Below are 208102 nucleotides of genomic sequence, written 5' to 3'. Positions count from 1 at the left end.
GCTGTTAATAGGTTGAAACTGTTTCATGGTGTTTAAACAGTTTTTCGGTGGACACAGTACACATACTGGATCTGCTGTTGATGTACCAACTGCTTGTCTTTGGATTTTTTCTGTGAAGAATTTGGCAAAGTCATTGCAGGCCATTGTCGAAATTCAGCTGCCACTGGCACAGGAGGGTTTGTTAGCCTGTCAACTGTAGCAAATACGACCCGAGCATTATGACTGTTTTTGGTGATGATGTCAGAGAAGTAGGACCTCCTTGCACTCCTCAGTTGTAAATTATAATTGTGAAGTTTCTCTTTATAAATGTCATAATGAACCTGGAGGTTTGTTTTTCTCCATCTGCGCTCAGCTTTCCTACACTCTCTTTTTTCATTTTTCACCAGTGTGGAGTTTCTCCATGGAGACTTTTTCCTTCCAGAGATAACCTTCACCTTAATGGGAGCAATAGTGTCCATTACATTTAACATGTTAGCACTGAAGCTATTGACGAGCTCATTGACTGAACCTCTGGACAGGTCAGGTGTTAATGGGAAGACCTGGTTAAAGATCTCACTACTGTGTTCAGTTATACACCGTTTTGTGATCACTGCTGTTGATATATTTGTGTGGGCTGAAATTTTATGGTATTCTAAATATTTTGGACAATTATTCATTATTATAGTGTTTATATTGACTCTGCTTTCCTCTGTGTCATAGTTTAAATATTTATCTGTAAAGAGCAGAAACTCTCTCATTCAAACAGGCTGATTGGTGAATCCCAGATGGACCCAGACCGGCTGGATCAATTTTACTTGTCGACTTGCAGCCTCAGCTCGCGTCATTCTTCCTTCTGGACACGGCTTCGAGTCCCAAAGTGCAGAACAGCATGGTATAAACACGGCAGCTTTCCTGCAGCAGGCCTCATTCAGAGAAAGAGACTGTGGCTTTGATCTCCTACCTGACGCTGTGTGAATTATTTATGACTATTTTACTTCTTCATTAAGTCGCATTATGCTCATCTGTTTGTTTGTTTTTGAAAACATGCATGTGAGGATAGATGGCTGTGCCTGTGGATGCTAATAAAGGAATCTGAACAATGCACCTTTGTAAATATATGATGATAAATAATATAGGTGTATGTTAATTCTCAGAGTGGCTTTGTCCACTGCTTCAAAAACATGTTGTAAAAATGAACTTAAACCAAAGGATATGTGGGACATTTTTTACTTTTAATTTCATTGATTTTATTTTCTATTTGTCACGGAAACATCATTGTCATCAGGAAAAAGATACCTTTTAATAAATGCAGATACTGGTTCATTTTGCCTGCGGTCCACGGGCAGGTACAGACTATATTAAATGAAATCTGATGTATTTATTGTTGCAACTAAACTGCATTTTGGTCACCTCCATTATCTTGTGTTAAATGTGTTTTAGTGTGGTCACCGTATTGTTACAGGGCAAACATTTTTCTCAATGCGTGTTGATAGAATAAGGAGCTGTGTGCCTTAGAACTCCTGGAGCTTTCAGTGAGTTTCCCCCTTGAATGCTTTTTGGTCCCCCACCCACTAAAATCCTGGAAGCAACCCTGGTGGTTAAACGAAGAGATGCATAAACTCACAGCTAAAATAGGGGATGCTGCAGTATAAATTTATATTTTTATTCTCATCAGAAAAGTAGCTTCCAAGTGTTGTCTTGACATCAAATGTATGGATGAAATGCAGACTGAATTTTTTCAACTGCCCAGTCTGTGTTAGAGACATGCATATTACTGAGATCCTTCAGAGTTTCCCAATCTTATCTTGAAAAAGCCCAAACTCTGTTTGAAGGTTGGGTTTGTTACAAAGGATCAAAACCCACCACTGTAAAATAACATTACAAAAACATGTAGCATAAAATATTACAAGGGCCTACCTGTGAAACAAAATGTGTCACTATTGTACCTACCTGTGTGGAGTGACAGGTCTGACCCAGTCTGATGTGGTCTGAGCTCCCTCTGCTGGCTGACTGAAGGATGAGCTCCAGTTGAAAGAAGGAAGGAAGGAAGGAAGGATGGAAGGATGGAAAGGATCACTCACTCAAAATCCGTCTTTCAGCCCTAACTGGAGCTCAGCTAGCTCATTTGATTCAAACAGAATTAACAGCCCATTTCCATCTGTTGCCATTTCCATGACACACACACCAAACCAGCAGACATAGCCTGTTGCCATTGTTGCACAAAGGTCAGGGAAACCTGTGCCACCTGAAAGCCATGACATAATCTTCCCTCTGCCAGGGATACCACATGACCACACGTAAAACCCCACCTTCCAGGTTCCTCATTGGCAGATATGCGTGTGATTGGTTGTTTTAAATGTTTTCTACTCTTTATCTGTTTCACTTTAAACCTTCTCCTGTATTTATAAAGCCTATAAACCACCATATCTAGGAACAGCTGGAGGTTTTACCTCTTTAGAGTCACTTCAGCCCAAATTATCTTGAGAAGGGGAAGGGGCGGGGAGGTCATATAAGGGCTGGGTGTGTTCTCCAACTCATTTGTCTGATCTGTGCCATCCTGACACACCTGCAAGTCTGTTTGAAATGATGCTGCTAATTGCTACAAGAATTTATTGTTTGTCCTTTGACTTAAAAACTGCCACTCTGAGATTTGGGGTCACTTTGAAAAGCCCTTGTTTTGACAGAAAAGTATGTTTGAGCTAATATGACGTTAAATTCACAGGTGATTTTTATGTAATATCTTTAGGGGAGTACGTAGTGTTTTAGGGGTTTTTTTGTTTGTTTGTTTGTTTGTTTGTTTTTATTCAAATCCAGTGAGTTAAAATGCTAACCAGAGATGCTTGCACACACTGATGAGTGTCTGGCACATCAGCATTTATGGGTTTAATTATGACGTCATGGTCAACAGCTCCATGCAGTAAAAACTTCCCCCTCAAAATGAATAAAATGAATACAGCATACCACCTGTACACACTACTCCCTTCATGAGCAGCACCATTTGGTTCTTGCAGACTTCTTGTCTTCTTGGTCAGCACGCACCAGGTCGGGTTAAAGCCTGTGTCTTCTCTTCTGTGAAGGGCGTAGTGCACACCATAGCAGGAAGTCATAAGTGGTGTCTTTAATCGGCACCACACTTTCCAGCTGTGCTGATTGTTAGAGGTTTTATTTATTGATTAAACAGTGACTTTGCATGATGAGTACTGCTGGAACACCAGGGTGACGGTTGTTTAAGATACTGTGCTGTGCAAAAGTCTTGACACACGACAATTCTTCATGTTTTAGGGAAACGAGTACAACAGTTTATTAAAGGAACATGATTTTTTGCAAATGGTTGTTGTTAATGAAGTTTATAAAGAGCCAATTTTTTTAAATGAATCATTCCACTAAATGCAATCAATGTTACTTTAACTTAAAAATATAACTATCTTTCAAAAGCACCGACTTACTGAAGTGACCTAAATGTTTTTGAACTTCAGTCGTCTAGCTTAATGCAATCTCTCAACAAATCAACAAGTGATGATGTTAATCATAATGACCTCTGAGTGGCAGGGTCTTATTCTTTTTAATGACCACCAGGGGGCGACTCCAGTAACTGCAAAAATGAAAGAAGACTTCATATTTGCAGTTTCTTGGTAGACTGAGAAAATAGACCTAGACTCTCACGGACTATGGTATGAATAAAATCAGTCCTAGCTTAAAGTACTCCTGAATACAGCACAATGTTCATTTTTGTTAACTGTGGTCATTATCAGACTCACATGACTTCTGACTGACACCAGGATGGCTGCAGTATCATAAAACCAAAAGTGATCAGGTGGCTAGCATCAAATAATTATTAGTAGTTATTGTTGTATCGAAACTCCATAATGCAGTCAAAGATGTTGTTTATACCTCAGTCTACATGTGGATACTGATGGGAACAGTTCCTTGTCTACTCTGAATTTCATTTTGGAACATTTGTATAGGAGTGCTCCCACAGGCACAGAGGGACCAGGATGAATGCCACTGCAATACGAATGTCTGTCAGAAATTTGGCTTTAAACTTTGACAAAAATTGAATTAAAGCCACTGAATGATTCAGGATTAAGATCTACTTGTATTTGTAACATATATTGGTTCCTAAATTGTGTAAGCATTAAATGTTTATTTGAATTAACTGTTAAATCAAATTATGAGCTGAGGTTTTTGTTTTAATGTTATAAAAATATAAATCTGCGTTACAGATTACATTTATACGTCACGTATTGGGTCACATGATCACAAGCACGTCACCACCACCTTCTACCGTGATGACGCAATCCCCCCCCTCCAAGAAATAAAAGCTAAATTTTTAATTTAATAAAATAAATCTTTTTTTTTTAATAATCATATTTAATGTTTGTTTTTTTTAATCTGAAATGTTTCTTTGTTCTTGTTTTTTTATAGTAAATAAAATGATGTCGTGGACAGTCCCGGCCCCTCCACTCAACCCCCCTCACGCCTTCCCCCTCCCAGATCTTCTCGGTCCTCTCGACACTCTGCAGGATGGACGTCGTAAATCAGGTACAAACACTCCACATCCGCCTTTTATATATATATATATATATATATATATTTCACCTGTCTGCTGCGGGTTGATCAGCTGTGGGTTCGGGTTGTGTTCGTGTTTCGGTTCGGAATTTGTATGCATTTTGCCTCCCGGTAAAGCATCTCCGTGTCGGCCGCAGGAGGCGGCTCCGACAGCTGGCGGAGGATGCCCGGGAGGAGGACATGGAGAGACGGAGGGGAGAGGCTCTCCGGACCGGGCTCGGTTCTTCATGGTGGTCCATATGTTTGTGTGTTTGTACCACTGTGTGTGTGTGTGGGAGGGAGGGGGATGTGAGGCGGACTGCGGGAGGTTTGGAAACAGGAGTGGCTGTCTGGGGTTTCCATCCCTGCGCCACGGTGTCTGCAGGAGGCCCGAAACAAAAACGCACAAACATGAAAATATCAGCAGCCCCGTGCGCCCGTGATGAAATGCTCTGTGTGTGTGTGTGTGTGTGTGTGTGTGTGTGTGTGTGTGTGTGTGTGTCTGGGCTTGTAAAATGGCAGCCGGGGGGGGAGGGGGAGGGCGTCCTCTCTGCTCGGGATGCTGATGCTGATGATGTTGCGGGTCTGCCCGGATCTGTTTTTCTCTCGCCGTTTTCCTTCTACCTGATCCGCGTTATTTAACCCGGGTCTAAGCGGGTTCACCCAGATGATTCAGCTGCTCCTCCTCTTCCTCCCACCCCTTCTCCTCCTCTCCTTCATCAGCTACCTTTTAAGATGGAGACCGAGAGAAAAGCCAGCATTGCTTCGCCGTTAGTTTCTATCACAGCCCGATATTTCATATCCAGCTGTTGTTTCACCGCCGCTTTATTTTTACTGTTTTAAACTACAGAGGAGAAAAAAGCCCGGGAAAGCTGATGAAAGCTGCTCTGTGTCAAACGTGATTTCAGTCCAAAGCTGACTTCTGTCGGCCTCTTTGATCGCTTGCATTTAATTAATGATGTCATATCTGAGTGTTCTGTGTTACGCTTCATAACAAACTCCAGAATTTTACGTCCCTCCGTTTAAACGCAGTTTTTGTAGTTTCCCACTGCAGAATTTAACCATGTCCACCACCAGGGGGCAGCATTATTACAAGTGTTACAGATGTTACTGCTCGTTTCGTCTTTAATATTTTTTATGGACTTGTGGTGGTTAAAACGAACCAATTAAAATCAGAAAACTCTTAAATCCTCGATTTCTATGTTTTAATGTAAAAATATAACTGAAACATTTGGTTTTCCTGACTCTGTCATGAATAAATGTTACACTCTGATTAAATATGGCCAGTTGAGCCTATGTGATGATCTCTGTGAAGGAGAACCTCTGAAACATTTGGTGTGAGGGCTTTTTTTTCTGCTCTTGGCTTGTTTGTATCATAAAGAGGGGAAATCCCTGATACGGTCTGCTCTGGCTGCCAGCACAGAGGCCCAACCAAATATTCAGTTTTGGTCAAAGGGGAGGCACATAAGGCTGGATTGTTTCTCATAAAAGGACCATTGTGAACTCTGTGAATCTTGCACAGTCACTCTACTAGTGTCCAACAATAAAAATATGGCGTTGGACATGAGGAAAAAATGGGTCCCCTTTAATGTTTTAATATTCACACGATGCACAAAATAAAAAATCAGGAGCTCAGAAATGCTTTTTATTACAGACCACAGCAGCCGTACAGATGTCCAGTTTCACACATTTCTAGCTGATGCTCCTGTTTTTGGGGGGTTTTTGCCGGTAAAGCTGAGCTACCTTTCAGGCCCATCACAGCATGTGTTTGACATGATGGTGGTTTAAAAACACATTCGTACTCCCAGTGCATTAAATTTAACAGTCTAGCAGTACTCTAGTCTTTTTTTCAGCGTGCTGGGATGTGCTTCAGAAGAAGAATCTCTCCAGGTGAGGAAGGGTAAAGGCTGAAGGATGTGTATGTTCACCATTTTCACACTTGTTTTTGACAAAAAAGATCTTGTTTTGAGGTTGAAAAAAATATAATAAAATAGCTTTGTGCCATGTTAACCACATTCCAGAAAGCAAACACTTACCATCTGCAACCAGATGGCTACAAATGAGTCCAAAACCCATGGCTATGATCCTGCGCAGTCTATTTTAGATCTCAAAGGAGTGCACTATTGTTTGTGGAGGTGGTATTCAAGCACGTTGTCCAAAATTTCATATTTGTGGGAAATGGATTTCATATCTTTTATATGTTTTCAGCTCTGCTCTTGATTACATGGTCAGATGACGGCACTGCAGTTTGCATGGCTGCAGTATCTGGTTATCCTCCTCTGAGCTTGTGACCTTTTTACCCCTCGGCTGTAAAAGGCTGATGGGGCATTGTCGTCTCACTGACGGGCGGGCGAGCAGCATGGAAGTTTGTGAATGCAGAATGAGGCAACATATTAGCCCATTTACTAACAACCATTCACGAGTTCGAGTCTCGGTGACCTCGACCTTAAGGTGAAAAACTTGGTGAAACTTGAGAGCAGGGCCACATAGGATTTTGAAATTGTTACCGTAGCTGTGTCTGTTAGGAGGCTGAGGGGTAGCACTGGTGGGTGCAGGACACAAAGTCCCGAGGCTCACCCATGTGCCACAGCCTTTGGGAACTCTGATCTGTGGTCTGTGTTGGATGGGGAACATCTGTAAAATAATGAAAGAAATGTTTTTACCTGAAGAGAAGCAAAGTCGGGGAATTTTTTTTATGACCTGTAGGTGTGCAAAAGGTTGGGATTCTGGTCTGGTGGGACGAACAGACTCTAGTTTGAGAAGCCATTTTATTTTAAAGCTGCCGATTAAATGGTGCTGGTGTTTCAGCAGGAACGCACAAAGTGCCAAGCAAAGAACTTCACAACATGGTGGAGAGTGGCACATTGCCATGGAGACTAAATTACTGTGCTGTGCATCACTTTTTAAAATGAAATCGGCGGTTTGTCTGCTAAATGTGTGGATAAATGTGTCCACTCTGCAGCCAATCACAGACCCGCCTTCCTGATCAGTTTATTCAGCTCTGATGTCGCAGGTACGAGGTGAACAGGAATGGAGACGGCTCAGTCCCCTGTGGAGCTTCCCGTACTGCACGTCCACCAATGGAGACGGAGCAAATTCCCGTCTCGCACACTGAAGCGTGTCAGTCAGTTACCCATGAGATTCATGTGTTTACTGACTGTTCCTGTAGCTTCTTTTGAATGTAAACAAACACTGAAAAGGGAATACCTTTATTCGATAAAGATCCAGTTTAACTGTGAAAGGTAACAACTGAACGATGTTCCCTCCTACTGTCAGAGTCTCAGTCAGTAAACAATCATTTCAGCTCTGCTGGCTGGTTTTATTGGATGTTAACAACAGATTCTGGCATCACTCCTCCTGAGATGAGCCCGCTCAGGCAGACCAGTGCAAAACTCCTAGAAGTCTGAGTCGACCTCAGCGCCGTCTGAGTGTTCATCAGTTTAAAATATCAGCATTTAATTAATTACTATTTGCGGTTAAGGATCTCGTGCATTTTTATTCTGCTTTAAACTGTTATCTGCAACATTTGAGTCTTTCAGTCTTCACTCTTTCATTTCTGGAATATGTCTGCATATAAAGTGAAGGCAAAAGCATTCTATAAATTCCTGTTTTTCCATTGTTGTTCATTTTTACTTCATTATATTTTCATTAGCCCTGCGTCAGATTGGCGGCCTGTCATAACCAACCTCAGAGACAGTGTTATAGTCCTAATAAAATAAGCTTACAATCCCTTTTTTGGTTTTATATAAAGTAGTGCCAGTTCACCACATGTGTCTCAAGGTACTTTATAATGTAAAGTCACAATATACAATAAAATAAAAATTTACTGGAAGTACTTTGATTATTAAACAGAACCTTTTAAAGTAATAAGTGAATAAAGTGAAATTAACTGTATTTGATTACAAAAATAACTTTTTGCTTGTTTTTATTCTTTTATTGAGCCATAAGTGTGTCTGCAGTTATGTTTGGTAATGAATGTAATACTATAATATCCCTAAAGCCTGTTTAATACCTTATCCTTGGCACCTTTATGCGAGTGTTGAATATCCCACGAGCCGAGCAGCAGGTTGAAATCTGAGAGGAAGAATGGATCTGTTTGTTTGAACACGGTGCATGATGCTGTCTGTTTGCAAGATGTGCTTGATGTGTATTTAAATCTGAAATGAAGATTTTAAAGTTCAATTTAAAATGAAGGATTGTGACATTGAACGCATTATAATTCATGTTTAGGTACATGTTTAACTCATTTTAAATGAAGAATAATCAAAGCAGTGACTGAGTCATTGCCAAAAAGCTGAAACATGAAAGTGTTCCCAGAAAAAGAGATGATGATTTCAGATAATCTGGCAATGATTTTTGCACTGTTTAAAGAATTTTATGCATTTGTTCTCAAGTAATTGGATAATTATCAAAGTCTCAAAAATCATTTGAAATCTGTTAAGTCATTCACATCCAATTCTGTTAATTCTGAAGATTTCTTCGTTGAATTGTTCCAAATGTTTTTCAAACGATCCAAAAACATTTGCCAGTTTTTCTTCATTCCTGCGTGTAGAATAACGTCCCTGAAACGCTCTGGAATCAGAACAAAGTTGTTCTCTGACATTTTTAAAATTTCCCTGCACAACAAATCTTCTCCCGATCAGTGAAAATGAGTCCAGCTTTTTTCATTAAAGCTGAAATGAAGTGGTGAGAAAATCATTTTAACATCCAGAAACATATGCAAGGATCATTAAGACTGAAGGACTATTACACAGCAAACTGCGGGTTTCCATGTGCAGTTAGATCGTCTCCTACAACGTAAGAAAAGCTGTTCAGATTATTGCAATAAAGAAACTTTGTTGTGCAGTTGTGAATAACATGCATACAAAAATGTTATATACAGATAAATTCTGTCACTTATTGCATGATGAGATTATCATGACGGTCTCCTCTCCACTCCCAGTGTCTGCATTTTAGACCTGCAGTCTGAATCATTCATTAAGTCAGCTGACTCGGTATGATGGGAATGTTTTTTAATGTTGCCAATATTCTCAGTGAATTGTTATTATTGATAACAACAGTTGAGCTCAAAGTTTCTCTTGATGAAAGTCTAAACATGTCGTTGATGGTTAATAGAAATAAGTCCATGAAACCACGCTGACCCTCCTCTCTGCCACCTAGCATCTCTGTAGGTGTTGGTTTGCTTGTTTTTGTTTTTCTAGGATGGTTTTAAAGTTTTCTTCCAAATGTTTCATTTAGCAGAAATGATGCTGCTGTTTATGATGTTCTGGCCCTGAGTGAAAGTGCTCCTGACAGCAGGAGATCCGCGTGCTCGTCTTTCGTCAGGCTGCTCGGATGAACATAATTAACCAGTGTGTGTCTTTCTGTCTGCAGCTGGTGGCCCAGGGTCAGTTCAGGGTGCTGAAGGTTCCTCTGGGCTTCATTAAGGTCCTAGAATGGGTGAGTTCATCAGACCAACAGCTGCACCACAAAAACCTGCAACCACAGCACAGATGCACCGTATCCTCCAGAGTTTTTAAGGACGTATAACTCCCGGAGCTGAGTTCACGTTCCTGTTTAAAGCTCAGAAACATCATACACCATCAGAGTTTAATGGTTCACCTTAGATGAAAGCACAATTCACACATATCCATGATCATGTATGAACGAATAATTTTCTTCTGTTTAACAGCTGATCAGCTTTAATGTTAATATTTAAAGTACGCATTCATGACTTGTAATAAAAACATATAATAAAACATAAAAATCTTACTGTATCAGTTTTATTCTATGTTTGTAGCCTTTAAGCTGCTAAAAGTTCACTAACTGCAGGTATGATTCAGCTCCTACTATTAACGAGCTAACCTTCTGGTTTTATTTTGAAATAAATTGTAGATGCCAGCATCCACACAGCAGGGGGCGGTGTAGGGACATTGAAATCCCCTCCCCCTCAACTCGCTCTTCTTTTGGTTTTTCGTTGTGGATAAAACCTCGTACATCAGCTCAGTCCGGAGGGTTTTTAAAAACATTTTAGGGACCTCATAACTTCATAGATGCAGGAGATATACACATGAATTTTTCAGATGTATTAAAGTTTTCATTACAAAAAACTCAGTGAGCTTCAGCATCATGGGATGTATCATAGTTTAAAATATGTTACAGTAGCAGAAAGAAGCATCGGTACTCCTGGTCGTTTGATCTGATTTATGATTGTTCACTGTGGGGGGAAAAAAACAACTTAAAATGAATTTTCAGTGAAATTTCAGGAGTCATTTCATCATCTGATATAAGTATCTGCTCAAAACAACCTTTAGCATATAAAACGTCTCCTTTTATTTATGTCTGTGAAGGTTCTCAGTCATCCAGGTCATCATAGTCTAAGGAGCTTGGAAAGAAAAAGCGTCTGGACTTTAAGTTGCTTGAAGACGTTTCACCTCTCATCCAAGAAGCTTCTTCAGTTCTAGGGTCAATCCCCTCAAAGAGGGACAAAAGGACCTCCTGATGATCCTCTACCTAATCACTTGAGCCAAGGTGTGAAAACAGGTGTGGGTCCTGGGTCCTGAAAACAGGGGGGGGGGGGGGGGTCCTTTTGTCCCTCTTTGGGGGGATTGACCTTAGAACTGAAGAAGCTTCTCAGATGAGAGGTAAAACGTCTTCAAGCAACTTAAAGAAGTCCAGACGCTTTTTCTTTCCAAGCTCTTTAGCCTCCTTTTATTTACATTTTCACACCAGACTCGTCAAAAGAATCCCTGGTCGTGGTTCTTTGTTTATAATATGATCATATTTTTAGCAGCAGCGATGTTCATGTGGTATATGTAACAGTTTCGACATCTCACATTGATAACAGAGGGTCTCAGGTACAGACATCTGTGAAGATTGAAAACAAGCATAGACATAGATCGGTTGTCCTAATGATTTAATTAGCAGGTAGGAGAGATCGGACACTGATAGCTTCGTCAGTGATTACAGATCCTGTTGAAAGTGCTGTCTGTGGAGATCACTGGTTGCTTCACCAAGAGAAATGGGGAATAAAGCATGGGAGGTCTCAGCCAGTGTGCCTCAATACCTCAGATTAAATGTGAGCGTTTAGTTAGATGGACGTCCCAAAAAAAACCCTGTTAAATCTCAGTCCAGGCTGACCTTCACACACTGGCTGACAGGGCGCATGTTGACTTAACTTCATATATATGTTGTATCACATTGTCAGATCAACTCTATAAAACAAGTCTGAAAACATAAAACCTTTTCTAAACCTTCAGACAACAAGGAAATGGCTTATTCACAAATTCCACTGAGATGCCGAAGGCTGGATGGGAAGTGATGTAACAGCTTCGCTCTCAGTACTGTATGTATGGTATTAAATATCGCACACCCACACACTGACTGAGCAGATGGTCACAGTCAGACGGCCCAATCCCTACTTGGCAACGTGGATGTGGGTTCATGCAGCCTCCTTGCGAGGACCAAGTGTGAATTTTCAGAATTGTGTGGATGTTTTATGGCAAATTTATAGGGAAATGGGGACAGTCGAAGCAGCGGTTCATCAGGCTGTTTGAGCCTCACGGCTGGTCCTCACACGTGTCTGAGTGTTGGCTAGAAGAGCATCACAGCTGGTGTCTACAGATGTGGCAACAGCTGTAGAAAAGCAGGGACACTTTTTGGGACTCTAGTTGTGACACTAGTGGCAAAGCGGGAGCACAAGTGGGATCTTTTTGGCAACAATTTGTTCCAACAATGGTCTGGTATCAAGCCTGTTTCTTCTTAGATGTGCACACTTTTTTGTTTTTTGCACTTTCTTTTGCACAGTAACATATCTACCCTGGTTCAAAGTAGGTGTGCTGAGTGTCAGGTTTTTAGTTATCAGCAGGTAAAAGCAGAACAATCACAAAATCCCTGCCCCCAATCACAGGGCAGGGATAGCTCAGTAGGTAGAGTGGTCGCCCCATGATTGGGGACTATAAGGGGTCTGGATATTAAAAAAAATAAAAACTAGTAAAAACTGCAGACCTCCTTACAAACCACATCATACAGGAGTTTAAACTTTGACTCCTGGATACAAGACGATGAAAATAAATCTGGATCTTCCTGCATGTAAATCACGCAAGGCTGCGAACATCTTAATGATGACCCTGGTTTCACTTTCCTCCACGTTCTGTAGCAGGTGGGGAAATCAGTGACATCACACATAAAAACGTCACCAAGTTCCTCCCGCTGACTCAACGTGAAGCCTGTTTTCATCAGGCCGCTGAAGTCAGTGTGCACAGCTCTGTGAGGCCGAGGCAGTTGTTGGTTCGGTTCCTGTCTGATATGCAAAGCTTCGCAATGAGTCGCTAAACATAGACGTGACGATGAGTCATCATCCTGCAGGAGCCAGCGCCTCCTCTGCTTCAGCAGAACTGCATTTATATGTATTTAAAAAAAATAGCAGCAATTTTTAGCCACAGGAAGGTCACGGCCATGAAAAATTGTTTTTACTGAGGATGCTGTTTGCAGGTCAAAGGTCAGGTGACACAGTCATGTCAGTTTCTTCATCCTAAAGAGAGTCTATAAATGCATGTAACAGTTTAGTGTTGCTAAATTCAGTGCAATATTTGAGCAATTGTAAAAATCTGCCTGCAAGTGCTGAATTTATTTATTTATCAATAAAAAAATTAATTAAGCCGTCCTAATGAACCTAAATAACCTTCTCTACAAAAACACAGCTTCTCCTCTTGGAGGCAAATAAGTCTTCAGTCTCTTTGTGATATAATCATGATTTTTATTTTTCTAGTCTGAGTCAAACAGAGTGACCTCTGTGCAAAACCACGAATACATCGTGTTTTGGATTTTGGTCAGACTAAAAGGAAATGGAAATTAGAACCTGGAACAACTTTAGGAGTGAGATGAAAATGCTGTGCTATGCCACATACAGGAGGATACCACTGCTGCGAGTAATGCTTGTGATGTGTTGTTGCTCCTCCTTCTTCCTCCCCCAGTTCTTCGCCATCTTCGCCTTCTCCACCTGTGGCAGTTATTCCGGGATGTTCAAGATTGCGGTGGAGTGCAAGAACCGGACGCAGAGCGACCTGAAAATAGAAGTGGAGTTTGAGTATCCCTTCAGGTCAGAACACGCACAGACGCCATAAACTCTGAAGCTAAAAAATATTAAATAAAAAATTTAATGTTTAAACTTCTTTCAGCTCAATTTTATTTATAAATGTTCCTCAGGCAGGACCCCTGGGTCCAAAGCTTTGAGGGGTGTTTTGACCAGATGGTGTGACTGTCGGAGCTCTAAAGTTATTAACTGTGTATTAGTTCTTGTTGGTCACCAATGTCTGAACCAAATGTTGTATTTTTCACTTTAGCTTCACCTTCAATAACTTTAAACTCCTCTGTCAGACTCCACCAGGAGTATTTTCATGCCCCCACCTGTAAGTCTGAGAATAAAGAACCGATTTTCCTGGTTGGCGACTACTCCTCCTCGGCCGAATTCTTTGTCACCATCGGCGTCTTCGCCTTCCTGTACTCTACGGCGGCTCTCAGCATTTACGTCTTCTTCTTTGAAAAGTACAAGGAGAACAACAAGGGCCCACTGATCGTAAGTACAGCCACCCGACTTCCCAGTTGACCTCTGAATAACCTCCCTCACTCTGTCTTTGTGCCGTTTCAGGACCTGGGAGTCACCGGAGTGTTTGCCTTCATGTGGCTGGTGAGTTCGGCAGCCTGGGCCAAAGGTCTGTCCGACGTAAAGACTGCGACCAACCCGGATGAAGTCATCACTATGATCCCCGCCTGTAAAGAGGATGAGAACAGCTGCCGTGAAGTCCACGACCCGGTTATGTCTGGATTGAACACCTCTGTGGTAAGACTTTCACTGGGCCTGGGCACATCTGAGTCTTGCCATAGGACGGGGAAAGTTCATGGATACTACAATACTAGAATGTCAGTACTGACCCGCACAGAATATTACTGAGAAATGTCTGTAGGTTCTGAGTCATCCAGGGCACGAGAGTCTTAAGCACTCGAGTAAAAAGAAATTGGACTTCTTTCACATGAGCCAAGGTGTGACCCTGACGACTCGCCTGATGACAGAGTAGGTAAGAGACTCTCGGGACCATGTCCAAAGTGACGGCGCCTGTTACACACCGGCCTCGAGCCGGAGTGCAACACGAGGAAAGCAAAAAAAGATCGCAAAGAAGTCAATCACACAGCCACGGCTTTACAATGACTAGTCGTTTTATTAACTGGACAGGTAATGAGCGTCAGGGTGGGCATGGCCAAAACAACAAACAAAACACACTAGAAATAAACCAGAACTAACTTACCTATAGTGATAAAACCACAAAAGAAAATACAAGCCTCTTACCTGTCTTCACTAACCAAAACAGGAGAAAAAGGTTCTAAAAAGAAAAGTCTTCCCACCCCTACAGCTACCATGTCCAGTTAGAGGTCTTTTTACACCGTTTACACTGCAGTCTAGCGCTTCTCATCCCGGAAAACTCAGTCACACAGCACACGGGGCCAAACACGCAGCTCGCTGGAAACAGGAAGCAGGAGGGGCTGCCAGCCTAGTCAGGTCCCAATTTGTAGCCGGCCTCATTCCATCTTCCCCCGATGGTCAGCCTCCACCTGGAAACTTACATAGCACAAACATCACAGAGTACAAACAACGCCCCCCTCTGGTGTGGTGAGTGACAGTACCACACGGAAACAATGACCTGGCTCATAACAGCGCCTCAAGAGGAACTCATGAGTAGTTAGAACAGAAGTCCAGTAGTCTTCAACTCGAGTTTAAGATTAATGAGAGATTAAAAAAAAAAAAATTCAACATGTCAAAGAAGCAAGATTTCAGATATAATGTCAACTAAATGACATAAACTAAATAACAATGACACGTTTAGCACCGGATTATAAAGAAAACTGGTGCTGGATCAAACTCTCTGTTTATTGAAGATGTGTTTAAATTCACTTGTTTCAGGTCAGTGACATAAATGTTTAATTCTGTCTTAAAGTAAGACAGATTTCACACTTGGCTGTTTTTGTACTGATGAAGTAACTGCTGACGGGGAACTCGCACTTTGTTGTCCTCCTTCTTTTCCTCCTCTTCCTTTCTACCTTTTGCTTTAATGGATTATCTTCCTCCATCTGACCCTATCCATAGCATCCTCCTCCTGCTCCGCCACATCAACCCTCTGCATGTCCTCTTTCACTAGAACCATAGATCTTCTCTGAGGTCGTCCTCTTTTCCCCCTACCTAGCAGCTCCATCTTAAAAATCCAGTCGATCAGTGTACGTGCCCAAACCCTCTCAGCTTTGCCTCTAGGACTTTGTGTCCAAACCGCTCGACCTGAGCCGTCCCTCTGATGGACTCCTTTCTAATCTTGGTCACACCCAGCTCGACCTCCTGTCTTGCTGTCAGTGCCACTGTCTCCAAACCATACAGTATAGCAGGTGTCATTACCATCTCCCCTTTCTCTCTTGCTGCTACCTTTCTGTCACTCCTGCTCCTCTTCACCTATCTTGTGCGCTGTCGGTTGCTTTAGATGATTGATCGTGACACAGGATGTTGATTTTGATCTTGTTCTTTTCGTCTTCACCATCAACCCTGCTCTCTGTTACTGTAACCTAAATACGTGAAGAAAAAAAAACTTTATGCCCCTAAATTTCAAGGTGCCTCCATGATTTACTTTTATTAATCAGGATGCTAACTTAAGCTAATGAATACAGTTTATTTTCAGTTATTGTTTGTACTTTGGATGGTAGAAGGCATTAAAAAAAAAAAAAGAAAACAAAATCAGTTCTTTATCAAATGAGGGTGGATTTGGGAACCTCTTGGAGCTGAAAGAAACTCTTAAAGCACTGAAGACTGCATTTGCTATATTTAGTCACTCAGTGAGGCCTCAACCCCAATAATGCAAAACTTAAAGCCATAATATACTTTAAATGGCCGAGTTATCCCCATTCACCTAAAACAGGTGAATTTCTGTCTTTTGTCCTGCCTGCCTCTTCTCACTCCTAAGCTGTCGCAGCCCTCGATCGTTCTGCCAGCGGATTCTTCCTGTCAAAAGGGAGTTTTTCCTTCCCACTGTTGCCAAGCGGCCAAGTGCTCATAGGTCGTCTGTCTTTTGGGGTTTGTTTCTAATATTGTAGGGTTTTTGCCTTGAGGTCACCTTGAGGTGACTGTTGTGAATCGGTGCTATATAAAAAAAAAATACTGATGCATTCAACTGCAAAGTTCTAAGCTATTTTAACATGGGAGTCTATTGGGATTGACTAGGTTTTGCAGAAGTGGCCATTGGAGGAAGTGCAGCTCTTGGCACTTCTATCAGAATCTGAATTTGGTAACAGAGAATGACGTGATAACCCTCAGCTTCTCCTCTTGCAGGCATTTGGTTTCATTAACCTGATCCTGTGGGTTGGAAACCTCTGGTTCGTCTTTAAGGAGACGGGCATCATCGCTCCCTTCATGCGGGCTCCGCCTCCTGAGAGCAAGCCTGCCGCACCCGATGCCTACGGCCAGCAGGGAGCCTATGAGCAAGACCCGTATGCCAGCAACCAGGGAGGCTACCAACCTGACTACAGCCAGCAGGGATACAACCAGGTGAGCAGACGCACTGATGATGCTGGTAACGTCAAACCTGGAACCTCAAGGGAAGAGTTTAGCTGAAGCTTTGTGACTCGGTAATTTGATTTTGGTTGAAACATAATTTATCTCCTGATGACCTGTTTGATCAGAACAGACATCTCTAACATCTGCTATTCAGATGATGGGTCAGTTAATTACATTATATGTGATAATTAATGTATATGATAATTGTTTAAAACAGAAACACTTTGCTGCCCATGACTGTAGATTGAATTTTAGTCTTTGAGTCTGACATTTTACATACAAAATAAGTGATCATTAATCAAGAAAACTGAATTCATCCTATGTATTTTTTTTATTTTTTATTTTTTGTCATCCAGGAAGCGCAGTATGGTCAGGGCTATGGCCAGCAGGGGGCGCCCACCTCCTTCTCCAACCAGATGTGAGCTGACAGGAAGAAGGTGAGATTGTGGAGGCTTAGTGAATGCCTCCTTGCTGCGTTTAAGTTGAAGGTTCAATTTGAAGCATCACTTTTAGTATGTTGGGCCCTATAATTTCTGTTTCTTGGAGTCAGAAGTTTCCATATTTAAAACTGAGGTTGCAGTACGACGACATCAGCTAGGTGCAAAGCATGCACACAGATATCTTCCAATTATTAACAGACTAATAAAACACTAGAATTTCACTCACCAAAACTGAAGAGCAAACCTCTTGATGGCACATCCCTCACATCGAGCCATCATATTTCTCAGTTTAGTTAAAAATACAAGAGGGTCCCAGTTCAGTTTACCAGGTTGAGTAGGTAACCCATACACCATAAGGCTAATACAAAGGTCCAGAGTGGAATCCACCTAAAGGCCACTTACTGTTCATCTTCCCCCTCATTTTTCTCCTAGATTTCCTGTCTGCTCTCCACTGTTCCATCACAATATCCAAAAATATATTTAATGAATGCTCAGGCTTTGTACCAGGCTCTAAACATGATTTTTACTTTATTTTTATTTTACTGATGTGAAGCCGGACACTTTAACACAGCAGTCTCTGGGGATTTTTGGAGTCTGCCTCAAGTGGCCATTAATGGAACTGCAGTTTTGCCAACCAAACCCAAGGACCTCTATCAGAATGTTTTTTCACATCTTTAAATGTGTGATCTAATACTGTGTTCATCTGCTGTGTATTTATTGAAACAATCATGAATGTAAAGCTTCATATTCATGCGTAGGAATGTTGTGAAATGTTTGGGGCTCTATAGGGGGACTAAGATGTCATCCTCGTTTATTTTCTCTCGCTATTTTTAGGGATTTGACTGTAAATTTTAAAGATTAAATATTGTATTTTTGTTTCTGGTTTCTCCAGGATGGGGATTAGTTTTTAGTCACTGACGCAAAACATTAAAACTCGAGGTTAATGTTGCTTTTTCAAAAAGACTCGTCGGTGAATGAAGGTCATTTGAAAAAAGCCAGCAGCTTTTATTTATTTAATCAGATTTTTTTCCATTTGTCTTTCCTTCACAGGACAAGTCGGAGTGAACCAACAGTGGGTCGCTTGCAACCAACCCACAATGTGACACTCCTGGCTGCAAAGTTAATGGGTGGGGTGGGGGAGGGATGAGGGGAAAGGGGGGGTTAGATGTTCACTATAATGAATTGATGTGTAAATGACTAAAAAAGAGAGTTATAGATAATAAATCCACAACTTGAAGAATCCACCAAGACATCGGTGACGAATAGAAACCTGAAACCAGTGACGATGTTGATAAGAGTTATTCATATTAATTAATCTGTGGAGAGAATGTATGTTTGTGTTGTATAGATATCACTATGAACAGATATATAATATAGACTGAAATGTTTCCTGTTTCCTATTGAGCTGCCCTGCCCAAAGTTTTATGCCCCGCCTCCTTACATCAGCAAACCAGATTCACACCAGCCAATCGTGAAGCTGTTGAGACTGGGTCCACACTGAGAAAAATCCAATGAAAACCAGATTTAAACCAAAATGAGAACCACATTAAACAAACTAACAGAGCGTCTGCCAACATCACCTCCCCGCTGCATGTAAATATCAAACAGGAAGTGATGTCAATTTGAGCACATAGTAAAACCAGTCCGGCCTACAGCATCACAGTGACGCCCGGTGGAAACTGGATCCAAAATGGCCCCTCGTCATTACAGTTTGCACAGTTTGTGTGTTTAATGGGCTCAGCCGAGCTTCGATCTGCTGTGTGTTACATTCCAGCTGCAGAAACGTCCATCTGGACGATCACCGCCACTAAAACTAAGCCAGATCTGATTCTACTGGCTTCTACTTTGGGTCTAAACTCGGCTAAGACCAATCTGATGATTTCAATGTACTGCTATGATGCAACGGAAACGCCCATCAGGAGCAGGCAGTACAGTTCACTGCCCCTCAAAGGGCTTCCAGATTTAAACCAATTAGAAAGTGAAGGTGGGCTTTTGGAGGCGGGGAGCCTAAAAAGAGACAAATGAATGGAAGACTAAGTATGGGATAATTATTTGGACTGACTTTGCAAAGCCTCTGACTTTGCTTTGTTCACAAAGATCAGAGGTTTTAAGCAACAGCTGTTTCCAGTACCCGATAAATATCTTTACCTGGAAACGGTTTCTATGCAGACAGCAGCTGATGATTACATCCTGATACAAGTTGTTGTGCTATGAGTCTACATTTGTGGCATCAACAACTCAATGGCAGACCAAAATTTTAGATGACTGGTTTCTTGGAGTTTTTCCACCTTGATGGGGGTAAATTTCCCCACTTGGAAACTCACTTTTCCCATTCTAAATGGTGGCGATGTGAAAATTCAGAGCACAAAATTCAGTTAAGATTCCTCCATGACTTACATGTTGATCTCAGTTATTGGCTTAAATCTTCAGATGGATGCTTCTGTCAGCGAGCTACTTTGAAATGTTGCAATTGTTTTTTAAATTTATTTTAATTTGTCTTCTGTTAGCCAATCGAGTCTTTCTGGAAAGTTCTGGGTCTATAAAAAAGTGATGCTTCTTCCTCTTCTTCTTCTTCTTGGGTTGTTTTTCTTGAAAGTGAAGCTGTTTTTAGCGTCGGTATCTTCCTCCCGCATGGTGACGTGTTTACTGCTCGTGTCGTTCAGTATCTGAAGATCAGTGTGATTCTACTTCCTGTTTCCTGTGTGTGTGCGCGTGTGTGTTTGTGTGTGTGTGAGACCATTACCTGTCCATACCACTTCATTGGCTCTTTTTATCCTTTCTCTCATCTTTTATGCTTTTAATTCTCCTCCATTCACTTTTCTTTCTTTCCTTGTTTTTTTTTTTTTACCCTCCCTCTTTATTCTTCATCATCCTCTTCTTCACCTCTGTGATGTGTCCTCTTGTGTCACAATAGTCTACCCGGCATCAGTAACCATGGCGATGGTGTTGACAGTGATGATGTGTGTGACTTGTTGCTATGGAGACATCCCCAACCCAATTCCCCCTGCTGTGTTTATTCAATGGAAAGTTTCAATAAACGACAAACTCATCTCAGTCTGATTTTGTGTCTTTATACAGTCGAGTGAGCAAATGAAGGGGAAATGAAACTGGGAAGAAAAGGACACTAGATGGGAAATGCACATGCTAGACCAGGGGTAGGCAACTCCAGGCCTCGAGTGCCGGTGTCCTGCAGGTTTTAGATGTGTCCTTGACCCAACACAGCTGATTCAAATTGTTAAATGTTCTCCTCAACATGTCTTGAAGTTCTCCAGAGGCTTGGTAATGAACAATCATTTGATTCACATGTGTTGACGCAGGGTGAGATCTAAAACCTGCAGGACACCAGCACTCGAGGCCTGGAGTTGCCCACCCCTGTACTAGACGCTTAAATAGATACTTGGCAAATGGACAGCTACTTTTATACCAATACTTCTATATAGTGCTTTCTACTCTGACCATTCAAAGTGCGAGTACCTTGTTGGACCTCCTTTTGTCTTTGGTGCTACCTTAATTCTTTGTGGCATAAATTCATCGGGGTGCAGGAAACATTGCTCAGATTCTGATGTGTTCCAGTCACTTCCAGGCTGATAGCAGTATTATGTGAAAGTGATTTTTGAACAACACCCATGAAGTGGTAGGCCACATAAAATCACAGAACGGGGTCAGCAGGTACTGAGGCGCACAGAGGTCACCAACTAGGTGCAGAGTGTTAAGGTTCAAAATATTGGGGATGGAGACAAGAGAAAAAACCACAATAACAACACTGGTCCGGCCGGGTTAAGTCAAACGATGATTTTAATGAACACACGCGTGGGAGATGGACACCGTATGCAGACAGCCTCAGATCTCCAAATGGTGGAGCATTGCTCAAACTCTTATAGCCTCTGGTTCTCCCACCTTATCATAAAAGCCTAAACATTCACATGCTTTCTCTCACACGGCGCCTAAGCTACGACCTTGGCTCCCCGTTTATCTGCTCCTGCTGAGTTGGGGCAGAAAACTCCAGTATGCTCTGTTCTCTTCTAATCAGACAAATAAGGCGATGACTTTCTGCAAACAGTATTTCTTATAACATCATAAAACAATATCATTCATCCACAATAAATCAGCAGTCTAATGTAATGCAAATCAGTTTAACTAATGCAATAGTTATCAGCTTCTTCTAATTCAGGAGAATAATGCAAACTAAAACTACATAATAATTCACAATCTTTAACTAGGGGTATGACATGGCATAAAATAATATTATAATCTAACAAGAGTCAGTCACTACAGACGTCCAAACTCCTATTTGCCCTCAGATTAGCTCAAGAAACGTCCGTATGGAATGGGTTTCTATGGCTGAGCAGCTGCACCTAAGCCTTACATCAGCGGGTGAGATGCAGTGAGTAAAGCACACTGGACTCTAGTGCAGTGGAGACATGTTCTCTGGAGTGACAAATCACTCTTCTCTATCTAGCGATGGACGAGTCTGGTGGTCCTGTTCCAACATGCCTTGCACCAGTGAACAGAGCAAGGTCCAGAAAGACAAGGGTGAGAGAGTTTGGTGTGGAAGAATATGACTGGCCTGCGCAGAGTCCTGACCCGAACCCACCAGAATAGTTGAAGCGGAGACTGTGAACCAGGCCTGCTCGTCCTGCATCAGTGTCTGACCTCACTAATGTTTTTCTGGAATGATGGTCAAAAATTCCCATAAACACTCCAAAACCTTGTGAAAAACCTTCCCAGAAGAGTTGAAACTGTTATAGCTGCAAAGGGTGAGACAACATCATTTTAAAGTCTATGGATTAATAGTGGGATGCCACTCAGGTTCATCATGTGAATAAAGTTCACTGACTGAATATTTTATTATTTGTTGATGAACAGGTCGAGCCTAAAGCACTGTCATATTGAATTTTTGATTTTTCGATCTAAATGTTTTTTGGATACTACAATAGTTAATCCCTCTGATTAAGTTGCTTTTTAAAGTAACACTGTAATGTGAGGTTGGTGAGACAAGGCAGAATATGTTTGAAAACGGAACCGTCCATTAATGTTAACTGCACGGCACATTATGATTTTAAAGTGTGATCCTAGAAACGCCCCTGCTGAGCAGTATCACTGCATCACAGAAAAAATCAGAATAAAAGGAAAACTCTGATCAACGCTTGCAAAAACACAGAACTGTTTAGGGGGTTGGGGGGGGGGCACTGTATCCAGCATCAATTCCCGAAGACGGCCACACCCACATTACATCCTGCATACTGGAGAACTACACCGACTAATGATACAGCATGGTTGCACCGAAAACCAACACCCAAGGAGTCGCTCCGAAGCCAAACCAATGGAAAACCCCGTTACCCGACACCAGGGATCTGGAGAAAGCAGTGAATACGGTCAGTGTGCTCATTTATGGAAACAAAAAACTGGATTACTGGTAAAAAAAAAAAAAAAAACTACACGACGGAAGAAAGGAGCTGCGTTCAAGACGGAAATGTGCCCACTTGGGCATGACAGGAAGAAAATAAAACGATTAAAGATATAACGACCTTTTTCTGTTTGTTTGTTTTTTTAACCTGATTTTCTTTCAAAGGCACTGATTCGAGACTTCGTGTAAACGAACAGACAAAACACGATTATATTTCTTTCTTCTAACAATCAAAAGCTTTTATCCAAATTGATCATGATAAATTATCAAGTAAAGAAGCTTAAGGTGTGATTTAATGATGCATTCAGGATTTTGCTGAAGCTTTCAAGGTAAACAATTGTAAGCCGGATCATTGACCGCGGTGATGCGCAATTAAGCTCCCATCTTTCATGCTGTGCTTATATATATATATATATATATATATATATATAGATAGATAGATAGATAGTAACGTTCGCAAGCTCTCGAGCACCAGACGGTTTGTTCTCACCACGGTTTATTGAGGAGGTACAGAAAAACGGGCCGTTAATCCCGAGGATTGTCCTCCGGTACAACTCACTCCCCAGCTCCCTAACAACAACAACAAGAGCCCCCTCCCATTCCTGCACACACTCAATGACTTCCTGCAGCACAACCAAATCACGTATCTTAAAAAAAAAAAACTGACATTGAAACAAATAAAAACAAAATTAAAACTAAACCTTTTCAGACAATAAAACTAAGCTGATGTTTAAAGAAATCCAGTCTAAGAGAGGTGATTTCAGTGACTTTGAGCGTTGCATGGTTGTTGGTGTGAGCCACGTTGGTATTTCAGAAATTGCTGATCTGCTGGGACTTTGACACACGGATATTTCTAAGGTTTACAGACAACAATCTTAAAAAAGGGAGAAAACATCCAGTGAGAGGCGGTTCACTGTGGTAAAAAGCCTTGTTGGTGGCAGAGGTCAGAGGAGAATGACCAGGACGCTTTAAGCTGATAGAAAGGCGACAGGAACTCACATGACTGCTCATTACGTCCAACCAACCAGTCCAAGCAGCGCAGTCACAGTGACTATTAATGGAGGCCATCCTCTGCGTCACACTGGATGTTCATATTCCTAAGGTGGTCGTGTGTGTGGGCACCTTACAAGAAGTCCACTATGTGTTTAAGTCACGGTTTTCTCTCGGGGACCAAAGCCTAACATTTTTATGCAGTACAGATGAACTGAATGAATTTCCTTATGAACTGAATTTTAGCTGCAGGTGTTTCTTCGTCATGTGACACTATGCTGGTTAAAATAGACGCTTTTCTGAACAGTTTCGATGGATGCTGGGGAGCACATTACCGGTACTTTCTGACCTCGCTCCCGGTCATTTGTGCAGAATGACCATGAACTGTTGACGTCAACTATGCAACAATTTGTTTTTGTGCTTTATAGAGAAGTTAGGAGAGAAGAGCATGTGGAGTATATGAGGTACTCATACTGTGATGTCTGTGTTTGTGATATATGTAGAAGCTGGTGGCCCCCGCCATCCAACCCATCGGCCCCCACCTCCTCTTTGAGTTACACCTTTGCTTCATTGTCGCTGTGTTTGTTTTTATGACAAATATACACTGAATAATATAAAGACTGGAATTAATACTCAGTTATATTCAACCCAAAATTTTAGGTCTGGTGGCCCTGCACCTCATTTACACCATATTTAATCTATATTTACACTATATACTTTGCGTATGTGCACAAACCCTATGATTTGTGCTAAGGGTTCTTTCTGCAGCACTGAAGGTCCCAAAGAGCATAGAAGTCTACATCAACCATAAGAAGAAGGACTCTCCCTCCTATGGTGTCTCTTATGAATGCCCGGCCAATTTTAGTGATCAGGGTAGAAGGACATTTATCGGGGAGGGATGGTCCCTCAAACAGAGCTCCTGCAGTGCTCTGAGGAGAGAGGAGAACCTTCCAGAAGGACAACAATTTCTGCAGCACTCCACCAATCAGCCCTGTATGGTCGAGTGGCCAGCTGGAAACCACTCCTCAATAAAAGGCGCATGACAGCCCACCTGGAGTTTGTCAAAATGCACCTGAAGGACTCTCAGACCATGAGAAACAAAACTCTTTGGTCTGATGAGATAAAGATTGAACTGTCTGGAGGAAACCAGGCACCGCTCATCACCTGGCCACTACCATCCCTTTTATTTTTTTAATTTGATCTTAAGGTGAGTCTACAGGTGCCCAGCTGGACCAAGTTTATCATTTTGACCCTACATCTGGAATGTAAACAGATGCTGGGTCTTGAAAACGAGAAGAGTTTGAATGAACTAACTGAAAGCTTTTATAAAAATGTGTTTTGTTTTTGTCATTTTTGTTATTGACCCTGATGATCTGACGTCCCTGAATAAACGTGCACGTGAACAGTGGGTCATTAGTCTTTCTGTTTTTCACCATGCTGCTAAAATGAAAATATTTTACCTGCTGCTTTTTTTTATCTGTCTGTCTGCAGCTGGTGACCCGAGGTCGGTTTGGGGTGCTGAAGGTTCCTCTGGGCTTCGTTAAGGTCCTACAATGGGTGAGTCCATCAGACCAACAGCTGCACCACAAAAACTGCAACCACAGCACGGATGTGTAACTGAGTTCACGTTGATGTTTAAAGCTCGGAAACATCATAGGCAGAATTTAATAATTCACCATACGGGAAAGCACGAGTATCATCATATGAAGAGTTTATGCACATCTGCATAACACAGGACTTTGGACACACACATGAAATACACTTTTATGGTCTATATCAATATATTCTTAGTTTGTTGTAGAATTCTGAATGCCGCTTTTATGATGCAGGTTTTAATGAGCGAGCTTACTTGTTATACAGAAACTGTAGATTCCAGCACACAGCAGGGGGCGCTGTAGGGAGAGGGTGGTGGCTTTAAACGTTTTCTTACTCTTCTTCTATGGAAAAGACACCAGTTCACTGCAGATTCAGATAACTTTGTATAAATTTAAGGGGGGAAACTTGACAGTATTTTAAATAATTTAACTTAGTAACTTAATGGTGCGCTGATGTCTTTTTGCAGACTCTGTAGATCTTCCTGCTACCAGTGTTTTTTAATTGGACTCTTTTTCTTCTAAACTCTTTATAAACTGCAAATGAGGAGGATTCAATTCAATTTTATTTATATAAATCACAACAACAGTCGCCTGAAGGCGCTTTATATTGTACAATAATACATACAGAGAAAACCCCAGCAATCATATGACCCCCTATAGGCAAGCACTTTGGTGACAGTGGGAAGGAAAAACTCCCTTTTAACAGGAAGAAACCTCTGAGGCGGGGCCATCTGCCACAACTGGCTGGTGTGAGAGAAGGAAGACAGGATAAAAAGAGAAACCCAACCTACAGTACAGCCTTTATAAGCTGCATCATATTAAAGAAGTGCTGTGCTGTGCAAAAGTCTTGAGCCACCCACATTTCTTGTAGTTCTCCTGGCCTCTCCCATTTTTCTTTGAACATTGCATTGTTTCCCCTTACCTGACCATTTTCAGAGGAATGGGGGTTTTTTTGTTTTAAACTAATTAACACATAAATATGAATCATTCAAGCATACAAATGCACTCAACACAAGGGATGAATCAGTGTTGTATCTATGCGTAGCACAAAACTTTATTTTAAACTGCATCTTTAGGCAGTTTGATGCTTGCAGCTTGTCGAAAAAACACGTTTGTTCCAGTTTCTTTTGTTGAATCTACAAGAAAATTCCAAAGTAAAGTTTGACTAACTAAAATTTGGATTTTTGCACCAACTGCTAAAAGGCCAATTGTCACAATAATGTCAGAGATTCTTCAGTATTCAGATTTTAATTTGTCGCATTGCCAGAGGTTTTCTTTTCCACTGTAGGAGCTGAATTAATTTGTCAAAAGTACAAAAGCCCTGGGTGACACTCTGACGCAACTTGTTGTTATGAACTGAAGACACACAATAGACAAAATGGAAAAAACAACAGGCTAAAATAAAGAAGATTTAATGGGATTGTTCCTTCAGTGAGCACGCCTACAATCCGTGCATCAGTTATTATAGTTTTGATGCATTTTATTTATACGTTTAGTGTCACTGTTAGTTTTAGTCTTTTTAATTATTTTTAATTTTTAATTATTATCGGAAAGTAAGTATTCCAATAAAAACACAGAACGTTTTGTAGTGGGATTAAGATTATGTGTCTTTCTGCTCCTTTTTGAACATGTTATCATGATTGTTATGTTTGTTATATGATTTTAACATGTTTAAAATAAAGCCTTTTTAGTACAAAAGTAAAAATGAAATGCAGAGGCCTACTGCAGTTCAGGCTCACCTGAGCCCGCTCTGACTGTGAGCTGTTTCCACAGCTTGTGATGTGTTGTTGCTCTTTCTTCCAGTTCTTCGCCATCTTCGCCTTCTCCACCTGTGGCAGTTATTCCGGGATGTTCAAGATTGCGGTGGAGTGCAAGAGCTGGGTGCAGAGTGACCTGAGTATAGAGGTGGAGTTTGAGTATCCCTTCAGGTCAGAACAAAAAACTCTGTGAACTCTGAAACTGACTTTGACCTATTTAAAATTCTTTCAAATAGTATTTAGAGGATGCAGCACTATCCTGGTTCATTTAAATGATATCGGTCAGCCCTCCTAGGTGTTTTTTGTCTCTTTAGTGGTTCTTCAAAGCTTTGAGGTGTTTTGGGCTCATTCTGAACATCAAAGCTCTGAAGTTATTATCTGCGTGTTAGTTATTGTTTATCACTTTGGTGAAAGATCACCTTCACTAACAGGGAAACTTTAAACTCCTCTGTCAGACTCCACCAGGAGTATTTTGATGCCCCCACCTGTAAGTCTGAGTATAAAGAACGGGTTTTCCTGACTGGCGACTACTCCTCCTCGGCCGAATTCTTTGTCACCATCGGCGTCTTCGCCTTCCTGTACTCTATGGCGGCTCTCAGCATTTACGTCTTCTTCTTTGAAAAGTACAAGGAGAACAACAAGGGCCCACTGATCGTAAGTACAGCCACCCGACTTCCCAGCTGACCTCTGAAAACCCTGCCTCACTCCGTCTTTGTGCCGTTTCAGGACCTGGGAGTCACCGGAGTGTTTGCCTTCATGTGGCTGGTGAGTTCGGCAGCCTGGGCCAAAGGTCTGTCCAACGTGAAGACTGCGACCAACCCGGATGAAGTCATCACTATGATCAACGCCTGTGAAGAGGATGAGAACAGATGCCGTGAAGTCCACGACCCGGTTATGTCAGGATTGAACACCTCTGTGGTAAGACTTTCACTGGGCCTGGGCACAGCTCTGATCATCATCAGGACGGGGGAACTTAGAACTTACTGGTCCCAACACTGGAGAGTCAGTACTGACCAATAAAGCACAGAATATTACTGAGAAACATCCAAAACAAAGAAGCCACAATTTTCAAATGTGATTCATTAACTAAACTGCAATTATTGAACTGAAAATATCAAAATGGTTAATAAATGAGGATCAAGCTTTCCTTGCACACGCTGCCAAAACCGATGTAAACTGATCAGCAGAGATCTTCTGACACACCCTCCTTACATTCTCCTGACGCCACCGACAATCACAAATGAAGGACAAGCTTATTGCTGACATTTATGTACGATTTTACTTCACTATTATAAAGAGACAGAAAAAGTGAGATGGCTTAGTGTCAGGTAGACAGACCTGTAAATTACTCCATGTCCAGGGTGCATAGCAAGAAAATATGCTGACATGGCAAAACCCTTGCTAGATCAGAGTAGCTGGTAATGTTGACTGTGGCATCATTAGACTAATCTCTGAAAATATGTTACATTTACTTATTTCAGCTAATGTTTGTACTAAAGAAAGGAGCTTTGAGGCTCAAATATCTGTGCATCCAAAAACATCCGAGTGTGACACACAATTTGTCTTTTAATGCGACCACACACTGAAGAACTGGTGGTCCTACCTGTCACTCAGTGTGGCCTCAGTCCCGATCATTCATACTTTGAAGCCATAATATAATTTAAAACAATGATACTTCTTTTTAACTCCTCCCCAGTAACATTTATAAAAGGTTAAACTGGCTATGTAAACACGATATTTTCTACTGCAAAGGTGTTTTAACATGGAAGTCTGTTGGGATTGACTAGTTTCTGGAGTGGGCTTCAAGTGGCTATTAGAGAAGCTGCAACTCTAGGAACAAAAATCTGAATAAATTTGAATTTGAGAACTTTGGAACGTTCTTCGTTAAGATGTTTCATAATGTCCCATAATTTCATTGTGCTTGTACAATGACAATAAAAGGTTTTTCTATTCTATTCTTCTATTCTGTGTTGATAAAGTTTTGAATCTACATCTAAACGGAGACTACAGGGTTGACCTTCACTGTCTCCCATCTCAGGCATTTGGTTTCATTAACCTGGTCCTGTGGGCGGGAAACCTCTGGTTCATCTATAGGGAGACGGGCATCATCACTGACTCCGTGTTGGCTCCGCCTCCTCAGGAGAAACCTGCTGCACCTGATGCCCACGTCAAGCAGGGGGCCAACGAACAAGAAACATACACCAACAAACAGGCAGGCCACTCACCTGACTGCAGCCAGGAGGGATATCCCCAGGTGAGAAGACAATGCTCAGGAAACAAAATGCTGCAGCAGGTAAACGCACACCTGAAGGTCTGTGACTAGATGATGTGATGCTAGTTAATCAAAGATTGATTAGCTAGCTACCTTTGACTGCATTGTTGCCACAAGGGGTCGCTCTGCATGTTTTATTTTGGCTCCTGATGACTTGCCCGAAATCCAAACATTTCATTGTTACAGCCATCAATTAAGTAAATAAACCAAACTAATGAAAATAATGATTAGTTACAGGCTGAATATGTCCTGGTTTTTGTTTTGTTTTCTTGCCTCCTCCAGGATGTGCAGTACAGTCAGGGCTCCAACCAGCAGGGGGCGCCGACTTCCTTCTCCAATCACATGTGAGCTGTGAGGAAGAGGGTGAGTCAGTGAAGTATGTTTAGTATATTTTACATGTGGCACTATATAGAGTATAGCACTTTGAATTCATTTCTTCTTGATTAATCAGTAACTTGATTCTTGTTAAAAAACAAAAACAAAAAAAACACGAACTAGAGCATCCACACACCAGGGGGCGCTGTAGCACTCCATCCATTCGCTTCCGCTTATCCTTTTCAGGGTCGCGGGGGGCGCTGGAGCCTATCCCAGCTGCCATAGGGCGAAAGGCGGGGTACACCCTGGACAGGTCGCCAGTCTGTCGCAGGGCTAACACATAGGGACAGACAACCATTCACACTCACATTCACACCTAGTGGCAATTTGAATTATCCAATTAACCTATCCCCACAAGCTGCATGTCTTTGGACGGTGGGAGGAAGCCGAAGTACCCGGAGAGAACCCACGCAAACACGGGGAGAACATGCAAACTCCACACAGAAAGACCCCGGCCTGATGGTGGAATTGAACTCAGGACCTTCTTGCTGTGAGGCAACAGTGCTAACCACCGTGCCACCGTGCTGCCCGCACTGTAGCACTAAAAGAATAAAACTTGATTTTAAGAGTTTAGTGTTATCCTGTCTACTGTTTGGAACCAGAAGTTTTCATGTTTGAACTAAAAGGTGGAGTGCAAAGGTATCAACTAGCTAGCATAATAGGTTAGCAAGCTGCATCCAGAGACAGTTAAATATGCCTAGTATCGTGTTCGTGTGGTGTGTATTCTTGTACAAATATATGTTCATTCAAATCATGCTGATGCAAAATATTTAATCTTTTTTTTTTGCTTAATGATGCTTTTTTTGAATTCCCTGACGCAAAACATTCAAACTTTTTAGGTCATGATAATTTGAGAAGTTGCTCTTATATGAGAAAATGTCTCCAGTTTGTTTCTCTGTCACAGGAAGCGTCGTAACAAGCCAACAGTGAGCCACCTGCAATCTACCCACAATGCAACACTCCATGGAGATCGATGAGGAAAAAGAGGTTTAGATGTTTACCATAACAAACTGATGTATAAATGATTAATAAAAGCTAACCACCAAGACATCCATAACAAATAGTAACCTGTAACCAGTGACAGTGCTGATAGGACTCACACACATTAATCAGTTGTATTGAATAGATCACTTTCAACAAATATATAACACATACTGAACTACTTCTTATTTAGTCCTAATCTGCCCTATCCACTGTTACATGACCTGCTATATGGTGTATATCTATATGATAATGGTGTTCTGCCTGCTTATTATCTGAATGTATCTGCAGTCTATATGGTTACTGAATCGTATATGAACATGAACTCACTGACAATCATATTAGACTTTTGCAAGAGCATTTATGCTTTGTAACCAACACTTTGCATTTGTTTTGTGCACAGTTTAAAACGTGTTTTTAAACGGTAGAAGGATGGATCCAGAATCTTGAATGAGTTTTAATGGTGTAATAAAAGAAAGTTTGACACATTTAAAAACAAGCTTTTGCGCTCTCTTTGTTTAGTCGGCTGTTTGTGGAAGTTCAATAAACTGATCTGTTATGAACTCTGCTCTTCTCTGGTTGTCATTTTTGAGTTTTAAACTTCTTTTCGACAAAAGTTTAAAGAATGAATCTGAGTTGAAGGTGGTTTCTACCAGGAGGAAGTGAGAGTGGCCCAGAGGTCGATGATCCAGAGGGGATCAGAGCATCCGCCTCAGAGTGCTGGGTGGTGCGTGTTTTTCAGAAAAATGGATGAGATTTTGCGGCGACAGGGATTTGGGATATTGTATGTGTTTTGTTCATATGTAGAATGATGTGGCTGTCAGTAGAAAATGTCCAAACAAAATGTCAACTATTGTGATTAAATAAGAGAAATCGTTTTGAGAAGAGAATGTAGTTTGAAACCTGGCCAAACGCCATAGTGCCGCACCCACTAGAGCAGGGGTGTCAAACTCCAGGCCTCGAGGGCCGGTGTCCCGCAGGTTTTAGATCTCACCCTGGGTCAACACACCTGAATCAAATGATTAGTTCATTACCAGGCTTCTGGAGAACTTCAAGACATGTTGAGGTGGTTATTTACCTTTAAATCAGCTGTGTTGTATCAAGGACACATCTAAAACCTGCAGGACACCAGCCCTCGAGGCCTGGAGTTCAACACCTGTGCACTAGAGCGTCTGGCAAAAAATCTTTGCCAAATCAAACGAGTCGTCAAAAATCAGCCTGTCAGGCCCGGGCTGGCAACAAATGCCTTTGGCGCTGTTGGCCTACAGGGTGTCAATGAAAACTGTGCTGCTGTTAGCCAAAGACAAAGGAATGAGGAGAGGGGGCATGTTAGGAGGCAGTGAGAGAGAAAGAAAGGTGAGAGCAGGGATTTTAAATGTTGATGCTTGAAGTCAAATGGCTAATGTTGAATGCTGAAAGAGAGGAATTCTGGAGTAACTGGATGAAGTGGTAGAGAAAGGGTTAAAGGAACAGAGGTAATGAGGTCATCATCATCAAGAAGAAAAGGAGAGTGAAGGCAAAGACAAGGCTTAAATGATGAAAGCTGAAGACGGAAGAATTTGGCGACAGTTCAGGGAAAAGACTGAGTGTTAGTGACGAGTTACTAGACAACTGAGAAAGTACAGCTGATGTGGTGAGAGAAACTGCCAAGAAGGTGTTCGGTGTATGCAAGAGGGCAGGAAGACTTGGTGGTGGAATGAGGAAGTACGGAAAGTGATGGAGGTGTAGAGGTCGAGCTGCAAAAGGATGTGAGCCAGGTTAGAGTGGTTAAGGATAGAGATGGAAGTGAATAGAGTGAGCTGAGAGGTTGTAAGGAATACTATGATGTGCTCAAGATTGAAGAAAATGAGAGAGGAGAAGTAATAGCAGAAAGTCAATGAATCTGGAATCTCAGAGGATTATTAGAGGAGGACGTGAGGGCAGCTGTAAAAAGGATGAAGATTGTGCTATAAAAACCCGGAGCAGGAAGTGTTTCTGTTAAAAGCTTCCTCCGTGGCTTTCTGCCCTTTGACAGGATCTCAGTTATTGGCTATAAATCTTCAGATGGATGTTCCAGTCAGCGAGCTGTTTTGGAGTGTTGCTGCTTTTCTTTTACGTTTGTTTTTATTTGTCTTCCAATCAAATGTTTCTGTGAAAAAAAGTGATCCTTCCTCTTCTTTTTCTTCTTCTTGGGTCAGTCTTCTCGTCTCCATCGGTGCATCTTTTGGTTCTTCTGTGTTTAGTCTGTTGTGTCCTTCTCTTCATCCTTAGCAACTTCCATATATCCTTCTCTCCTTGTTATGGAAATACATACTTCTTTGCTTTGGTTCTTATATTACCTGTTCCTTATCTCCTCGTTTATTTAATTCCTTATCTCTGTAGCTACTTCTTCCACACTATTTCTTATTTCTTTCCCTCGTCATGCCGCCCCTTATGTCCTAATCTTAATCCTTGCCCCTTTTTGTTTTAGACACTTTATATCCTTTTCTCCTCGTGTCCTTTTCCCATTTTCCTCCCTCACCCCCTCTTTCCTATTTCTTGCATTCCCTTGTGTACTGATTTTCTTACTTGTCCCATTTCTTATTACCTTCCTTATCTTATTTATTTCCACTTTTTACATTTGTTTTCTCCTCCGTTGTTCCTTTGCCTCATTTCTGAAATTTTATTCCCGTATTTTATTTCCTTGTGTCCACATCGACCTCCTTACTTCAACTCCTTCCTTATGCCCTTACAGCCAAACTTATCTCTTTTTATGAACTTATCGCTTTCTGTGTCTTCTTATCTCCTTCCTTATGTCCTTCAATTATTTTTTTCTCCCACCTTATTCACTCCCATAATTCTTGGTTCTTCCATTTTTCATCACATCCTATTTTGTCCTCTGTCTTCTGTTATTATCTTATTCCATCTCAAAAGCTCTCCCTGTCGCCTCCTTCTCTTTCCTTTCTCCTCTCGCCTTCTGTCATGAGTCATCGCTCCTCCCTCTCTCTGTTCCCTCCCCCCTTCCTCCCTTTTATCAGAGGAGTGTCTGCATCCTGCCTCAGTGTGTGTTTGTGTGTGTGCTCGGCCTGTAGCATGGCGTCTCTCGGCCTCCTGCTGCTCAGCACTGCTCTGATCCACACCACTCAGGTAAGGACGAGTCCCACCGACGGCACACACACATACAGAGAGAGAGAGAGCATGTTTACATATGTGTCGCATGTGTGTTTATCCAGCCATTCATCTCCACGGTGCTGCATCATCACGGTAACCTGACACTGATGCAAAACAATGTCACTGCTGTTTATCTTCTACCTGTCAGCACACACACACACACACACACACACACACACACACACACACACACATCTGTATGTGTGCCTGTCTTCTGTTTTCTATTTCATTGATTAGGTATTGATTAACAGATGAGGGAAATCAGTGCAGAGAAACTGAGATGTTGTGAGGCTGCGGCATCTACGTGAAGATCAAACTGAGTTTTAGATGTTCGGAGAGAACCAGAACCAGGTCAGAACCAGGTCAGAACCAGGTCCAGGGTCTGCGTTTGGACCCTCAGATGCATCATTTCACCGTGGGTCCTCTCAAAGATAGCAGGACAATCATGAGTCTATTTTTGTGTGTGGATGTGTGTGTGAGTGAGTGAGTGTGTGTGTGTGTGTGTGTGTGTGTGTGTGTGTGTGTGTGTGTGTGTGTGTGTGTGTGTGTGTGTGTGTGTGTGTGGGTAGCTGCTGTGTCAGGAAGAACATTTCGTTTCAGCTGCTGTCACCATAGCGACAGGAGACGGTTACCCACAGCAACACGGCCGTAGATTACACAGGATACAGCAGGTCTCCTGACACATAATGACTGCTCAGCGTGTGTGTGTGTGTGTGTGTGTGTGTGTGTGTGTGTGTGTGTGTGTGTGTGTGTGTGTGTGTGTGTGTGTGTGTGTGTGTGTGTGTGTGTGTGTGTGTGTGTGTGTGTGTGTGCACTGCTGTTCATTATTTGTGAGGACAGGGTTCGCTTCCCTGAGCATACAGACCTAAATGACTGAGCGATAATAGAGATGAGGTTTATTGTCTCTGAGGGAAAATTTATATTTGGTCTCACGGCGCTGTGACAATAAAGTTATGTAATCTTTATTCAGTATGTGCACAACAACACAACTGCACCTGTACTGCACACAGTGCTCACTTTGTTACCGAGGTTTAGACACTGACATCATCATCCTGGACTTTAATTTTTAAACATGTTGTAAAAGACTCACCGACAGATCCTGGCGTGGCGGTCTGTAGGTGATAAGCAGCTGTGTGCTGTCACCCGGGGGGAGTGTAAAACATGTACGGAACAGCTTACAACATGGGCTGCTCTTGTTCATGTCCTTGCTTTTGGTGCTCCTTCAGCTTAGAGAACAAATGTTGTTTACAAAGAACATCCTGAGCAAACCGTCAGTTCTCTGCTTTTACCTGCCCTTTTTCAATCTGACCTTTTCATGCTTATGATAAAGTGCTGCCATTCTCTTTACTGGTCTAGTCCAACAGCGTTCGACCTGTGCATAATGTCATGCGCTGTTAACTTTTTTGGGACTTATGGTCCCATTATGGTGTCCGTTTACATACCTGTTTGGCTACACAGACATATAGGTTGTGGGAATTCAACCAGCACGTTGATCGACATCAGTAACGTTATAGATACGTAGCTTCTATCTAACTACTACAGGGTAACGACTGAAAACAACACATACTGCTTAACCTTACTTCTGCTGAGACCCCTCACTTCCAGATAAATATGAGGGTTGTGATAATAAAGCTTGATTTTGTGTAAAAACAGTTAAAGAGTGGCTTATTTTGCCCATCTCCAGCATGACACATCTGCATGATTCAGTCCAAATTAATTCTTTTTGAACCTTTTACTGGGTCTTTATGCTGCCCATTAGTTCATCCTGTCTGACACAAGATCTTTTCGCTCCTCTCCCATTAAAAGCTTCTTCCTTCTTACTGTAGCGCCACAGAAATATGAAAAATATGATGATTCTTTCAGAGCTCAGGTTTCTTGGTTGCTTCACTTCCATGAGGAACAAAGTGACTTTCACAGTCATGATGAGTACCACAGACAGACAGAGCATAAATATGACTTTCTTTTTAAGGGTTGCGTGATCAGGTATCCAGGCAACCGAGAAACCTGAGCGCTGAAAAAACATCTAATACTATTTTAACCCAAACCATGATCTTTGTAATTCTAACCAGGTAAAGCTAACAAACCAGCAGGTCAGAATAAAAATAAACAGCAAATAAAAATGCGACCTCGGTCAGCTCACAGAGACGGTGTATTTTCATTGGATCATTGGATTGTGGGAACTATAGACTCTCCTGGCGCCCCTGCAGCCACCTAACATGGAATTATTTTGCTCTTTAACTTTGGAAGAACTTCACTTTTCTTTATAATCACGTTTCACCCATAGATGATTGTGGATTCAGGGTCTGAAAGATGGATGCAAGTGTCTTAAACATGCATTCTTTCCAATAGCCAGCAGGGGGAGACTCTTCAGGTCTCAAACCTCAGACTGGTTGTATTAAGTATATGTGAAATTGGACCTTTGCTTCATTGGTTTGTGACCTCAGTAAACATTGTCCTTGTGCGTTTATGATCTCAGTTAAGGCTTATTTATTGGTGTCAAATGGTAGGATAAAGCAGGGTGTAATTTGGACACCTGCCTCTTCTTTGGGAAGTTACGATGCTATGAGCTATCATCTTCCATGAAAATGGAATATCTGAGCAGAATCCATAACACATCTGCTGGACCTGTGTTTTTCCATACGGTGCTCAGTTCAGTCTGGAAAACGGTGAAAGATCATGATATGATGTGAAAATGTGGACATTTTGGCTTAATATGACTAAATTCTCCCTCCGTGCTGCACAGAAAGCAAAGAAAAGCTCTTTTTTAGGTTTTTATGCTGATGTTTTAATCTCCCAGAGCGCCGTGTCAGAGCTGCTCTAACGTTTGCAGAAAATACTGGATCCCACAGTGAGTCAGAGAGTTATTCTCCTCAGAGGGCTCATTACCTCCTCCTCCTTCATCTCTTCATCACGCCGCTGTCTCACCATCACACAGAGCCACAGATACAACCCTCCTCCTCTCCGGAATAAGCTGCTCTGCTGCAGGCGGAGACATATTATCATTGTAAATCAGTGTTAGTTCGAGAACTCTGACACATCTCGGCTGGAAATTAAAGCTGCTGCAGCAGGATGAACCCGGATCTGTCTGCTGCGATCGCCTGGCATGGAAGATTTAATCATCTCACAGTCAAAGCGACAGCTTCTTTCATGTGAAAGAAGCTGTTGAAGCATTTTTCTCTCATGCTTCCATTAATCCTGAGCAAAGATTGCTCGCAGCCTATTCAGACTCTTCATACTGAGGAGCAGTTTTAGGTACTTTACCCATGAGTCGCTCTATATCAGCGCAGATGCACTGATGTGTAACTGTCACTTAAGCATTAAACGTCACATCTGCCAATATATGTCTCCCAATGACGAGGATTAGCACATTTCATTCAGACACTTATGACAGAAAGATGCCTGCCTAGATTTAAGCAGAAGAGTTTAATTAGAGGTGATCATTTGGCTCATCATTCACTGAAAATAAGAGATGCACAGGAACTGGGAAGTGAAAAGTAAATATCCCCTTGGAGCCTAGAGGTTGATGCCAGGGGTGGAGGAGTGGAAACACCAGGTGGTGCTGCAGAATATATTACCAAATTTGGATGGCGTGTTCAGTACAAGCATGTTTGTGTGAGATGTAGCACAGATGTTTTTTAAAAATAGTAGATTTAAAGAATGTTTTATTTCTTAGTAAATGGTGGATATTTGTATGAAGCATGGTTAAAATTTGAAATAATGAAGTCAGAGCATGAAAAATGATCCCTGTGAGCCAAAGGCTCAGACTCCAGACTGCTCTAAATGCTCTGCCTTTTCCCCAGATGACACCACTGATATGGGATATCTCTAATATAGCTGTCTCCGACACAGCTCTGGCTATGAGCACAGATGTTTGGGAGGGGCAGCCAATCAGAAGAAAACTGGATAAAAGCACAGGAGAAATGAACTAAAACCAATATAAGATGAATGGTGATTATGGTGGCAAAGCTACTGTAATCGAGTATGAGAAGAAAAATATGGAGCTGTGAATCTGCAAGCTAGGTTCACCGTTATTACCACAAAGCCTTATTTATTATTAGCATAATTAGTTGAAAGCAGCTCAAAGAGCTTTTCACAGCAACATGGTGGTGAGATCCATCTCAGTTGCACATCTAAGTGGTAACTGGAGTATTAATTGCGATGTGAATACTAAATAGAAGAACAATAATTTCTCAGTGCAATCATACAGCCAGCACTGCTGCTGAGTCACCGTAAGTGCAGCTCACTGATTAATATCACCGTGGTCTGAGAGTCTGATATAAATGCGATCACCCCGAGGCCTCAGACAGCTCATCGATAACCCTCTCGGCTGTCTTTCATCACTGCATCAGTCCTCCTCGGTCTCACACACACTCACTTAGGAACAGAAACTGCTGCGTCACATCTGTTCTCACACCTTTCCTTCCTTCTGTGAACATTTCGACACTTTGTGGAGAGGGAAAGTTAGCTTTCTATCATCCGCTCATTGGTTAAATCAAGATGAAAAGGAATTATTCTCTCTTAAGTAAGAATCTCATTGAAAGCAAATCAACCACAGGGAAATCGAACTCCTGACCTTCAGCACTAATGAATATTGAGTTAACTAACCGATTAACACTTTAAGGAGACTGCTTCAAAGATTTATAATGTTGACATCCAGGCACATGGAGAGAAGTCAGTTCACAACACAAGGACATGATTACATGTATACATGCATATTTTTTGTGGCTCTCTGATCACAGCTAGTTCATATCAGTGGTGCTACATCAAAGGAAAAGCTCTGTTTGCAATAACCTGATCAATATTTCTTGCTTTGTAAGACACAATCTGAAAGGACCGTAACCATGGAAACAACATCAAGATCTGTACGTCCTTGGTGCAGTTTTGCAGGGGACACAACGCTAATGTTTCAACCTCGTTTGCTTGGTGGGTGCTGCACGGATCAATATCGGGCACTCTGTTTTTCAGCTTCCACGTGCTCTGTATGCCGATGATGTTGACATGTTCACATATGGAGGAAAGAAGCTGAGCAATTAGCTGTTAATCTGCCACATATAATGGACAAAGTTTCAAATTAGCTCAAGTGAAAGGCAAGTATTTATGTTGGTGGTGATTATTTCATACCTTATTTAATATCGTATCTACCTGCTCAGTTACTGGAAAGGGAAATTAGCTACTCGCTAAATCTGACAGAAGGCATCTGTTCTTTCATGAGATGGATTTTATTTTTAATCCCTGAGAATAAAAATTTAAGCTTATCTAAGCTGTAACTTCTGGTCTGTCTCCCTCAGTCTCTACCTGCAGCTCGTGCTGGGGGCCACGGCCTGGATGTGTCAGTGGGTGGAGTCAGACGCCAGCGCAGAGACCTCCCTAACATGCTGCCTTATGAAGATCAGATGATGTCATATCCTGCCATGCAGGGAGGAGGCAGGGCCAATGACCTGTACTACCAATCAGATGACTGGAGGGGGAGGGGCTTGGACCAGGCACTGCAGCGATTGGTGGAGAGAGACCAGAGGAAGGAGCAGGAAGAGGAGCAGCGAGCGGGTTAGGAAACTTTAATCCTTTCTTTTATGTTTTTCTTGAGATTTTCATTTTCAGGGAAACTTTGTTTACTTTTTTTAGTGTTTTACATATGAACAAAAATTCTGACTTTGTTCTAGAAATGTTCATTAATTTATTGGTAAAAATACAATATTTTGTCTTTGTTTCCTCACATCACTTCAATTATTTCCATTGTAAACGTTTCCCCGTATCAGTTTATCATCAGTATATTTATTTAGGCGAAATTAAAACCAACTTCTAAGTACACCAATCAAATATGTCCACAGCCTACCTGGCAGCTCTGCTCCGCCTACTGAGCGAGGCAGAGAGCGCAGGACTGGTCGGTCCGGGTGACGTGGAAGTGGTCGAGGAGGAGGAGGATGAGGAGGATGATCAGGGCCCCACAAGGGACTTCCAGGGTCCTGCTCCTGCAGACTACGATGAGACTGGAAGGGGGATGAGCATGGGGAGGCCCCGGGCCGCCTGGTGGGGCCTTGTGGAGCCCCAGCTTGCTCAGGCCCTGCTTGACAGGTAAATTTTAGTTTCATGCTGAGAATCTGTAGGAGACAGAAAAAGTAATCAATAATAATAAAGCATGATTTTCTCAGGATGGATCCCCGGCTCGCTCAGACGCTGCTGGAAAGAGCGAAACAGGAGAGACGTCAGCAGGCTGGACGAGTCGCATCAGGACTGAGCCGAGACCAGGAAACCCTGAGGTGAGCTCACCAATCTGTTAATGGATAAACGATGGATCAGTCTGCTCCACCTGCAGCTCTACAGAGTTCTTTTTTAAAATTCAGTCCACTGTAACTGTGAGTTTAATTATTAAATGAAAGTACTTTGAAAAGAAAGTTAAGAAATGGAGAGAAAGAATCAGAATATATTAAAACAATGTGAACAAAGTTTTAATTTAGCATGACTAATTACAGAATGAATGAGTTTTCTCTGAATGAAAGTTTTCCACCCTAAAATATTGAAATGTTTTGATTATTTTTAAGAGACATCTATATTTGTGTCCTCCTCTATTCACATATTAACACTTATTGAGAACATCCAAAGGTTTACAGGGAAACAGGGTTTCAAAGTGCTTTACAGAGACATTAAAAATCCAAAACAAATAAAAAGCATGATTTAAGATGGGAAAAAAGAAAGAAAGGAACAGTAGATAAAATCAGTAGTTAAAATGTAACTTTTGAAATTTAAGCTTAAAAGTAAAACAGTGCTTTACAGGATTTGGTGCTTTAGTCAAATGCAGCTGAGAACAGGTGAGTCTTCAACCTGGATTTAAATAAACTGAGTGTTTCAGCTGATCTGAGGCTTTCTGGGAGTTTGTTCCAGATATAAGGAGCATAAAAGCTGAATGCAGCTTCTCCGTGTCTGGTTCTGACTCTAGGAACTGATAAAAGACCGGATCCAGATGACCTGAGGGATCTGGAAGGTTCATATTGGGTCAGGAGGTCACTGATGTATTTTGGTCCTAAACCATTCAGAGCTTTATAGGCCAGCATCAGAACTTTAAAGTCTATCCTCTGACGGACAGGCAGCCAGTGTAAAGACCTCAGAGCTGGACTGATGTGGTCCACTTTTTTGGTCTTAGTGAGGACTCGAGCAGCAGAGTTCTGAATGAGCTGTAGTTGTCTGACTGATTTTTTAGGTAGACCTGTAAAGATGCTGTTACAGTAATCAAGCCTACTAAAGATGAATGCATGGACTAGTTTTTCCAGGTCCTGTTGAGACATCAGATCTTTTATCCTTGATATATTCTTGAGGTGATAGTAAGCTGACTTTGTTATTGTCTTAATGTGTTTTTCTAAGTTTAGGTCTGCATCCATCACTACACCCAAATTTCTCGCCTGGTTTGTGGTTTTTAGGTGTATAGATTGAAGTTCTCTGGTGACCTGTAATCGTTTTTCTTTGGCACCAAAGACTATTACTTCAGTTTGTTTTTGTTTAGCTGGAGAAAATTGTGGCACAACCAGTCATTAATTTCCTCAGTGCATTTACCAACAGCCTGTACAGGGCCTCGGTCTCCTGGTGACATTGTGATATATATTTGTGTGTCATCTGCATAGCTGTGATAGTTTATTTTGTTGTTCTTTATAATCTGTGCCAGTGGGAGCATGTAAATGTTAAACAGAAGGGGTCCCAAGATGGAACCTTGGGGAACTCCACATGTGATCCTTGTCTGCTCAGATGTGAAGTTACCTTTTGATACAAAGTATTTCCTGTTTTCTAAGTACGTTTTGAACCAGTTTAGATTGGTCCTAAACTGCACTGCTCTCTAAAAGACACACTTTGAAAACTAACTTAAAACATGATGCACGTAGCGCTGAATTATGTTAATCTCTATGATATTTAGTAGATATTGTTTATTTTTATTTTTAGTACATCAGGGACTGACTGTGACAATCCAGAGGATGTATTTCGTGTTTTTCAATCTTTTTTTTTTTTTTTGACACACGTCAAGGCAAAAAGCAAAAAAATCTAAAGGCACACTTTGACTTCCCTGAAGACCATTTGGGAACTAATATCAGAAATGTTATTATTAATTATGTGTCTTCATTTGACTTGTTTCAGTTTTATACTTATTAGAAAATGTAAAACTGAACTTAATGATCCAATGATGTGCCCACAGCTGCTGAACCACCGACTCTTTATTTTATGATGTAAATTAATAGTATGATTTATTAATAAATTGCTTACTTATTTTGTTTAATAATATTATCAATAATAATAATAATAAATTCAAGATGGCCATGTATTCCCTCCTTAGGCGGATGGTTGCTGGGATACTCTCCAGCATCGGTCCTAACGGTGCCTCGGTCGCCTCCTCTGGTCGCAGAGCGAAGAGGGACCTGTCAGCGAAAGCACCTGAGCCTGTTAGCTCCGCCCACAGAAGAACCCGCCGTTCTCTTGACGATCTGGCTCCCCCTTCACCTAGCAACGACCCTCCCCTCCTCAGGGTGAAGAGGCTGGAGGATTACGACGGAGAGGAGCAAGGAGAGAAGCTGCACCCCCAGGTGGTCGGGCTGCAGAGGATGAAACGCATCGACACTACGTCAACAGGTGACGCAGAGGAACTGAATCATGGGAGTCGTAGGCGCCGGAGGAGAGCTGCTCTGAACTACGACCCACAAATATTGGTTGATCAGATTCTGGAGTACATGAGGGAGTAAGGAGTAGAGAAAAGAGTATACGTTGTCATTCAGGTTTTTATTTGTGCATCTTTTTCATTTGTTCCTGCTGCTTTCGTGAACATTTATCAAGTTGTTTGTTGTAAAAATGAGGAGAAATGTCAAACAGATGGAAAAGGATAAAACGGTTCCGTTTGTGCGAGTCTTTAAAACACTACATTTCCCATGAGCCTCAGCAGGCATTGTTCCAGCACATTCAATGAACCAAAATCTAAAAATTCACCGGAATCAAATTTGTGAAAAGAAACTTCTTTCTCAAGCTCTCCGATTGGCTGATAATCTACTGCAATGGTCTCTGGGGCTTGTAGTTAGACTCTTCATTACTGTAATGTGGTTACATTGTTACAGGTTCGCCATTAAATCGAGCTTCTTTCCTTCAAAAAAGATGGAGAGATGGTGGAAAGTGGTAATAACCTTGGCAATGGCTCATCAGCTATGTGATCAATACGTTCTCGTTGTGTTCCTGTACTTCAGCTTGTGATGATTCGTCTGTCTGTGGTGAAATTTTGATTCATGTCACACTCAGAAATAAAGTCGGTAAAGTCGACCTTCACTGCCGCCTGCTGTCTGTTTTTGTCCCCACCAAAGACGGACGTATCCTGTGGTTGTCGAAAGGGAGAACAGTGTAGGACCTGTAATTGTTCTAATGGCCAGCAGGGGGAGTCTGATCTGCTTGCAAAACAGTCCGATTGTGTTGAGGTCTATGGGAAAATTACCCTACATCTTCTTTAAACTTTAACCTCACTATTCAGTCGTCTGGTGAGTTTATAGGTTGAGATGGCAGTTTCGGATCTTATCTGATAAAAAAAAAAAATCTTGTTCATTTAATCAATTATGGGTCACATTGGTGTGAAAAAATGACACTTTTATCACAGTCTTCACACCCCAAGTACTCTGAATTTAAGTTAATAAATATGAAACAATCATTCTGACTTAACTGTTTGAAATATATACACAAAACAGTTTGGCTATAATATCATTAAAACAAACAGCACATCTTTTTGATTATTCTGTTTCAGGTAAGTAAATTAACTAGGTTAAGTCTTTCCCAACTTTGTTCATCAAACCTTTGGAGGTCCAGATCACATAATTTTCAACTTCCCATTTCTGGGAAAAGTCAAATCCAGGGTACAGAAATAACTCATTCCACTTAACAGCTTTGTTACATTTTAATAAAACATTGAAACAGAAAAACTTTTGAATCATTCCAAAAAACAGTTTTCCAATAAACACATGTCTGGTCTATGGGGGAAAAAAATAAGTTAAACTGAATCTAATAAAGACACAGCATAATCTCATTAACAACAAAAACATTTTAAACACAGAAGGGAACACATTTATTCATGTACCTTACAGGTCAAAGGTCATGCTGACAGCAAACACTAATGCTCTCCATCAGTTTTATCTCTGTGGTTAGCTGAGCTTAGCACAAAGAACCGCGCTGCATCTGAAATCCCATACCCAACTCTAACCTACTCCCGTACAGACACTCAGTATGTGTGACAGTATGTCATTCACATGTGTGTTTATGCCTACCAAAGTGAACTCTTACAGGTTTATATACACACTCGTGTGCATGAATGTCATGGTAATTTGGGGCTTTTATTTACTTCTTTAAGCTGCTCTTTTTACAGGGTGGGATGATTGTCCAGCATACATATCTTTAAAGATTAAAGAAAATGTTCTTAATTCAAAAAGTATAGATACAGGCTCAAATAGTAACAAACACTTAAAAGATTTTATATAATCTTCATCAACCTACTAAAAGAAACTTGAGAAGCCGTAGTCAAGGATGTTACAATGTTCAGGAACAACCCAAGAGCCTCAAGCCTGCCATGGACTAGAAACTGGTACGCCAACATCACTGTCCACAGTGGAGTAAGTTTTACATTGCCGTGGACTGAGAGGCTACCTACCAAGAAAGAAACCCCCACCCAAAATCAACACCTTCAAGCTCCTCTGAAAGTTGCTGCTGATCAAACAGACAAATTTTATGGTCAGATGACACAAAGATTGAGCTATATGGCAACAATGATAAGGGATATATGTCTGGAGGAGCAATAGTGAGGCTTTCAAACCTAAGAACACTGTACCACCTGTGCTCTGGGGCTGTTTTGCTGCCAGTGGTACTAGAATAATGAAGAATTGCCATTTCAAAATGATTGACTTGGACACAGCTGGACATTCTAGCAAACACACAACAAAACTGGCTTTGGGATGGATAAAGCAGACTAACATTAAGGTCCCAACCAATATATATGAACGATTGGTCAACTATGAGCCTGTATGACTCTGTAGATTAGGGAAAAACAATAAATAAATTCAAACTTATGTTTTAACAGTCATTAAAGACGTATGCTGTATGATCATTTGATGAAACGAACATTTCAAAGAAATTATTACAGATGAGCGTATATAAACTTCTGACCTCGACTGCTCATTTACATTGAGACTGAATGGTTATTGCACAAGTTGTTGGTTAGTAAATAATTTAGATTTTATCCTAATGAATAGATTATTTCAGATGCAGCGCTTAAGCGTGTTAGCTAGAAAGGGAATCAAAGAGGTTTAGTTGACTAAAGAAGCTAGCTAGACATGAAGGGTAATGTATACTAACAATCCATCTAGTACTATTAATCCTGTAGGAGCACTTTATTCATTTAAACACCTTAAGCTAACACAAATCTAAATGAACTCGTAGCTAACTCAAAGCAAGCTAACCTAGCTAAAAATCAGGCTGGAAGCATAGGCTTATATCATAAAGCTAATGGTAACTTCATTCTGACTCCTAATGACAAACTGTTAGATAATATGATATACAATGTAAATAAGACATTTATTCATGCTGAATACATTAGTGGTAGAAGCCACTGCTATCTAGGACATATTTAAGATAAATCTGGCTATGCTAGCCAACAGTCTCCCTTGCTTCTAGTGCTTGTGCTAAGCTAGGTTAACCACTTTGATTAAAACAATTTTTTACTTAATAAATGCTGAAAAATGACATAAGATGATTTTATACAACATAGGACCACTGATCTTCAGACCAAACATATTGTCACAGCAGCCCTCTCCTTTTATTCTTTAACCTTTTTAAAACCTAAATCCATCAAAGTGACCTGCCGTCACTTTTACATTTAAGTGGGTCTATTTAGCTCATTCCCATCTCCATATTTTCAAATGGTGCTCCACACAAGTCCCTAAAGGTTGAGCTAAGAGAAAAATGAGTACTCTAAGTAGTACATATGTCTGTGAAGGTTCTCAGTCATCCAGGTCATCGTAGTCAAAGGAGCTTGCAAAGAAAAGCGTCTGGACTTCTTTAAGTTACTTGAAGACGTTTCACCTCTCATCCAAGAAGCTTCTTATGTTCTAAGGTCAAATGGTGGAGAGTCCCAGATATAAACCTAGTGGGAGTATCCCTCCACAGAGGGACAAAAGGACCCCCTGATGATCCTCTAATCGCCTGAGCCAAGGTGTGAAACTGGGTGTGGGTCCCAATCAGCCAGAGTTTCGGGTGAGTTCATTGTGAAACCTGGCCCCACCTTATCATGCTAATTCCTGAGATCAGATGGCCCAGGATGTGAGTGGGCGTTAAGGCGTCTGGGGAAGGGATCTCAAAACTGGATTATAGATGGCAGAGAGTTGGTGTCGTAAACCCCCGCCTCTGTTCAAAGATGGTCACTCACAGTGGACATAGATGGCTTCTTTCACTCCTCTTTCAAACCATCTGTCCTCTCTGTCCAAAACGTGAACATTGGCATCCTCGAAAGAGTGACCTTTGTCCTTAAGATGCAGATGGACTGCTGAGTCTTGTCCTGTGGAGGTGGCTCTTCTGTGTTGTGCCATGCGCTTGTGAAGTGGCTGTTTGGTCTCTCCAATGTAGAGGTCTGAGCATTCCTCGCTGCACTGTACTGTACATTGTACATTGTACTGTACACTGTACAGCATACACCACATTGTTAAGTCTGTGTTTTGGCGTTTTGTCTTTCGGGTGAACCAGTTTTTGTCTGAGCGTGTTGCTAAGACAAAAACTGGTTCACCCGAAAGACAAAACACCAAAACACAGACTTAACAATGTGGTGTATGCTGTACAGTGCAGCGAGGAATGCTCAGACCTCTACATTGGAGAGACCAAACAGCCACTTCACAAGCGCATGGCACAACACAGAAGAGCCACCTCCACAGGACAAGACTCAGCAGTCCATCTGCATCTTAAGGACAAAGGTCACTCTTTCGAGGATGCCAATGTTCACGTTTTGGACAGAGAGGACAGATGGTTTGAAAGAGGAGTGAAAGAAGCATCTATGTCCACTGTGAGCGACCATCTTTGAACAGAGGCGGGGGTTTACGACACCAACTCTCTGCCATCTATAATCCAGTTTTGAGATCCCTTCCCAGACGCCTTAACGCCCACTCACATCCTGGGCCATCTGATCTCAGGAATTAGCATGATAAGGTGGGGCCAGGTTTCACAATGAACTCACCCGAAACTCCGGCTGATTGGGACCCACACCCAGTTTCACACCTTGGCTCAGGCGATTAGAGGATCATCAGGGGGTCCTTTTGTCCCTCTGTGGAGGGATACTCCCACTAGGTTTATATCTGGGACTCTCCACCATTTGACCTTAGAACTGAAGAAGCTTCTTGGATGAGAGGTGAAACGTCTTCAAGTAACTTAAAGAAGTCCAGACGCTTTTCTTTGCAAGCTCCTTTGACTCTAAATAGTACAGCGAATACGCTTGGCTCATGCACACAGATTTGTGGCACTGATTTGCAAAGGACTTCATTCTTCAGCGAACAAAACATGGACACTTAACTACCAAGCAAGACCAAATTTAAGGGTAGAATAATACTGTCTAACAATTGTGCTTCTCATCAGTGCTGGGCCACACGTTCATCTTGAAATCTGCGGGGAAGTCACAGGGATTACCTTTACAACATCATGTTTAACATGAATATTCAACACCATTAGTTAGTTAATGTAGCTTAAAAGTCAAACAAAAAGCAACAGTATAACAAGTTTCATATTAACATAAAGCCAGTCTAAATGGAAAGACAGTGGCGGGGATACAGTTTCACCCCCAAAATATCAGATTTAACATATCAACTCTAGGCTGTTAACTGGAGTTTTAACTTTTACCTACAAAGCAGATTTTTTTTCTTTCTTCTACAACTTTTGTAAATTTTAAAAGCTGCAGAAACAGTTACTAAACTGTCTTAATCATAAGGCTTGATGGACCATAAGATAAAGCTGATACTAAGCTAAAAGGATGGCTTGACAGAACAGGAAGTCGGTAGAGAAATCTAAGACTTTCCTTCAATTTGCTGACTTAAGTTTTTCCAGAAAATATCCCAAATATATTTTAATTTAATGCGTGGGACGAATTTGTTTCTGCTTTAAAGTTGTCCTGATTGATTGCCACACTGTGTAGAAATGTTACTATGTAGTAATCTATTAATTGTGCTCATCCAGTACCAACACTTCATTTTGCTCCCAGTGGTTAGTTAAATAAATAAATTTTTAAAAAAATCACCTGCAACTCAAACGACCTGTGCTGACGGCATCTATTGGAGGTGGGTCCAGCCTGCTGACACAGCTGTTATGACGGTATCACTAATATGAGAGTGAAGATAAAAACTGGAGGTCTAAAAGGGGCTTAGTTCTCCTTTGATTTACTCCATCTCGCTCGTTTTCTCACCATTTTTCTTCAACTGAACAGCGACCGAATGTCCCGAACACCGACCTCACCACCGCAGAGCCTCTTTCCTCCTGTTGTTACATTCCTCTGTTCAACACTAAACAACTCCTCCTGGAAACATCATGCAGCAATGAACGATTGCAGCTGAAGGAGACAGTCGTGCCATGAAATGCAGAAACAGATGATGATGATGATGATGGAGGATGAAGAGGTCGGGCGGAGTTGAAGAAATGAAGACCGAACATCCCTAAGAGAGAGTAAAAAGAAATAAATATCTGAGGCTTTAAAGACAGAAGACTAGTAAAACATAAAGAAGATACTCACCTGCTGATTCATGCTGTCATCAGCAGACCTGCGGTCACTGCAGCAATGAAAAAAAGAGTCTTAGTATGAAACTGTGAAATTAACTCGTCAGATGAGTTTACCCCCTTACCCCCACACTCACATTCCTGGGTATCTGGTGGAAGTAGGGCGTCCTGTCTGTTGGCGAGGACGAAGGCCAGTGTGGCCAAGATGGCATAATCAAGAACTCCCAGGATGGCCAGAATGTAGGCCCAGTGAACTGAGCAGTTACCTGGAGAGAAGCTGCCCACCTGGAGACAGATTCACGATTAAGGACATCAGTGTGATAAAACACCCAGAAGCAAAACGATCAATCAGAATCCTCACCGAGTCTCCGCACAGAGCTTTCATCTCCTGACTCTCCCATGAGTCAGGAAACAGAAGACACGCCAACGCCAGACAGAAACCTGCAGAGACAAGAAAATACTGAAAAGCTGACCTGTACAGGCAGAGAGAAGAACTACAGAAACACTGTCCTCTAAAATAAAACTAGTGTCTGACCAAGCAGCAACCTCCAGCCTGGTGAATCAAGCCAAATGCAAAAATAACCATGAGCTGCAGTTCTGCTCTCTTCTAGCTGCAGAAAAACGACCACGGCAGTGACCAAAGTGTTAATGTTTGGGATTCAATGACCCATCAACATGACTAACCTGCAGTCAGCTGCAGCCAGGCGCAGATCTTGTAAACCGTTGCGGCGCTGCAGAACCTGAAGAGACAGAGACAGAGGACGCTGGTCCACACCGCCAACAGAGACACTCCCACCAACACCGCCACCGACTGCAAGGACGGCAGTGGAGACAGAGTGGACAGACCACCGTGACAGTCTGGGACCGGCCAGTCTGACTCCATGCACACCTACACACAGGGATACATGAACACACATTAAAGTGATCAGGTAAGCTATTTGATAATCCATCTGTGTGCAGGTGTAACATGTGTACATACAAATACAGAAACCCCTAAAAGATCCAGCTGTGGATTGGACAGGCACCGTTTCTCACCTCAAACAGTCCCAGTGTGCCGCTGGGTGGCTCTGGTCCCGCCTGCTGTGGGCGAACGTCTGTGGTGCAGATCCAGGACGGCTGCACCAGGATAACCACCTGGATGATGGCAAAGCAGAGAGTGCAGACGGCCCAGAGGACGCCAACGGCCCGGGCGCTCCGCACAAACTCAGTCTGGTACAGGCGGGAAAGGTCGGCAAGGCTGGGAGACACCAACATCACTGAGAAAGAGACACGTTTGACCATGACGAGAAAAATGTCTGTAGACTTTCTTAAACAACCTGCAGATTCTTTTACTGTCCTAATCCTTCTGTAATGGGAAGTCTTTAGGACCCAGGGGACCCAATGGAGGGTATAAAAGAGGAAGTAGCAGCAGGTGCTCTTCATTTCCACTGAGGAGCGGCTGTGAACAATGGTTGTGTGAGTAGGTGAAGAGCCTGAGAAGTTTTGTCTGCTACACAAACAGTTGTTGTAAACCTCTACAGCAGAGGTTCGAGGTACAGGCTGTTTTTCTTTTAGTGTTTTTTTTTTTTTTTAAATTTGTTATAATGTTTATTGTATTATGTTTTAGTAGTGATTTTCACAAGATAAGCCAAGATAAGCCAGGTGTGCAGCAAACACAGTTGTCTGCTGGAGGTATGTTAACTTAATATATTTGACATTAAAAAAAGTATATTGATGCACTATAATCTAATTTATATTGTATTGCCTCCTGCAGGGCAGGCTGCACATGTGAATTTGTCGCTGTTTTTTTTTCCCTCCTTCTCCTTGTTGTTGTGTTTTTGGTTTTGGTAGGGTCACCTTTTAAAACTGTTTTTTTATGCCGGGTTTGTTTTTATTTCTACTGGGCTGGTGCAATATTAGTCGGGCAATGTGCAATCCCTGAGTGGGACTCTTACCTTAGGGGAATTAGGATCTTTAGAGGTGCTCTGTGTGGATTTGCAGTGAATAAGTTTTTATTAAGAGTGATTTTTAGTGCCACCGATTATTGCCTGAACTAGCACTTAGTGCATGCGATAAGTGTTCTGTTGGGCTCGTATTTATTTGGGGTGGATTTGTTTCTTTTAAAGCAACGAGCATCTGGGACCGCCAAGGGAGAGCAAGCCCTCAGGTGATAGTTGCATTGCTGGCAGGTTGCACCAATAACACTATCTTGTGGTCGTTAGTGACCTTTTTACCATTTTGATGTTTTAGGCCTTTTGCAAACCCTTTGTGTTCTTTTAAAATAATAAATGTTAACATATCTGACTGGGGGGAAAAAAGAAAAACAGCCTGTACCTCGAACCTCTGCTGTAGAGGTTTACAACAACTGTTTGTGTAGCAGACAAAACTTCTCAGGCTCTTCACCTACTCACACAACCATTGTTCACAGCCGCTCGTCAGTGGAAATGAAGAGCACCTGCTGCTACTTCCTCTTTTATACCCGCCATTGGGTCCCCTGGGTCCTAAAGACTTCCCATTACACTTCCAAGGCGCTTCGTGCCAGCTCTGCTACCCTGAAACCTGGAATTTTTACCGTGGCAGGACGGTTGCATGGTAAAAAGTACAAAGTCTGTGTAATGTTAGATTATGCCAACGCGAAAAGACCTGTGAATCGTATTTATATTGTGAGGTGAAGACGTCCAATAGATCCTAAAGACTGACAATCAAGCAGAGACCAATGTGAAGACAAAACTAATACAAACTGAACTACGTTAGACCTTCGATTACTTTAAAAGGCTTATAATCAGATTTTATTACAGCATCGTACTCGCCACTGTTTCCTTCACCGTAGGTTCAAAACATATCAGCAGATTATAGCACGAAATGGAAAATGCTCTATTAAAAAAACCTGCATCCTTTCATAAATGATAGTCCGGTGTATTATCTGCTAAAGGCGGCAGCAGGGAGGAAGTCTTAACATAAAATCCTCCACTCCAGTCACTGTACCTGCACAACGTGAATGAGAGGTGGAGACAGGTGTAGCGGCAGGAGCTCTACCTGAGATTTTCGGCTGTGCAGGCTCAGGGAACAGCTATGATTGGCACATGTAGGCACGTGGTCAGGTGCTGATTACGGGAGCGCGTGCATTTATGGGGAGCGCGTGCATTTATGGGAAGCCAAAATCGTGTTCGAGATTTAAAATTCGATTAATCGTGAAGCCCTAGATGCACAGACGGAGCATCAGTGAATCACAGAGGCACAGGGGGAGTCTCGCTCTGCATCATCTCTCTGCAACAATGAGCGCAGACACCGACGCTCAGGACAGCCTGCAGAGAAATTCTGCAAGGACCAAGTGGGGAAAACCGGGGTTGATACCGAGAACACGAAAAGCTGCAGAATCAAAGCGACCGACAGCCAATCAGCGGCCGATAAACATCAGATCACCTACAGACTAACGTCACATCATCACCCCGTGATTTACCGAGCACAGAAACGGCACGAGCCGCAGCCGTATTCCTCCGGTAAAAAGAGAAAAACGGCATCAACCAACCTGCAGCGTGAGGAGCTCCACCTGTCTGTCTGTGCACCTGTCTGTCTGCGGGATGAGCTCCACCTGTCTGTCTGCCGGATGAGAGGATGCTGCAGCAGCAGGGAGGGGGCGGTCTCCTCTACATCCCCGGATGTGGAGCTTCCGCTGTAAACAATAATCTGCTGATCAATAAGCGGACGGAGAAACACGAACAACAGACGAGCCTCCACACTCCACACTCGGTCGTTTGTAATGAGCTGCGCCTCCTACAGGAGGACTGAGGAGCTGCAAGAGGACTGAACGTTCACTTTGATTCATCTCGCATCTCTCACCAATTTACAACAAGAGGGGGGAAAGATGTGAGCAGCAAATGGCTCATTTTACCTTCTTTATGCGTCTGTTGATTTGCACCAATGCATTCTATTCTGTAAAGGTGCATGACTGAATGCAAAGGTCATTCCTCTGTACTACTTAAAAGAAGTACGCAGCAGCAATAACATCCCTGACTTGACTCTGGTCGTGTTAAGGAGCCGGAAGTGACCATATCTGAATGAGAGGGAGGAGAGGGTGTGTTTAGCAATTTCCCATGAATGCATCTCTCACGTCTGCTAATCTGAAATAAAATACAGGCATGTCATCTCACTCATATAGACTTCTTGGCTGGTCTCTGCCTCACAGCAAAAGATGTCATTTGACAGATAATTTGTAATTCAGTTGCTTCAAACAGGGAAGAGAGGTCTAAATCACTGACTTCATTCAGCAGAGGTGAGCCCTGGCATAAATGAAGTGACCATATTAGTAACCTCAGTGTGCTTTGTAGTGCAGGGCAACATCAGAGGGTGAACCCCAATGATCAGTCGATCATGTGAACAAGACGTTGTGAGATGGAAGAACTCATTTTGAACAGTAAGAGAACCTCCATCTGAACCAGGCTCTGGGAGGGGCAGGCATCGGCTGAGATGGGTTGGAGGTGAGAGGAAAGAGAGAGGACAAACTACAGGACAGAGGACATGTTGTAATAATGTATAAACAGCTCATAGCAGCGTAGCTCCTCTCTAACTATGAGCTTTGTAGAAAGAAACATTTTAAACCTAATCTTAAAAGTAGAGAGAAGCTGGAAAACTGGGAGCTGGTTCCACAGAAGAGGAGCCTGAAAGCTAAAGGCTCTGCCTCCCATTCTACTTTAAATACTCCACAAGTAAGCCTGCAGTCTGAGAGCAAAGTGTTTGGCTAGGATACTAAAAGGTCTTTATGATATTCAAGACCTTGAGGGAAAGGATTTCAAATTAAATTCTGGATTTAACTAAGAGCCAATGAGAAGCCAATATAGGAAAAAGATTCTCAGTGTTTCGCTGCAGATCTGGATTAACTGAAGGCTTTTCGGGGAGCGACCTGCTAACCTGATATTGACATAATACAGAGCAGAGTAGAAAATAAACCAAAACAGATTTAGAGCAGTCTGGGGTCTTTAATATGAGCAGGAGACACATGATGGAAAATATGAAGCGGTCAATAAAGTCAACAGAAAATGAGAAGTTTTCTTTATTTTGTACTGCGGAAACTCAGACACTGAATATTGATCGTGGATATTGATCCAGTCTGATTTGGTGCAAACAAACAGTTTAACAGAAATAACGAGTTTATGAACAGGCAGACAAACCGAGTGTTATTGCACAGCACACAGAGCTCCTCCGATCTCACCGACAACAAAAGCAATCAGCTGTTTTTTTTAAACTCTATTGATCTGTTTTCTCTTCGGCTGCTTTACGTCAGAGAAAGGATTTTTTTTTATATATTATGGAACAAAACAAATCAATGAACTCAGTTACTGATCATTCTCACAGATTTATTGCTGCAACATTTCAGCAGGAAAGAAAAAAGGTTGATTTTAACTAAAATTCCTTTTTTCTCCTCTAAAAAATAAGTTTCTGTTTTCAGACTTTTTTTCGTTTTTTAAACTCTGATGTTGATTGTTTCGGTCTGATGGACGGTCATCACGCCATCAGTCACATTTTGGCAACACTCTCTGGAGGGGGCGTGGCCTCTTGGTGACATCATCACCACTATGACTTGAGAATGAAGTCCTCCTGAGCCAAAATTCTTCCTGTTTTTCTGAAAATGGCTATCTTCTTCTTTTTGCTTCTTCAACTTCTTCCGCTCATGATTTTCAAAATAAAAGTGTTAACAGCATGCTGGTGCTTGATCACATTTTCGGGGAATAGAACTGACAACTTGCTGATGACGATGAAGATCATTGAGTGTCTGAAGTAAAAAATACAAATAAAAACATATTTTGCTTTGCATGTGAGTTTTTGTGTTTTGGCAGTTGTGGGACGCCGTACAAAGCTGGTGAACTTAACAGCGTTTCCCCAGGAAGCACCACTGCTGCTGGTATCCATAGCAATGCACTCAACCGTCTAATCACAGAGAAGGAAGACAGCGAGAAGAAAAGCGAGAAACAGCTGCATACATGAGGTTTTACGCTCAGCTCCAGGGGGGGATCTCCTCTCCAAACTTGCCGCAGTGAGCAGCGTTTTTAGCTTCAAACAGAATCTGAACAACAGAAGAAGAAACGTGATAATCACTGTCAGTGCATATAAACACTGGCTGTGAAAGCCAGGAAATTTTTGAAACAAATGGCTTTCCACACTTTAAAAGTTTTAATCCAGTCCACATATCTTTTCAGGTTCTTTTACATTTTGGCTTGTGTTTATAAAGTGACACCAAACAAAACAGCTGGCTACACTTTTACCTGCACAGTAACAAAGTAACTAAGCACAGAATGGAAACAAAGGGAAACTAATGCTGAAGGAACAGAGCAGAGAAATTTCTTTACTGAGCTTGCAACATCCTCAGTGACGTACCGTGAAGTTTCACTTTTATGTGCGTCTAGTTTCACGACACAAAGCTTGGCTGTGTGTCTCCAGTAAACCACAATCATTCTTAATTTAATTATTATTTCCTGGTCATGTTCAGGCCTGTGAACCAGCCTTGGTAACACTTATATGTGCAAATTCAAGATCTATTATTAGTTTTTACATCAGATATATTTGGTTTAATTAAAACCTGTTAAAACCAGGCTCAGGGTTGGATTTATGACACTGTGAATTATTGTTGTAACATGACATTAATATCACTGAGTAAACGTTACAAAGCATGATAACTTTGTTTACTGTTTGAGGGGTTTATGTGTCCCAACAGGTGTTCAGTTAAATTAACTGAGTATCCAATTCTTGATGTGATTTTAAGGTGTGAAGACTGAACTTGTCCCCTGGTTTATGCTTCATTTGTAATGGAGCTGCCGGCTGTGAAGCAGCCAGGTAGTAGCATTACCTGGTTGTGTACGTAGGCCTCACACAGGTAGCACCACGCAGAGAGATCGCAGAAACTGAGAACCAGGGGATGTTCAGACACGACTCCGTGATTCACCATGTGTTCGTTCACATAGCGACCACAGAACACCTGAAATAGGCAGATGGCAGAGTCAGGTCAGCAGGTGAAACACATCTTGGATGCATGTGATGCACAGGTATGACGTGTGACCTGGTAGCAAGTGAGACAGATCCAGTTCTCAGCCTCTGAGCCGCAGTCCTGACACGGCCGGAAGACGTCTATACCCGAGGAGGGGAGGGGCTTAACGGCATCCAGGTGAGGACACCAGGAGAGAGGGTCCACCACATACAGAGTTGACTGCAGAGGGAGACAGAGAGATGGACAGTCAGACACACTCGTCTGGATTTTTAACTTTATTAATGATCACAATTAAATGATGTCTGACTCCATCTGCGTCGGCGCCACACATCAGTTCCAGGGATGTCTGAGGCTTTGACCAACCACACGCTCCCTCGGGCTCTGGCTCCGCCCCAGCCCCGGCTTCAACCTTATCTACACCTGCGACCGACTCTGGTGTTGCCACGCCAACAGGCTATGAGAAATAAAAGTGAGGAAGTTGTCATGGTCACTTAGAGAGTGGGACATAAAAAAAATGTTGCTGACTCACCTGACACGACATACTGTCTGCTGATTCGCTGCACGCAGGTGTACTGTCATCTGACTCCTTCTTCACTTCTTCACAGGTTGGCTTCTCTGAGCTCAGGGGGACCTTTGGCCTAGCTCCTCCCACTGGAGAGGATGCAGGGTTCTGATTGGCTGAGGTCTGACCGATGTCCAAACTGGCCAATCCCTGAGTGAGCTGCTCCAGACTGCTCACCGTCTGATTGGACAAATGAAATGAGGAGCATTCTCAGTTAAAATTTGTCCTTCTTTATCAGGAGTCTCATCTCAGTTTATGGGTGTGTTACCGTAGAGTCGTCCGGTCGTGCAGGGGGCACCGGCGGTTTGTCGTTGCTGCCCTGCTCTGACTTCCTGCCTTTTCCTTTAGAACTACGTTTCCCACGATGCTTCAGGGTAGGCAGGGCTGCCCGGACAGACTCTGGAACTGAATGACAGAAAGAGACATTCAAATGAAATTAAATGGGTATAAACTGGTACATTAACAGAGTCCATGAACACAGAACCAGGTCCAGGTTCTGGTCTTGGATCTGGTCTCTACACACACTCCTGTCCAGTAAAAATAAAACTGATCTCTTTAATGACAGTTGCTTTAATTTATTCCATCTCAATCCAGCCAGGTTTTTTCTGCCTTTCTTCTTCTCATGGCTGTGAGAAAAGCAAATCAAAACAAAGCTGGCTTAAAGGGAGAAAGCCAGATTTCTGACAGAGGATAAACTGAGAGGCCCAGTAAACGATAAATAAAGATTATTTCTAACTGCAAATCATGCAGAGCTGCTTTAGTAGAGTCAACAATAGAACCCGGAGATGGAGATGAGCAGAACAAGTTCTGTTTAAATCTGATGAATGAGATTCTGGACTCACCGTCAATCCTCAGGGACCTCCAGTAGGGGACGTGGTATCGGATGACCTCGTTTATTGTCGCCACGGCACTGTGGTGAGGAGGAGGGAGAGGCGTCACCAAGGCAGGAGGGGGGTCTCCTAGCAACATGCTGGTGCACATCGCCATGGAGTCAGAGATGGTTGACAAATTGTAACCTCCCTGAGGAGAAAGAGACGCATCAGTTCACTCAAGTTTTCTTCACTTAATCCATGTTTACTTTCATTTCACCATCCCAGATCACCTCCAGTATGACCAGGACCCGCCCCCCAGCCAGTGACATCAGCATGTGTGTGAGGTGGGCGTATCCTTCTGGAGTCACATTGTAGCCACCCAGGGGATCCCCCCGGGCTGCGTCGAACCCGGCCGACACCAGAACCAGACTGGGGTTAAACTACAGAGAGAAGACAAATTTGTGGAAGACTTAAAGGCTAATCAACCAATCAAAGCACAGTTTCAAGTCTAAACACCCAACCAGAGGACTCAGTCACATCTAACCAACCAATCAGAGGACTCGTTAAGGGCAAACTTATCAGCAGAGAATCCATATCAAACCAGAAAATGTTGACATGTTTGCTTGAAAAGTGATTGATTATCAATCAGATTATGATCACTCTTCTCCTGATTAACTGATCAATTTCTGCTGCTCAGTGTGTGCCATAAATGTTACCTCAGTGGCGATAGGCATGACGACATGGTGAAAAGCTGCAAGATAGTCCGAGTCACCCATCCTTCCTCCGCTCCATGCCACATTGACATTAAAACCCGCCCCCTTGGCCACGCCCACCTTGTCGGGGGCAGCGTCCTCTGAAGATGGAAAGAATGCACCGTTGTCGTAGCGGTGGAGGGAGATGTAGAGGACACTGCAAACACAAAGTCCAGTTTAGCTCGTTTTCGTCACTGCAGGTAAAAACTGTTATTAAGCTCCTCCTCCTCCTCCTCACCTGTCATCGTCCTCGAACATGTGCTGCGTGCCGTTGCCGTGGTGAACATCCCAGTCTAAGATGAGGATTCGCATCAAGGGATCATGAGAGGCTTTCTTGGCATAGCGAGCAGCGAGAGCTGCCGTGTTGAATAAACAGAAGCCACAGGGATAGTCTCTCTCAGCGTGATGACCAGGAGGACGGACAATGGCCACGGCGTTAGTCACCTGCAGAGGAAACGGACCAATCAGCTGACCTTAGCCTGTCAGTAGTATATTATATGTATTATACACACATCACATTTAGTTAGTGTTGTGAACAGAGGACATTTTTAAGGATGGACTGTCAGAAGCTAAATGTTCAAAAATAGCGCACCAAAGAGCTGGAAGACTTTATACTGGTCAGTTATTCCCATTTAAGAGATTGTAACTCGTGTTTTTGTTGCTACGTTTGCAGATGTCAGTTATTAGTAAGATGCTAAGAAGCTTTTATGACAGAGCAGAGCCACTCACGTCGTACCTGCCCACACAGGATCTGGTCCAAGGCGTTGAGGCAGCTTCCAGCCGCCAGCTGTGCACACTGGAAGCTCTGCTGGTTGAGGTAAATGGAGACGAACTCGTCGCCCAGTTTGTGCAGCTCTCTGGGCTTCATCATCGCCGTGGCTTTCATCTGCTCGATGTGCTGCATGCTGGACACACACATTCGTGCTGAGGACCAGGAGATGAGGTAAAGCTGCTCACACACAGCACTCTGCAGCTTCATACCTGTGACACAAGGACAGCTCCTCCTCTGTCGCCAAGCGAACTGGTATCCGCTGGCAGCGATCAACCAATCCCAGTTGCTGATGTTTGGAGAAGATCTTAAAGATTCGCTGAGGCTGCTCCGGGTGATGTCTGCAGTGGAGTTACATCAGCGGGATTATTACAGAATCGCAGCTTCCTGTATTCATGTCGAACAGAGTCGAGGTAGCTCACCTGTCCCACAGGTTCGAATGCTCCATCATCCTCTCATCATAAACCAGACCTGTTGTCGTGGCAACAGAGGGGGCAAGGTTGGGCTTCATTGTATTTTTCTGATTGCTCGATGTGCTGATGGCACGTCCCTCAGCCGACGGGCTGCCTTCTGCACGGAAAGGAGGAAGAGGGAAGTTTGATGAAGAGAAGTGAAAAGGGGATTCTAGTTCCTGCAGGTTCCCTCTGCGCATCCGTCTGGACGGTTTAAACCTGCGTTAGTTCGAGCTTAAGAATTACACTCATCATCGTCTTTATAGGTCAAAGCTGTGTTTGATATGGTGGCTATAAACTATTTTTATTGTTGTCTTAGATGCAAAGAAGAAAATATATCCACCTAATAATATTATGAATCGCCACAGATGATGACTGGTTCCATTCTGCTAATTTGGCCTTTAAAATCGATGGAGGTTAATCTGACTGCGGTTTTAGAATTTCAGATCAGTTGAATTTTATTTATATAGTGCCAAATCAACAACAACAGCCGCCTCAAGGCGCTTCATGCTGATGTTACTTTTAAGAGCTTGTGTCTGTTGATGTGGAGCTACCTGTCCTAACATTATGATTACAGAGTGTGTGTGTTGGTGTGGTTGAGGGTTACCCAGCACTTGCAGAGAGGCCCAGTGTGGATACAGAGCTGAGATGGTCTGAGAGATGGACTGCAGAGCACTGAAAGACACGCAGGGTCTGAATGAAACAGGCTGAGAGTCCTCCGCGTGCAGAATAAAAGGAAAAACACAACAGGTGACACAGCCTTTGTAATCTGCTGGATGTCAGGTGAGGTGTTACCTGTCAGACGGAGCAGTGGGTGTAGTTAGAGGAGGACATGGTCCACCCAGCAGAGCTCGAATGCAGGCTGCAGCACTCTCAGCTGATGACTCATAATTATAACCTCCCTACAGACAAACAAAAAAAGAACAAAAACAAAATGAACAAACAGGTAGAAGCCAAACTCGTTTAAACTCTGATATCCTGGAACATAATTTCATTGCATCTCTACTTAGGGAAAGAGGGTACATGACACACACACACACACACGTATATTTAACATGAGAGTAAAGTGATCTCAGGGTCAGGATGAATCAGATGTCAGCGTGTAGGAGGACGTTTTACCTCGAGAGCGAGAACAAGTCGACCTTCTGCCAAACTCATCAACATGTGAGTCAGAACCTGGAAACACTGAGGACTCACACACATCTCACCCTGAACACACACACACACACACACACACACACACACACACACACACACACACACACACACACACACACACACACAGAGTGAAACAACTGACGCATTTGATTAAAAAAAAACTGATCCCGGGTCTGTGGGTGTTTTACCTTCAGATCTCCAGCTGCGGCATCGAATCCAGCAGAGACCAGAACCAGCTGAGGCTGAAACTGAAAACACACACGCTGATCGATACATGACGTCATCAATATCAAATTTTCTAAATGTGTGTATGAGTGTGTGTGTGTGTGTTACCTCGTAGGCGACGGGCAGCAGCACTTGTTGAAAAGCCGCGATGTAATCAGCGTCGGTCATCCCCGTCTGACAAACGCATCACAACACAGGTAAGACTTGTTCAATAACACTGAAACCTGACTAGGTCACGAAATGCACATCAGTACAGACGGTACTGTAAAATGAAACAATCGGGATGGTTTGGAGACCATGACACAGGCAGAGCTGGAGGTGTTGAGATTTTCACCGGGAGCAACCAGAATGGACAGGATCAGAAATGAGCACATCACAGGACAGCTCAGATAACATTAGGTGGTTTGGACATGTGCAGAGAAGTAACAGTGGATGTATTGGACAAATGATGTTGATGCAGCTTTCAGGCAGGTCACTGAGAGGATTCATGGATGTAGTGAAGGAGGCCATGCAGAGTTCTTCAGGGAGTAAAAGCTGTGCAGGCCCAGAGGCAGCAGAGCAGCTTTAAACCATCCACCCCACCTTGCTTCACAGCTAAGGTGAGTTTTGGTGTATTTTTGCATGTTTTTCAGGGTTTGAACTGCTTGTTCTGCTTTACTGTTGCCTGCTCTGGGTAAGAGGCTGTCAGCTGGAGGATTTGGAAGAACTCACCTGGTTCCAGGGCAGGTTGATGTTTCTTCCTTCAGCTGGTCCGCTGCCAACAAAATGGCTGTCGGATTCTGGCAGGTGAGGCCAGAAAGAGCCCTGCTCATACCTGTGGACGCTGAAGTACAGAACACTACAACACACACACACACACACAGATAAAGTTTAGACAGGAACCAGCTACAGCTTTACCCAAACCTAATCAAAGGCATTAGACATGATGGATGAAGCTCTGAGCAGAAGCAGCTGAGCAGGTTCAACATCTAAATCAGATTCTCCTGGAAGCTCAAATATTGGAGAGATTACGCACAGCTGAGCAAAAACGTGACGCCACCTGCTGATACGCTGCACTCCTTTGAGTCCATGAGCGTGCACTATTTTTATAAAGCTATGCAAACTAATGAAAAATCCTTTTCATCATAGACTTTCACGTATACAGGCCTGATTTCAACTACCACCTTTTATCAACGAATAGATTTAACTCTCTCCAAATTGCCCCTCGAGTTATTAGGCAACCAACAGTAAAGAAGAAGCGCAACATTACAGGCTTGAAAGATGAAGGGTAAAAATAAACCTTCAGATGGAAAAGCTGCTTTTGTTCAAATCGCTGCCTGCTCTGTCTGCCTGTCAGCAGATTCACATGTTAATAAGATCTGATCCTGGATCAGAGGAGAAGGAGCAGTACCTGGGATCCTCCTGGAACCGGTACTGGATGCCCTGCCCGTGATGTACATCCCAGTCCACTATCAGCACCCTGACACACACACACACACACACACACACACAGAAACAAAATGTGAACACTGGGATTTTCAGAGTAAAGCTTGAAGCTACGTTTATTTCATTCTCATTAAACCCCCTCCTGGGGTAATTGAGAAATTATACAAACAAACCAACAAAGCACAGTGCTTTTTAATACACATAATCATTATAATGAAAAGTAAAAATACATAAATAAAATATCCATCAACAAATCACACATCCAAATACAGATACAATTTCTTTACCAAGTTTTGCAAGTTTACGCAGTTTAACAATATCCTTAGTAATAAATAACTTTGCCATCTTATAGACATTTGGGCTCAACCTAAAATACACAAGCAGATGGTTTTGTCTTTGCAACTAAAAACAACGACATTCAAATAAATAATTATACTCATCTCTGAGTTTTCCCAAGCTACAAAGTTCACATAAAAGTTTAATATATTTGACTCCATCAGATCTGCCCGTTACTACGACTAACACCACATCTAAACCTTGCTAAATAAAACAGAATAATCTAAACGACAAAAATTATTTTCCAGTTGGAATTCTCACTTAAATATTCTGTAATTAATATAAAGACTATTGTTAAACATTTCTCAATTCCAATTTTGTCTCAGAATATGAGATATCCTCATCTCAGTTACTGCTTTTATAACCTGTCATTCAATATTTTATGTTCCCATAAATTAGAAAATCCTTTATGATCAAATATTTGCTTTAACTTCAATATCCACGGCGACTTTAAAAAGGCCTTTATCATATAGATTTTTCAAAAAGCTAAACACGAGAAATGATCATTTATTCCTATTTCCGCTCAATAATCTACACCAGCAGCCAACCATCCTACATTCAATCTTTATTCAATTTAAATCCACCCAAATCTCCATATAAAACACAATTTGCTGCATTTTTATTCAACTTAAAAAGCTGCTTTAAAAATTTAACATGTAAAGCCCCACACCTCCAACCCATAGAGCAATACAGGTGAGACCAACTGTTCAAACTGTAACTGAGTTTCAACAGATAATCTTAGATCTCTAGCTTTAGCTAAAAACTACAGAGAGCTTTCCAAGCCTGCCGCTTTGGTTTTTTAATGGCCATTGTCAAGTGTTTTTATGCACACTCAATCATCCAGGTAAGTAAATCCTTCACTTGGATGAGTGATAAAACGTTTCTCCCACTGAAAACGCTACGTCCAGATGAACAGAATCAACTTTTTGGACTTTTTTAAAGTGTTAGACCAAGATAAACATAATCGTTCACTCTTCATAATACAGAATTCCCAAATTAGAAGTCACCTTTTGGGAAAATTCCTATTTTAGCTCTGTTTCCGATTCTGACAATATTCCAGTGTCATCTGCATACAGAAGGACAAAAAGTCTTAAACAGACCTCAACAGAAATGATAGTCCATTATAATATCTTTGTATACTCAAAATAAATTTAAAAGACTGCAAAAAGCAACTGTTCACTCTGTCAAACTCCTATATTACAATCAAACAATTTAGAATACAGATTTTGAGCCATCACATGTGACTCAGCATTTTGGTATAAATTATTCACAACTGTAAAAATGTCTTCTATATATAACTGCAGCAATTAAGTTTTGTTATAATAGGCTTCTTTCAACCAAATCAAAAGCTTTTTTGTAATCAATAAAACTCAATATGGTCACTTCTAATAATGCAGACATAAATTAATTACATTATGTAAAACAAATATATGATCAATTATTGTGTAACTCGCCCTACAGTCAGCTTGTTCAGAAAGCCCACTGCAGTTAAATAAGACGTCAACGCTCATTAATTATTGACGTAAACAATTTTCCAGTACAATTAAATACAATTGTCTGTACCGGTGTTAACACATTTACCCATATACAAAGGATGTATTCCAGCTTCTTCAAACAGGCCAAAGACCTACTTTATGGTGCTGAAAACTGGGTAATAATGGACCAAAGGCAACAATATGTAATCACATCCTGAAATAAATTAATCTGCGTGACAATAAGGGCCCAACGTCATCAGTGAAACAACTTTAATCACTGATTTACGACATGAATTTTATTATTTAGCTTGTTTTCCTACAAGTCTTAAACATAATGTAAGAAAATTTAACATCTGCATCAAACCCATAGGAACAACAAGACCTTTTAAGTCCTTATTTTGTTTGATTTCAGGCTTTCAATGACCCACGGGGAGTTCGGAAAGAGGAGCTCCACCATCTGATGATGGTTTAGCTTTTTATAATTGATCTGCACTTTTAAAGAAAGTCTTTGCTACACCAAAACTCCAAAAGACCTGAGATGTTAAGACACAAAGCTACATACTAGCTCCCCAGATTGTCACACGTATACACAATGAAGAAAGACGAGTGTGTGTTACACACCTGCTGATGGCGTGCCTGGTCTGAGCGTATCGAGCTGCGATCGCCACGTTGTTGAAGATAGAGTAACCGTTGCACTCGTTGGCCTGAGCGTGATGACCTGGAGGTCTGAAAGAAGCGAGAGGCACGATATCGATCTGTTATTTCAGCGCTGTGTTCAGGTGTTCAAAGGAAAACACGGCGCTGCCCCGGGCAGGACGATCTGCTTCTCTTACCTGATGATGGCGAATCCGTTCTTGAGTTCAGAGGTCATGACCCGATCGACCAGCTGAAGCACTGCACCCACAGCTGTCACAGACACCTGGAAGGACTCCTGAAACACAAAAGATATTTAGTGCAAAATACAACTAACAACATCATGCTGTCCAGTTATCGATCATAAAGAACAAAATGAGCTTATTAAGAATTAACAAGATGTGCGTGTTCTTACTGGATGGAGATAAATGGAATCATATTTGTTGGACAGAGTTTGGAGTTCAGCCAGTGTCATCGTCTGAGTCGACTTTATCAGGTCCACATAGTGTTTCCTGCAGCAGCACAAACACACGGCAGGTTTTATGCGCGAACACATTAAAACATAAACAGAAGACGCTTTAACAGCGATCAGCAGACTCACATGTGAGCCAGCAGCAGCTCTTCCTCTGTAGCTTCTCTGGGCTAAAACACAAAAACACACGTCAGGATCGGTTATCTATAAAACTCGATGAGGATGTAAGAATAAGACTTTTATTAATATTCATCTCTGAGGAGCTCTTATTTAGCCTAACCTCAACTCTGATACAGAGAGGCAGCAGATCTTGTCTCTCCAGCTCCTTCATGATGGCTGTCACTCTGTCCGGACTCTCTGGATGGCTGAAAACAAAGTATTTCAAAGATAGATCAACAAAGACTTTATTAATCCCACACTGGGGAAATTCACTTGTTACAGTAGCACAAAAAGAAAATTTAATTATATTAATAATTATATATATATTATATCGGATATATTAAAAAACTACAGAAATAGAAGAATAAATAAGAAAACTTTTAGAATCACCTGCACTGATAGCTAAGCTAAGCTAGTTATTTCTCAGGATATAGTTATATTGTTACTTGTTACAGTTATTTGATATTATATTTTGCACTATCCTACTGTATATTACTGTATACTTGTATTCTGCTGTACATATTGTATATCTTATTCCTCTGCTCCTCTGTCTCTCTTGCTGCATTGAGCATGTGTATGACAAAAGAAATAAAGTTCTTCTTATCTTATCTTATCTTAAAAATGATGTACACAAAAGCCAAAACTCTTAAATAATTCAAAATGGATTAAATACTACACAAGAGTAATTTGTACTATCTACAAATGGTACTATATATAGAATATACATGCAAAGCTACTCTGGAAGAGTCCAAGAATAACATCATATAGCTAGAAATGAGCAGACAGACTCCCCTGTAGCATTAGCTCCATATGAACTAAAACAGAGGAGCTGTAACAGCTGATCTCCTTCTTCTATGATGCAAATTTGATTAAAAAATGCAAATAAGCAGAACAGGAGCCCGCTTTGCATGAATTAAAAGTTAACAACAGTCTTTAGAAGAGAAGTACGAGGTGAAAAAAATGAAACTAACAAACAGGCTCATATTTAATTTAAATGATAAATTTTGCCCTGAAGGAAATCGCTGAGCTGCTGAATGATGGAGACCGTCTGTGAATCTGAAAAAACATCCAGCTCTTAAATATTCATCATGGATTAGTCTCTGCATTATTCACTCCATTAATCAACTCGCTGTTTAGAAAACATGAGTTCCTGAGGATGCCAAACAGAGACACAAGTCAGTGAAACTTGGACACAGGGCAAAGAAAAGGAAGCTCAGGTAATCAGTTATGAGCAAAGATGCTGATTAACTTTCTCATGAGGTCAGACTACAGCAGAAATCACAATTATTACTTATTAAACTTAATTCACTTATTGACAGCTTCAGTTTCAACAGTGTATCTGTAAACATAAACTAATGTTTCACTGAAAACAAAACAACACAAAACAACACAAATTGAACTGAACGTGCTGAAGCCTGGTGTGGACTGAATTTTGAAAGGAACCGAAACAAAATATAAAACAATAATCATTTAAACTCAATTATTGTCTTTTACTGATCAATGTTAGTCAAAAATGTAACTGTAATTAACATCTGATTTAACTGCACAGCTCCTGTCTGAGGTGCTGCTTACCTCGGGTCCCACTCGTTCTTATGGTGGGTGAAGATCTCCGAGTAAACGAGACCCGTTCCACTGGCTGCTGATCTGCTGGACAGATCCTACACACACACACACGCACGCACGCACACACACACACACACCCAGGAAAAATAATCAAATAAAACTTCATTTTTGATAAAATATGATAATGTGCTGTGTTTCAGGATGCAAAAGTGCCAGTATCAGGTATACCTCTAGCTTATGACTTGCAGAGACAGTCCTATTCACCCCCACCTATTACCACATGACAGTCTCACAGCAGGTCACACCAAACAAACAGTTTGCCGCTCACAGTTTCTGATGGAACCGGAGCAGACCCAGGACATGAGATGAAGTCTCTCAGCTGGGCTGGGAACGCTGTTGTGTCTCCTCATAAGAGCTTCTGGAGGCTTATATTATTTCATTACTTATCTCTACTTTATTATGGATGTCCATCTTTAGAGTTTGGCTTAAAACCTTGAAACACCTTCACAGGTGTAGCTGACACTGGTGGAAAGGTCAGAGATGGTCTGAGGTCCAGCACAGACATCTCACCTCTGTTCCAAACACTCTGCAGGACCTGAGCTGCATGCTAATCTTTTCAAATATTAAACAGAGTGCAAAGTCTCACCAGTGTCTTCAATTTGCCACTCAGCTCCTCTTCTCGCTCCTCTCTGGTCCTCTCCATCCTTCCTCTCCTCTTCAGCTCCTGCAGGCTGTTTCCTCCTTTGTTCTCCTGTGTTCCCTCACTGCTGCCGACCTGCAAACATAAACAGGAGCAGCTGAAGCCCACCTCTCTGCTGCGACTGAAGCAAATTGATACGCTGTAGGGTTAAAGCACAAGTGCTCCAACGTGACGCAAAGAACCAGAAGAAGAAGAGTTCAAAATAACTAAAAGAGGAAAAGCTGAAGAAGAAGAAAAGGGTGGGCTGTTTCTGCCTGGTGTTATGAAAGCAGACTGATGACAAATCCAAACACTCAGGTGTTTACATGAAACTGAGCGCAGAATCGAAGTAGAGGCACGACAATCTGAGATAACAGTTCACCTCAGGTAAATGAATGATTGCCTCGCCCACTTTTACTCGTCAATAATTCATACTCAGCTAAAGCCAACCTGTAAACTTTAACGCATGCAGCATAAATAGTAACACTGACAAAAAGCGAGTTAAATCTGGAGCACGTCACCTCGAGCGTATCACTTTAATCCTAAAGAGGACCTATACTACTCATTTATGCTCCGTATGGAGGAAGGAGGGTTGCATGTCTAATCTACTGACTGAAGTAACTGTGACACTATTATACTTTCTCTTCATTTTAGCATTATTGAAACAAATAAAATGTGTTTTATGAGGACTGACAGATGAGGATTGTCTCAATAAATGCAATTTTGTTCATACACTTTTTTAAAAATCCTTTCTGCATTAAAAAGACTGAAAATCAGTCACTGACCTGAGAACATTTTATAATATCTGCCACAGACAAAGAAAACAGTATAGGTGTTAAACATAAATAGATCCAAACTCAGTCATTTAAGTCACTAAAATAACCCAGTCGAGTTAAAGCTTCAACTAACAAACCTAAACACTTTTAATATGACCCCCGATCTACATACTGAAGGCCATATTGATTAAACTATAAAGTTAATCAAGATATATTGAGTTTGTTTACTTTGTTGTAGATTTCTTTTTTTTATATACATTTTTTGGCCTTTTTCTGGCTTTATTGGGCAGATACAGTGAAGACTGCGAGGAAAGCAGAGGGAAAGAGAGAGGGGGAGACGTGCTGCAAAGGGCGGGTTGGATTCGAACCCGGGCCAGCCACTCTCAGACATGCGGCATACGGTATGTTTTTTGAATTGATCACTTTTTGCTAACTAGGAATCCGCAAAGAGTGACTGCAGAGTAAATGACTGATCTAATATTAAAAATCAATACTGGCAGCAACCAGTGCTACCCCTCAGCCTCCTAGTAGATGCACCTATGGCATCAATTTCAAAATCCTATGTCGCCTTGTTTTCAAGTTATCGTGTTCACAGGATTTTCAGTAAACTGGACCTCTGACCTTGACCATGTGGTCAAGGTCACTGAGATTCAAACTTGTCTGACATTTTTAGTAGATACAACCATGGCATCAATTTGAAGCTCCTTCGTTCTCGAGTTATCGCATTCACAAACTTGAGTATCCACATTGTGCGTCCACCTGGCAGGGTGACGACAACACCCCGTCAGATTTTATGGCTGAGCGGCAAAGAGGTTTAAAAGGAGGTGAAGGTTAAAACCAGGTGTATCCCTGTGTCGGGTGACTGACCTGAGGGGACAGACGAGGAGATCTTCTAACTGGCTTCGGTCCATGCCCTGGAGGATCTGACCCCGACTGCATCACTGATCCACTCAGATCCACCTGAACCAAAAATAACAAAGACACATGAAGAAGAACCTTCACACCTGCGAGCCAGAACAAGCCTCGTTACAGAGGAGTCACGACTGTGTAATGTGTCAATGAGAATCCAAACTAATTAAACCCTTTAATTAACCTCAAATAGCACAGAGACAAGTACGCTGAAACTGAGAAGATTTTTTGTTTACTTAAATCTCTCTGCTCACTTGGAATGTGAGACTGAAGAGTTTCATCACCTTTTTTTTCTTTAACTACACTCTGTAAACATCTTAGAACTCAGGAGGTCAGTTGCAGAAGTTTAAGAAAAAAAATGTTTCCCAGAGCCGGTCCCTGATGTAATCCCACTCCCACCTTGAACCCATCACTGTCACGCCACCCTCACATGCTTCCCCACTACTCCTGACTTCCTCATGCAGTTGCACAGTTCCTCTCTGGGTACCATATAATAAGCTTTCTCTAGATCCATGAAGACACAGTGAGGCTCCTTCTGGTTTTCTCTATACATCTCTATCAACACTCTCAAAGCAAACATCAAATCTGCTGAGCTCTTTCTCAGAATGATCCATACTGCTGCTCCTTATCCTAACTTCAACAGCTCTTTCCCATATCTTTATTCTCACACTCGTCCACTTTGTCTCTCTGTAGTTACTCAGCTCTGCACATCACCCTTGCTCTAGAAAATCTGTACCAGTACACTTCTTCTCCAGGTGTGATTGTGTTATAAGGAAGACGTTCTTTTAGCTTTTTTTCTTCCTACTTTCGCCAAGTCCTGGTCAATGCCATTCATTGGGTTTCTCTCTGTTATTATTGTTCACTTTAAAAAAAAAAAAGAGTGCCTGAAAATGACTACCACCGTAATTTATGGATGTGTATATAGTTGAACTGAACTACGTTTATTGTTTTTCATATTTCTTCAGCATTATTTTATTTATAATTTAATTAATTTATATATTTTTAGAGATTTTCACATCTGTTACGTCTTCAGATTGATGCATAAATGCTTTTTCTAAGATCATGATCGTGGCCAACACCAGGACCGGTACACCGGGACCGGGGTCATCCTCTCTCGGTGTAAATAGTGAAGCAGCAGAAGCTGTTAGCCTCCTGCTAGCTTGTTCTTAGTATGAAACACCCAGACTGAGCGGATAAACTTGGACTCACAGTCAGCCGAAAACATCCACACCTTGAAACCGGGTCAAAATCCGTCTGAAGACCCGCTGCAGCCTCCGGAACCGGGACGACCAGGAAGTGTACTGTTTGTTTCCGAGCCGCTGAGCGCCAACCGTACACCGCTACCGTCTGAGGCGTATGACGTCACCGAGCAGAGCAGCCAAGGGTGTGGCGCGCGCCGGGACTTTTTTTTAAATGATTTAAAACTAAAAACCGTTAGAGATCGATGTCACGAGCTTTTGTCTTAATCTCTATAGATTCATATGTGCTTAAAACAAATAGCGTCTTCAAAATGTAGGTTATGTTTTACAAACACTTTTCCTTTTTGCTGTTTCATTTTAATAATAATCCTATTATGTCTTACCTAATATAATACTGTGGCCCTTTATTCACACTAAAAATTACAATAATGTATAGGTTTTTTCTTCTTCTGCCTAATAAAATAAAATAAAACTGAATTTAATTACAATAAATTCTGGATTACCTCAAATCTTTCTCATGGATGTTGCATATATTAAATTTTATTAGTCTATTAAAAAAACATGTTGGGTAGCCAGTTTAATGTTGTGATGCAGTTTAAAGTAAATTAGTGCAGCACTGGCATTCACTCTGAGAACAGAAAAGCTCAAAATCAGCACAAATAATGAGATATCAAACTTTATTGAAACATTTTGAACAAACAACAACATAATGATAACACTTTGGATAAAAACAGATATAAAAAAACGAGACATCGAGATCGAAATGAAGGGTTTCCTCTCAGAGGGAAATTAAAGTCACACAGAAAAGTTTGACTTTTATCAATATACAACCAAGAGTTCTTTATCAGGACATTTCTTTTTATTTATTTAATTAATTAATTTCACTTGACTTCAGCTCTTTGTGCTTAAAATTTATTTCCTATGCTTACCCGATTGGCTGTTTATTCACTTAGACTGAAACAAGAGCCAATCAAGTCACAGAATCTATCTTTTTTTTGGCTAGCATTTGATTTTTTTTCTTCTATGCTTACTTTTTTTGATGATCCTATGGGGGAAAGTTTAAACTGATATTTACACAATTTTTATTTGAACTGCAACAGGCTCACATTGTAAAAAGAAACCAGGAGGAATGAGTTGTAACAAGATGACTTAGAGATTTATAAAATGTGTGCATCTTTAGTGAACATGTAGTGTTTCATCATCAACTTTAAGACACATTTCCAAAGCACAGCCACATTTCAGATTGGTCGGATGTGGGTAGTATAATACTTGTAGGTTAAACTGAATGAGAGCAGCTTTCCAGGACGAGGAGGACACATAAGCACCTCATGTAGACATCATGGCTCATTCAGGATCAAATGTGATCATATTTGTGTGTCCAGTCATCCCCAGCTTATTAAAACTAACAGTGAGGATACAACTGCCCACAAAGCTAAGCTGAGATCCAGCTTTCATGGCAGCGTTACCTAAGCAGAAGGTTTAGTTGAGTGTCCATCCATGAGCTCAGGTTTCCTACATTTGTAGTGTGAATATGAAATATAAAAACGGTTTGACTTCCTAAAATCAGATGAGGTCTGAGTTTGAATGAGGCTGGAGTCAGAATCAAATCTCTCTTGTTTTTTGTTCACTTGTGAATGAAACATTGCTCTGACTCACCTTCCCACAAATTTCCACAATAAAACTGCAAACGAGCGTTAAACTCATCCAGGAAAACGTCTGCCTGACGTCACCTGTCTACCTGTCCTTGGCAGAGCGCAGGTCAGTGGTGATTGGGTCGTGCTGGATGGTCTGGTGCAACATCAGAGCCAATAAACCGGCTCGGTTGGTCATGGCGGTCCTCAGATTCCTCTCCTGCTCGAATAGCTCGTCCAGTTTATACCACTGACAGAGACAAAGAGAGAGTTAGAAAAGTCCAGGTGTGTCTTAATGTTAATGACGAGGCACTAAATAAAGTTTGTATGAATAGAGATACCACTCGGACTCTCTCCAGGTCGACTTCGGCCCGGCGAAGTTTCTCCCAGCAGTAATGCTTGTTGCACTTCCTCTTAGACACCCGACAGAACTCGCCGGTTGGCTCAAACACATCTTTGACCAGAGGACATCCGCACACCTCGTCTGCTGGGACCTGCAACAGGAAGTCAATAACAAAGAATCAGGAAAATGTCTGCCTGACTTTGAGTCCAGAGCCAGGACCAGAGTCAGCACCAGCTAGTCCAGAGTCAGGACCAGAGTCGGGATCAGCTAGCTCAGAGTCAGAACCAGACTCTGCCTGACTGTCTCCAGAGTCAGGACCAAAGACTCCAGAGTCAATAAAGCGTCAGGAACATCTGAGTCTCTGAGCCCAAAGCCAGGACCAACCAATCCTGACTTTGTACTCTTCTCCAGACTCTGAGTCCAGACTCAGGACCACATGCCACATTAAAACTGTGCAGCATCCAATTTCTGATGTTATGTCCTTTAAAGACTTGAGACAGTAAGTTAACCTGAACAGAGACATGTTTTAAATATCCACAGCTGACAAGTTATGTAAGAGCACACCAACATAATATTTTAGAGCCCCACAGACATTTGCTAAAATAAAAAAAAGTTCTTCATTGAGTTTAAGAAAGGGAGGAAAAGAGCAGCGGATTAAAGCCTTGATCGAGTCATAAGTTGTTTTCTGTAGACATAAACAAACCTTTGGATCTCTGGAGTGTTCAGGACATAAAACCTGCAGCCGCTTACAGTACGTCTTACTTTGAGGGTTGTAGACATCGCAGAATAACCTGGTGGCTCTGAGAGAGACAGAGAGAGATGAGACACAAACAGAGGAACGGGTAAAGACACGAGGGACGGACAGGTGCACGGTCTTACCCCTCTATGCGTGTTGGATACATGGAACCAAACGATGTTTGACTCTCATACTGTCGGACAAAGAAACAGAAAGATCAGATTAAACAGTTTTCCTTGGTGCCTACATTACCCACAATTTACCTCAGAATAGCTGACTGTCATGCCAGGGGATGTAAAACTAGCTGCTGTGCCATAACCACCATATGCCTGCTAATATTCTGACTTCATGTGCAGCCTTAGACCAATGGTGTTAAAAGTGGAGGACCTCAGGGGTGCTAGGTTGCATCAATAATCTTTTAGGGAGAACTTATTATCCTCATTTATTATTAAACTCCAGATGAGTAGCTCTTTTAAACAGAAGATTTGAACAGCAGCATTGGGTGAATTTGCTAAAGGTCATTTTTCCAGCTGTCACTGAATTTCACTGGTTTATTGTGGCCTTTGTTCCCACATCGCTGTTATTAATTTCCTGTTTGATCACCTCATTAAGGCAGCTGTAATTCATATCCAGTACAGACCCCAGGTGGACACACTTCCTGTTTCTTTAAGCTAACCTTAGCGTAGCATCGCTCCATATGACGCAGAGCCACCTTCGGATTGACGGGGTGACTGCAGGAAACACAGAAGATCTGAAAGTCTGTGTCGTCACCGTCACCCTCAGTCACCTGCAGAGACAAACAGAGAGAGGAGACTAACTAACAGCTGATCACACTAACAGCGGAGTGCACTGGGTGGCTGCGGTTGCCACAGACCTCCTCGTGCTGTTGGACTTGCTGAAGTTTGGCATTGGCGATGATGCCTTCTAGCTCATGGAAGCGTTTCTCCATCAGCGTGAGACGCATCCTCGCCGCCTGCTGCTCTTTCCTGATCCGCTCCAGCTGTCTGCGTCCAATCTCCTCGGCAATGCAGGGACTCTGCTGCCACTGCTGGATCCTCTGAGGCAGGATCTCATAGATGCGACTGAGAGACAGAGACGAGGCGTCAAAGAACCAACAGATTTCAGAAACATGTACTGGTTCTGAGAAACCAAATTACACCAAGGTAACAGACAATGTCATGTTTGCTTTCTGCATAAGTTTGAGGTCCTGGGTGAAACCCCAGAGTACACAGTAATAAGGTGTACACGGCACCTAATACACAGCACTAGAAGTGCTGGCACAAATCACATTTTGGTGCCATCTCGGGTGGTCGTGCACAATTTTGGCGGTTTTTACCACCAATCTTTTTTACCTGCAGAAGCACAGAATATCGGATTATACAGCAAGGAGATGCTGCAACAGCTTCATGAAACTCTGGAGAAAACCTTGGAGAAAAAAAATCGTGGCAGTTTCTTCCCTTTTGGTTTAACTTCTCTTCAATCAGGGATGATGCAGAGGTTTTCTCTGAATAGCAACACCTATCATTTACTACAGCGGTACCTGTGACGATATCACCACCAAAACCAAAGCGGTGAGCATAATATGCTCTCGAATAGTCAGATCTATGCTAAGCAGCTGAGCTGGATGCTGTTAGAAACTGTGTGAGAAGAATGGGAAGCCAGTCAAATTCACATTAGACAAGTCCTCTCACCTTCTCAGAGCTGCTGCACAGCAAAGTGACTGACCAGAAAAAAAAACAATCAATGGCAGCAATGGACGTGTTTCACCTCTGGAAAGATGACCAAAGTTTTGTATTTCAGAAATAACCTGCCAGTTTGTGTTTGGAACAAATAGTATGCACTTCTTTTTTCACGTGTAAAAAGGGTTAATGGACTCAACGGTCCAATTAGATATGGTAGCTGACTTGATACAAGCTTTCTAACTTCAGCATAGAACTGCTGAATTTAGAAACTGCTGAATTCTCTGGCGGGCTTGCCGTGTCAGCCGTGTCGTGTTCACATGAACATTTAGATGATCTCAGACTCACTTGGCGGCGAGCTTCATGCCGCACTCCTCGGAGCAGTATTTGGAGTTGGCCCTCGCCGGCTCGATGCATCCTGGACCCAGACACTGCCTCAAAGCTCCGCCTACTTCTTTTACTCCACCCTCTCCCGCTCGCTCACTGTGCCGCACACGCTCTCTGTGACGCTGCTTCACTTTGTGGCGCCGAGGCTTTGCCTCCTCTTTAGGAACAGACACGGACTTCTGCACGAGGACGGGTGTGTTAGTGACATCATAAGTGACATCTGTGGTCAGGTGATCTAACCGCTCTCACCTTCTTCTCCGGCTTCTTCTCGTGTCTCTTCACGTGTTTCACCTTCACCGCCTTCTTCCTCAGAGAGTCGGACTGAGCATCATCCTCTTCACTGTGCCACACCTGCAACAAGAAGACGTGTCACGCACACAGAAAGTGCCTGCCTGGCAGCTGATTGGTTGGAAACACCTGCACACACTGACCAGGTCTCTGTATCCGGCAGCTTTGTATTGCTCGTACAGCTCCAGCTCACTCTCACTGAAACCCTCCTCCTCGTCATCTTCCTCCTCTTCAGTGTGATGCCCCGGCCCTTTTCTCGACAGGCTCCGCCCCCTGGCACCGCTGCGACTCATCTCCTCATCCTTGACCCGAAGCATCTTCTGCTCAGAGAACATATGCAGAGTAAACAGCATCATTAGCACAGCAATAACGGACATCTGTCTAACGGACATCTTTAACAATCAGAACGAGTTAGCAGTTCACCATCAATTTGAATCCCTTGTTAAAGGTGACACATTATGCCTTTCTTGTCATATATACCTGTATTTATAAAGTATTTTTCTTACCGACTACTCAAAGCCCAGGAATCACTTGCCAACCAGCCTAAGAATACACATTTTTCCCTTGCTATGAGTGCTTGTATCAAGTCCAACATGTTGGACCACTCACAAACATTACATGCATGATGTCATGCGAGAAACGTCTAAAGGTAGAACAAAAGTATGGAGCGGGAAACAACCATCCTCCACTCTAAAAAGCCCCATCGCTACGGTAACCAGAGACAAAGATCCAGAACTTTAATCTCACAGTTGTAATCGATACACGGACTGATGTCAATGTGTAACTCTTTTCATCTTACTGACGAATCAAAGCGCTTTAATGTTTTACTCAAAGAATCTGAAAACTATAGGAGAACTGTGTAACAGCAAAGATGGTGGGAGAAGAATGCATTTCAGGGTCAAAGTTGGAAAACTTTTAGCAGCTTCTTTAAAATCAGGTTTGAATAATGATTTTATAGAAGCTTTAAAAAAAAAAATCCAGGTTACTTGTGAAATTAAAGTTAATTTATATAATTCTTCAAGAGAACTGTTCAAATAAATGCCCAGAGGGATTTTGAGATGACTGCCAAGTGCAGAGATCTGCTCCTAGATCAGACCCGGGCATCGTATGGACCAGCAGCCACGTGTGCCATCAAAGGGAAATGGGATTCAAATTTTAAATAATTAAATAATCATGTAGTTTGTGCCATTTAAACCACCAAACAGTCTTTGATCAACTCTCCATTAGATAATGCCTTAATGATTTTTTTTTTTTTTACAGTTTTGTGGGAAACTATAACACAACTTTGGTGCTTTTATTTTGAAGGCAAAAAAAAAAGAATTTACATATGTTAGTGTATGCAAGCAAATGCAGCTTTGCTGTAAATGCACTGGACGTTTATGAGATACGTGACTCGACAGGAACTCTGACAGGGAGTGTTTTTTCCCACACAGGTAACTACACGCTTGGATAGGCTGAAATGGAACAAGCTGGAAGGTGTGGATGCGAGACAGAGTGACTGAAATTGGCATTTCTGCAGTGCAGTACACACCACCAGGTGTTGAGTAACCAGCACTAAAAATTAACCATGCTGCTAATGTGTTAACCAAAATAGTTAACTACATCAGGGCAGGCGCACTGAACCACAGACAGGCAGTTGCACTTTTAGAGCAGCATAAGGCTAAACATAGTGATATAAGCTACCGCATCGCTATCAGGTGGCTCAGCCTGGGCAAAGGGCAAAAAAGAGGGTTTTGTGAAAAGAAAGGACACTCCAGAGCTCTCAGACACAGAACATAAGGCAGATCTTGAATTTGCTGTTGACATGTATGCATGAATGGACTAAATACAGCACTGTAAGCACACATACAATGTACAGGCCGATGAAGGCTTTCATAAAAAAAGTTTCTCATCAGAGACATGCCAACAGTGAAAGAAGCCATAACATCAGCTTATCGCTTCAGATGGTACTCATGTATGTTAGGAGTCCTGCATGATGAGTTTTCAAGGCAATCTGAAGACTTCAAAACAGTTACGAGTGAATTGTCCTCAGCTGCAGTGTTGATCATGCATCCAGTGAACTCAGTGACCTGCAGTCTGATTCGCTGCTAGCAGAGCACTTCAAGTCAGATTTTTATTCTTCTCTCAAAGAGGAGAACTTTGCACACATAAGGACACATACTCAGAAGATGTTAGCTCTCTTAAAGCTAAGATCCACCTTTAAATGTAAACAAACATTTTCACTGAGGAAGCTTAACAAATCCTGATACAGATGCTCTCAGCAACAGTCACCTGTCTGCCGTGCTTTGCATTCCCAGCTCAGACATTGAACCAAACTTTGAAATCAACTGGTCAAGCTTAAAAAGGCTAGAGTTCTCTCCCCGAAGAACAGAAAAAACCTGAAAATCTGCAGATGAAATAATTAAACTACAGGAAAAACAGCAACAACTTTGCATATCTTTGAAATTCTCTGGTTTCTCATGTGGCCACTTGGGAAAATGATTTGCCCACCTGCTCCAGAATGAATCCTCAGATCTACAGTGACTATAAGATTGTAGATGCATCACCCCTAAAGCAAAGAAGCCCAACAACAGAAAAACCAGGAAATACGAACCATTTATGTGAAATAAAAATTCTGTAATATTCATCCTCTAACTAGATGCAACATGGAAATCAAAGATGAATTCTGCTGCATCATTTCCACATTTAAAGGGAACTTTTCTAGCAGTTATCAAAGTGCTGCAGTATACATTTCACCTGTTTGATTAACATTTTAGGAAACTACAAAACTCTGATGTGCATATTTGATTTGTTCTGTCATTGATTTAAATAACCAGCATTAGCTACCTTTTGTCAGAGTTACCTGTGTGCTGCTCCAGTCCTTCCTGGTTGAACAAAACAGGAAATAGAGGGTGGAGCTGGTTAAAATGCAGAGGGGTAGCAAATGGACCAAACCACTCGCTGTGACAGCACGGGGGGTGGGGGATCTGTGTACCGAGTTTAGTTATTGTCTCTGTGGTTTTTCCCCTTTGTGTTTAACAGGCGTTCCTTTGCTGTGTTCAGTCCTCGCTCTTCTGGTTAGACCAGTTCTTCTTTTGTTATCTTTTTCTGAGCAGTGCTCTGTTCAGCTGACCTTCTTTATGGACACAGCTATTTGCTAACCTCGACTTTTTCCTTCCTTTGTTGTTTTAATGTGACTTTGTGATCGCCTGGGTTAAATAAACACCCAGCTTGCAGCTGAACTACCTGTGTCTGTAGTTTGACTGAAAGTCTCCAACATTTTTTGTCTTTTTCTCCCTCAAGTCTTAAAAAAAGAACTGGATCAATTTCCTACCACAACTTGAACCTGAAAAAAAGACGCTTTAAAAAGTTCTTGAAACCATGAAATCATTTACAAAGATTTGCAAGGCTAAAGCTTTTGCCCTGACTTTACAGTTTCAGTTATACAGTGTACCTTGAACTCTTGAACCTCTTTTAAATGTGTCATTCCTCTGCTACCCTGTGCTGGTCAGTGTTTACGGCCTGACTCACTCATTTACAAAAGCAAATATGAAGGATCGCTGCTGCCAAGACTGCGTGCAGCCAAAGCTCAGCAACATGACGATTCATCAGTCCCAGTCAGGCTGCAGTAATGTATTTACTATGGTGGGCCAAGAGTGCCAAAATGAATTAATCAAATACATCAGTAAATAATTAATTAAATATGTCAATAATTAATGACAATTAAAAATATTAATTAACTGATTAATTGTGACAGCAATTACTTAGATAAATACATAATTAATTAAATATGTATTTAATTAATTTTAATTGGAAATAAAAATCTAATAATTTATTAAATGATAAGATAAGATAATAAGAAGATAAGAAGAAGAAGACAAGAACAATGAAAGGCAGTTCGGCGTCTCTCCATTAGCAGTATGTAGATTTTTTTACATTAAAATTGCTTTAGAATAAAAGATAAAAGATACATAGATATATACACCTGTATACAAGTTATATATGCTGTAAGGTGCATTGCAAAGGAGCAGGTGCAATATAAGGTACAATGTAATCTTTGGTAGTGCACATTGAGTAAGAGGTTGGTTGCATTATTATAATAAATTATATTAATTAGACCTGCTATTAATTATGATAAAGACGGTTCATAAATAGAATATTTAAAAGTAACAAATTAAAATTGAATGAATTATGTATATATTTACTTAATATATGATACATTTAATAAGTTAGTTAACCCTTTAAGACCTACCATAGAACCAAGTCCGCCAGAGCTTACTTTATATTTTTACATGCTGTAGTGCCATTTTTGGGAGCATTTCAAGTTGCTATACATCAATACAACTGTTATAGCCCATATTTTAATAATATGTATGCATTAAGTCCATAGTAACTACATTAATTGCAAAAAAGTGCAATAAACTACAAAAAAATTGAAAATCGTTTTTGGTTTTTTTTTACATATATTTCTACTTGGAGAAATTTAAGAGGTTTATCCCTCAAAACTTTAAATACAAAAAAGTTGCAAAAAATAGTTTACAACAGGAAATTTATTTTGAGTGTCTTCATAGTTTTATTTTTGAGATACACCAATTTTTATATACACTGCAGGAAAAACGAAAAACAATCCTATGATGCAAATTTGCAAAGAAAACAGCAGGTGCATCAAAATAAACTGTGTTTCCAGCTGTGCAATTCGAGTTCTAAGCATCCCAGAAACTATTCAGAAAAGCATAAAGTCAAACATGACTTATAAAAACACCAGTATAGGCTCTTAAGGCCTACAAGTAAAAAACTAAATTTTCCGCGAAAATGACGTCACTTCCGGTTTCGGGCAGGAAATGGTGGACATGCGATCATTCACGCTGACGTCTGTTTCAATGTGGGAAGTGTTACGAACAGCTGATCGGATCGGCAAATCGTGTTTCTGGAATATTATGTTTTTGTTGCTGCAAGCGCTTTTTATGCAATTTTTGCAAAGCTTTATGTGGAAGGAAACCGTGACCGAGGACAAGCTGATGGCATAAGATGTAAGTACAACTCCTCCGGTTTCATATGCAAAAAAAATTATTGCGCTAGCTTATGCGGTTGCAGTGCTACCGGGATTTAAAAATAGTTACACAAAAAAGAGCGTGCCCACTCTGACCGGCTTCAAAGGGTTAATGATGGAGTTCTTTAAGTCATTTTGGCACTTGTGGCCCTTCATAAGAAAGTAACCAGCTATGTTATTAGTATTCTGCAATTAGACAAAAAAATGTAACGAAACTGTCTACTGGTGACCTGCTGTGGTTTTGACTGTTAAATTTTCTCATGTATGAGCACCGGCTGTAGCGCTGTGAAGACATGACATGTGTAAGTGTAAAACAAAGCGCGCACACACACACGTACACAAATCGATCACACTGTCTGCCTCAGTTTCAGGGATTTTTATTTCCCTCCACTCGCACATTTTCACTGTATGACAATGAGGTTTATTCACGTACCCGGGCTCGGACCTCACACTGCCGGAGCCGGCACTTCTGTCTGATTTTGTTCGGGCCTCCAAACTTCTTCATGTCTTTACAGAAGTCGCACTGAGCGCAGTCCTCCGTCCTCAGGCAGGCGTCACACTCTCCACACATCCTCGCCGAACGCTTGATCTGGAAAAACGAACAAGGAAACCGAAGCGGTATGAACGGCATCGACACTCCAAGTCTCCCGCGAAAACCCGGATTGTGGCTGGAGCTTCAACCTAAGCACTTAAAGGACTTAAAAGTTTGAAAATTCATATGTAAGAGCAGCTAAAATTGTCAGCTGATGGATACGGAAAGGAAGAAGTTGAAGGTTAAGATACTTTAACTAGTAGCAGGTAAAAGTTAGTTTGACCCTCTGAGGTGTAAGTCAGCCTAACCCCAGCCTGAGCAGTTAAAGTGCTGGCTGAACTGTGTCATGTGATCTCTTGGGTACCTGTGAGCCCCGCCTCTTGTCAGTCTTCTGCTGGGGGGTGGAGCTTCCATCTCCATCAGTTTTATCATCTCTCTCCGGTTCCGACTCTCTCTCCTCCTTCATCTTCTTCTGACGGTATTTAATCTCCAGCGAAGAGTCTCTGTCTGCAGACAACACAACGCACAGATCACAGCTTTAACACCTGAAGAGGACCAACTGTGCTCTTCAACAGCTCGAGGTTTTTATTCTGAGACTAGAGAAACATTACAGGATTTATAGTTTAAAAACCTCCTTCACGTTAAAGTGGCTCTTTTGATCAGCTTGTCCTGTACAAACCAGTTTTTCTCATCTGTGGAACATTGGCCATCTCAAATACACTGCACAAAAAAGTCATAGGAGACACAACAGATGTCAATGGGAGAAAAAATTATGGTGCTGGATATCTGATAAAACTGGGTAATGTGTAAGGAAAAAAAAGGATTGGGGGGGGGGGGTGTCCTCTCAGATCTGGACCCGGACATCACTGATCTCCTGGACAGTCTGAAGTGCAACCTGGCAGATGGGCAGAAGCATGATGTCCCAGAGGTGTCCTAATGGATTTATGTCAGTCAAATATAGGGACAGTCAATGGTATCAATTCATTCATCCTCCTGGAGCTGCCTGCATGCTCTCACCACATGAGGTTGGGCATTGTCGTGCAGTAAGAGGAACCCAGGATCCCCTGCACCACTGTAGGGTCTGACAGTGGGTCCAAGGATTTAATGGCCTGTAGAGGTCTGTGCATCCCTCCATGGATAAGACTCCACAGACCATCACTGATAAGCAGTGAGTGCAGGAGCCTCAGACATTGACACCAGTGCTCTACAGGAAGTCATTTTGTAGCTCTGACAGTGCCCATCCTGTTCCTCCGTGCACAAAGGAGCAGATACCGGTGCTGCTGATGGGTTTCTAGTCCCTATCCAGCTCTCTGAGAGTCACTGTAAGTCTCCTGGAATCTCCTCCATGCTCCTGAGACTGTGCTGGGAGTCACAGCAGACCTTCTGGCAATGGCACGTATTAAATGTGCAACTTCTGTAGGGTCCAGATTAGGGCTGTGCGATACGACCAAAATCTCATATCCCAATATAAGACATTTATTGTCCCAACAACGAGATTTATCACAAAAATTTTACATTTTCTGTAAATTCTGTGAACTGGGCAACTCGACTTGCGTGAAGAGTTTTCAGCTGGGCGTCGTGTGCCTGGAGTCAAGTTTTCTTTGTGAGTATTTATTACTCGTGCTGCGGGGAAAGCCTGTTCTAAGGTTTATTTTTTAGCACATGACGGCTCTTTTTAGCGTCTCATCTGTAAACACTCTGCATACTATTTCACATGATTCAGTTTATTTTGAAAAATCTCAACAGGATCTTCAGCTTTATTGTGAAAGGTCTATGTGGAAAATAAACAAGCGGATGGCAGAGCCATCGTTGTTGGTAACGACAACGCATAAAAACAGTCGCTTGTCCGTCTGTAGTGTGGTTATATGAAAATATAAGAGAAAGAGAGAACTTTAAGAAATTCTACAGTGACCATCAAAACGATTAAAAAATATTGCCATAAACTGTTTATTTTGGGACACCACGGAACAAACGATAGCTCCTCTAGTACACCTGTTGTTAGTTTCATTAGTTTCTTAGTTGCCCCTTGGGGATAAATAAAGTCTCTCTGATTCTGATTAACACCAGAGCAGCTGAAACTGATTCACGACCTCTTCTGCTCCTTAAGTGACCACATCCATATCCCAGAGGTTTGATGCTAAACCTTTGAGCAGTGTATATATGACACAAAATGAGAAAAACTATAAAAAATCCCCTTTAAGCTAGTTTAAAGAGGATTTCTGTAAATGAATTCAGTCTTAAAGCAAATATTCAGAGGTCTATTTTTATCAGTGGACTAATACACATTATGTTTTCTTCCAGCTCAGAGAGGAGGGACACTGACTTCTGCAGGGCGGGCAGTACCACACTCTGATGGCTTTGGCTGCCTTCTCCGAAACTCCAATACAGTCTCCATGAAACCACTCCGTGCAGCTGTCGCACCCTCTGACGGACACACAGACAGACAGGTTAGGGTTAACAGCTGTGTTTGTTTGTTTATTGTTTACAGATAAATAAATAAAGTGTGTTACATCATGAAGCAGTTGATATCTGGTTTCCTGCAGACACAGTAAACCGGAGCGCTCATGGTGTCCATGGGAAATCTGCCCCGTCCTCCTCCTCCGTCACCTTCTTCACCTCCCTCCACTTTTCCTCCTCTTCCTCCCCCCTCCTCCCCTTCCTCCCCCTCCTCCTCATCCGGGGCTCGCTCTGCTCCTGCAGCCTCTTCAGACTGACAAACAAACAAGAAACACACAAACCTGAAAAGAGTTCATCATCAGAGATCTCACTCGGTTTTACTACAAAGAGGATTCGTCTTCTGTGTTGATCGCGAAAGACCAGCACCAACACAAACTGGAGTAGCCCACGTTACTGGTTGGTCCACATTATTCTGACGGTGCCCCCCTCAGAGCATTGCAGCCTGCAGAGCTGTGTGTGGCACCAGCAGACTGCTCTGTGTTGTGCTTACCTGAGCAGATTATCCAGTCTTTTTTGGCTTCAAACAGGCTAAACTTTATTAATATAAGACATATTTTCCAGCCCTACTGACCAAAGTACCCACATCCTTTAGCCCTTTTAATACTATATTACAGTACAGTGCTTTTCCTGTAACACTCATACCACTGGGTTGTCTGTAGCAGCTACAAACCCTAAAAAGTGAAATGTAAATAAAAACAGAATGCAATGACTTAGAAATATCATAAACCCAGATTTTATTCACAACAGTGAATAAACTGTTTAGACTGAGACATTTTACTATTTCATCTAATATTCTGAACATTTTGCAACCAGTCAGATTTAACTGGGAACATGTCAGTGACATGTTTGGGTATAAAAAGAGCCTCGCAGAGGGGCCGCGTTTCACTCTTCAGAGTTACACTTTCAGAATAATGCTGCTCAACATAAATATTCCATCATCTGCAGTCCGTAATATCATCAGATAATCTGAAGAAATCTCTGTGTGCAGTGGACAAGGCCAAAAATTGGATGCCTGTGATGTTCAGACCCACAAATCTCTGAGCCAAAGCTGGACTGAGACAGTGGAAAAACTGATCTGAGGTCAGCAGTATCAACATTTTAAATTATTTCTGGAAAATATGGACGCCATGTCCCTCGGACTAAGGAGGAGCGGGACCATCCAGCCTGTTATCAGCACTCAGTTCAAAAGCCTCTGAGGGTACAGGAGTCCATTAGTGCCTTTGGAATTGAACACTTGCACATCTGTAACCATGAGTGCAGAAAGGTATACACAAGTTTTAGAGCATCAAATGCTCCCATCCAGGGAAGGCCTTGGATATTTCACTAAAATAATGCTAAGTAGGGCTGCCACGATTAGTCGACTAGTCACGATTACGTCGACTATCAAAATTGTCAACGACTAATTTAATAGACGACTCGACGTTTGAAGCTTTGTAAGATCCTGAAAGACGCAGGAATAAGCAGCAGGATTTAAGTGTAATAACGGACTGAAACAGAAGATGGCAGCACTGCATATACAAGGATGCCAGCTGCCGTTAAACTCTGAAGAAGAAGAAATTCAGGGGCCCCATTTGTAGGCCGATTCTGTCACAGCGACGAAGGCTGTCCAAATTCGAAGACTCCTCCAAACGCGGCCGACAAATGCATCCTTCATTTCCCCAGATTTGAAGGATGGGTCGGGTGTATCCATCGTGGCCCAACCTATCCCAGAATTCCTAGCGCGGCCCAGCCAATTCCAGTTTCCAACAATGGCGGCAGCTACTTAGTTTTAATATTACTCTTATTACTCTGTCTGGGTCACAAAATAAACATTTAAAATATTTTCAGGCGAGAATGTAGCTGTGTAAACTTCAAATATCTGCTCGGTTTATCAAGACATCATATATTTGTAAAAGCGCTCCGACGTTTTCGGAGACGTCTGTTACCCACCAGCTCGATAGCTAACCGGGGTTCAAGGCTCACTAAAGCCAGTGAGAACATTGAACTCCCAGTACATCGTTTTCGGGGGGACTGGGAATCTATCCTACCTCACAAATCATCCTACCCGTTGTTTCTGCGCATTCGCGTAACACAACTCCCAAATTTACATAATTTTTAACCCATTGTGAACACTTATTATGGTTATGGTTTGGATTAGTCAAAAGTCGCTGTCAAATTATAATACGTGTAGGACGATTTCTCAGAACAGCGGCACTGCTAAGCAGCTAGAAACCCACTCCCCCTGAGGAACCTGGATTCAGAAGAAACGTGACAGGAAACTCCAGACCCGGTTCAGGACCTAAAAAATACTCCTCTGAGACCTGCGGATCCCTGGACTAGATTACTACTGAGACTGTGGAGCGGCTTTTATTTGGAAAATATAAAAAATCTAGATCTCATCAGACCAGTTTCAGGTCTAAGAACAGTTTTGTTTAATACATTTGATCTATACTCTAACACCTGGATTAAACCCCAGAGACCAAAGTCCAGACACAAAACCAGGACCCGGAGGCTCATTCGATCTGTTTATAACTCAACAATATCCACAAAAACAAGGCGCAGTCTGTTATCGCACTAAGTCTGTATTACATTGGTCTACAGGATCCACACAAATTCATTCACATCAATTAAGACATCACTGTCTGTTTAACATTAATAACTAATATTTCCCTGTCCGAGCCACCAAAGGTGTGCAGAAGCAAAGACTGCACACAACGACATCAGACTGAAAGTGTGGTGTGTTACTCATTTTACCTCTTTATTTGCATCATGAATTGATTGTCGGAAGTAACTGCAAGGTAAAGGAAAACAGAAGCATGTGAAACAGACGAGCCTGCATTAAAACCACTAAAGTGTCCTTTAAAAAACCCGCCTGGTGACACCTGAAACCCGCCACCGTGCAGTGATTTAACAGCTGATTTCTCCACATGCAGCCTGCACGAACCACGTGACAGCATCTCCAGTCCTCCCTGATCACCAGCTTTAACCTCCTGCAGGAGCAGAGCTCTCCTCACGCCTCTGCTGCTCCGCTCCGACCAGACTCCGTTTACTTTTCTGCAGATTTTAGCCGCGTTTAGGCTGCAGGATGGAGAAAAAGGGAGCTGCTCCTCTCTTCTCCTCCATCAGTACAACGTGACAAACAAACCCGGACTCACCATGAGCTGCTGCAGCTGCTGTGAATTCACAGAAGAAGAAGGAGAAGGAGGAGAAGAAGAGTCGCTTCTCCGGTTGAAGCTGCAGCCTCTCGCTCGTTTTACAAGCTCACCAAAAATCTGCAAAAATCTCTTTGTGTCCGCATCATTATTGTTTTCCTCTTCTGTAGTTTTGACCGAGGAGCACAAACGGCGTGTGTGTGTCGCCACCTGCTGGAGGGGAGGCTGTGACATTAGAACACGCGTTTGGGTTTTTGGAGGTAATTTAAGCCTGCAGACAAAACCGTGAAGACTGAGAGGTACCAAAGTGCAGGGAGCTGCAGTGACTCAGATCTGAAGGGTCACATGACACTTTACACGAGAATAAAACTGATCTCTGATGTTTGGACTCCAGTCTGTGAACACAGCGATAACACAGTGAACAGGTTTCTCAGGAGCAATCCTTCCTCAGGTCTACAGGAGGAAAACAGGCTGTATAAATCATGTGAATGAGCATGCACATGTGTTTGTTGTCTTTAAATGATTAACACCTGTCCCAGCTGCTACTGCGACACATATTAATTATTAATTATTAAGTTTACGGCTCACTTGTGAGCAGCTTGTGACTGTTTTGGTCTGAAATCTTCTGATGTTGTTTAATAGAAACAATCATCATAAACTCGAGACTCGGCTCTTTGCAGCTTTCCTTTCACACCATTGGACTGTTTCATCATGAAGTGCAGTTCTCCCTGCGTCCAGCAGGTGGCAGCAGTGAAGCACATTCAAGCCTCCGCCGGCAGCTCAACATCTGCTGAAACATCTGGAATTACTCCTGAGTCCTGCAGCAGCTGCAGATTTCACAAATGCCGACCTCATGAAGCGATTTCTAATGGATTCCAGTTAATAAGCTTCACTTTTTTCTAAAAGTTTCTGCTTGTTTTTATTTTAATTATCAAAACATCTGCTTCGTATTGCTTTTGGTAAACACAGCAGTGCTGCCACAGCATCACTTCAGTCATTCATGGGTGTTCAGCAGAGCTTCTGGATGTTTTATATTCTTTATTTTTAAGCATTTTTATATTTTATAATGTCAATAAAAAGTTCCCAGAAAAAGAAATAATTTATTTCTAATTGTAAATATGTTTTAAATTATTATGAACACTTTAATATCTGATTAATAATAATGATTGGAATTTTTTTTTTTAAAGTAATTTCATTACACCAGAAATTACAATCAAACATATATAGATGTCCAGATGGCATCAGCTCGAGGGTCGTCAGGTCCTGCGCGGACCAACTGTGTGGGGTGATGGAGCACCTCTTCAACCTGAGCCTGAGGTTGGGAAGAGTCCCACAGCTCTGGAAAACCTCCTGTGTTGTACCAGTGCCAAAGACTTCACGCCCCAAGGACCTCAACAGCTACAGGCCGGTGGCTCTGACATCCCACCTGATGAAGACCCTGGAGCGGTTGGTCCTGGCTCAGCTTCGGCGCCTAATAAGCTCATCACTGGACCCACTTCAGTTTGCCTACCAGCCTGGCATTGGAGCGGATGATGCCGTCATTCACCTCCTACATCGTTCCCTCGCTCACCTGGAGACCGCTGGAAGCACTGTGAGAATCATGTTCTTTGATTTCTCCAGTGCCTTCAACACCATTCTTCCCTCGGTTCTGAAGGACAAGCTGGAGAACTCTGGAGTGGACCATCACCTCACTACCTGGATCCTGGACTACCTCACCGACCGACCACAGTATGTGAGGACTCAGGGCTGTGTGTCGGACAGGGTCGTCTGCAGTACGGGGGCCCCACAGGGAACGGTTCTGGCTCCGTTCCTCTTCACCATCTACACTGCAGACTTCTCCCACAATTCCACCCAGTGCTTCCTGCAGAAGTTCTCTGATGACTCTGCAATAGTCGGCCTCATCACTGATGGGGACGACAGGGAGTACAGAGGTCTGACCCAAGACTTTGTGGACTGGTGCCAGCTGAACTACCTCCAGATCAACGCCAGTAAAACCAAGGAACTGGTGGTAGACTTCCGCAGGCACAAGCATTCTCCACTGCAACCACTGAACATCCAAGGTATGGACATTGAGGCTGTGGACAGCTACAGGTACCTTGGTGTTCATCTGAACAATAGACTGGACTGGACTCATAACTCAGACGCCCTCTACAGGAAAGGGCAGAGCAGGCTGTACCTGCTGCGGAGACTCAGGTCGTTTGGAGTGGAGGGCCCACTCCTGAAGACCTTCTATGACTCTGTGGTGGCTTCTGCTATCTTTTATGGCGTGGTCTGCTGGGGCGGCAGCATCTCTGCTGGGGACAGGAAGAGACTGAACAGGGTGATCCGAAGGGCCAGCTCTGTTCTAGGATGCCCTCTGGACCCAGTGGAGGTGGTGAGTGACAGGAGAACGGCAGCTAAGCTGTCATCCCTGTTGGACAACATCTCCCACCCCATGCAGCAGACTGTGACAGCACTGAGCAGCTCCTTCAGTGGGAGACTGCGGCACCCACGGTGTGGGACGGAGAGATTTCGCAGGTCTTTCCTCCCCACTGCTGTCAGACTCCATAATAAAGACTTTAACTGATCAAGCACACACATCCATACATATGCAATAATACTAAGTGCAATAATCCTTTCTGTCATCGTTGTATTTTTACTCAGTTGTATATAGTATTTGTATTTGTATTCTATTTTTATCTTATTGTATATTTATTTTATTTTATTCTACTGTATATAGTATTTTATTCTATTCTGTACAGCTGTGTACTGTATTTATTCTTATTGTATTCTAATTTTTGCCTCATAACTTTTGCACTGTCCACTTCCTGCTGTGACAAAACAAATTTCCCACGTGTGGGACTAATAAAGGTTATCTTATCTTATCTTATCTTATAATTTTATATTATTCTGAACATTTTCCCCAGGTCATCTGCTGATCGTGGGAGCTCTTCATTTCTACAGAGCTTCTGGAAAATAATACAGAGTTAAACAGGGGCCCAGCAGCTGACTGCTGCCCCAGTGACCCTGAAGAGGAGAAGCCAGCCCTGCTGCGTGTGTGTGTGTTTGTGTGTGTGTGTGTGCTTTTAAAGGAAGCGGAGGAGGCGGTGGTCTTCACACACATGTGAACGCTGCACACAGAAAGACAGCGAAGTGTTTATTCAGACGCGGGACGACATAACTGACGAAAGAAAGAAAGAAAAAAGAAAGAAGGAAGCTGCAGGTGAGAAACTTCTCTTTATTTGTCTGTTTTCTCTCTGCGATTAAGTAACTTCCAGGATTTGATATTTAATAGTTTTTTAAGGTGTTTTAAAGACACCTGCATTTCACTGAAGTGTGTAATAATAACAAGATGGATACGTAAATTTATTTAACATCTCAAACTGAGAAATCATTTGAAAAAACGGGAAATAAAATATCTTAAACAGCTGAGTAAAGCTGTTGTTTTCCTGATGTACATCACAAATTAAACAGCGAATACATCATTAAGGCAAAACAGAGGCTGGCTTTGGGCTCTTTATGTGTATGAATGTTTGCAGCGTTCAGGTGACGCCTCCTGCAGACTCACCTGAAACATAACTGTACCTGAAGCTGGGAGCTAGCATGAACTCATACTGACGTAATCCATGATTATTAACCTTCAGGTGATACTAGAGCAACTAAAGTGACTGTGGTCATCGATGTCTCCACTATATTATACAGGTATATCATTGTAAAGGCTCTTTAAAAGTGTTTCTCATGCCCATATAAGTTTCCTTCATCTATGACAGACGCTCTGAAAAATTTCTGAAATGTTGTTTATCGCAGTTTTTCGACTCATTTCCACGAGCTGAGCTGCTTTTATCGTCACTCTGGGTCTTGGTGTGTTAGCCATGGTTCACTGCAGAACATCACAGTGTTCTGATTAGAGGTGGAAAAGTAAACTCAAAGCTTATAAGGTTTGTTTTTTTTTTTTAACAGATTTCACATAACCTATCCGTATCCTTGCCACACGATTGGCCACATTTCTGTAAAGACATCTGTAACAAGTTGTGGGAGAATTTGAATCCAGCTCTCAAAGGGTTGATGATTTTGGATTACACTCACCGCTGTTACGCCGTGATGTTTAAAGGATGTATGTCATCAGAGAGTTTCAACTTCGGTGTTTCTTTCGTCGAGCTCTGATGTGAAACTGTGAGCAGCCAGCGTGAGATCATGTTGTTGTGCTTGGATGGGTGGTGCAGTGGTTGGCCTCACAGCATTAAGGTCCTGGGTTAAAAACCAGCAGCTGGGGCCTTCTTCTCGTGTCTGTGTGGCTTCCTCCCTCAGACACGCGTTCTATTAACTGGTGAATCTAAACTGGCCGCAGGTTTTAACGTGAGGGGAAGGATTGTCTGTCTCTTGGTGTTAAACTGCCGACCTGTCCAGGGTGTATACCTGCTCGCTCTGTGACAGCTGGGACAGGCTCCAAGAGGTGAAGAAAGTAGATGGGTGGATGTTTATATTACAGATATTATGATACTGTAAATATTTGTGTGATTGTTCTCTTGGTATCTGGTTGCAGAGTTTCCACCTCCTTACAGTCATAAGGAGTTTCACTGATATTCATTTAACCACAATAATTGTGAGGTGAGAGTCTGATGCTGTCTCCAGCCTCGTCGCTGATCATGCAGTCTTTTGATTATTAGCAGAGCGGGACTTTCCCACCGTCCTTGGAGAGCCACATTCATATTCACATCATGGCTGGACTGAAGGCTTTTAAGCACCCAGTGCGTGCCTGGATCACTGAGTTACAGACCACTGCACATGGATGTTTCTCACACACACACACACACACACACACACACACACACACACACACACACACACAAGCTCGAAATCATTACAGAGAGCGCTGGAGCTCATGGGAAAATCAGAGAAAACCCACAAAAAGTCTAAAAATATCTGCTGATAAATGATGCCACTCAAGCTTATTTAAGATGCTTTTTATAAGGTTAATATTCTGTTTGATGCTAGTGTCCTTTTCCCATCTCTCACTCTTCTCCTCCTCCTCCTCTGTCTTATCCTCGCCTCTTTTTTCTCCTTTTGTAACACAAAAAGTAAAAAACAAATTACAGGTGTAGGATTTGCCTTGAAGAGAAAATTCTGCCATTGTTTCTCAAAGATTTGTTTTTTTTCTGTGCAATAAAAAATAAGATAAAAGCTCATAAATAAATAGAATAGAATTTATTTTGAACATGTAAATATAAAATAACAAGAAAAACAAAACAAAGACATCCAGTTGTCATGAATATCTCTATATCCAAACAATGTTTGTGCTCATAAAGGAGCAGGATGAAGTTTACACCTGTCTGTTTCTACGTCCTTATTTCAGATTCTATAATTTGTAAATTAATAATTTGTAAACAACATTTTTACGTTGCTAAACACCCTGTGGTCAACACCCCAATAAATCTCTGTGCCTCGTGAAAATAACCTCTTTTATATTTGTTTTATATGGCGTTGTATCTATGCGACAAATACCTTAATTTTGAACATGTAACTCTCGCCTTGATCTATAACAATGAAGACGAGGCTTCAACAGAGCATAGAGCAGCTGATTTACTCTTTAAGACATCCCCTCTTACAGCAGGAATCTTAATCCCTTCACATCCAACTCACTTTTTTTCTATAAAAAGACTAAAAGCTCGGCAGCATTTAGACTTTTATGGTGAAAACAGTGTTTAGAAAGCCGGAAGACATTCAAGAAGCTTGTGATGGCAGGAAAGGTCAGCTCTCCCAGTAAAGCTGCTGTGGCAAAGTTGAAACTGCTGGGATGGTGACGCTGGTTTAAAACCAGGTACGGGATCAAATTCAAAGTACACCCGGGGAAATCAGCTGATTTTTAATTTTGTTTGTGTGTATTTGTTTGTTTTTTCACGTTTGTTGAAGGCATTCAAACTTTTACCTTCATAAAGTTGCAGCCCGAGGAGAGAGGCCACTGCAAAGACTCCTGGGATGTTTCACGTTGATGTTAAAGTGTTAACTTACGGGGTCAATGCCCATATTGTGGTTATGTTGTGTTGTTGTTCATTTATGATGTGAACTGCGGTGTTTTCTTGCTTCTGGTTAGGTTGAATGTGTCCACCATGTCTGAGGCTGTGGCAATTAATGACCTCTGGTCACTTTTCCTGCTTCTTCATGCGCGTTACTGCTAACACACCTGCAATCTTGGAGGTTGAGTAGAGTAGAAAACACAGGAGTTTGAAATGCAGACTGAAATCTCTGTGTCACATTTTGTTTTTCTTGTTGAGTTCGTCACAATATTTTTTAAAAATTTGCAATATAGGCCATGAAAGTACACAGAGATTTTTTTAGCTCTCAAGATCTGTTTTTGAGCACCAGTATCATGGAACTAATCATAGTTTCACCAGAAAAAACAGTTTAATGTCTGTGACATGGAGGAACACACAACAGTTATTATAGTTTAACTGAAACTAAACTAACAACTAATATTTTCAATATTAGACCTGAAAAATGTTTGAACTAACTGAAACTTAACTAAATTAAAAATAATTAGACAAAACAAGTATGCTAACAAGAAATTCTACCCTGGATGTTTGATAGTTGTTTTGCTGATAATTCACTGGGGAAAATCTCTAAAAGTGCGCTCTGGGTACATTTTAAAGGCCTGTCTCACCAAAAATAAGCCGTAGCAAACGAAACGTCTCCTTCTTCCCAACTCCTTTATGCCGGGGTCGTCCCTCATGTGCTTAAAAATGAAAGTCAACCAGGAAGAATAACACAAATTAATAAGCTTTTAAAGTTTCCCTTTCCTTACAGGTACTTTCACTCCCTGTAACTCTGAATACGTCCCTAGTATGGATGTGAACATTTCCATGACCTCAATAAATATTATTGTACAAAAAAATCGTCTAAGTGGAACTTTGGGAACTATTCTCAGATTTTATTTATTTAAATGAAATTAATTGGCAGCAGAGTTTTAAAGGATAGAAAAGACTCAGTTGAGTCGAAATGAGGAGCAAAATCCAGTTCAAATCTGTATTTAAATGCTTCCACATTCAGTTATCTGTGTCTAAATTTCTGTTCAGTGCTGTTAATGAAATTCTCCCTGATCAAATTAGTCACAATTATTCTCTATGCTTTATTTTCTCTGACAGGATGGATGTGACATCACATTCTACTGCATCTAACGCCACTGAAGGCGGCGAAAACAAGTCGGAAAACCAGTCAGAATGCATCGTGATCCAACCGACAGCCAATGGGACGCTCCCGCATCACAGCACAGGTGAGACAATTAGAAGGTCTGATGAGGTGAGACAGGATGAACTCAGGGGCAGAGACGGATGTGTAAACATTAGAAAGTCCCAGATAACTTTAGAAAAAAGAAAAAGAAAAAACTGCAGCAAGACAGAAACCATTAAGAGACACAAACAGGAAGAGATCTGAGCCATGTGGTGAAGAGAGACCGTGGCATGTCTCAGACAATGGCAGGAAAAATTGGCAACGAGCAGTGGGAAGAAAACAAAAGAAAACTGATCACAAATAAAACCTGAAGGACACTGTTTACCAGCTGGATGACCGGGTGGGAAGTATTCAAGAGCAGCGGTCCCCAACCCCCGGGCCTCGGACCGGTACTGGTCCGTGAGTCGTTTGGTACCGGGCCGCGAGAGTTGAGGCTCAGGTGTCAAATGTATAGTTTTCAGGGTTTTTATCGGTTTTCAGCGTTATTTTGTTATTGTTTTTATCATTTACTCGGTTTTATTGGTCTTTTCACGTGTGTTATGAATAAATCTTCTTTTTTTCGGTACCGGTACTAGTTTTATTTTGTTGTATTTATCCGCGACACCTTAAAGGCCGGTCCATGAAATATTGTCGGGCATAAACCGGTCCGTGGCGCAAAAAAGGTTGGGGACCGCTGTTCAAGAGAGTTACCTCGAATCTGAAATGTCTAATCACAGCTATAAGAGGGTACACTGAAGCCAGTGTGGAGAGCCAAAACGACAAAGGCCTTGTCAGGATGGCTCCAAAAGCAACTCTACTGCAAAAATAAACATTTTACAGCCTCAACAAAATGCATTTTGGTCTGTTTTTAAAAAACAGCTAAAAACTCATCTTTTTAAACTTGCTTTTGGTTGATTTTTATTTTTAGGTTTTAGCTCCTGTGAAGCACTTTGTGATTTTTATCTTGAAAGGTGCTATATAAATAAAATTTTACTTACTTTTTACTTACCCCTAGTTTTGAAACAGCTGTATGGGGTTTAGTTTTCTTACAGCACCACCGTGTGAATTTTACTGTTTTACTTTTGTCCATGACGCGCTTACCTTCAGGGTCATACTTCACATGAAGACCAAAATAGTTCCAAACGCCAGATCTGAATGAGGGTGCAGGAGGTTCAATTTCGGGTAGAGTTGAGGCAGTTGCCATGTTGTAACGAGCTTAGCTTCTGTCTTGCTAGCTTGTGCTGCGCTCAGTGGATCTGCACTCGACAGTGCAGCCTAGGCGGAGTAGTCGAACGCAGATCCACTGAGCGCTCAACACAGACAGCATCGTCAGAAGAAACATGGCAGTAGCTAACAGTAGCTAACACTAACAGTGACGCCTCAAAAAAGGGGTCCAAATACCACCGAATGACATCACAGCAGCTACTTTCATCTTTCATATACAGTTTGTGCAAGCATCCAGCTGTCAGCTGCTGAATGTGTGTGACTGTGTGTGTGGGCGGGGCTTAAGTGGGTGTCTGTAACCTCAGTGTAGCAGAGAGTTTTCAGACTACCTCCATGTTTCTAATGGCATCACAGAGCCTCTTAAACTCTGACCTGAGGTCAGTTTAAGAGCTTCCGTCTGGATACGCATCCTGTCTGAGAGGACTTCCTGTTTCAGAACGCCGCTGCTCTACTTTTCGCCCTGAGATGAGACTTAGAGGCTGGGTTTCCTCCCACTCAATAAGTTTGACACATAAACAAACCAAAAAGGTCAGTTTCCCCAAAATTCTCCAAACAAGAAATTCCTAAAAGAGCAGCCATATGAAGGTTTTCTGGTGCTTCGGTCTGAGTGGTTTACAAACAAGAACAGATTCTTGTTAGAGACACAGCTGACTGAAGAGGTTTGCAGCAGGATCAATAAGGAGAAACACCAGGCTGAACTAATGTAAAGACTTCCTGTGAATCAAAGGTTAAGGTAAAACAGTCCGCCCTCTCACCTACACCCAGCTCACCTGGAACCGCTTGTTTCTTCCTGCAGATGAAGCTCCTCCCCCTGCCTCTCATAGGTCAGACCCTGACAGCAGTGATGACTGTTCGACAGATGGCTCCTCCACCAATGACGTCTCTCGTCTCCTGCCCGCTCAGCCCTCATTGTCACCGTGGAAACAGAAAGGTGAGTAATTGTATCTGACCGAGTGTGATGTGGCTCAGTTTGACGTCTTCTGTGATGTCACCCGTGATGTCATGTCTCTGTTTCTCAGGTGTGGACAGCTCATCGTCAACACCCCCTCCCCCCGTCTGCACTCCTCCATCTTCCTCCATGAAATCTCCTCCTCCTCCACCTGCCTCTCGGTCATCCACCTCTAACAGACATCATCATCATCACCACCATCAGAGCACCAAGCAGAAGCGTTTATCCTCCACTAAAAGCCAAGCCTCCTCCAAGACAGACGCCACCCACATTAAGGAGGTCGCTGGAGATGGTGAGACAATCAGCTTTATAGTTTTATCGTTGTGATATGTATCCGATAATCATTTTTTTAAAAGGCTTTAAAAGAAGGCACTACCTACAGGCTGCAGAGCTCATTACAGCCAGCCTGCAGCCCTGATGGTCCTCAGACAATCAGAGCCGTAAGTCCTCTTCGTGAAAAGGGTCCTTTAGTTCATCCACTCCCTAAAACATGCTGTGTTGTGCCTCCTCCTTTTTTATCTTCTATTATCTTATTAGTACACTGCCCATGAACAGATGTAACAGTATTTATAGCACAAAAAATAAAGGAAAAAATCCTCTTTAAATTAAAAGCATGTTAATGTTGGGACGGTCTCCCTGGAGTGTTCGGTTTCTCTGAAGTATGGTGGTACAGATGTTCAGCCACTGGTTTGTGGACCATTTTGCAACTTTGGGTTTGGTGGTCATTGTCCTAGTTTTTATAACCAGAATTAATTGTATCTGGATGAAATTGGCAGGTGAAATGTAGCTCTCTTTTTTTAAGTTGAGCTTTTGAAAGTAGGACTTATTAGAAGGAGTGAATGTAGGTTATGGCATTAAAGCAGGGGTGGGGAACTCCAGGCCTCAAGGATCGGTGTCCTGCAGGTTTTAGATATCACCCTGGATCAATGAGATGCAATGAGAGGCATAGTTCGTTACCAGTTCTCTGAAAAACACAAGACATGTTGAGGAGGTAGTTTTAGCCATTTAAATCAGCTGTGTTGGATCAAGGACACATCTAAAACCTGCAGGACACCGGCCCTTGACACCTGGAGTCCTCATGCATTTCCCCCAGAAAGCCAGAAGAAGAGCATAAGCATCACAGGTATTGGCAGTTTTTTTACTGTCTGAAGTTCTTTGCCTAAAGGACCAAAATCAGATCAAAGAGTAACACATACTAGTGGTTTTTCCACTGCCCTATGATGACAGTGCACAGCTGGTGGTGCAGATGTTTAAACTTTAAGCCAACAGAACCAAAGAGCAGCTTCATGGCTAACATGTTTACTCCTTCTTAATCTTCCAAATCGAGATCTTGTTTTATTTCATGATAAATTCATAAAGGTGTTTTGTTGGAATGAAAATACATTTGGCTTGATGCGTAAGGAAGAATGCAATTTTTGAAACATACTTTTTATGATAGTTTTAATGAGTAGCACATTAAACTACTGCCAGATTAACAGGAAGGGCTGCTGAAGAGTCTTTGTAGGACAATAACCGTTCCAAACTGCTGCTGTGAGCCGACCTTTGCGCTCTAAATGTGATGGAACAAAAACAGATCACATATCAGAAAAATGAAAACACTCCCATCTCTGTGTTTATCAGCCGTGCACCTCCAGCATGGAGGTTTGCTTATCTCTGCAGAGCACGCACGGGCCGATGAACCCTCCTGCTCCTCCCAGCATCAGGCGCTCTGCTTTCTACCAACCGACTAATTCAATTACACTTATTTTCTGTCACCTGTATACAATTACAATGTTCATTCAATGTGACAGTTATTCGAGGATATAAAGGATAAATGTGTCATGCTTGGTATAAAGGAGGTATCGAGAAAAGCCATTTAAAAAGCCAATTTAACCAGGTCAAACTACATTAAAGGCACATGGGAACAATGGTTAAATAAAGAGACGATTTAACAAAGAAAAGGGGAAAAACTACTAAATACAGAGAGGTTTGATTGGGTAATTCGACACAGGTGGAACTAATTAAGGTGCCGCAAACAATCTTGAAAGGAAGAAAAGCAGGAAATAAAACCAGAATAGGACACATGAGGAAACTCAACTTTAAAGTGAAACAGGAAGTGAACAAAACACATAAATCTAACACAGAAACATGAAGATAAAAGGCAGCAGAAACTACAAATATCAAGGGCAACTACAAAACTAGCTAATATAGTAGGAACTGTGACAAGATAGGGATTATGTTGACTTTTGATTCAATTCAGTTCAATTCAATTGAGGTTTATTTATAGTGCCAAATAACAACAACGGTCACCTTAAGATCCTTTATATTGTAAAGACCCTGCAATACTACAGAGAAAACCCCAAAACTCAGCCCAGCCCCTGTGAGCAAGCACTTGGAAATCGTGGGAAGGAAAAGCTCCCTTCTAAGAGGAGGAAACCTTGGGCAGAACCAGGATCAGGGAGAGGCGGCCATCTGGCACAGCTACTCTACTAGAATTCAAGAATGAGAATGCCGAGCATGAAAGGAGTATTAGAGGTCATTTGAAAGAAAACGTTGAAGTTTAAATAAAAAAAAAAAAAAGGTAACTGCTAACTGATCACCTCAGTGACTGGTCACCTGACTTCCTATCCAATCGGTTGTCTTTACAGACTGTTGCGCTCACTGTCTCCTCGCCTGTCTCTTCTGCGAGCTGCTGTCCATGTGTTCGGCTGTGGGGGACTGTCTGGTGTGTGGAATGGGCGGGGCCGGGTGCTGCGACGCTGCGGCTGGCGGTTGCTGCTGCTGCTGCATGGAGGCCGCAGGGGAGGCAGCCTGCACCGAGGAGGCGTGTCAGGCAGTGTTGGATTGTGGGATAATTGAAAATTGCTGCGGCTCATCCGACTGCTTGGAGATCTGTTTAGAGTGCTGCTCCATCTGCTTCCCAACATAGAGCAGCCAATCAGAGAAGGACTACAAAATGATGTCAAGGTGTGCTAATGATGTGGACTCCAGCACACTTCACTGACCAGGAGGCCGATTACAGACTGCACTTAACTTTGCCACAGCTGGTTTTGTCTGGTTTGGTTCTCCAAGTCTACAGGAAAAAAAGATTATTTTGAGTTTTGAAAAGACACAAGTGCCTCTGAAAACACATGATCACCTCAGGCATCCTACGACTCCACAGACAATCACAGATAAACTGACAGAAAAGCAATCTTCAACGATTCTGAATAATAGTTTAGGACATTTGTCTGATACCAGAATGTTAAATGGGAATATCTGACAGCTTCTCATGACAGTAAACTCCACATCCGAGCATTTTGTACTGTTGAATGACAGCCAGGTGGACTAATCACACACCCTGCTCATGATTTGTCCTGTGTTACATTGTCACAGCTCCTGGGCTTGCTTAGGTAAATGATTTCTAACCTTTATCAGAGTTACAGTAGTTTTACATTCTCTGAATTTTGTTTTCCTGCTGAGCTGTTGAACACTGCACAAATAAAACTGAGAGTTTCTAAAGCCAGTCCCATCGTGTCTCTGATTGACAGCTCAGCGGGGGGGAGCAGGGCCGGGTGGAGCAGGAAGTAACTCCTGTGGGGACAGGAAGCGGGTGTGTTTGTCAAAGCAGCGTGCCAGGACGTCCAAACAGGAAGCAGGAAATCACTGGAGAGACAATGGTACCTGACCTCTGACACCCGGGACAGGCCAACATCAAAGAGAGATACATGCACACGTTTGTCCGTTTGTCCTAGTGAGCACTGTGATCAACGTACCGCTTTCCCCGGCCCCTGAACCAGAACGTGGATCTAATCTGACCCTTTAGACAGCCTCTGGAGCTCTGACCCACACTTTTCAAAGAGTGTCCCCATTTTCCAAAATGTCCTCACAGCATTTGACCCGGATCATTGTCCCCACAATGGTAGTTAAACCAGAATAAACACATGGTAACCAAAACATTTGTGACATTTTCCCACAGACTGCTTCTAGATTCAAACATATCAGTGTTTTTTTCACTGGTAGGTTGATCCACATTTGCTGCTGTCAAATCCACATGTTTATATAAATCAGGACCTGGAGCCAGATTTATATAAACATGTGGATTTGAGTTTAATTAAACTCAAATAAATTTTAATGTAGGTTATAAAATTAAAGGTTAACTGTTTTATCTTTACTTTTTGTTTCACCTCAAACATTCAGCATTTTTATATAAGTAGGTTTTTGGCTTTGTAATAGCCTGCTCGTAAAACTATAATAATCAAGATGCATTAGTTTGCTTGACTAAATGATTTGATGGTGAATCAATTTTATATTCTTGTGGAAATTTGTATTTTACAATTCAATTCAATTAAATAAAACTTTATTGATCCTGAAGGTTGACCCCGAAGGAACTTGGGACATGCTTCAATATTATCCAGAGCATTTTCAGGGACAGTAAATTTAACACAAGTCATTTATTTAAATATTTAAGGCCAGTGAACAAATATTCCTGCATTTATGAATTTTTGATTGCTTCTTTATCCACATTACACTAAATCCCTACAGCCACTCTTGTGGGTGGTGGAACCACAGGAGAGCTGGCCTCAACTGGCCTCCAACCCACTCCACTGAGGTCTTGTGAATCACACTTCATCTGGATGAGGAGGCTGAGGCAAATCTAGGACTTGAGAGTTTATGTATCATGCCTCCTATGATTTCCTGTGAAATCATTGTGCAGGGAGAAGTTTAAGTACAATTTTACTTCCGGGACATTTTTGTAATGGAGGGTTTTTTTGTTTTGTTTTGTTAACAATGCTATTATAGAAATTTTACTTCATTAAAGCTCCTGAGTACCTCTTGAATAATTCTTCCAATTTCCTGGCATATAAATGGATGTTTGTTATGGACTTACATAGACTGGAATGATGTTGTTTTGTTAATCAGCAGAATGGCTCCCCCTGCTGGACATGAACAGTGTGACTCCTGTCTGGTCTAAGTGTTAGATGCTGTAAAGAGACTGTGTTTTTCTCTACATATTACTTTATTGTAACAATTAGCAGCTTTCAGAACACTTGCACACCTTTTGCTCAGAGTTTTCTAGATTATTTAAAACAATTATATTATTACTAGTCTTTACAAAGTTATAAATGTTGTGAGATTTCTTGTACAAAAAGAACTTTTTTGCAGTAAGTGAGCAAACACAACACAGAATGAGACAAACTTCTGTTTAATGATTTATTTCTCTATAAAAGTTGGCATGTGAACCTTGATGGATCTATAAAACAAACTGTTAACTGAGAATAAACAATGACAAACTATATGGTTGTAAACATATGATAAACATAAATGACATAAACATAGATTTAAAAAACAGCAATCCCTTTATGCAAGAATCACCTGATCCTCATAACTGAACACCTGACTCTGCTGATCATTATTCAGGTATTAAATCTCATTTCTAGCTGGATACAGACAGGTTTTCTCTGGCTTACACCTAATGCAACATTCAGAGATAATTGGTATCGCAACAATAGTTATCAGCTTTCTTCGTTACATCAGCCTTTCTTTATCAAACCGTGAGCACAGTAACGCGTTTGGCGCGTCATTCAGCACCAATCAAGCGACACTGCCTTCTTCTGTGAAGAAGAACGGGTCACAGAGAGCTGTGAAGGATCTGACAAAACTTTAGAGTGGCTCTCTAAATAAAACCAGAGAGGCATGCTGTCGAATACTGCTAATCTGGTTCCTTCCTGTGAATATACTGTTTATCTATCTGCCAGAAATCGCTTTGACCAAATGTAAGTGCAGTTCACTTCATTTATTAAACATTCTCTGAGATAAACACCAACAGGACTGCAAAATTACCCTGGCAGAAAATCAGGACCAAGCATAAAAACATATTTGTATATTTCCTGTATCAATAACTGAATGCAAGTAGGTTCATACAGTCTGTGTTACTGTAACTTGCATTGCTAACAATCCATAACAGCCCAACAGGTTTTACTGGCCACATCAAGCTCAGTGCTTTTTTCCTGTAATTAAGTTCCTCTTTCCCGTCTTCACCCTTCCTCCATATTTTCCCTGGTATGAAGGCCTGGTTCTGTTGCATATTTTTTTACAGTTATAAAGGTAGGTTTTTTTCCCTACTGCTGCCAAGTGCTGATCATAGAAAGTTGATGGCTTGTGAACTCTGTAATATACAATGTATAGTGCCCTGAGATGGCTGTAGTTATGAATATATGCTATATATTCTTTCTTTGTAGTACATGGCACAGATGACATTAGCAGGAATTAATACTATTGCTTGGCCATGATTTAGTATCACCTGGGAAATTCAATGAATGACATCAGCCCAATAAATGGCCATTATCAACTGTAATAAGTCACTTATACATGACTAGTCGGCACCCTCCACCACCTACTCAAAGTCTTAAAAAAGTATCATCCAATTACTGATAAATAGAAGAAAACAAAGATTCCAAAGGTGATCTATTAGATGTCAGATAAACAACAAAAACCAGCATTTTAACGTGGTTAATGTTGGTTTTGGAGCCACAAATGTGGCAAACAGTAACTGAAAATGAAATAAAACTAGACACAAACACAAAGATCCCACATGGCACATGAACCGCAGTCTGCAGGCTGTTGTCTGCCATATTTAAGGGAGCGATGTTGGCAGCCATTTGGGCTGATGTTGTGATCGTGCAGTAATAAAGTAACAGAGATCAGCAGAGATCTCATTTATCTTGTGTCTTGGTGTCTCTGTTCCCACATCTTACTAACTTGTCTGCAGTCAGTATTATTTTTCCTAACCAGCATCACCAGCAGAGCACCTTAAATTTCCAACAAAACCCAGACACATTTACATCGGCGACTGTAACATATGAGGAAATCGTTCCACAAACAAACATAGCTGCTAAGATGACACGATTTTAGCTAGAGCTAATTACATCAAGCACAGATAGCAGCTAGCTCTGTACAGTAGCTAACTAAACTAGCAGGTAGGAGAATATGAACAACAGTATGTAACTAGTTAGCTTTTAACGCGAGCACGTTTTAACATTAACAGCTAACTCGACAAGTTCTTGTTTGGTAACCTGTCTGTTATAAGATAGGAGGGTTCCTGAAGACAAAACACCTGCAGCTAAGAGTTAGCTTACAATTAGCCTCAAGCAATGGAAACTGTAGCTGGTTTAATTGAAGGCTAACGATTATAAACTCATCAGCAAGAATTGATTGAAGCTTAAAATGTTAATTTGGCTGCTGTATGAGAAGAGTCTCAATGCTAATAAAACATAAAACTCTAAAGATGAAACAAACTGAAATGAACAGTTTTCTTAAGGATTGGTGGCCGATTACAAAAGTTTCCCTTCTTTTTGCTCTGGACATGGTTTCAATCAGGCAGCGCATATATTAAAAATAAAACTGAATCAAAGTCCTGAAGCTATGCAGACTCCTCTGATCCAATAAAAATCTCTACTCAGTTTTCCAGCACAGTGATTATAGATTCATTTATATTTACAGGAATGAACTGAGGCACAATCAATGTCTCAGTATTTTGACTACTTTATAAAACCTCGTAAATCCACATTTAAGTCACTTTGAGTCTCAGCAGTTCAGGTGAGTGCGTGTGAGGAACCTGAACACAATTTTGACACTGGGGTTTGCAACAACAGCTGTGACAACAACACTTCAGGACAAAGGGGAGTCCCCTGGAAGACATGCTGATGGTTTCTGTTACACTGCATCACCTTGGTGTGTTTTTTGCTTTGTTGATGTCACAGATTGAAAAGCAGTTCCCTAAAAAAATTAAAAATGAAGTCCCGCCTTCAGTTCTGGCCAATCAGATCCCTGTGCGCGATGGGGTCATCAAAGATCCTCATCCATGCTGAAGCTGCTCCTTCTGCTGCTGGTCTTCGAAGCTCCGCAGGACAGCAGAGGGTCAGACATCACTCCTGCCCCGCTCCCGTCCTCCATCAGGAGGCCCCCCAGGCCGTTCAGGTCAGTCAGCCCCATGTCAGACATCAGGTCTGGGGAGAAAACAGTGGCGGCTCCCTGAGGCTCATCCAGGTCCGTAAAAGTCAGAGCATCCAGACCCAGAGAGGGAGTCACCAGGGAGGAGGAGGAGGGGGAGGAGGAAGAGGAAAAGGGGTGAAGCAGTGGAGGAGAGAGCAGGGTCTGGGGGTCCAGAGAGGAGGAGGAGGACTTCGGGGGAGGTGAGTTGGAGGAGGAAGAGGAGAGGCCATGGACGCAAGCCTGAAGCTCCAACTCCTGCAAAACAAAGAAATTAGAGTTTGTGAAGCTGCAGCTACGTCCATGTGATGGACAAGGACAGTAAATCAGACCACCACCACACCCCGCCCCCTCTGCTCACCTGTATGCGGAGCATCAGCGAATGGTTGGTGCTCTCCAGCCTCCTCTGCCTCTCCTCCATCTCTCGGGCTCTGTGCTGTTCCTTCTGCAGCTTGCGGATGTAATCCACCGACGCCTTCAGGATGGTTCCTTTGTTCCACCTCGTCTCACTAAAACACCAATCACATTCAGTGCCTCGTTAACACACGGCAGGATAACGAGGTGCTGCTGCCAACACGTACAGACATGAGTGCTGAACTAAAAGTAAAGTCTATGTAACAATATATATCAAATTTCAATTTCAAATAAAACTTACAAAGATTATTTAAATGGAAAAAGTCAGCTGTATCATTTTAAATAAGCCAACATCTCACTGATTAATCAAGTGCAAAATCTGTGCCTTTGTCTCTGTAGCCTCTTTATGTCTCTGCTTTTGTTGTACTACTGGTACCAGCAGGAGTGTAAGTGTACAGAGTGTGAGTGTGCAGCGTTTACTAACGGGTCAGAGGATTTAGGGATCAGAGCTCCGAGTTCTTTGATCCGGTCATTGATGTTGAAGCGCCGCCTCCTCTCGACTGTAGGAACACATCGACATTATTTTAGCGTGCAGATGTCAATGCATTCGGCAGGAGTTATACAACTCTGCACGGGAAAAATGTTGCAATAAAAGCAGCAACAGAAGCATTTTGAAACCAAAGGTGACAAAAACCAGGAATAAGAATCAGACAGTCAGCAGATCTCAGGCTTCAGTTAGGACAGACACGTGCCTTCAAATCATCTGCATCAAATTTGAATTTTTACATCAAATATCAAAGTTTTCCTTTAGCAATACTGATTGTTTCTGACCCTTAAAAGTTCACTTCATGGCGTCACGCACCTCCCCCCCACCCCACCTCCAACTGGTGTTTTTTTTTTTAATGAAATGCTCCCAGTCACCAGTTTCACTTCTTCAGCTATGAGAGAACAATCAGATGAATGAGTCTCGATCGGATGTTCTCCACATCTTTTATTACAGACGGAGAAAATTCTCTGTTCCCTGCTTCAAACCGAGACGCGCTGCAGCAGAGCGGTATGTGAAGCTGCAAACTCAGGAAGCCGAACTATGCGACGCTCTCTCTCATCTGAAGTTATCTGCTGCCAAGCAGGGCGCGGCTCGAGGCTGGCTCCGAAAGTGAGCCAGTTCTCTTTAGACTTCGTATGGGGGCGGGAGGATGCTAGGACTTCCTTCTGCTAACTGGAGTCAATGAAGTGGAAGCCTAAACTGTTTGTGCTTTTGGAGCATTTAAATTATACTATGTGACAAATATACGACTTACTGTGAAGTACAGATCATCCAGGAGGTTTGTGATATAGTTTTAGGGAGTCACAGTGTTTTATCAGTCTGTGCTGAGCTGATATCTCTGCCTGTGCAGGATACCTGCACACTTCATTGATGCAACTTCCTAACAAAGCTCAGTGTTCACACTGACAATAAACTGGGCTTCACTGCAAACTCTGAAGCCCTCAACAAAGACTGCTGAGGATCTTTAACATCTGCTGGATGATGCTTAGGATGTTTTATGAGTCTGCAGTGGCCACAACAGACTCAATAAACAGATCCACAGTCCAGTAACTTTGTGGATGTGGAGGTGACAGAAAGGACGTGTTAAAACATAGAACGTCACACCTGTGGCCACCTCCGCCTCGTAACACTGTCATGACTTGTATTTTGTCTATATTGAACATGATATTTATGATGTGAATATTTAAACTGAATTGAAGATTTAGTAGTTTAATTTGTTTTTAATAATCTTTTATAGAGAGTTTACGTTTCTTACTGCTTTTCTTTTAAGACACGTTTTCCAGTCGGCTCAGACCGACCAACATGCTGCGAAGTAGCCAAAGATTTCTCTCTATAGTGGAGCGTGCACGTGTGTCGGCACAAGTATGTCAGTCAGTTTTGTAAAACTGAAGCATGTCAGGAATCAGAAACACCTGAAACCTGCAGGTTCACATCTACCTCTGAGATCTGCTGAAAGAATGCCACACAGTAACACACAAATATTTTACTGGCTGGTGGAGTAATACTGCCGTACTCACTGAGGTTGTGATTGTCCTTCTTCTGTCTTTCTTTAATCAGAGCTTTGGACTCCACCTCTGCAACAACAACATCAAAAATCAATCGCAATCAATATTCGATTGATCAATCATGAGTTCATCGTGAGTGACTTTTCTCTGCTGCAGCAACAGCTGTCAGTTCTGTTTCATGTGTTTTTTAATGTCGCTTGTTTTGTAGCGTAGAAACAGCAGAATGTCAGTTTCAGCTTGGACAAAAAGTTCATGTTGACTGAACAGGAAGTTGGAACTGATGATGTGGGAAAATACGAGTGGCTGCCGTGGCCGTGTGTGCGTGTTCAGAGGAAGTCGTGATGTTGACTCATCAAAATTAAGAACACATTTTCAGCCAGGAGGAACAAGAGGGAAGCACAGAGGGAAACACAGAGCGAAGGGCCTCGCTCCCGGCACGCTGGAACGATGCAACGCGACGACAGACACAAATCGTCGTGAAGGAGCAGCCAATCACAGCAGCTCACTCCTGCAAGGAGTCTATGTTTTACAATGCTTTCATCTGAAAAGCTTTCACATAAACTGTGTTTGTGGTCACTGTGACGCCCCCTGCAGGTGATTTAATGCACTCGGAAGACCTCAAAGTCTAATCAGAGGCTGCATATTTATAAGTTTCTGTCTGCAGCTCGAGCTCCTGGAAATCACGTATGGTGAAAATGCTTCCTTGTCCAGCTGACAAACATCCTCTTTGATGAGAAGTCTGCAGGTTCACAGCCTGACTGATGCATAACTGCCAAGTAGCAACTCCAGGGCTGAAAACTGAAGCCAACACAGCAAAGCCCAAAATTGCCGTTCCCCTAATGACCACTTAAAGCTGGCTCTAAAAGCAAGTAAACCCTACAGACCTCCGTGTTGAAATGTCCAGCTTCAGAGCAGAAACAAACATCTTTACAGCCTGAAACAACAAATGATGTTGCTGCGAATTGCACTCGCTGAAATGGAATAATACTGTGCAGTGTGGTACTACCCTTCTAGCATTTTGTTCATCTGTTAGCGCCAATTAACAGCTCGCTAACCAAGCTTGCTAGGTTTAAAACTTAGCACTCCCTCCTCATATCCAAGTATGGTTGCTTCTGGCTCCAGAAAGATAGCAACCCAACGTGATGAAGCTAAAGCACAAAATGCAGAGTCCACAAAGCCCAACTGTCCATCATCTTTCATCGACAGTCTATGGTATCTGGTAACATGTAACCTGAGTGTGTGATATTTACCAGTCAGCTCTCTCTTGACGGCATGCAGGTTGGCCGGGCAGCTGTTACTAATGGTAAGCGTAGGCATGGTGTTCCCGACGCTGCCACCATACCCGTCCAGCAAGTTCTCAGGATCAGGGAGCTGCATGGACCAATCAGAGCACAGAATCAGATGAGTGACAGGTAGATTATCCCCCCTCCTCCTGTCAACAGCGAAGTCCAGAAAACACACATTTATGCACAAACACACACACGTCACTCTGGTGAGTCTGAGCAGCTAACCTGCTGTCACAGAGGTCAGAGGTCACAGTTTCTGCAATCAGCTGCGGTTAGTCAAACCACCACCGTGGATGGACTACTGAGCAACTGGACACTGAATCAGGAGCCTCCAGTTAAGTGTTCCGCGACAACTTTAAAACCACGCTGAACTAAAACTGTTTTTTCCTGAGCTCTGTGTAGCCGATGAACTGTGGAGCAGAAATGAAACGTGTGCTGGTTTAAGGTCTGACTTTTCTGTCAGCTCTCATCAACTAAAGTCAGAAACTGAGGAATCTGCTGATCGAACAGGAAGCTGTGCTAACAACTGGCTCGCAGATAACAGGGACAGAAACAGAAACCAGCTCCTCCCGGCCTGGACGGTCTGTTTGGGGACGAATCTCCTCTACGGGCACATTTTTAAGAGCTTCATCAACATTTTAGCTTCTTTATATTTTCATTTGAGATCAAAATACAAAAATGACAGTAAATCAGGGCCTGGCTGTGAGTTTTATTTCATGCTATTTTATACAAATAACCTAAAAAAAATGTGACAGACTAATTTATTTATTTATTTTTAACCTTATTTTATTGTCATTTTAATTGTATTTGGTTACTCTTTGGAACTAAATCTTTACTTACTATAATTATGCTGAAAAATGTACTGTGTCAAAGTTTACCAAGAAAAGAGATTTTATAGCGACATTTGAGGTTCAATCGTATCTGAAGTCAAAGGTTTCCAATCATCATTTCCACTTCTTGGACTCAACTAAAGTAGCTGTGACTGCTTCTGTCCAAATGATCTAATAATCCACACTTTCTTCTGACTGGCCGGCTTCCAGCAGCCTACAGAGGGGCAGCACTGAGTGCTAGCTGTACTTGGTGGCTGTGCTTTGTTTTTTGTGCGTGACCGCATAAAATATATAATATAAAATAACTCGAGCAATATGAATCTCGTTCATAATTAATATGAACATCAGGCTTTGTAACATTACATATATGACAGAAAATACTGGACGAGTGGAACAATTCCTCTTTAAACTGGGATTTACTACAAATTCAGTTCCCTACCACACAAACCCAGTTAGAGATATCATTAGTTTATGGGTACCCTCGATTTTAACTAAAAGATTTCTTAAAATATGGAATCAGAGCGCATTAAGAGCACAGCCAAAGCTAAAACAGCCTGAAAGAGGAAGAAATGCAAATCTCGCCAGACCACAATACAAACCAAGAAGTTGATCTTTATTAGAGAGGCGGGTGAAATGAAAGCTAACTGCTGACATAATTCCAGCACAGAGAAAAGTATTAATTTAGATTAATACATTTTAAATAATAGCCAAGCACTTTCTTTTACTGCAGCAACTTAAACTGTAAGTCAGACAACAAATCAGCCGCTGAGTTTATCTTGTGTTGCAGCCTGTTGAGCAGAAACTTCAGTTGAATGAATGCTGACTGACTACCGTGCGTATCGGCACAGCCCTGCAGCTCAGAGCTCCTCTTATCATCTTTCTAGGAAACGCCAGCTTTCCTTAAGAACTCAAATTTAAACAGCAGACACTTTCAAAAGAAAAATCTGATTCTGGGCACCAAAGGGAGCAGGAAACATCTGGAGGCTACAGCCAAACTGCAGCAGATTTATAGAGAAATTACAAGAAAGGTTTCCAGAGAATGAAAAAAGTTAGGATTAAACAGATAAGCCTATAAAACATTTAAAAAGCAGCTGAGAGTGATGTGTTTAAAGTATAAAAACAATGCAAACCAGCAGACACGGCATCAATCTGGAGGAATAACCCAGTTTTAATCGGTTTTCTCTTTAAGGCGACTATGCTGCATTTCCTCAATGAGCAGCTGCAGTCCAGAGGTCAGAGGTCAAACTTTCCCCAAACTCAAAAAATACAAGCTGGACATTTTACCTCTGATTTAATCCTCCTCTTCTCATGGTCGGGCAGTAACACCAAAATCCTCATCTTGCTAATTGCACACAAACACACATGCAAACAAACACACACACACACACACGGACAGACACACAGCGAGTCGCTGAGCTGCTGCTGAGCTTCCCCTTTCTGTTCAGACAACTGTTTAAAAATGAGGAAACGTCTCTTTAAGAAAGAAAGCAAAAAAAGAAAACTCCCAGAGAGCTTTATTATCTGCCTGACACACGCACCGTGTGTCTCCACCCACAAAAACGAGGAAGTCTGGAAAGCTGAACTGATACTCTGTGACAGCCTCTTCCACCTCCACTGTCACTGCAGCTTCACACATACGAAACATCTGCATTTCCTCCAGGTGATGGCCAGCAGGGGGCGACAGAACCCACACAAAAAAGTCAGGCTGTATTTAGATTACCTTAATTCTGCCTTGATTCTTTGCCTCAGTAATGTTCCTGATGAGTTTTCTAATCTGACATGTTGTCAAACATGTGGCTCGGGGGCCAAAACTATCTCACCAATAGGACAAATCTGGCCCACAGCAGCTGTACAGCAGTCATTCATAACACCAAAGTCTTTCAGCTGTGAGGACAGGAGTGAAAATATTTGGATAATGAATTAAAACTGAAGTTAATTCATTTAAATGAGCTTTAACCATGGAGTGAAATAGTATTATTGTTTGTTAAAACTTTAAACCAGAATGAAAGCCAAGGGCTGACGCTGAAATGAAACTGGGCCACTGAGCTGCTCACAACATTGCTGAGATCCTGATTATTTAATATGATAACCCACAGACTTAAAAACTTTATTAAAGACTTAATAAAATATATAGAAATATACTGAAATTTCATCAAAATAAACTAAATTAAAAACATGTGTGAACTGAATTAAACATGAGTCAGCCTGCAGGGAAGTGAAACTGGACTTTGTATCCGAGTATGTAATACCAACGTGTACCACAGGAGAGGTCAGCCAACCAGTGTATCATCCATCCAATCTGCCCTGAGCACAACATGAGAAACAAAGGAAGCAGCAGCCGTAAAGGACAGGCGTTTGAGTGAATGGCACATCAAACAGTGACTGAAGCACCTGGAAAGAACTCCTTTTCACCACCAGCACAAACTCTCAGAAAGAACCCACGCTCGATTGCAGAGAAGAGATCAAATCTAGAGCGAAACAATAACAAAAACCGGAGTAGTTTTCCACAGCTACACTAAAAGCCTCTGATATAAAAAGCTGCCCCCTGGTGGTGAAAGCTCAAGTTACATTTTTGCAGAGGGTAATTTTAAAAAGTTCCTCGTTAATAACTGAACAAGGGAACAGGGTTGTATTTCCCAATGTGACCTGATGGGGGCAGTGTTGCTTGAGCTCAGACACGATCATCAGAAGTGGGTTTGTTTTGTTTTATTGTTACAGTAACACGTCACAGCTCCAGCCGGTGTGGTGTTTTCCTTCATGTTGGAAGGGGCGGATGATGATGATGATGATGGGGAGGAGTTTGTTTCTGTTTGTCGGTTAGTCATCACGTCGTTTAAAAGTAAAACCAGAGAATGCACCGTGTGATGTTTTCGAGTGTGTTTGTGCACGTGTTGCGTTACCGTGTTGGCGAGCTGCAGCTCCGAGTCGATCAGCGTCAGAAACTCGTCGTTCAGGCTCGAATCCAGGCTGATGATGTCATCGACGATGATGTCTTCTACCTGAATGAACCAATCACAGAGCAGATGAGCATTGTGTCACCTCGGGTAATTAGTGTGAATGCTATTTAAGCATTAACAGTATTAACAGTATAGCTCCTTTGATCGGCTCCATCACCTAGTGGGGGTGGGGGGGTCATAGTTTGGTCCCGCCTTCACTGTTGTGATTGGTGTGGGGGTAGGGACAGGCTTAGGGCGTCGGGGGGGGGGGGGCATCTTCCTTGGGGGGCTCAACCCGGGGTAGCGGTCATGTCCGGTTGGGGGCTCTTTTGGCTCTCGGGTGACTGTTTCCTTGTGGCTGCGTGCAGGGGGCTAGGGGAGGGTCTGTGCTGACGGACGTGGGTTACTTACCTGGTAGCCTGTCTGCCCCTGGGTGGGTCCGGGATGGGCGTGAGGTTCTGGGGGCGCTCCGTCTCTGGGCTGGGGCCCGGGCTGGGCCTCGGGGCCTTGGGTCCTGCCCCTCCCTTCCTTCCCTCCCCATCTCCAGCTGCCTCCCTCTTCCCGCTCCACCACAACCAAATCAAATCAAATCACTTTTATTGTCACATCACATGTGCAGGTACATTGGTACAGTACATGTGAGTGAAATTCTTGTGTGCGAGCTTCACAAGCAACAGAGTTGTGCAAAATACAATAATGTAAACAAGCAAAATACAAGAATGGCTACATCTGAAACTAATAAATATATGTACAATATATAATAGTATATGCATTTCTGGATGTGTATACTAAATATTTTTCTACGTGTGTGTGTGTGTGTGTGTGTACACATATTTTACAAATTAAATAGAGTAAACAATGAATAGAATATATAAAATAAATAAAATAAAATAAAATATACAGAGTGAGACATGTGCAAAACAGTGGCATTACTGTACAGTATGGAGTGCATAATGTTAAAGTTCCAGTAGTGAAGCTGAGGTGTCTATGAAGTGTTCAGCAGTCTGATGGCCTGATGGAAAAAGCTGTCTCTCAGTCTGCTGGTACGGGACCGGATGCTGCAGAACCTCCTTCCTGATGGAAGTAGTCTGAACAGTTGATGGCTGGGGTGACTGGAGTCCTTGATGATCCTCCCCGCTTTCCTCAGGCAGCGCTTCCTGTAGATGTCTTGGAGGGAGGGAAGCTCACCTCCAATTATCCGTTCAGAGCACCGCACTACTCGCTGGAGAGCTTTGCAGTTGTAGGCGGTGCTGTTGCCATACCAGGTGGTGATGCATCCAGTGAGGATGCTCTCAATGGCACAGTGATAGAAGGTCCTGAGGATGCGGGGGCTCATGCCGAATCTTTTCAGTCTCCTGAGAAAGAAGAGGCGCTGCTGCGCCTTCTTCACTGTTTTGTTTGTGTGTACTGACCACGTAAGATCCTCAGCCAGATGTACACCAAGGAAGCGGAAGCTGCTCACTCTCTCCACAGCAGCGCCGTTGATGGTGATGGGGGTGTGTACTTCTCTGCACCTCCGGAAGTCCACTATCAACTCCTTTGTCTTTGCGACGTTGAGGGTGAGATGGTTGTCTTGACACCAGTGGGTCAGGGCGCTGACCTCCTCCCTGTAAGCCGTCTCATCACCGTTGGTGATAAGACCCACCACTGTAGTGTCGTCCGCAAACTTCACAATGATGTTGGAGTTGTTAGTGGCCGTGCAGTCGTAGGTGTAGAGTGAGTACAGGAGAGGGCTCAGTACACACCCCTGTGGAGCACCAGTGTTCAGTGTGACGGGGGATGAGGTGATGCTGCCCAGTCTGACCACTTGGCGTCTGTCAGACAGGAAGCTAAGGATCCAGCTGCAGAGGGAGCTGCTCAGTCCTAGATCCTGCAGTTTCCTGTCCAGCTTCGAGAGAACGATGGTATTGAATGCTGAGCTGTAATCTACAAACAGCATCCTCACATACGTGTCTCTCTTCTCCAGGTGTGACAGGGCAGTGTGTAGTGTCAGGGCTATGGCATCATCAGTGGACCTGTTGTGGCGGTATGCGAACTGTAGAGGGTCCAGTGAGGGTCCACACATGCAGGGCCTTGGAGTAGGGGTATGTCACCAGGGTGCAGAGGAGGCTACCCCCCCTCTGTCCCCTTCTGGCTGCCTCTGCCTCAATTTTATCCCACAACTTAGACATTCACATTATTCACACTCTCATTACACATACATATAGGATCTTGGGGGTGGGCACAATCACGGAGTCCAAATTACCATCAGGGTGTACACCTCACCCCTGGCGTCGTTGCCCACCTCTCAATTTTGAATACACTTAGACATTGAGGGCTAGCAGGAGGGACCATGCGCTTACCTGCTGCTCTCTGGCAGGTAGCTCCATGCCCTCCTGGGTTTTAAATGCACCTTAGAACACACATGCATCAACACTACAATGAGCGGGTGGAGGGAGGTTTGGAGTCTTCTCTCACCCCCGTTCTCTGCGGCCTGCTGGAGCAGGGGGGCTAGGACTAGGAGGAGGAGTTGGCCGTCCGACTGCGGTCTGGAGTGTGGGGCCTCCCTGCTGCTGCAGAGTCGGGCGGTCTGCCTCTCCCCACCGCAGGGAAAAGGGTAACACCACCTGGGTCTGGGTGCAGTTCCCCCCTCCAGGGGCAAGGGTACCTAGACCCGGTTTGTAGAGTACGCTTGGGGAGTGTGATTGTGTGTACAGCGTCTCTTTATGTCTGTCTCCACGTTGGTTGAGTGTGGAGTAAGTGCACATGAGAGCATGAGGGTGGGAATGGATGTTTGTGTCTGTGTGTGCCTGTATGTCTGTGTCTATATGTCAGGTTGGGTATCAGACGCCACCTCTCTGGGGACATCTCAGGCCCTCCAAGGTTTGGAGGCCTATCTCCACCCACCACCACTTCCCCTGCCAGTGGCGGACTCCCTCAGACATCGGTGCGTTGGTGGTTCTTTGTGTCTGGGGGTGGGCGTCCGGGTACACACCGGCTCACTCCTTGGCGGCCGCTTATCGGGGCCTGGAGCCTGGGGCTCGCTCGGGCCACTTCGGAGGTGGGGTGTCCCCGGCCTCTCGGCCTGGGGCTCAGTCACTCAGGCACAGCTGGCTGCCGGCGGAGCTCATGGGCGCGTCACTGCAACTCCCCCTGGCTTCTGCTCCGCGGCTGCTGAGTGAGCCCTCATCTGGGACTCTCCTCAGCTCTTACTGGGACAGTGGCGCGGCTGCCCCTCTGTTGGTCTTCCTTGGTCTCTTGTGTTCTGGGGGCCTCTGGATGTCTGGAGCTTTGATCTCCTCCATACCTGCTTCATGCCCTGGAGGACGGGGCTGTGGCTCCCCCACACTCCCTAGCAGATCATTACATGGAGAAACCTTTGGAATGCAAGCATGCTGATCCACACAGGTATGCACACGGGTATTCACAGATGCGGACTACACCTTTCTTGGCTGCTGCCTCAAAGCACATTGTGCGCTGTCTATCTTGCGTGCTGCACAATATCGTTTATTATTTAGTATCTACTGATATCTACTGCTAGCTAGTTTATTGTGATGGTGCCGGTTTTTTTTTATTATGTTGCTCTTTGTTGTTTGCTTTCTCTTCTGTTTTTTTTCTCCATACAGGTGACCCAGGTGTTTTGTTTTTTTTGTTTGTTTGTTTTTTTCTTTCTTCCCCCCCTTCTCACCGTCTCTTCTCCCCTTTGGTTTTCTTTCTCTCCCTCTCTTTCTTTCATTCTTTCTCCCTGTCCTATCCCCCAGTCATGTCTGTCCCGTTTGTAGCAACTGAAAACAAAATAAATTCATAATTATAATAAAGGTCAATCAAATGGACCAATATGGCAAGGCCATGATGATCCACTTGGTAAAATAAATCCGCTTGGCATCTTTCTTTGCCTTGAGACAACAATTCTGATGGCTAAAGATCCAAACGGGACACAAAAATAAATAAATAAATAAATAAATAAATAAAGCAATAACAGTATTGAGATCCTAATCTTCATTATTATACACAATTTGAGTTAATCTGGTTCAGCTTTGCTCCACTGGTCAATGTAGAGTCTGCACACCAGGCACTCTTTAATGTCTGTTGCCACTTCTTTCTTGGTTACCATGGTGACACCTCTCTACTTCTATATAAATACACGTATTTCGTGCTGAAAGCTGCATATTTGTGCTCAGCGTCAGGAAACATCTAAAACAAAGTCACGCCCTGGTCGCTCCTCCTGATGATGAAATCAGTTTTTGCTGAATTATGCCAGAAGTCTCAAACCCAACACCGTGCCTCAGAATACCATATTTTACTTTTCTGGCTGCAAAGAGGCTTTTTTTTTTTTTTTTTTTTTTTTTAATTAAACTAGTTTTTAAAAATCTGTTGATCTCTGAATAAAAAGGGAGGATTTTGTGTTTTAAGGTGACTCATGTTTTAAAACTGACTCAGATCCTCTGGAAGAGTCGACTCAGCAGACTCAGACGGGAAGGCTGCTGCTGGCTGACTGAATGAATGAAAACAAGTGAAATGCTCCTTTAAACTGTCACTGCAGGTTTTCTTCTTATGTCTCTATTTTGCCCTCTCTCTTCCTTCCTGCTGCCTTTCATCCAGAGATGAATCAGACCCGGGGGGACGATTCAGTGCTCAAAATGCATCTGGAGGAGAGAGGAAGATGCTGAAATGTCTTCTCAGACGTGACACATAAATGAGGCGTGAAACACGGCGAGTATAGAAGCTATGGTGGGAAATAGAGATGCTCTTATTGTATGTTGAAGGGATTTAGATAAAGCTTTCAATGATGGATAAACAGAGAAATGAGAGTTTCAGAAGCTGTCACTGTGTTTTTGTAGAAACCCAAAGCACATGACAGCCCGTTTACCTCATTGTGTGTTTCTCACTTTCTAGGTCTGGGTGTCAAAGCACAGAAAGCTAGAAACATTTTTACATAAGACACAGGAGGCGACAGCACTGATATGCTTTGATGTTATATAAGGTGTTTCTTTAGTAAAGCTGTACCTGTGTTTGCATCTTTCCTCTCATTGCACTCTCCACGTTGCAAAGCCGGGACTCAGTTCTCCCTCAGTAACCTCAAGCTCATTCTCAGAAATCCCCTGCAGCTTTACCTTTGTAATAATCACATGTGTGCCAACAGTCAACACATGTGTTTGCTTATGTTTTGTGGAAATCTATACAGAGGAAATGGCTCCTTTTAGAGCCACCAGACTTTACTTGCGAAAACAATCATTTTACTGTGCACAGAATGGGATTCACTCTGAGTGAGCTGAGCATGTTATTTCAGATCCAGGCTAACCCAGCAAAATACCAAAGGCACACACAAACTGCAGTTCCTCTAGTGGCCACTGGAGGCTCAACCCAACAGTGAGTCAATCTCCATGAAAATGTCGAAATTTACAGCAGAAGTTTACAACCTGAGCAAACACAGTTTTGGCCTCTCTGGATAGTTTGTTTCATAGCAACTGTACTGTGGGTCAATTCTTTCATAACTCATCCAACTGGATGCCAGTAAGACAAACCAACCAGTAAACCTTCTACTTCTGATTATTTTCACTTCATTTTTCTTACAGATGTTTTTAATAAGAGTTGCTGATACAAAAATACCAAAGTATACTTCACATAACACGATTCAGTCTAAAAATAAAGCCTGTTTGTTTGTTCACATGTTTATTTCTTACTTCCTGTTTGGGGCTCCCGTCCATTGGCTGTCCAGGGGTGGAACCCAGCTGGGGGGAGTGGCTTGCCACTGCAGCCTGCTGCTGATTGGCTGTCTTGGTGGTGGACAGGTACTGACGGACCTGCTGCCTCTGAGCCTGCTGGATGTGATACCTGGTGGGATTCTCCAGGTGAGTCTGCACCTGAGGGCCAAGAGTGAAGATTTAAAAGACTTAAAATGTTGCAAACGATAACTGTATACATATAAAGCTAGCAGGTCGCGTCCATACATAGCATTTTAGCACATTGTTGAGATTTAGCCAATAGATTTTAGGGAAAGGACTTCAAATTGCATCTGCTAATCAGTTTTCACAAAAGCAAATAAGATTTATAAGCTAATAAATCATCAGACAATAACAAACGGCTATCTGAAGGGTGTGCTATGACGCGCTGATTAAAGGGTTAGCCAGGTGTTTAACTTTAAATACTTTTTATATTTGTTTGCATATTTAAACAATAAATGTAGTCAAAGTCGATATTTAATTTTTTTGTGCAGTACGTTCACTGGCGTCCATTTTCTGACACCTCTCGTTTCAGTTTACTCCACGCACCTTTAGCACCTCCACAGGGACCTGAGCAGGAGGTATGCAGGAGGAGGGCACCGAGACGCAGATGGGCGAGGAGGAGTCGGAGAAGCGAAGAAGCTGCTGTTGCTTCTTCTGCGTCTCTTTATGCTCCTCCTCCAGAGCCTGCTGACGCATCAGATCCTGACGCATCAAAACCCTACAGGAGGAGTAAGGAGGTGGACGTTATCGACAGTGCTTGTGAGAGCGCCCTCTGGAGGACAGAGAGATGAGCGAAGACAGGAACAAAAGAAGAAGTGGGGGAGTTGTATACCTCGATGACATCACTGACGGCAGTGAAGAAGATGAAGAGGAGGGAGCTGCTGCTGATGAACTGAAGACAGAAATGACAGCACACTTTAGTTATCATAATCAACAGGTGGTGTAGGTGGTGTTGGAGGAGTCACCTGTAGAATCCATACTTTGAGGTCAGAGCTGTGTTACCTGATGCTGATTGGCTGACTCTTGATTTCATAGAAGGTGTCGCAGTCAGATGGCAGCAGACCGTCAACCTCGATGTCAGCAACGATCCCAGACTCCACTCTGAGGGGCAGAGACAGAAATCAACCAATCAGCAGCCTGAGAGACAGACACAATTATCCAATCAGCATTTAAACCAGCATTTTTCAATGTACAGGAAAGAGAGACAATACATTTGATGCAAGAGCCATCGTCATTTCCACCTTGTTACAATGATTACATTTAAATTGTGTGTGCGCTCCTGCTTATCTGATGTTTACCTCCAAGTTTAACAGCTCTTCATATGTTCAGTTTGGAAATAAACGAAAAAAACCCTGAGACATGGCAGTAAAAAGTCCAGCCTTTCACCACAGTTATGAATACACTGCAGCGTTTGTTTGAGACTCACTTCTTAGAGTGATAGAAATATTTTTATACAGAGAAGCAGAATGTGGAGGAACAACATCTGTCAGCTGTTAGGCTTTACCACTTCCTGTGTTCGGGTGCATGAGCATGAGTGCTTGTAAGGCTGCTTCATGGGGACCCAAATCAGACTGAAGACTTGTGAGGACATGTCTGCTCTGTGGATAAGCTTTATCAAGTTGGGACAAACTTTGAGGTCTCACAAACCTTTAAAGCAAGACATTTTCAAAATGGAGACAAGTTTTGCAAAGTAGGGACATTTGGCCAGAATGGGGACGTTTTCATGAAAGTGTGAACAGCTGTGAGACATTCAGACAACTCTGGAAAATGGTGATTTTTAGTTGCAAAAATGGGGACATTTACACAAAGTGGGGACATTTTACGGAATGGGGATGTTTGCATGAAAATGCGAATCACTGTGAGACATTCAGACAACTCTGGAAAATGTTAACTTTTTGCCGCATATTTTTGAAACATGTATTTATTAATGTAAAGTGGGGACATTTGTGAATTTGGAAAGATAGAAAATTTTTAAATAACAGGATTTTAAGGGCTTGAAGGCTTCTTCGATAATGGAATGTATGGAAAACCTTTCAGTGTACATTTTGCAAACATATTAGATTCTGACATGGTGGGGACATTACAACAGGTCCTCACTGTCTGCAACACATGATGTGACTGATGGTCCTCACAAAGACAGAGGGACAAACGAGTGTTTAGAGAATTTCTTCTGCTGAGTCACTTCCTGCTGTTCCATGCTCATACACAACCCCACCCCCACCATAGACACATACCAAGACCCCCACCCTTCTCCACTCTCCTCCCCTCAGACAGTTGGGAAACACTCCTGCTTGTTGTTACTTTTGCTTTCTCTCTCACCGCCAACATCATTTCTGTGTGTGTGTGTGTGTGTGTGTGTGTATTGTGAGCTTAAGTGCTGCTTCTGTGGTAAGGGCAAGCCAAGACTGAACATGTCATGGCGCTTAAACCTTTTCCAACTATCATCAACACAAATCAAGAGAACACAACAAACTCCATTCATGACTTCAGCCATTTAAAGTTTTTCTGCACCTCAGAAAACCAATCGGAAGACAACCTTTGAATTTTTAGGGATGGCATATGACATATGTATTTAAAAATAAATATAGATTATACACAAAGGTGAATTTTCTTGTGTGTGTGTGGATATTTTATATAAGTTGGGGAGGACTAGGCTGGCCCTATCTGTGTCTCCTGGGAAAATAACAGGAGCTGCAGCAGCTCCATAGATGACTCAATAGATCAGCAAGCAAAGAGGGTCAGAGGTCGAAGGTCAGGCAGTGCAAACAACAACTTGATGATCATCATTATCCCATCACACACACTCAGCACTTTACACGTTCAGAGCTGAGGTACTCGGAGAGCACTTCACACCAAACTTCATTCATAAACTGTTAAATTTAGACTTTACCTGGCTACAAAATAATAGTGAAACGCGTTTTAAACTCTTCCAGTTTTACAGTTACACCGAAATATTTCATAGGAGGCTTTAACAGCACCAGTCTGTAATAAACGTTAAATAGTAACTTGTTTACAGCACAGGTCATGAGTGTAAGGGGGGAAACTGCACGCCTGAACTCTCCCTGCAGTCTCTTTCACGGACATTATTCTTTTATTATGAGTTAATACCAGATTTTAACCCAGGAGCTTCTCCCCGCGGCACGAGTAACGGTGTAAAAAAAACCAGAAAAAAAACTTCCTGACTCACCGGACCACGTTGAGAGTTTCCGCCGGGTCCAGGATGACAAACACGGTCTGCGGCTGCAAGACGCCGGCCTCCGGCTGCTCCGGCTCGGCTCCGCTGCAGCTCCCCTGCTCGCTCCGGACCTGCTCCGGGATAACGGCTGACATCTCTGCGGACTCCGAAGAAGAAAAGGAGAAGCTCTTTATCTCCCAGCAGCCACTGCGAGATCAAAGTCTCAGAGGGGCAGCAGAGGAACCTCGATCCGGTCCAGACCCTTTGACTCCACACGGAGGAGAAGACGAGGATGATGAAAACGAGGACGACTCAGGTTCAAGTTCTCAGTAAAGATGAAGAGACAGACTGAATCACAGACAGCTGTCAGCCCAGAAAAACACCACATAGAACAGACCCACACTTCCGAGTAAATAAAACTCCGCAAAACAGTCGAGTAGGTGCATTCATTAAACAGAACCTGCAATATGCAATCTGTGTGTCTATGCCTGTCAGCGGATTGAAGATATTTATCTCCTATAGATCATCTATTACTCCAGTAATTCGTCCATAAAAGTCAATTTATGCTAAAACATTTTCCCCGAAACGTATGAATATTTTGGGTGATTTTAAACCAGGTGAAACAAACATATTTGCACATATTTTCTACTCTGGTGCCCCATTTTTATACTGGATATTTTTTCTTATAATATTTATTTTGTGATATTTATTTGTTTAAACGAAATTTAAATTTAACGAAATTAGATTACTGATGAAATTATTTTAGTTTAATTTGTCAATTAATTAGTTAAAACCTAATTATTTGTAATATCAAGTATAAAAGGTTCAGGTCCTTCTCCACAAAATTAAATTAATATGTAAATTAACAAAAAAAACCCCAACTGTGGTTATTAAAAATAATAAACAAACCAACAAAAACTATTTTAAATTTTGCAGTAAAAATAGTATTGATTAAAAAAATTACTAAACAATAAACAATCTGATAAAGTGTCTGTGAAGGTTCTCAGTCATCCAGGTCGTCGTAGTCAAAGGAGCTTGCAAAGAAAAGCGTCTGGACTTCTTTAAGTTGCTTGAAGACGTTTCACCTCTCATCCGAGAAGTTTCTTCAGTTCTAAGGTCAAATGGTGATAAAATAATGATAAAATAATGTTTTGTTTTGTTTTTTTAAATTGAAAAACGTTTTCATGTATTTTCTACTCGTTGTATTTCTATGTTTGGATGGGGCAGGTCTGAGCGGCTGGACTGATCTCCCGCTGACCAATAAGCTGCTCCGCTGCTAACCGCCAGCCAATAGAACTGCTTCTTTGCTTGCTGCCTTACCAATCAGCGGCTGCCGCTGAAGCTCGGCGCTTACAGAACAGAGGAGCAGCCGCCATTTTGTTTGTTTTTATCTCAACTGTTACGGGAAGCGGTAGTGGGGAGGGAGCAGGGGGGGTAGGGAGGAAATCCCCCGGGTGACGTTAGCCTAGCACGTCTTATCAGCCGAGCTCAGAGTGGCAGGACAGTGTCCAATCAGAAGGCCGGAACGACGCGAAGCGGTCAGGCGGGGAAAGTTAAGAGAAAATGATGACTAAATCTTACATCAGCGTAGGATGACGTAAGAAAAACATTTACAGTCTCTTTAAAAAGAGACTACAGCTCACCTTAAACATGAAAGTAAATTAGACCCGAAAATTAATAAATTGAGAGAAGTCCAGGTATGCTCTCTGCTGCTGGAGGTCACCTTGTTTCTAGACATGCAATCACAACAACTGACACTGCGTCATCGCTGTCCTGCTACATCTAATCAGAAGTATTGATTGGAGATTTGTTTTGTAGCTTGAAGTCAGTCTGTAATTGATTTATAGAAGCACATTTGTCTTATTAAAATAATTTTTTTTTTAAATGCACAATTTTGAAGTTTTGTCTGGAATTTTTCATCAAGTAGGATTTTCTATCCTGATTTTATGACTTTTTCAAGATTTCATTTTTAACCTTGGAGTTGCTTTTTGTCATTATATGATTTATTTATTTTTATGTGGTCATCCTACAAACAATGTAGCATGCAGAAGCTGCATGTTGCATATAATGATGCGATGAGAATCCTTTGCAGGATACCTAGAAGTGGTAGTGCCAGCCAGATGTTTGTAGCTTTGGGTGTTTGGACTTTTAAAGCACTTTTAAGGAAGCTAATGTTCAATTTTAGAGAACGACTGGATGGTTCGAGTAACAGTATAATTTTAGCACTGAGTGGTTCCCGTTACTCATCCAGTCTCAGAAAGCACTGGTTAAAGTGCTTGTGTATTTATTGATTTATTTTAAGTAATTGTGTTTTATGTATATTATGGTTTTATATTTTTACAAATGTTTTAGATACTTATTTATATACATATATATATTTAATGGTTTGTACCTTGTGTTGGGGGGGGGGGGGAGTGTTGTGTGTGTGTGTGTTTTTTGTCTTGTTTTTATGGACATGAAGTCTGCCAATAAAGATTGAATTGAAATTGAATTGAATTTATTTAAAATGTCTGATTTCCACAGTGACATGATTGCGTCATGCAGTGGCTATAGATTTGTCAGCAGATGTCCATCGTGTGTCGAGAAAAATATCTTCACCCCTTTGTAAGCTATTATGCAGGATAGGTTGGATCCATGCTTTCACGTTGTTTGGACCAAATTCTGACCCTACCACAGAAGAAATCGAGACTCATCAGAGCAATTTTTCTATTATCCAGTTTCGGTGGGCCTCTTTTAACGCCAGCCTCAGTTTCCTGCTGTTATCTGACTGGAGTGGTGCGGTCTTCTGCTGCTGTAGTCCTTCTGCTTCAAGGTTCACTATCAGAGATGCACTTCTGCAAAACTCGGTTGTAACGAGCTGTTATTTGTGTTCCTATCTAATCAAAACAGTCTGGTTATTCTCCTCTGACCTGAACATTTTTACCCAAGAACTGACACTATTTTCTATTTTTTTAGACCGTTATCGGTGAAGCGATGGTTGTGTGGGAAAATCCCACCCAGAAATGCTCAGACCAACAACAATGCCACATTTAACATCACTTCACTCCCCTCGTTTCTTCATTCTGAGGATCATTTTGAACTCCAGCAGGTAATCTTGACCATGTCTAAATGAATTGATTTGCTGTCACGTGATTGGCTGATTAAATATTTTACTAACAAGGAGCTGAGCAGGTGAACCTAATGATGCAGTCGGTTAGTGTACATTTAATTTCTACAGCTAATGTGACGGGTCTGGCTTAATTAAGCACTTTTATGAGCTGACCTTTCACTAATATAACAATTAATATGTATATAATTCATCTTAATAAACTTTGTAACATTTACAACTCAATTTTTATTCCTTTTATTCACTTGTTGTATTCAATGTTTTCTGTTTTCAACTCCCTACGCTGTATTGCTCTTTGTCATCACTAGATGGCGCTGTTGTTTTTGCTGTTGCTTCAGCTGTAAATATTTGCCCAACATTTCAATAAAGTTTTCTGAATATGTCAGCAGTAGTAGTGACAACATATGAAAATCCAGACAGACATTTCACATCAGTTTTTATACTTTTATTTTATTTATAACACTTGTCATTTTATCTTCTTACAGAGGGGGCATGATGGGAAACAGACATCGACAGCATGGAAGGCAGTGGCCGGCCACTAACCAATAACCTGCAATCAATCAATACTCAATCAATAATAACAATATACTTCTAAGTACAACATGAAGGAGAAGAATACACAACGGTGCTGCTGTTACACCAGAGGTGTGGGAACGTCAGCCATTAACAGTCCACAGCACAAACGCCCCTGTGATCACATCAGAACTGCCCCAAAGAAAACAAAAAAATTAAAATAATAATAATAAAAAGAGCAATAAAAGCAGTAATAACACCTTTGGAATAAAATAACAAATAAATATAAAGCTGCAGACTGAAAGGCTAAATACTGACACCCATCTGAATTGGCACAAAGAAGAGTTCAGAAGCTGTAAGGCAAAAATCAGAACTAGAGGAGTTTTTACACAGAAGCCAGTTTCTCTTCTTTGGACAGAATAACTGATCCTAGACCAGCACCAGCATTTCACTGCTCTGAAACTACAAACCGCATCAGGGGCTGAGGCGGATACAAATATTTCTTTAAACTGCTTCAAAAACTAAAATAGTTCAAACCAAGCATGCTTGAACTATTTTAGTACCCAAAAAAGTACCCATTGTTTTTAAACTGCAGTTCCTCACCTGGCCACTTGAGGCGGCCTACAACAGTGAGTCTCCCATGTTAAAATGTCTGAGTGTACAGCAGAAACAAACATGTTTACGCCCTGGTCCACAACATGGGTTTGGTCTCTGTGGCTAATTTAAACCTTTATAAAAACTGTAGTGGGGTGAACTTAGTTATACTTAAGTTGTCAGTATTAGAGGCGTCCCTACTTTGATTGGCAGAAGAATCTCTACAAAGACGTTACAGCCAACAAATTCAAATCCAATGAGTGAACCAAATTGACAGTTTTCATGTAATAAAATTATCTTATACATATTATGTTTTGTTTTTTAAGTGAAATTGTACTACTTTAATTTGCTATTTAGCATTAATTATCCAGTATCTATGGATTCCACACAAACCAATGGCTAACTTCATGGTGGCTATGTCCATCTTTATATACTGTCGTCAGAACCAGTGAGGAACAGTTTAATCCAGTCTGCAATGATCTCTGGCAACAGAAAAGATTCAGTAAAACTCAAACAAAAAGAAGCAACTTAAGCATTGACCACGCAACACATTTTTCACCACATCAAAACAGTTGATGATGATGGGAGCTATATAAGGCTGAGTTACTGGCCATTTCCTTCCATTATCACTGCTTTGCATGCCAAAAACACGCTAAAAAACACACTGTAGCAACCAGAGCCACGTGCAGACTGAGCACCAGATAGCGAGGCGGTGAGGTAGAAGCTAAAGAAAAGCTTCCACATTTTGAGAGGAAAGTTTGTGTAATGCAGAATCACGAAACGCTTCCCAGAGATTCTGCTCTGGTTAGCATGTAGCTTAGCACAAACTGTGGAAGCAAAGGGGAACTGTTAGCTTAGCTTTTCCAACCTATTCATTTGCATTTTACATTAAGAGAAAGCAGCTGCGTGTCATTAGCTCGATAACTAACACAAGTTTCATGATTTTGACTGATTTTTGATGAGTTGCTTGGCCTTTAAACTGTGACGGTCCAGCAGAAAGTGAAAGGAGGAGCAGGAACAAGCACATCTTTGGTATTTTAGCTTTATCAGCGACCACCAATAACTGATTAACAGTCTGTTAACGAGGCAAAGCAGCTGCATGCAGCCTGTTGCAATTACTCTTCAACTTCTTTTAACTTTCTTCACTTGTATTTCTTCCTGTCCAATTTTACAACTTCCACCATCTTGAGCAGAATTTTGATCAATTCTGACAGAAAACTTTAGAAAGCTGTCCTGGAAAAGCGTCGTCTTTTAAACTCCGCTCAAAGATAACCACCACATCGACATACTGCACTCCTCTCTACCAGCCATCTTATAAGTTTATCCACTGCCAAACCAAAAAGAAAGTCACTATCTAGAGTTCAATAAGCAAATGGGCAAGAGCCATCCTCTGTATAATTAGTCCAGTGATTAATAGCTTCTTATTTTTTAAAAACTGTGTCAGAAGACGTATCCTGGGTCATGGAAAACACGTTACTTTCTTACTAGAAGGTCAAATTATTGCTTCAAGCAAAGGAGATACTGAAAATCATAGAACTGGGTTAAGAATTATCCAGAAAGTGTTGAACCATCATCTTTAAAAAAGATACGTGGTCTGAAAAATGTGTTGAACGATTGGGATCGGCTGTCACTTTCAACGTTTGGTGAACGTGTAAAAAAAATCTATTTCCACACGCAGTGATTGGGACAAAACATCGGTGTCCCCTTAAGGAAAACAATTATTGGTGAAGCTAATTGAAAAGAATGGCTTTGATTTGTTAGGGAGTATAAAGATCAGACTCTGGAGCACTGGACAAAGGTCATGACGACTATGATCTGGGGTTTCTTCAGTTGGTCAGGTCATGGTTCAGCAATGTTACGTGACCTAGAACAGGTCAGCTGACCACGTCAATGATTGGATTTGCCAGGATGCATCGGGCTCAAATCAGATTGTCCACCACAGAGTCCAGACCATAACCGAATCTTTAAGACAGGGATTCGAATCTTCAATCATCAAAGACCTTGCTGTCAATAAATGACCACAACTCTGGATGGAAATAAGTGTTGTGACAATGCACAGGTTTGTCGACACAAACCACAAATTTAAAGGCGGTCCAGAAAACCATAAGAGTGTGTGACGTTTCTTTTTGGCCGGGCAGTATTTTCTTTTCCTTTCTACGCTAACAGGTTCCCCCTGCTTCCAGTGTTCGATCTCACAGCTACAGACGTCACTGAAACGTCAGGTTGTTCCTTTAACCTTCACCCCATCAGTCCTCGAACCGTCTGCGTGGCTCTGGCTGTGCGGAGGAACAGCAAGCGTTAACCTTTTAACCTTTACACAGTCACATGACCTGACAGGGTCACGGGAGAATAAATTATATATTTACAAAATCTTTACTTTGTTTTCTTCTTGCATCAACTTGCATCAAGCAAACATCAACACAATCCAGACTCATAAACACAGAAATATCCAACAACAAGTCGTTTCAGTTCATCGTAGTGTAACAATAATATTCATAATATCTGCTTTTTTTTCCACTATCAAAACACTTTGTCCAAAATGTGTTTATAGAGACAGAGAGAGAAATACTGAACCACTGCAAGTCAAAATAAGAAAAACAACAAAAGCCTTTCGTTTTTCTTTTGATTTCTGTTCAGATCGGCTCCATCTAATCGCTGGATTCATTTCAGGAAACAAAATACTGAATGGGTCAGACCCAGAGAGACGTGAAGGTCCGCAGTCCGGTCCAGGACCTGTTAGAGACTCTGTCCTTAAAAACATCCAAACTTTATACATCCAAAAAACATCATCGTAAGAGTCCTTTCATTGGACGATTATTTCCATTATTATTTTTTATATCGTATAAATCTTCTGGTCAATAAAAGTCAGAAAACGTCAGTTTCTCAGAGTCCAGGTCTTCAAATGTCTGAATCAACAATCTAAAAATCCAAAATAGTCATTTTACTGCCATTAAAAAACACAAAAATCAGACACTGGGAGCAGCTAGAAATTCAAAATAAATCCTTTCAGCTCCACATAAACATTTTCTTCTTCCAAATTATATGTTTGACATTTTGCATTCACAAAAGCAAAGTATTTTGGAGGTTGTAGTTTAACAGGACCACATGACTTACATACCTAATAATTATAAAAACTGAATCATATTTACACGAGAACCTCCTCGAAAGGCTTTTCTTTCCTGAATGCAAAGTGTTACATTAAAATGTTGCCGTTTGTACCGCAGTCAGATTAAATAATGAAACATTAACAGAACTGTCTATTAAATTTAGGACATTATGTCAAAATCAGAACATGTGAAGTCAAAATGTTTATTTTTAGTCATTTTAACTGAGACTGTATCTGCATCAGAAAGAGTTTCTTGGTCAAAATCAGGAGATACAAAGTCCTTTCATACCAACCTCTGAAGATCAAGAGCAGAAAATCCTAATTTCAAAAGAAAATCTGAAAATCAATCATCAACATTTAACTCATTATTATTAATAATATTATTATTGTGCAGAAGACTGAACAGTTAATAACACCTCTTCAGTTGTTAAGCATAAATAAATACAAGAAACTTCCAGTTTGTCTGATTCAGCTTTTTTTTTGTCGGACTGAAGAAACTGTTTGAACTCTGAGAAACAAACATCATCCTCTCAGGAAATAAATACATGAAAAAATATCTCAGACTGAGAAGTTTAAATAAAACTTCAAACGTTGAGCTACTTTCTGCAGGTCTGTGAGGAACAGGATCAGGGATTTTTTTTAACTGCAGTTCCGGACTTTACCAGCAGAGGGCAGGAAAGCTTCAGCTAAAACCTCAACAGCAGAGGCTGCTGCGGAGGAACTGCTGCTTTCCTCCAATTGGTTGAAAAGTTGAAAGCCAGAATTTCTTCACTGGGGTAAATTGGCGGTAAAAATCCAAAAGTCATTTAAGTGCATTGATGAAGGAAACATCGGTCCAATTCTTCCTTTGTGTTTTTCAAATCTGCTGTTCCCACCATCGACCTTTTTTAGCACAGCTCAGCTTCTTTTTTAACGCAGGGAGGAAACCTGCTGCTTATTCACATCCTCACCTTACATTTGGGATTCACACGTCTGACCTTTGGAGCCTGTTGTTCTCAATCAGGACCTGAGTCACACTTCCACAACCAATCAGCTTTCATCTGACTATAAGTGGGAGTTTAAGGATGCTCGGATTACTCGCTCCTGACATTTTCTCTGTTTTGTCAGATATTTGTGTTTATACAAAATAATAACTGTGTTTTGAATCTTCATATGGATTTTTTTTACTTGCAGTTTGTGGGTTCTTCCTCTGCTTTATGCTGGAGCACATTCTGCATGTTCTGTGGATGCTCAGGAGCTCATAGAGGATTAATCCAGCCGGGAGACGACATCAGGAGAAGACTAACGTGGTTCTGAAACGTTGTTTTTGCTGTTTGACTCAGACACATCACACTTATTTAAAAGTCGTTTCCATTTCCTGTGACGCCTGCTGAGGAGCTCAGTTCTTCTACCAGCTTTTCCACCAGATCTAAACGAGGATTTTATCCCACGCAGGGTTAAATTTCTCAACATGAGTCCCTGGAAGTAACACCTCTGATTACTTGTAGAGGAAATGTGACTTTATTTGCTCCCAGTCACCAAACCTGTTACAAACCAGCGAGAGACTCTCACCAGAAATCCGGTTACATGAACTTAAAGTGTGGGCGGCGGAGGACTTGCAGTGGGGTTGGTTCGATGTGCTTTATTGTTGATCAAGTCCAGGAAACGTCCAATCAGAGAGCTTCGGGGTTTGCAGCAGCTGAAAGTAATAACGCTTGTCCTTATCAATTCATGTGCGGATCGTTTTTATACTGAATTTTTATTTATTCTGTGAAGTATCAAAAAGTGGCCACAAACAAGAGGTGGCGTCTTCTGGTTTATCTGCGCGACAGCAGGGAGAAAAATGTTGAATTGTTACTATAATGACTTAAAAACCAGCGAATGAGCGGTGCACGTGCTCCTTACGGCTCTCATCGTTTCACTTTCGGGTCTTTGTGGACGAAATATTTCAAATAGGACGCGACGGTGATGTCATAACTCCGGATGAAGCTGAGGCTCGTGGGAGTGCTGAAATCAAGAAAATGGTGACGCAGGACACTCGAATGAGTGTGACGTGATTGTTCAAAGGAGAGACAACTGTCAGAAGAGGCTCCGCCCACTACGCCGATTCAACACTGGTTAGAAAAAGGTGAAGTGAGACAGAGAGAAAGAGTGAGAGACGCCAACTCGTGTGGACAGCCGGGAGGAATCATGCAGACGAACCACGCAACTTTAAATACACAGAGAGAGCAGAGTGTGTGTGTGTGTGTGTGTGTGTGTGTGTGTGTGTGTTTGTGTGTGTGTGTGTGTGAGATATTTTAGCTACAACAGTTTGTTTTCTTTTCTGGTTTCCAACTGATCCTCATTTAAAGGCCCCCATCTTCATCATCGCCATCATTCCTTGTCCTACAGAATCACGTGTTTTCTTCCTCTGCCACAGCTGCAAACTCCTCCCCCTCCTCCTCAAGACTCTCCACAATTGGTCGGTGGAACTGAAGCTCCTCCCCCCTCCCAGCCCTGGACAGGATGTCCATCCATCGCCGCTGCAGCTCTTCCCCGTCGGCGCTGAAGTAGAGGGTCAGGTGGCTCTGGGAGATCTTGAAGGCGTGGCGTCGCTCCAGGCGGTCACATGACTCGGGCAGAGAGACCTCGAAGCCAATCAGAGGCACGCTGCGCTGCGCCTTCACATCCTGTGGGAAAAAGAATAAATTGAGTTCATTGAGGGTGTAATTCGATTTCATCCCAACGTCAAAGACCAGACCAGTCAGAACAGAAACTGGAAGCCTCCATCACCATCATAATTTTCTGTCTGCCGTGTTCTGATTGGTTGATAATGTAAACAAAGAGTTATTCCCTGTGACCTCACAGAAGTATGGAAGCTTTTTTTGCCACTGCAAATAAATCATCCATAAATCAAAATTATGGGATATTATCTCCAAACTTCATCTTAGTAAATCCGACTTCTGAGAAATAACTTGAAATTCTGACTTACAGATGGCAAAAAAGGTTTTCCTCAGTGGCAGGAACAGGCTTCCATACAGAAGGCACCATAGGACGAGGTGCTGATGTTCCAGCAGGACAGTGTTTGCTAATATTGTGGCTGTAATCAATAAAGAAGCCTGTAGGGGGCACTAGCAAGGTTGCAGATTGTCAATGCCACCAGAGAGCTTCTAATACAATCCAGAACTCCCAGCATTTCCTGTTTTGTACAGAACGCTCACAAGAAAAGGACAGAGGTGAAAGGAGGTGCAGCTAAAAAATTTAACTGTATCTCCATTCCCATCCAGGGATGCAGCGACCTCTACTGGATCCCTGTATGAACTGCAGCCGGTTCCTGTTCAATTGGATTAACAGGAAAGCGCCTTCTTATATATTTGACATGAATGTAAATTTATAGCGTACCTGTGGAGCTCCATAGATGTAGAGCACCAGCGGCTCGTTCTCGGGGATGACGAACCAGGCTTTCTGCCAGCCCCGCCCTCCTCCTTTCTCCATGTGATGCAGAAAACTACAAATCACACTGTTCTCTGCTGCCAACGAGGCCTGTTTCTATAGCAACGAGAGATGGATGAGAAGAGAATCAGCTGTCTGCGACACTCGACCTGTCGAGCATCTTTGAAAAGAGAAATCCTGAAATGTGCAAGCGGCTCCATCCGTGGAGATCTGACAGAGGCAAACGCCGGGTGATGTCAGAGCGTGGTCACACTCACCTCCAGGATGGAGCGCCTTCTGTGGCTGCTGCTGGTCAGCCCGGCGGGAGACGGCGACACACCCACGAGCGTGGCGTAGCAGTCGATGCACACGCGGTTGGCTCGGTTGTTGTCGTATGACAGGCGAGCGCGGAACTCCGAGCATTTCCCACAAACCACCTGGAGTCGACATAGACCATCACACAATTGGTAACTATGACAACGCTGTGTAAAGTCTGAAAATGTTGTTGTGCCACAAACGTCTGGCAGACACGTGCTGCAGATACTACAAATATCCAGGTGCTGGGCTACGACAGATGTTCACATCAGCTCATGTATGACATATACTGATATGCTGGGTACAATAAATGTGAGCAGCAGGTGGAGGTGTTGTGGATGCTGCACATGTCACAGACACTACAGATGTGGGCTGGTGTTGGGAACAGTCTGAATGTGGAGAGCGTTGTAACACATCACACTGGCGTTGCAGACGCTGCAAACATCAGCTGGTGTCGTCCAGTGCTGTGGATTTTAAATTGTCTGTAGGTGTTGCAGACAGATGTTATGGATGAAGAACGTACGTGTCCACAGGCTTTGCAGTGGTGGCGCCTCTTGGTAATGGAGTTGAATGGCTCCTGACACTTCATACACAGAGTCACTTCCTTCTCTCTGATGGGAGTCGGAGCTCGTTTCCCCAGCTCAGCACAGCTCTGAGAGGCAGAGACGGGAGAATATGAGTCACAACTGAATGATTTCTGGGATTTCAAGAACTCCACTCTTCATGTCAGGGGGTCAATTTTGTCGCTGAGTGTTTGTGTTACCGGAGAGTGAGGCGGCGTGGAGTCATCATCTCGGAGTGAACAGTTCAAGTGTCGGAAACTCTCCATCGTCTGCTCGTGCCTCTGGATGGTCGCCTGGATGGCCTGAATGTAAACAAAGTAAAGGGTGGATTTCATTAAAAAAAGAAGAAGAAAATCCTTCATTACTATCAGTCAAGTTGAAATTTGTCCTAAAGCAGCGGGCCACATACAGCTGGCTTTGGGCCAGAATGGTGAAAATCCTCTTCCTGTCACTTTATCTTCACATTTAATCCCTGTAATATCTCAATATAACAAATTTAAGTGTGATTTCAGCCTCAGTCTCAGTATTTTTGCATAATACATAAATGCTGCTGTAATTATATATAATGAAAGAAATCTGTAGGCACAACTTTTGGGGGTTAAATTGTAAAAACATAAATGTATAAAATTACAGAAAAGTTCAGGCAGTTTGTTACCGAGACTATCCTGTAATAATATTGTATATATTATATATAGTTTATCTGATACTTTAGTACTTTGGTGCATTAAGAGCAGCTGTGGGAGACATCTTTGTGAGTTGGACAAGCTGTAAAATCCATCCATCCATCTTCATCCGCTTTGTCCGGGGCCGGGTCGCGGGGGCAGCAGCCTAAGCAAAGAGGCCCAGACCTCCCTCTCCCCAGCCACCTCCTCCAGCTTATCCGGGGGAATACCAAGGCGTTCCCAGGCCAGCCGAGAGATATAATCTCTCCAGCGTGTCCTGGGTCTGCCCCGGGGCCTCCTCCCGGTGGGACATGCCTGGAACACCTCACCCAGGAGGCGCCCAGGGGGCATCCTTGTCAGATGCCCGAATCACCTCAGCTGGCTCCTTTCGATGTGGAGCAGCAGCTGCTCTACTCTGAGCCCCTCCCGGATGGCCGAACTTCTCACCCTATCTCTAAGGGAGAGGCCAGCCACCCTTCGGAGGAAGCTCATTTCTGCCGCTTGTATCCGTGATCTCGTTCTTTCGGCCACTACCCACAGCTCGTGGCCATAGGTGAGGGTAGGGACGTAGATCGACCGGTAAATTGAGAGCTTCGCTTTTACACTCAGCTCCCTCTTCACCACGACGGACCGGTGCAGCGTCCGCATTACTGCAGCTGCAGCCCCAATCCGTCTGTCGATCTCCGGCTCCCTTCTCCCATCACTCGCGAACAAGACCCCGAGATACTTGAACTCCTCCACTTGGGGCAGGAACTCATCCCCGACCCGGAGTGGGCACTCCACCCTTTTCCGGCTGAGAACCATGGCCTCAGATTTGGAGGTGCTGATCCTCATTCCCGCTGGTTCACACTCGGCTGCGAACCGTTCCAGTGCGAGCTGGAGGCCCTCACCCGATGAAGCCAACAGAACGACATCATCTGCAAAAATCAGAGATGAGATTCTGAGGCCACCAAAGCGAAAGCCCTCCGCCACTTGGCTGCGCCTAGAAATCCTGTCCTTAAAAATTATGAACAGAACCGGAGACAAAGGGCAGCCCTGGCGGAGCCCATCACCCACCGGGAACGAGTCCGACTTATTGCCGGCAATGCGAACCAAGCTCTTGCAACGGTTGTATAGGGATCGAATGGCCCGTAGCTGTAAAATCCATTAAAAAATTAAGTCCTCTTTTGTATTGTCCAAAGATGTCTGTTGGGCCGGATTGGAGTCTTTTGCCAGGCCGATTCTGGCCCCCAGACCTTATGTTTGACCCTGTGCCTGCTTCACAGTACTCGCCACTGCTGACTGAAAGCACACCACGAGCCCATCAGGTCCGCAGTTTCTAACGTGCTAGTATCGGATCATCTATGCCCGCTGCATCAGCACCACTTACCTGGATCCAGTCTTTCTTCTCCTCCTCCGTCCTGCAAAGCCAACAGAAAATCAGTCAAATCTTCGAGGAGCAAAACTCGACCTGAGAAACAAACTTCAGTGTGTTTTTATCCTGGGAGACAGATTCTGATTACAGTGAGTCCTCCTGCAGGACTGAGTGTGCTTCTGTCTCTGTAGGTGTTTGTACCTGGCCTGCAGCTCCAGGGATCTCTGTTTCCCCGACACCAGGAACGTCCTGGCGACAGCGACGCTGCTCGTCTCCTTCAGCTGAGGACACAGGCGGGAAATTCTCTGTTAGCTTGTTAAAAATATTCAGGCTAAATCTGAGCACGCTCATCATCATCCTCTCTGATCTCGCTTTATCATTGTTAGTTCTATTCGACGGTTAAAGCTGAGGTGGATGCACGTTTTAATACCGCGTGTCTGTGTCTCTGGAAGACAACACAAAACCCCACCAGGCCAACTTTATGAAGCTCGGACACTGAACGAGTGCTCGTCTAGTTGTTATTAGTCTGTAGATCACATTAATATTCTTGACTTTACTGAGCGCTTAAGGTGTTTGAAGGCTGAATGCAAAAACACTGAGTCTAACAGTGTCTTCAGTGAGAAAAGCCGGAGAGCTCACCTCCATGCCGTCCACGTCGATTCGGGCTCGGACGCTGTACTTCTGACCAATCAGACGCAGCTTCGGGACGCAATACAGTAACCTGTCATTGAACTGCAGAGAGAGGCAGGTGTCGCTTATTACTGTTACTATGACCCTATGAACTCTGTAAAGCACTGAGAAGGAGACACAGACAGGGAAGTACCAGTATCAGGTATCTGTCCTGCGTGGTCCCGTTCTTATTGGACAGCTTGAGGATGTGTCCCTCTTTAATGAGCTCGTTAGTTGGGTTAACAATGTCTTCTTCTCCTCCCAACAACTCGTACACCTTCAACAGCTTCCTCATTCGCTCCTGGCAGAGACATAAAACAATCACTTAGCGGTTCATGTTCCTGCCGATGCTACATGAGGGTTTTAGGGCATTTTAAGTTCACTGGAAACCTACATTTTAGATATAAGATACAAAAGGCAAACTGTGAGATTACTAGGACAGCTGTGGAGCCTGAAGGCAAAGTTCTAGCGTTTCCAGCGAGTCGTCAGCCGGGAGACGACCTGACATCCTGAAATGAGTTTCTCTACAGGAAGTCTGGATCCCCTCTGAGGTGACTCTACAGATCAGGGTTCGAATGGAGCGCTTTCAGTTTAGGTTTTAACCCTAAAACCCTAAAACACCATGTGACACACGAGCTTTGAGACATCTACATCATCGGTGTGATTTTCTTTAAACCCAAACTCCTTTTATGTTTTTGTTTCAGATGAACAAACTGTGAGCACCAAACTGCAAAACAAGAGCCAGATGTAGCAAAAATGTTACATCTTATTTCATGGTTCAGGCTTTACAGGGTTAAAGTGCAGAGAGGGCACATACTACACATATGTACTGGTCTGGAGTAATCTGCTATCACTGCCTGATGGAAAACACTGCAAAAATATTTGATGTTTGGCTGAAAGGAAACAGCTGGAGTCTGGCAAATCACAGCAAAATGGTTGAAGGAACTGCCCTCTTCTTCTTCTTCTTCTTCTTCTTTCAGCTGCTCCCTTTAGGGGTCACCACAACTCTATCCATCTTCTCTGTGGTCTTCCTCATTTCCTCCTGCCTGGCAGCTCCATCTTCAGCAACACGTCCACCCTCCCTCCTCTGCACATGTCCAAACCATCTGAGCTTTGCCTCTGACTTTGTGTCCAAACCCTCCATCTGAGCTGTACATCTCACGTTTCTAAGTTGGAGGAAATGCAGTATATGAAAAATGTAAGCATGGTAACCGTGATCGGGTCTGGACCAATGTCCAGAAGTTAAGCTCTGTCTAACTGAACGCCATGAGCGGCTGTAGTGTATTCTTAGTATTAGCTTCCCTCTAAAGCTTGTTTAATGCCACTCACACGTCCTCGTCTGATTATGTCGCGTTTTCTCACTGCCTCCTGCACAAATCTCCAAAAAGCTGTCAGCTGAGTGAAACCGGCTCACATCAGCAGCAGCGGCTTTCCTTTAATCAGTCACAGCTGATTAGAGACGACGGCAAACATCCCGCTGAGAGGAGGTGGAGAGGCTCAGACCTCTGAGTCATTACAGCAAAAACCAGCCTGAACTCCATGAATCCACATTTCTGCTTCTCATGCTCTTGTTTACATTAACCATACTAATCACGCCATCGCTGAGAGACCTCTGCAAACCCACCTGGGTACCCGACGTTCTTCAGGCAGACTCGAACCTGAAGTATAAACCAACCTTTGAAGCAGCAGTCGTGTTTACCAGGAGCTTCGGGCAGTTAATGAGCGTAATCAGGAGAGTTTAATTAAAGATGAAGTAAAAGTTGAGCTTTAATCTATCCCGGGCAACATTTATCTGAGTGATGTGGTGTGAACAGCGGCAGACGGGGGTGATTATGTGTGAGAGTATCTTACCATCTTCCTGATGGCAGCGTTGGAGTGTTCGGCTGCTGTGGCGATCAGCTCCAGAGACTCTGCAGGAGAGAGAGGACAGTTACATGAGCCAGTAGCTCAGACACACAGAGACCCAGGAACCAATGAGGGCGAGGCTACCAAATACTCTGGCTTCTAGCTTCTCTGTGCAGCAGCGCTCCCTGAAGCCCAAAGTTTGCTCCGTAGAAGGAGCTGATGAACCCAAACTAAAGTCTGCAGTTACACTATATTGCCAAAAGTACTTGCTTGTCTGCTTTCACACACACGAAGTCGAGTAGTGTCCCATTATTATTCCATAGAGTTTAATATAATGTTGTCCCACCCAGAGCTTCAACTCTTCTGGGAATGCTTTATGAAGGTTAAGGGGTGCTTATCTGAATTTTTAATTGTTCTTCTAGACGAGCATTTGTGAGGTCAGACACTGATGCTGGACAAGAAGACCTGGTTCACAGTCTCTGCTCTAATTCCTCCCAGAGGTGTCTTGTTGGGTTGAGGTCAGGACGCTGTGCAGGCTCTCTCGCCCATGTCTTTATGCACCTTGCTTTGTGCACTGGTGCGCAGTCATGTTGGAACAGGAAGGGGCCATCACTCCAGAGACCATTTCTCCATGCTCTACAGTCCAGTGGTGGTGCTGCATCTGTTGCTTTGCATCGCACCTGCTGATGTAAGGCTCAGCTGCAGCTGCTCGGCTGTAGAAGCTCATTCCATGAAGCTCTCCACGCACTGATCTTGAGCTAATCTGAAGGGCACACAGAGTTTGGAGGACTGTAGCGACTGACTCTGCAGAAAGTTGGTGATCTCTGTGACCTTTCTGTGATTTTACCTGGCCTACAACTTCATGGCTGAGTTGCTATCGTTCCCAATCACTGCCACCTTGTTATAATACCACTATCAGCTGATGTAATTTAATTTGAGGAAATTCCACGACTGGACTTGTTGCACAGGTAGCATCCTATCAAGGTACCACGCTGGAGTTCAGTGAGCTCAGAGCGAGTTGTTATTTCACAAATGCTTGCAGAAGCAGTCTGCATGTCTGGGTGCTTGATTTTATACACCTGTGGTCCTGGAAGTGATTGGAACACCTGGATTCAATGATTTGGATGGATGAGTGAATACTTTTGGCAAGATAGTGTATCAGAATTATTACATAAACTGTTTGAAGTGTGATCAAAAACATTCAAAAGCTTTACTCGATTCATATTTGCCTGATCTCATATTCAGGTTCACGCTCTGGTACAACTCTGGCCTGTTTTCAGCACAGCAGCTCTTTTAGATCTTTCAGATCTTTCATTTGAAGTCCTACAGTGTGTGGAAACAGCGATCCTTCTACCTGAAGGTTTTATTTTATAGCCAAAAAGTTCTTGTGTTTTCGTTCTGCTCTGAATCGGCATGACAGCACCACGGTTCAGATCCTCGGGCACCTCAGGACGTTACAGCTCTTAAACTGGAAATTTCAACTGAAAACTGATCAGTCACAGCCAAACATGCAGCTCTTATCAGTACCGGCGATCCTTCGCTCTCAGTTTGAAACAGAAGCCTCTGAACATGTCTGAGATTCACGGTGAAATCACAGTGCAAGCGCTCAGAACGGGACTTCCTCTAGGGATCTAATAATGTCCGAGAGGACGACGCTGCATGTGCAAACAGCCAAATCTAATCTAACTGGGCCTTTTGGTTTTCACTGGCCTGTTCTTTAAGGTTTTTAAACACACTTGATCGCACACAAGTGTCTCTGTTTTATAATCGAAGAACATTTCAAGACTAGAGCCTGGAACATGTCCGAGCTCTCATTTTTAGCCTAAACCAGTGTTTTTAAAATATTTTGTGCTCAAAAACAAAGCTGACGTTTAAAGACACACCTGTAATCAGATACGCCGTCTGGCATGTTGACAGTTCTTTTGATTGTATCGTCTTGTGGGTTTGGGCTTTGCAGGAAGCTCCATCACATCAGTTATATCAGGCTTCCTGAAGTGTCTGTTTAGCTTGTTTTGCACCACATTAACCAAATTCCCCAGCAGATGATGCACTCAGTCAGAGAGCTGCTGACAATTGCTTTTCTTTTTTTTTTTTACACTTTTGTTGAGGTGCTGCATCCTGCTCGTGGGTAGCTGTGATTTCCTCCACATATTAAAGTGGTTCATTTTTCCTACTCATAAATTCAGTTATCCTTTTCATCTCGTTTCTAGCAGAGAATTTCTGTTTCTACAGGTTAAGGACTTTAATATATAACAGAATAACAGGCAATGATAATAGTAAACTAAAGAAAATACAATATATTTTTGTCTAGATTCTATTAATAATGCACGGTTGACACTATTTGGTGGCCTAGAGAACTCAAGGCAGTCGTGTTTTTGTGCGTTTGTTTTCATACTCTGGGCGTCCCTGTAGTCCGGGGCGTCCTCTGGCAGCCTGTGGAGGTAATCTTTGAGCAGCAGCTCATAGCGAGGAATCCTCTGAACCGGCTCCAACATGTGGTGCTGCAGAGTCAGGTTCCCACAGCGCTCCTCCCTCTGCACAGAAACATCAAGCACACGTTTGTACACAACAACGTGTGATGATCTTAAACTAATGAGCCAAAACAGGACGCCCTGAGCAGCCTGGAGGCTGCAGACCTCTGAAGGTCCCTGTGGTATCTGGTGCAGAGCCGTCAGCAGCAGATCATTTATGTCCTGTAAAGATTTGGATTATGTACCTGTATCTCCTGAACGATGGTCTTGAACTGAGTCGATCTCTCCATCCAGATGTTCACCAGCTCCATGGCTCGGTCAAAGTTCTTCACGTACTCGCCGTACATCTTCAGGAAGGGGGCCAGCTTCTGTAAGATGTCACCGATCCGCGGGTTTAAGTCCCTGTGGGAACAAAGAGGAAGGGAGTGAGAGGAGCTCCTGAGGAGGAGCAGGAGAAGAGGAAGAGGAGATGGAGGCTCACCACTCCTCCATGCGTTTCTGCAGCGCCGGCAGCAGGAACTGCTGGTGGAAACAGTAGATTGAGCAGATGTTGGAGAAGATCCCCAGAACGACATCACAGGGGAAGGAGGAGCGAGACCGAGCCTCCTCCAGGAGTCTGGCACAGAAAACCTGTGGGAGGAGATGGCTTCAGTCGGGCTGATATTTCTCACAACAGGAAAAAGTTCACACCCGCCAAGCCTGCAGTGGGAATACTGTGGGGTTTCCATGGCAACAGTGACAGCTCAGTGACGTGAAAGTCGGCTAACAGACAAACTGATTCTACCAGGAGGAGACGACCTGCGAGCGACTGACAGCTAGGTAAGCTAAGCCTAGTGTGGTGGGCAGCTCCTCTTCCTATTGGCTCACAGGCTGAGGAGACTCACTCTCGACTCACCTGGTCCAGCAGGTGGAGCTTTGAGACGTAGGCAATCTCTGTGTGCAGCAGCTCATTGGCGATGTTGAAGACCCTCTGCTGGACAGACATCTGGACACAGAGACAGTTAAACGAGTGAGTGCACAGTAAATATTTTCCTCTTTTAAAGGCAAAAACGCCCAAACCTGGAGGCTGGACAGAGACCCAAGTTCAAGTCAGAGAGTTTTCATTCATTCGCATTGTTATTATCATTATTATAACATTAAACGATATAGCTAGGTTTAGGACATAGATATAATAACGATGTTGAATTATTATGGATGGCATCATACAATAAAGACGGTAGCATTACTATGACTGTAATGCTCTAAATACTACTCAACGACCTTGAAACCTATAAACTACTTAGGATACCAAGATTCATACATTCAAATATTTACTTCAAATAAAAGTAGTTTCTTTTTCTGTGTATTTGCAAACAGTGTGACTGCCTTTGATTTCCATTCAGTTGTAAACACCCCAAATCATTTTTAACATATTTAGCACTAATTCAGCCACTTAGGCTTATGATTTATAGATCCCTGCTTACCAATAACAATTCAATTCAGTTTTAAATCACAACAACAGTCACCTCAAGGCGCTTAATAGTGTAATGTAAGGGAACCTACAGTATTACAGAGAAACTCAACAATCAGACGACCCCCAATCAGCAACCACTTTGGCGACAGTGGGAAGGAAAAACTCCCTTTTAACAGGAAGAAACCTCAGGCAGAACCAGGCTCAGGGAGGGGCGGCTATCTGCCGCGACCGGCTGGGGGTTGTTGTGGTAACAGAAAACACAGATATAATAATAGTTACCATAAATATTTGGTGATGATATGAGCCGAACCACATACAGGACATTGTTGTCATTACATCTGTTCTTCCTATTGCGCTTCTAATGGTTCACACCGTTAGTAATTAAATTTGTTCTCATATTTAAATATATTCTCAACTGTAACTAAACTAAAGCAGGTGTGGAAAAAACCACCCATTGGTGGGTTTTTAGTAGCGTAAGTAAGTGAGATCATAACCAGAATTGAATGCATTAGAAATACTTATTATAATAATATAATTTATTATGTTATATTTTCCCGTGTTTTTATATGCATTATATTAATACTTATATTATATTTATATTTTGATCCTGTACTATTACTTTAATAAAGAGTCTAAATGCAGATATTCAACACAAACCAGTGTTTGAAGCCTGCAGCTGCGTCGATCATGTAAAACATCTGTATGAGGACGCGGGCCTGCACAGGAACCTGAAACATAGCCCCGTGTTTTCCAGATCAATCTTCTCTGTGTATTTATTGACCCCTGTCGACCTTTTTAAACTCCCACATGTTGTCCAAGATTCCTATTGGTGGAACAGTTATTTCCATGAAAAGTGAAAGCGTCTGTTCTAAAACCCATCTTTTTGTAACCATTTTCAGTTTCATCCAAAACGAAATTACAGATGTGTAACGGCTCACGAACATCAGCCTGAGGATGTAGACCACATGGTTAGACCACCTGAATCCTCACCTCAGCAGAGTCCTGTCGGTCTGTCTTGGGAGGGGCCAGCACCAGAGTTAGCTCCGCCTCCTCCTCCTCCAGGTCGCTGTCTCCCTCCTCTGAAAACTCCCTCCTCCGCCTCGCACCTGCCCTCGGGTCCCCCTCTTCCCCCTCCCCCTCACCTCCCTCCCCAGCATACGAGGATGAGCTGGAGAGTCTGGGCAAAAGGGCGGGGCTGCACTGATAGGCCACGCCCCCATCATCCACACCCGCGAAGCAGAGCTCCTCGCTGTGCGAGGGAGAGCTGATGCTGTCGATGCCGCTGTCTCGATTGGCCAGCTTGCCGTCCGTCTGCGAGGAGGGGAGGGACAGACGCTCGGAGGGCAACTCTGATTGGTCAAGCAGTGCCGGCTGCAGCTGCTGCTCCCTCATTTCCACGGCAACCACATCATCCTCTACATGTTTCTCTGAGGGGCTGTAACCTGACTCCATGGACAGACGCTTGTGATGGTGATCGTCCCGGCAAGCAGCCGCCAGCTCTTCATCATCATCGTCTTCATCGTCATCAACGTCATCGCCATTATTGTCATCTTCCTCATCAGGTAGATCACCCACTCCCCCCTCATCCTCACCCTCAGGCCCACCCTCATCCCCCTGTGTGATGTCGTCGTGGCTCGTGAGCTCACAGGACGGCTCCTCTTCAGGGAGGGGCGGGGCCAGTGATGATGCTGGTGATGAAGGTCGGGAGGATGACAGAGAGGAGGGGGGGTCGGAGAGGCGGGGACACAGCGCCCCACCGGTGATGTCAGGAACCACAATGATCTGTTCCCTGTAAACAAACAAACAATAAACAAACAGAAAAGACTCATATAATGACATCACTCCTCCTTAACCAATCAGAACTCACCGCTCAAACTTCTCGATGAGTGACAAGACACAGGTGGGGGAGGCGGTGCCGTCTGCACGAATAGGTGGAGGTCGGCCTGCCCGAGGGTCCGCTGGGAGGGGTTTGCAGGGGGGTGTAGGTGGGAGGGGCTTTTCTGGTGCTCGGGGGCGCGGCCTGGAAACCCCTGTCTGCTGCTGGAGGTGGGGGGGTTTCGGTGGCACTGTGGAAGGCGGAGTTACAGGTGAGCGATGACCTCATGGATGTGTTAAAAAAAAAAAAAAAGTGAATCAAATTCTTACCCTGAGGTTTAGGTCCCGGCAGCGGCGGCCTGCTCTTGCTCGGTGGTGTAATTGTGGTAGCTGGCAGCTCCGGCGGCCCCGTGTCATTCACCAGCAGGAGCCCATTCGCAGAGCCACGGCGTTCTGCTAGCTCTGCCCCTCCCTCCAAGGAGGCGGGACCTGATGTGGAAGAGCTTGGCCCCGGGTCAGAGCTCGGCCCCGGGTCAGAGCTCGGCTGCTGCGAAGAGTCGGCATCCAGCGCCCCCAGGTGGCCGCACGGTGAGCAGGACGGCTCCAGAGAGAGGCTCTTAGTCAGCAAGCTGGGACTGGAGGAGGAGGAGGGACCTGAGGAGGAGGGGACAGGTAAAAATATACAAGGGTTTGTGTTAGGTTGTTAGCTAAAAATATTTGTAAAAAGGGGATTTTGGTTAGGCTTTCTGTCTGCAGATCCTGAAGCTTCATCAAACTCTCGGCAGGTTTCCTCTAAATCCAGGAGACATTTTCTCTGCTGCTCTTTGTTTTCAGGAGCTTTTACTTCAGCTGTCCTTCACACACTAACAGCCTTCGTATTCAATCAAAGCCAAAAAACTTTCTTTATTAGATTTGTTAACTTCCAAAGAAGCGAGGAGACGGGACTGACTCAGCCGAATGTGTTTGTGTGTTTCACTTATTTTGCTTTTCACTTTCTTTTTCTGGCTTTTATGTTCCACAACTGTGTCTTTGAACCTTTGATTTTCAGTATTTTAAATGTGGTTTATATTTTTCATAGTATTGTTGGCTCTTGTTTTATAGATCCACATTCCTCAGACGGGGTGTTTTTATTGACTTTTTATATTGTTTTTGTATTCCATTAATTATTCCATAAAGAAAAGAAGTCATAAATACTGGACCGCACTCTTTATAATTTGTGAAATAGGGCACTGGCCTTGGTGGCCCTGCTTGTGCCTTGATGGTTTTATTGCTGTTTTATCAAAGTGTATTTATGACTTCTCTTCTCCAGCCTTTGACGATGACTTGACCTCATGTTTCTTTGTCCTGCAGTTAATTTATTTCATTTTTAGCTTTGTGCACAAACAGATTTATTCTGTTTGTTTGTTCTTGTTTCTGTTTGCTTATTTCATGCAAATCATCTTAATGTTTCTGTGTCAGAGCCAATAGTGACTGCTGCCCTTTAGCAACAGACACATTTCCTGATGGTCAACAGTGAACTTGATTGGCGATAACAAAGGAAACCGATGGGTTGTTCAGGCTTGACTCTCTCCGTGTCGCCATGGTGTGTCCATGCAGCTTTCTCAGGGAAGTGATGCAGTGTCACCCGGCTGTGCATAATAAACGACCAGAAGAAAAAGGAAAAGTGTGTAAAAAAGGATATCCACAGAAATCTATTTGATGTTAAATAATGAGTCCTTAGTAGAAACCAGGTCTACCCAAGGGTTAAGTCTTTTCTAAATACTTACTTTATGTTGTAAAGTAATATTTGGGATATTGAACTAATTACCTCATGCTTTATATAAATTGGTCCAGTTATCCTTACTTCCAGGTCTGAATAGTGAAGCCAGTGTGGATGTGTCTATAGGGAGGCGTATTCTCTGTCTGCAAAAACAAACCCAGTTGTGTTGCCTCTATGAGAAAACGACCCTTCTGCTCTTTTGATTTACGAGCTCACTAAACACTCTCCGGGTGACTTTACAGCCTCAATCGTGAGTTTAAAGTCTTATTAAACAGAACACAATGCTCGTTTTGTAAGTTATGGACCAGTTGAGACTGAAATAGAAGGTCAACAAGTTTTGCTTTAGGGTGGTGCTAACTTGCAATAGTGATTGATTGCAGTGTCGCTTACTTTCTCAGTCACATCCACCCCTTGCTTGTCCCTTCTAGTTTTAAAATGTCATGATGGTGAAATGGTAAAACCTCAGTGACCAGTGGCTGACAGCACAGCTGGTCATGAATTTCATAATTACAAACAGTCTTTAAATTATTCATCATCTTAAAAAACTTGTCTGGCAGGGTTTGGCAGGATGTAGTATAACATAAAGGACTTTCAGCTGCTGCCTGATTAACAAAGAGTCGCCATGGTGGGTAGCTCAGCATGTTTGATTTTGCAGATTTTTATGCCAGATGTCCTTCATGATGCGATCTGAAAAGTTTCATGTTTCCCACCAGGATCGGAGATCTGAGATCTTTTACCGTTTAGGTCACTGTGTAAACCTCTACATTACTATTAAACAGCTGAAATAAAAACATGTTAACAACTCAAAGAAAGCATAAAGATGGACAGCTGCCGTCACTTAAAAGTGAAGCCAGTGGTGAAGCGCCTTAAACCTGCAGTCTATTAAACAGCCACCAGGGGGCGATAGCTGTGGATGGCAGAAGATTTCCGGTCCTATAAAAGTCTGCTGTTAAACAGCTCTTTGCTCTGACCTCAGTCACAAAGTCTATTTATATTAAGTCTATGTTGTACATTTTCATAACGTAAAGAGTCAGAAAGGAGGATCCTCATTGGCTAACAACCTCTGAATGAGAAGCCGTTTCATAGGTTGTTACATCCCGTTTCAAAACACCAAGAAGGCGATGGTGAAAACACTCAGCTCAAGGCTTCATAACAGGACTTCAGAAACCGTTGGGTCACAACGGCTACATCCATCTTTTACACTGTCTATACAGCTGCCAATCACCAGACCAGTGTGGTGCACAGAGATGCTACAGTAGAAACAAGAGAACCAATCAAAGACTTCTACATCTAAAAAGCCTCAAAAATAAGCAAAAACGTGGTCGAGTCCAAACACTGATGGGTACATCTAACATAAGTCTGCTACAACAGGGCGACTAAAGGAAAGTCCAATAGTTTCCAGCAAATATTGAACAGTATTTATGATTGAAATCCCCCCTCCCTAGAGTAAACATCCGTTTTTTTATACAGCCCAAAGTCTAGACTTAGAGATTTGTATGTGCTATGACTGATGCATTCCTGCAGAGCACGTGGGTTTGTTGAGCAATTCCACATTTTTGTTTCCTCCCGGATTTAAAAAAAAAAAAAAAGGTCTCTAAGATCTCTAAAGTCTCTAAAGCTGAATATTTACCCAATGAATAAATTGTTTAATAGTTCAGTGGAGCACGAAATTAAAGTTAGCATACAAAATTAGCCGTTTGAGTGAACAGAGTGGCCTGTGATGGAGATCTACACCCGGCCTGCGGACTTTTAAGATGACGTTACGTTTCTCAGATGAAATCTCTGAAAGCAGAGCAGCAAAATTATGAGTTGCAGGAGCTGTGAGTGTGTGCAGTACACACAGTAATTAAGTTATATACGGCAGGGAGTGTGTGTGCAGATGTGAACGTGATGGGAGGTCATGGGAAAACATCAGCATGCTGATGTGGAGCAGATGGCGTCTCAGTTGTTTAGAAAGCACCGTTAAGAGCAGCAGTCATTAAATCAACAGACTGGAAAAGATTTACTTCAGGCTAAACTGACCACACACACCATTTCCCACAATTCCCTCCAACATCGGCAACAACTTCCTGTTTGAAATGATCCCGATGTTCCGCTCATCGTTGAGGGAGTTCAACAAACCTTTTACGCGATTTTGACCTACAGTCAAAGTCCTTCTAGAAGCAAGCCTCGCCACTTGGCTGCCATTTTGAACACCTCAGGGCACCAATCTGGGCAAATATGTTGAAGCGTTAGCTCAGTTAAGTTAAACTTCAGCGCTCACCTGCACATACAAACTCCACGACCAGCCAAAAAAGTTCATAAGATTTTCTTCTCCTTTTGAAGTTCCTTCAAAACTCTTGGAGCGCTCCGTCTAACGATGCCTCTGCTGCAGTGAATTTCTTTGACTAAGAAGGTTCTAGTTTTGGGGATTTTTTTAAAAGCTGAACTATTTGGCACAATTTGGTCTGTAGGTGTTTCTGTCCTGGTTTCAGTCTCCGGTCGTCTAGGTAGTGGGGCAGCACCTTAGGCGTGGCCACCATGTTTGGATGACGCCTTGGAAGTCACTCTCTGACCTCATGAATCCACGATTTCACCACAGAAATCAAACTTTAATTGGGCCCAGTCGTGGGTTTCAGGTCATACTCAACAAAACATTCAGCCTATTTTATAAATTATGGTCATTCTAAGAGTTAAAACATTATCCAGGATGTGCTAATGACTGATTGGGTAATGACTTTCAGTCACCTAGTACCCTCTCTCTCTCTCAGTTAGCTCCGCCCCTTGCTCATCACATCAAGGTTTAAAACAATAAGAAGACAGAGAAGACTTCAGCTCGAGGCTTCATGAAAAGGTCCTGACTAACCGATTGGTAACATTCTGCTGTCCACCGACGTTCACGCCTTGATTTTGCTCCTCACTCAGACCTGCCAACACCCTCAGTCTTCCCGGGTTTCTTCAGGCTCGTTTCTGCCGCTTTTATCACAGATATTTTTCTTTCAAGGCCATCGGTGAGTGTAGCTCGCCTTCATCCTTACACAAGCCCCTCTTCACCACAATGGACCAGCGCAGCCTTGGCATAGTCACAGTGCAGAGCTCATGCAGATACAAATATAATTGACTTTATTACTGAAATTATTTGTGAACCTTTTGGCTATGGGTCGCTACCCGTGAACATCCTCAGACTGCACTACATTTGGTAATCAGAGTTAAATTCTCAAGGAGTTGAACCTCCAGATTAGTAAACATGCCTTCCCTCCCTCCCTCCCAGCCACCCAATCAATAAAAACAAGCATTGACAGACTCAGCCAGAAGCTGATAGCCAGTATATTGTAATCCATCTCTTTTCTTTCTCTTATCTAATCCAAGTTTGGATCGAGCGTATCCCTGCTGTCATGAGGCAAGACTCAAGATAGGAAAAGGTGTCTACCTTCTTGCATGTCTTTGGACAGTGGGAGGAACCCAGAGTACCTGGAGACAATCCATGCAGTAACGAGGAGAACATGCAAATTCAAAACCCGGACCTTCTTGCTTTGAGGCAACAGTGCTCGCCACCACGCCACCCCCAGTTGCTTAATCCTTGTAAGGGTTTGGTCTGTGAGTTGTGTGTGCAGGTAGGTCAGCTGCTGGAGAAAAGCTTTACAGGTCAGTCTATCATCACTCACAGCTGGTCAGAGACAGGTGGGTCTGTAAGCTGATTAACGGGTTTGTAGGTCATCTTTTTTTCAGCACTGTTGATACTTTTTGACATGTGAACAGTGAGACACAAAATCCTCAGTTCCCATTTTAAATGAAGCTCACGCATCCGTCTGCCGAGTTTCATGTTCTGCTGCGGCGTTCTTTTGAGTTACTCGCGTCGTTGTTTTCATTGGTTGGATTGAACTGATGTATATTTTTACTCTTCAAGCTCCTTCATTTGACTTTGAACATTTACAAATATAGCCCTGTAAAAATCCAAAGGAACATCCACCTCGCCGTGATCATAAAAATCATATCTAAATATATACCCTCCCTGTCTAAAACCAAGTACACCTTTGTTTAGTAACATATTTAGGAAGAGCAGCAGTTTGTTGTCATCTACCCAAATCCTCCATATTCCAAGCCAAGCTTGACACCTTAATAAAACCTTTAACAGCAGAGATGTTTTATAATCCATGTCTGGAGTGATGTTTCAGACCAGAACCCTAAAACAGGGCAAAGCATCCAAAACTGACGTTTTTTTCAGGGATATGGACTCTTTAAAGCTAGATGTGACAATATGGTACGCCGAAGGTTGGCACCTAGTTGCAACACAGGCCAAGAGCGTGGTTGGAAAGCCGCTGGCAATGCCAGCCACTAGGGAAAAAACTGTTTTACCCAACTGTCTGACAAGTGGCTGCTGGAGGTCGGTGGCAATTACTCAAAACCGGGCACAATGAGGACGATTCGCCGAAAACCTCGCTGCTTTGCTCACTAGCAAACTGTCGTGGTTGTCGGTAGTTGTCTACCAAGCAGAGGTGAAACAGCAAAAGGTACGAAACAAACCGGAAATGGAGGCCATCTTTAATTCAAAGTTTCACTACCGCTCTGTGACAAGTTGGCAACTTCAACACAAACTGCAGGGAATCTGTTAGAGCCAAAACAATCACAAGGAGGTTTTTGGTTAGAGAACTGAAAACTACTTGGTTATAGAAAATAATACCTAATGAGAAGCCAACAGTTTCTTTATAATTATTGGTTAGGACTGAGAGCCCAATGCCATCATCGGTGTAACCTGGTGCATCGCACATCAACCCCACAGGAAACCTTTTGGTTTCTCTGAGATGCCAACAGTGACAAAACTGCAGTATTTGATGTCCTGGGAATGAGAATGGTCTGAAAGCTGATTCCTGCTCATACTTTTGTGCTCGCTGGCTACTCAGCGAGAGAGCGCTGGTGGGAATTCAACAAACAAAGAGACAAGAGAGACAAACTTGGGTGAAGTCCTTCAAAAAGCCAACAGTGTGGAGCCTGACGTCAGTGAGCAACGTGTAGGTGGAGCGATGATTGTATGAAAAGTTGGAACAAGAAAGGGAACAACAGCAGGTGACTACAACGAGGAAGAAACCCATCACAAAATGGCTACAAAAGAAAGACGGTTTTCAGTTTTAACGCAGAAGTTCTTCGTCTATGTCAGACTCCTGTCTCAGCAGCAGGGCGAGCTAGAGGAGCAACAGCAGCACAAAGATAACCTCGAGCAGCCCACGTATTTTTGGCACTGCCCCCTTCAGACAAAATGCAAATACATCATATAGAGGGCGGCCGCAAAGCTCTGCAGCGCACCTACAGACCATCGGCACACAACCAAACAGGAGCCTGGGATCGTACCACCAACCTTCTGATTAGTAGGGAACCCACACCTGAGCAAAGATGGGGGCTCTGGAGGTCAGTGTGGGTTTCAAGTCATCCCTACGAGTCTTATGGTTATTATGGAGACTGGTGAGGCTCTTTAACAGGTTTCGCTTATTGCTGGCAAGGTTTTTTAAAACAAACAAACAATTCAAATGCAAAATCAAGCACATAGATGACTGAAGCTCCATGTAATTTGGGGTGTGGCATAATTTCAAACAGACTAAAGTTTCTAGTCATTTAAGTCAGCGATTCATAGGGATGCTGGATGCCTTGATCACCAGGAAATCACACTCGGATTCAGTCCAGGGCAGTTCTGTCATTCCATAGGTGTTTAATTTGATCGCATCAGAGGCCCTGGGAGTTCTAATATGTGTTGGAAATTGGAATATTCATATTAAATACAACTCTTAAGAGACTCTCTCCAAATGCCTGGACAACTCTAAAAATGTGAAGTGAACTGGGAATGATGGATTCATTATTAACTCATAGACAGACGATCAAAGACTGCTGTATTCAGGCTGGAGACCTATTGAACCACTCAGCTGTTTATTTAACTTCATTTTGGGGTAATAAAGAGAAAAAATGCATTCTTGAGACTTAACACAAGCTTTCTAAATGATATGAAATGTAAGGAACTCATAGAGGTATCATTTAAAGACTAAATGGATAACAATAATATTGGGGACGTGTCGCACAGAGCTTTAGGAACATTTAATGCTCGACCTGCCCATTCTGCTGAATTCACCTTCATCATTTTACCACTATGAGGCTCAGTGTGTGTGTGTGTGTGTGTGTGGAGGGGGTGTGTCCGCGTCTGTCTGCAGAAACAAACCAGCTCAGACAGAAACTCAGATCACACCATCTCCATCCTGCTGTGCAGCCACATCAGCCTGGGATGAACAGCCACATTTAACATCGATGGATCAGGAGCCCATCAATAAATCACACACACACACACACACACACACACACACACACACACACACACACACACACACACACACAGCGAGTCTGGCTGTGATGGACTGGCTGTGATGGAGCCTCATTGGTTCCTGTCTGTCTGATGTTTCTGATTCAGTGTGAGTGATGATGGAATAAAGCAGAGAATCGATCAGATGACATGTGTCGGATATCGACACATGAATGAAGCCTGTTTCAGCTGAGCTGAGAGCAGCAGCAGCCTCACATCTGGCAGACGCAGTATCATGCAGCCATACTAGCCTACATTCACTGCAGCGAGATGTCGGTCAGTGTGTGCGCGTGCACGACAGCCGGAGTGAGCGCGCGTATGTCACCCCCAAACACCCTCCCCCACCCCCACCTCCCCCATCATCAGGATTATTCTAGTGATGTAAAAAAAATATTTATCCGAATAAAATAAAGGCAAACGGGACGCGCCGAGCACGGCGAGGCTGCAGCCGTGCGTGTGCGCGCGAGCCCGTGCAACGCCTGTCAGCAGGTATATGGAGTGTGTGTGCACGCGGTGCAGATGTATGTGATGCTGCCGGAGACTCACCCCTGGTCAGGCTGCTTCTGTCCATGTACATCGCGCAGCAAAACACAAATCCGGTCATTAAAGAAAATGTTGGTGCGGGGAGAGAGCGGCTCTCCCGGTCCACAGCAGCCGAAGAAACCGGGTCAGAGCCACGCACACGCACGCACATACACACGGGAACCCACCGGACCGGCTCGGACTCACAGACACACCGACAGACCGACGGTCCGGACCGACCGCAGACCTGCAGGCTGCTGCTTCGGGATGGATAAGTAGGTTAGATCCGCTCGGTTTGATTCAGGGGGCTGCCCGGTGTGTGAGCGGCGGGCGGCGGCACAGCGAGTGGAGGAGGGGAGAGAGCGAGAGAGAGCTAGTGAGATAAGGGGGAGGGGGGGCTCTCAGTCCTCCATTTTGGTTTCCATGACAACAAATTAAGAAGATACAGAGAGGGGGAGATGGGGGTGTGATGGTGGTGGTAAATGTGTAAATACATCAGACTGATTGACAGGCGAGGCCTGATCACGTGGGTTTATGGAGCGGAGGCTACAGACAAACTGACTCAGATTAATGTGAAGCTGTTTCTCTTTCCCTCTTTCTTTCTCCCCTTCTTTCCCCCAGTCAAGTCTGTCCCGTATTCAGTAAGTGAAAATAAAATAAACAATAAAAGGTGAATCAAATGGACCATTACGGCAAGGCTGGGATGGTCAATTTGGTAAAGTAAATCCGTTGGGCATCTTTCTTTGCCTTTAGACAACAATTCTGATGCAAAAGAGCCAAACGGGACAGGCCAAAAAAAAAAAAAAAACCCCAAAAACATTCATCATCTTAACTTTAATTTAATGGACCAGTATGTCATCAGTGTTTAAGAATTCTGAGGAAGTCACGTAATTTCACCCTTAAATGCTACATTTTGTTTTATGGAGGCATTTTCACTGCATAAATCAATTTGTGTTTACATTTTTTATTAATAACAAGCATTTCCACCACACGTAGTTTCACTGTCTGGAGAGACACCAGAGACTTTCAGAGCACCTCTAAACTTTATCTTTACATTACAACAAGATGCTAAAGTTTTGATGATTTAGATCAACAGCAGCTAGCTTAACATTTTTCAAGAGCTTCCAGAGATGTTGTGTTGTAGTGGACTCTCCTCATTTGCCAATGCATTCTCATCCTGGTCCATAATACAGATACCTGCACCTAACCCTTATGTGCCCAGGTGTCCTTTGGTGGTGGTGCTCTGATGTAGCACCAACACTGTTGTGTCAATATTATTCACTGAAGAGTAAAAGTCCTGATTCGCAGACCTACAAAGTGCACATTAAGATGCTGGATGGATTGGAAGCAGTAGCTTTAAAAAAACAAAACCATCAATGTCTTGTGTGTGTTGCACTTTGGTGTCATCATGTATTTGCTTTTTACTTTTACTTGCAGAAAAAAAAAAACTTTTTTAGGTTTAGGTGGCAAAAAAAAATAATTGTGGTTTGTGTTAAGACACACCCCTTCACGTAGTAACCAATGGAAACAGTGGTTTCTATGTGACTGCAAGTCTCTTTATGTATGTGCATCCCTTTATGCCGAGGTACGATGTAAGATATGTAGCTTTGCAAGCTCAAGTACAGATCAGCTGATTGGATACATAAACAAATGATCTGTAATCTAATTGGGTAGAACACCTGGGAAATGCATCGCCCCCCAAACGACAGCAAATTTAAGTCTGCTGTCATCTCATAAACTTTGAACATAACTAGTTTAACTAAAAAGTGTAGGTTGCTTCTGTTTTTTGTTTTTTTTTAATCCAGGTTTGTCTTTAAGAAGGAGGGGGAGGACAGGAAATGAATCACTGAGAGCTCAACTCAGTGTATGCACCCACAAGGGCTGCAGAGAGGAGAAAACAAGCTGAAATTAGCATGTTTTTGAAGTAAATTCCTCCATCCTGTTCCTCTATCTGTTTTCGCTTAATAAAACAAGTAATCCTGACCAACAAAGAGTTGATCTAACTCAACCCCACAGCGAGGTCACTGGATGATAAACAAAAACAAACACACCCCTGTTATTAAGCTGCTGACACACAGACAGACAAACAGGCTGATCGAAAAGGATGTACCCCCCGGGTCTTCTGGGACTAAGCTTAAAACAGCACACCCACATCGGTGTTACATAAAACAAACACACCCTACTTACTGAGGAGGACAGAGGAGGAGAGTCACAGCTCTAGAGTAACAAATCAAACACACCCTCAGGTTAATGTGCCTTGAGACAGTTAATCTCCACCCGTCTGTGGAGACTGAAAGACAAATGCACCCAAACACACATAATAATAATGGATTGGATTTATATAGCGCTTTTCAAGGGACCCAAAGCGCTTGGGTCCACTATTCATTCACTCTCGCATTCACACACTGGTGGAGGCAGCTATGGTTGTAGCCACAGCTGCCCTGGGGCAGACTGACAGAAGCGAGGCTGCCATATCGCGCCATCGGCCCCTCTGGCCCACACCAGTAGGCGGTAGGTGAAGTGTCTTGCCCAAGGACACAACGACCAGGGCAGAGAGCCCGGGGATCGAACCGGCGACCTTCCGGTTACAGATACGCTTCCCAACCCCCTGAGCCACGGTCGCCCCTACATTACTATTATTATTAAATTCACCCAAACACACATCAGAGAGGAGAAAAAAAAATCAAACACACCCTGTTATTTTCTGGCAAGTGAGGAGATAAAGCTACAGACTGACCTCTGACCTCACACACTAACACACCTCCCCTCCCCCACAGCAGCAGTGGATGACCCGGTGACCTACAGAGACTCCAGTTCCCTCATCCATGCCCCCAAGGACAGATGAATGGACAGAGAGCATTCAGCTGCTTTAAAGCTCAAGCAATGGAACAGCTGACACACTTATTTATTTCTATTTTCTTTGGGGGGGGGGGGGTGCTTTTTTAAAACAGCTGAAAGTAAAGAGCCAGACAGGAAGTGAGGGGGGGTATATGTAACACTGGTCGATGGCGGATGTGAACTAGCATGAACCACTACAGTTTCTAAAAGTAGAAACACTTGAAATGGCAGTGCAGTCAATAGAAATTGTTTAATTAAGAGTAGAGATACTAGAAAGCGGGAATAATATCACCAACAGAAAAAGTAGAAATAGCAGAAAAAAACAGAAATAACAGCAAATAGTGACAGATAACATAAATAAAAGTAGAAATACTAAATCAAATGAAATGACAGCAAAATTACTAGATTTAACACGAGGCTGATACATTTAGAAATACTAGATTACAATAAACAGAAACGGTACAAATAAAAAGCAGAAATTACAACACAATAAGTAGAAACAGATTTTTGGCAGGAGGTGTTACGCAATATAAATACGCCTTTTATTAATTCCCGTCACTGTTTAATTCAGTATAAAATTGTACATAGGTTACATTATTCAAGGGAAAGACTTCACAAAATGTACCCAGACTGCTCTCCTCTCTGTGAAAAATGTATGATACATTATGGAAATCTGTTACATAGTTTTTGCACTCTGTCCAAGGCTTCAGGGTTTTTGGTGTGACATTTCTACCTACCTGTCTAAGATTCTTAAAAACAAGACTGAGCCAAATCCAACAGTAATTTTCTTTGGGATCTCCAAAGAAATACAAAGTTTACAACATTCTCAAAAAAGGTTTATATCATATGCATTGATTATCGCAAAGAAATTGATCCTGCAGCTTTGGAAAGGCAAAGAGGTTCCTGTGTTAAAGATGTGGCTTGCAGAACTCACAAATACTCTTCACCTTGAAAAAATAAGATATACCATGAATGACAATGTGAAAGTTTTTGAACTAACTTGGCACTCTTTATTTGCGTATCTTGGGTAAATATAAATTTTTGGCAGTCGGGGGATTGGGGCCCATAGAGGTTTTTTTCTTTGTTTATTTGTCTGTCTTGTTTTGTTTAGAGAAAAAGGAGGCATAAGTTCTACTAATTTGTAACAACTGCGATACCTGCTTCTAATAAAACATATATTTACAAAAAAAACAAAACAATAAGTAGAAACAGTATAAAATATAAGTAGAAATAGTAGAAACAGCACAATCAGACATAAGTAGAAACATTAGAAACAACAGCGCAAGAAAGATAAACAGCAGGAAATAAGTAGAAACAATGCAAACAACAGCAGAAAAAAGTAACAATCAATAACAACAGTAGAAGTAAATGTGGAAAGATTAGAAACATCAGCAAAAATAACAGCACAAGTAACAGTACAAATAGAAACAGTGTCAACAAAAAAGCTCAAAGTAAAAATGAAAAAATGACAAAAATCAATAGAAACAGCAGAAATACCAAAGCCAGAATACGAGCAGATGAAAGAATAAAGAGCAGAGGACGTTCCAGCAGCGCAAGCATGAAGTAGAAACTTGAGAAGCCAGAGGGGAAAAAAAAACAACCACAGAACTAAAAGTAGACAAAAGTAAAACTGAATAAAGACCATAAAATGTTTTCCACACTGATAGAAACAACAGTAAGTCCCTTTTTCCCTGTTTAACTGAACAGTTTGTTTCTGCACGTCAAACTGTGTGTGATCAGCAGAAAAGTTAAAATCTGACAAAATCATTAAAGTGGAGGAACAGAAGAATCATGCAGAGGCAAAAATAACTGATGATGTTAACAGTACACTAAAAAAATTAGAAGTTGGCTTCACTTAAAATTTCACTTAATAAAATGCATGTAATGTCACTGCTTGAAAATTGTGGGCAATACTTGTCTAGTTCACTGAGTATGCAGACCTATGAACTCAATATAATATGAAAGAACTGCTTTATTTGACCTCAGTTTAGCAACTTTTAGATTATATACATTTTGAAGCTGTTATGGATGCTCTAGATTTCTTTTTATGAAGCTAAGAGTACTGCTGTGCACAGACTGTACAACAGATGGGTGTAGCTACCTTGATGTCACCCATTGCTTTCAGAAGCCTTCAGATTAGCATTTCTGTTACAGAAAGAAAGTGTACTTTATTGGTCCCCGTGGGGAAAATCCCTCTCTGCATTTAACCCATTCACTGAGTGAAGCAGTGGGCAGCCATTGGGCGCCCGGGGAGCAGTGTGTAGGGACGGTACCTTGCTCAGGGGTACCTCAGGGTAGCTGTTCAGGGGAATCGAACCCCCGACCTTCCGATCATGGGGCCACCACTCTACCTACTGAGCTATCCCTGCCCTACAGCCATGTTGGACACATAAACTGGCTAACAACTTGTGCAGTTTCATGTAATTCCACAGATAATCCTCGATTCTGAAACCTAGCATAACTAATATTTAGAAAATTAAGTTATTTATTTATTGAATGAGACCCAAAATGTGTCACTGAACCCATAAACTCAACATGAAAGTGTTTACAGAGGTCAAAATTAAAAGCTGTTTTCCACTAGACTTCTATAAAGCCAGAGGTCTTTGTGCAACGACAGCCGGTTCGTCTGGTGGCTTTCATACAGAATCACGATGTAAGGCACTTCTGCACTGGCTTGGTTTTTTCAGCATGGAAGTTACGTCCATGTTTTATGCTGTACATGGTTTTGCACAATATGTGTTAAAGAAAGAAAGTGGCTTTATTAACATTAGAATGATCCAGGAGTCTTAGTCTCTAAATCTACACTAATCTACTGTGACAACTAAGGATGTGAAGGAAATATACTTGGACTCTTGTCTTATACATGTAGAGTTTCTAATGCTAACTGGGTGTCCTGGTACTTTAAAGCCCCCACATGCTTGCAGCAGACAAAATAATCACTTTCTTTTTCTTTTCAGGAGAAACAGTTTTAGGCAACACTAAAAACAAACAAACAGAAAAAAACCAAAAGAAAGTACAAACTGTCGTATCAATCTCAGTTCTACCTGCAGCTTTCGGTATTTCATTAACCAACTCTTGTTGGTTCATAAAAACGTTCATTTTAACTGTGTGAGGACTTGCGGTGTCATGATGCATTTCCAGGAAACTGTTTTCCACCCTGAATCCAGGTGTAGAGCCTCAGACAGCGTCCCAGAGTGAAGCCTAGACGCTGTGTCCCCCACAAGGTATCAACTTAACATAGGTCCCCGCAAAGTTACTTGTACCGACACACACACACACACACACACACACACACACACACACACACACACACACACACACACACACACACATTTATCATTCCCATTCACCCACAGAACTTGATGTATTTTTAACCTTCAGCTCTTCATTCATATCTGCTCATATCTGCCTGCACACGTCCTGTTGTGAGGCATGTCAGGAGGGGGGGGCGTGCTTAACATTTAAACTGTCTGCAGTGAAGCTGCAGAGGGACACAGATCACTGCTCTGTCTTCACTTACTAACATGCATGTGACACATACCGACATGTTCATCTGTCTGTGTATATAACAAGCTTTCCCCAATCAGCTGATTCTGGTCCAGCTTCAGTGTATCCATCCGTCATTATACAAGAAATCGTTCCAGCACATCAACCGCAGTCTTCAGTGTCAGTAGCAGTTCAGTGATGCTGCAGGAAGTGGACAGAACCAAGCTAGGAGTTTCCTCCTGCTCCCAGTCTTTGCACTAAGCTATGTTAAACACGCACAAGCTGTAATACTGACACTAACACTGTCTGCTGTGTAAAGCCTCATATCTGGAGGAACTATTCCTGTCCACGTTAAAGCCTGCAGGTAACATCAGCTGCTTCTCTTCTCCAGCCGCCACTGATCCTCGTGCTGATGGAGGAAATCAGCTGCAGGGGCCTCATTCACAACCGCGGCGAAGGCACAAAGTAAGGAAGGCCTAAACGAGGCACACACTGCTTCCCACGCTAAAATTAGAGACTGTTTAAAAACAATAATTAAAAAAAAACCTTGAGAGGAAAATGTGTGCACTAGTAAGGAAACTCAGACCCATGCAGACAAACATTTTAGACTTTACACTTCATTTGTACCTTGAAGGTCTTGCTGGTTCCTGGTATTAAAAAGGCCCTCAAACATTGCAGACAAGCATTTTAACTTTACACCTATCATCATTATTTGAGCCACTAGATGGCAGCGTCACTGGAACGTACGTGCGTTTGTGGTCTGAGACACAACCATCACAGACGGTAAAAGCAGTAACTTTTCTTTTTTTATGAATTATAAATTCCACATTTACAAATGTTTGAGGAAAGTTTGTTTTTTGACAGACCTTTCACAGAAAAAGCACCAGATCAGCTACTCTGACCTCCTCTGTTCTCTTCGCTCCCTTTTTCATGCTTATTTGAATCCAACTTTACAGAAAAGAGAGGGGGGGGGGGGATAGCGACCCTCAGCCACTCTTTCTCTGCCACGTTGTCTGTGGTTTCCCGTCTCGCTCGCTCACGCCAAACTTCAACACTTTGACTAATGAACAGGAGTGGTGACATGAACCTCGGAGACACACGAACAAACACTTTGTTCTCCTTTTGAAGCTCATTTCTTTGCCGTGACTGGCAGATCAGGCCTGACGTATGTGATGTGTGAGCAAAGACGGCAGCCTGCTCAGTCTGAACTAAAAGCCTTGAATATTCTCAGACAAGTTACAGGTTTTAATCGGCCCCCAAAACCCCCGAAATGACCCAGAGAATAAACATAAAACTCAGGAATACAGAGGACTGGACATAAACAGAAGCTCTGGCAAAAGAACGAAAGGACTATGAATACAAGAAGAAGTGTTGGGTAACAACAGGAGAAGACAATCAGGTAATCAGACACAGGAAGTAAAACCAACACGGGACATGAAAGAAAACTAACCCTGAAAAGTAGGTTAGAAGCAACTCTAAACAGCAACAAGCATAAACTAGAACTGAAGCTTAATAAAAACTTCAGAACTAACAGTAGAACAGTAAATAACTCCTGAATAATAAATAAATCTAAAATCCAACAACTGAAGCTCAAAATGAATAAAATGATAAAGTAAAATCAGGAATCAAAAACCAAACCTAACCCAACGAGCCGAAGCCTAAAGCGCTGGAAGAGCAGGAGAGCTGCACGCAAATTAAAACATAATAATAGTGAACAGGTATACAACACTACAACACCACCACAAAAAACAACTTTGGTGGACTGCAGAGCGGAGTCGCGTTATCAGTCCATTAAATATGGCTCACATACACCAAAGTCTTCGAGCTCAACTTCATGATTCATTGGTCAGAAATGGACAAAAAGTCATAAAACTTAGAAACTATGATGGTTAAAAGTTTGTTTTGTATTGTGAACATTTCAATTCAATTTTATTTATTTCTACAGCGCCAAATCACAACAGTCACCTCAAGGCGCTTTATATTGTAAGGTAAACCCTACAATAATACATACAGAGAAAAGCCAACAATCATTAGACAGTACTGCATGAAGATGTAAAGTATCACATCATATTTGACCTCAGTTTTTCAGGGTTTTTTAGTAAAAAATAAATAAATAAAAAAATCACATTGATAATGCAGAGATCTGAAAAACTCCCAAAAGCTGATATCAAATATAATACAGTTTGCATTGCTTAGGCCAGCGGTCCCCAAACCCCGGGCCACGGACCGGTACCGGTCTGTTAGTCGTTTGGCTGCAAGAGTTGAGGCTCCGGTGTGAAATTTATGGTTTTCAGGGTTTTTAATCATGATTAAATCATTATTAAATCATGACTGGTGATGGCAGCTACATTGTAGCCACAGCCACCCTGGGGCGCACTGACAGAGGCGAGGCAGCCGGACACTGGCGTCACCGGGCCCTCTGACCACCACCAGTAGGCAACGGGTGAAGTGTCTTGCCCAAGGACACAACGACCGAGACTGTCCAAGCCGGGGCTCGAACCAGCAACCTTCCAATTACAAGGCGAACTCCCAACTCTTGAGCCACGATCACAACATCTTTAAGGCCAGTCTGTGAAAATATTGTCTGACATATTCCGTGTTGGTTTGGGGACCGCTGGGTTAGATTACATTTAAAAAAATATAACCCTATTCCATTAAAAGTATATACTGGCGTTAGCTGCACTGGCGGAGGGTTGTGCTCTCAGACTGCTTCTGGTTTGTGATGCGTTTGAGATGCGAATGATCATACAGGAAGTTGTGATGCGCAGGTCCAGAGTTTGAAGGGATAAGATGAGATGGAGATGACACTTTGCTGAAATCGTGTAATCTTTCCATGTCATCTTCAGCTGATCCAGTGATTTCCTCACTGATTACAGCTCCAAGTATTTTAACTGTCTCACAGTATCACTATCAGGAGGTCCATCATTGCGTCCAGTCCTCTTCTTGAAAGTTCTGCTGGGACCTAGCCGTCTTATTGCTGCCTCATACCCAGCATGCATTTCAACATTAAATAACCATCAGCTGGCGGTCTTCGTTAGATAGACGGTTAAAAGAATTTCGTTAAAAACTTAGAGTCAGTATCTGCTTGACGTACTTCTCGGATGTGTTTGTCTGTAGAAACATTTCCAGAAACAAAAACTTTGTGTTTGAGAACTCTTTCATGGTTTTCGTGACATCAAAGGAAGGTGATAGTTGTCACAGTCCACGCAACGAATTATTCTTTACATGTACATCAATGTCTGTGTACACTGTAACCAATGATCTGACAGAGATTTCTCACTTAGTAAGAGATGATTTGACCTTCTACGTGAAAACGTCAAACATCCTCCACGGTTCAGATTTCGCCACCACGCTGCGACCACCTTTCACAGACATAACGCTGCTGTTTCAACCGCGTTTGCAGTGACACACGTAAATTCATTTAGGAAAATAAAAGCGCAGCCACAACTCCAGATTGCAACAGCAGGTTTGTTTGATTCATGCAAGTTTCTGCAGATGTTGTGCTCTAAACATGAAGTATTCCCTCAGAGTGCAGCTGCTGCATCCCTTCACCACTGCTGGGAAAATCTCTCATGATCGTCTGACAGCAGAATGAATCATTACTTTAGCAATGAGTTCCGCATTAGCTCTGCAACAGCTACTGCAGCAACTCTGGGACCCTAAACGGGGTTCATCAGACCGGATCTGGACCTGTGGGAACCCTTAGGATACTTCCCATCTTTGTGTGGACTCTCAGTCATCCCACTAAGCCTGAACCTGGCTCTAACCCCCCAAAGTCAGGCCTGAACTCTCAGGAGAGGCCCAGATTAAGGACTGGACCCCGTGTCCTCAGAGCGATACAGAAAACAGTTGACACGCCGAGCTGCTGTGGTTCTGTTCCCCTGATTCAATTATTCTACAAACAGCACCACATGACAGCTTTCAACCACTGAAACTAAACGTGGAGGTGTCATGTGACCTGTCTGACCTCAGCTTCACCAGAGAGCGAGCGAGCGTCACGTTTAATTAGATTGAGTCTAATGTAATGAACTATGTCTCTCTGACCTTCAGCCACAAACCTCTGGAATCCCAAAGACCTGAGCATGAACCACATGCTGCTTTAGTCGGTTGTTCGTGGGCAAGTTTCATAAAGCAAACAATCAATAATACAATCAAATCAGCTCCCAGATAACGAGGCAGCAAAGCAAACACAGCCTGAGAGAGGGGGTGTCAAACATGCGGTCTGGGCACCAGAACGACCCGCCAGAGAGTGCAGAGCGGCTCACTGGATACGGATCGCTTTGCATAGTGTGGCAACAGTTGTATTTTAACCCAAAACATGATATTTCTCTAACCTAACCACGTGGGTTTAATGCCTAACCCAGAATATTGTTAATCAGCTCATATCAGACCAGATACATGAAGATTCGTATGCAGAAACAGATTCTGTTGCGAGACTGTCCGAAAAACTTCACATGGTGCATGACAAGGAAAACACAGATAAGTATAAAATAAAAATACTGAACTATAAATGTTGCACCAGCTGCAGGACAGTATAACTGCACAGAATATAAGCTAGTTCCTGGACGCCTCCCACATGGAGGCTGGGGCAGACCCAGGACATGCTGGAGAGATTATGTCTCTCTGCTGGTTTGGGAATAACTCTGTGTCCCACCGGATGAGCTGGAAGAGGTGGCAGGGGTGAAGGAAGTCTGGGCTTCCCCATTAGACTGCTGCCCGTACCCAGATAAATGGCAGAAAATAGATGGATGATCTACAACATATGATGGATATTTAATTGTGACGGCTTTCAGAGTGTGCTGCTTTATGTTTAAAAATAAAAGCAAACTGTCATACTTTTGCTGCTCAGAGATTAGAGCTTTTATGTTTCTGTTTGTTTAAACAGACGAGCAGAAAAATGAAAGTAGAGGCAGGACATGGAGCTGCAGAGACCAGCCGCAGCATCGCACCAATCACCACCATGACTGTAACTTTCACTGCGGGCAGCAGCGATGAAGGTTAAATAAACTCATCCTGCTTTCAGTGGCCATTCAGTGAGTCTCTACAGCCATGGCTCAAGTTTAAATGACAAAGAGACAAACACTCAGGCTTCTGACGGCAGACCTGTGTGATGTCACAGAGATGACATATACCTAATATGGTCATCTCAGGAGCAGAAGCCCCACCAAACACTAAGGACGCCGTGGTAATTTAGCGCTTTGTGAATCACCTTGTTGGTGCAAAAATATTATTTTGTGCCTCTCAGATGTGTTATCTTTGGGGGTTTTTCAATAAATGTAACTAAAGAAATGCAAACAAACTGTGTTCTTGTGACAGGCAGAGAAAAATATTTCAAAAATTTCCAGAATTTGGTGTAATGTGCTGGAGCCAGACCCTGAACTTCAACAGGTAACAAACTGATGAGGAGTCAGTCTGCAGAGTCCGTTTGTACCTGTTAATGTTTCTACAGGAGAATCACCATGGCGATCTCATCTAAGTTTCTTTGTGAAGGTTTTCATCTTTGCTTTGCGTTCATACCTAAATACTAAGAGGAAGCGCTTATGCGTGTCCTTATTAGGACACGTGACGGCAGCCAAAGGTTTATATTGTTAAGTGCTGATTATGACACAATTCAGGTCATTTTACGGAGAAACTGGAAAGTAATGTAACAAATTACTTTCCCCAGTGAGTAATTAAAGTACTGCATTACTTTTAAGAAAAGTAATAAGTAATGTATAATGGCTTGAGTAATGATCCCAACAATGCTGATGTGTAGACACATCACTGGTTCGTCCATTGAATTGGTGACTTTTTATGCTTGAATGAGTCACAGGTCAGTGTTAAGTGGTTCCACAAACAAACAGCCTCTGAAACTGGTCAGGTACAAGGATCCGACTGCAAATAACTGAGAAAGTCCAAAGGAAAAAGTTTTAAATACTTTCAGAAAGCCTGGAGAAGTACTGTTCAGAACCACTTTTTTTAAACTACAAGGAAGAAATTTTGGCTCACTGGAAGCAAAATGTGAAGAAATGAGGCCGACGCAAGACTTCTGCACAGCACTTTAAAAATTCCAGATATTTTATCTTCTCGGAACCAGCTGCTGACACCATCCCTATAAAAATGTGCAATTTCTGCTGAGTTAAAGGCACTTTTTGTAATTACCCTCTGCAGAATGCGTCAAATAAGATTAACCTCCAGGGGGCAGCATTTTACCAGATGTGTTTACAGATGTGTTGTTTTTTTCCCCCCTTCTATTCTTTTGACATTTCTTTTTACTTTTTCCTCCATTTCCTTAAGAGGCTTTGGCATTTCCCACGCTGCCACTTTAAACAATGTTTATGATGACTCACCTGTAAAGGTTACGGTGAATCGCTGCACCATCTTGTGGTACAGTCTGGCATTACATGAAAGTACAGCCCAGCCCTAGTTTAACTTCAGCTCATTGCTCAATAACACAACATGCAGACAGAGCTGTGGTTAAATCTGGAAGCTTTCAAACATTTTAAAAACACATACATTCACAGTAAGTGCCTTTAAACAAATACACAAAAGCTGCAGTGCACTCACCTGTCCTGCAGGTGGCGCTGCGGCTGCCATGTGGTGGCGTGTTGAGGTGGTAGGAGAACCTCATGGTGCTGAACTGACTGGAGAAGGAGGGAGCAGGAGGAGCAGGGAGGCTGAGCAGAGTGCTGCGAGGTCGGTTCAGCTGCATGCCTGCACAGGTACGTCACTGCACACCTGTACGCAGGTCAGGGTTTATTCAGTTCATTCTCCACTCATGAGATTTTTCCTTCTCTTTTGTCTTTTTATTTTAAAATATGAGTGTTTGTTTTTGAATCAGTCACTTTCTGCTTGTTCAGAGTCAGTTTTGCTCTCAGAGAAATCCACACAGGCGCACTCGGCATCGGTTATCTGCTTCACTCTTTTCTCCATTCAGGAAAATGAACTTCAGCTGCGACTCTCTGGTGGTTCACTCTCTGGCTGAAGCCATGTGGAGGTCAAAAATGTCTCACCCTCCTTCATCCTCCCCCTCTCGCTCCCATCTTTTCCTCTTTGTCACTCTTTCAGGAATCTAAACGTTACCAGTCTCCGTGCCTCCATCTCCACGTCACGTATCCGCAGAAACAATCAGAGGAATCCGGCTGATGTGGTTTTCAGATTAAAAACCTTCCCCGGGTGTGCCGACTGAGGGTTTCTGTCAGTTCAGCTCCTCCGAGATAAAGCTGAGGAACAACTTTTGAGGATCCAGAAACCTGAAATCAAACGTCTGTAGGAGCTTTAGAGCACAATGTGCAGACTCAGCTCTCCTCCTGCTCGAGTGCCTCCACTTTTTCTGATTTCTGCTCCTCCTGCTGCTTCGGTTTGACTCCCTCTGAAGACTTTTTGCTCCTTCTCTTCAGCGTCAGTTTGTCCAAACAGACAGACAGACAGACTGGCTGTCGGTTGGCCGTCTCTCGGCAGCTCCAGGCTTTTGTGTGAAAGTCTGATCTGAGCTGCAGACCGACACCACAACTCCTCCTCCTCCTCCTCCGTCCAGACATCTGATCCCAGAGCAGCTCCCCTCCTCCCTCTCTCCTCTCCCTGTGGTCTGGTTCTCATTTTCTCTGTTTTCTGAGGCTGAAATTTGAAGCAAAAGGAAAACTTTGGAGAAAAATTCCAGCAGGATATTTTAAATTTTTCCCCTTTACCAACACCAGAGTCTGAGCTCCACTTACTCTCCACCACTCATGACTCTGCTTTTTCTCTTTCTAACAGAAGCACAGATTCAAGTTTCAGGATGATGTGAGCAGCAGCTTTCAACCACCAGGGGGCTCCAACCCTTCATTCCACATGTCCCTGCTGCGCTCGGAGCCTCAGTCTGAGATCGTAACAAAGGTCACATTTCAGTGGTTTTAAGATCCGTCCACAGACGGGAGCAGACTCCCAACATGTCAAAACATTTTCTTCAGGCAGAGCAAAGATCTGCTGCCACCTGGTGGGACATGCTGACATATTTAAATATCCTGCTTATTATTTTGCTTGATCAGCTTTCCGCAGCATATGCTGCTCTGGCCTCTTTTCTCATGCTCTGTCTGAAAGCCTCTGTTTTAGCTCCCGTCACTTGAAAGGACTGAATCTGGTCTTTTTGGACTCTTAACTGGGAACTTGAAGCTTTAAGTGCTTTTTACCCATCATGCACACACATGGGTTTCATCATCAGTGTCGTGCATGTGGAGTCAAACCACTGACCATCTCCATGAAAATTGCCAGAAGAAAGTGGATCACCCTATGATGTCCATTCATTCTAAACTATGCCCGGGTAATGTCAGGGGTTCTCTTGTGTGACCAACAGTAGCTGTTACTGTGTCTCTGTATGGATGCTGGTGCAGCGTGTGAATGACACACAGCCAGGACACACTGAAGAGATCATCTCTTGGCTGGTTTGGTATTACCAGATGAAAATTGCTTCTGTTTCTGCCGGTTTACCATGTTGGCTAAGGTACTGCACTCCACACCAAGTGTTTTTTTACTGTTATGAGTGCAGTATCACAAAGCTGTGGATTTCCCTCTCATCTACCTTAGAGACTAGATGAGGAGCTCGTTCAGGAGAGGAAGAGTAGAGCTGCCAGCAGCCAGATGAGGTGGTTTGAGAATCCTCCGAGGCGCCACCCAGGTGAGGTATTCCAGACATGTCCTAATGGGGATCGGGGGGTGAGGTGTCTCTGTTGCGGACCCAGGACGCGCTGAGAGATTAGATCTCTCGGCTGCCTTGTGAACACCTCACTGTCCCCTCAGACGAGCTGGAGGAGACGGCTGGGAGGAGCGAGGTCTCGGCTCCTCAGCTTAGACCGTTGCTCCTGCAACTGTAGCCATACTTGACAGTTTGGATGCACTTAAGCACTCAGAGCGGTGAATACAAGTAACAAAGTATGTGATTTGGGACACAACATGTGAGTTTATCAAAACTCTGAAGTTCAACACAACCTTCGTACCAGAAACTACCTTTGCCAATTTTTTACATGCACTAAAACAAAAAACAAAAAACAACGTGTGTGCCGTAAACTCCAATCAGCTTCATCTCAGAAAACATTTCAAAAACAGACATTTTACATCTCATCACTTTGAGATGTTTTTTTGTTTTAAATCTAAAAACATTTTATTTAAATTTACGAAAACAGACAAAAACAAAAAAATAAGTAAAATTATGTTTCCAGTAGAAAAATGAGAACATAAATGATGAGTCAGTGAATGTCCGACCTTCTGCTCCTCAGGCTGTAACGAGGCTGAACATCAGGGTGGTGATGAAGAGGAGGACGGACAGGAGAAGAGACGCGAGAGCAGAGGTCAGCATCACAACAAGGAGGGAAATCATGTTTCTAATGTTTACATCACACAATATTCCTAAAATGTCCAAAAACAAAATGTTTTTCCAAAGAAAATGTAAAAACACTAAACATCAAAAAATGAATAAGAATAGTCAAATCAGGCCCACAGAACGTGAACATAATATTCTGATAGTTGATGTCATGTTTAAGAGAAAATAAAACGCGACATAAACTCTGGTTTCTAATCGATCAGATTCACAGCTCGTCGATATTTCCCAGTCCGTGTTTGCCTCTGTGAGTTTCCGGGTTTACAGAATCAATATTTAGCTTTGAAGAATTTTGGTTGTTTAACCCTACAGATCAATACTCGATAATCAGCCCTCCCTACCTGTTTGTCGTCCACCAGGATGCTGTACACCAGTGGGGAGGAGGGGGGAGACCGAGGACGGCGAGAGGATGAGCGACGAGGACGCCTGCCTGGACTCTGACGCACTAAGGCGTTGTGGGAACCGTTCCTGAGGGTGGAGTCGGCTGATGAGGCGTTCTCAGTGCTGCTGAGGATGCTGTCGCTGCTCCAACCTGCAGCACAAAAAGACGTAGAAGAAGAAACCATGTGGACAGCTGTGCCACATCTGCATCTCGCTAATTAAACTCAAACTGTTTAAGTTTGAAGCTAATTGACTAAACTAACTCTTTAATTATAGATTATTGAGATGTCACAGCTGACATACGTAACACCAAAAGCAGTTACGATAAACTCAGCTTAAACTGACTCTAGGTTCACTTTCACACAGACTTCAATACAACTTCTGAGTTATTTCGCCCCCTGCTGGTCATCAAGAAGGATGGTTTTAGGCACATCCACACCCGCATCACTGTTTTAGACACAGAAGCTTCAACACCAAAGAGCCACAACAGCCACAGCGCAACTTCAAACAGCTAATAAATCGAGTAGTTTTGTTCTTGATATAAACAGAAGACAGAGTCAGTGGTGCAGAGATAACAACTTGCTCCTGAACACCTCCCAGGCAAAAGAGCTGATCATCGACTTCAGGATGAAATAAATCAATAATTAAGCCTTTAATAACGAGCAGGAACTCCGTGGAGAGGGTCACAGACTTCCAGTTTCTGGGAGTTTAGATCAAGGACGACCTGAGCTGGGCCAGAAACACCACAGAGCTGTTTAAGAAGGCATCGCAGAGACGCTACATCTTCCAGAGGCCGAGAGATTTAAAACATACTGTTCTGTGTGTGCTTTTCCCGTGGGACAGAAAAAGGGACATCATTGACACTGGACGTCCTCTCGCTACTCTGGAGGAACCTGCGTAGTTACTGCTGTCGGAAAAACACAAATTCAACATAATAACATGATAAAGGATCAATCTCACTGTTAGCATCAGACAGTGTTGAAGTGTCCTCATGAATGTGCTCTTTGCACTAAACGAGTTGTGTAATTTGGGAGAATGGAGAAAGATAGTTTGTCTCCTTTGTCTTTATCTCTTATATAGTTTAATATCATTTATACACCATTTTTATTATTGCTGCGAGTGATCATTGCGCTCCTGATTGCACTTAATTTCACTGTACACGTTACAGTGACACTAGAGTTATTTTATTCTTTTGTTGCATCAGTATTTGCAAACCAGAAGGATTGCAGAGGAGCTTAAATGGCACACTTTATGTGACGTCTGCCAGCTGGATGTGTATCAGCTGAGCCTGAACCAATGCTACAATGGCCAAGAACAAAGTCGGAACTTATTAACCATTTTCCTTCCTCTGTGAGTGTGCAGACTGCAAATCCAACTGCAATCAGATTCAGTCCTGACACAACACAGACAAAGACAACTTTCTCGCCCTTTGGCAGATGGATGGATGGATGGATGGATGGATGGATGGATGGATGGATGGATCAACAACTACTGACCGAAGTGCGAGAGGTTCGATGGGTCTGAGCCACCGGTGGTGGGATATATGTCCTCCCTGTCTTCCTCTTCTCTTCTTTCCTCCTTCCTCCTCAGCATCTCCTCTCTTCTTCTGCTCTCTGATCTCATCTGGAAAACACGACACAGCTGATCTGGAACCAGTGGAACGGACTCAGAGCGTAACCTCTCCTCTGCTAGCAGGCGTGTACACCTGAACTGTCTCCTGATGTTCTCACCTTCACAGGAAGCTGATCGTCCTCTGCCGTCCTCCGTCGCTCCCCTAAACTCTCTGCAGACAAAGTTTTCTCTTCAGTAAATTATCTGCGCCAATCAAACTCACTGGAATCTATGAAAACCTCCAACCAGTTGAAGGCATCCACTGTGACACCACCAACAGCTAATCGAGCACCACCATGTTGGCTTTTTTGGATCTCAACATCCCGTTATGCATTCATAAAGAAATCACAGAAATAACCTGGGTGGCCTTCATAGTGCCTACTTCCATCTTTTGTATACAGTCTACAGTTTTCCCAAGTGTCTGCCTGCTGGCTGAACTCACCTGCATGCTGCAGCGCCTCCTGCAGGCTCCTCTGAGTCTCTCTGAGCTGCTGCAGCACCTGCAGACTCTGCTGCACCGGGTCCCTGTAGCGCACACACACCACCAGCAGAACACACACTCCAACACACACCATGAATCGCCTCAACGCACTCACGTACACAGTGAGCAGCTCCTGAACGCAGGAAAGAGTGATGAATGTGTGCATCATGTCAAAGGTTAAAGCATCAGGTGAAGCTCAGGTGAGCATACTGACCATGTGTTGGTGCTCAGGATTATCAGAGCTCAGCACAAACTGGTAGATCTTTCTCTCCAGGTAGAAATTCAAACATACTAAACTCAACAACACCAACCTAAACACACACACACACACACACACACACACACACACACACACACACACACACACACACACACACACACACACACACACTCTATCAGTTACACGTTAAAACCCAGCTCTGTGCAAAGGCGGGGAAGGGAGGTGGCGTTACCTGGCTCTGGAGGAGCGTGGGGTGGAGGTGATGAGGAAGGAGGTGCAGAGGGCAGCGGCGTTGTAGCAGCAGGAGCTCAGGCTGCGAGTTTCCATCAGAAGGAAACTCTGCAAAAAGGAAACTCTGTTGAAGAGTTCGGACAGCGCCACCTGCTGCTCCCTCGAGGTGCTGCTGAGCTCTGAGAACACCGACCGCAGACCTGAGCAGGGGACAGGTGGAGAGAGGCGGAGGAAGTGAGTCTTTCAGGTGCTTGAAACATTTCGAAGAGGTGTCTGTGTGTCTCAGGCCATCAGTGTGCGTTTACCCCGTGTTGAGTCTCTGAGTGTGACTCTGAGCTCCTCGCCATTGGACAGGATCGCCTTCTGCGCCTGCAAGGCAGCTCTCTGGGCCTCGATCAGGTCCTCAGCCATCAGCCTGGTGGACTGAAGCTGCTCGGCTACACCTGCCGAGCTCTCAGTCAGCCTGACACACACGCACACACATCTGTTACACACACATGCACTTCCTCACCTCAGCATGATGTCATCTGTGCTTGCTCACCTGTAAATGGTGTTTTCTGCTTGGCGCTGCCAGGCCTCAGACTGCAGGAAGTGGCACATGGAGTGAGTGTGTGTGAAGAACTCTGTGTAGCTGTTAAACGCCACTGTGTCCATGCCAGCTGTACATCTGCTGACCTCTGACCCCTCAGGGCATGCTGGGAAATCCCTGCCTGAGCTGACAGATGGACAGACACAGGTTATGGTTAAACTGAAGTATCTGCGAGGCAGCCATGATGACAGCTGGTTTAAACCTGTAAGGAAAGGTGACTCGATGCCTCCTACATTACTTCCTTTAGCAGAGGATACAATGGACTATCTTTTATCAGAGGAAAGGAGATGATGCCATCTGACAAACTGAAACTTTGAGTCCAAACTGATCATTCATGAAAGACTCATCACCTGTGAAGCACTTTGATGTCTGATGTTATAGAAGATCAAAATAAAGACAAGGGGGTATACTTTTTGAAGTGGTTGTGGCCTTTGGGGCACAGACGTCTCTGATTTCTTTATAAAAGGAAAAAGTTTACCTCTTAACATCTGCCAGGTCATTGGTAACACACCCACGGTTTGAGCAAACTGATGCCTCAGCTTTAAATGATAGTGGTGGTTGGGTTAGTCACTGAGGTGAGGTTTAGGTTTAGGCTTCCACCTTAAAATAATTTGAAGTAGCGAGTGAACCCAGGAACCCCAAACTAAAGATCCAAACATATCAAAGTACATATGTACTCCCCCTTTACAGAGAAATTTAGCCTGTTGGGAAGAAATAACAATTTAGGATATTTACAGATTTAGAATATTTAAAAGCGGTTCTGGGATTTCCCTCGTTTTTTTTTCTTCCAGCTGTACTGCAGCTCTTGAATCGGCCACATGATGGAAGTAAACGAATGCGAATAGGAGATACAAACCCAGAAAATAGCAGAGTGCTACAAACACCAGCTGCTTCTTTTAAATGCAATCTAATCAAAAATATGATTTTGATCGGGATTATTTAATAAAGGCTCGCAGTGCAGGACAGCAGCGCGAGGAAACACCTGTTTTCCCAGTTGTTACCTGCTCAGGTGACAGTGGGTGAACCGCAGCGCGATCAAGCTCTGGCTCTCCGACGTCAAGTCCCTGCAGCTCGCGTCCAGGTGCTCCAGAGCTCGCGCCCAACACTCTCCGTACCGGGACTGAGCCGCGAGGGTGCGCACGCGCCGCAGCTCCATCCTGCCGCGCTCAGAATCCGGAGCCGAGGAGGAAGAGGAGTGTCCGGGACCGGCGGAGAGTCCGAGCAGAACCGAACCACTCAGCAGCAGCAGCAGCATGTCAGCACGAGCTGCCATCCTCACCTGTCTGCAGGTCGACCATCAGCCAATAAGAGAGCGGGGTTTTTACCCGCATGGAGGTTAACGGGAGGTCACGAGATGTGAGTTTTCTGATCAGTTTACCTTTGATCCAAACAGACGAAGCTCTTTATTTATTTTGAGTACACTTTGTGAGAGTTTGTGTTGTTGGTACACAACTTATTTAAACTTTAACAATGAGACTCTTGTACTCTGAAACTCACCCACAACACCATCACGTCATCATGGGTTCGATTTTAGCCCTCAACCTGAAAGCATTGGACTTTTGTTATCACCCCTCTGGCCTGGTGGTGTGGACATCCAACTGCGTGAAGCAGAAATATTGTCCTTAAGGCAGGGGCGTATGCCGTGGGACGGGTTGGGGACCGAGAATAGGTAAACGCCGCTCCCTCCACAGGAATTCAGAATATTTGATAAAAAATTCCCATCTGGGAAGCAAAACTTTATCATGGTGGACAAGTTTGCAATCGTTTCTCTGTTTGGCGTCTTCCAAGGTAAACTGGTTCTGTGTGTGGTTCAAAAGACCCTCTATGAAGAAAAAGCTGGACCACTTCGCCCTGCCCGGTTAGGGTTACTGAGGACCCCCCCCCCCAATTACTGATTAATTGATGTCTATATTACTTTAATGTTGTAGCTGAAATAATAATAATAATACATTTTATTTAAAGTTACCTTTCAAAACACCCAAGGACACTGCACAGAGCAAATAAGACAGGCATAAAAACAGGAAATAAACACAATAATAAAATAAAGTTTAAGAGCATGGAGAAGTTATATAGAGTAGGCATCTTGAACAGGTGGGTTTTGAGGGTGGACTTAAAAAGAGGGAATGAAGGGATGTTTCCGAGGTCAGGGGGCAGAGCGACTAAAAGCCCTGCCCCCCATGGTAGTAAGACAAGACGAGGAGGATCTGAGGCACCGGGATGGGATGGAGATCTGTACCAAATCAGAAAGGTATGGTGGGGAGAGAGAATGAATGGCCTTAAATGTATAAAGAAGTATTTTAAAATTAATGTAAAGTTTAACTGGGAGCCATAGGGGGTAGGGGTGATGCGGTGGTAGAGGGAGTCCTAGTAATAATACGGGCAGCAGAGTTATGGACACGTTGAAGCTTATTGATGGATTTTTGTGGCAGGCCAAATAAGAGTGAGTTACATGGACGAGAATGACAGCGGCATGCTGAGTGAGGAAGGAGCGGAGGCGATTGATGTAACAGAGTTGCAAATATGCTGAGCGAGTGACATCATTGATGTGCGAGTCAAAGGATAATGTACTGTCAAGAATGACGCCAAACAGATTGAAACTGACGAGTTATTGATAGTAACAGAAAAACAGTTGGATAGCGATAATTTGGAGTCAACCAGGAGAAGTTCTGATTTGTGACTACTTTGAGTAAAATGAAATGATTTGATTATTCACACTGCTCTGTAGCTTTATGTATAATATTACTGCACCATAGATAGAGATTATTATTATATTTTATTATCTCCAATATCTACAAAATAAAAATAAATGGTATGGCGCATGAGGAGCTGTGCTGTCGTGGCAGCGCTTGCTTGGTAAGGTCTCTCAAGGTCAGTCTGATGGTGATTTAAGCAAACTTATTAAGAAAAAGTCCAAGACCTCAGCCTGGAGCCATGGGTGCCGTCCAGGTTCTGCCCAAAAGAGTCCCATTGGGACATGACCACTGTGCCACCGACCCCATTCTGGCTACACTTCTGCTTACAGTTTGTGTTCAAACTCATGTTTTTGCTCTTGGACTCTACTGGAGCAGCTTTTCATGATCCAAAGTTTTTAAAAGGTCCTTATTTATGTTTATTTTCTGGGCTGTGATGCAGTAAATTGGTCTCCTCTCCCTTTAAGATAACTTTACTCTGTTTGGCTGCCACTCACAAACAGAAGGTCTGCACAGCAGGTGGGTGGGGCTTCTCCGATCTCTTTATCATGTATACAAGAATAGGAAACAAAAACTGTGTTTAGAGCAGTCTGAAGGTTACTTGTAAATACACTAATCTCGTTCTTTTAAATTTTGGTCACGAGTAATGTCGACGTCCAGCATCGCAATAATAAGAAGGAACTTGTGGAGAGAAACCTGAGAGTCATAAGTAACTGGACATGAAATTACATGTTTATTGGGGAGCTGTGAGCTATTAGAGCTCAATCCTCAGAGAGCATCACTCAGTATGAGGAGGACAGACGAGGGCAATCATGACTCAAGCATGACTCCGGTGACGGAGGAAGTCCCCAGATGACAAAAAGCCAGAACATCACAGAAATTAGGGAAAGTCCAAGATTGCAAAATCGCTGCACATGCCCAGGCAAGCTTACTCAAAGTAGTCAGAAAATGATGTGGTTGATGCTCACTTATGCACTATTTTACTGTTTGCTGACTGAACTGGAGACATTTAAAAACAAACAAGACAGAAAGAATGAGAGTTAAACCAGTCGCTCTAACCTCGAAATGAAAACATCTACAGTAGTTAAACTGAAATCACACCTCAGATATTTAAAGGTTAATTTTCTGTATAAGTATTAATTAAATGCTTCGGGAGTTTATAAGTAGTTTTATTCGAACCCTCGTAGTTTTATAAGCATATTTTATATTTCTTTAAAGTAACTAAAAACTTTTAATAAACTCGAATCTCGGCTGTCTTTATCTCAGGTCACTCCTATGTATGACAGAGAAGCTGTTTTTGATTTAGACGGCCCTCAATCGACACAGGTCAAAGGTCAGATGACAGAGGAGATCTTGCTCTTTAGGCTGAAAAAGCCAGGGCTTTTGCTCCATGAACTTTGTCTCTCAGGTTGCACAGTGTGACATCACAGACTGTGCAAACAGCCGAATCTAACGAGGCGTGATGTCAGCAGGTGGTCTGAATCCGGGCTCGCAGCTCTGCTCGGTCACTCTTCCCTTCCAGGTGAAGACTGCGACGTCTCAAACATCAGAAGCTCGTCTTCTCTACAAACATAGACTGCTCCACACGTGGCTCCTTTTAGCTGCTGCTGTGCAGCAATAAAACTAAATGTTTAGGTTTATGTTCTATAATCTAACGGTCCAAGTGTTTGTTTTACACAGCTGTGAAGGCGCCGTTAATGCTGAATGACATGTAAAAGTTTCAGAGCAGGGGGGTCAGAAATACAACCAAAGAGCCGGCTGAAGGAAGCGTTGAGTTACAGGTTGCTCCAACCCAGGACTCTGAATTATTGTTACTTTCACAGCTTTTTGTTTTGTGGTTGTCCTCATTGGGATTTTTAATCACGTTTTGTAAATACATGGTTAATTCATTTTTAAAAACTTACTTCTTTAAACTGAAATACATAAATAAATGTTTTTTAAATAGCTTATTGAGCAGCATTATTACTAGTGTAGTGGAAGTAGTCTGGGTGCTTTGCAGCGTTATGAAGCAAACAGTACAAGAAAGGAAGTCCTTCACTGGTGAGCAGCTAAAACCCAAAATCGAGTAAGAAGATTGTTGCAACACAAGGTGAAGGCATCAAATTCAAAATAAGCTGTTACCAGATTTCTCAGGTTTAACATGTGATATGTCCTGTATGTGCTCTTTGGAGTGATAGGATAATCGACACTCCTGCAAGAGCCACTGTGAAGATGAGGATGTTTCAGCCATTGGCTCCTCGTCCTCTGAGGTGTTTGTGTGAAAAAGAGAAGCTCAGGCAGTCAAAGAGACGACACAGATCAGGGGACAACAAACGCTTTTAGTTAGAAAGAAAAATAAGAAAACAGGTAAAAACTAGTTTGTCTACAGCGACAGTGTATTGGAGTTTCCACTGAATTCCAACCAGAATAAAAGCAGAATATTCATCCTCAATATTAGCAACTATGAAGTCACCACACACATCACTACTAATCTAGAAACACAACATGGCTTGGCTGACATGGTGGCTTCTGGCAAGACGCACAATATTATAGGCACTAAACTCTGGAACATGCAATATGGTGGCTGGTTACTGTAGTTTGTGCCGGGTCGAGTCCTGTGGAGTGAGTCCAATTACAGCGGGACGTTTGATTTCTGCAGCAGCGTGAAGGAAACGGGTTCGCTGCTCTGGGCAGACTGGGTGGCGCCACCTACGCAGAGGCTTCGTCACAGCGCGAGGACTTTACAGAGCGAGGCACGTTTATTTTGTCCAGGACGAAGACATTCAGATTCCCAAAGAGAAAGGGTTATGAGAGAAATTGGGCTTCCTGACAGGATGTTTCAGGATGATCTAAAAAAAGGAAGATACTTTATAATTCTCACGGTTTTAATTACTCTTTTAGTTCACATAAGTTTGTTTTCTGTACCCTTCAGCTTGTTTTATTTATATTTTCATGAATAAATTTATTTTTAGAACCAATAACGACGCACACCATCCTGTTAATGGGTTAACACCTCGATTCCATTTTAAAGGTACTTTTTGTAGTTACCCTTTGCATAATTTAACTCAGGCTTGCACCACCAGGGGGCAGTGTTTTGACAGTGAGTGTGCTCTAAGATGCTTTTCTGTTTAACTTCTTCTAGTCTAGTAAAATTTATATTGAATTTTTAAATATAACCTGATGAATTCCAAAATAGGGTTAACTGTTCTTTTTGGAGTTACCGTTTAAAAATTTTATGAAACCTTTCATCACCAGGTAGGCAGCGTCTTACAGGTGAGATGCTTTCACAACCATAGTATATTTGTTTAAACATTGATCTTCTAAGCAAAAGATCCTTGGTGTGATTCGAGGAAGAGACACAAATCCCTTTGGGGTTGTGTCAGGAAGGTAAAACAGGCAGAGATAACTGCTGTGAATGAAGAAGTAGCTTATTTATGCGTTTTAACATTAAATTCTTTTTAGCCGCTCCTTTTTTTTAAGGAAGCTTTGCCCTTTTCTAGGCCACCTGTGTGAAGCAAATATGTTTCTATATATATATATAACTTGCGTACTTACAGAAAAAAAAAGGCTACATTGCTGCACAATCTTGTGACATTACTCAAAAATACCACCTGTTCTTTACTTCAGTTGGTATCTCTTCATCCAAGTATAAAAGACTTTGGAAACATTCAAAAATTAACTAAACAGTAATTTTCTTCAAGTACCTTTAAACAAAGAGTACGGAGGCTTCAAACAAGCGGCAACCTCCAGGGCTAAAAAAAAAGACAAGCAAACATAGGTGAGCAAAAGTTAGCAGCTAAACTTACTGAAACGCAGTGAAGGCAACAACCTGCCCAAAAAAAAAAAATGCAGTTCTATATTTTTCTTTTCATTCAAGCCTCTCTTATTACTGTTGTTTTTTAACATAATTTTGTCTCCTTTTATGTCCTGATTTTAAAGTTTTTGTTGCTTATTTTGCTGCTGTACTTTTCCTATTATATTTTCATGTCACAATTCAGAGCTGCACACTTAAAAATGAACTTCTTCCTAGTCCCCCTGGCCTTTTTTAACTTTTGCATTCAGATTGCTTTGTTCTTTTTAATGAGTTGGAATTTTACATCTGTGAGTTTTTATATCAACATGTCCAATACCCAAAGGTCTCCGAATGGATCCAAGCATGCTCATTATTAACCTTGATCATTTGGTTATGTTTTAAGGCGAGGAGGAGACTAAAACTTCAGAGTTAAGAGAAAAATGGAAGCGTTTGTGCTGCTCCTCAGCTGCTAATGCTCAATCAATAGTCAGGTCCCGATCAGATCACGCGTTTTACCCAAGTCTGATGTTTTGAATGCCTCCAGTAAACACAGACTGTACAAAAGAAGAGATCATAGTCAGTGCCGGTCTGCGAAGCCTTGGGTTTGGCATTGTGGTGCCAGAAGAGTCCAGATTCGGAAGAAGCTTATGTGCACTTATTTGGCGCCTTTCAACCTTAGCAGGTCTAGAAAACGGCTTACAATCTGCTTGTCATTCACACATTCACATACTCATCTACAAGGTGCTTGCCTGCCATCAAAACCAACTCTGGATTACAGTGTTTTTCCCAGGGATACGAGGCCTGGGATCAATTCACCAACCCTGAACCATGGCAGAAGGTCCAGGAAGGTGGGTGGTAGACTCGTGGCTGGTCAATGATACGGTAGCCACGAGCTAAAGCATTCCCTTCATACTATTTATTTATATGAGAGGGAAACCAATTTACAAAATCATGGTATGTTGAGGAAAACTTCAAAGTTGCAACTGAGAGCATAACCTCATCAGGAAAGTGCTTACTGAGGACATCAATGAAGTGAGAAGTAGGGTCACCTTCTCACTGGCCTCTAAACATTAGGACTTGGAGTTCTGGCCATTAGTAAGAACACAGATTTAAGGCACTTTCATAATGGTTCCACTTTTCAGACTGGGCAGCACCGTCCTTCTTTTATGCAGTCTGTGCTTGGAAAACGAGGCGCCTGGTTCAGTTGTGACAGTAGAAAGTAAGGATGGAAAATTTGACTTTTTTCTATACTGCTAGGATCCTTCAAAAAGACTCCAGGGTCTAAATTAGGTTCCAGAGAACTTAAAAGGTCTCTGCTCATGGTGTAGTACTTTCTGAAAGTTAAGAAACTCTGGAGTGAGGCTCAGATTGCTTAACATTTGTGGTTGGCCAACCCCTGAGGGAATGCAACCAATCAGTCTTAGTCATCTGACAGTTATCTGTCCCGCATGTAAAAATCAGCACGCTTTCTTTAAGGTGAAACTGTCGGTAACGGTTTGTTTAAACAACACTGATGCCTGGTTCAATGGGGGCATCAGAGTAGTGTTCAAGCAACGTCATAAACAGAGGAAATAATGTATTTTTTGCTGCCAGAATCTGTGTGCGCGCCAGTAATGCAGGCTTCATCCTGCACAGTGATGGAAAAGGTTGAAAACTTTTTGATAAAGCTGTTCTTCTCTTTCACCTTGACCCCCAACCAATCACAGCTGTCCCTCCCTGAGCCTGGTTTCTGCTGGAGGTCTCTTCATATTAAAATTTAGTTTTTCTTCTGCCACAGCTGCTCATTTGAAGGGATCATCAAATCGTTGAGGTTCTCTTCGTAACATCTGCCTTACAATATAAAGTGCCTTAAGTGTTGCTACATAAATAAAACGGAACTGAACTGAAACTGAGATGTGAACGCAGCAGGGATGTAACCTTGTCATGACTTTTTTCACAGCTGCTGCCATGTCAGCGGACTAATCTGTCTTATCTTTGCAGAAAACTAGCAGTCTGAAGCAACATTTTACTTCCTTGAAAGAAGTTTATCTGAGCCTAAACCTTGTTCATGTTTACGGATTGTGAGTGTTCATATCATCAGATGTCTGAGTATGATCCTTACTGCAGACTTAATAAACAGCAGCAGAACTCAAAGGTTAAATTTCTCCAGAGAAGCTCAGACAGCCCAGCAGCTGTTTGATAAAAACATAGAGTAGCTGCTTTTCAGGGACATTGATAACTCAGAATGAGGTTGTTTTACTACTGTTGGAGAGTTAGAAATATATATTTGTTCAACACTTTTATCAGCAGGCTGCCTAGTGTTTGATTTTGCTATCACATCTCCTTATTAGGGCTTAGTCAGATCTATCTGAGCTTTTGGTAAAGCTGAGTTTCCCAGTTTTTCCAACATTTCTGTAAGTTAGAAACCGTTAAGTAGAGTAGCTCTGATGTGACATGCGCCCAGCATTTGGAAACATAGCCGTCTACTGATAACAAGACTGGCAGCACAAGAGTGTTAGGAAAAGAAATAAAGGAATAAATATAGAGTACCTCTGGAAATATAAGTTAAATAAATGCGGCTCTTATTTGTACCACATTTTTTCTCTTTGCTTCTGTTTTGCAGATCAAACGACCAGAGGTCATCCTGGACCTAACTTCACTAAGTTCAAGTCCCCCTAAGCGCCCTCTAAATCACTCTCAGAAATGAATTTGCAGACTTACAGCTAAGATTTCAGCTCAATGAACAGCTCTGCCCATCTTCGGCACAACTACACCCATGTGAAACTGAACCAGACCTCAGTCCAGGTTTTAGACGACAGTAAAACCTGGCAGGGTTGACCTCTGCGTAGGTGCGCTCTGGTTGAAGGCCTGCAGGGTCTCCGAGCGACATGCAGGCGGTTGATTGTACAAACTGGAGGAGTGCAAACTGTTCCAGATATTCAACACGAAGACACAATAAAAATAAGTAATTTCCCACTCTTTCATTAAGACTAAAAACTAAAATAAAGCTACTGTGAAAGTGGGTTTGGTTTGACATTAAAAGTGCTTCCTTTGGAAACAAAAGACTACGGAAAACAGATTCATCCTGGAAGAACAACTTGCTCTGTTGGACATACTTGGAAAAACCAATGAGGAGGCTTTTTTTTTCCGCCAAGCAACTGACTCTGCTAAGAGGAATCAAGAACTCCTCACACTGTTCAGACATTTTAGACGGTATTCAGAATGACTCAAAATCATGGCCGAGTACAGTCACGAATTGGGTATAAATACTCACAGATTAGATTCACTACTTGTAGGAGGCATTCTGAAAATGGATGGAAAACATTAGTGCCCCCTCTCCGTTTATTGTTAGCTTAATGGAAAATGGGGACGAAAACAAATGATGAGATTTCCGAGAAACCAGTTTAAGGTGCAAACCGCCGCCTCACATCATCTCTGAGGCTTTCAGTCGAGGACTAGTTTCAGTAAGGGACAGTCAGTCAACAGGAGGAGTTAAGAGCAGGTTAAAAGTCAGGGACTGTCAGTCAGCAGCACAGCGATGAGTAAGGGACTGTCAGTCAATAATATCAGACTTTAAAGCTGTATAACAGAGACAAAACAATAAACTATCAAAATACTAAATAAAAAAAACAGGTTATATTCCGGAAGCAACGTTTCGTTCAGAGTAATGTGTTGTTAAGCGTTGGTTTTTAGTTCCAAACTACTCCCCCCCCCCCTCCCCACGGAGACTAGCGGGACACAACAGCTGCCTTTTGATTATATATACACACACACTTTTTATCGGTTTTTCCTTTTCATTTGTTTTTCCTAGAAAAAAAGATACTATCCATTTTCCACTCGAGGTGTCCCTCAGCGCCAGGTTGGTTCTCTAATCCAGAACTTTACAGAGTCTCCAGACAGAATCAAACAGAGAACAAGCTGCGACAGTCCTTCCAGCTCTGTGTGACGCTTTCCTTCTATCTGTAAACGGTGTAAAAACCATTACAAGGACATCCCAGTCATACTCCTCTTCTGCCTGGTGCTGATTCAGTCCGTCAGGCTATTGGTAGACGGCAGGTTCATCAGTCCAACCAATCAGCTGACTCTTTCGCTGACAGCAGTCCGTGACTCTACGGTTTCTTCTCGGCTGGGACAGGGAACAGCAGATTGCGGGACGATGTCTCTGAGCTCCCTACCCTCACCTGCTGCCTCTGGCTCTGCCCGGAGCCTAGCCCTACCATCTGCCCCAGGCACGTGACCAGCCCCAGATACTCCAGGAGGTCCAGGAGGCATGGAGCTGGGAGGCCTCGAGGTGCTGTTTGATCCTCTGTCTCCTCCTAAAACCTCTCTGCTTTCAGATGGCATGGCTGGCTCCCCTCTCCCCTCTGTCCTAACCCCTTCCACGCTGACGTCTCGGCTCGGGATCAGGCTCCCTCTGCCAGGCCTTGTGGTGCTCAGGTCTTGTGGCTGTTCGCTCTGGTTTTGCTGAGCAGGGACGAGGTTGGTCCTGGTTAGGCTGGAAGATGGTCGGCTGGATGAGAGGTGCTGCACGTTTGGCCTGGTAAGCTGAGAGTGTGGCTGGGAGCGCAGCTGTGGTTGGATCCGCTGAAAGTGTGGTTGTGCTTGGGACTGGGGTTGGGACTGGGGCGGCCTAGGCTGGGAGAGAGATTGACTGGATTGTGGTCTGTATTGAGTCTGGAGTTGATGTTGTGATGGGGGCCTTGTCTGTGGTTGCACTTGGTGTCTGGGTTGCAGGTGAGGTTGAGGTTGGGCTGAAGTTCTAGACTGGGCTTGTGGCTGCATTTGGGTTTGAGGTCTGGGCTGGGATTGAGGCTGCATTTGGGCTAGGGTCCTGGACTGGGATTGAGGCTGCATTTGACCTTGGTTTCTGGACTGAGGTTGAGGATGAGTTTGGGTTGGGGTCCTAGCGTGGAGTGTCGACGGCATTTGGGATGGGGTCCTGGATTGGGGTGCTGATTGTGATTGGGCTGGAGTCCTGGATAGGGGTTGCAACTGGACTGGGGTTCTGGATTGGGTTTGAGGCTGCGTTTGGCCCGAGGTTCTGGGCTGCAACTGAGACTGAGGTTGGGCTGGAGGCCTGGATTGGGACTGACTCTGAGCTTGAGTTGGGGTCCTGGCCTGGGATTGAATTTGAGGCTGAAGTGACTGTCGGGGCTGGGGCTGAGATTGTTGTTTGAGCTGGGTTTGGAGTTGAGATGGGTGCCTTGACTGGGTTTGAGGTTGGGGTGCTGTGGGGGATGTAGTTTGTGGATGTGGATGCCTTGTTTGGTGCGGATGGATGTGCAGGATGGAGGGGCACTGAGGAGGATGTGACTGAGGTTGCGTATGCTGACTCTGAAGCTGGGTTCGGTGTTGGGTTGAGGAATGAACAGGTTGTGAGGGAACTTTCTGGTTGGCAGCCTGAGGCTGACTGTGGGTTTGGGATGGGGGCTGTTGGGGCCGTGGTTGTGTCAGGCCGTGTCGGGTAGGAGAGGACTGGGGTGCTGGGTAACGACTCTGGGCTTGGGACTCATGGGGAAACTGGGGCTGGTAGCGTGGTTGCAGGGTAGGATGTCGAGGTTCGGGCAGGGACTGTGGTGCAGACTTGGACTGCGGTCTGGGAAGAGCTTGCTGGGTGTGCTGCGACTGTTGGGAGGTGAGCTGAGGCACAGTCTGAGGCTCAATGTCAGGCTTGGACTGGCTAGAAGGTGCTGGGTGTCCAGAGGGTGGAGGAGGAGGAGAAGGTTCATCCAATGTTGAGACAGTGGATTGTTGGTGGCGATGCTGATGATGGTGGTGGTGGTGATGGTGGTGCTTGTGAGGTGTTCGCTCCTTCCTTTTGTGGCTTTTTGACGGACTAGTGCTACTGCTGCTACTGCTACCCCTTCCACCCAATCCCCCCTCTCCTCCCTTATCGCTTACATCTTCACCTACTTCTTCCCCTTTGGTTACACCATCACCTGTTGCCTCTCCTGATTTGTCCTTGTGCTTCCGCCCTTTATGTGTCTTGTGTCCATGTGGTTGGCTGTCATCTGAAGCAGAAGGCTGCTTCTGTGATTGTGACTGGCTCTGCTCAGAGGGGGCGGGCTCAGGCTCTGAGCTTGGACCTCCTGCCATTGTACTGCTCTCCTCCTCGGCCGCTGTTGACTTTCCAGTCTCTGTTGTTGTAGCCATTGGAGTCTGCACACTCTCCCTTTCCTCCACTGTCTCTCTCGTTTTACGTTTTTTGATTGGCAGAGCTGTTTCCTGGACAACAGGTTTGGTGGAAGACTCCTTAGCTGCTCTCCGTTTGGCCTCAGCAGCCAAGATGGCAGCTGCAGCGTAACTTCCTGCTGTTGAGCTACCAGAGGCTGATGCAGCGGAGGTGGATGCTGTGGCGACTGATGCTGCTGTGGAGGCTGACGCTGGTTTCCTGCCCCGTTTCTTGGGGGCAGTCTGTGGTGGAGGCGGAAGTTCTTGTTCTGATTTCCTCTTTCTGCCAGGGCGGGACTTGGTCACCAAGGCAGGAGACACCACCTGCAGGGGAATTGCCAGATCAACAGGAAAAACCTGCATTAGCATTGTTGCTGGAATTATAAAATCATATTTAAGATTTTAAAGCACTGACTAGACTGCTTCCTGGATGTCTCCTAGGTGAGTTGTTTTGGAAATATCCAAATAGTAGGGACTCCAGGGTAGGCAATAAACATGCTGGAGAGATCATGTCACTCAGCTAGCTTTGGAACACCTTGGTGTCCCCCTTGAAGAGCTGGCTGAGGAGAGAGAGATCTAGGCATATCTGTTTAGACTGCTTCCACCAAGATCCAGGTCCAAATAAGAAGCAGATAATAGATGGATGAAAATACTAACCATACTTACTGCAACCACATACTACAGTCTATCTACTTTTACTCATCATTTACCTCTGTTTGTGAGGTGCTTCTCCAGGTAGAGCCTTAAGTTTCGAACCATGAAAATCATAAACACTAGTGCACAGCCAAGTCCTCAGTATCCACTCTCAAGACATTCTTGGCAGGACTACTGCCAGTCAAGATAAGTGTTTTATTTTAAACTCCTAATGAAAGTCTTTTCTACCTTCCAGATGATTTGTGGATCTCTTGTGTTGATCAATTGCTTAAGACCTTATTTCAGTGTATGTTAGCTGTTTTGCCCATCTTCAGGACACAACTCTACGAAGGTAAACAAAGTCTTCCATGAATTCCCTTCCCATTCTTTTCACTGGGATATTCAGAAAGTCTTTGTAAAGATGGAACTGGAGACACACACAGGATCCTTAGCCATGTCTCTAACTTTGCTACAAATGAGGATTTACAATCTTTCATTTCCTGTAACATGATTTAACTATCTCTAAATAGTTATTTGCAGGCTAAAGTTGATCAAGGTAAAACCTTGGGTTGCCTTTATTTGCTGTCACGCACAAAAAGAAGAAAAAAATACAAGCTGCCACCAGCACTACCCCTCAGATTCCAAGTAGATACACCTATGGTCTCAATTTGAAAATCCTAGATTATTTCCGTCTTGAATTATTGAACTCACAAGATTTTAAGAAAACTTGACCTTGACCTTGAAGTCAAGATCACTGAGATTTGAACTTGTCCAATGTACAGGCAGCTATGGTATCAATTTCAAAATCCTATGTTGCCTTGTTCTCGAGTTATCACACTCACAAACTTTGGTGTCCATGCTGCCCACCCGCCCGGCAAAATGACGGCAGTACTAGGGCTGCCACGATTAGTCGACTAGTCACGATTACGTCGACTATCAAAATCGTCGACGCGTCGTTTGAAGCTTTGTAAGATCACAAAAGACGCAGGAATAAATGGCAGGATTTAAGAGTGTAATAACGGACTGAAACAGAAGATGGCAGCACTGCATGTACAAGGATGCCAGCTGCCGTTAAACCCAGAAGAAGAAGTAGCTCTGTCCCAGAATTCATAGCGCAGCCCAGCTCAGTTTCCAACAATAGCGGCAGCTAGTTAGTTTTAATATTACTCTTATTATTCTTTCTGGGTCACAAAATAAACGTTTAACATATTTTCATGCGAGAATGTAGCTGTGTAAACCTCAAATATCTGCTCAGTTTATCAAGACACCACATATTTTCAAAAGCGCTCCGACGTTTTCGGAGACGTCTGTTACCCACCAGCTTGATAGCTAGCCGGGGGCAAAGCTCACTAGAGCCCGTCAGAACACCGGACTCCCGGCAAATCGTTTTCAAACCCACCGCCATCTTTCGCTACTCAGGTTAAACATATATAAGTCACTTAGATAACTTAAAAATGTTATTGTTTGGCTTTTTTCAGTATTTTATTTGTTCCTGAGTAAATTGGTTTGGCTGAGATTAAAGTTATAGTTTTTACACAGCTGAATAAACGTCAAGCAGACAACTGATTATCAGAAGTGTGAGATGCTGGAGAATATACTCTGGTGTCCCGTTATATTTTAGATAGCAAGGAGCAGACGGCGGAATTTATTAAACTCCACTGAAACAATCTGCAAATTTCATTAAAATTTAATAAACTATCATCTTGTATTTATTTTTAGTTAGCACATACCTTAAAGACTTAAAGCTGTAAGCTAATGATAGTTATATAAGAGCAGATGCTGCTGGTGCAATAAGCTGTACGTTTTACGTCCAATGGATGATGATCTGATTAGTCAACTAATCGCAAAAATAATCGGTGACTAGTCGACTATCAAAATAATCGTTTGTGGCAGCCCTAGGCAGTACCCATCAGCCTTTCACAGCTGAGGGGTAAAAATTACAGGACGCCTCAACTATCCTTGAAGGTAGTGAGCCAGAATGGCAGGACAGTATGACCCAATGTTACTGGTTGGGAGTTGGGTCTTCAGTCTTTCCTGTCTTGCCTGATATAGGATGCTCTTTACATTACACCTGTAGGTCAAAGGGGGACCAGTTTGACTCTCAGGAGCTGCTTTGAAGGTTACTGAAAAACACAAGTTAATCAACCTCAACAAAGTGGTGATTCATTGGATGACATTATGGTGTAGAGGTGTGATCATTTTAATCAAAATATCTTTAAATGATTATGTTTATACGTGTGAACATCAGTTTTGGAGAGATGCATATTTTCTCCTTGAAGCATATTTCTGTTAGCTTTCCTGGACAGAAGAAATGAGGAAAGTTGCTTAGGAAATGCATGTTTGAGTTATTCAGCTTACTGCGACAATCTCAACACTGTGCTTCTCGAAAATGTACGAACGACTAAACGACAGAGCAACCATACCTTTGAGGTGGTGGTCGTGGTGCCAGTGGAGGTCTCTGCTTTGCCGAAGGGCATCTTGACCAGCAGTTTGCCCGGAGTTTTCTCAACCACACGTTTCATTGCCACTCCTTCTGTAGCCTGCCTCATCTTCCCACTGCCTACAAAAACACAAATAGATACACAATTACAGAAAAAATAAATACTCAAATAGAAATACTCAGGAACAGCTTTCCAGTATAACTTCTAGAATCACATCATTTAGTACCTTTGGGCCTCCCACGACCACGCCCCGATGGTTTCACCACCTTTGGTTTCTTGGGTGGGCGCTTCTCACGGCGGGAGGGGCTCCCACGCCCAGTAACAGTAAAGTCAAAATCATTAGGGTCGGTTGTTGTGTCACCAACCTTTTGGAAGTAGGCAATAAGCTCCACCTTGGAACGAAACGCTTTCCCCTCCGAGCTAAACAGCAAAAAAAAAAAAAAAAAAAAGCAAAAAAAAAAGCATCACAAATGTTCATTTGGGGGTTTTACTCCTCTACATCCTGGAAAACGAGCACACTGTCAGGGTGGCTCAGGGCATGGCTTACTTGATTAGGTAGACATCAAACTTCCCAGCAGAGCGTCCAGACTTTCTCTGTTTCAGTTTGCGGGTCCAGCCTTCGGGCAGAGATGGGTCATCATACAGCGGCCCTCGGTCCCGAATGATGGAGCGCCGCTGCCTGGAAGATCCGGCAGACTCGCTACCACCTGCAGACTCTGACCCTGGCTCTGAGGGACCGGCCACTGGCTCTGACATCTGCAAGGAAAAGGTGAGCAAAAACTTGTCCTTCATCCTGAGCAAAATGTGTCATGATGTTCAGCAGGTGATGAAATTTGTCCCTCCATGATTCCACTGTTTCTACTAACTTCTAATGCAGTCTTTACCTGGGTCTGTTGCTCCAACCCTGTCTGTGGCTGCTGTGCTGTTGAGGTTGAAGCTGAGGCCATGGTCTCCGTCCCCCGCTCAGCATGACGACGTTCCCTGCGGGGTTTCTTGGTCTTGGACCTGTCTTTTTCCTTCCTTGGAGGCTGGGGTTCAATAGGTCCTTCATCACCTTCTTGCCCCTCCTCCCTGCACAAAAAAGAGAGAAAATCATACTGTTGACATTATGACCACAACCTGTTAACTGCAAGAATCCAAATAACTTCATAAATATAAGTTCATCCACATAGAACACTTTCAGATCAGTGTTTGACTGAATCAGTAAGAACACGTTAGGCTTCCTTTAGCTTCACTCTAGGGCTGCCACAAACGATTATTTTGATAGTCGACTAGTCACCGATTATTTTTGCAATTAGTCGACTAATCAGATAATGCATCCATTGGACGTAAAACGTACAGCTTATTGCACCAGAATGCATCTGTCAGTTCGCTGTTCTCACCAGCTCTAGTGAGCCTTGAACCCTGGTTAGCTATCGAGCTGGTGGGTAACAGACGTCTCCGAAAACATTGGAGCACTTTTGCAAATATGTGATGTCTTGATAAACTAAGTAGCTGCCGCCATTGTTGGAAACTGGAATTGACTGGGCCGCGCTATGAATTTTGGGATAGGTTGGGCCACGATGGATACACCCGACCCATCCTTCAAATCTGGGGAAATGAAGAATGCATTTTTTGGCCGCGTTTGGGGGAGTTTTCGAATTTGGACAGGCGTGCCACGTCCCTGTAACGTAATTGACCTACAAATGCAGCCTCCGAAGGATGCGGCCGCTAAATTTGGACACAGCTATGAAACCTGGACACTACTTCTTCTTCTTTGGCGTTTAACGGCAGCTGGCATCCCTGGACATGCAGTGCTGTTCTTCTGTTTCAGTCCGTTATTACACTCTTAAATCCTACTATTTATTCCTGCGTCTTTCGAAATCTTACAAAACTTCAAACGACGCATCGACTATTAAATTAGTCGTTGACAATTTTAATAGTCGACGTAATCGTGACTAGTCAACTAATCGTGGCAGCCCTACTTCACTCCCATCAAATGTTTGCAGAACATTTAACTCCAAAGATCCTTCAGACCTGATATTTGAGTTTGAACCATGTAAAAGCTGCATGAAGGCAAATTACGTGCCATTTTTCTAACCGCCAATACAAAGCTCTGACAGACTTCATAAAATCTAAAGCAGGACCTTCTTGAAGTAGTCAAGTGTCAGTGATTCTCACTGTATTACGTTCTTTGCATAAATGGTTAACAAGACCTGACCCTGGACCATTAATAAGCTGTTGCAATTTTGGCTGAGCAAAAAGTAGTTAAATAAGAAGTGTTATGTGTTTGCCACATCCATGGAGGACAGGTTGTGGTGATTGATTTAGGAATGAATTCTGATTAATTCCAGCAAATTATGTATGTCAGGGCATCTGTCCACAGACTGTTCCTTAAAAGAAAATGGGTCAAGATACAACACGACACCCTAAAACTCACAAGTCATTCCACCTAATAATGTTCAATGAAGACTAAAGATAATGGTTTAACAATGTCCAACATAAATGTTGTGAGAAGGCCTGTAGCGAGGAAACCAAGCAGCAATCACCGAGGCTAAAAATGAAGTGCCAAAACCTCCACTTCCTCTAATGGCCAATTGAGGCTGATTCTAAAAGTGAGACAATCTTCATAGACTCTAATGTTAAAAAGCTTTGGCTTCAGTGGATATCTTTACCAGCAGCACCCGCTAATCCAAATATTGTCACTACTTGCTATACACACACTATAGCTGCCACACTATAACTGCCAAAATGCTAACGCTTCATTTAATGCCTTTAAATGAAGAACCTGAAACCAATGGGTAACAAGGTGACTACGTCCATCTTTTATGTACGGTTTGTGAAATCTTACTTATATAGTACCTTGCCTGACCCTTTACTCCTAGTTCTGATTGTGTAGCACTTTGTAGACGTCCCTGTGCAGCACTTATCTCGCAGACAGCTACAAATGCTCTCTAATGCCTTTATTTGGCTATTGGTGATTTGGTCTTCTATTTGCTAAAGCTAAAGCTGGTGAGACGCTGTGACTCCCTCTCCATAATCCTTTGTCTGTTTGCTAAATCTGACTGGTGTTTGTAGATTACAAAAGCAAGCATGCGATCGCCTAAATGTTAATATAAAGTCCAACATCAGTGACACATGTCATGGTGGCTACTTCCATCAATCACTGAAAAGGAAAAAGTGGGCACCCAACATTATACATTATAACATTTTTATTACTTTTAAGACTTATTCTGTATTTATGCAGAATAAAGCAAATTCCAAAGGATTTACAAACTTTTTCCTGCAACTGTATGTAGTGAATGTTGGGATATTACACTATAAACCATGCATGTGATTGATTGGATCAATATCAGATTTCGGACCTTTCCAGAAATAAAGCCCACGTTAACAGTGGAGCTAAACGGGGTACAGACCTTTTTTTTTGGTGATGGATGGTAAAACTCCCTGCCTTTGTGTGTGGACCTCATAGTGAGTTTATCAGCTCAAGCAGCCTGGTGCTCTTATCCGGTCTTTAAGTCGGACGTCATTAGCCGTGCCTGGTCCCAAACTACGCTGCAGGTCCCAAAGTCAAACGAACACTGCGGCATCACTGAGAGTCGAAAAAGTGTCTAAATATGTCCACCTGTAATAAAATGATCAGTGTGGCTGCTCTACCAGGTGTAACAATTAAGTTTAACATCCAGGCATCCATGAAATTTTTTTTATAAAATTTAACAGAGTTAGAAGTTTGCAGGGAGTAAGCTCGCTAGTTTCCATCTAAATACAATACAGCATGTTGTGACTGAGGGATTTCTGAAACAAATTAAGACGTACAGCTCTGCTATCACTTCCGACACAAATGAAGACAGAAAACTAAACAGCAGTGATGTTTATAGGGTTACTGAAGTTGGACTAGCTGGGATAAAATGGCGTGCTACGTGATCACTAGCAACACAGCTATCTTAGCATAATATAAACAGTGAAGCTGGAGGACAAAAACTAACTTTTTCACTCGATTAAAGTTAACGTGAGGGTTCCTGATGGCAGGATGCTATAAACGGACCAAACTTCAGTCAGAAGAACAACTGAGATAATCCATCCACAATACGAGGTTAGTCATTAACACACTGCTGCATGGGCTGGGCTGTAGATACATCTTACACAAAACTGAGGTGTGTTAAAAACTGAGCTTTAAAATAATAAGGATAATAGAAACCAAGAGAGGCCGACAGTGATCACTGAATGTTTTTAGGGGCTTGTAGATTAAATAGAACAAAATGCAAAGCATTAAAACCTGTTAAAAACACAACAGCCTTATTAAACACAGAGTGGTTTGGGCCCGGAAGCAGGACTCATCACGTCATCACTTAAAGACAGGATTGTGAAGCAATTGCAGGAAGTGCTGAGTTACAGTGACTGACTACCCCTGAACGCACCAACAGGAAGTCTTCAACTCACGCTATGGTTCGTCTTTAAGTTACTGTAGGTCACTGTGGTGTTTTTTACCCACTGCAGCAGCTTTGTAACAAAAAGAGATACACATCTAATGTTAGATTAGATAAGCATGAGCGGTGCATTTCCCCCTGATGCTTCTTGAACTTAACAAGTTTCGATGTAGTTTGTGTCCTTTGCTCAGCTGAATACAACTACTTTATCTAAGAAAGCTTTGGATCAGCTGCAGCACACATTTTCAGTGCAGATTAATCAGTTTTTAATTCCCTCAGTACACCAAATTAGTTTTTAAAGTTATATGAAACTGTGATGGTTTTTATCTTGCTTTGACCGACCATCTTTATTTGGTGCAAAACGATGTTGAATTTCCTGTTTTTCTAACGGGGAGCAGAGGCTGTTTCTCATCATAAGTCTGACAGCTGGAACAAGATTAACCTTACTAAATAAACTCTGACAGAAACCAGAAGAGACCAAAATCAGAGTCACTGGTGGAACTGACAGCAGAGGATAGATAGCTCTCTTCTGATTAAAAGACTAATCAGAATTTCTCATTAATATTTATGTGTTAAATGATTATTTCAGCAGCATGAGGGCTGAAGACGACTCGGACCGGTGTTTACTTCACATTTCCAGTTAAATGTCACATTGAGACTGAAAATGTCAGACCCAACAGAATGCCTGTGTTTTCTTAAACTTTAAATCAGTCATTTAAAAACTTCAGTTCATAAAATGAATAAACATTGCTTCTGAATGCATGAAAACAAAAGCTCTGAGGTGGTTTTGAGACATTGAAATCTGTAATAGAAAATTCTTGTCTTAAATTGGCTGCATTCACGAGCACTTCCTCTTTTTCATATTCTCCTTCTCTTCTGCTTTAACCTGACAGATGTGTACAGATGGGTGCAATTGCTCTGTTTCTGAATGTTAATTGCTGGAACTAGATAAATCTGTGTAACACCAACTACTTTGTCTTTGCTGGCTATAAAATAAAACCTGCATGTTATAAAAACAGATTTATATATAAATAAAATATTAAAGTATCTGTGTGTTGTGTTTGGGTGCATTAGACATTCAGATTTCAATCACATTTATGTAAAAGCTTATCTGATTCATTATCTGCAGCACAGCCAAACTTATAGTTCACAAAGTCTATACATTCATGTGTTAACTTATGAGGAGACGGATGTAAACTATATATACCGTATTTTCCGCACAATAAGGCACACTTAAAATCCTTTAATTTTCTTAAAAATCCACAGTGCGCCTGATAATCCGGTGCGCCTTATATATGAATTCTGGTTGTGCTTACTGACCTCCAATCGATTTTATGTGGTACACGGCGCTCAAAAATCTGTCAAAAAATGTTTTAGTACCACTTTGCTAAGCTATGAAGCCGCACCGCTTGATGGATTGTTGGATCAGGTAGTCAGGAGCTTCGCGGAGTAATCTGGGTCCAAAAACTCCGTCTGCTTCAGGTCCCAAAGTCAAACGAACACTGCAGCGTCACAGAGTTAAAACTGTCTAAATTCTTTCATCTTTAATAAAATGATCAGCGTTGCTGCTTTACCAGGTGTAACAATTAAGTTTAACATCCAGGCATCCGTGAAAACAGAATTTATTAAATTTAACAGAGTTAGAAGTTAGCAGGAAGTTAGCTCGCTAGTTTCCACCTAAAAATGATATAGCATGTTCTGACTGAGAGATTTCTGAAAGAATTAAGATATTCAGCTCTGCTACCACTTTCAGCATAAATGAAGACAGAAAACTAAACAGCAGTGACATTTGTAGGGTTACTGAAGTTGGGCTAGCTGGGATAAAATGATGTGCAATAATGACGTATAATGACGTGGGATATAGCGACACAGCTATGTTAGCATAATATAAACAGTGAAGCTGGAGGACAAAAACTAACTTTTTCCCACTTGATAAAAGTTAACATGAGGGTTCCTGATGGTTAGGAACAAATGCAATCCCAAGGCAGGATGCTATAAACGGACCAAACTTCAGTCAGGAGAACAACTGAGATAATCCATCCACAATATTAGTCATTAATATACTGCAACAACATGGGAATAAAGCAGCTGCAAGAGAATTCAACATTAATGAATCAATGGTACGGAAGTGGAGGAAGCAAGAAGAATGAGTTGAGTCAAGTTTGACTTATCATACTGTTTAGTTACACTTAGTGCGCTTTATAATCCGGTGCGCCTTATGGTCCGAAAAAATATAGTAAGGATTTGCTGGAGAGAGGAACAAAGCACAGGAAGCACAGGTAGGTAAACAACAGAACACCATCCAAAAAGGCCAAGCCAAGAAAATCCCAAAATACTGAAAGTCAAGTGAGTAAAAGTCCAACAAATATCCACAAAGAGGAGCATGAGGAAGAAAGACACAGACAATCTGACAAAGGGGAGGTCAACCTCAGTGTGTAGAATACAATACAACTGAGCAACAAACAGGTGAAACTACCAGGTGAAGGCAAGTAGAAAGGAGGGAAAACAGCAAAAGTGGGAAGGAAGCCCATGAGACACCTGGGAAAAATTGACCCTTCAATATAAAACAGGAAGTAACAACATGAGCACTCACAGAGCTTAACTCTATTAAAAGGGTGTTGTACAGCTCTTACTATCCCCTTTCATATGATATATTACTCGACATGGTTTCTTTAATTTTTTTTCCAAGGTAAACTTTGACCTGGGTCAAATACTTAGCCTAGGTACTAGGTACTCATGTTCCCCAACGCCTAGTATACTGTTGTGAAGTTTGAAGACAATCCATAAAAAAATTGAGGGTAAAATAAAGTTTTTACCCAGGCCTTGACCTGAGGCACACCAAAATAAAATCAGCTCGAGCTGTTATTGATATCTACTGTCACACAAAATTTGAAAATGATATCTTGAAAACTGGATGCTAGACTGCTAACAGACACACAGACAGACAAATGGAACCTATTGCACAGTCCCTCCCTTCAGGGGAAGAAACATGAACAACAGAAACATGAACACTAAAGACAAACAGCAACAGTGTCTCCCTGGTCAAAAACCATAGGTTGAACAGTTGTGATAGTCACGACACTGCAATAAAGAAGTTAAAGGCATGCGTCTATTTTTAACACTACACTTGACTGACAACTAATTTGGTTACTAAAGCCACACAGTGACCTCTCATACACAGACCAGTATTATCAACACCTCTTATTTTTTTCATGTAAACAACTTTACATTAAAGGTTGTCAAACCGTCATGTGAAAATTCTGACTCAGTTGCTGCATGGTGAACTTAACATGTGCAGGCTATCACAATGTCAGCATTTTAAAATCGGTTACTGCGTAAGTGGCTAACAGTCACCTCAGTAAGATAAGAGCAAGAGGTCAAACGTTTGATATTTTTATTTGATATAAGGATATAAAATGCACAGTGTTTATAATGGCAACTTTTCTTTTTTAGAACGTCTAGAGAGGTTGAAAAAACACTTTGGTGAAACCTTTGTTTTGGTACTGTTTCAGTGGTCAAATGCTTAGTCCTATTCTGAAAGCAACACAAACTGTAATAGCCGAGATTCAACAACCATGGACATAAATCAGTACATATTAGACCACACAAATCAATAGAAGTCAAAAGTATTTCACAAACTGTTAGGAGACTGTGTTAAAGTATTAGCTGGGTAATGAGAGAAGGTGGGGGAGGTACAGGAAGAAAATAACAGCAGAAGAAAACTATAAATGAATGGATACCACGAAGACCATGATGAGGCAAGAGTAATCTTAAAACTAATCTTTTTTGGTCTTCCTGTCATTCTACCACTTCCTTTCCTCTGCTTCTTCCTTTGTCTCGCCAACCACCTGCATGTCTTCTTTCACATCAATAACCCTCTTGTTTGGCCTTCCTCATCTCCTCGTTTGCCTCATAGCTCCTCCACAGCATCCAACTCCCATTAATTCTCAATCACACTTTTCTAATTTCCAACAACAAAGAACCTATAAGCACCATCAGAACTTTAATATTTCACATCCTAATGTGTTGAAGCTGGAAGAGTTTCTCCAAAAGCTCAGTTCAGATGTGCCAGACAAGTCTGAGCAGCTGACTGATTAGTCTGATCTTCATGGGGCTTCAGGCTGCGATGTAAACACAAAAAACAAAAAGCGCTTTTGGACCAAGTAGTTCTCTAGGTCCTTTTGGGCAATCTGGGAATCCATCTGCTAGTCTGCTGACTTAACCCCTGGAGGCCAATATTTTAGGTCCCCCAGTTTAGCTGGAGGATATCCAAGCCAAGATGTCCTCTTCCATCCAACGGCTATTGTTTACAAACTCAGAAACATAAAAAACTAAATAAAAATAACCTGATAAAAAGTTAAACCGTCATCAGAAAAACCTGTTCTACCCTGTGATTGGTGAATAGCGATGACACTAGGTTTTAAAATCTGATCCCCTTATTCTCCTTAAAGACCATTTTAAATGTATTTATTTGATGTTGAGTCTTTTAAATTTAGTCTTGCATATTTTTTGCAGTGGTTATTATGTCACATCACTGAACTGCACTAGCCTGCATCTAGGATTACCCCTACTAACTTTATATATGTTGCTAAGACTCACATTTTACTTTAATTACTTGTATAAAAACATGAATATTTGTTTACATGAACTGTATGCTGAAAACTCTCAAATGTCTTGTTTATATCCAAACTGTGAAACACTCTGTGATCCTTACAATTAAAATGAGTATCATCATTATTATTCTCAGTAAGGCTGTGGTATTTGTGATAGAAGCTGGAATGAATGTTGGTTAACCTCACTTACATACTGATAAATGAGTCAGCCTGTAGTGAACATAAGTAGACGGATATCAGCTGAACAACAAAAGGTAAAAAAAATAAATAAATAATTTTTTATACATATTTTCACTAACCCCTTCAGAGTCTTTTTAGGTTTAAAAAAGTAAAATACATTACCTAACTTAAATATTGCACTTTGTGTCGCACTGGCAGAGACTAGGCATTGGTAACTATCTTTTTCTTAGTCTATGAAAATAGGAAGATGTGAGTTTAATGACAAATTGCACCTAAATTAACAATTGCTCTTGCTGGTTAAAGCCAGTGCTCAGAAATGCTTACAAAGGTAACTCTGATGTACATCTGAGAGGTTTCTTTTTTCCTTTTAACATTAATAAACACATTCTTAAAATTGGCCAGATGCTTTTAGTTTACTTTACTGTTAATTCTGAACTGACATCAACCAAATAGTTTTAAATTTGGTTTATATTTCCATTTTAACTTCGGTAGACACAAGGCAGACACGGTTAAAAACGTATCATTTTCTGACGCAGAGCAAACCACCAGTGCAGACAGGCCACTGCCTAATGAAAAGGGAAAAAGCATGGGAAAAGCTACCCATCATACGACTTCAGCTAGACCGAGGATGTTCCTTCAGCAGTCAGTTGGTGGGAATAGTTTGTTAATGCTGACATGATGCCAACACTTCAAAACAGCACTATATCTGGACCAGAGGCAACCAGGCTGTTTGAAAGGCAATGGAGGCAAGGTGTATGGAGGTATGTGGAAATGGAGTGTCAACACGTCACATGACACCATGCTGAGTCCAGATAATGCAAATAGGCTAAAATAACAAGAGTCAAAAAAGAACCGGCTGGATGACATATGGCAAAAGCGAAGGCCGAAGTAAAAGCTGACCGGACAAGTCATGGAATGAAAGTCATCACATACAGTGTGGTTTTATTGAGCATTTAGGCTAAATAAGGTCTGGTTTTCAATATCAGTCCATTACTCTAGATTATGTTCTATTTTATTGCTAGAATTTAGAGTCGTTTCATACAGCCAGTGTTTTACCTTTTTTACGAACAACTAATATCATCCCTTGTCCAACAGTGCGCATATTTTAAAAAAAAGGTAGTATTTCTTCCAAGAATCTAAAGTAGTATTACACAGCTCCTACCTACTGACTTTTCAACAGGCATACGAAACCAGAATCAGCCAGCTCCAAGGACATTCAGAGAAGGGATGGGCGATGTATCGAATATACTCGGCGTATCGCGAGTTTTTTCACGTACAATGGCTAAAATGGCTTTATCGTAAACATCGAGAATAAATTGACATAGAAATATTAAGCTGTCTGCCTGTAATTCAGAGGTTTTTTCTCCCACACGCTGCAAATGCACCATTCGTCCTCCCCTCCCAACCAGAAAGTTTGCTACCCACACTGCACTGAGCATGCTTGTTTATATACTACCAGATAGGGAAAAATATGACGACAGCGGGATTTTCAGATGAGGAAGGGAACAAGACGCGCTTTCGTTTGGATTTCACAAGGAGATTGTTGAACAAAATGCATCAATTTGCAAAACATGCCCTAAAATTATTGCTGCAAAAGATAGCAGCACCACAAATTTATTTATTGAAAAGTCATCCACTGCAAAATTAAGGATGTTTTACACTGAATGTCAACGTCCCCCCACACGCCAAAGAAAACATTAAATAAACCAGCTGTGATACCTGGTCTTGGTCAGTCGTTTCTATGGTCACTATCTAGACTTTTGTTTCTGTAATTTGAGGTCACCACATTTTTTTATATTACTATTTTTATATTTTACAGTCATTTTTAGATTTACTATCACAGTATTGTCATTGTGAAAAACCTCTGTGTGCAACTGATGGTTAAAAAATGGTTAAAACAAAACATTTCAATTCATTCAGATTTTTTGTATTCAAAGAAGAAAAAAATATTGAATGATCCTTTTGAATGAGTATAGCAGTGCAATTTTAAGCACTATATAGTTAAAAATAACATTTGTTTTTGGAGGCTATTTAAACATATCACGATATATATATTGTATTGTGATATAGCCAAAAAAATATCATATTCGATTTTCCTCATATCACCCAGCCTAATTCAGCGTGTGTGATTTCACTGAGTCTGCTGTCTATTGAGCCAGAACAGCAGACAGGAATCCAAATGTGAACCTGTTGTCTGTTCCTGAACTTGAAGACCACCATCCACCACACGACACCAACCTACCTACAATGTCCTCTATAATGCTCAGGTCGTTGAAAGACACATTCAGAGATGAACTGTTGTTCTAATAAATTAACAGAGGAGGAAACTTTATTGGCAAAGAAAGTTATCAAACCCTCAAAGGTGCAAATACTTTCGGATTCATTACCCTTATCACAGACAACTATCCAGCACCCGAGACGAACCTGGGGACTAAAGCTACGTCTACACTAATCCGGTTAAATTTGAAAACGGCGTTTTCATCTAAAGACGCTCCATGTCCACACTATCGTTTTCAATTGTTTTCATCCACACTGAAAAGGCTGTTAATGTACTGCGCATCCGTGAAACGTAAGATGATTGACTTGCGTCACTTCCATATTTACTTTCCGGCTCTTTGAAAAGTCGCAGCAAAATGCAGAGGAAAAGTGCCCAGTTTTATCTGGAGCTATATGGAGCATGTACAAACTGACATTAACCTTTAATAGAGCTGTCAAAATTAGGAGCAAACAAAATGACTCCTCTACAATGTCGTCCGACATCTTAGTTGAATTCTTCACATTACTGCATCATATGACTAAAATGCGTCATCGTTTTCGAAAGCCTCCATCTTGGCAGTCCACACGGCGATGCGAAAACGGCTTTTCAAATTTATCCACTTTGGAGAGCGTCTTCAAAAAGTTCAGTTTCCCTTGACCAAAAACGCCGTCTCGGTGAGAACGACAGGCCAAAACGGAGAGAAACAGATGCATTTTCAAATGAAAACGTATCAGTGTGGACATGGCCTAAAACACACACACACACACACACACACACACACATATATTAATTTCAGTATATTTTGTTGAGATGATATGGTATTAGGAGCAAATTCTAAATTTGAATATTAACAGAAATTTGCTCTTTGTTTAACTGTTACATTGGATTTGATACCAGGTATCATAGCTGAGGAATATCATACTGAAGCTGAATGAAAATACGTTGGAGTTTTTTGGTTTTGCTTTTTTCCTTTTCAGGCTTTAATACTTGTGAAAACATTCATCTGATTTGAAGCAATTTAAAGAACATTATGTGCCTTGTATATGAGAAGCTCTGAACTAAAATCAGTCCCCTACCTCCAAACCTGTGGTTTCCACAGGCCTCCAAATCTGCTGTCAGAGATCACATAACCAATCTTTCTACGTTAACCTGAGCTCCACTCCCGAGAGTCCATATTTATAGAGACATGTCATGACATGTCTCTATAAATATGCTATGAATATGCCATTAAACAGTTTTTTTTTTGTTGTTGTTGTTGTTTTTTGTTTTTGCTTTTGAGAAAACTAATACAGTAGGGGTTGGGAATGTTGCATAACTCCTATTAAGACATGAATATTTCCACTGGAACTTCTTCAGGAATCTCTGAGATGGTCAGGTGGGAGGCACCTGGTAAACTAACATGGAGTGACCCACAGGTTGTGTCTGAAATTATCCACTGATTCATTCTTCTTACTCCCTGTATCGAAAGTTGCTCTGGTCATTTTAATTATGCTGTCACAACATGACAGATCAACATTAGCTAGATTAATATATATCCAGGTGTATTTCTGTCATAAATTATATCATACTAGGGCAGGAAAATATGGCCAAAAATATTTATCACGATATATATTTGAAAATTTGCGATAACGATATAACTGACGATACCACAACTTTATTAGTGCAAAAAACCCCATCAATTTATTTTCACCTAAACAAGCAGCTGTTTATATTAGTTTAGTTCATTAGTTAGTTCCCCCTAGTGTTTGCTGCTTTTGTCATAAGGCGTGCAGCTATTTAAAGCTACGCCGATTGTTTGTTGAGTCAGCGTCTTGTCACCATGCTAGTTACAAACCAATTCTGGTTCATCTGTTTCACTCAACGATCCGCTTTTGCCCTTCTCATTCTCCGCTGCCGCCATGTTTTTTGTACAATGTGCGTATAAAAACAAAGGCACTGCGCATGCGTGTTTTACCCATATTCTATCGTGATATTTCATTTTTTTAACATTGCCTAAAATTGTACTGGTATTACCGTGAAAGGTATAATATGGCCCAGCCCTATATCATACAGCAGTATTTTCCTTAAATTAGTAATTACACCATGAACATCTAACACTGGTTGTTATTTTGAGATACTTCAAGTGCATAAATAGGCTGTATAAAGAATCACTATACATTCACACAGCACTATGAAATGGTGAACTCACCAAATATAGAGAGCTAACAGAAAAGCAGCCTGAAATCAGACAAAATTATCACCTTGTTGCACTTTCACTCTCACATTTGAAAACAGTTGGACACAAAAGACAACAAAAAACATCCAAACATGTGTGCTGACTCAGCAGGGATCATAATAAATGTGAAAAGTTGAGAATACTTATTTTAAAATGCCACAGAATGTCTGATAGTTGAACTGATGTCAAGCATTCATCTGTGTTTTTCATCATAATTCAATGCAGAAAACATCAGACTGCAGGAAGTGAAGTGCATAACCTCAGAATTTCCTGGAGGGCCTTCAGACCCAGGGGTGTGTCCAGAGACGGGGCATGGGATGGCACTGGCCCCCCTTAAGAGCTCCTTTGAAAACATTAGCTGCAGCTGTAAAATTTAAGATGTAAGTCAAATAAATAACTTAAATCCCTAAAAATCCCTAAACACTGAACACAATTCTTAAGACACACATAGTTTTGGTTGCACTACAGCTGCAACCAGTAAAATGCCATGACTGTAGTGATTCAAGTATTTATCCCCTGACTCATTCATCAAAGTACGCATTCAATATTTTAATACTTTATTTAAGACCCTTTTTTTCCTCTGCTACTGTGGGTGAACATTCAAGGCTTTGTTGATCCGGGATTTATTTAAAGTTTATCTTGAATGTGAACTTTACTTTCACGCTGGTTCTTTTGTTATGACAGTAATATAAAATCCTACAAAGCCGGTCCACATATATGGATGTCAGTAAATTATTTCATTAGCACAAGTAAGAAATACTCCCAGACTGGCATTTCTCATTATACAACTTTAACAAATGAATTATATTTCTTGCACAGATTGGAAAAGTTCTCATTATGCAAAAACAAACAGATTACATTACTGGACTATAATTACTGAACCAATAATATGTGTATATCGTTTTAATGGGAATGATTTTAATTAGTGTGGATGCTGATTCAGCAAATTAGTCTTTAATTGATTCAAATGGTCTAGCTTTTGTCAGATTGGTGTCATTTGGTGAGTTCAAACTGAATATTCCAATTGGCTGATTCAATTAGAGCCTATTCAAGCCCCGTTTCCTGATTGGTGAATTACAGTTCAACAGGCAGCTGATGTGACCAGAGTAAGCAGAAAGAGCCAGACAACCACAGGCTCTCACTACAGACATCTACAGCCAAGTCCTAAGTAAGATAAAACTTATTCAGAAGTTTGTCAGATTTTCCCAATAAAAATTTTCAAAAAATTTTTCTAAAATAAAAAACTCCAGTTACTCACAGGAATATTGAACTAAAGCATTAAAGTGTTCAAAAAGAAAGTCACCAGTTATTTAATTACAGAAATTTACCAGGCCACTTTAAATGTGTCTCCAATTACTTTGGGAAATTTAAAAGTATGCATTAATGTGTGCTATTTTCAAAGTAAAAGCTTCCTGGATAGTTTTAGAAAGTTATCAGCATAGTCAAAAATAATTTTAGAAAAAATTCAAAATAAAAGGACACTTGCATGAAACATTCACAAGAAAGAAATTTGTCTGTTCACGGAGAGTGACTTTTTTGTGCTAGCGCAAATATGAGACCAGTGTCTTTCAAAAGGAAGTATATTCTGTGTCCGCAGTATGTATGTTATCCATACAAAACAACACATCAACATGGCAACCAGGACAACAGAGCTTTAAGAGTAGCAGTGACCGTTTTAGCCCCAAACCTAACCACTTCATATTATATATATATATATATATATATATATATATATATATATATATGTAATTCACCAATCACTGTAATTCACCAATCATATATATATATATATATATATATATATATATATATATATATATATATATACACATATATATATATATAATATGAAGTGGTTAGGTTTGGGGGCTAAAACGGTCACTGCTACTCTTAAAGCTCTGTTGCCCTGGTTGCCATGTTGATCTGAGCCACACCCACTAATGTGTACTAATTAGTACAACTGACTATTAAAACAAGCCTACAGTTACAAAAAAAAAAAAATCACCCTACTCATGAGTTGTTATGACAGGAGATACTATCCATAATAGTCTACAATGTATTTTGTACCAAAGTCTAAATATGATTTTGAATGCTGTAAAGTTTGGCATTTTAACACTGGACTCTAAGGAGATGGCCTCACTTTTGGACAGGCTCAAGTGGCCATTGGAGGAACAGCAGCTTGTAGCATCTCTTCCTGCGAATGTTTTTGGTTTTTCTTCAAGGGGGTGGGCATGGCACCCAACCCCCAAACTTTTAGACACACCGCTGGATGAGTAGGAAACCCATGTGTTTTTATTTTGATAAATTCTGCCATTGTACAATGTGTGTGTACATTTAGTGCATGATGGCAGTGATGCTGTTGAGAGACAAACACTTCAGTGAGTGTTGGTGCTGCTGAAGCTGCAGGTGGAACAGGAAGTGAGCTGCTGAAGAAACTAGGACACACAAACACACGCACGCACAGGTGATGGGTTCTACTCCCGTTCTGCAGTTATAAACATGTGCAAAAAGTGGCAGACACTCTGTGTCTATGTGGCTCAGCGGCACTAAGGCAGCTGGCCGCTAACAGGGTAATGATCTGTTTCAGCCCGCTTTGGGTAGGTGGTTGGGTGGAGGCTGCGAGTGCAGTGAGGGAGGTTAGCCCAGGTTACTGGTGAGCGGGGTTAACCCGGGTTAGTGATGAGCAGTGTGAACAGCCGGACCCTCCTCTCATGAGAACACTGTGTTTGCTAACCAGCTAGCAACCGTTAGCTCCTGCCTGTCAGACGGAGCGCGGGAGGAGGGGTGCACCGTCGCCGCTAAGCCGCGGCTGGGATATTTGTGACAACTCCCCGGCCTGACTTCCAGGAGAGTTGTGGTAAAGTCGGAGCGGCCCGGTAGTGCGCGGAGGACGGGCTAAGCTAAGGCTAAGCTCCGCAGCTAAAGTACAGACTGAGCAGTAAGTTGGTGACGTATTCCTGCTAACCCCGCTCCGCCGCGACAGGCCGGGGTAAAAATCAACGCACTTTCACTTCGATAAAACAAACGACAGAAATGGCTCTCAGCCGTCGGAGCCACGGTAGCGGCGGCACGGTAAGGGAGGATAAATGTAAAAAGCCACTTACAGTCTCTCCTCTCCGCTCTCCACGGCGGCCATTTTTATTTAAATAAATAATTTTATATTAAAAAAAAAGCTCCAAACATCTCTGCTCCCTCCTGCTGCACCCCGCCCCCTCGGACTCCATCTCCAACCGCCGTCAACCGCCAACACCGCGAGATTTGCTCCGACATGGGGTCAACAGCACGGTGCAGGGGCGGTGTAGTCCCGCGAGAAGACGGTCAAAGTGAGACGTTCTCGTACCGCTTTGAATATATCTGTAAAAATAACAAACGTCAAAATATCAGCGTCAGTAACGCAAAAAATATATGCAAAACCGATATAAAATTAAAACAATACATTTTAAAGTATTTAAAGTAAGTATTAAATATGTAACTGTTTACAAGATACACTGTTAAAATGGTTCAAAACAATAAATACGCCAAATCTTAAACTTTTATAAAATGTCTCATAATGTTTTTTATTACACTTTATTTTATGTAAATATTTTCTGACACACATCTACACTTTAACTCACGCCTCCAGAAGAATTTCTATTGCAACGGAAGACAGGGAGGCATGCTTAAGGTCTCCACTTTAGAAGGAGCTTTTTTCCAGAAGTTAGGTCAGTGCCTGTTGTGTCAGAAATCTAAGGACTTTCTGGTGGATGCTGACGGTGAAAGAAGCCGTCAGGTTAAAGAAGGAGGCCTTTGGGCTTAGTTCAGCGGTCCCCAACCCCTGGGCCTCGGACCGGTAACGGTCCATGAGTCGTTAGGTACCGGGCCGCGAGAGTTGAGGCTCAGGTGTGAAATGTATAGTTTTCAGGGTTTTTATCGGTTTTCAGCGTTATTTTGTTATCGTTTTTATCGTTAACTCGGTTTTCCTGGGTCTTTTCATGTGTGTTATAAATAAATATTTTTTTCGGTACTAGTTTTATTTTGTTGTATTTATCCACGACACCTTAAAGGCCGGTCCGTGAAAATATTGTCTGGCATAAACCGGTCCGTGGCGCAAAAAAGGTTGGGGACCGCTGGCTTAGTTGATCTGTTGGATTCCTGAAACACTGGAAAGGCACTGGAAGGCTAGAAGAGCTGAGAGTTTGGCTGGTTAATAAGCAAAAGTGTGGATGTTGGAGACGTTTGAGACAGAAGAACCTTTGGTTAGCCTGAAGGAGCCACTCAGGAAGGAAAACAGAGAGTTTCTCAGACTGTTTGCAGCCATGGAGGATAGTTTTTGACCTGGGCTTGGGATGTTCCTCAAAGTGCATTAGAATGAGAACGCTGAAGAATCCCTGAACGGTTCGATATACGTTCCAATCCTCACCTATAGTGATGAGGTTATGACGAAAATAATTACATCACAGATAAAAGAAGCTGAAATTAGTTTTCACCACAGAGTTCAGAGAAGCCCCCCCCCCAAATCATCATCAACAGCGCTGCTGTGGAGAGAGTGAACAGCTTCCGTTTCCTAGGTGTACATCTAGCAGAGGATCTCACATGGTCAGTACAGGTCAGTACACATAAACAAAACAGTGAAGAAGGCGCAGCAGCGCCTCTTCTTTCTCAGGAGACTAAAAAAGATTTGGCATGAGCCCCCGCATTCTCAGGACCTTCTACTGCTGTGCCATTGAGAGCATCCTCACTGGATGCATCACCACCTGGTATGGCAACAGCACTGCTTACAACTGCAAAGGTCTTCAGAGAGTGGTGCAGTGTGCCAAAAGGATAATTGGATGTGAGATTATCTCCCTCCAGGACATCTACAGGAAGCGGTGCCTGAGGAAAGCGGGGAGGATCATCAAGGACTGGGGAAAAGACTGTCTTGAATACCCTGTTGCTGCCACAGTGACCCATCTTAACCCTTTATTTAAAAATGAAGTGAAAGTTGTTAAGAGTAAAAGCTTTTTTGGAGGCTTGTTTAGCACACATTAAAACCAGATTACCTGCAGAAGAGCCAAACACAAACACAATGCCCCGGCAATCTGGCTGCACTGTGGGTAGACCCACACGGTCCATTGTTGGCAGCCCACTGTAGCAAGTACTAGCATAAAATGAGGGCACACCTGGACCCCACTGTGGGTCTGCAGCATACCCACGGTGTGGACCCAGGTGTGCCCCACATTTCAGACTGAGACCCAGTGGGCTGACTACCTGGCCACCACAATCCAGGGCACATTACCACCGCCAACTGGTATGGAGTGTGACTCTTAATTTTTCAATGAATATTAAAAAAAAGCAAATTTTAGCCGCTTCCTTAAGTATAATTTCTGTCTTGAAATTGTGTCAGTCTGCGTACACATTTCCGTTTGAACTGAGAGGGGTTTTCACTCACCACAGATGCGCTCCTGTGCAGTTCTCCAAAATCTCCACTATCCGTAGGCGTTGGATCTGCCAAATCCTGATTGGTTGATAAGTGGGCTGGAAGAGGGAAGAGAGCAACAGCGGCGTTCACCAGGAACTGGAGACACACAAAGCAAACACTGAAGCTCAAAAATAAAGCATGAAAAGCACAGACAGTGTCTGCAGTGGACACTTTTTATTATTTTTAAAACTTGATTTCATTTCAGCTCTTTGTAACTTTGCCCTTTTCCTGGGCTGGCAGACAGACCAACAACAGCTGACGAACCAACAAAGAGTGAAAGTGACCCACAGGCCAGCTGTACCACATATTTTGTGTGCTGCCTCTATCTATAACAGAGCGTGCTGTAGGTAGACGGGCCATCCTCGAGCTGCCAGCGGCCTGTGAACGCATTCCCTCTGCTGAGCCATAAATTCCACTTCATTCACATGTAGTTTGACCTATCAGCCTCGACAAAACAAGCGATATAAAGGCATAAATCAATACAGTTCCAGCCATTAACAATTGTGAAGCTGTTTTGGAAACTACTAAACAACTTACAACCAATCCCCATCCCAAGGTCCAACCCAATATATATTATTGGCTGTGGCTACAATGTAGCTTGCCATCACCAGTGTGTGAATGGGTGCTTGAATGTGTGGATGACTGGTTGTGTAAAGCCCTTTGGGGTCCTTAGGGACTAGTAAAAGCGCTATAGAAATACAGACCATTTACCATTTAAAAAAAAGATACTCAAAATTAGGCAAGTCCAGTTGTTTTCAAGGAATTAAAATAAATGATAAAAAACTGCCACATCTGTAAAAACTTATTAGTGTTCCCTCTGAGTCTGAATTAGATTTTTTCCAGTTTTTATAAAAAAAAAAACAACATTTAACATATTTCAGCCAAAGTGATGTAGCTGCAGGATGAAGAGCTTTCAAGGACAGCAAAATTCTACAGTGCACCAACAGTGACTGCATGTATAAATGAATGTAAACCACTTCACTGTGGATCCACTTGCCCTCAAAGGGGTGAAAAAACCCAACAACAATAAACTCAAATCCTATCAAACAAATAAGCCTGACTTGAAAATATGAAAATTGGACATTCTCTGATATCTTTTACTTCTTGCCTGTGTGGACCTATACAGGATAAACAACAGTTTTGCCTGTTGGGGTCCCTTTGTGGGTTTTCTGTGGGCAAACACACTATGGGTTGACCCACAGAAAACCGTCATGGGGGCCCTGTGGGCCCTGTGGGCTAAAAACACCATGGCACCCACACAGGATGACCACAGGGGGGCCAATGAGCGTTTTTGGTGGGCAAGCCAACTGTGCAACGTCACCCATTTATGTAGTATAACATGAAACTAGTGGTCAAGCCCATAAAGTCAATGAAATCATTCACTGAGGTCACAGAGCGGGGAATTATAGGGACATTTTTTTCACAATGTGCTTCCACTTGAGTCGCCCCCTGGTGGTAATTATGAACATTGCAGATTTTGTCTTTAACATGGACAATATCAGAGTCAGAGAGGAGGAAAATCCAGGGTATTCTCATTGACTAATGACCCCGTGGCACGCTCACTTTCACAGTCATATCCACGCCTCATAGTTTCAAAACACTAAGATGGCAAAAACACTCTGTTTGGCTTTCAGCAGTGGGTGGCGTAATGGGGGCACATTTTTTAGTCTTTTTTACCAATCTGTCAAAGAGGTAACTCAGAGAGCCAGACAACCGTTCATGCTCATGATCACACAGTCAATTTAGAATCACCAGTTAACCTAACTCAATGCATGCCTTTGGGCTGTGGGAGGAAGCGGGAGCATCCGGAGAGAACCCATACGTACATGGGGAGAACAAGCAAACTCCATACAGAAAAGCCCCAGACTGAATCCAAACCCACAACCTTCCTGCAATGAGGCGGCAGTGGACTGAAATGACAATTATGTAGGGACCTCAGCATTGGAGGGGACCCACAAAAATTAATTCATGCTAATTTTTTGAATTTGTCTCAATGTCCTTTAGGTCGAGTCAAGACAGCCACATAAAGGCAACGAAGACCGGAAAACAAAATCTATCACCCCTATTTTTTATTTATTTTAAACTTTTTTCATGCAATTAAGCATTTCAGTTCACCAGTGTCATGAAAAGAATAAACTGTGTAACTGTAGTTTATAGAAAGTACCTTTAAAAAACAATCAAGAAAAATCCTTAGATATGAGAGCCCAGCTGCACAGGGTGAACATGAATCCCTGCAATCTTTATGCAGTCTCATACCTGACGGATTATTAATCTGATGACAAAACCAGATTCTTAAACCTGGAATTTTTTCAAATATCTCCACTGAGGTCAGCAAAACTACCAAGCTTCTCTGTTTTTCGCCGAGACGTGACCCAGTCCTTCGGTTTCACGGTTCTACTTCATGCTGTTATTCTAGCTGTATGTGGTATTAATAATAACAGTTTGCTGTTGTTAATCCTTTGACACAAACAAACTGAACTGAGCTAATGAAGCATTCAGGCGTTTCATTCAACGACTAACATTCAAAAAAAATAAGGTGAGAAAAAGGAAGTGTGAAACGTGTGTGTGTGTGTGTGTGTGTGTGTGTGTGTGTGTGTGTGTGTGTGTGTGTGTGTGTGTGTGTGTGTGTGTGATGTAATGCAATGCAATGCAATGCTTCACATTTGTCATAGTTCAGACAGGAAAATGACTCATTTTAGTCAAAGCCACAAAGAAATACTCACTTAGGACTTCCTGTAGTGAAATGAAAGTCATACGAGGTCTTTACACACATCAGTCCTGCAGGATGTAAAACAAGTATAAAATGTGGTAAGCATAAAAATTAATATAAAATAAGTTAAAATATGATGAAATCTCTTAATATATTACAATAAAGTGTGTCTTTCAGGTGACATAGCTCAATGCATTGCAGGAAACATTAATTGCAATGTGAAAAGGACATTTTATAACCATAATACATCTACATGTTTTCAAAACTCTGTTTGTATTTGGATTCCATCACAGCAATCTCAGCACTGACCAAAATAACTGTGGTTTAAATCAAGCAGCTCTAGTTCTAATAATATCCTATTTTCTGACTGATAGTTAAAACAAAAAACAACAACAATCTGGAGTTTGTCATGCAGGAAATTATATTTAACCAGGAAACGGTCACAGTGGAGAAGCTGACACTTTGCATGTAAGAATGACCGATCTGATGTAATACACTGTTACAAATCATGGTATAGAGAAGAGTAATATTTGGATTTCCTGGTTATTTTTGGTGATTTAATAATCAAAAAGTACATTTTATGCTTGAGTAATTATCATTAACCCCCCAAACAAAGAATTTATATTATTTTTTTTACTGAATTTTTACTGGGCTTCATAAATAAAAAATAATACATATAAACAAAATAAATAAATTGGAAATTTGTCCAAGCAAAGACTCGAATCTGGCCCCACTGGGCAGCTTTTGAAAATGTGAAGGAATAAATTTCGGACTGTTAACTGCATTTTTCTACGTTTTACAGCTGTATTTTCCACAGATAAAGACCTCTCCCATGGCCATTTATGCTTAACCAAACTAATTAGGTAATAGGTAAAAAATTAGAGTGATAAGAGATGTTGCTGTTTTTACTACTACAGAAATGTCTGTTACAAAGGATGCACAATTTTGCCAAATTTGTACCATTTTCTGCAAAAAGCTTTCTCTTTTATAATATCAGGATAGTCGATAAACTACCAAAACT

General features: G+C 42.6%; 11 protein-coding genes and 2 long non-coding RNA genes across 21 annotated transcripts; 6 read left to right on the top strand and 7 right to left on the bottom strand.

Moving 5' to 3' along the window:
• Positions 1-4443: 4443 nt before the first annotated feature.
• LOC101465522 (synaptophysin) lies at positions 4444-20589 on the top strand. Its single transcript, XM_014407470.3, has 8 exons — positions 4444-4521; positions 9901-9966; positions 13482-13606; positions 13885-14083; positions 14156-14347; positions 16871-17086; positions 17452-17532; positions 18586-20589. The coding sequence occupies exons 1-7, from the start codon at positions 4504-4506 to the stop codon at positions 17515-17517; spliced, it is 882 nt and encodes a 293-aa protein (XP_014262956.1). The 5' UTR covers positions 4444-4503; the 3' UTR covers positions 17518-17532; positions 18586-20589.
• Positions 20590-22708: 2119 nt separating this feature from the next.
• LOC101479775 (synaptophysin) lies at positions 22709-31475 on the top strand. 4 transcript variants are annotated; one of them, XM_024806468.2, is made up of 8 exons: positions 22709-22910; positions 25424-25489; positions 27331-27455; positions 27740-27938; positions 28011-28202; positions 29323-29577; positions 29839-29919; positions 30836-31475. In XM_024806468.2, exons 1-7 carry the CDS (start codon positions 22809-22811, stop codon positions 29902-29904), a joined length of 1005 nt encoding a protein of 334 aa, XP_024662236.1. In that variant the 5' UTR covers positions 22709-22808; the 3' UTR covers positions 29905-29919; positions 30836-31475. The 4 variants fall into 4 exon arrangements, with proteins under 4 accessions (XP_024662236.1, XP_024662235.1, XP_076734291.1 ...); XM_024806467.2 differs by having other exon boundaries at positions 30818-31475; XM_076878176.1 differs by having other exon boundaries at positions 22715-22910; positions 29323-29538.
• A 2402-nt stretch (positions 31476-33877) lies between these two features.
• Positions 33878-43329, top strand: pcsk1nl (proprotein convertase subtilisin/kexin type 1 inhibitor, like). The gene is made up of 5 exons (XM_004568168.3): positions 33878-34017; positions 39330-39585; positions 39870-40113; positions 40191-40298; positions 42356-43329. Exons 1-5 carry the CDS (start codon positions 33964-33966, stop codon positions 42756-42758), a joined length of 1065 nt encoding a protein of 354 aa, XP_004568225.3. The 5' UTR covers positions 33878-33963; the 3' UTR covers positions 42759-43329.
• A 4107-nt stretch (positions 43330-47436) lies between these two features.
• lhfpl4b (LHFPL tetraspan subfamily member 4b) lies at positions 47437-52499 on the bottom strand. Of its 2 annotated transcripts, XR_191640.4 has the most exons (8): positions 52292-52499; positions 49819-50039; positions 49468-49672; positions 49145-49224; positions 48921-49068; positions 48800-48836; positions 48311-48722; positions 47439-47682 (listed from the first exon to the last, which is right to left on the bottom strand). XR_191640.4 is itself a non-coding variant. In XM_004568167.4 (7 exons), the coding sequence occupies exons 2-6, from the start codon at positions 50035-50037 to the stop codon at positions 48808-48810; spliced, it is 681 nt and encodes a 226-aa protein (XP_004568224.1). In that variant the 5' UTR covers positions 50038-50039; positions 52292-52499; the 3' UTR covers positions 47437-48722; positions 48800-48807. The 2 variants fall into 2 exon arrangements, 1 of the variants encoding a protein (XP_004568224.1); XM_004568167.4 differs by having other exon boundaries at positions 47437-48722.
• Positions 52500-53718: 1219 nt separating this feature from the next.
• Positions 53719-70257, bottom strand: hdac6 (histone deacetylase 6). Of its 2 annotated transcripts, none has more exons than XM_004568165.3 (29): positions 70108-70257; positions 68857-68949; positions 67181-67309; positions 66544-66629; positions 65093-65177; positions 64942-64982; positions 64756-64852; positions 64541-64638; positions 64329-64433; positions 61862-61930; positions 61183-61309; positions 60580-60645; positions 60435-60494; positions 60208-60297; positions 59884-59990; positions 59696-59763; positions 59059-59206; positions 58849-58977; positions 58604-58772; positions 58106-58311; positions 57832-58024; positions 57406-57555; positions 57146-57323; positions 56572-56708; positions 56271-56483; positions 56049-56195; positions 55814-55960; positions 55604-55732; positions 53719-54823 (listed from the first exon to the last, which is right to left on the bottom strand). In XM_004568165.3, the coding sequence occupies exons 2-29, from the start codon at positions 68926-68928 to the stop codon at positions 54755-54757; spliced, it is 3315 nt and encodes a 1104-aa protein (XP_004568222.3). In that variant the 5' UTR covers positions 68929-68949; positions 70108-70257; the 3' UTR covers positions 53719-54754. The 2 variants fall into 2 exon arrangements, with proteins under 2 accessions (XP_004568222.3, XP_004568223.3); XM_004568166.3 differs by having other exon boundaries at positions 70130-70257.
• Positions 70258-70757: 500 nt separating this feature from the next.
• Positions 70758-86559, bottom strand: cxxc1a (CXXC finger protein 1a). Its single transcript, XM_004568164.5, has 14 exons — positions 86314-86559; positions 83233-83432; positions 83046-83146; positions 81087-81229; positions 80624-80779; positions 75305-75481; positions 75123-75224; positions 74835-75052; positions 73682-73889; positions 73484-73594; positions 72951-73000; positions 72775-72871; positions 72070-72222; positions 70758-71978 (listed from the first exon to the last, which is right to left on the bottom strand). The coding sequence occupies exons 1-14, from the start codon at positions 86542-86544 to the stop codon at positions 71832-71834; spliced, it is 2094 nt and encodes a 697-aa protein (XP_004568221.1). The 5' UTR covers positions 86545-86559; the 3' UTR covers positions 70758-71831.
• Positions 86560-89930: 3371 nt separating this feature from the next.
• On the top strand, positions 89931-100467 carry zgc:113363 (uncharacterized). The gene is made up of 5 exons (XM_076878774.1): positions 89931-89991; positions 93429-93556; positions 95513-95647; positions 95736-95957; positions 98293-100467. Exons 2-5 carry the CDS (start codon positions 93430-93432, stop codon positions 98571-98573), a joined length of 765 nt encoding a protein of 254 aa, XP_076734889.1. The 5' UTR covers positions 89931-89991; position 93429; the 3' UTR covers positions 98574-100467.
• Positions 100468-100823: 356 nt separating this feature from the next.
• On the bottom strand, positions 100824-120324 carry tfe3a (transcription factor binding to IGHM enhancer 3a). Of its 2 annotated transcripts, XM_076878773.1 has the most exons (12): positions 119966-120324; positions 117781-117879; positions 117611-117670; positions 117325-117496; positions 116737-116916; positions 111485-111637; positions 111038-111136; positions 107272-107392; positions 106034-106090; positions 104454-104529; positions 103977-104124; positions 100824-103873 (listed from the first exon to the last, which is right to left on the bottom strand). In XM_076878773.1, exons 1-12 carry the CDS (start codon positions 120106-120108, stop codon positions 103472-103474), a joined length of 1710 nt encoding a protein of 569 aa, XP_076734888.1. In that variant the 5' UTR covers positions 120109-120324; the 3' UTR covers positions 100824-103471. The 2 variants fall into 2 exon arrangements, with proteins under 2 accessions (XP_076734888.1, XP_004568219.1); XM_004568162.3 differs by lacking the exon at positions 111485-111637 and having other exon boundaries at positions 119966-120314.
• A 1071-nt stretch (positions 120325-121395) lies between these two features.
• On the top strand, positions 121396-122793 carry LOC143414256 (uncharacterized). The gene is made up of 3 exons (XR_013094767.1): positions 121396-121550; positions 122477-122557; positions 122671-122793. It is a non-coding gene; the product is annotated as an uncharacterized LOC143414256 (long non-coding RNA).
• A 696-nt stretch (positions 122794-123489) lies between these two features.
• On the bottom strand, positions 123490-165050 carry fgd1 (FYVE, RhoGEF and PH domain containing 1). 2 transcript variants are annotated; one of them, XM_004568161.3, is made up of 18 exons: positions 163280-165050; positions 142140-142463; positions 141862-142060; positions 140985-141783; positions 139437-139526; positions 139023-139171; positions 138787-138943; positions 138466-138604; positions 136077-136135; positions 134380-134526; positions 134196-134288; positions 133758-133837; positions 133572-133602; positions 131741-131842; positions 131501-131629; positions 130941-131099; positions 130633-130779; positions 123490-129920 (listed from the first exon to the last, which is right to left on the bottom strand). In XM_004568161.3, the coding sequence occupies exons 1-18, from the start codon at positions 163422-163424 to the stop codon at positions 129645-129647; spliced, it is 3225 nt and encodes a 1074-aa protein (XP_004568218.2). In that variant the 5' UTR covers positions 163425-165050; the 3' UTR covers positions 123490-129644. The 2 variants fall into 2 exon arrangements, with proteins under 2 accessions (XP_004568218.2, XP_004568217.2); XM_004568160.3 differs by lacking the exon at positions 163280-165050 and adding an exon at positions 150434-150738.
• Positions 164985-166036, top strand: LOC143414255 (uncharacterized). The gene is made up of 3 exons (XR_013094766.1): positions 164985-165191; positions 165275-165365; positions 165964-166036. It is a non-coding gene; the product is annotated as an uncharacterized LOC143414255 (long non-coding RNA).
• On the bottom strand, positions 165629-170929 carry LOC101477056 (uncharacterized). The gene is made up of 10 exons (XM_004568159.6): positions 170579-170929; positions 169530-169703; positions 169294-169451; positions 168990-169188; positions 168752-168848; positions 168499-168670; positions 168176-168228; positions 167942-168068; positions 166406-166596; positions 165629-165975 (listed from the first exon to the last, which is right to left on the bottom strand). Exons 1-10 carry the CDS (start codon positions 170848-170850, stop codon positions 165934-165936), a joined length of 1485 nt encoding a protein of 494 aa, XP_004568216.3. The 5' UTR covers positions 170851-170929; the 3' UTR covers positions 165629-165933.
• Positions 170930-174565: 3636 nt separating this feature from the next.
• mecp2 (methyl CpG binding protein 2) lies at positions 174566-202237 on the bottom strand. Of its 2 annotated transcripts, none has more exons than XM_004568157.5 (6): positions 202039-202237; positions 186148-186334; positions 185811-186019; positions 185490-185683; positions 185246-185382; positions 174566-182513 (listed from the first exon to the last, which is right to left on the bottom strand). In XM_004568157.5, exons 1-6 carry the CDS (start codon positions 202068-202070, stop codon positions 180093-180095), a joined length of 3180 nt encoding a protein of 1059 aa, XP_004568214.5. In that variant the 5' UTR covers positions 202071-202237; the 3' UTR covers positions 174566-180092. The 2 variants fall into 2 exon arrangements, with proteins under 2 accessions (XP_004568214.5, XP_014262934.1); XM_014407448.3 differs by lacking the exon at positions 202039-202237 and adding an exon at positions 199194-199257.
• Positions 202238-208102: the final 5865 nt, after the last annotated feature.

Source organism: Maylandia zebra, linkage group LG20, assembly GCF_041146795.1.
Source record: "Maylandia zebra isolate NMK-2024a linkage group LG20, Mzebra_GT3a, whole genome shotgun sequence".
Classification (NCBI taxonomy): Eukaryota; Metazoa; Chordata; class Actinopteri; order Cichliformes; family Cichlidae; genus Maylandia; species Maylandia zebra.
The sequence above is the reverse complement of the archived record's forward strand: the minus strand, read 5'-3'. Positions and strand labels throughout refer to the sequence as shown.

What these genes read in the sequence shown, in the direction of transcription:
- LOC101465522 (XM_014407470.3), top strand. An exon ending in CTGGATTGAACACCTCTGTG is followed by an intron (nt 14,348 to 16,870) that starts GTAAGACTTTCA and finishes CTCCTCTTGCAG; the next exon opens with GCATTTGGTTTCATTAACCT. An exon ending in GCCAGCAGGGATACAACCAG is followed by an intron (nt 17,087 to 17,451) that starts GTGAGCAGACGC and finishes TTTGTCATCCAG; the next exon opens with GAAGCGCAGTATGGTCAGGG.
- LOC101479775 (XM_024806468.2), top strand. Translation starts at nt 22,809, where the DNA reads ATGGTTGCACCGAAAACCAACACCCAAGGAGTCGCTCCGAAGCCAAAC. An exon ending in TCGTTAAGGTCCTACAATGG is followed by an intron (nt 25,490 to 27,330) that starts GTGAGTCCATCA and finishes TCTTTCTTCCAG; the next exon opens with TTCTTCGCCATCTTCGCCTT. An exon ending in ACAACAAGGGCCCACTGATC is followed by an intron (nt 27,939 to 28,010) that starts GTAAGTACAGCC and finishes GTGCCGTTTCAG; the next exon opens with GACCTGGGAGTCACCGGAGT.
- pcsk1nl (XM_004568168.3), top strand. Translation starts at nt 33,964, where the DNA reads ATGGCGTCTCTCGGCCTCCTGCTGCTCAGCACTGCTCTGATCCACACC. An exon ending in CTCTGATCCACACCACTCAG is followed by an intron (nt 34,018 to 39,329) that starts GTAAGGACGAGT and finishes TGTCTCCCTCAG; the next exon opens with TCTCTACCTGCAGCTCGTGC. An exon ending in GGAAGAGGAGCAGCGAGCGG is followed by an intron (nt 39,586 to 39,869) that starts GTTAGGAAACTT and finishes ATATGTCCACAG; the next exon opens with CCTACCTGGCAGCTCTGCTC.
- lhfpl4b (XM_004568167.4), bottom strand. Translation starts at nt 50,037, where the DNA reads ATGTTGGTGTCTCCCAGCCTTGCCGACCTTTCCCGCCTGTACCAGACT. An exon ending in CTGGCTGCAGCTGACTGCAG is followed by an intron (nt 49,225 to 49,467) that starts GTTAGTCATGTT and finishes TTGTCTCTGCAG; the next exon opens with GTTTCTGTCTGGCGTTGGCG. An exon ending in TCCACCAGATACCCAGGAAT is followed by an intron (nt 48,837 to 48,920) that starts GTGAGTGTGGGG and finishes TCATTGCTGCAG; the next exon opens with TGACCGCAGGTCTGCTGATG.
- hdac6 (XM_004568165.3), bottom strand. Translation starts at nt 68,928, where the DNA reads ATGCAGTCGGGGTCAGATCCTCCAGGGCATGGACCGAAGCCAGTTAGA. An exon ending in GACTTGTTCTCGCTCTCGAG is followed by an intron (nt 59,991 to 60,207) that starts GTAAAACGTCCT and finishes GTTTGTCTGTAG; the next exon opens with GGAGGTTATAATTATGAGTC. An exon ending in AGGCCTACGTACACAACCAG is followed by an intron (nt 54,824 to 55,603) that starts GTAATGCTACTA and finishes TCTGTTGTTCAG; the next exon opens with ATTCTGTTTGAAGCTAAAAA.
- cxxc1a (XM_004568164.5), bottom strand. Translation starts at nt 86,544, where the DNA reads ATGTCACAGCCTCCCCTCCAGCAGGTGGCGACACACACACGCCGTTTG. An exon ending in GATATCAACTGCTTCATGAT is followed by an intron (nt 83,147 to 83,232) that starts GTAACACACTTT and finishes TGTGTCCGTCAG; the next exon opens with AGGGTGCGACAGCTGCACGG. An exon ending in CTGCCGGATACAGAGACCTG is followed by an intron (nt 75,225 to 75,304) that starts GTCAGTGTGTGC and finishes TTCTTGTTGCAG; the next exon opens with GTGTGGCACAGTGAAGAGGA.
- zgc:113363 (XM_076878774.1), top strand. Translation starts at nt 93,430, where the DNA reads ATGGATGTGACATCACATTCTACTGCATCTAACGCCACTGAAGGCGGC. An exon ending in GTCACCGTGGAAACAGAAAG is followed by an intron (nt 95,648 to 95,735) that starts GTGAGTAATTGT and finishes TCTGTTTCTCAG; the next exon opens with GTGTGGACAGCTCATCGTCA. An exon ending in TAAGGAGGTCGCTGGAGATG is followed by an intron (nt 95,958 to 98,292) that starts GTGAGACAATCA and finishes TTGTCTTTACAG; the next exon opens with ACTGTTGCGCTCACTGTCTC.
- tfe3a (XM_076878773.1), bottom strand. Translation starts at nt 120,108, where the DNA reads ATGTCAGCCGTTATCCCGGAGCAGGTCCGGAGCGAGCAGGGGAGCTGC. An exon ending in GAAACTCTCAACGTGGTCCG is followed by an intron (nt 117,880 to 119,965) that starts GTGAGTCAGGAA and finishes TCTGCCCCTCAG; the next exon opens with AGTGGAGTCTGGGATCGTTG. An exon ending in GAAGGACAATCACAACCTCA is followed by an intron (nt 104,530 to 106,033) that starts GTGAGTACGGCA and finishes GTGTTCCTACAG; the next exon opens with TCGAGAGGAGGCGGCGCTTC.
- fgd1 (XM_004568160.3), bottom strand. Translation starts at nt 150,581, where the DNA reads ATGTGCGTGCGTGTGCGTGGCTCTGACCCGGTTTCTTCGGCTGCTGTG. An exon ending in CTCATCGAGAAGTTTGAGCG is followed by an intron (nt 141,784 to 141,861) that starts GTGAGTTCTGAT and finishes GTTTGTTTACAG; the next exon opens with GGAACAGATCATTGTGGTTC. An exon ending in TCGACGTGGACGGCATGGAG is followed by an intron (nt 133,838 to 134,195) that starts GTGAGCTCTCCG and finishes CTGTGTCCTCAG; the next exon opens with CTGAAGGAGACGAGCAGCGT.
- LOC101477056 (XM_004568159.6), bottom strand. Translation starts at nt 170,850, where the DNA reads ATGGCAGCTCGTGCTGACATGCTGCTGCTGCTGCTGAGTGGTTCGGTT. An exon ending in CCACGCTCCTCCAGAGCCAG is followed by an intron (nt 168,849 to 168,989) that starts GTAACGCCACCT and finishes GTGTGTGTTTAG; the next exon opens with GTTGGTGTTGTTGAGTTTAG. An exon ending in TCCTGGTGGACGACAAACAG is followed by an intron (nt 165,976 to 166,405) that starts GTAGGGAGGGCT and finishes CCTGATGTTCAG; the next exon opens with CCTCGTTACAGCCTGAGGAG.
- mecp2 (XM_004568157.5), bottom strand. Translation starts at nt 202,070, where the DNA reads ATGGCCGCCGTGGAGAGCGGAGAGGAGAGACT. An exon ending in TTTGATGTCTACCTAATCAA is followed by an intron (nt 185,684 to 185,810) that starts GTAAGCCATGCC and finishes TTTGCTGTTTAG; the next exon opens with CTCGGAGGGGAAAGCGTTTC. An exon ending in TGGTCGTGGGAGGCCCAAAG is followed by an intron (nt 185,383 to 185,489) that starts GTACTAAATGAT and finishes GTGTTTTTGTAG; the next exon opens with GCAGTGGGAAGATGAGGCAG.